At 42.6% G+C, this 228,485-nt stretch overlaps 7 protein-coding genes, 1 long non-coding RNA gene and 1 other non-coding gene across 21 annotated transcripts in view; 5 read left to right on the forward strand and 4 right to left on the reverse strand.

The window, feature by feature from the left end:
• Positions 1 to 4,808: 4,808 nt before the first annotated feature.
• KPNA4 (karyopherin subunit alpha 4) lies at positions 4,809 to 33,771 on the forward strand. Its single transcript, XM_074911769.1, has 17 exons — positions 4,809 to 5,221; positions 14,746 to 14,790; positions 15,685 to 15,774; positions 15,861 to 15,890; positions 15,977 to 16,029; positions 18,312 to 18,407; positions 18,529 to 18,614; positions 21,848 to 21,934; positions 23,014 to 23,183; positions 23,278 to 23,322; positions 24,626 to 24,757; positions 24,964 to 25,092; positions 26,689 to 26,793; positions 28,430 to 28,501; positions 29,248 to 29,410; positions 30,606 to 30,700; positions 31,826 to 33,771. The coding sequence occupies exons 1-17, from the start codon at positions 5,153 to 5,155 to the stop codon at positions 31,922 to 31,924; spliced, it is 1,566 nt and encodes a 521-aa protein (XP_074767870.1). The 5' UTR covers positions 4,809 to 5,152; the 3' UTR covers positions 31,925 to 33,771.
• LOC141963469 (small Cajal body-specific RNA 7) lies at positions 25,429 to 25,750 on the forward strand. Its single transcript, XR_012634127.1, has one exon.
• Positions 33,772 to 38,220: 4,449 nt separating the features above from the next.
• On the reverse strand, positions 38,221 to 41,643 carry LOC141963282 (uncharacterized). The gene is made up of 5 exons (XR_012634072.1): positions 40,978 to 41,643; positions 39,944 to 40,012; positions 39,301 to 39,777; positions 38,465 to 38,550; positions 38,221 to 38,317 (listed from the first exon to the last, which is right to left on the reverse strand). It is a non-coding gene; the product is annotated as an uncharacterized LOC141963282 (long non-coding RNA).
• On the forward strand, positions 41,636 to 50,184 carry TRIM59 (tripartite motif containing 59). Its single transcript, XM_074912467.1, has 2 exons — positions 41,636 to 41,765; positions 46,644 to 50,184. Exon 2 carries the CDS (start codon positions 46,647 to 46,649, stop codon positions 47,868 to 47,870), a length of 1,224 nt encoding a protein of 407 aa, XP_074768568.1. The 5' UTR covers positions 41,636 to 41,765; positions 46,644 to 46,646; the 3' UTR covers positions 47,871 to 50,184.
• Positions 50,185 to 51,376: 1,192 nt separating this feature from the next.
• On the reverse strand, positions 51,377 to 90,545 carry SMC4 (structural maintenance of chromosomes 4). The gene is made up of 24 exons (XM_074912003.1): positions 90,390 to 90,545; positions 88,104 to 88,299; positions 86,793 to 86,971; positions 85,988 to 86,179; positions 84,010 to 84,186; positions 70,257 to 70,421; positions 69,045 to 69,172; positions 68,311 to 68,451; positions 67,282 to 67,432; positions 66,285 to 66,449; positions 65,247 to 65,480; positions 64,497 to 64,682; positions 63,331 to 63,492; positions 62,554 to 62,779; positions 62,381 to 62,460; positions 61,747 to 61,899; positions 61,481 to 61,607; positions 59,853 to 60,042; positions 58,798 to 58,942; positions 57,561 to 57,734; positions 55,776 to 55,958; positions 54,696 to 54,928; positions 53,848 to 54,031; positions 51,377 to 52,001 (listed from the first exon to the last, which is right to left on the reverse strand). The coding sequence occupies exons 2-24, from the start codon at positions 88,258 to 88,260 to the stop codon at positions 51,813 to 51,815; spliced, it is 3,921 nt and encodes a 1,306-aa protein (XP_074768104.1). The 5' UTR covers positions 88,261 to 88,299; positions 90,390 to 90,545; the 3' UTR covers positions 51,377 to 51,812.
• A 170-nt stretch (positions 90,546 to 90,715) lies between these two features.
• IFT80 (intraflagellar transport 80) lies at positions 90,716 to 146,838 on the forward strand. Of its 5 annotated transcripts, none has more exons than XM_074911846.1 (22): positions 90,716 to 91,021; positions 92,428 to 92,557; positions 93,859 to 93,936; positions 94,636 to 94,861; positions 103,435 to 103,545; positions 105,842 to 105,910; positions 112,975 to 113,084; positions 113,663 to 113,752; positions 114,764 to 114,901; positions 125,396 to 125,575; positions 128,219 to 128,337; positions 129,234 to 129,308; positions 130,868 to 131,031; positions 135,406 to 135,470; positions 136,251 to 136,386; positions 137,057 to 137,204; positions 137,979 to 138,150; positions 138,585 to 138,602; positions 141,084 to 141,173; positions 141,271 to 141,443; positions 142,536 to 142,659; positions 145,519 to 146,838. In XM_074911846.1, exons 3-22 carry the CDS (start codon positions 93,904 to 93,906, stop codon positions 145,630 to 145,632), a joined length of 2,355 nt encoding a protein of 784 aa, XP_074767947.1. In that variant the 5' UTR covers positions 90,716 to 91,021; positions 92,428 to 92,557; positions 93,859 to 93,903; the 3' UTR covers positions 145,633 to 146,838. The 5 variants fall into 5 exon arrangements, with proteins under 5 accessions (XP_074767947.1, XP_074767946.1, XP_074767948.1 ...); XM_074911845.1 differs by lacking the exon at positions 90,716 to 91,021 and adding an exon at positions 91,107 to 91,474; XM_074911847.1 differs by lacking the exon at positions 90,716 to 91,021 and adding an exon at positions 91,107 to 91,310.
• A 23,852-nt stretch (positions 146,839 to 170,690) lies between these two features.
• On the forward strand, positions 170,691 to 183,732 carry LOC141963067 (caspase recruitment domain-containing protein 8-like). Its single transcript, XM_074912022.1, has 16 exons — positions 170,691 to 170,754; positions 173,891 to 173,922; positions 174,205 to 174,258; positions 174,808 to 174,858; positions 175,331 to 175,360; positions 176,276 to 176,323; positions 176,438 to 176,481; positions 176,601 to 176,650; positions 177,421 to 177,641; positions 177,729 to 177,979; positions 179,212 to 179,346; positions 179,652 to 179,790; positions 180,270 to 180,323; positions 180,434 to 180,517; positions 181,617 to 181,886; positions 182,721 to 183,732. The coding sequence occupies exons 1-16, from the start codon at positions 170,726 to 170,728 to the stop codon at positions 182,738 to 182,740; spliced, it is 1,512 nt and encodes a 503-aa protein (XP_074768123.1). The 5' UTR covers positions 170,691 to 170,725; the 3' UTR covers positions 182,741 to 183,732.
• A 1,694-nt stretch (positions 183,733 to 185,426) lies between these two features.
• IL12A (interleukin 12A) lies at positions 185,427 to 188,286 on the reverse strand. The gene is made up of 5 exons (XM_074912678.1): positions 188,050 to 188,286; positions 186,846 to 186,953; positions 186,671 to 186,712; positions 186,463 to 186,567; positions 185,427 to 185,594 (listed from the first exon to the last, which is right to left on the reverse strand). Exons 1-5 carry the CDS (start codon positions 188,284 to 188,286, stop codon positions 185,427 to 185,429), a joined length of 660 nt encoding a protein of 219 aa, XP_074768779.1.
• A 15,295-nt stretch (positions 188,287 to 203,581) lies between these two features.
• SCHIP1 (schwannomin interacting protein 1) overlaps positions 203,582 to 228,485 on the reverse strand; it is a 181,502-nt gene continuing 156,598 nt past the window's right edge. For 4 of the 9 annotated variants that reach the window (XM_074912692.1, XM_074912693.1, XM_074912698.1 and 1 more), the window contains 6 exons: positions 211,466 to 211,584; positions 208,421 to 208,538; positions 207,570 to 207,767; positions 206,902 to 207,025; positions 205,628 to 205,721; positions 203,582 to 204,223 (listed from right to left, as the gene is read on the reverse strand). In XM_074912692.1, the coding sequence (XP_074768793.1) occupies positions 204,172 to 204,223; positions 205,628 to 205,721; positions 206,902 to 207,025; positions 207,570 to 207,767; positions 208,421 to 208,538; positions 211,466 to 211,584 (705 nt within the window). In that variant the 3' untranslated portion in view covers positions 203,582 to 204,171. Of the gene's footprint in view, positions 204,224 to 205,627; positions 205,722 to 206,901; positions 207,026 to 207,569; positions 207,768 to 208,420; positions 208,539 to 211,465; positions 211,585 to 215,233; positions 215,459 to 221,894; positions 222,136 to 228,485 lie in introns of those variants that run through there. The other 5 variants (XM_074912696.1, XM_074912695.1, XM_074912694.1 and 2 more) reach the window with 5 other exon arrangements.

The following is a 228,485-nucleotide window of genomic DNA, read 5'->3' on the forward strand; positions in this document are numbered from 1 at the left end:
CTCAGACCCTTGTCTCTGTCAGTCTTTTTCCAAGAACACAGAGGGAAGGTCAACAGAGAGATGATTTTGTTGAAAGGTCATTGTTACTCGTTAGGGCGTTGAGTCAGTTCTGGTCTCTGGGGAATGTGCTGGCTTTCCCATTCCATCTTTCCCAAACCACGTGCTACATCATCAGTCAGCGGTAAGCATGGCAGCCGTGGGAAGTGGTAGAGGTGGGATGAGCGTGTTGTTACTGTAAATTATATTAATAAAAAAAAAAAAAAAGAAAAAAATACCATCTCAAAAGAACCCCCTAAGACTTAGTTTAAAGTTTTAGAAGGCAGACATTCTTTACTGCAGCGCTGGATGCACAGGGGAGCATTCCACCTAATGTGTGCCGAAAGACAAAAGCACACTTATTATATACGATAAAAGAAATGAACAGTCATGTCATTTCCGAGAAGTTCCCATCTAGTTCCAGAGGATCTAATGCATATGTTAATATATTGCGCAAGCCTACTAAAATCTGGGGAAGGGTCTCTGAGGGCCTTCCATGGGGTTTCTGGTGGTCTGGGGTGGTCCCTAGTGGTTGTTGAAGAGGTGTCTCTTAGTGTCCTTCCCATGAACTCTTGAGTTGTGTTTTTTTCTTTTCCCATAAGGCCTTGTCTTGGCTCACTGCTCTGTCTGTAAAGTTTCTCAGCTTTCTTATCTTTGACTACCACAGGTGTCTGCTGGTTTCTTTGCCCTCCTCAGGATGGACTCATCACAGTTGCAAAAATTATGTCCTTGGGTGCATTCTTGTCGGAGGCCCCTTACAGCAATTAGCACCAACTGCTTGCAGAGATCAGCTAGCAGGCATCAGTGTGTACGTTTGGGTTAGCAAAGACATGGAAGATGTAGCTATGAAAATAGCAGTGGTGGGACAAAATGGTTTTTCTTTCATAAACTTCTGCGTTGGGTCTTAGATGCCATTTAGTTTTTTACCTTCATACCCTGACTAGTTACAATCACGAGACACGGTCAGGAATGTAACACGCTAGTACCAGTGTACTAGAGCCCAATTTCATTATTAATAATAGTTTTCTGCTGAAGCAGAGCCTCAAAGTTGTGCTTTAAGAGGTTGATTCACAAAGAAACCTTTTCGGGGCCGCAAAATTTTAAAACTCATTCGGTAAAACTGTTTCTCAGGGACACCACAATTATTCCTCAAAGGAATAAGTGACACTACAACTAACAGTCAAATTACAGATAGATCTGTAAAACACCTTTTAATTTTGAGACCAATGACTTAGGCCATTAGGTAATAGTAACTTTTCAATACTTTTATTTATATTTTTGTTAAAATTCTCACATTTCCTCCTATTGGTGCATAATTTCTTCAGAAGGAGCTGAACTTTAAATGTACAACTAGATGAGCCAGTCAGAGTAAGAGATGCATAGTGCTGCATCCTGAATTTTCACATCTTTTGTAATAGTTATTAGTTAAGCTTTTGTTATTTTTAGGTATCTCTTTCTGGATTTCATACCCTTATTATATAAAAAGCTGTGTTTCAGCAAAGAGTATTAGAGCCAGTGTAATACGATTTCCATCACATCAGCTATGTGATTACAACAGGTATGTTCAGCTAGGGCGATTTCAAAGATGACAAAGAATAAAAAATATGAAGGATTTTGCACATCCCCATGAAACATGCAACACAATCTTTAATCACAAAAGGAAGCAGTGTTAAAATATACCTGAAAATCAAATCAAAAGTAGGGACTTTTCCTTCAGTTCATTCGAACCATTCAGATGTAAATTCAGGGTTATAAAATAAACTCAACGTAACAAAAGCCATAGCAAATAGAAAAGATTTCCAATTTGGTAGCATAAAATATTTTACCTGCTGACCATTTCCTTAAACAGTGAGTGCAGAAGCTAAAAGCAATGAGAAATGACCTGTCAATTCTGTTCAACCGATTTAAAATTGGACGTGCTGATAGAATTTATTGTTTCCAAGACTTTGCACATTTCTACTTTTTACCTATTTTAATATATTTCTTGTTTCTTTACTAGAAGCTTCCTTCTGAAATGACTGCATTGATTTGAAGTACATTAATTTTGAAACAGTGAGGTATGATACTGGGGTGGTTGTACTTTTGTAATATCCTGTTTTCTAAAGGCAGCTGTGTTGTGATACCAACCAAAATGAGTAAAAGCACTAGTCAAAGAGATGCTCTTTTTCTCTAAGTACTCTTCTAAAACATTGTCAAATGGACAAACTGCATTACTTTAAAAAAAGTAAATAACTGTACCAAGAAAATGTCTTTTTTGTCTATCCAGACTGCAATGTGAAGGGGTTGCTGTATCTACACTGGCTTTGAACAAAACAGTTTACATATTGGTAGGCAAGTAGCTATACCTACATGGAGCACCATCAGGACTAATTAACCCTGACTAATTTACCATTCTCATAGTGCTGTGACATCGCTGCTACATTTATGCAACAGATGTGGCTGTGGTGACTCAGACTTCTGTCACTTTTAGCCTTCATGAGAACTCTTTCTTTCTCTCTAGAAAGGAGCCTCATGCTCTGCGAAATCTCCAGGAGATAAAACACACAGCAGCTCATAAAGATCTGAAAGATCATCATGGTCGTGTTTTCACAAAGAACTAAGTCTCTGAGTGAGTTGACACACTTGGGAGACTGCATCTCCCATCGTAGCTTTGACTTTTCTCAATGAGTATCACGGAAAATCATAAGGCTGCTGAGGAAGCAAGAGCTCTATCAACACGCAGGACTTAAGAGAGGAATCCTCACAACCCCTGACAATTTTCCAGTCGTTAGGCGTGAGTACAAACTGCATGCTGGATCAGGGCAGTGAACATTCCCGTGAGTGCTTCTAGGTATGTGCAGAGGTACTGTTTTCTGGAGCAACTTAACAGAAGTAGGAAAAAAATTACTATCCCCTCTGCTCTGCAAGTGTATCTATCTCTTTCTTTCAATACTCCTTACTTTATTTCAATAAAAACTAACTAGGATAGCTTAAACAGTTTGGAGAGCAGCTTTTTTCCCCTCATATTGTAGAAGACTGGAAGGATCAGGTATTACCCTGAGCGTATTTTCCTCACAATTTAAATCTGAGTTACCAAGTGAGCTTTGAGAAAACAAACAAACTGGATATTTTGTAAATTAACCACTTTGTTTTTCTGGCAACTGTTGCTCTCTCTGCCTTTTCAGAAACTTTCTGTAGTCTAATCACCTGAGTCACAGAAAAGCAGTAGAAGTGGGAGATTTCTATTTCTGAAGAGTCACTGTCAAGAGGCAATTACCTGGATAAAGACAGGGACATTCTCTGATTACAGTATTTGGCGTAAATAAAATCTCGACCTGTGTTCAAACAAAGCCCATCTGAGGAATTTTCATGGCATCAATTCCTTTTGCTGGTGTGTTCAATGCAAATTCAGGAATGACATTTTGCAACTCACCACTGTTTGCGTAACACACAGGTAATGTTGCTTGTTATAAAGCACCCTGGAAGGAAGCTTTAAATCCCAGAAGGGAGTTTACAAACATATGTAACGCTGATGACTATACTCATACTCAAACGTGAGAAGCCGATCTGGTGAAAGCTCATCATTAGTTTGGAAACAGTGTTCACCTACATCACCTGACAATGAGTTACAGCAGTTAACTACTCGCCAAAATCCACCACCACTAAACCTGTCATAATCAGACACTGGCCTGTAAAAAATTCTGAAATAGCAGAGTCCAAATGAAGACAGCAACGTGTTTGGACCCAAATAAGTATTTCTGGCCTCTTTCTATCATGCTAAGAAACTAGAAAGACCCACAAAATCTGATCTTACAAAAAAATGTTTTTGCACCCAATCCCTATCAGAAATATTCCCACTATTTCTTGCTTGTGAACTTGGCTCACAGTTGCTGTGCAGCATAAATGAGAATATTGCCCAATACAGCTGAATTCTGCATACAAATCTGCATACAGACGGTGTTAATTTTGGGGGAGAGCTTACCCGTGTCTCCAAAGAGGCTGTTAAAATACCTGCTGCTGTATCCTGTGCCTTACTTATTTTTCTTTCCAAAATCGGTTGTGCTTAGGGCCAAAGTCGAGTAAAGAAAAGTGGTTTGGATTAAAATCTGGACCGTGCCAAACGTGACAGCTGCGGCGACTCCTTTTACTCAAGTCTTTACCAAGTACTTTTCTGAAACTTCACCGGGGTGACACTGGCACGGTGCCGGGGCGCCGCCGCCTCTCTGCCCTCCCCTCAGGTGGCGCGGGGGCCGGGCACGTCCTCCCCGCGCCGCCCCGGAGCAGCCCGGGCACCCCTTTCCTGCCGTCCTGCGGCCGCAGGTGGAACAGTTTTATTTAAAAAATAAAACCAAAAAAACAACAACAAAAGTGTTGGGTTTGTTTTTTTTTTTTAACTGGCAGTCAAGCGGCGCGGGGCGATGTCTCCGGTCCCCCGAGGGGAGCGAACGCAAAGCGGAGTGTGAGGCGAAGCGTAAACCGTTGTTGACTTTCGGCTGAGAGAGCAGCGGGCGCAGGCACCCCGGAGGGCGGGGAGGGCACGGCCGCCCGCCGCCGCTCCTCCTCCTCCGCCGCCGCCTCCCGGCCCGGCACAAACCGCCACCCAAGATGGCGGCGGGGCCGGGGGGACCGGCCGAAACACCTCGAAGGGGCCGCTCCCCTCCCCCGCCCGGCCCCGCGCGCCGTCACCGCGCGCGTCACGGCCGCGCGCAGCTCCCTCCCTCTGCCTCCCCGCTCCTATTGGCCGCCGGGCTCGGGCCTCGCAGCCAATCGGCGGGCTCGGCCGGCCGGCCCAGAGCGAGGCTGCCCCTCTTTCCCCTCCCCTCCCCCGCTCGCGCCGTTCCTCGTTACCGGCGCGTTCGGCCGCCGGCAGCGCCGGCCCCAGCGCCACCGGCGCCGCCTCGCCTCGCCTCGCCTCGCCTCGCCTCGCCTCGCTTCTCGCCGCCTTCCTGCTCGCCTCGCCGACGCGGGCCGCGGCCCACCCGGCGTCGAGGCGTGAGCGGGCTCGGCGGCCGCAGCGTGCGCCGGGAAGCGGGGGGGAGCCCCGGCGGGCTCGGGCAGGGGCACGGGCCCGGGAGGAGGCGGAGGAGCCGCGCTCCCTCCCACCTTCCCCCCGCACCCCGCTCCCCTCGCCCCCGCCATGGCCGACAACGAGAAACTGGACAACCAGCGGCTGAAGAACTTCAAGAACAAAGGCCGCGACCTGGAGGTAACCGCCGCGGCGCCTGGCGGGAGGGGCCGGCCGGCCATGGCGGCGGGAGGGGGCCGCCGCCGCCGTGTGGCGTCTTTCCTAATCCGCCGGCGAGGGGCCCGCGGCGGGGCCGCGGCCTGCGCCGCCCGCCCCGCCGAGAGGCGGGAGTGCCGCTCCCCGCCGCCCAGCCGGGGAAGGGAGGAGGAGGAGGAGGAGGAGGAAGCAGGGGGAGGCCGCGCGGTGGGGCCGGGCGCGGCCGGGCCTTTGGGCGCCGCGCGGAGGCGGGAGCGCCGCGCCTGGGGGGGGGCAACGGCCGCCGCCGCCTGCCCGGCCCCGGGGGCTCCCGCCGCCCGCTCAGCCGCAGCGGTTGAGGGGCGGGCAGGGGGGGCCGTTGCCCCGCGGGACAGGCCGGCCCCGGCCTCGCGTTGAGGGCGCTTATTTGGGGTAGTTCAGTACAGCCGGTTGCTTGATTTAAGGGGGGGGGGGGGTGTCGGTATTTTGCCGCCTACGACAGCAGTCGTCTTTTCCGATGCCTCTGCTGTAATTTCTCGCACTTAATAATCACTCTTTGCGCTGAGTAGCCCCTAAAAGCCTGAGTCAGGGATTAGGGCCCAGCTGGGTGTTCTGCTGTGTGCCTCTGTAAGATTCTCGAGTGAATAAATGAATTAATTATTGCCCACGCTTTATAGTAAAGATTATTATTTAAAAAACCAAACCCACTTTTTTTTTTTTTTTTTTTTAACAGGGCGATTGTTACTATTTTACTGTTCAGTTAGTTGAGTGTGGGAACAGCTGTGGCTTGTAGAATGGAGCCTCTAAACTTTTTGGTGTCTGGATTGCTACATAGGTTATTTGAGCTCGGAAGGTGTTTCCTCAACACAGCAGAAGAGATAATCAACTTAGGGTTTCCTTAGTAGATATTTAAATTTTAAAATTAGGTATGAATCCTCACCCGTAAACACTTGGCCAGCAGTGCTCGCTAGGTAAACCTGAGCATCACAATACTGTCAGTAGAGGATTTTGATCAAGAAATGGGCTTTGGCAGTCTCATTTCTGTTTTTCACTAGCCTCAATATATGTCCCTATGATTAGCGTAATACTCTGATCTTTTATCTGAAGACAATTATACAGGATTTCCCTTTCTAAGGTAGAAGGTGCAATTTATGTTGCTGTCGTTTATTAAACCATCTGCCAAGTTTCCCGTTTGGGTAATTTGGAAGTCAATAACACCTCGATTTTTAAGTTGTCCAAGTATATCGATAAACCAGTTTTATTATTCAGTTGTGTGTAAAGTTTAATGCAAAAAATGTTGGATGTGGAGATAATTACTGCCATGATTGCTCTGTTTACTAATAGGGTTGTTAGCTTTTTAGTAACTACTTGCCTTAGATGTTAATTTGTTTTTGTATAAATTGTTCTGTTATCAGTCAATAGACAACTGTACAAGAAAGGCATCTTTAGGAAGGCGCACAGTAAAGCATATGCTATCATAGTAAAAAATTAAATTAATGGGAAAATACAGGTTTTTCATCTGCGTTTTCTCTCCTTTGGTGCCTACATACTGAGTTTTAAGGTAAGTTGGCTAAAGCAGGGAAGGTTCAAGATGAACACATGCAAGCGAAAAGAACACGTGTGTGTGTGTGTATCAGGAAGCAGGTAATCTCTTCAGTATTCTTTTGAATTTGCTGGTCCATTTAAATGGCCTTTGCACAGTGAAAAAAAACCCACTGCTTGGCCATGTTAAATTTTAGATATTGACATCTATCCAACAAACCCTGGAACATATGCTTGGTACCTAAAATAACTACCGTGGATGGCTATTTTTCATACAATAGCTCAGGCTTATGGCTATCATTCTTGCTCATTAACTGCTTACACATCACATTTTTCGTTAGTGTGAGAGATGTTGGTAATATCCACTTACAGCCAAGTATCCTATGGTAGCAACAGTTGCTAATGAGTATTCAGTTAGGTCATAACACCTGTATTCCTGTGCTGCTTTTAGCAGAAAGATGTTGATTTACTTCACGTAGGAAGCCACCATTTGATCTTTATCTCTTTCCCTCCTCCTACCACCTTCACTCCTCCCCCTTTTTATCTTTGCCGAAACTGCGTTTAGCCATTGGTTTCTTTTTACAAAACGGTGATCTTTTTTTTTTTTTTTTTTTTTTTTTCCTTTTCCATGACAGTTTACATCCATTTGCCATCAGCAGACAAAGAATAAATCACTCTAGTTTTGGTGAATCCCAAATTAATAGATACTTCTAAAGCTTGTGAAGAGTTGCCATGTTGCAAATTACAAACTTTTAAAAAGTGGTACATAGATAATTCCATATTGCTCAAATCAGTCCACTGACAGTTATATTGGTAGCGGTTGCTGTCATATTGTACTCAGATTCCAGGTCTTAAATCTTTACAGAAGGTTACTGTATATTTTACAAAAGACAGGGAATTCCCTGCATTTTGTCCTCTCCTAAAGTGCTAAGCGTATGTTTAGCTTCTTGGATACTTAATGAGTTAAAATTGGACTTTTGAATTTTTTTCAGTCCATATCAATATGTTTCTAAAAATGCAAATTCTGGCCTTGAAAAAGGGAAAAGAAAAAAAAAAAAAAAACAACCAAAACACACACACTTGTTTTACATAAGATGTTTAGTAAAATTCCTTCATATGCTTAAGTATTGGGTAAACATGCATGCCTGGACATGTTATGTTGTAAACAATTGCTGCCATATCTGTTAAGATGACAGATTGGTGGCAACACTGGGAATAGAGGGATTCATTGTGACCAGAAGTATAAAATACTTCCTTGTCTCTTTTTTTTTGTTGTTATTATTTACAGTACTCAGTATAATAAACTTTTTTATATTGGAAGAGTTTATGCTGCGAGAGCAGCAATTTGTAGCTAATCTAAGGCAGTATCTCTCACGTTAAAGATTTGTAGCCCGGTATGTGCAGCATTCTGTTAAGGTCTTCCAAGATTTAAGAGTTAGCGTGGGGGGATTAGTATTGTTACAGCACAAAAAAAGAAGCTAGCCTTACAGAACTGCAGAAGTGGTCACACTTCTAACATCCAGAACCAAAACCTTAATCAGGTGCTTACCTGGACTCTTACCCAAAATTATGCCAGTGTGTATCTACTAGGAAAGCTACGTAAGGTAACTTTTTTTTTCTCTTGTGTCTTCAGTGCGAAACAGGTTTTACTTGGGTGTTTTTTTTCTTGAATAAGAAAGGATGAGCTGGTTTTTTTATTGTGGGTATGGCTGTGATGATACCCAGTTTTCTTTCCAACATTTATTTTTCATTGTAGTACCATAGACCTTGGAATCAAATACTTGACCTTTACTATACGAAGGCCAGGATAAGTGCAAATTGTTCCTTGTGTCTGCAATAGATGTAGTTTTATGAACAGTTTGGGTTTGAGTAACTGCTGTTCAGGACTGCATATCAGGGGTCTTGAGTATAGCCTTGCTTTCTGGGAAGGTTTGAAGAGAAGTTTTGGGGTGGATTTTTTTTTTTGTTTGCTTCATTTTGTTTTACCAGGCAATTCAACGTTTCATTTTCTGTTGGTGACTGTTGCCTGCTGCAGCATTCAAATTTGACTGACATGTAGGTTTTCTGAAATGAAATAAAAAATACTTCATGCATATTATTTCTCTGGAAATACTGGAAGAAGCTGATGAGTTTCTGCTGGCCTTTTCTTCCCCGACTTGCCTGTGTTGCTGGGTGAGAGATTAAGAATCGTTTTAATAGTGCCAGCACAGGAGAAGTGTCAAATAGATGCTTCTGCTCTGTAATTGAGAGACGCATGATGTGAAATGGTGATAATATTGTAATGCAGAGTACTTCAAAACTAATTTTGGAGCAGCCATTGAATCTAGATGTTTTAAGATCAGCAACGTCAAGATTTTAAGAGTTGCCTGTAGCGTTCATTGGCCTTGTAATATTAGCAATATATCTGAGAACACCAAGGAAGCTGCAGGGGATTGAAGGAAAGGTAATGTTATGAGATGTACTGGATATCACAGGTAGTTAGAAGCTTTTCAACCTTTTCTGTATCTCGCACAAAGTAGTTTGCTTGGGATTCAAATATGGAAGAGAGCAGGAATTTCATTGAGTTAGTTAAAAATAGGTTCCTTTAAGCTGGCTTGTAGTTCTGCGGTGAAGCTGATACATTTTGTCATTTTAAAACTGTGCTTAGGTATTTATTTGTATAAGCCATTTTATTTGGCATGCCCAACTTCTCCAGGAAAAACTAGAATGACAGCATGTGCAATGTCATATTGATTTCTATTTATTTGTAACCGAGTCCCGTTACAGTTCTGAAGGGGGAATAGTTGCAGAGATGTACGTTCTGGTGGTATCTTGTAGAGATTGTGTTGGCTTTAAAATCTTGTAGCATTTTTATCAGTGATCTTGGGAGTAGATTTTATTGCTCCAACTTGCAAATGAGCTAGGATTAGTATAGGAGGCAAATGAGGGCTAGAGGAAGGCCTAAATCACTTGATTAAACACCATGTGAAGAGTATGGATTTTTACCAAATCCAAATGTGAGCTTGCATGTATTTCTGAAGGGTTCTTGCCTTGTTTTTTAGTCCAGGGCCTTTTATACCTGTGAAGGACAAGACAGTTTCTTAGTCATGGCTGTGGTGACTGCACTGGATGTTCTGGGTTGTAAACTACTGTCCTGCAACTGTGGTCTGCAGCCTGGTTGCTTTGAGTAGCTAGTCTAGTGAGTAAGCAGGCTGTGCACAGGGCCATAGTAAGTGGTGTTTTAAAAAAGAAAATAATTGAAAATGCCATCCAGTTTGCAAAAGGTTTTGGAGGTAAATAGTAGTCTGCACATACATATACCCCCTTTGGGAGTTTTTTGTTGGTGGTTTGGGGCTTTTTTTTTTTTTTGTCTTGTTTGATTTTGGTTGTGTTTTGAACCATAGACCAGACTAGTGTTAGCATGGAGTAACAATTTTCTAGGAAGCAAAGATGGCTCAAGGAGCTCTGCTTTAAAGAAACTGTTGCTTTTCAGTTCCACAACAGAAACTATGTGCCTTCAGGAACCATTCACTAAAATGAGAGGAATAGGTAACGTTCTAGCATTATTTGTATGCTGTCTGACCTTCCTGTTGTAGGTGCATAAACAGAGCTATTGGAGTGAAATATTTCATATTGGAAAAAAAACAAAAACCAAAAACCCACCACCCCAAAAAAACAACCCCAACCCAAACCACCCTGCGAACAGTAAAGACAGGCTGTGTGTGTGATAGGGTCTGAGTTTCTGAGAAGCAGTGATTCAGAGAAATAAGTGGAAGAGGGGTCAGGATACATCATCCGAGCATGAGCTCCACGTATATGCTGGCATACTTGGAGAGGGCTAATAGAGCTGAGCTGTTCCGGAGTGTAGAACATTTCTTATTTCCGGCGTTGTTTTGAAAAACCCTAGAATGTATCAGGATCCTGCAGGCATCAGCTAACATAAGATTTTAATGGTAAGCTGAAGGGCTCAGTAATGACTAATGGTCAGAAAATAGCCCTTAGATAAAACTTAAGCTAAATATAATTGAAAAAAGGAGGATGGAGGGGTAGCAATCATAGGCTGACAGAAATAGATTTGATCATTTGATTTTCGATCCAATGACTGAAGGAGCCACATGAATTCATACTGAAGCGTTAGAACACTTTCCAAGGACTGGTCTGAATTCTGTGTCTAGAAACTTTTGAGATGGGTTTCCTATTCACATCTGTGTTAATACAGGCTGAGAACTGGTTCGGAGAAGTCTTAGTCAGGTCATACCTTATACAGAACAGAGGGGAGAATCTAGTTTTACAATGCCACTTGCCAAGAAACCATTATGCCCAGGTTTCTGCCATTTGAGCTGTTTTCCAGAAGACAACACAAGTTGGTCTTGAGTCTGTGTGTCATTTTAGCTTCTCTAAACTATCTATTCCATTTCTAGGCTGAGGTGATGACGAACCCCTTGACAGAGCTAACTTCAGTTCTTATTTGTTGTGCATTTTCTCTTCCTAGGTGGAAGAGCCGTGACAGATTGACCCGTAATCACTAGTTTGTCAACCAACTACTGTTTACACAGAAAATTATTTTAGTGGAGCCCTATTTTGGTAAATTGTTCTTAAGAGTGACTTCATTGGTTGCTTGTCATTTTTGTGAGTCCAAGGTACGCAGGTCCCCTTCAGAAGCAGGCAGGAATTAAAACCAAGAGCCTGTTACCTTAAGTCTGGAGGGAGAACACTTGTCTTGCTCCAGCAGAGTGTTGATGGATTTTGAGGATTTTAAGTCTGACCAACTGCATATATGATTTTTCTTCAAGTAAAAAAACTTATGAATGACACATCTTTTTTTTTTTTTTTTCTTGGAGGATTTTATTTTGGTCCTGTTCAATTCTCCCTGTATCTGTCACACACATGCATGCATATGTACTTGTCCTGAAGGTGTGTTACTGCCTGAGTTGGAATACATTTCCTTCTGGGCTCACTAGTAATTGTAACTATCACTTTTTAATATTCTTTACAGCTTAACGTCCCTTTATAGTTGGTGTTCTAGCAACTCACGTCTTTTCCTCCTTGAAAATGTACATTGGGTCTTGCTCAGCAACAGATTTTCTGTGACCAGTAATGTCATTATTGAAGTCTGGCAAGAAGAATCCTTCTTGCAGTGCAGCTTTTTAATAGGTGTGTTTATTTTGTTAGGTTGCAGTAACAGTTGTGAATTGGGAAGATGTTTAATTAACAGTCCTGTGAGATCACTGGGGACTTGGTACCATTCTGCAGTCTTATTATTGGAGATTTTTCCTCGTTTTGTTTTCTTCGTGAATATGCCAGCTTAGTAGACTTTGGAGGAACTACACTGAGCACTACGTCCAGGCTGAGAGCAAGAGCATGTAGTGATAAGTCTGTTGTAAAGTTGCAGCATCTTTCCAAAGCCTCTAAATGGTGGGTGGTGTCCAGTTGCGCCTCCGTTTCTGCAGGAAGACAACAGCGTTTTGAGCACAGATAAATGACTATGGAATGCTTCTTGCCTTCAGCTGTTCTTCAGAGTTGCTGTTCATCGTTCAGGTGGGATATGTGGCTTTGCTGGTGAATCCTAAGCTGCGCTTTATTGGGCTCGAGGTTACCCAATGCCAGCCTGTAGTGGTGGTGGGGGCTCAGCTCCCCAGCGTTGCTGTGATGCACGCTGATGAAGCCAGGAGTCTGTAATCCTGTGTTTAACAAATGCAGGTGTAGGAAGATAGCTGCTGGAGAAACTTTCCTCCTTTCAACTTAAGACGCTTGAGTTGGAGCTACTGCAGATCATCAAAACTTCATTTATATATCTAAGACGGGTGTTACATTAATTCAGAGTGTAGCTATTGGGCCAGAAAAGTGTTAATAAAGATTTATTATTAGAATATATGTTTTTCCAGTCTTTAGAGGTTGCACCTTTGAGATTCCCAGTATCAGTCGAAGAATTCTAAAAAATATTTGCAAAGTTTATCTACCTATGGAGAGTAAATCCATAGCACTGGAATAAAAGTTCGTCTGCGTCCTGGTAGTGTTCAGTGTTAACTGTTGACCTCACGTAGCAGACGTGTCTTTTTCTAGGCTGAAAACTGAAAAAGCCATGAATCTAAGCTGCATTAGACTCAGCTGTTCTAATTTTGATTGACCAGTTGGATTAACATTCTTGAAAGATGCACATATTTCCTGGAAACTTGCTCTGGTGCTTTGTAGTGTGGGACAGTTTGTACTTGCTTATTATGGCTCTTATCGTGCTGCAGCTGCATTAGGTGTCCTTGTATTGCCTTTTATATAGGGAGAAGCTACCATTTTGTTGGGTGTGTTGAGGTTTTTTACCTCCTCTGCCTGTTTTTTCTCATGATGAAGCTGCATTTGGGTCCTCAGGTGATGAAAAGTTCTTCCTCCAAAGCAGTGGGGAACCATCTCTTCTTTTCCACTCGCATCTTTTCCTATCCTTTTTTTTTTTCTTGTAACCCCTTCTGAGAAGGTAAACTATCTTGGTAGGAGCTGGAAATTTGAATCTGTTGAAATGCACATTTCTGTCGATAAAAATAATTATGCTTCTGGAAGTCAAGCTTTTCATCCTTATCTTCAGAGCTGCTTCTTACTGCTGTTCAGAAGCTCTCTTAGCTGTTCCTTTTCCTGTATTCTGTGTTAATGCAGTCCCTTAGGTTCCAGGATTTCAAGTTGTGGGCTTGTGAATGGTTAAGTCACAATAAAAATGCAGTTGTTTTAAACTTTGCTTTTCTCATGTGTTGCAAAGTTCAAAATGTAGAATAAAATCACTATAGACTGATTTTTGTTCTATTTTCACTTTGTGTTCACTGTAGTAACACAAGCAATAGTAAACCAATTTTAGTATATTTACAGTTGCTTTTTTTTCCTCAGTACTGTCAATGACAGCTGTGGAGAAAATGACCAAAAAAAAATTGCTCTTACAGTGCCAAGGGTTTTATGTGGTTTTCATTTATAAATAATATTTTTATAACTCAGCTTTGCTTACTAGGTCTCTTAATTTGAACTTGTTTATAAAGCTATTCCACAAGGCACAAAGCTAGTACAGTAATAGAAATGTGTGAAATATGTACATTTACTTTGCCACATATTTCTCCCGGATACCTTTGTGGAGGTTTGGGGTGAGTGAGAGCTCCTCTAGAACTGTTCCCACCTTTTGTGTCTGGAAGGGCACACTTAATGGTGCTGCCCTTGTTTGAGAAGCCTGGAAGGCATCATTCCAAAAAGGGGCTGGTGTTGTCCAAATGTATTTATTCTGAAGGATTATATTTTTGACATTCTTCTTGCCTGAGCAGTTGTACTTTGGTTAGGTGAAGCATTGCCTGCATAGTCAGAGCATCTGGTTTTTTCAGTGTAGCTGGATGGTGACATTTACCAGTTAATAATAGACTGTTCTGCCCACTGGTTTCTGGCTGATGGGCTCATGGTGGTGTAGCCCTGGCAGCCGGGTGTCTGCCTGGGGAATTGTGCAGTTCCCCCACTACTCTAAGGAAGTAAGAGATGAGGGTTATTCCTTAGGATTTGTGCTTGATGTTGTCATTAGAGTTTTCAAGTTTGCCAAAATGCCTTTTCATAAAAGTGGTGGGTTTGACTCGTGTTCTCTCTCTGTGTGTATGTTAAGGCCTTGAATAGAGAAAAGGTTATAAATGTTGGGCAAACTTAGCATGCTTTCTGTTAGTTCACCATGGTGTTCACCGTGCTTTTGGTGCTGCTGTTTTACGCACAACTCCTTTCAACATTGCCCTTTCTTAAAGATGCTTGTTTATTCCCTTACTCCATAAACCCATTTTTCAACATGCAGACCTAGGAGAGACTGTTTTGCTATGAAATATTACAGGCAGAAATAATATAGTTATCACCATTCCCTGTTGGATTTGGACTTTTATAATGAAAATTAAATCCTCTGTGTACAAGTACTGTGTAAAGTGCATGAACTGAAATAGTTGCGCAAGAACTTTTTAGATTACTTGGTCTAGATTCACAATATAATGTCCTTCAATCTTGATTCTTTTCAGACTATGAGAAGACAAAGAAATGAAGTTGTTGTGGAGTTGAGAAAGGTGAGATGCCCTAGCATTGTTCTTACCAAATGGGATTTGACTATGTTGGTATTTCAGTAAAATTCAAGAGTGTTTATTAAAGGATTAAAAAAACCCCTAGTTACTGCTGTGTGTTCCTCTGTAGTCCACCAAGAACACAATTGTTAAACTATCTATTTGTCTTTACTAATTCTGTCAAGGTACTTTGGTTTAGAAGGAAGTTCTGAAGTTACCATACCTGGTACTGGAAGTTCCCTAATTTTTGCCCTACTGGAAATTCACTAAATTTTGCCCCGAAAAACAAAGTTTTATTTGTAATCTATTGAAGGGAATAATTCTTGCTTCTCCAGCTAGGTTTTTAATCTTAGAAATTTATAAAGAGCCAATTTTTTTTCCCTATGAAAATCGGGTGTTCCTGCTGCTCTTTAGACAGAAAGCCATTTTCTTTCCCAAAACAATAGTTCAAAACACAAGAGTGGAAGAGTAGATGTGTGAGGATAACGCTATTTAGAATTGTTGGAAAACTAGCTCTTGAGAAAAATAATCCTAACTTGAACTGTTTTACTTCTGGGATGAACAAAAAACGAGCCTCTGGGGATTGCATTGTCCTGTTCTAAATAATGACAGATTGTAATGTCAGTGTTGATGGTTGTGTGCACATGAGACTTCCAGCAAAAGTAGTTCCTGCTGTAGATAAAGTTGGATGGAGGATTTTTCTAGGAAGAAGTGATTCACAAAATGTGCTTCTCTGTGCAGTCCTTTCCAACTTCTTGAACGTTGGAAATTTTTACAGTATGTATGAAAGCATGTTTATGATGCTTGTTTAAAATGGAAGCTTCTATTCCCTCTTTAACATCACCCCATACCCCCCTTAAATCAACATTTTAAAGGTATAAAATAATTTTTCTCTTTAAGAATAAAAGAGATGAACATCTTCTAAAGAGGAGAAATGTTCCACATGAAGATATCTGTGAAGATTCTGATATAGATGGTGACGTCAGAGTGGTAAGAATTAACTTAACTCTCAAGCATGTCTTTTTATGTACTTAAAATGTTTGTAGTTTCTAACTACTTTTGTCTCTGTTTTCTAGCAAAATGCTTCTCTGGAGGCAATAGTACAGGTAAAAAAAAACTTTAATTGTTTGAACATTCTTCATGTCATGGTGACAAATACATGAAAAGTCTAAATACTCTTTTAAATTTTTAGAATGCTTCAAGTGACAACCAGGGTATACAGTTAAGTGCTGTGCAGGCTGCAAGGTAAGAACACACTATGTGTATATAAAAACATCCTGTACTATCTTTATTCTTACTTTATCATGCTCTTCAGCAAATGTGTTCTGGCTTAACTAGAAAAAGTATGTAATTTACTGGTTTTAAAAAACAAAACTTTGATAAAAAGGATCAAAATACCAAGGTCTTTGAAGGAGTCAGGATTTCATTGTGTATAAATACATACTAGGATTTGTCTTAGTGCAATAATTGATGCTTTTCACGAGTAGAGTGAAATATATAATTAGCAGGGCTATAAAGTCTTGAGCTTTAAACAGAGAAAGATCTGGCATAATACTTTTTCTAGTTTTGTCATGGATTAGGCCACTAAAACCACTTTGCGCTTTAAGAGGAATTCTGTGTAGCTGTATGTATTCAAGAAGTGATCCTAAAACACTTACTATGAACTTTGCTTGCATAAATCTAGTATTTGACTCCTGTTTCATGAACTACTGGGTGTTTTTTTTGTTGTAGCAGAAAGCTACAACTTTGTATTTGTTTACCCTCTGTGATCAAGGGGCTTGTTTCCCATGGAAGGGAAGACTTCCAGATCAAAGAAGTCAGGTGAATTGGAAGTCACTCTGTCTTTTGGGAGTTATGTGTTTGAAACTGATAGTGAAAAGAACAATTTGTGGGCAACTTGTCTTCATTAAAAAGTTTTATCGACTCGGGGTAGCGTCACGTAGAACGCCCTGTTTACTACAGCTGATCTAAACCTGGTTAGACTAAAGTACACTGAATTAAGCCTGACTGAAAATAAAATGAGGATGTCTTACCATTGTCACTACTTTTTAAAATTGAAAACTAATATAAATTAAAGCAATGCAGTTTACATTATTAGAAGGGCATTAAAGTATATTTTAAAGAGGAAAACAAATGCTTTTCAAGTCTTGATTGAATCTGTACCATCCTTTGGGCTGAAGCCGGAACAGGAAGGGAGAAATCTTGCCCAAACCAAACCCTCAAAACATATGACTGGAATATGAGGAACAGAAAAATGATCAGAAGTGCTTAAGAAAAAGCAAAACTCAAAGCAAACGAAAAACACTGAACCCCCTCAAAACCTGGAGTTTTATTTGATTCTTGTTGTAGAGTTCTCTACCTGTTTGAGCAGGTGGTTTGTGAATAGACTGCGCTATGGTTTTGTCACTGAACAAAAATCACTATTAAGATTCAGTACACTTTTGTTCCTTAATTTTATAAGCTTGTAGATGTAAATTGTTTCCACTTCTAAAAGGAATCTGCTTTACTTGGTTGGAAGCTGAAAATGCACATCTGATTATTACAAGAGTCTTCATAATCTGTTCAGATCCTCCCTATTGCAATCACATAATTTTCTGAGGTACTTTGGTTTGCTGTTATGGCTTTACTTCATCTCCTCTTCCCCCATGTTGGCCCCTTTAACACACCACTGATACCTTTCAGGATAAAACAGCAGTGGAAAGTTGATTTTTAGTTACTGTGTTCTATCAAGCCTTTCTGGTATGTGAAGAGGTGACTGTATATAACCTCTCTTCCCACTGCTGATAAAAGGTTGGCATAGGGGCCCAAGTTGTCCCCTCCAAGGAGCTTCCTTCATTCTCCTTAATTCCTTTGCGGCAAAGTGAAGCGAAAGGGATTAAAAATTGTAACAAATTTGTGCACTTCTGTTCTTTGCAGTAGTACTTTGTGAATCCTTGCTCTCTGATATTATATCCTTAGTAAGAAACAAGTTTCTGCCTTTCCTGTCAAAGCAGCCGGGATCTGTTTATCTCTCTTGTTGGGTGGAGGAGGAAGAAGCTGCAGGAGGGTGTAACTGAATAACTGTGGTGATCTTTATTTTACTGACTGCTAATAAACTTCAAAAGTAGTCAGATAAAACATGGCAACTGAAACGGACAGTGAAAGTAATGGCTTGAGGTTTTCAGTGCTTCGGTTTTTCAGTAGTTGAATAATTTCATTTTTGAGGATTATTTTCACTTAAAGTGGAGAAAACAAATCCAGCATGGTTTTTCAGAGTATGGCACACACACACTCTGGGGAAAAACTTCCCAGCCCAGAAGGTAATGCAGCACTGGGACAGTTTGTCAGGGAGGTGGTTGGATCTCTGTGCTTGGAGGTTTCTGAAACTTGACTACAGGAAGCCATTACTGCCCTGATCTAGTGTCAGCAGTAATCCTGCTTTGAGCAGAAGGCTGGACTAAGCAGCCTCCAGAGATTCTTTCCAGTCATGAGTTCTCATTCAGTGATTTGTGTATTAAGTCTTTGTGTTTTCTCCTTTTCCCAAACAGAAAGCTGCTTTCCAGTGATCGCAATCCACCAATTGACGATCTAATAAAATCAGGAATATTACCTATTTTAGTGCACTGTCTTGAAAGAGATGACAAGTGAGTATTTCTAAAACTCAAAATGTTTAATTGTTGCAAGAGTTCTTGGTATTTAGCTAATGCGCCTATGGTGTCTGTTTTGAAAACTCACGGTGATTTCTTGTTTTTTCTTTCTTTGCAGTCCTTCTTTACAGTTTGAAGCTGCGTGGGCTTTGACAAACATTGCCTCTGGAACCTCTGAACAAACGCAGGCTGTAGTTCAATCTAGTAAGTCCAACAATATTTAATCATTGATAAAGCACGCACGGTAGCTTCCACAAAAATAAGATCATCTGAATGATGCTGTAAAGAGCACCCACACTCCTGTTCCTCTGTCTCTCTCGAGCATGTTCACCAATCCACACATTACCGTGCGATAGCCAGGATGGTTGATATTGAGTTGTCAATCACAGGCACGTCGCTGAAGGACCTGCCCATGAAGTCTCCTGCCAGATGTTCTACCTCTTCTCTGGCAAGCAGCATCACTTGAAGTGCACGCCTGCTTTTGTTCTTCATTTTCTCAGATTTTAAATTCAGTTGGGTTTCCTAATGGTGAGTAATCTCTTCTGGAAACTCAGGTTTTTCTAGCAGAGTTGATATCTGCTGGTTTCCAGTTTTCCAACTTAAAAAAAATCCCAACAAATAACTTGAAACAAAACCATACAAAAGAAACTCTAAAAAAACTCCCATGGAGGGATTTCCTGTCTTAGTGTGAAGAGAGAGGAAAAGATGTGGACCCAGTCCAGAGGGTGCCTGACACCAAACTCTTCAAAATCAAGTTGAAGAAAACAGACTGTCCTTCATATTTTGAGGAATCTGAAGCATGGAGAGGAATTGTTGTTGGACTTGGAATCTGAGTTGCCAAGCAAAGTGAACTTCCTTGTGTACTCTAAACATGCCCTAAGTCAAAGTAGTACTTCTGTTGGTAAAGCAGAACTAAGTAGAGGACTCTGCAGCTTTTTGAACTGGGTGAATAAAACAGCAGAGCTTCTTGAGACTCCTGGAAGAATGAAACATACAGTAAAACAAGTGTTTGCCTAAAATTTAAGTCAAAAATCCACAAAACTTGCTTGAGATACCAGTAGCTTTAATGGTTGGTATCAGTGTCACATTGCAGTACATGCTGCTGATACCATTAAACATGCTGTGCTTCCAACACTGAAAAGATACAGAATTATGCTTCGTCTTCGTGTGTGTTTTTCCCATCACAACCATCATGTACTGACTTCTAGAACTACTTAGAATTTTAATTGAATGTAGTAAGTACAGTGTCTAAGATGTGTGGTGGTGATTCACTGTTGAAATGTCAATCTGGGTTGCATGTATTCCATGACTGACTTCGTGGAAGTGATGAAAAAAGTTTCTTTTTTGCTGTTTGTGCTAAGCAGTTACAGGCTTCTCACAAACTGTATGTTACTGGCTTTACAATTTGGGAAAAAAACCAAACCAAAACAACCCATAAGAAAGTTCTTAGCACCATTTTCTCTGTTCAGTGACTGGGTGTGTTTCAGAAATCTGTAAGTGGAGAAATAACATTAATTCTCCACAGCAGATGTGAAGCAATTATTTAAGGAAGGTGACTTCAGCTTAAATGACTTTTTTTTTAAAATCAATTGTGTGCTTTGAGCCTGCATTGGTTGCAAGATCACTTGCCCTTTGCCATTACAAACTCTGTGTTAAGAGCCTGTGAACTTGGATGTAGCTTGGATTTGACTGATACAGTATGTATCTTTGCTAATACTTTTAACTTCCCTTATTCCCCGTCCTCCTCATTTTGCTTGTGCAGTTGCATCCTGAGTTTTCTTTTGGAAATCTAATTCATATGTAATCTGTCCCACACCTCTGATCTAGAATACTTCTTTTTATTTAAACCTAGCTTATCGATGGATTGAAGATTAGTGCCAAATACAGGAATTAGTTCTCTTGGTGGTAATCTCTGATTTAGCTAGGTCTGCATGTATGCACTATGTCAGCCAACTTAATAGCTATAACATATGAAAATATGGTTTATTTCTTGTAATGATTTATTTCAGTGAAAAAGATCTATTGTAAGCTGAACAAAAGTACTTATTAATATACTTGCTGGGGATGTTTTTTCTCCTTGCATACAAAATAGCTTTACTTAGTAGGAAATAAGAAATTTGTTGTGATTTGTTATTTCTCCAGCAAAAAAATATTTTACATGGAGAAAGAGTCTTAACTAAAAGCACCAGCCTCTCTTAAAATATGTGTTCTAAAGTAAATGAGTGTTTGTTACAGACTAAACTGTCATTAGTAAATTATGTAAGCAAGCACCTTGGTACTGAGGATGAAATACGGATCAGTTACCCAAATGTGGTAGAATGTGTTTGAAACCTTGACTTAGCTTTAGTTCTAAATATTGGGAGCGTTCTCCTGTCTGATACCGGCATAGGGTAGAAAAGTAGCTGCCTTGATAACGACTGGAGTTGTGTGCTGCCTTTTGAATCCATTTCTTACCGCTCAGTCAGTTGACTTCTATTTTTTTTGTCACGTAGTGGCAGCATTTGAAACAATCTTGTCTGCAGTGTTCACTTAGTGTCTCAAATTGAGTAGAATCAAATCTTAGTGATATAAAAGGAGACTTCACATTGAGAGATGCACCTGTATTAGCTTTCAGGAGACCAGGATGACTGAAGCTGTAGAAACAGCTGCACACGTACCTTCATAGTGGTCATCAAAAGATGGGGAACGGAGAATTGGAAATCTCAGGGAGCAGCACAGAGCCTTGGTGCTTGGTAGCACATCTGCATCACCAGCAGGGGTTCTTCTGGTGCAGTTTACCTCTGTGTCTGCTTGTGTGTCCTCCATCAACCAGGCTTCCTCTTGGTGGAGCCTCAGGGGAAGTTGGGCACTAAAGCCTTGCCTGGAGCTCTGCACTGGCAGCGCCTACAGAAGGAAGATCCCTCAGTTAAGGCTCTGCCCGTGCTAGGACCTGCTGGTGCTACTTGTAAAGATGTGATGGGGTCGTACTGTAAATCAGTAAGATTGAGCCAAAATAAACCCAATTTAAACATCTGCCCTACTGACCCTTAAATTGGCCAATCTGAATGGCTCAGGTTGGGCTTAGTTACTAATTTGTAGTTGGGACTGATAGATACCTTAGCACGGAATTTCTAAATGCGTAAATATAACTAAATTTGGAGTCCTGACAAGCTTCAGTAAACTTGTGAGACTTATAAACAAATTAAATGTCAGGTTATTTTAAGAGCTGTTCTGATAATATTGTGAAGTTCAGGTTCTATAAGTGCAACAAAGGAAGAATGGTTAGAGTGTGTTATATTTCAGTATCCTCTGGGAAGTTAGGAAAGTTTTGACTGATATTCAACCAGGAGAAAAATTTCTCATGCAGTACTAAAATTTTATTTAAAAGCTAATTACATGGACTGTTCCTGAGATGTATTTCTTAACAATTGCGTGGGGTTTTTGTTTGTATCTTTCAGATGCTGTGCCACTTTTTCTGAGACTGCTGCATTCACCTCATCAAAATGTTTGTGAGCAAGCTGTGTGGGCTTTAGGAAATATCATAGGTTTGTGTTACTCCTGCTGCTAAATACTTCTAAGTTCCTTTTGGTATTGAATGAATAGACTAGGTAGGATTTTTTTTTTTTGTGTGTTAGAACTTGGAGATGCTCAACTACGAGACAAAAGGCAGCTGTTAGCCTGGCAATTACCCTGTTCTTATTCCTGTTTTCTCCATTGTGTATCGATGGTGTGCACCCAAAACCACATGCCTACACACTTTTATTCCCAGTACAGGAAAAGGAATTACTGGTAGACAGACTTGCAGATTATTAAAATAAAAACTGGTTTTATTTTTGAGTTCTGAAATTTTACCTGAGCTTACGTACACCGTGTTGAATTCTAGATAAGACAGGATCATTTGAGCTTTCATTTGGTTTTTAACTTGTCTTGTGCAAGCGTTGGCTTTGCACTTTACAGCCCTGACTCTGTGTGGGTAGTGCTTGAGGTCTAATACCCGTTCTGACACACTGAGATTTCTACAATATGATATTTTAAAAATGCCTGGTCCTTCTTAAGAAGCAAACCAACAAAATGCACGATACCGTAGCTGCCTGGAGCTTAGTGATGTGTGCGAGTACAAGTCACATGCTGCTTTTGAGGCAGCTGGGCAGTGATGAAAACTGAGTGTTTCTCTGGTACAAAGATGACAATATTTTCAGGCAGTTTTGAACTATTCTTGGGATTTTTTAGTATTGGTTATGAACTTTATGATGGGATCTTCAGGAATTTGTTGGGCCGTCTCCTATTCCTGGTGCTTTTGCTTTCTCTCCACCCCTTTTTCTCTTGCCCGCTGCCACCCAGCCTGTACATCTGCTATAAATTCTGCAACACTTTCCTATGAAGAATGTAGCTGGGTTTTTGAGTAGTTCAAAGTGAAGCAATTAGGCAGCCACAGGTCCTGTTAAGGCTTTTTGTACGATAGATGTATCTGTATAGATATGTATCTCTATATATTCATCTTTCCAAGGCCCATATTATTAACTTTGTGCGCATTTTAAATAACTAAAGTTTTAAACGTGCAGAAGTTAAACTTTTTGTGAATGGCATGCGATGATCTTTGTCTTCACAACTCTGTCTCAAACAGGTGACGGACCCCAGTGTAGAGATTACGTTATTAGTCTTGGAGTAGTGAAACCACTGCTGTCCTTCATCAGCCCATCTATTCCCATAACTTTCTTAAGAAATGTTACTTGGGTCATGGTCAACTTGTGCCGTCACAAAGATCCTCCTCCACCGATGGAAACCATTCAGGAGGTGACTGAATTACTCACTGTTCAGTGCAACTGAACTGCAGTTGGGTATCTGTCTGCCTTAAAAATAACTGTCAGCTGCCTCTTTTCCTCCTTAGATCCTTCCAGCGCTCTGTGTTTTAATTCACCACACAGATGTAAATGTAAGTAACGCCACTTAGAGCCAGTTTTATGTTCTGGTAATAGCTTTTTAGCTGAAGTATCAAGCTTGTAATAACTTTTTTTCTTGAAAAAAAAAAAAAAAGTGTGTTGTTCTCTTTCATTATGGAAAACTTCTTTTGATATCTTTAACTGTTTATTTTTAAGTATCAGTTACGATTTTTGCCTGGTATTTCTCTGTATCTTTGCAAGTGCTTATTTTCATGCGCTTTCCTTACGCTTAAAAATAAAATGAAATTTCAGTTGTATTTCTGTGAACGTTTACAGATACAGGATTTTCTTGACTAGCACTTGAGGCTGTAATGAAAATCAGTGTAAACAAAAGAAAAAATTAGTGTCTGCTGCCTACGTAAAACGTTAGCTTTAGATGTAACTTCTGAGGTGTTAAATGTGAACATCGGGTTATTTTAATAGTGAAGTAAATGAGTGAGAATTCACTGAAATTATTAAACAGGTCAGCTTTTTGCCTAAACATATGTTAGAATTCTTTAATTCTTTGCTTCCTAGTGAAGTTGCAGCTCAGTCGTCTGGCAACAGTGCTTTACCAAAATATGTTTACGTATTAACTAAAGTTTGTGTAGCAATTATACCAGTGAATTTCTCATATATAAGTGAAATTAAGCTGCTTTGAATTTCTTGAAAGGGCTATATTTGTGAATCAGTCAAGAGTTGTCGGCTGAAACAATGCTCTTTTTTTACTAAGTGGTCACTTGAAATGTTCAGAATTACTGCTATTTAAATTGGTTTTCCTGTGTGTGAACACACACACAGGAAATTCAGTCTTAAGTGCTGCCTCACCAGATGTTAAAAAAAAAAAAATTCAGAGCTTTTCTTAAATTTTGTGGTGGAATGCCAAGATGAAAGTAATTTGGTGCCATGTGATGTAGAACTCATTGGTTTGAGAGTGCTTAATGTTTAGTAGTTTAATATTTGCTAGGGCTTGATCTTCCTTCTGGGGGGTGGTGTCTTTCATAGCTCACATTATCTGCCATGAAAAGAGCAGATAGAATTGAATTGCTTTTATTTTATCCTTCAGAACTTAAGCTGTAATTAGCAGTTTATCTGGTGTTTTTATTATTTTCTGTGTATTCTTTAGAGCTAGAACAGGTTGAACAGCGTTTGTATTTTAGGCTTCTGTAGAGTGGAATGTATGAAGCTTGTAAAACAAAGTGGGTTTTTGCTGTATTAGATCAATTGTGGTTTCACAATGAGAATTGTTTTACGTTGGGTTTTAATAAGCTTTGTGGTAATTCTGTGCTAATTACAAATAAATGTTTTTACTGTTAGATATTGGTAGATACAGTCTGGGCACTCTCATATCTAACGGATGCTGGCAATGAACAGATCCAGATGGTGATAGACTCCGGAATAGTCCCTCATTTGGTTCCTCTTCTCAGCCATCAAGAAGTTAAAGTGCAAGTAAGTTTGGATAACTTGAAGGAAGTGTTGCTTAAAATGTAACACTAGAGAAAATTCACTGTTATAGTTCATGTTGAGGTTCAAAGAATACCTTTTTCTGTATGGTACAGCATTTGCATAAAACCTTTTGCTTTTTTAACTATTTGAAAGTATGTGCTCAACGAGAAAAATTAAGAGCTCTTTATAAAGAAAGTGTTTTGTTTCAGACTGCTGCACTGAGAGCTGTAGGAAACATTGTCACTGGTACCGATGAACAGACACAGGTAGTTCTGAATTGTGAAGCTCTTTCACATTTTCCAGCACTTCTGACACATCCCAAAGAAAAAATTAATAAGGTGAGTAACTACAGAGATTGCACCTGATGTATAACATTTTTTTTATATTTGTCTTAGCTGTTCAGATTCCACGTAATGTGTTAGAGGTTTGAGTAATTGAGTACTTATACCAGTTTATGGTAGGAGCAAGTAGGATGCTGAAATTTTTCTTTAAGTTAACATCCGTAGAAAAATCTCTAAGGAGCTGCAAATTTATACTTGATAAGAATGTTGTTCCCTGATTATTCTAATTGAATTTTTATGAAATTAAAGCTTTATCTTGTAATTCTGGCTGCTGACTTAAAAGTTATAGAGTTCTTGATATGCCAAATGTCACTTTAATTAAACTGATTCTCTTGGAAGTGATGAAATAGAGATAATTGGATGTCTCTTTGAATGGAGTATGTGTGATAAATGGAATTTAAACCGAGTCAAGCTGGGGGTAGGGGGTGGGGAGCGTGTGTGTGTGTGTGTGCACGTATAGAAAAGGCTTTGAGCGGGGGCACTGATAATGCAGTGCTGATTCCGGAGTGCATCTGAGGCATGTTGTTAACTTCCAGGGTGCCACTTTACAACACTGCCGATGATTAAAGCCCAAAACAAGCCCACCGAGACAAGCCTAAGCATCCTTAATCTCTAACAGGTTCATGAGTAAAAGTGATCCTGTGATCTGATCCAAGAGACTCAGCCGAATGAAATGTGAGGATTCCTCACCAAAAAGTTGTCATGGCGGATAAATAGAGAGGAGAGGGGAATTGGGGAGGAGTGATTGAGGGTTTTTAGGAAGGGAGAAATTTGTAGGATTAAAACAAGGTGATACTAAAAATTTTATGTGAAGCTGTTAATTATTTCTTGACTAATTCTTCCTTAAAAAGGGGGTGGGGAGTGCTTGATCCTTTTTAACCAGATAATCCAGGTACAGTCTTTGGCTTAGTTCAAAATTTCAGCTGTTTAGGACTGGGAGAGGGTCTACTGGGGGAAAAAATCTCGCACGCTTCCCTCAGCACCTGCTGTTGGTCATCGCTGGAAGGAGAGTCCTGGGCTTTCAGATCATAATGGGTCATGTAACTTTACAGTATTCTTGAAGAGCAAGCAATTAAGTAATAGGTGTTGCATTTTCTTGATGATTGATGCTAAGAGGAGAAACACGAAGCAGGTGAAGAAGGGTACTGTCTTCTGCTGCTCTTGTGGCCAGAAAATACGATGCTGTGGAGCTTATCTGCATCAGCTGAAAACTGCTTTTGCATTCATTCTCAGTAATGGAATCAATTAGGAGTGCTCATCTGTAGCCTTGTAACTTTTTTGTCACAAATAATTTTTCCTTTTAATCTATAGATCTGGAGTATTTGATTGTAACTTGGTAACAATGAAAGACTGAAGAGTCTCGTGGAGTCTCTTAAGGCAAGATGGTCTGCTCTGTTGCCTGTACCTGTAGCCCACTTCCTAGGAATTCAGCTACATACAATCAAACTGACACAATACTTGATTGTATTTAAGATTGGCTAGTGTATGAATTGCAGATCTGAAAATGTGCCTGTGTAAAATCTTGCTGGAGTGGAAATAAGATATGATACAGAGGACTGAATTAATAATTTCTCGTTTCCTTTTATTTTGCAGGAAGCAGTGTGGTTCCTGTCTAACATCACTGCGGGAAATCAGCAGCAAGTTCAGGCAGTAATAGATGCAAACCTTGTTCCAATGATAATACATCTTCTAGATAAGGTTAGAAAACAAAAAGGATTTGAGAGTTTTTTTCGTAAGTTGGGGAAAGTGACAATTCCTTGCTTCGTATTTTAATGTAAATGTGGGGGGCAAGGGTAAACTTATGCCCTTGAGCATTTTTTGTATGTTGCAAGATAAAATACATTACTGTTGATATTCTTTTTGTGGAGTGCTGTGAGGTGATGAGTGCCACATGTATTGGGGAAAGGAAGCAGATCAGGGGATCTTGGGTCCTTTGAAATCTCATTTAAATTGTTTTTCTCACTTTGTAAACAATAGGGATAGAATTTTTTATTCTCACGTGTGGCCTGAAGAGGTCTGGATGGGAACAGCATTGAGTTAGTTCCCAGCATTTTGCCAGAGCTTAAGGACTTGATCCTTTTTTTTTTTCCCACATTATCTGGAAACATAAGGAAGAGCTCAGCAGTGGTATTTATTAACCTGTTTGTGTCACTGCATTTATCTAGTCTGAGAGTAATCCAAGTACTGATCCTGCAACACTGGATAATGGACTGGGGTTGTCCCATCTATTTTTTTTTTTTAAAAACAAATAAAACTGCATCAACAAAAAATAGGTGGCCATGAAAAATAATTGTAGCTTTTGTGTGGTCAGTTTTTCCCAAGAAAAAACAACATGCTGTACACATGTATGGATGTGTGTTTCTTTTTCAGGAACAGATGAAGCTTGTTGAGATGGGTGCTTTTCCTACCTTTTTTATTAAAGTCGAGTAGTTGCTCACACTTCTGAATGCTTTTCCCATTCTTTTCCACATAGTCTCTCGTTGCTCGTTGAATAGTAGAGGTCAAATGCTAATGGATCATCTTTTGGGACTTCAAATACCTGTATTTCTTTCCAGTTGTTGGGTGTTAGTGTCTTGTTTGGAAATTGATGTTTTACTACATTGTCGACCCAAGGATCTGCCTTGTGAGAAGGATGGGTAGCTAGAAGCATGATTTTAGACAGGAACAGTACAATGGGTCTGTCTTACAAGCACTTTCTACTTTTTGCTTTATTCATTCCTTGTTTTTTCTTCCCCTGAAGCGTGGAAGGAAGCCAGAAATACCAACCTTACGATGTCTTCAGCCATGACAAAGATTCAATATCTTGCTTCAGTGTCGAGGCTGGGGTTGAGACTGAAGGAATACTTGTCTTTTTTCCTAAGTAACACACGTAGCTGTCCACAGATAGTTCTGTTAACTGCCAGTTTGTTGATTGCTGAGAAAAGTTAGTGATGGTTCACTCTAAATTTAGTGAGCAGACTTGAGCTGACTAACTTCAGAGGCAGGCACAGTTACAGGACGTACAGTGGCTTATCAAAATTGACACTTCCTCCTTATCTCTTGCTGTAATATGACAGCTGTTGATAAGCAATGTGAGTGTGGAGTACTACAGTTTTTATTTTGATGCAAACAAATTTCCCTTCCTCTGGAAGATTGATTTCAAAACATAGTTTCAGGCAAGGGAAGAACAGTGAACAGACTCAGATATTTACAGGATTTGTTAGTCACCTTCCCTGCTTACCAAAAACTGAATGGTGGTGCCATGCAGAATGGACTGTAACAAATGCAAGCTTTTACTAGAATGCTACAGAACAAAAAACGGAATGATTATTTCTACTTGTTGGTTGTATTTTAGGGTGACTTTGGTACTCAGAAAGAAGCTGCTTGGGCAATAAGCAACTTAACAATCAGCGGAAGAAAAGACCAGGTGAGTCAAAGCTTAAGAAAAAAAATCACAGGATCTTTCTTGGCTGCATTTGAGAGAGTACGTCAGCTGAGTGGTTTAGACTGATGTGCCAGGATTAGGAATGTTTGAATTCCTCCCCTACTCAGGAACTCTCTTCCCTTTTTCCACGAGGGATTTAAGAGTGAACTTAAATTCAGTTGTTTGTGGCGTAGCCTGAGATCAGGAGGATCAGTGGGGCTGTGGATGGAGGCTCTTTTCTTAGGATGGCCAGGTAGCTCTGAATGCCTGCAGGCTCTCGTCAGATTCTTGGTCATTTGGCATCTTTCTTTCTACATTTTATTTTTGTTTTGCCCCCCCCGGATAAGAGTGTGATAATTACAGTGACAGTAGCCATTAAGTACTGGTACATTGGTGTCTTGTAAGCCCCGAATATTAAATCTGCAGCAGGGTTACGGGTGGTGGTGTTATTCCTCAAATACAAGGTGCAAACTCCATGTCGAATGCTGAAAAACTCACTGTATCTGCTGCTTGTGCATTGTAGGCTTGAAATATTTGTAAAGTAATTCATAAATATTCTCTAAAACATAAGAATTCTCTAAAGACTTTAAAACAAGAATTTCTGAAAGTGATTGCTGCAGAATACTCTTACCTTGCTGGGTAACTCTGAGTACTTTGACTTCATTAAACTTGTTTGCGTTTGTGCTTGTGGTGCAGTGTTTGCTTCTGTCGCGCTCCTGATTTAACCGTTTGCTTTTTTCCCCCCTCAGGTGGCATACTTAATTCAACAAAATGTAATTCCTCCCTTTTGCAATTTGCTGACAGTAAAAGATGCGCAAGTTGTGCAAGTGGTTCTGGATGGACTAAGTAATATATTAAAAATGGCTGAAGATGAAGCAGAAACCATAGCCAATCTTATAGAAGAGTGTGGAGGTACGATGCTTCATATTTTGATGCTCTTTTTTTCAGAAGTTGATGGTTTGGCTTCCTACCACGTGTATGTGCTGTTGGCTTTATTGTATTGGCACAGATGTTTTAAGCAAGCCTTTTTAAAAAGTGACCTTTTCATGCCTATCAGGTGAATATACTTAGGTTTTTTCTGAACTGATTTAAGTTCATGATCAAGTATTATGTGGAGGAGTTGGACACTGGTCATAAAGTTTATTAGGTGCCAATTTTGTAACGGTCTGATGCACTTGGCAAATTAGTTTCTGTCTGGCGTAGGGATGATATCTTTACCTTAATGATGCACGAGTCATGTCCAGGTGAATCTGGGTTAAAAAAAAAAAAAATCCAATAGATTGCAGAAATATGATAACTTTACTTTCCTAATGGCTTTCAGACTTTATGTGGGTTGCAATTTCAGTTGACTGAAACTCTTCAAGGATGAAAGAACGGTGATACTAAATTTGGGCACTGGGATAAAACTGGTATTTTGTTAACATGAAGTTAAATAGTCTTTAAAATACAAAATCTTGAGGGGGGGCGGGGAAGATTAATGGATTGTTCTTGGCTGTGAGGGAGAAGAGTTGTTAGTTCCTAAAGGTTTGCTTGTCAGGGCTTCAAAAATATTTGTGTGTATGCTCTACTCATGTCTGCCAGTAATGTATACTGTACTGGAGCTACTTGATAGATACCTATCTTCATTTTTTAATATATATAAATAAAATGAAGCTACAGGTCAGCAACTGATGGCATGTGTGCCACCAGCAGCATGTGGATTTGGAGTGTCTCAGCTTGCGGCTGTCACACCAGGTGCTGAAAAGGTGTTTCTGTGAAAAGGGACTATGTCCTGGTGCCTGGCCACTATGTTTCCACAGATCAGCTTACCCACTTGTAGCAAGAAGAGGAGGGAAGTACTATCACTGCTGCAATTGCCCTTTTGTAACTTTTTTTTTTTTTGGTCATGCTTATGTATTTCTCAATCTCTTAATGTATTTCCGCAAATCTCTAAGAAGCTTTTATGCTTTAAGCATGTCAAATGAGTTTAACAGTGTCTTATTCATAGTCACTCTGTTTCTAGATTTGGTTTTAATTCCTTTGTGTGATGTGGCCTTAAGGAGAGGGAGGTTGTTTTGCCTGAACTTAGTATTCTAACTCTATTACACTTCCTGTGTATTTATTGTAGGCCTGGAGAAAATTGAACAGCTACAAAATCATGAAAATGAAGACATCTACAAACTGGCTTATGAGATCATTGATCAGTTCTTCTCTTCAGATGATGTAAGTCTGTAATAGCTCTGCAATCTGCTTTTGTAATTGATTGTTTATAAATACGGTTCAAGAGAAAGGCAGCCACTCTAAAGCCTGCTCTGTGACATTTGTTTGGTTTTTCAGTGAAGAATGAGCCCTTACTCAAGCCTCTTGCCATATCTTGCCATTCTTCATGATAAAATATCTACAAATCTGATGCCTAATTTAAGCCTTATCTCTAGGGATTAAAATACTGGGCTTTGAATAGTTTCTCTAAACCATCATCCTCTGACTCAACTTGACATTTCACATTTGATAAGCTCCCTGCTGACCTGATTACTGAATTTGAGATTCTGCTTCTTAAGAAACAAGCAATCTTGAATATTTTAGTTAATTTTGGAGGTGCTGATCAAGAATGTTGTTTTCCGTTTTAACATGTAATGTAAATCAAAGGAGGGTTTTAGGTTTGTATGTCCTTTAAATTATAGAAGTTAATTGCGTATCAAGGAAATGCAATCGTGTCGGTCTGTTGTGAAGTGAGAGGCTTTTCTACTGGTTGAATAACTTTTGGGAGCAGATCACTGCAAAAAAAAAAAAAAAAAAAGGTAGACCTCAGTTGCCTTCGTGCCTGCTGTCAGCAGTGAAGTTAATTTTATGCTTTTACAGAGTTTTGCTTTTATATGAACAGTAAGACAGAAGTCTTGTTTAGCAACTCAAATTTTGCACAGACAGCAGGACTTGGAATTTAATCTGGTGTCAGTTTAGTAACCTGTATACTACCTGTTTGGATTGAAACAGCAGTTTTGGCTTAATCCATATTAATTTAATGGTATTGGTTTTAAGAACTGTGGCAGTTTACAAGATGGCAGTAAGGATGATGCATGACTGACAGAATACTTTCAAGGAGCAAAAACTGCATAAACAATTGAGACTGAGTGCCATGTAGCCTACCTGCTAAATACAAACTAAAATGTTTTGGCCAAAATGACTTTGTCACTATAGTGCTTATGCTAATTTGGGAGAAAAGCAGGGCAAGACTTGATGCAAAGAAGTATATTTGGTGAAGAGATAGATGCTCTTTAGGATTGTCCAGCTCCTCTTTAGTGAGGCTTTTATCTTTCTTTCCCTACTCATGATGTCCTTGTTCTGTTACAGATTGATGAAGATCCTAGCCTTGTTCCAGAAGCAATACAAGGCGGAACATTTGGTTTCAATTCATCTGCCAATGTACCAGCAGAAGGGTTCCAGTTTTAGAGTGGTATTTTGGAAGTTAGGTACAATGCAGCACTGAATAAAAAAAAAAAGGTTTGATCCATCAATCTTGGCTCATGGGATCCGCTGCTGCATTAAATCGGGAAAGAAAATGTGAAGATTTCATTTGGAATCACAGAAAAGCCCAAATGAAGTCAAGATGGCGAGTGGGTGCGAGTGAGAATGAGTGGCAAAATGTAATGAAAAACTTCACACTGAATGCTTATTTAGATTGTTCAAAGAAAAAAAAAAAGGGCTACAGGTCAAAGATCTTCAGTGCCTGAGAAGGAACAATGACTTACTAGAGCAATTGGGGGGAAATGCAGTACTATCATCATCAAGCCTCGTAAGCATAAGAGAATAGGATGCCCACATAAGTCCAAGGAGAATGAGCCCAGGCCTTGCTATGAAGCACCGTGTGAATGGACACCACTGAGTGAATGTCTGGACTCGATGCTGTGGAGCCAGGCTGGCGTTTCAAATCCGGGGCTCTTCGCTCCTGAAGCAGGCTCCTAGTCCTGGAGTGGCGTGTGTACGAGAGTATGGTTGTGATGCTGTATGTGAACGCATGCAAGCTTGATTCGCCTTCAGGGGGCTGATAATAAACCTAGTAAATCATCAAAATGAGTTCATAAGTGTTAACTTACACTGGACACAAAAACAAAGACCGGTTTAGCAGCAGACTCTGGTTTACTCCTGCAGCCTGTGTTTCTTTTTTTTTTTGTTTTGTTTTGTTTTTTGTTTGTTTTTTTTTCTCTCCCTTTTATTTTTCTTTTAGTTATTTCTAATTTCTTTCCTGTATGGCTTATTAGTTGTTTGTAAAGTCAGAATTTCAGGAAGGCTTCCCTGTGCATTTGCACCAGATGAATGTTTGATGTTATGAAAAGCTTTCCATATCATCAAAACTAATTTGTAGATTTTTGCATGAAAAAACCATACATTTCCCTTCAAATAGACTGTGTTGCAGTACACAAGTTGCCATAATAGTAGAAAGCAGTAAAATGTGGTAATAAAATCTCATCCTTTTCATTTTCAAAGATAACATGAAGACCTTTGCATGTGGTAATCTACAGCATAGTTCATTTTTAGATTTTGTTGAGTCCTGTAACCAAATGTTTCTGTTGTGGTAGAATACCGTGCTGTGTTTCAATGTTACTTGTTTTCAAACTTTGTTTTCTATGAAAATGATATGGAAACTTCTAAAAATGAAATTTGGTGCATATGTACTGCCGAATAAAGACCGAAAAAGAGGTGTGAATAGATGTACAAATCAAGTCATGGTTTGAACACCTTTAATATGCCTAATCCAATTGTTTTAGACTCTTTTTATCTTAGATGTAGGCAGCCATGAACAATCTATTTTGAGCCACTTTAGAGAGAAAACTTTGTATTTTAGACTTGCACAAAAAGGATGCAAGTGTTTTTATAATTGGAGTAATGCCTCAGTTTTGAGGTTCTGCACACTAAATTAAAGGTGACGTTACAAATTTGTACAAAATGAACTCTTTATAAGGTGGCTCATTGTAGGAAATGCTGTGCCTTCCCCTTTGAGCACAAGTGTTGCATGAACAACAGTTTGCTATAATAAAACATACCAGATTAGCCACCATTAGCATCTATATCTACCTTGTGTTTTAAAATCAACTGGTAATTCTGAAACACTGTAGAATGGATAAAGATTATTTTGTGATCATAACTCTTTGTTGGACTAGAGTATTTTTGCAGCATTCCTTGTCATCAGAAACATGGTTAAAGTTTAAAACTAGAAGCAGCGGAAACTAGCTTGTGAAATTTATCCAAGTAGAGTGCAGGCTAGGCTGTCTTGGGGAAATAAACGTTAAAACTTGCAACAGTTGTATTTGTGTCTTTGTCTATACGCTCCAGTTCCATCAAAAGGTGCAGAAGATCATTTGAAGGTGACATTGACATTGCTGAATCTTTTTTTTTTTTACCTGCCAAATGCCAGTGTGTGGTGTGGTGTGTAGGCTTGAGGTAATTAACTACTTTGGTATAAATATTAAGAAATAACTAATTTACCTAATTACATAGGATGTAGTCACTAAATAAATCGGGGCTGTTTTCATGTAAAATGTAGGGAACCCTTAGAGGAGGTAAAAATGCTTAAACTGGTGTTTTTAAGGAAGCTGCAATGCCTTGAGTAAAATTACCCTTATTCCTAACTTCCCCTTTGTGAGGGATGTATTTTATTGTTAGAATCCTTCCTCATTAGGGGTAAGAGGAGAACAGATGTTTGTAGCAACCCTTGTTATTTCCAAAACAACCCCAAACACTACGACAAGATCTGTGTTTCCTGACAGTAAATTCCTCCTTTTGGCACTTCCCCTGACGTGAGACACTTTGAGAATTACCTTCAGCTGGTGCTGTGCTCACTGCAGCCTGTATTGATGCAGTTGGTGGTGGTTTGTTGCTTCTGGTTTTTGGTGTTTAAGTGGAAAATTCGTCTGCTTCACAGCAGATCCTGTCGCTATTCTATTCTGTTAGTTTACCAAAATACGGTTAAATATTTCAGCATCCACAGGGTGGCAGTGCTTGGGAGTTCTTCAGGAGAAAAACTGAAGCCAGTTTGGCCACAGTCTTTTTTTTTTTCCCAAAAAAAAGTTGCAGTTCGAGATAAGGTAGTTAATTACATTGTTGGGGCGTTGTTTGGGATATAAATGAGAACTTAAAAGGAATACCTATTGGATTATTAAGATGCCTTTAGGAATACCTATCAGATTATTAAGACTTCAAAAAGTAAGAAAGCATGAGTTACAGGTACAACCTTTCCTTGCCTACATGTGAAGATCAATAAAGCTAGTCTCTGACTTTATGGAGCAGTGGAATTAGGTCATCAACAGAAGCAACTGGGATGTTTCTCTTGTGACATTAAAGCTGTGACACCGAGTGTACTTCTCAAGCTGTTCGGTAGCAGAACGCTGCTCTGTGGTATTTCGATCGTAACCACGCAGATGGTAACTCTGGTCACTGTTCTTCAATTCTAATAAAAATAACCAGAGATGCGGAGGTGAAGTGGGATGTTAATCTACTCTTTCAGGACTTTTAAGTAAAAAAATCAAGCTTTTTCGTGAACTTAGGGTAGGTGATAACCAGAAAAAGACCTTGATGATATTAAAAGGACAAAAGTTAATCCATAATACAGGCTGTTCCAGGTAGGATTTCTATTCTGAGGAGCAGCATTGTTGGACCAAATTGGAATTTTAGGATCATGGGGTTATAGTAGTTGATTTAGCTAGGAGGGAGGAACAGGAAAGCTGAATCGAAGGGGATAGCTTGAGAGAAGTTGACCCTATTTCTTTTTCTCCCACTACTGGAAGTGGAATTAGCTGGCGGTTGTGAGAGGCCTTTCAGCACAGGAGAGTCGTTTGCTGGAGGCACGGAGCCTTGAACAGACCCCTCTCGTCTTTCCTCGCAGAACTTCTGTGGATCCCAGGCATTGCCAGTAAGTTGTCGATTTCTGTTCTGGTACTGGAACAGGCTAGTCCGACTCCTAAAAAAAAAATAATAATTTCTGGATAGCGTGTTAAGATACCAAGCAACTTAAAAGGGTTTCATGTGAAATGAAACACTGGTTAAGGCAATGTAGCCAGCCCTGAGCAAGAGAACCTGGTGAATTCTGCGTAACCACGACTTCAAAAGCCTCAAAGAAAACTGGATGTGCCAGGAAGGAAGGGGGGGGGGTGAGTATTTCTGCTTAAGAGTGAAGAAATCTCTTAAGTATTTAACAACTCCTATCACACAGTATGTTGCATAAATTACCAAATTACTTTTGCTTCTTTATAACTAAGAATGTCTTCGTGTTACTACTTGTAGACTCCTTGCCACTTTTAACTATAAATGTTTCCTCAACTCTGCATGTCACCAAATTACTGGCAAGGAAGGCTGGTCACAAGGCTGGAAACAATTATAGAAGTCCTGCATCTGGATCAAATCGAGTTTATGAAAGGAAACTTAGTAGCAGAAAATGTGTAAAGTTTACAAACTCTTCCTAATAGTAAGTTTTAGCTACTGCCAGAGTGAAACTCAGAAGGCACACAAAATTAATTGAAAAAGTTAATATTGCTTCTATACCTACAGAAAAGTGACTGGGAACTTAATTTCTCTAAAGCAATTCCCATTTTTGCATGTAAATCCCTTGAAAGAGGGGTCCTGTATTATTCTGCTGGTTTGGTGTGCTCCAAAGCTGAGGAAAACAGTTTTCTTCAAGCATGAAAATTGTTATATGTAAATACCTCTGATATGCTTTTAAATTTCAGTAAAACACTACTGAAAGTTGTTATTACTAGAAAACAACAAATGTGGGAAATTTTAAACACCAGCTATTGGTAAATGCATCGAGAAGTTCTGTAATTTGAGGGAAAGGGAGATGGTCAGTAATGAGAGCTCGCACCAGCAACACCAGACCATGGTCATTCCTAGAACGGCAGGTTTTCAGATTAAATATTGCTTCATCTTGAATTCTTATTTAAGTACATAAAAACACACTGGGTGTAAACCAACTTATGTTCCTACTCTGAACATGAGTTATTGTAAATTATTGTCAAAATCTCCTTTGTTTGGTCTTCTGTAGCTTCTTCCTTCAGACCCTCCCGGTGTGTTGAGGAGGGTAGTAGAGAGGAAAGGATTATGATTATTTTTTTTATTTTTTTTTTTTAAATCCTGTATTATGTAGTACATGTAGCCCAGAAACAAAACTACTCCCAGGTTGAGCGGCTGTGCCATTCGGACTTTGGGGCACTGCAGTTTGAGTTCTAGTGTTGCAGTGTACTTAGCGTAGATCCTGGAGTAAAGTATCAGTATGTTCCCATCCAGCACCACAACAATTAAAGTATTAACTAAAATTAAAGTAGTGATGAGCTGGAGAAGCATCTTTCAAAAAACCACGAACCAGGTTTAGACCTTTGTGAGCTTGGGGAGGGAGGGGAGGAGTGCGATACCATGGACAGCTACAGACTTGGGAGTCTGAAAAAGAACGGTTACCTCAAATATATTAAAATGAGAAGAGGAACTGGTAGCTATAGTTGGTTCAGCATTGAAATAAAGGCAAAAATCTGAGTGTTTTGTGAGCCTCAGAGTATTATTTTTATAGCTGTCTGTGCTGCCAGTGGTGTGCATAGCTATCGTGGGTAAAACCCTTGCCTGAGCAATACTGTGACAGTAAAATCTTACTGTGTCACTTCCCTTCTTACAAGCTTCCTTTTTTTTTTTTTTTTTTTTTTTGCCTTAACTATGTGCCCAACTTACCTCTTTCTCATTGAAGCTGTTTGGAATTGGTCACAGATTTGCACTCCTTCACGCAGTTCATACTCATTCTTCCACTTCTTTTGATGAGGTTTCTGTAATGAACCAGAAGTGTGCAGTCTGCAATTCCACTTTGATGGTGGAACCAAAGCTTTAGTTTGCAGGTTGGTTGTATTTTGGATCTGAAGGTGGTTTTCCTTGCCCAGAACATATTTGCTCAAACTGTGTATCACTTGTTTTAATAGCATGTGCAGCTACAAACCTTGATTTGCTTTCACATTTATTTTGGCTATACGGCACTTTCATTTTTTAGCTGCTGTGCGTTTCTGCGTGTTGCCACGTGATAGTTTTCTAGAATTGCATAAATAAGAAATGCAGATTTTTAATTTATTTTTTTAGTGGAGTGAACCTCGGAAGCGTGTGGATTTGTACTGAGACACAAATGACACCTTTGTTGCTGCGTCTGTTTTACGTTTGACTTGTGGGATGCGTATTTCGCACTAGCTGTGAGTCTTCAAAACGCAGCGTTTGTTAGGATTTTTGTATTTCACTTTGCTTTAAAATTGCAGAAACAGCTTTTTAGGAGGTTATTGCTGAACCAGACCCTATGGATGCAGTTAGAAGGGGGCTGTCTCAAGCTAACATTTTCAGAATGGCTCTGGCATTAGCCTGTGGCAGACTGTCAGCTGTGCAGATTGAACACTGCCTCACTGTCTTGTCCACTGAAATTTCTGCCAGATGCAGAATTCTGTTAGAAGATAACTTTGGGAATAAGCTTCACCTGCAAAGATTTGCCACTGTGATGGGGTTAATGTCATGCTAACAATGGAACATCCGTAGGGTTGCAGCCTCTTCTACAAATTGGGCACAAGGGCAGAATAAACTGGACGTGAAGACTTGTGTATCTGTCTTAATAGTACTTTTTTTTGTTCAAATAGTAAATAAAATGTTTGAGATGACATCTCTGTAATAGAAAGTGGATTACTGCTGTTGGTGAACGCGCACATTCTGTTCATCTGTGACGACTTATGAAATGTGCTCTCATCTTGACATACCCACAGCAGGTGGTTTAGTCATGACCCATCTGGTAGAATGACCCGTTCTGTGGTGTAATCCTCCAGCCAACGGATCCGTTCTCTGCAAAATAAGTTATTTTCTGGGTTAGTTTTCAGCTACTTCTTTGAACCCCTGTGGCTCCTTGAGGCCACCTTGGTGGCAGATGCAGAACTGCGAGCTGGGTTAGAAGTGGAGGTAGGGGATGAGGGAGATAATTAATTCACAAACCAAATGATCTGCAGAAACAAGAGCACACAGGACTCTGGAACCATCAGCAGGCAGGACGGGGGCACAATTGGCAGGGATCTGTCCACCTGTAATTAAGGGGAAGGGCATGATTCAAAGAATGGTTTTGACAGAGCAAGCAACTTTCAAAATCTGGTGCTTCCAACTGAGTCTTCTAGCTTGAAAGTATGAAACTGCAAGGTGGTGGAAAGAAAAGGAGGAATTTCTGCAATTTATCCCGAACTCCTATAAAACTAAATGTAAGATGCACTAATTATTTACATAGTAAAGTAGGAAAATAATAGCACTAGCTCTGGATTGCTCATTTTATCTCATTCCAAGCATAACAGGAAAAAAAAAAGCATCTTGCACCTGCAGTCTTGTACTGTCCTCTTTGATCTATTCCTGGGCATAGTTTGGGCATGTCAATAAACCAAATGAATGCTGTTAGCAAAAATTCTACTGGGGGACATCTGGAATAGTCAAATGGAGTATAGAATGAAGTGACACAGCCTGAGGAAAAAATACACCATGCTTGGACTATGTATTTGCAAAAACAAATTACACAAAATACTCTCTCAATCCTACTGTAATGTTACCAACATGCAGAATTGCCCCAGCATGGAAATAAAGTCTGAAATAAGAAGTCTGTGCTGGTTTAATCTTTATTACTTGTTTTCGGTTCAGTAAAACTAAGATTAAACTGAAATTGGTTATTTATAGAACCGCATCTATTATTTGGAATTTCTTTTAGAATTAAATTATCCTTAACGTTAAATTCAGTATTTGGCCATACACTTTTTTCCCTCACTACTCATCTCTTATTGAAAGGACATTACCTTCTTTTGGAAGATCACTTTTAAGACATCTTCAGTCCCTTTCTCAAGTCAGGAAGGACCTAGTGTTTCTCCAAACCATGATTTTATTTTTTTTTTTAGGGAAGGATCTGTTTTTCAACATCTTAAGTCCCTTTCATGGCAAAATAAAAAATTTTACTGAAATTTTCTAATTCCTAAGTTCTTCTGGATAAATCTTTGTGGTATCTGGATAGTAGCCTGAGCAGGCCTCGTGAGGCAATGAGTGGAGTCGGTATCTCCAGGAAGAGAAGAGCTCTTCCTTATGCCAGCCTTTTCTTTCATCTGTGGGCAACTTCTCTTTCATGCTGGCTTCCCTGTTCTGAAGGAATATCCCACTTCATTTTGGAGGCAGCTCTCTTCTGTAGGATAAGGAGACTCTGACATTGGAGCTTGTATCTTGTTTGGAAGACCACCTTCTGTCTGGAGGTCACTTTTCTTATGGATGATGTTGACACTTTCCTGTTAAAAAGCATGCAAATAGGTGTCACTAAAATATTTTTCGAAGAGGTTTGTGGGTTTTTTTAAACCCCCTCTGTCAGAGAAAAAAAAAAAATCAAGTATGTTTTTAATACCCCCTCCTTCTCCCCTGCCCATTTTGGTAGCAAAAATAATTTTATTGACCTACCCTTTGTGGGGGGGACTGTTGAAATCCAGTGTATGCAGAGGCATGATCATAAGGAACATGTATTAGAAACTGTAATTAGATTTGGGTAGAAAAATTAGTTAACAGCCAGCAGACTTTTTTTTTTACAAAAAAATCAAAAACAGTGGGAGTTGAAAATTTTTTTTTTCACAGACACTTGTTTGTTTTGAGCAAGTTGCACTTAGATTGCAGCACCTGTACCTGCTGCAAGTGGAACTACAGTCTTAGAAAACACTATTTCAACTTGCTAAGGTTGTAAAGTTGAAAATCTTCAACTTGACAGCATACAAAAAATTCCAATTAAAGTTGTTAAATATTCAAAACTAAAGTGACTGTAATTACCATTAAAAGATACAAATGTAAGGCTAGTATTGTCATAAGAGCTTCACACAAAAAAGACCAATTACAGCTCGATTTAGTGTTATAAACTGTGCCTATCAGCCAAACTGTGATGGTTCATTTATTAGAGCATGAGGTTTTGCTGTTATCGAAACAATTCCAGATGTTTCTCAGGCATTTGTATAAGGTCCTCTAAATACCAGTTTTAAGACACGCTTAAGAAACTTTTGAATGTATTATGACTTACATTACAACATTAAAACTGTAAAGTTATCCTCAGATGTTACATTTACAGTGAATTTGGAAGAGAAATGAAATTCAGTTAGTTTGAACTATAAATATATAATCTGGAGTATGAGGACAGTTTATGCAATGTTGGGTACTTTGATCACATCTTGAGATTTACTGGTGTCACAGATGTCACTAAAACTGTCAGTAACCATAGGCCTAATCCATTCACTTGCTACTGCAATCTTGGGTTTTTTTGCTCAGCGAGAAGACAAGCTCTATATTATTCATTATCATAGTCCAATTTTAATGTAGTAGCTTTGCTTCATATAATCATCCAGTTTTAATGTACGGCAGTAGCAGTTTTGCTTCACTTAAAATACCTCAGCTGCCTTAAGTAGCCAGAGTAGGTAAGCATGCTTCAATTGAAAGTGAGCATTACCACTTACATTTATTTATTTTTATTTCTGTGATTAGTAGTTGGCAGAAGGTCGGTTCCTGCTTCCCCTGAAGTAGATGTCAGAAGTTTTTTATGTCTCTTAGCTTCCAGCTCCGGGGTGAATTTCTCTTCAAATTACGAAGAATCAAGTTTGGCAAGACGTTGATTACAGTAATTACACAAAAGAGAAAACACAGCTGTATCCCAGGATGTTTCCACTTTTAATTATTTCATGATGATGACATCGAGCGTACCAGCCCCGAACCGCAGTTTTTCTCTTTTTTTTTTTTTTTTTTTTTTTTTGGCCATCTTGTTCTCTACCTTAAACCTTCAGCCGAGCGTGTGCCACAAGAGCCCCTCGCTTTCGGCCCCGGCCGGACTGAGTCGCTGAGGGGAAGCGGCGGCTGCCGCCCGCCGCCCGGCTCGGCCTAATGGCGCCCGCCGGGGGGGGGGGGGTGTCCCCTCACCCCGCGCCGTTTCATGGCGCCCGCCGAGGGGGGGTCCCCTCGCCCTGAGGGGCCGCGGCTGTGTGTACCGGCGCCCCGAGGGCCCGTCCCGCCGGTAACGGCCGCCGCCGCCCCTCCCCGCCGCCCGTTTATTTTCGAACGGCGCGGCCGTTGCTCCCCCTTCCCGCGCATGCGCAGTGCGGCGGCGCTGAGGCGAGCGGCGGGGCGCGGGCCCGGCGGTTTGAAGGCGGCGGCGGCCTCGCCGTGCGGAGCCCGCCCGCGCCCCGGGAGGAGGCCGGGGTAGCGGCTCTTTGCCGGTGCGGCCGAGCTGGTGGCGGAGGGGAGCTCCCAGGTAGGTTCCGCGCCGGGAGGTGTTGGGTGAGGGCTCGACCTGGCGCCGGAGCTCGCGCGGCTTTCTGAGGTAAAATCGCGGCGCCGGCGGGGCCGTGGCCGCAGGGACCGCTGTGCTGTCCGCCGCCTCCCAGCCCGCCGGGCCGCGGGAGGGACCCGCCGCCACCCCTGGGGACATCGCGGGCGCAAACCCACCGCCTCTTGAAGCGCTTTTCTCTTTTTGTTACCGTAACAAGTTTCTGGTGCTCGGTGTCGATCCCTTTTTCTAGTTAGTAACGCAGGCACGGATCCCGTCGTTACGAGGTGTGGGAGCTGGCGGAGGGTCTGCAGGTGGCAGGGAAAGGTGTCCTCTTCTTCCTCCCTCCCAAATCCTGAGGCAAATGATAAATGAACGCTCAAGGCTAGAAGCTTTGACAGAGTTCAAGAGATAAGGGCTGGAGAGTGAGTCTTGGCAACAACACGACTTTGGAAAGGAGGGAGTAGAGTGTTCGGGTGGTTTGAGTGTGGTAACTTTCTGTTGTAGTAGCGGGCAAGGAGCCAGTGGAGGGGTACATAGACGGGAACTGCCAGGTCAGCTCGGTGGGGAAACTAGACGAGGCTCCTCTGCTGTGTTCATCTCCTTTCGGGTCATAAACAGTGTAAAAATCTGAGGTAGCGGCGTAGGAGCTGCGGTAGGAACAGGGACTGGGGGCAGAACATCCCTGGTTGAGAGCTGCCATGACTTGGGTGTGGGGTAAAGCACTACAGCTGAAATGGGCTGGAATAGGAAGGTTTAAGGTCCAGCTGTTGTTTCTGATTTCTGATGCCCGGCCTGTTGTTACAACAGGGAAGCTCACAGCTGCGTAACGGGCTCCATCTCCTGTGATCCACCAACAAACACTGCAGCTGCACCTTGGCCTTCTGTTGTTTTTTACAGTTCTGTCACCCTTTATCATGAGGGTGACCTATAAATGGAAAACACTGCCTATAATATCACTTTATCGCTTATTTTTGCACAGTATAAACTTGAGTTTCTCTGCTTGCACTCCAGGAGGACTTCAGGGACCTCTGTGGGACGGGGAGGCAGCATTTCTGAGGTGGATTTAGTTGAAGCACAGTACGGTGTTGAGTGTTAACCATGTCCTTCAGGAGAGAGCAGCTGTTTCCTTCCCTGACAGCAGCGGGGAGGAGGCTCCAGGAGAGGCTCTGCCTTCAGTGCCCCTCCGCCCCCTGGGACAGGCTGTCAACAATTGTTACCCAATGCCAAATTCACCTTTTAAAATCCTTCAGAGTGGAATGGGGTGTAGGGCTTTTGCTGTAAAGCCTCAGTCAGAGGCATGCTGCATTCCAGGTGTAATTGTTTCTAAAGAACGTTTGCCATAATGAGCTGGATGAGCAGTGGCCTGATGGCAGCTACATTACTTTGATCTGCTTAACTGAAAGCTTTGGCCGATGAACTGTAATACAGGTATGCAGTCTTACACGTTTGCACCTCGTCTACAACGTCGTTAATTAGAACAGGATAAAATCAGAGTCACTTAGGAGGCCTCCACTGCTGGAAGGTTTCTGAAACTCACCGAATTACTGGCACAATTGCACTTTTGCATTTTTCAAATACCTTCTAGTTTGTTATTGCTTATACTGGGTGACTCTTGCGATAAATATGCATATACACACACGTATTTGCTACCACAGTTGTTTGGAACATTTAAGGAAAAGTATCTGCTCTGGGCAGGAAAGCATTCACCAGCTTTTTGCTTTTTTTTTTTTTTTTTCCTGGAAAACTTTTCTTTGCTTAACTCTGTGACGTTGGGTCTTCTCTGCCTTTTCTCCCTGGTATTCTCAGTCTCTCTGTTTCTGATAGCCAGCTGCTGATTTATTTCCACTGTTCACGTGCAGGTTATTTTCTCCGTGCTGCTGCCAGTGCAGGATGAAAGTAAATTTGAGGATTTCTACCTTTTCCTTCCCTGGTGCGACTCTGGAGTACTTGTCTAGAAGAAATGAAAAAAAACCCCACAGGGTGCCTATAGCAAACATGTACATTAACATTCCAAATAATGTTTTGAAATGGATGAATAATAACTACAAAATCAAGTGCCATTTCTTCTGGAGGTGCCTGGGGGGCTGGAGCAGGGTGCCCCATGCAGCACCCTTGGGTCCTGCTGGCCTGGCTTTCCAGAGCTGCTCCCTGCAAGCAACTGCTGTCAGTCCTTAATTTTCCTCAGTTGCCTGGGAAACAGAGCGGTATGTTTCTGTGGAAATGGGAATTTCAGTCCCTCTGGCTAGCGGCTGCGAGGGTTATGAAACGGCCCTGAGGGGAGCGCGGGCCTCCAGGCTGCCTGGCTGGTCGCCGGCTTGTGGCAAGGGGCCTGGCTGTGCTGGGGGCGGGGGTGGACACACTCCTGCAGAGTTGAAGGTGATTTGCAGTAGGGCTAAGAAAAATTTTGTAAAGTTGTTCCTTTATTTTTAGGGTAGCAAGCAATTACTTTGCAGTTGAAAGTTTTTTGAAGATTAATTCTCTTTTGCCCTTTTCGTAGCTCAATTAAGCTAGACGTGTGTTCTTCATAAAGAATATCTCCCTCCTTTAAAAGCTCCTTTGAAGAAAGAAACAGCCCTAGATTTAGCAAAAAATAGCAATTTTAAACATAGAGATTTTTGAAAACTATATTAATTCCATGTATATAAAAGAAAATGAGAGTACCTACGAAGGATTCTTTTCTAACCGTGAGCTAAAGCTTAACTGATTTTTTTTTTCTTTTAAATAGCAGTGACATTCTAGATTCATAATAACTTTATATTTACACCCCCCCCCCCCCCCAATCTTTAAATGTGTTTCCTATGGGAATTAATTCTCAAAAAAAAATTTATCTAGACAGTGGTGTAGATTTGTTGTTCAGCTTCCCCTCATTATTGACACATTTCTTTCAGTGTCTGGAACATCACTTAAAAATGTGAAATTATGAACATACGGACCTAAAGCTGGAAAATAAAGGTCTGTAGTTCCCCAGTAAAAAGAGAAATATGTCATGGGCTGTAGTAAGAGCTGCGCAGGACAGAAGTAGATGTAGTGTCAAAGTGTTGTGGCTTCTGCTAAATGTCAGTAGTACTTGATGCTAATTCTCTTTAACCAGTATAGGCTAGTTTTAACTGCTAACACACTCTGTCCTTCTTAAAGGATTGAATTATGTCTCTCTTTGGTAGATTTCTTCCAACTGTTGTCAAGGTGTCTCTTTAAAAGTGGAGTTCAAAATAAGTGAACCAACATTTTTTTATTAATTAGCTGAAAAAATGACCTGAAGTATGTTGGATTTTTTTTAATTATTTTTTTTTTTTAAAGCTGAATTAATAAAAGTTGACTTATTCAACAACATACAAATAACTCCTTCAATTGAACTGGATGCTTTGGGTGACTATGGCCATTAGATTTATTAATATTATTATTATTATTATTATTATTCAGTTTGGTTTTACAAGGCCAAAGAGTGTGATCAGATTTGCAGAGTTGAACACTTTCACTTTGGGGTGTACTAGCCTATCTCAATAAAGCTAGATAAGCCAGGCTTATTTCTGTACAAGGTTTCTCTGTTCAGAGCTGACTTAACTCTCAAAGAACCTGAGTATTCAGCTTCTGGCTTCCATCAGGTGAGCTCTGTGCCTTTTTCAGGAACAATGCTGCTTAATTTATTTATGGTAAATCGTTTGTTAGTTAGTGACAAATTTAATCCGTAGTGGCTTTCATTTAACCATTTAGTGCTTTTCATTTTTTGAAGAGCACAATTAACAATTCAGTTCCTTTTAAGTAGCTTCACTTAAAATCAATCTTTGTTAATCTCGTTGTCAGTGAAAACCGTTGATTGATATAAAAATATGTTACTGTGTTAAAAAGATTAAGAGGGCACAGCTGAATAAAAGAACCTCCTTAAATACTTCTCTTAGTTAGTTTCCTGACTGAACCAAAGGCTCAGTAGCCCAGCTGCATGTTACTGTTTTCAGATTTAGATTTAAACACTGAATTGAAAGTCTTTGATACTGCATGTCTGGAGAATTTATTTTTGCAGTGTAGCAAAGCCTAGCCTACAGAGTTGAGTAGCACTGATGAAGGGGACAGGAAAATATGACACCGAGGAGAGTCCGTATTAATTTCCCCATTTTTAGCAGAATGAAAAACACAATTATGAGTTAGTATGAAAACTGACATTATTGTTATTTGTGACTTTACAGTGTGATTTCGCTAAGCTGGCAAAGAAGAACACAGCAATGTTACCAAGGGTGGAAAACGAAAGTTAGTTTTTTAGTTTTGTGCTTGAAGTAACCCAGGAGTAGGACCACGAGTCCAGTTACTGGTATTTAAGAACCACTGAGTGAGACTCTTGTTTGTGCCAGAACCCAGGGGTAGCTTTTTGTTAATTTGACTGCTTAATACTCTAGTGACTTTTAAAACTTACTTTTGTAATATAAACAAGGGGAGAAAAAAGTTTCTGTACTTACTGTTCCATTCTTATGTTGAAAATGTTACTGATAGTGTGAGAAAATGTTTGTAATTCTTGTTTAGAAACATTAGTTCTAACTTTTATCACTTTCTTCTACTGTGTCCCACTGTAAAAAATACCTAGTAGCAGATTACTGCTTTTCCTAGCTTTTTAAGGCAGAAGTTGGATATGGGTGAACACTATCTAGTCACTTAGATCATAATTTGCTGAAATCTTTGAACTGTTGCTCACTTCCATCTTTTCTTTGTTTTTTTTTTTTTTATCCCCTTAGCAACAGACTGCCGGTGGAGGTTGGGTTAGTGGTCATTAAAACATCCCGTCAAGGCACTTAGATTAATAAAATGATTTTAAATGGGTTTGTTCCAAAAAAGAGATTAAACCGTTTTTATCTTTTTTGTTTTTCTTTTTAGGACATGCATCACTTTGAGGAGGAATTAACGTGTTCCATTTGCTACAGCATATTTGAAGATCCGCGAGTCCTGCCCTGTTCCCATACGTTCTGTAGGAATTGTCTGGAAGGTGTTATTCAGCTGTCCAGCAACTTTTCCATTTGGAGACCCCTGAGAGTTCCTCTGAAGTGTCCCAACTGTCGCACTGTCGTTGAAATTCCCGCTGCTGGGACAGAATCCTTGCCCATCAACTTTGCATTGAAAGCGATTATTGAAAAATACCAACAGGAAGATCACTCCGATGTCGCCACCTGCAGCGAACACTACAGGCAACCGCTGAACGTTTACTGTCTTTTGGATAGAAAATTGGTGTGTGGGCACTGCCTCACGATAGGAAAACACAATGGGCATCCCATAGGCGACCTTCAGAGCGCCTACTTAAAAGAAAAGGAGACTTCTGGAAAACTTCTCGAGCAGCTAACCGATAAACACTGGACTGACGTGTGCTTGCTTATTGAAAAGCTGAAAGAACAGAAGTCCCAGTGTGAAGGCGTTGTTCAGGATGATAAAAAAGTAGTACTCCAGTATTTTAAGAAACTTAGTGATACCTTGGAGCGGAAAAAACAAGCTCTGCTGACTGCCCTGGATGAAATTAACACCTGCATTTCAGAGGAGTATGAGCCTCAGATTGAGAAATTGAAAAAAATACGGGAAGAACAGCTTGAGTTAATGTCACTGAACACATCTATTCAGAAAGAAGAGTCCCCACTTATTTTTCTCGAGAAGGTGGATGATATGCATCAACGTATAAAAGCTCTGAAGCAGAAGCAGCTGCCGGATGTTAAACCTGTGGAGATTTATCCGAGGATTGGGCACCTGCTGAAAGATGTGTGGTCTAAAACTGAAATCAGTCAGATCAACAAGGTCCTCATTCCAAAAATAAAACTGATTCCGAAAAGGAAGTTATGCAGCCAGGGCAGTGGAAAAGGAGGAAGAGAATCTACAGAACTCCTCCAGGCTGTAAATCCTGCAGCAGTCCTGCTGCTGCTTACAGTCGCAGCAGTAGCTCTGCTTTCATTTCACAAGCTGTTACCATCAGCTGTAATCGAAGCTACTCCTGCTTGTATCTCAGAATCCTTGCTGCTGTTTTATGAAGATTTCCACACCCAGTTGCAGAATTTAGCGGATGTGCTGTGCCATACGTTTAACTTACTGACAGAGTTTTTAGGCAGAGTTGTTTCCCTTTGACTATTTTAATAATCAGATTAAAGGTCGGTGTAGTAATCCCCAGGATTTTTTTTTTTTTTTAATTTCTACTTAAAAGCTGCATTGTTAAAGTTCTACACTTTTCCTATTTCCAAACCCTTCCTTTTTCTGTTGTCTAGATTTCCTCTTAGCTAACTCTTAGTTAACTGAGGAGATCTGCAGCAGGAAAGGCTCCTGTAGTACAGTCGGTTGGTGTTTGCTTAAAGTGGAAGCTGGTCAGAAACACCGTCTGCCCCAGACAGCTGTAATCAGCTCGCAGCCTGTAATCTGGAGTCCCCTTTGTAAAAACTCCTTCAACATCTATTTTTTAAATTTTGGTAACAGAATTTTAAGTTGTTAATTTAATAAAAGCACTACAACATCAGAACACCTCAGCCTGCAGAGCAGCTGGTCCCGTCACTAGCTTTGCTGTATGGAAATCTCCTATTTTAGGTTTTACTGGCCTCTCTGTATTTTAATTGATACACCCGTGCTTTTTAAAGCCTGTAATCATAGCCCTGTTTCATTTGCTTTGTTCTTGGTTATTAGTGGATGACAGGAATTTTTTTTTTTTTTTTTTTTTTTTTAACCTCTGTTTAACAACTTTGTGTCTTTCACATGGTTTTGCCCCCTTCTTAGAGCAGTATCTGCAGGGCTCCTGGGGAAATACCACATACAGGTTTTTTTAGTGCCAGCTGCACACAGATCAGGTGTTCGCTTAGTCTGGCAAGTAGCTCTCCCTGCTTACTAAAACCAGCCCTGACTTCACTAAAATCATTTCATACACAGTGAAAATAAGACAGAACTCCAGGCAGTAGCAAAACTCCCACGCAAGTCAGCAGTGTGAGGATTTCAGGTGTTTTCAAGAGCTCTTAAAACAACTTGGCAATAAATGTGAATTTCTCTTTACAATTTAATCTATTTCAATTTTCAGTCTTGTAAATTTTAACTTTTCAGGAGTGAACCCTTGTGAAAGCTCGTTTTGGCCTTTGGCTGTTAACAGGCCGATTCCAGCAAGCTGTGGGGTGTTGTGGCTACAACAGCCGAGTGCAGGTGAGCCTGCAAGTCACCAAGAAGCCAAAAAGGAGTGTTCACTGTGTCCAATTAGATTTTACTTGATAAAAACAGTAAGTCTGTTCTAGCCTGACAGCACTGTTTGGCTGTTGTGTGTTTTAAAATAATAGAAGTTTAAATAGTGATTGAATTTGGAATAGTTAAGGCAGTCTTTAACTGCTAGGTATTTTAAACCCTTGTGCAAAACCAGACTTGCCTGTTGCTACCAGCAGAGGCTACTGGGGTCCGGCAAGCTAGTGGCCACCAGGCTTCAGGGGAGCAAAGCACAAGGCCAGTGCTCAGGGATGACGCAGCTCCGGTCCTCAAGCCTAAAGAAAGGTCCTGATTAACAATTTTGGTATCAAATATTGCTCTGTTGATAAAACACTGAAGAGCAGCTTCCTCAAATTGGTAATTAATTGATTAAACAGCTACAACTGGGTCATTCCTGGACTGTGCAGGCCCCTCCCTGCCACTCGGGAGCCTTTGGCCTCTGGGGCAGGAGCACTTCTGGAATTTGTACAGATACTTTCTGTGAATTTTTAGAGTTGCAAAGGCAAATCCCACAAATACAGCCGGTCAGGGTTTGAAATGGCGTTTAAGTGCATCCTGGGACTGCATAAATGGCTGTCATTAATTTCCTGATAAAGGTGGGAATTTTTGTCTTAAGCCCTATTCAAAGGGGGTCACTTGGCACCTAAGTCTCAAAACCTGGTGCTAAGTGTCTGCTACCCTGTGAGGCTGCTTCTTTGACTTTCCTGTCTTTTGTTTTCCTGACTTTTAACTTAAGAGTTTATAACGCAATTTTATTTTTCAAGACTACAGGAATTTATAAAATGCCTTTACCACCAACTGAAACCTTTAGTACTCGTACTTCTTATGCATTATATATTTTAATAAACTTGCATATGAATAAAATATATTCTTACAGCAGGCTTGGCTGACACCTTAGTGTTCGTGCTGTGCAGAGGCGGTGAGAGGAGCAGGAGCTGCAGGCCTGGGGTTGTCCAGTGCTCTGGCTCGCTGCTACAGCCCTGTTTTTTTTGCAGTGTGACCTGTAGGAAGATCCTCTGCCATGGCCTGTCATGAGGTGGGTTGGCAGGAGTTTTGGGAGCTTCCTTATTTTCCTCTTAGCCTAGCACTGGCTCCTCCAGCCTTGCTCTTGCCTGTCTCTGCTGGGTGCAAGTTATATAAGAGATGGAAAATTCATGTAACAGAGATGGAAGCGTTTTCCAGAAAATAAAATCTTTTTACCGTGTTTTAATTGAGGTGTGGAGAGGGGTTTGTACCCTGTCAAACCTGGGGGGGGGGTGTTTCTTATCAACTATCCTCTTCTGAAACCTCATTTTATAAGTGCAATTCTTACATTTTTTTTTAATAGGGGAATTCAGGTTGAAAAACGAAGTGTTAAAGCCCCCCTGGGGAGGAGATTGAAGTTCCCCAGTGTTGAGGCAGCCCCCTGGGAGCAGCACAGGGTGCTGAGGCACTGGGGTGGCCTCTGACACTTAATGAGACTAATTATCAGAGTAACCTTGCACTGTCAGGAATGCCTCTTGCAGGTGACAACACCTTGTCCCCAGCTCATTATCCAGGGGCTCATCCTGCCCAAATATCTAAGGCCTGGCTTAGCACAAGCTTGGAGTTACAGCCAGGACTTGTGCGCCCCTGGCCATTCCATTATGCTGTACTTTAAGATTTCCCAGCTTCATCTTGAGGTGGGAAAAGTAAAACCCCTCCCAGGGCTCTGGTGGGGCAGAGAGGGGGAGTTGCAGTTCAGTTTTTCTCATCTCTTGACTGTTGCTGAGCTGTGGTTCCAAAAACCTGCCCCGATGGAACACCGTGAGCTCCTCCTGACAGTCATTCATCACTCTATTCCACACAGATTCATTTTCACCCCTCCAGATTCGATACAATCTGAATGTTTAATTTCACAGCCAAAGCATTTTGCTCTGCTTTGTAACACCTGGTTTTCTGGCTCCTCTCCCTGTGGCAATTGTCCCTCTCAGGGGCTGAGCCACAGCCGGGCAGGGCAACAGGCCGAGGGCTGTTCCCCAACAGCTCTTGGACCCCGGGGCGCCTGTTGGAACAATGGCACAGCCCTGACACAGCAGTTCCAGGAAACACATCACCAGGCACTTCTAGTTCCAGGATCAGGCCTACTGTTGGGAATAAACCACACAATTTCAGTTAAGTACAAAAAAACCAAAAAAGATTCCAAACAAAAGACAGTACACTGAAGTGTTCACAAAGTGCTGATGGAAGCAAAGTGCAACAGGCACAGGGCACAGCCTGACCCAACGCCACCTCTTCAGGAGAAAGGAGATGGCTCATTGTGAATGTAGAATCCAGCAGACAGTAATTAATGCATTAATGAACGTGGAGCAGGAGGGAGGGAGGAGTTGTCCCTGCAGGAAGGGAGAGAAAAATCAACCAACTCACGACAAAACGGCTACAACCGGCCAATTCCCTGACCCTGCAGTGTTACATACAACAGCCTCAGAATACACACACAGAGTATTTTGTGTACTGGCTTTGCTAACTGAAACTTGTAGAATAAAACTTTACAGAACACACGTTTAAAAGCAGTTTGCATACTTTAATACATACAGTAAAACCCAGACATTTAGAACCAAACGCAGAGCCCAAGCATTGACATAAAACTGACCCCTGGAATATTAAAATTCAGCTAGATACAAAATTTGAAAAATAGTTTTTTTTTCTCTCCTCAGTTTATATTTTTCTCTAGACTGTGTAATTAAAAAAAATTGAATTTATTGAGGCTGGTTTTATTAAGAGCTCAAAAAAACACAGAAACAAAAGAAAAAAAGTATCTCCAATACAGACATATCTTAGATAAAAGAGCAGCAATGAGAACGGACGTTTCCTCCATTCTTATTTTTCACCTATATGACACTCAAGAGTGTTGAGTTCAGCCAGTCCCTTTGAAGCAATAACTTTGGGGTTGGTTGCCACACTTTTCGTGGTATTGTGAGTCTTATAAATCCCAATTAATCTGTCTGCGATCTCAAACATGTTGTTTCTCAGGGAGATGATGATAAATTGTGCGTTTTTCGTTTGCTCCTGCAAGAGAAGTGACTCCTGTTAGCCCACAGCATTGCCAAACGCTCTCTTCTTGCCCGACCTCTATACTCAGGGTTTAGGAATAAACTAAGGAATAAATGAGGGTTCATTCTGCCATCGGGCTCATTCTGCCATCGCCCACCCATGCAGCACTGTGTTCCCCTAAGCAACAATCCCCTCCTCCTTTTACCCTTCACACCACCTGAGTCAATCCAACGAACCCTGTGTCATTTCTTTCCAGAGGTGCAATTCACCAGTTTTAAGTGAATTTGGCAAGGTTTCCCCAAGGAGGGGGTTATTAAGTTCCCTGAACGGTTAAGGCAAGAGTTGCTCTAAGACTGAAATGGAAAGCGAAGCTCTTCCCATGCCCTGCCAACAGGGAAAGGACGCCCTTTGCTAATGAGGATGAGCCTTAATGAACTCAAGTTCTGGGCCCCCGAGGCAGAAGGCCAGTCGATCCCAGCGTAGTCAGAGGCACTGCTGCTGCTTTAGAGAGCAACTGAACCCTTGGGCAAGAGCCCAGCAGTGGGGTGAGTGTACCAGGGCCCTGAGCTGGGAACTGGCAGTGGGCTGGGTCAGGATATGGGGAGGGCAGAAGGAGGGGACAGGGAGGAGGGAGGGAAGGAGGGAGCAGTTTCTTAACTACCCAAAAAGAAAAAGCAGAATTTCTCCAGGGAGTGGGCAGAGCCCCAGGGGGGAGCAACAGGAGGGCAGGACCAGGTGGGGGGGTTGCACAGGCAGGCCCCCACGTTTAGGGGCTGTCATCCCTTGGAGGGAACACAGCACACGCAGCAGACACGCCTTGTACCCTCACACACAGTTCCTGAGGTTAGAAAGCTTCAGGCTAGATGCAACGAAAATGCCCCAAATATCAATTACAACCTTTTCTCCTGGGATACTAATTCAGAAGCTGTACACAAAATAGGAGCCACAGCTACAATTTTCATTTAAGAGATAAGCTACACAAAGTTTTACATTTAAGTGTGCGTCTCCGCTGCAGTTAAAATTAAACTCTTTGCTCCAAATCACACCTGGGTGATGGACCCTCCTTTGTGAAAACACAGGTGGCGTGGAAGGAAAGTTTAAAACTACAGTTTCAGGCAGGTATCTTCAAAATGTTTCCCTAATTTTAAAGTAGTTAATCATAATCTTTGGCATTTCTATGGTGTTCCCAAAACTGGTGGTTACGTTTTGGATAATTCTGAAAATTCCAAGTTTAAATTAGCAACCAGAACTGTAGCAATGTAAATGTTTGCTTGACTTAAATATGGTGACAACAGATTTTTTTAAAGACATGAAAGAAAAAACCCACTAATAAAGACACAGAGCAAAGAAGCCGATGGGAAACGGCTCATGTTGATGAAATGGAAGTATAAAACCAAGGGACCTTGGCTGCTCCCGAGAATGAAATAATGAGCTTGGATACATGAACACATTACTAAGGGCTAACTAAGTTACTGTCTTCTCGGCTGCCTACAGCTGATTATTTTGGGGAAAGTGTATTTTAAAGAGGAAGCAGTAGCAGCAAGGATACGTGGAAATGTGGCACCTTTGGCAAACTCTAGCACTCCTGAGACAGCTTTTGAAACAGGATTTGGAGGGGAAAAAACTTGTAAATCCTCTCTTAGTTGCCTCATTTCAGGAAAGCTGAAGCAGCTTAGGAAAAAAAACACACAGAAAGCAACGTTCTAAGCACCTTTCTGGAAATCTGCTTAGTACATAGTTTCCATTTTATCACTGCAGATTTTAAAACCTGGCCATAACTGCGTTACCACTTTGCCTTTCCTGGCAGAGAAGAAAATATCTTAGAAAAATTATACTATAGTAGTTACCATTAAATACTTACATATATGTAAAAGGCTACAATAGATACGTTTTTGAAGTCAAGTGCTGCATCGATCTCATCCATAAAATAAAGTGGCGTTGGCTTGTAATGATGGAGAGCAAAAACAAGAGCCAGCGAACTAAGAGTCTTCTCTCCTCCTGATAAGTTATATATCTTCTTCCAACTTTTCTTTGGAGGCCGAACGCTGAAACGAATTAAGGAGTTTGTAACTTCTTTCTGTTCGCTATTTAAATATGTTGTGGTGAAAAGCAAGTCACAAGACAGGAAGGAAATTCTTAGAAGACACAGACACAAAGAAGCTCGACTAAAACCATGGATGAGCCACTGGATACTTTCAGCCCTCCACATCTGCTAGGTAGTGAGATGGATTATTTCTGGTCACCGAGGAGGAATTCCCTGGGTGACACACAGCTTTGTAGCCAGCTGATGTCTGAACTCAAACTACAGGAATACTCATCTGTTCTCCGTAGGAACTGTAACACTTAAGAACTGCTATTTAATTATCTATTCCACTCTTAAGTAATGAATATCCTCTCAGGAGCTTTTAGACAGAAGAGTCTCCAGTTAGCAGTCTGACACAATTCCTTAGGCAGAATGAAATGAAACCCTGAGAAATTACTTCAAAGTCAAAGCTTTCTAACTGCTGTTAGTTACTTCTTTCTCCAGGAGAAATGAATCTCAGTGCTAAAAAGTTGTGGCTTCTGTCAGTATCTTCCCAATACTTGCCAAGAGGGAGGAGTGTCTTGGTTAGCTGCTGAAGCATTAACATTTTTTTTTTAAAAAGCAGGCTGAAAAAAGGAACACAACAATTAACAATTACAGCAGTAACACAAAGTAGTGTGACAAACCTAAACATGACTCCCTCAGAGAAGGGATCCAGACTGTCCACGAGTTCCAGTTCAGCATCCCCTCCCAAAGTAAGCATCTGGTAGTTTTCCTTCAGTTTATTTGTTATTACATTAAATCCTGCCATAAACTCATTTAGCCTTTGTTTTCTAAGATCTTCCAAAGCTTGTCTGAATTTGTCTCTCTCATTGGTAATGTCATCCAACTCAGCCACACGTTTTAAGTACAGCTCTTCCTGTAGAAAAAAAACCCACAAAAGTACACTTAAACATACTGTGTCTTTTATTTAGATTTTAAACCATTTTTCCAACCATTTGAAAGATCATTTTTCCCAGAATGGCTAACAGCCTTGAAACCAAACCATCTTTTTTCTCATCTCTGTACTCTATGCTGCTGATAGATCTATATTAGAAAACCCATGTTAAAATTTAAAAAAAAAAAAAAATTAACCTGTTGAACAGTCCAATATTAGTGAAGTGTGTATTGTGAGAAAAACCATCCTGGTATTGTTTAGTATTGGTGTGTGTCTGTCTAGACCGTCAAGACTAGTTGACTCTAAATAAACAAACTTTCACAGGAGAAAGCTGTCTTCACCCGACATGGATGGTATCCAATACAAAAGGTGCCCCTGAGCTCCTAGATACAACTCTCACACTCAGCTAAGGACGAGCTAACAAGTATTCAGGACACTTGCCACAACCCAGCCTGCAGAGGAGGAAGGGAAAACACAAGGGCTCCGTTTCAGTTTCCCTCAACTGAAGAAAAAGAGGAACTGCCTTTCCCTGGTACGCCCACAGAGGAGGTATTTTCTAGTGGCACCTAGATAAAGAGTGCTTTTTTGCACGGATTTCAAGCGCAGGATCCATTTGAGGAGTCACCCAAAGATAAACGTGCAACTGAAGGTCACCGCCGTACTTCAGAAGCACCGACATGAATTCTGTACAGATTCAAATCCTGGAAAACGACAAAGGTGTACCCAGAGGGCTTGCCTTAGATGAGGGCTGTACCATATCACTGCACTGACGGGCAGCACAGTATCAAAAAGATGAATCCTACTACTCCACCAGAGTAATTAAGCTTACCTTCTTCCTATATTCTGCAATAGCACCAAGGTTGGGTTTCATTTCATGACACTGGGCTTCCAGCAGAGCTATCTGATTAGTGATAGCATCAGGATCCTTGATAGCCTCAAGCTCTTCTTCACTCAGGACTGGAAGTTCTTCAGCCGGTTTATCTTCTATGGGGTGCAGGGATAATTTTGACATCTAGAATTCAAAACCAGTTACTAGAAATCTTGAAAGATCACATCAGTTATCACATGAACATGTTTCCAAAAGAAGCATTTTTTTGTATTAGTAGATACTGAAGCTTCCAATCTCGAAACATTCAAAGACTGCTCACGACTCCCTTTAAAAATAACATGTGAAAAAGACAACCAATATCCTTTTGTCCTATTATTCTCTTCCCAAAAATTATACGCATCACTCTTACAAAGATCTTTCTCTGTAATAGGAGCAGTAGCAGATAATGAGGAAGTCATCTCTACTGATGCCACAGAACTCTAACATCTATATAATTAATACTTTGTGTTCAAGATTGAAAAGTTTCTGACAGTGGCTCTGCTTGCTGGTTTTGCCCCCATTATCCTCCTGTTAATGAGGGTATAAAAGGCACCATGCTGGTCTACATCCCTACCTCCATTGAAGATTTAAATATGACGTAGAAAGGACATGTAATAAAAAGATAATGTAACTTTAGTAGCTCCAGGCACCTAACTGGCCTTTCCTGAGCGTGCCAGCCTGGGGCACATGCCTCATTTTTGCTGTTTCCATAAACTGAGAAAACCAAAGCAAGACTCCAGCACTGCCTCTTGTCAACGCTGCTGTCAACTAAGCTCTGGGCCAGAAAAAGTCAGGATTCCGTGCAGAATTGCTTCCAGAAGAATTAAAAGTCCTTCCTGGAAGACGCTTTTAAAATTAACACGCCAAATGTCAGACAGCACTCAGAAGTAGCTTGTTCAACACAACCAGTGCCGTTAGAAAGGACAGGAGGGCAAGAAATCAGGTCTGTGGAAAGCTATCGGTGTGTTTGCCCGCGTGAAGGCTGCTGCTCAGACACAACTCCAAGTTGGAGAAGCTCGGTGTTGTAGCACGTAGAGTTAGCAACGCCTTGCTCTAATTTATTCAATGAGCTGGTTCAAGCAGCAATTTCTGAGGAGCTGAGTTTTCTTCCTGGCCCCACAGAATTCCTACTGGCCCATTTATCTATAACTGGGGAAAAGGCAACGTGAGGTACCAAACGGACTACAAGTCCTAGGCAAAAGGCTTTAAAGGAAAAGGTCTTGTTGCCAGTTTATAAACAGCAGCTTAGTGGACACGGCGCTGGATACAGTTACACAGAACCTGTGTTTTGGTTATCAGTGTCTCACTCCTCTTTGCTTCTCTCACCTCTGAGTGTGCTCACCCTTTGAAAACCCTTTTTAGTGTGCACAGAGAGGATACACAGGCACAAAAAGTCTCCTGGTTGCCCTTTACGGGCGATGTATTTTTCTCCTAATTGCTCTTAATTACTCGTAGATAGTGTTATGTCAATTTATAGTTATGCTACCATTCTTTCATAAATTAAAACACCTTGAAAAACTAGAAGCTGAGCCATTTATTGCATGGCTCATCCATAACACTGTATGTAAAGCAGAGAAAGTAAAAGACTGAAAGGTCATGGTTTTTAGTTTTTATAGCATAAACACCAATAAACTGTGAACTGAATATTACTTTTCTCCCAAATTATCTGTTTTCTAACTACATGTTAAGGTATTAATATTTTGAGATCTTATCATTCAAATTTCAGGAACTAAACAATTTCCTTACCTCTTTTTGCCAGTATTTAATCTTTGACTGGTGGGTAGAAATATGACTATCAATCTGTTCAATTTTCAGTTTAATATTAAGAGCTTCTTTCTGAAGTGCATGTTCATCATCCTGAATAGTTTTAATCTCCTGGAGTAAACCACGATGCTCCTCCTGAACTGCTGGCAGCGCTTCCTAAACAGAAAGGACATAAAAAGTGCATTAATCAGTTGCCTCACAAAACGTTTCCGCTTTCTCAGCTTATAGATTTGTTTTCACGACATTATTCACAGAACTCACTCTCCACAATCCTAAGTATTGTATGCTTGTATTGAGATTAACCTGGTCCCTGAATTCTGAAATGACTGAAAATACGCTGCAGTTTCTATTTTCATTCCAGATTTGGATCAGACAAGTCCTACACTTGGATGGTTTTAGCTAAAAGGCAGTTTTAGAGAAAGACAGTCTCAAAGAAACAGCTTTAGTTGAAAGAATTTCAGTCATCCTGGCTGTTTTCAGTCTCATACATACATCTAGATGGGAAACTCAAGTCCCACGTAACTGGAAAAAAAAATCCGGTTTTAAGCAAGTCTTAAACCAAATTATTTCTTTGGAGAAACTTGGTTTAAGTTTTCTCTTAGCTTCAGAAAATTGGGTCAAGATCTATTTCCAGGTAAGTATAAAAAAATTACACCATTCCCTGACCATTATGAAACATCACTCTGCAGCTGTACAACAAAATTTGCACACAGGAACAGAAGAGCAGGATCTAAGGAGGATGTAACTCATCATCCTGATTTTACCTGAACACCAGACCACTTACTAGGACTGCTTTAGCTTTTCTATTTTCCCCCAGCATTTGTATCTAAAAGTCAACTTTGATCAATGATTAAACGTAATTATCAATTTTGTGTAAATGCACACAATATATTGCAAGATACAGAAAAGAACATCCTTTGCCATTTTATCCCTGTGGAAATTTTTGGAGGATGAGTCGTAAAGTAACTGAGAAAAAAAAGATACTTCTGACCAGCATTGTCAAGTCTGAAGCTTAAATAGCAAGGTAGCTTTTTTTTTTAAATAAATGAAGTTACTATCAACTAATGCAGCCCCTTGCTGGGCCTGCCTGGAATGTTTAAGGATGAAGGTTAACAGGCATCAGCCATCAGAACAACCCTGGCACAACAACTGTCATCTTAAATGTATTTTACAGACTGCATCCTCTATGAGACATACACTAAATTAACATGATACTTACTTCAGCTTCCTTGCCATCATTTATAACCTCCGTAGCTTTGTCTTCTAGTGTAGTCAGCTCTTCTGTTAAGTCTTTAATTTCTTTCTCATTATTTTCAATTTCCTTCTCTGTTTGAAGAACAGACTCCTCAGATTTTTTCAGGTTTCTGCATGGGTACAGAGATGTTTGTGTACCTCACATGAGTGCAAACATGATGTAAGATAATCTAGAAACACAATCTTACTTGCAAAGATTGTTCAGTCGCTACTGACAACCAAAGAGGAAGTGCTGATTTATGCATGAACTCACACTCCTGAGATATCCAAGTAAAACAAAGTTGCCTTCCTTACACATATAGCAGACAAGACCTCATTAAATGACTTAATTTGTTCTTTCAGAGGCAGTTTTGACATTTGTTCTGAGTATTCATTGTGTATTGTTAAGCTAACATAAAAAAAGATCACATTTTAGTCCCTTCAGAGTTGAACTGCTCCACTGCACGGCAATTAAGTGCTATTTTGAACCATTATCCTGAAATACTGCATTTTAGTGATATGCAAATATTAGCAGAAAAATTAAACATGACTTTTAAACTTCCTATTAGAAACAAAACAAAACAAAACAATTCTTTCCCTTTACCTCCTCGACACAAGCAACATTTAAGATTAGACATGCAACTGAAAATTAAGATTTTAAGATCACAGGATTTATGAAAATTACTTAAAACAAGCCAGTGTCCTGCAGGCACTGATGCCAATAGATACAACTATTTGAAGGCTGATGTGACTCTCCTTGCTCAGGTTTCACTCAGCTTTCTAGGTTTCTGATCCTTTGCCCGTGAAGCACGCTGATTAACAAAAATTAAGGTTCTTAATTTCAGTTTGAGGTAAATCAGTTTAGAGAAAAGTTATGACCACCTCCCCCCAGTTTTCTACTAGTCGTAAAGGGGTGAAAATCATCTCTTCTAGCCTGACAAATCCCCCCTGGAAAGGTCCAGCTGTGACCAGACACGAGTCACAGCAACACGCAGTTAGAGGGCAGAGCTTTACAAGGGAGCACGTGGATGGTTACTGTACCTCTCCGCAGTCTTGACTGCCACCTGGGCTTTAGTAACAGCTGAAGTACACTGATCTATTTCTTTGCTGATCGTATCGAGTTTGTCTTGTTGTGCTCTGAGTTTATTGTTATTGATATCCATTATGAGGTTATGCAATCGTTTAACTTCATTTTCTATTTTACCAGCTTTCTCAGCAGCGCTGTCATAATCTGTTGATAAACAAAATCAAGTTATATGGTCATTATGCTGATCCTAGGTACACTGGACTGCTGCAATCCATCAAGATTTAAGTGATAAAAAGTCCTGCTGTATTAATACATGGAGAAGTGTGCCTATTTCTTTATACTGTGAAAACTGCCACCTTTATACTGTGAAAAATGAAGAATAGAATAACACCCACATCTTTCTGACAGTTATACTACCAAAGCTTTTTTGGTGTAAGCCACCAAAAATTTTTATATACATTAAGTAATCCAACTGAGTACTTAAATATATGAGATAGCTTCTTATTGCACCATTCCAAGGTCATTCTTTGCATTTTATTTAAAATGCTCAAAGGTTAAACTGTAAGAACTGACCAGTAACCGTTGCTCAGTGGCTGGTATTACTGTGTAGTTACTACACATGCTGAGTAAGAAGACAGCCTACTCTACCTTCAAGCTGGATAAGTTTCCTTACTTAGTTATATGTAAAACTCAACAAACCCACCTTAAGTTGAACAGCTTTCAAAAATTAAACAGTGTATCCCATTAGTATTCTAAGGGCAAAACAAACACAATCTCACTCTAGGTTTGCTAGAGATTTAGAATCTCCTTTTGGGGACAGAAGGGGTAAAGCAGAGACTTTGAAAGGTGGAAGGCACTCACGTCTCCGAAGAACACAGGTTTGTGTCTCTCCACTATTTGGTAGAAATGTTAGAGAAGATATTTATTAACATCAAACCTCAGTGTGACCGAGGAAGTAAAGCATTCATACCGTCTTGGTGCTACACTGATCAAAAGAGGCGTAGAGGGAAGCCACAGTACTACATATTCTCTTTCCTAAAATGCTGTGACAGTGGAATTGCAGGGGAAGGGAACGATGTTCTACTGTGCTCATATTACTCCCCGAGCCAGAAATACAAAGAAGCCATTAAGGTTTACTTTACTAGAGCTACTAATTTCTTCAGAGAAACTGTTATTCAAGTTCTCAGAGTAAATATCTTTCACACAAAGAACGGGGGTACAGTGTGTACACAACAGAACACAGGATATTCATTTTAGAGTCATGTAACAGTCCAGTTAGAGCTCAACAAAAACCTTCACTTGACTGTAATATCATTGCCCCCACATTAACAGCTCTTACCCCTATGAATCTGTAATACAGCCATAAAAATCTAATAAACAAAAAACCACTGAAAGTAATGCTTACTTTATATTGACTGAAAGATGAACTTCAGCAATCGCAAAAAAAAGGGTTTGTACTCTCTGATCTCTAAAAGCACCTTTTATCCCCACTCCCCCTTAGAAAAAAAAGAGGTTCCAAACCAACATCCAATACCAACCACACTGGTAACGTGAAAGAACAAAGCCATAACCGTTCATTTCTGTATTAGTAAAAGAATGGGACTACAATTTTTATCTATAATCCCTTCTCCATAAAATGTACCTTTTTTGTAAGTGTTAAGGATTTTTTCCAATTCCTCCTGTTTGATTTTGTCCGGAGCAACAGCAATTACGTTAGCTTCAAGTTCTTTCACTTGGGTCTTTAGATGAACTTCTTGTTCAGATAAACTCTGCAGAAAACACAGCTGTGTTAGAATCCTGTACTTCAAAAAGATTCTCCACACTAGCAAGGACTCTGTGAAGCTGAAGCTGAGAAGTTATCCCCCTGCACATTCATGGAGATACTGCCTCAATAATAAACTTATTCACCTGGATACTTGCTGTATACTTTTCTAAAGTATTTTTCATTTCCCGAATATCTTGGCGCAGTTTTCTTATGGCTTCTTCAAGTTGTAATTTCTCTTCTTCATATTGTATTGCTCTTTTAGAATCTATCCGCAGTTGAGATTCCATTTTACTGACCTACACAAAACCAAGGAATGATCATTTGCCTAGTGTCGCCACTACAAAACAAAGCAAGGTCATCTTCATGTGCTTGACAGTCTATCATTTCTTAAAAAACAAGAAAGCAGAGTAAAAACTTGAAAATTTGCTATAGCTGGACAGAATATGGAGGTTGAGTGCTGAGATCAGTTATAATAGTGAAATACAAGAGGAGCAAGCTAAGAGAAACTAGCTGAAAAATCTCTGTCAAAACTAGAACAAAATGGAGAATGGTTTTAAGGAACTAACAGGTGTGGATAGGAATATATGTGTTCTACCTGGAGCTACCCACTATGCTAGACAGGTACAGAGCCACAACTCAAAATGGAGAAATTAAGTTATGGCTACTGATCTTTACCGAGTGCCACAGACCTCCCAAGGGCCAGGAGAATGTGTATGAATTGCCAAAACGTAAGAAACATTGATGAAATTCCACTTTCAATTAAGATTAGGTACTAACCTCTTCTTCTGAAACATCCATGACGACCGAGGAACCTATTCTGCCCTTCATTATTTTACCTCCACCACCAGTCATCGTTCCTGAAGTAAAAGAGATGAACAGAAGTTAGCCGAGCTAACTCTGCTTCCATTATCATCTCTAAAATGCTGAAAATATAATTTGCACTTAAATACCTGACTGTTCAATGATTTGTCCTTGCAGGGTTACCACCCTCCACCTTTTATCACTGTGGAATGCTACTCTGGTGGCTTCTTCCAAGTTGTTAGTTACTAGAGTATCACGTAACGCAAAGTAAAAAGCCAGGCGAACCTTCTCGTCTTCTACTTTCACCAGATCAAACAACCGAGAAGTATTTTCAGGAGTTGGGATTTTCTGACATTTTGTTTCCCATACAGCCATCTACATCAGAAAAGTAAATAAATGAACGAGACATTCCTTCGGGTAAGTTACGAGGTCATTTCATTATTCTAAGGTATGTTAAGGTTTTAAAATAAATGCAGTCATACTGCAATTAACAGTAAAGCTTCCTTCCTTGGGGATCTCTACTTACTTCCGGTATAATTAAAAACTGACTGATAACTTGTTGTTCTCTTTCAGCATTTTTGTCGTTTACAGTTACTAGATTACTTGGAGTATGAAATTACCGATTTGTTTTAAAAAATCTGAATCTAAAAATATAAAAGTCACGTCAAATATTTGTCGTACAGATCCCTAAAAAGCCTTGTAATTTTAAGTAAATGTTCTCATTTGCTAGTAGAATATTCTAAGGTATCAACAGCCTATTAAAGTTTTATATTTTAGCTTTACCTGTAGTAATACATGTACAGTGTAATATAATAATATACAATACATATTTATACACATGTATATGAATACCTTACACATACACAGTGTTAATACTGTGCACATGAGGGTAAATCAATTTGTTTTGCCAAAGTGCCAGTACTTACTTTGTCCAGGGCTATAAATGTGGCAACTCCAACTCCTGCTCTCTTTAAGAAAGTCACACATTCCTGTGCAGTATCAATGGTATCAACAACAATGTTGTCTAAGGCACCACAAGACGATGAAATAGCAACGTCGTACTTTTCATCAATAGCTCCCAAGTCTCCCTAATAATTCAGGGGGCAGGCAGAAGTACATCGGTTAGTTTGGCAACAATGTTTTGCCTTGGTATTAAGAAATAAATGACAAAAAAACTACACAAAGTGAAACGAGATGAAAACAAATGACAAGATAATTTTCTGTGGAAGAACTTAAACCTTCATTAGAATTCCTAAAATACCACCACGCCTGTCGTCATCTGCACACTGCTATTTATGTATTTCTAAGGTACTTGTTCCCATAGTAGAAATTCATATACTCAAGAGCTTCAAAAGTGCTGCTTCTGGTAGAGCAACATGGTAGCATTGACTTATTTTCTGTAGACAAACAAATTTTATATGTCAGCAGTTTGGCCTAACGAAATCCTTTAATGTGTTCTGTGTATGGTTCTACCATTGGCCAGCTGGGCAGGATCCCACATGTCACGTACTTCTGTGCCCTGTCCTGTCCTGATCTGAAAAATGGGTACAGGGGTACTCATCATCTTTGAAAAATTCTTTTCTATCAGCAGATAACAGACATAGCTTGCCTTGGTCTTCTGAAACAACACTGCTCTTTTTGATTTGACATGTATGCAAGTAAAACGAGAGGAAATGAACGGCAGAGAGATCACCAAATTTTATAAATCTTGAAGCAAAAAAAAAAAAAAAAAAAATCCATGTGTACAGTTTCACTTTAAGTTACATACCAGTTATAAGATGTTTTTTATGGGCAGGTTTACAAGACACTGTTAGTATTCTTGGCTTGAGCACACTCCCACAGAGACTGCAGCTAAGTGATTTACCTTAAAGATCACCTACCAAAAAAATATAAAGCTTTCTCACAGCCATTGCCTTTGCTGAACCTCAACAATCTTCTTTAATTTATAGCAAGTCCACAGGATTTGCAACTCTGCTGTCCAAATTCATAGCACCAGAAAAGTGAGGAATTCTACCTGGTGCTCAATTACAGAAACACCACCCTGTCCCTATAAAGGTTAAGACTACAAGTATAACAGCCTTTTAAAATTTACCAGTCTTCCATATAATCCACGAATCTTTCCAGATTTCTTCTGCTGAAGCAGAGCCTCAAGCACTTTTCCTCGACTGCGACTTAGCGATAAAGAACTTTTGGCTTCTTCTACTTTTTGACGCAGATTTCGAACAAGATTCTTAGCACCTGATTCTTCTCTTTCCAGCTTCTCAAGTGCTTTCTCTTTCTAATGGTTAAAAGAAAGACATTCTCTTAGACTCAAGAAAACTGCTGTATTCAGGGAGTCTTGGATACATGATTGTGTAGGCAATGAAACCAGTCACTGACAAGCAGAAGTAGCAAACATTTATCATACAGACGGCTGATATTTGGATATACTTCAGTTAGTATTCAGTACACTCTGATACAAGTATGACAGCTTACAAATTTATGAATCATGAATCTCACCAGGGGAATTTTTTTTTTTTCTTTGGGAAATGAGAGAGGAGCAACAAGTGAAATTCAGAGAAGGCTCAGAAACATATTCATTTATTTTAACATGTCTCATTACGGTATTTAAACCGATTCCATTGCAGGGCTATGTAGGATTTAATTTCAGTGCTTAATGTTAACGTTTGCTTAACGCAAAATAAGCTTGAAATCAAATGTTTACTTCACCAGTTAACTATTAGAATAGAGTTTTTAAATAGTATTTTTTTGGAGATATTTTTTTCTTTTCACCACTATTATTGCTAAAAAGGAGAGTAGTTTGTAACTCAAAGAAATTTCTATTATGAAAATCAAGTCTCACCTCCTTCAATTCCTGTTCAGCTTGGGGTAATTTTGCTTTTATATCTTTGATGGCAGCTTTTCTTTCCTTCAGAGTTTCTGAAGAAGTGGTCAAAGCCTCCTTTGCCTCATTTAACTGAGACACAGCGGTGTTATGACGGCCGAGATAGATATCAAGCTCTGACTGGGCTACATCCATCTTTGAACGTGCTTCATTCACTGTTTTACTAAACTCCATAAGCTCTTTCTCTTTCCTCTGCAAAAATGGACAATGTTACAACTAAAGCCAGACAACTGTGGGATTTATTACATCAGTCACACTGTATCTGAAAGAAAGAGGAAAGGAGCGTGTTCTTTTACTAGCTCTCCTGTCAGCAGAAAACAGTTATGTTATCTAGAAGAATAAATATTTCTTAATTAACATATTCTGAATGGAAATGAAACCAGGCATTTTTCATAATTAGAAAGAACATCAGGAAATTATCATAGAACATTTCCGTACAAGCTTGGTATGATTTTCTCAACCTAAAGTTGGGAGGAGCCCTACACACTGTGCTAGTTTACAGATCAAATGGAGAAACCATGTTTTCAAGTACAAAAAAATAATCCCTCGAATTTACAGGAAAAATTTGCAGCCTCCAGGTGTTCAGTGATTGAACAGCTAATAATAACAATGACCAAGTGTTACAGCAGTTGTCTATTAATTCAAAGACAATCTATTTAGGCAACATATTGGCTTAAACATTTTGATGGGAGAAAATGAAAGTGTGTCCAAATAATGGAAGTGTAGAATTATTTAATATACGTATACGAATGCTATACTTGATGACACGTGATCACTATAAAAAGCAGACAACTTAATGAGAATGATTTAGCTCTGAATAAAAATAATTCAGAATTGATTTCCCAGTTAGGCTCCACTGAACTCACATGTGAAACAGCACATCTGTCATGTAAAATAGCATTTTACAACTATCGTGTCATCGTTTCATTCCTAAGTGTGAAAATGAATACATAATATACATATACTGTTAATACAGTCAGTGAAGACAGTTCAAACCTCTTTTTCTTCCTGAAGTTCTTGTGTTTCTTCCTTAAGGCTATCCAAAACCTGATTGAGTTTTTCTTCTTCTTTCTCTTTTGCCTTTTCAAGAAGCTCTTTCTTAGATGTTACCTCGCTGATAACTTTTTCGCTAGTGCAAGGTAGCTTTTTCAATTCTTCTACCTACGCAAGGAAAAGACTTTTAACAACTTCTCCCACTGAAACAAAACAGGTTTGCCTTATCTTTAAACCCTGCCTTTCAAGTGCTCTGTGGAAATCAAAGGAAGAGTAAGCCCTAATGAAGCTCACGGTTTTTGTAGGATAAGATACACTGTGGCTCTAGCAGGAGGACTGGATTTTATGTGCAAGGCTCGTTCAGTTCTAGAGCCTAGCCAGGGAAAAGCAAGCCATAACAGCAAAACACAGCTCTATGCATAAAAACAAGTCTTTGAATCACAATAAGGCTTAAATACCTACTTTTAGAAGGCCACTCTTGATCCAAAGAGTGATTTAAGATCTGTAACAGCTGGAAACAACCGACTTAGTAAAATATATCGATTAAATTAACTAAATGAACTCGGGAAACAGGAAAAAAAAAAATGTTTTGAAAAGGCAGTAACTGTGAGAACACACAACGTTCCTGTAATCTCAACAACGTGATAACAAGATGCTTTGCAAGCCACGAGAGCTCCCAACAGAGCTGAGAAGCAGCAGGAAAGCTTCTGACTTTGCTGTAGCACTGCTGGCCACATCCCCCCGTAGCGAGATGTGCAATGAGCAACGGTTTAAGGGAGAGTAACACTTGACTTCAGTAAGTGATTTGCAAACAAAATCCCTAGCTGATTTAAATGCTGTAAAATAGCTGATTAAAAAAGAAAAATAAAAAAAAAATCAAACTGTATTTTTCCATATTCGTTGTTGTACTTTGCTGTTTTACCCCAGCTGCACAAAGATACTCTCATCTAGAGCAACCAATTACCCTTCCTTAACTAAATCAAGGAGCAGTTCACAGTACCTTTTCTTTGTCCTTTTGAAGTTGCTTCTCCAGTTTTTTAGTCCTGCTTTTGGCATGTTTTAGTTTTTCCCTTACTTTAATATCCTGCAAATCCAACTGAGCAAATTTTTTTTTATTTTCCTCTATGAACTCTGCAATTTTGTTGAGTTTCCTAAAGGGAAAAAAAGAGAATAATCTATCCCACACCCTATCAAAAATACGTCAGTAGAGTTTAGCTTAATAAGTAAGTATATAGTACTCAAGTTTTTGTGAAAAACAACGACCAGTACTCACCATATTCACAGTATTTTCCCCAGGAAGTTCTGTTTCATCAGAAAAAGATCAACTAACAAAGCAATACTAAACATATCATCAGAACTAGTATTTTTTGATATAATTTATAATTCACATCTCTCACAAATAACTTGCTATGATCTCAAAGGATGAGAATGTTAATACTGCAGTTGGACTGGAGATTAGCACCGACAAATCAATTTTAGGGAAACACAATTTATGCAGAAGAGATTCATAAGGAAACCAGAGAAGAACACCTAACATCCATCTACCTAAGCACTACGGTTGTGTATCTAAAACCCTGAAACAACCCCCCTGTTATTTTTTTAGTCAATATAAAAACCTACTTAAAAATACATCAAAAATCCGACCTTTCCTTACACTAACTGTGAATATTACCCAGATTTCTCCAAGAGAAGCAACCTGCAGAACCAAATCAAATCAAACTAATGAGATTTTTTCAGATTGATTTTTGTGCAAAAGATAGTTTAATCCATGCCAAGGAATGTTTAGATACACCATAAGTGACTCTGCCTATCAGATATTTCTTTGGGTTTGGTGGAAGAGCTACTGAAATACCCAGCTGTGTTCCCTGTGTTTGATCATCTTTCAACTATCGTATACTTCCGCTTCCTCGGGTGTTTCTCTCCCCTCGCCCCATAACTAAAACACAGGTTTTTCTGAAAATCCTGTTAATTCTAACACCACACACACACACAGAACACAGTACTCTTAAGCTATACCTAAAGTACTTACTTCTCAAGTTGTTTCAAAGCTTTATTCTTGGTTTTCATTTCATCTGCAAGTTTACTACTCTTCTCATTAAGAGCTTTTGTTTCTTCATTAATTTTTCCCTTCTGCATTTCCACATCATTTATTCGTTTCTTTAGGTCATGGCTAGGAAGAAAAACCCATAAAACTCCACTTTTTTCCATAAAGCTAACATTTATAATGAATATGTATTTCCAATCTTAAGCATAACAAAGTGATTATATAAAGTATTAAACCCCAATATTCATTATTGAGTAACCTTGCCAATTTAATACAAAACAGCAAGGTAATCTAACAATTTAGACACTTCAGATGAAAGTAAGTCTTTTAAGTGATCTACTTTCTCAATTTAAGTATGAAGCTGTAAGAGATTAATTTGCCAGACTACTTTACTTTGTAAAAAGCTGGCAAGCAGGTTTTTGGGTTGGTTTTTTTTTTTTTTTGTGGTGGTGTTGGAGGTGTGTGGGGGTATGTTGTTGGTTTGTTTGTTAAGGGTTTGGTTGGTTTGGTTTTTTGGTGAAAATGGTCTCTTTATTTTGAAATGTTTAACTTCATAATTTGAAACAAAAATCACTAGACACATGCTATACAACTCATTTTGAAGGGCTGATACAGCTGTTAAGAAATGCCAAGTATTTCTAATTAAGAGATATGGAAACAGAGTTTAACATCCCCACTACCACATTAAAGCCAAATTAAAACTTTAGAGAATTACTTACATATAGTATTGACAGATATGATTCTTTTCTTTAAACACTCTGTTTTCCAAACAAAGAAACTCAATGGCTTTATTCTTGTCTGCTTCCAAGGCATTCTTTTCTTTTTCCACCATTTTAACTCTGTTTAACTAGACAAGACAGAGAGTCAGCGCTGACTTTACTGCTAGTACTACAGAAGAACAAACCATGAGGAGAAAAAACCCCAGACCCTTTGTAGCACACATGTCTTCTGGCGTTATGATCTTCACCAATTACTTCTGCAAGGCAATTTAGATCTGCAAGCTTTCTGAAATAACAGATCACCATTTCTGCAGCAAAGACTGTCCTTCTAAGGCAATTCAAACTCATTTAAAACTGAAAAGGGATCCTACAGATGCCAGGAACAGCTCAGGCAAATCAAGGAAAATGTAGGTGAGAAATAAAGAGGAGTTACATATGGACAGTCTGGATATGTTATTTTATATATTTCAACCTTTTGACTATCCCCTTTTAAGTTAATTCCTGCAACTATGTCTTTTGTTTTCCTTCCCAGCCTCTTAAAAAAAGTCTGCAACGATTTACCAAGGACACATCCAGTAAAAAGAACTTGGATGTTATTTAGTACTTTTAGAACTCAACGCATAAATAAAACATTATGAAAGCAGGTTTTGCAACATAACTCAAGTAATAACTGATTTTTTTTGTATTTTCAAGCATCCTCCTACAGCTGCGTGCACATCACCTCACCGCTGCTCCACCTCCCTCTTTTTCTCTCCCTTTTCTTAGCATATGAAAGGTTTCCCTGATACTTCTCCTATCTGCAATTTAGCAATAGGAGTCACGCAGATAAAAAAACCCTACCTGGATATATTTAGATAAAAGTAATCTGTTTCTCTATTCAGTCTGAGCAGCATTTAATGCACGCAGATAGGATCGGAGAGTGTTCAGCAGGTAAAATCCTGTGTTCCAATGCAAGCATTCAAACCTTTGGGAATCGAAAGCCAACAGCATTCTTAGTGTTTAAAAAAGGGCAACTGACCTTGACTGCCCATTTCTTTTAGAATTGAGAAACAGCAGATGCAATAAAGGTAACTCAAAATTTCTCTGTGCTTCTCTTGTAGAGGAATGCCAAATTTTAACCAAGTGTTTAAGTTTCTCTAAAAAATTAAATAGTGAAACACTGCAAGCTTGTACTTCTTATTTATAATTCAAACAAAACTTTCTGAGGCTCACCTTTTCTCCTCTCATTTCATTTAAAATCTCTACTCTGCGACACAGAGTTTTGATAGGATCTTTCAGTCGTGCAGATCCTATTAAGTCTTCTAAATATTCCAGCATTCCTTCATCATGTTCAGTCTGGCCTTTCGGTTTCATCATTGCGATTTGTTCAACTTCCCCCTTGGAAAAGAAAAGTTTGATGGTTTTTTTTTCCTTTGTGTTGTTTGGGTTTGTTTTTTTTTTTTTTTTTCCTGGAGAAAAGAGTTAGTATTCTGAAAAAATAACAAACGTTTTTAGAATGCAGGTATGTGACCATATTCTAGCATGATAAAAAAAAGAACAAGATAATGCAGTAATCAAAACTGACTATTCAGAGTAGCAATAGATTTGGGAAAACAAAAGATCAAAAATGAATAGAAATTTCCACCAAGGCATGCATAGTGGTGATGCAGACAAAAAGCAGTGTCTCTTCTGAAGCCAGCATTCGGGTCTAATCATTGCTTCATTTCTCTAATGATTAAAAAGGTATTTCCCCAACCTAAAAAAAGAAAGGAATAAAGCATGCCCGCTAGGTCACGTAGCACACAATAGTCTTTAGGTAGCTTAATCAGGACTGAAGTCCCTGATGGGTTCTCTTTAGAAGACAGAAGGTCCATAAAATCATGTCTGATGGATGAACTGGACTTGTAATTCATATAACTGAGACTTCCTTGTTGGAAAAAGAAAAACATTCTTTAGGTATTAGTCTTCCTTCAGTTAATTTTCCTTTATGTACAGCATTAACTTTAAATTATTAAGCTGAATAGTAACAGTAATTTCATTTTTTTAAAAATAAGAATTAGGAAAGATTAAACGGAGGTAATGACGAGGACTGTTCATTTTACTCATGCCATCATTAGCCAACAACAAAAAAAAAATCTATCAACATTTTATGCTTAGGACAGAGTAGCACGAAATATTTCAAAATACAGATGATATTTTGTAAATTACATGGTCATATATGCACATGAAATTGAATATACGCGTATTAAAATAGTATCTGGAGCGAGAATAAATGTGATAGATGCTGCAAAAAATAAAGAGAGCACTGAAAAAACTCTTCAGCCTTCAAAAACCTGGATAGTTAGCTATACAATGAGACAATTTATTTGTAAAACCAATAGACAACAGTGCAGAATACTGGTATTGGCCTTTGTGGCTGATTTTTAAACACATGAAATAACACGCTGGATTAGTTTTTAATTTAGTTTTAGACCCGACAAGGCTTAAAAGCAAAACAAAATTTATATTCCAGTATCCAAGCTGTGTATATAAAAAAAGTCTATATGCACAGAGTGAAAAGAGTGAAGAATTCAGTTGTTGTTGGCTGGTTGTTGAGTTTGAGCTGACAGCTGAAGTCTCTACAAAAGCGTGGGTGAGGAAGAACATCTCAAGAACATACAGACGGAGGGGTGATTAAGGAGACTGCTGGAGAATCAAAAAGGACGGTCACAGAAACAACCAAGGGCAGGATTTGCAGGCAAGCACTGTAAATCAGACCGGTAACAGCTACGGAACTCGAGGATGAGGTACTCCTGAACACCAGCTAAGGAAATGATCAGAATTTTTGGCCAAAGTGATTTCAGTACTCAGTATGCAATGACACCTAGTGGCCCTCTGCTTCTCTTCCTTCCCGTTAGTAAATACTGTCTGGCTGATAGAAAAGGGAAAACGCAAAAAACTGAAAATTTTGCAAAATAAGACCTAGTATTTATTCAGATAAATCTTTCTGGCATTTAATTCCTTTGTCAGAGTAAAACACAGAGTTGGGTTTTGGGGTTTTTTTATTTTTTAATTTAAAATTCTAGAAGTTAAATACATCTAAGCTTTTATTTTCTGGTAATTGCTGCTCCTAAAAAGTGTCAGCAGGCTCGAGGAGACAAAAAAAAAAGAATCCCCCAACAACCCAACTCTTACTTTTATTTCTTATGCATCTCAAAAAGCCAAGCAATTAATTTTCTAATAATTGCAGCTGTATTATATACAATTCCAATCACACATTTGCTCCTTTGCCACTAAAGCATGATTTCTCTATCAAATGCCACTTGTCAGCAAGACACTGCTCCTGTGCAGGAAACTGTGTCACCTGAATTTCTGTGGAATTATCTTAAGTCTCTATTTTGTTTATTCTTGTATTAAAGTACTTCCTCTGTTTACATCCAAGAAAAAACAATCACAGAAAAGATATTTAATTGAGGTGCTGAGCATCAAGCCTAAGAATTTTCTACACTTCATGTATATCCCTCAAGTTAGATGCTGCTGTTAACCACAGAACTGCCCTGGATTTAACACGAGCACTGGAATTATGGAGAGGCAAAGAATGTAAATCAACTTCTTTTATTATGAACTAAGTATAATTAACCATCTTTAAGTCACAACCATCTAATAATGTAGTCGTGAGGGTTCTCCACAGCTTACTAGTGTAATGAAATATAATTACAATATGTTTAATGATATAGTAAATAATTAATGAAATGTAATCCAATTGTATCTAATTCTATAACCTCATAAATTAAGAAATCGGGGATTTGTTTGTCTACATGGTAAATAAATACATCACCAGATGACCAGGAATTACTGGTGACTTCAGTTTAGGCCATACATACAAAAACATTTTGAAAAGTTTAAGTGAACTGAGTACAGTTGAGAAGATAATGCACAGGAATTGAACTTGTCAAGCTGGCTACTGCCAATGTTATATGCAATTCCTCTACTTCAAAGGCAAGCAATATTAGAATTACATATTCTTCATTTTATGTGAAGAGATGTAGATGGACTACCTACTTAAATTCTTGCATTCTTATCAAGGGTAAAAATTAAAATATTTAGAAACTACAAATAGTAACTGAGTAATGAGTATTTACTATTATTTAATATATTATTTAGCAACTTAATATTATATAAATCTGTTTAGCCCAGCCCTATAGTTAACATATTAAGAAACTAAAAGGATTCCAGCTATTTTAATTGATAAAGGAGACTGAAAAAGTGGTATCTGCTCTTCTTGCAAGGAGTCATGACAATGTTTAACAGGGGAAAGACATTTTACAACTGCATTCTGTTAAAACCTGATAGTCAATTTAACTGTTTCCTAACCATTTCACTGTGCTTATCACTTAACCCATATTTGAATTATGTAGAAAAAAACCAAAAAAACCCAACCCAAACAAAAAACCCAACCTTGCTGTTTTTATCTAGTAAAAGATATTTTGAAATACGGACAGCATTTATGAAAGTGAAACTAAGGCAGCAGCAGGCAGACATTTGTTGAAAACATGCTTGGGCATGCTTAAACATAGCTGTCACACCTAAACTTCAAAACTCTCAGAACAGACCACCAGGAAATCTCTTTAATCATCTGCCTCAGTTCTCTTCTTCTAGTTCACAGGCATGAATTCATGAGAGGAGAGGGAGCACTGTGCAAAACAAAAGAGAAGTAAATCCTCTATTTAGTTGAGAAGACAATCAAAATGGATGTCAACACCAAGGTATTGGTGACACTGGCAGACAGCTAACACTGAATGAAACGGCCACAAAAAATTCAGTAATCACTGTACGGAAAAGCATCAAATATCCACGGAACGTTTTGAGAAGGCTCTACATTCAGTGCAAGAACTCTTAATGGAATTACAAACCCAATTTCGGTGTCTGCGTTGTTCGTGAAGTTGTCAACATCAGACTGAAGTTATCACGGGGATGCTGGCACTTCTCTAGTCACAGAGGTAGTCAACTCAAATGCTGTATGATGACTGAACATCCACCTAAATAAGTTTCTACAGAATGCCTCAGCTTAACAGAAAGTAACTGGTATACTCTACTAGAGAGCACAAGTTTATCTGTGGAGAAACGTCTACTCAGTAAAGCTATCTGACCGCTGTGGCAAATAATGACAAACCTTGCATGACAGCAGGCTACAAAGTTCTAAACAAAAAAAAAAAGGGCAAAAGCCATTCTCATTTGAAGGCCATTTCCTCTAGTGAGAAGTATGAGGAGCAACTTCAAGGAACTTGGAAGCTGGAGATTCCACCTCTTTGGACAGCCGAACTCTTGAGGAGGTGAATTATTTCACTGCCATGATAGTTAAGATACTTTAGCTAAATTTAAAATTATTTTTTAAAAATTAACCTAAAATTATCTAAATTTTAATTTATTTTTTTCCTATTACGCATGAGAGCAAAAACTTTAAAGCAAGTAAATTGTAAAAGCCTTCAAAAACCAGTGTAAGAATCGCTCATAGTAGAATTAACCATTTGAAATCAAGGACTCGCTAGAGGCAACTAGGAGAGGGTCAGCACAAGCCCAGGGCAAAGCAGCAGGGCAAACCATGGTAGCCAGGAGTGCCTGGACTTGCCGTGCACGCTGCGTTCCAGCCCGTCAGGATGCCGTGGGTGGATGCCCAGAAAGATGTCTGATGAGCTGACACAAGTGGCGACATCATCCGCATGTTCTTCCACTATTTTAATGTTACCGGGCTGCCAAGCCAAAGGTCTAGTTTGAGTTCTCTGCATTTCAGTAGAAGTTCCACTTGCATCCTAGGGGTATTTTAAGAACGCTGTGCATTTAATGTAAGACATCGATTGTAAGCAGAATTCATCAAATTTCAGTCTGCGTTGCACAGACTCTTCTGTATTCCTGTCCAACTACAATTCTCATTAGGACTAGCACATCTCTGCAGGCAGCACCCTTCAACAGAGCCACACTCCGCTGCTCCGTGTAGCTTAGAGCAGGTTTGTGAAGGGCAAGAATTTCACCTCCCATGTAGCCCTCAAAAGGCAGGACAACAAAAATTTTTAAAAAACCCTATTACCTTATTTAGCACTACTACTATTTCCTCTAAAATTACACATTCATTTCTGAAAACTGGTCCTCTCAGAACAAAAAGCTTTTCATCAGTTTATCCAATGTTTTCTGGCATATGATTTGAATTTTAAACAAGTTTATCAAACTGCTTGATAAAAGTTTTGACCCACTCATTAAGCTGCCTTTCTGCAGCTCTTGCCACTAGTCTTGAAACAGGATTCTTAACTACTCTTCAGGTAACTCCTGTTTGCTGCTCTTGGCAGATGGTAGCATTATGTTCCAGCAACCTTCCTTTACACCGAGAGTAGGGTCTGCGGACCGAAGCATTAATTCCAAAGCTAAGAAGTCTGAATGGCAAAATGAGTGAATCCCAAAACCAACATTATCCAGCCTCAAACGGTGACAAACCGTAGGCGTCAGTCATTTGTGCTGTGTCTGTAATAATGCTGCAACTGGAATGACGATGTTTCAGACTACAGCTGTCAGATTCCATTTTAAAATTCTGGTATGAAATAAGACAGGGCTAGCAAATCCCCTTTGACATTGAAAGATTAACAGCAACCTTTAAACTCTTCATGAAGAAACAGTACTTTTTTTCTTTGGTTGTGGAAACTTGCCTGAATTATGACTAGTTGTTTCTGGAGAACTTACAGAGAAAGATGTTTGCTTACCTCCTCTTCTCATCCCTGAAAATTTGGGAAAAGGTAACTTTTGAAGACAATGTCCGGCAACACAATTGAGTTTTGTCAACTAAACTGTTAATACAACACTTGCAGATCTATCTTGTTAACGTTCCACAGAATCATTACGACATCAAGGAGGTAAAATTTTTCCAGGATTTTGGGTCGTCACTTAATTTCTGGTGTCTTAATCTGAAGCTTTAAAAGAATAGTCCTGAAAACCTTGGGATAGGTTAGCATGATCCTACACAACCTAACAAACTTGACTAGCTTTTGAGTGTTAAACCCCACACACCAAAAACGCTTCTGAAGCACAGCAAAGCATGGGCACATTAAAACATATAACAAGGGAATTTCGTAGCTTGGAATCCAGTAGACGGACACATTCTGCACTCTGTGGGCGAGTACTGGGTGGTCTGGGTGGTTTTTTGAGGGGAATTTTCTGTTGCAGTTGTTGTGGTTTAGTTTTTAGAGGGGTTTTTGGTAGGGGAGCTCTTCCAACACCAGTCAAATTGAAAAGTGGAGTAACATAACATCTAGCTGGATTGAAATTTACATTGTTTTGCTCATGAGGAATGCTTTTAGAGAAAATACTGCCTAGAAGATGCAGTACCATTGGAAAAACCTGCAGTGTTTTTACACACAGTTGAGAAAACTTAGTAAGGCATTACCTTAGAGAGCAGGACATCCTACCTGTCTTAATTTCCTACTTCAACTGTTGCAAGTAGAACACAAGAAATCTTCTGAACCCTTTGTGGAACTTCAGTGTGTTTTACCAATTGAATCCAGGCTTAAAAATCACAGATTTTGTCATTCTGGTAAATCAGACAAATCCTTTATACAAGCTTTTTATTTTCTCCACCTTTGAGGTGCTGGGCAGGAGGAAAGCCTTCTTACTTCAAGTTGTACAAAGGCAGCCTAGTGCAAATAGGGAGCATCTCCTGTAGTAGTCTGGGTATCTTCCTCTCAGAAGAAGTTTCCTGAAGTTTGAACATTTGGATTTACCTCCTCACACCTAGATGTCAGATCTACCTAGCTGTGGTTCTGCACTGATACAAGAGGATAGCCTCATTTCAGAACTCTCTTGCTACCAGCATTTTGGAGTAATGGAAAGTAAAATAAGCCCAGCTACTACAAGCTGTCCAATTTCTAATTCCTGCCTTGTAACAGAAGTGTTACAAGTACTTGGAGAGAAAGCTGTCAGCTGGGGTTATGGTCAAAATAGATAATATTGTTTCAGAATTACATGAAACTATTGCAAAATTGTAGATATGACAACTGTGGCTGTAATATTTGGTATTTTTAAGGCAATCACAACTTTTTTTAAAATTCAGAACAATATTTTATTACTTTCACTGTAATGGCAGTATACTTTTGATAACATACTAGCTTTTAAGGCTTTTTAAACACTCATAAAAATAAGTTTTGTTAATGAGTCCAAAAATCTCTGAGCAATAGTTGGGTATGAGCAGGCTATACAGTAATCCCCAGGGTAACACCTGTTAACAGCACAGTGACAGCTTCTAACTTAATACTGTCAGTACATATGTTCAATTTGCTTACTAAATTATCTGATTAAATGAATTACAGATTGCAACTTTACAGTATTATTACATAATTCTGTTGCATTTAAGTGATACGCAAATGTAGGCAGTGGTCAGAACATCATTTCATTTAACCTTGTCAAGCACCACAAGCTTAACGGTCTTGTGATGTTTGTGACAGGTATTATTATATATGCAGGTATAAAAAAAGATTTCTTGTAAACACGTTGAACTTTAGATTAAAACGGTTTAAGTATGAATACTTGTTCCCAAAAAAGGGCTATTTGAGTCACCTGGAAAATTCGTACCACACTGAACTTCAGAATAATGGGGGTTTCTTTACATGCAACAGGTGATCAACATAATTTGTGCTTCAAGCACTGAACTGAAGCAAACATTTGTCGGCATATCCAGACTGCTGAGAAAACAGTTATAACAGCCACCTCTAACTCCAGGTTTTTTGGAGGGTTATGGTAGCCATAGGGAAAATCTGTTATTGTTTATCCTGTTGAAGAAGAATCTAATCTTGATCAATCCAAACTCAATTTCAGTTTGTTTAATATGGAAGGCTAGACAGAACTGACCCGGCATAAGGCAAACTTCTCTTAATAATAGTAAAGTTCAGAGATTTTGATCTTATTTTATAGAACATAACTGTATATCAATTTCTTTCCAACGCTGAAGCATTTCTCCCAGAGCACAGGGGATACGGACAATAGATTTCACAAGTATTTCACCAGCCAGTCACAGGAGTTGAAAATACAGCACACGCCTCCGTGGCATCACCACCAAAAGGAAGAGCAATGGCTTATGCCACCAGTAGAATGAGACACCAGTGGCAGCACACATTTGCTCAAACAAAAAAACACATTAGAACATTTAGAATGCTTACTGTAAATCTGGTTTTCTACAGAAATTTAAAAGATAGAATATCCAAGGCTAATTTTGGGAAATACCAATTATTTTTTTTCCTTCTTTGGTCCTCTAGTCTAACCCACTTTTGAACACTGACATAAGAACTAGCACTAGTACTAAATTACTACTAAGGTTCAGGCTCTTTTGTAATGCAGCTCTAATTCTACATGTTTGACAGAACTTGTAACTACTGCAAAAGTCACTAGGGAGTAAAATTACAGGAAAAGTAGTAATGAATATCAACTTGTCATATCACTTGATAAGTGCTAGCTTGGAAGTTGTATAACTCTTAGTTTCTGCATCTCACACTTGTTGCCTCAAAGGGGTTTTTCTTCCTGGATATTTTGTGCAATCCGTTTCTTGAGAGTTTAAAAAGGCACGTGAAATGCATTTTTTTATTTTATATAAGCCACTAGGCAGCTATGTGAGACGAGTCTTTCCATTTCCCTGTATGCTACTTGCACTGGTTTTAACCCCTCTCCCATTTTTTATTTTTCTTATACTAAACTAGCATGACAGTGCTCACACTTCACATTTTAGTTTTTACTTTATCAAAATGATAGCTCTCACTTTTTAAGCAGAAGTACAGTAAGGAACAGCAAAAATAAGTACTGAATTTGTGTATCTTCAGTTTTCCAGAATGATAATTTCTTTATTTAGAGTGAGCCCATACTCCCCTTCTTCATGTAAAGTTTTGACTATGAATTCCAATTCTACACACATGGGCACTGGAAGCTGTACACATAGATAACCAATATTCCTGTAACCTTATTCTCCTTCTCCTGGAAACGCAGCTGTAATACAGCTCTTGTTGTAAGCCACAAGAGGTTTTGGGGTTTTTTTTCCAATTCCCTGTTATTGCTGCTTTACTTAATGCCTGCAGTCATATCTCATTTCTACCCTTCAGTTTTACCAGATGGCAAACATACAGGAGGGGAGAAAGTATCAAATACTCAACTTGGTGCTCTGCCTTCCAAGCAAAGTGTTATAAGCTAGGTGGGAAATCAAGAAAGTCAAATAAGTAATAAATGCACATACACAAATCTACAAGGCCACTACTGTCCGAAGATGAGGAAAAACTTAAGAGTTAGCCTGTTATACAACATTCAGTTGTTTGCACAAAACTACTATTCTGCATTCTGGAAATAATTTAAAAGTAGCCTTTGTCAAGCTGTTTGCACATCTGTCTAATTTTAGAAGCTTTCTTGAGGACATTCTTGTATTTAATACAAGAATACAAATTGAGTGCACATCTAGAGTCACTTTGGAATTTAAGTGGGTTATTGTCAAACTCAACCTACAATGTTTGACTTAAGATTATTGGTATGTTCTAATTAAACTATTTAACCAATCACTTTAAATTACACACTGCCTGCAGAAAAGTGCTTTTCTCCACTTTCTCTATTTCCCTATTTTTCTGAAGAAAGCTTAAAAAACCATTGGTTACAATGTGATGTTGCAATTTGCAAAATAAAAGTCACGTGAATTGCCAAAGTAAGTTTCCTGATAATGTGAGAGAATTCATTTTGAAACTGCACATAGACATATTAGCATATCTTATGCTGCTCTGTATTCACTTCGGGGTAAAGCGTAATATTTGAGCAGCGAAAATGCTTCTGTACTCCACGAATTTTTGAGGCTTCTATGTGTACATAGTATTTTATTCAAAGAATATGGTTTTACTTCATTATCACACTTGTTTTAATTCTTCCTACCACTCCAGCTCAGCTGTCCTTGACCTTTCTTGAACAAACCTCTCTTCACCACTGATGTTGGCAGCATGGATCTCCATTTATAATCCCAGTAGAGCTTTTCAGCTCGTGCTCCGCTCGGTGCTTTAGCTCAAATGTTGGTGTGCCTCATTAGGAAAGCAGACCTCAACAATTGGGAACTTCTGGCTTATCTCAAAGTGAGAAGAAAATCTGCTCTCCCTCATTTCCTCTCCAATACACTGAAAGAGCGACTCCTACATTATTTCCACAAAGCAGCAGGTGAAAAACTCGACTCAACTTCCTTTCTGGCAACATAATCTTGCCATAGGATAGAATTTAGTACGTTACCAAATGCCATTCCAATCAGTTACAAAAATATATATATACACATAATATCACTGTAGTTGTTTATACTTAAGATTACACAAGAATAAAGTCTATCAAACACATTTAAGTGAAATACTACTGTAATTAGTAAATAATCTACTTTTCAATTTGTTTGAAAGTAGATTCTAAAGTAAATTGAAATCAACTGATAGAAGTCTGCTCCCATGATGCCATCGTTTACTACAAAATTAATTCCAAGTCTTGTGCCATTTATTACTATTTCTACAATATTCATTTGCAAAGTCACTGAATGGGAGTTACCTGCAAAACTCTACTAAAAAGTTTGTTATTAGCTATGCTTCTCTTACACCGAAAGACTGCAAAAGCCAATTTCAGCGGTGTTACTGGTTGCTGTCCAGTTTGCTTTGCTCCCCCAGACATGCCCACCCTGCAACGTCCAAAAGAGACATCCCCTCAAGTGCTCCCCATTTATTTAGTAATTCCTTAGAGGCAAACCAGCCAGGATAAAGAGGCTGAGATTTTTCCTGGCCTCGAGGTTAACCTGGTCAGAGGAGTCCCTACTGAGCACGAGCAGACATACTTACCTTCTGAGTTTTGTCCAGCCAGGTCAGTGCACAAAACCCACCCAAGTTTTGTGCATATGCACACTGATGTTCCAAGTAAGTCTTTTGAGAAAAGCTAAGTTATTTTATTTTTTGTTCTTTACAGATATTCAAGTTACTGAACCTGGGGCATTAGGTGTGGAAGACAGTAAAACAGCAGCAAAGACACTAGATTTTACCAGAATGCTTAGCACACTTTTTTTAAGTGACAAGATGAGTTTTTTCCTGTTGCAGTTTCAGGCTGTGGCAAGTTCATTAAAAATGCACTGAACAGTTGTCTATTCTTAAAGTACTAAAAGCATATAGCAATTTATTACAAACATGAAATATGTAGTGTTAGAACTTAAGGATCACAAAACTGACAAAGTCCTCCTGTTAAATGCTGGCAATATCCCATTGTAACCAGAACCATTTTAAAACAAGATTTTTTTCAATTAACTAGCTGAAGCACAGAATTTGTAATACTTCTGTAACTACCCCATTAGTATTACATATTCTGTTTTTCCACGGGTGTCTTCTGCAGTGTCACTCACAGAAGTCCTCTGTAGTTTGATTTTAATATTTTCAGTGTGGCCTCAGCAGAAATACCTGTATCATGCCCTACCCAACTTTTACAAAATTCAGTCTGGCCTAAGCTTTCAAAGTTTATCCTAAAAGGCACCAAAATCTGCTAGGTCAGAAAAAGACTGCAAAATAGGGGGTGAAGTAGGGAGAATAAACCAAAAAAATTAAACAGTGTTCTAAAAAGTAAGTATTTTCCACTGAGTAATGCTAAATATGCTAGCAAGATATAATCAAGTGTCTAAAGGTTTTGTCACTACATGTAGGACATGTTTTCTTACAACTTTTTCTTTTTCTTTAGTATTAACTAGTGGCTATTCTATCACACACCAAAACCTGCATTTCCTAATGCTCAATTAACATTTTTGCCCAAAATCCATAGTATAAGTGAAATATTTTAATCACACCCTATTGACATAGTCAAAAAATTAAAGAGATTTATAACTTATTTTAAATGATAAATTATTTTGTATCAGATTAAACTCAGGGTAGCCTATTTTAGTTTAGCTATAACAAGAGTCGAGTAAAAGCTAAGCCACAGGTTTATTTATCCCTCCAATTTTAAATAACTTGATTTGAAAAACATTAGGGGGAAAAAAAGACAATCATGACAGTAGTTCACAGCCTTAGACTTCTGACACGGTCTCATTTACTTCTAACTATAATTTCTAGTATTTGGGTTTTGAAGTTCTGCTGTCATTATGTGGAAAATATTGCTATATTTCACAACTGGAAAGTACTCTGCTTTGAATTGCTAAATTAGTAGATTTCACTTTAAAAAGGTGCAAAACCTGATGTGAACAGAGAAAGGGCCTTGCCTCAGTCAGAAAGACTAAAGAAACAGAAATCTCTGTGCAGTTTCCTCTGCTGTTCATTATAATACACTACCCACAGAGTGTCTTGTGGAATGAAAGAAAAAAATAATGGTGGCAACCACTGCTTTATGCCTTGATATTGGTTATACACACCCCCCCCTTAATTTTCCACTGTACAGGTGGAAAGCATGAAACTTGAGCTTTTAGGAAAAAGTATGTTCTCCTCATTGATAACTTCCTGGGAAACAAGTAATGGGAGAAGAAAACAAATTGCATTTGGGAGGGGGGGAAAAAAAAAAAATTAAAAGCTTAGCAATAGTCCCTCCCAAATGTTCCCTTCCCCTCATCCCAGTGGTAAAAAGCCATGCTCTCTAACACTGAGCTCAGCTGTCTCTGCACCATAATTTCTACCTGGCTTAATCTTTGACTCTGCATTCTCTCCCTTTTAGAAATTTTGCTAAAATGATACTTCAGAACAACTGCATAGAAAAAAAAGAGAGTGTATTTACTATAGTTTTTATGTCAGAAGTATTTTTCGCTCCATCTTGAAACAGAAAATAGAGGAATCAAGTGTTGGGAGGGAATAATTAATTGGCATGGAGACTTCAAAACATATATATCCTCTTTTTGTGGGTGTAACTGTAAAAAAGGACTGCTCGAAAAGGCTTGAGGAAGTGAAGCAAGAACAGCGACCTATCTAGAATGGGGTTGGGTTTTTTTTTTTTAGAGGGGAACTGGAAGCTCCTTTGACAGAAACAGGCCTAAAATAAACTATTGAAAATTTCAGACCTTGGGAGGCTAATTTTCTAGGCCATGATCCTTCAGAGTAAATTTGGGACCTGTTAGTAATAGTAGTGAAATTGCAGATGCAGTTACTCAATTGAATTAACATTTAAATACTACCATCATGTAACTTTAAATCAATTTATATTTTATGCAATTGTTTGGCACCTGGCTAAATTCTCCATTATTATTTAAAAACTAGAAAAAAAATTAGTGTGATTCCCTTCAGCCTGTCCTTTAAACTGCAAACAGATGCCCTCAAGCCTTAAAATTTTAAGGTCAAATGTGAATATAAATATGATATTATATTGACAAATTCTATTATTATTTTTACAGTATGGGTTGTAAACTGTAGCTTTTAAAAACATAGCTTGAATTGGCTATAAACCTGCCTTTCTGTGAGTCCTCTACAGTTGTTAAACAAGTATAAACAAAAAGTACACTTACGTGTTTTTTTCTTGCACTCCATTTTTATGCACAGTTAATTTTTATATACATACTTCTCCAGTAAATCCATGTCTATATACGAGAGCCACAGATAACACAGCAGTAGAATCATTAAGATTTAAGGTAATATTGATGCACTTTTATCCAAAGTGTAAACAAGTTGCTGAATCTCTGCCACGCTTAAGCAGCACAATAATATTGGGGTTTAAGGTTTATTTTACTACACCAATATTTACGTGCTGCTAGGGCGGAACAAGTAGGACAATTCTTCTATTCATCCACATGTCAGGAACACAGATTTGTTAATAAAAAAAAATTTATTAGTATCTTCAACTGTTTATCTTCCTTAAATTTCTAAAGCAGCAAATAATGATTCGCATCTTTATTAGAGCATGCAAACCATGATGTGCTGCTAGAGTACTTTAAGGCCTCAAATACAAGACTTAAAACCTGGACAGTATTTTTTATAACTGTAACTTGAAATATAGCTTTACTAAAAGTTGGTTTTATTCATACACCAACCTGTAAAATTAAGAACCTGTTATGGTCCAGATCAATTCCATGGCTTCGGAGAAGAATACCAACATCTTTGAATGTCTTTTTCTTTCCATTGATGTAGTAGACAGAAGAATTATCTCTATAAGCAGTTCTAGATACACAAAAATTGCTGTTAGGAATGACTTCGTAATCATCTCCTTCCTGTTTTGAGGAAAAACAAAGCCAGAAAAACAATCATTATATCACAGGTTTACCTCATTTCACAATTAAGCACAGAAGGTTTATCATGTTCAGGTTTTAAGTCAACTGCACTCTGGGGTCTAGCAGAAGTGCGAACTGTCTTAAAGCTGCATATCTCAAAAAAAAAAAAAAAAAAAGAAAAAAATCCCCAAAAAAAACCTCGAGAACTGGACAAAGAACAGCCCAAACTGTTTAAACTGAATGGCCTTCATATTATGCCTTTCCTACCTCTAATACAAGCTATTGCTTTGAAAATACTTAATTTATTCTCTTTACCACTGCTTCAAATCACAAAGGAAAAGGCCTACTTCAAATTTAAAGTGGCTGTGCTATTCCACTCTTTAAATTTTTGCTTAGGAAATCTTGAATGACTTAACTACTGTTTGCATTTTAAACTCCTCTTTTGTAGTACTAGGAAAAGGAGTTACTTTTAGCTGACTAGTTCTAAAGAGAAACTGTAGAAGATAAAAAAGCAAAACATTAAAGATGTGACAAATATGACATCACCAGCTTCAAAAGAGATCTGAGACTCACCTACAAAGCAGCAACTAAAATAAAGCTGGTACTGTACTTAAAAAAAGTTAAAATTGATGCACGCTTCTTGTAAAGACTTAAACTGGCCTACCACTTTCCCAGATTAACCCCCAAGAGCATAATCAAATTGGTATCTAGTACATGCACAAGTTTTTTAGATCATAAAGTTAGCTCCTAGATGTTAATACAAAGTGAAAAATAAAAATGAGTAAATGTAATAATTTTGGAATCTAGTTATTATAAATACAAGCAAAAGGCATGTGTGTATGTGCATCAAGTTAGAAAAAAAAATTCTGTCTTTAAAACAGTTCCTTCAAAGACTATACATATTGTCACTTTATTAACACAATTTTTTGAAATGTCAGTGTACATTTTCCACTATTTTGACTGACCCCAAACTCAACAGATAATACTTCAGCTAGAATGTGTGCACAAAAATTAAATTTAAATGAAGAGAAATAAATTCCTTGCACTGTAATTGCAACAAATTGACAAAAAAGCCCAGTTTTTAATCAATGCATGAAGTGGCAAGCAAAATAAGTATTTTTTTAAATTTGCCAATTCTTTTTATTTCATTCAAACAAAATATCAAACTCAAAAAAAAAAATTAGTGGTACGATGTGAGGTCTGGAATTTTTGATGCAAAATCTGTTTTAAAATTGCAGGCATGTTTACAGTATATAAAGTGTACATAAGAAAGTTTCAGATTCATCATATAATTTTCTAAATTTAGATAACCTAAACCAGTTTCTAATTGGTTTGAAAAGTTTTGCTTAAATAGGTTTTATTCCTTAATATATATGCTCATATTATAAATTTAAGAATATATAACATGTCCAAACGTAAGACTTAAAAATTTTTAGGGGTCCTATTAATTCCAGAAATAAGTTTTATTTACTTGATGTAAATGAGATGACAACTCTAAAACGGCTTCTTCTTGAAATGATTATTACGTATTTCTAAATAGTTTTAAAACAGACATGTAGCAGATATTAGTCCCCCAGAAAATAAAAAAAAAGATTCCCTACTAATATTTTTAAGAACTGCACTATTCAATAGAGGAGTTTTTAAAGCTAATTAACTCTGAATTGATGTTTTACATCCCAAAGGTAAACTAATCATGCTATGAAGTTTTCCTTAGCTCAAATTAAAAATAACCAAATATTAGAAGTTTTCAAACCCTTAAAGCAAAAAAAGTCTCCACTGTTCTGAATAGAAGCATACATACCTTGTCAATGATCTTTTGGAAGTGGACTTCCACAGTACAACTCTGGATGTCCCTATGTTCATCAGAACTATGGATCAGCACAGAGAGTTTTTTGGATCTGATTTTTTGTGCTCGATACCCAAACACAAAAAGCATTGAATCAATGACATTGGATTTTCCACTGCCATTTGGCCCGATAATACATGAAAAACGCTGCATAATAGAAGGAAAAAAAAAAAAGTGATATTCAAAGGGAAATAGATCCTGGCCAGTGTACATCACCCATTCCATTTGTGAAGTTTAAAACACAATTATTCCTAGTGCATGAAACTGCAGACTATTCGATAGCTTAGTTTTTACTGCCAAAGGTAAAGCAGTACAACTTATTTAATAAAAAAAACCCACACCTCAACTCAGCTCAGCTTTCTAAATTTTAACTTGTTAACTCAAAGCGATACTGCATTTAGCAAGCATGTTCGCAAGGAAAGTTTCATGATTAGCCACGTAAGTCTCTTGTGGGCACTAAAAAATATTCTTTAAACACACCCCTAAAAGATCTCCAGTAAACGAAATAAAGAGAAAAGTGTGCTTTTTTAAGGTTTACTGACGAATCAAAACTGTACAGTATCAGGAAAGTTGCACCTAAATCTTTTCTCTACTGTCCAATAATGAAAATTTAAAATATCATTACATAAATAATTCTAAAACTTGAAATATTTTTCAGTTATTCTGAGGTAAGCTTACATGAAAATACAGGAAGGAATACTAACACACAGCAAAGTCTTACCTTCACTTAAAAAAAATGCTTAAGGTAAAACAAAGATACCTTATGAAAAGGTCCCAAAGTTTGCTCCCCTGCATAGGATTTGAAGTTCTGGTTTACAATATGAGTTATCATGAGACGAGGAGCACCAGCTTCATTGGTCATTGCTGGAGGTGGGGGAGGAGAGATGCTACCCAAAATCTCTTCTAAACTTCGATTATCAAGCACCTCATCTGAGACTGCTAAAAGCCATCCAAAATAAACAGAAAAAAAAAAAAAAAAGACTATAAGCTCTCAATGACTAGACACCTTTTAAAATGTTCAACTGGCAAAACAAACATCCTTTCTATACGACCCAAACCTATACTTTTGCCTGTAACTATTAAAATGAGCTAAGTGGAATTAAAATTCTTCTTTCCATGAACTGAATCTTTAAAAAGAGATACTTAAGATGTCCCATCGATTCACTGGTGGGTTTGTTCTTTCATTATGTAATTCTTATTCCAACACACTTTAATAGGCACTCTGCAATTACAATAGCTACAACCGTCACAATAAGCCTACAAATCTGAAACAGGCAAAGTCTTTCTAATTAATAAGTGCAAAGCCACATTTCAAGCGTCCTCACAAGTCACTCTGCAAGATTTGGGGATCGCTGCACAATGCTCTGAAAGCTGTAATGACAGCACAACTACTCTGCAAAGACAGGAAGTTTGTTACGAAAACAAACTGGCCCCCTGGATATCAGCTAGTTGTAAGCAAAGCAGCTTTTCAACAGTCACCAGCAACTTTTTCTTCAAATACACAGTAGTTTTTGCCACCAATTTCAACATATTAATCCATTTGTCAAATACCTTGCTTTAATAATTGCATATCTGGCTACCTAAAAAGACCCACACTGCTGTTTTTCCAGACATTTTCAGCAAAAAACTCAACTCAATACACTGCTTCATGAAAAAGAAAGTCAAATCATTTTAAGAGTTAAGTAAATAAACTTGACATTTATTCCATTCCAAGAAATCCCATACCATTGGCTGCATATAAATTTGAAAAATCCTGCTGTTGTACCACAATCTTAAGTACAATGTTACAGATCAGGAATATGAAATAGTCTTCATTAGGGAGAAAGTCTACAAATTGCTTTTGCACTTGCACTAAATCGCTGGTCCAAACACTTTAACTCTTTGCAAGCCCTCTTTACCATTTTTAAAGCAGTTTAAACTTGCCAGGAGTCAAGGCTTTCAATATTCCTTTCTAGAAGAGAAAAGGGCAAATCCTTTCTGGAACAGTTGGCAAATTCAGCTGAAGGTTGTTGCTAAAGCAGGCACTATCATCAAGTTTACACACCATCAGAAGCACAACACTCAGACCTACCTTGCGGAGGTTCTTTGCCAAGCTGTCTGTTGCCTTCGTTTTGCACTTCCATGTCACTGGTGGACTCCTCTAAGGGCTCTCTGCCTTTCCGATGGGCTGCTGTCGAGGTTTTGGTGCTCTTGCTTGGCATGATCTCTGTTGGCTGTTGCCCTTCCATTCCAAGCAATCAAACTACTGAAGGGATCTATCTCCTTTTCTAACATAAACGAGAAAACCCCGTGATCTAAGCATTGAACTGCAATCCCCTAAGGAATATACCTACATGTTCGCCCAGATGTTTGACTAATTTAGAAACTAAAGGCTAGAGACATTTTGAAGACAAAAATCCAAGTTTGAAGCAAAACCTAAAGCTTAAGCCTCATAATGATATATTTTAAAATACATCACCCCCCAAAACAACGGGCTGACCCTAATCTGGAGAAACAGCAAGAATCTGCTTACTGAAAACTCACACAGCTATGTTCAATACAGTTGCTATGCTCAGAGAAAGCAAGCGTGATGCTGGGGGCAAAAGAGTTAAAAGACACATTCACAATAACAAACTGAGTAGCCATATGTCTATACCCTTCTGGAAGCTCACTTCACATACACATCTCAGACCTGACACACGTTTTACTTCCAACAGTCCATGCTGACTTTTTTTTTCTATAGATAGATAAACAAAAAGACCTGCATAATTACAGCAAAGGCTTGACTCTGAAACAGTTTAAACCAACACACTCGTTTCGCAAAATAGAACACAACCACTACTGCCAGCATTCAACATTTAAAAGAGGAAACAAAACAAAATACCTTAATCTGGCTGTGATGTTAAAGTTAACTGATCAAGAGCGAAACATTACAAAAGTCCATCAGCTGGCACTGAAGCACAGCTCCCAAAAAGTATAAATAGAAAGCAACCGATGAGAAGAAAGACGACTGCAGGAGCGAAACTCTCTCCAAAGAGTTTAAATTGCAGCAAGTGGCGAAGTTAGTTCGCAGAAAAACAGACATGAGAAAGTTTACTTCTCACAAGATAAAAAACTGACGTGGTTAGAAAGTCATCTTACAATTGGTGCCAATCATTTGACGTTTTCAGACCTACCCCCAACCCACACTCTCATGAGAGTCCTTCATTTGGGACAATGGGGGAGGGGGGGAAATGAGAGAAAGAACTCATTTTAAGGCAATTTGAGTCTATGTCCCTGTTAAGAAGTGTTCCGCAATGGCTGTCTCGGACAATTACAGCCTCTCAAAGTACCAGATTTTTATTTTTTTTTTCCTCCAAACTGCTCCACTCCAACAGAATTGTGCAATATAGACCTACTTACCTTACCAACCCTCCCCCCCCCCCAGATACTTCACCAGAACGAACAAGCATTAACTACTCGACCTCAGCTTTTAAATCGCGATAAATTAGCTGCCACATACTCTCTAACAAATTTAACAAATTCGTGCCCGGCCCCTCCCCCGAGGCGGCTCGAAGGTGTTTGTTAAAAGCATCTCTCGACGATCTCCTGCCAAGTGCCGTTTTTGTTACGGGGATGGCGAAGGAGAGTCAGAGGCGGACAGAAAAGCTTCCTTATTAACAGCCGATTAAATCTGATCGCGACAACCCGTGTCAGTGAAAAATTTTAGGTTGGGTTTTTGGGTTTTTTTTAATCTGTCCGTTAATCTAAGGAGCCCAACTGCACCCTTGTCACGGTCTTTCCAAGTCGTTGTTGGACTTCCTTGGGATTTCTCTCTCGTATTCCAAGCATAAAAAGGAGCAGGCAGAGGTAGTTACAGAAGGGTCCCTGCTTTGTAAGCAGATTAAAATGGGGCCTCCGTGCTACCCAAAGGTATTCCCCGTCCTCGGTGGGTCTCCGACTCGCCGTCCCCAGAGGTCCCTAAGGGCACAGCGGGAAACCCGGGCCTTTCTCCCGTGGGCTGCAGAGGATTCTCTCATCCCCCCGCCTCAAGCCCCTCCGCCGACACCAGCCAGGACAGACACCCCTGGCGCCGCGTTCCGCCGCCGCGCAGCCCGGGCCCCTGAGGAAGAGCCCTCGGCGGGGCAGCCCCCGCCCGACCGCCCGGGCCCGCACAGAGGAGCTGCCGCCGCCTTTCCCTCCCTCAGGGCGAGGAGGAAAAATGGAAAATAAAGCGCGGGGCACAGCCCGCCGCCCCCCTCAGCACCCCCCGCTGAGGGAAGCGCCCCGAGGACCTCGCTCGCAGCGGGGACAGCCCCCCAATTCCACCTGCCCTCAGGCGAACCGCCGGCGCCTCTGACCGAACCCTGCCCGCCCAGCCACCCCGCCGAGCCGGTACCTTCGAGGACCGGCGGTTCCCGGCCCCAGCGAGGCTGCGGGTCGCGGTAGCGCGGGCTGCTCCGGCTCCCGCCGCGGACTCGGCGGCTTCCACACTCGAAAATGGCGCCCAAACGGCGAACTCGAACCGAAATTCGTTAGAAAGGCGCGGGGCATGCTGGGAAGGGAGGGGGCCGGCCTCCCGCGGGTTTGAAAGGAGGGAAAGAAAAAAAAATAAAAAAATAATAAAAAAAAAAAAGTCCCGCTCCCGCGCCATCTTGTTTTCCGTTACTGCGCGGACGGGCTGGGCGGGATAAATTAAAAAAAAAAAAAAAAAAAAGTAAAATAAAACCCCTCGCTGCAAGGGAGCGGCTCTTTCGGGCGGGGGGAGAAAGAGGGGGAAGAGACGGGCGGTGGAGGGTGACAACGGCCCCACGGCCGTGCCCGCCCGCCCCGCGTGGAAAAGATTTATTTTAATTTTAGAAGTAGGTCAGTGGGCGGCGCTTGGTTGCTCAGCAACGGGTGGGGAGGGGGGGAGGCTGGAGCGGCGGCGGCGTGAACGGGCGCTGTTATTTAAGAGAGAAAAAAAACAAGTAAAAAATTAAAAAAAAAAAACAACAAACAAAACTCGTGGGACACGACGGTTTTAAAGCGGTAATTAATTAACGGGCGGCGAGGTGACGCCACCAGGCCGTGTCACCTGGTCGGGGAGGGCCCGTGAGGTGGCGGTGGGATGAGGAGGAGGAGGAGGAGGAGGAAGAAGTCTCGCGGGAAGTAGCCATAGAGACGGAGCCGCTTTCCGCGGGGGGAGCGGGGCAGCCGCCGCCTTAGCCCCGCCGCTGCCGGGACGCCGCGGGGCCGGGGAGGAAAACGGGATTAGCGCGGAAGCCGCCGGGGCCGCGGTTCCCGCCGCTCTCCGCTCTTCCTCCCGCTGCCGGCGCAGGTAAAGGCGGACGGGGGTAGGCGGGGGCCATCCCCCTCCCCTGGCCGTCGGGGGAAGGCGGCGGCTCTGACTCACCGCCGCGGTGGGCGAGAGGGGTCGGGAGCCGTGACCCCCCCCCGGCTCGGCGTGGGAGGAGCGGAGGGAGAGCCCCGGGAGACAGCGAGGTAAGGGCGGGGGAGCCCCGGCCCCGGGCGGCCCGGAGGGAAACGGGCACTGGCGCTCTCCTGCAGGAAGGGCGGCGGAGGGAGGATGTGTTTTCGCGGGGTGGGCGGATAATCTGCCGCTTGGGAAGCTGGAAACTGAGGGGAAAGGGGGTGCTGGGGCGGCCGGAGAGCGGGCTTTGCCGTCTGTGCGGGGCCTGAGGCTGGCCCTCGGGTTTGGGGAGGGGACGCAGACGGGGCGGGAAGAGCCGCGGTTCCCTCACAGCGGGGAGAGAAAGTGCGGCCGAGGAGCGAGCTCCCGACCCGTCACCGCCATCTAAGCCCTTCCTTTCCATCCTGCCGTCTGGCTTTTCCCTTCTTCCCCCCCCGCCAAGCCAAGCCAAGCCAAGCTCTTGCTCAATCTCCCGCCGCCGTCCCCGCTCCTCAGCGGCGGCTCCGGAGCGAAGAGGCTGAGGGGAGGGAGAGGGCGGGAGGGCGCGGCCTGAGGCACCAAGTGCCAGGCTGGGAGAAGCCGAGACAAACGTGCCAGAGTAACTCCTCATTATTGCCCCATCTTTGTTAAAAAACTCCTAGGAAATGCCTTCCGCTAACCCGCGGGGCTGTGGGTAGTGTGTGTGTGTGCTAGGATGGGTTAACGATGGATCAACCTGCTGTGGGTGGCAGGTTGGGTGTTTCAGCAATACGTTCCTAGCATCCCTTGTTCTTCATCTTGTCCAGTGTGTTTATACTAAGCGATCAGATAAGTGTGGAGTTGGGTACTGTACAAACAGAATTCCCTTAAAACTCAGGTCTGTTTTGGGGCTTATTTTGCCACAGTACTAATGTAATATTGCTGTTGATTGCAGCAGGTGAGCTCTGCGACCTGAGGGTGAGCCTTCTGCCTTTTAGGCACACATAAAAGAGCGTTTAAGCCGTTTTCCAAGTTTATAATAAACTTCTGATCTTGTCTTTGAAAGGAAAATAACAGAACCCCGTGTAGTGGGAGCAGGGAGGGAGTGCAAGCTGGAAGCTGATGGTAGCGACGTGCCTGCTGAAACTCAAAGTGAGAAATAAACAATCTCAAAACACGAAACAGCAACTGAAAAGGTGGGTTTAGCAGGCTGTGGTGTACACAGCAGATAGATGCATCCAAATAAATACGAGGTATTCTGTTAAGCGGGATAGACGCTTACATTAAACTGGAGGAGAAATCCCTAATGCTGTTTTATTCCGTTTTATGTTCTTTGCTGTGTACAAGTTGTAAGGTTCACGTTTGGGGATTTAGTCTTCAGAATTTGTGGTGCAGAGACTAGCCCTGCAGCTGATCAGCAGAAAATGTGACAGCATGTGCTGGACGGGTATATGCAGGTGCTGAACAAAGGCATTGCCACCATACGGAAGTCAAGGATGTGATTAAAAGGCTGCTTTGAAAGTTTAGTACAAGCTTAGACCCCTTTTATATTCCTTGATGGTGAGATTCCCTGTGAGGTTTTTGGTTAAGGGTAGGAGAAGGAAATCGGACATTTGAGTATGAGGGATATAGTTTTTTAAAAATAAAAATAATTATCATATGCATTTATCAGTTGATGGAAAGTAGAGTTGAAAATAACAGTCCTTTGGGCACAGAAAATTACATTTTTAGGACTATTATCCTTTTCACACTTCTTAAATTCTGCATAGAAACTGTTTGACGTGCAGTCATTTTTATGGTGAAAAAATTCCAGAAGGCGGCCATCATCATGGTCTCCTCAGAGAATACCTTCTGCTGTCACCCTCCTGATCAATCTTCTTCCCATCCTGAAAGAAAAGTTTTAACCTGGATCAGTGCCTCTACACTGTCGAGGCACTCAAAGACAAAAGCTTTTGGTGTTACACGAGGGAAGGGGGCGAGAGGGTGGGACCCCACCGAGCTGCTCATGGAATTACTGTGTTGCAGTAAAATATCATCGACATTACACACAGGGGTGGATGAAAGTCTAGGGTGTTGTGTCATTTTGTCACAGCAGGATTATTTTCATAGTGTGACTTTTTCCTCTGAATTTTCTCACAGTGCTCTCACTAAACATGAAGTTCCTTGAAAAGCTTTTGATTCCAGGTTTACCCTTGGCTTCCTTCATGGCTACATATCAGCACGAGAGAATGTCAGTGTTTCAGTTTACAGTGTTTCAGCAATACGTTCCTAGCATCCCTTGTTCTTTATATTGTCCAGTGTGTTTATACTAAGCGATCAGATAAATGTGGAGTTGGGTACTGTACAAACAGAATTCCCTTAAAACTCAGGTCTGCTTTGGGGCTTATTTTGCCACAGTACTAATGTAGTATTACTTATTTTGGAACTTTTTATTTTGGTGTTAGTGCCTTCCTTTTTAATTCTGGCAGTACTTATATATGTATTTGTTTTATTACAGTTATACCTGCATATCTTTTTTTAATGCTCCATCTGAATAACTGAAATGAGGCTGAAGACTTCGCTTTTAAAGGAACCAAAACATATCCTTTGTCTCAGAATAAACCATAGAAAAGCTTGTTAATTCTGAATAGCCTCTTATCCAGAAAGCATTTCGTTATCGTAATTGTCGTAGGAAAAATATTTGTAAATTGGCTTTTTTTTTCTTCACGTTGCCATTCAGTGCAGCCTTTAAGGGCAACATTTTAAGAGATGTTGAACAATCTTAGAGTGATACCTTCCCTTCAGAAGCTATCAAAGTTTTGAGGTTTTTTCCTTTCTTATTTGTAGTTCTAAGTCAAAAGCTTTCCCAGACAGTAAATAGGACTAGTGATATATCTACTTGCTTGTAATAAGACATGCATGCAGCAGATGTAAACAAAATTGAAATTTTCCTACTGATAAATTAGGTATGTCAACAATTTATATATGACGACCAGTAGACCAGTGCATTTGGATTGTCCACTAAGACCCACCCTAACATTTCTGCTGTTTCAATAAGTATGCATCATAATTCATTTTTTTTATATGATATTTTGCTTTATTTTTTGCTGAGTTTCTACCAGCTCTTCTCTTGACACAAGAGGAAAAAATGATTTTTTTTTTAATATAAAACATTCCATGTAATCCTATCAAAATAATCTTCCCTGTACTGTCCCTTCAGTTTTGTGTAGCCTAGATGGGTTATTTTGTACGCTTATTTTTAATAATTAAAATTCTCAACTTCCTTAATTTAATTAAACATAAAGAATTAGTTAGCTGTGTGGGATGGACCACAGCTGATGAGCTATATTCCTGCAGTGATGATCACCAAATTATGAAATGGAACCTTTTAACTAGTGAGACTACTCGAGTAGTGAAACTTCCAGATGACATTTATCCCATAGATCTTCACTGGTTTCCCAGAAGTGTAGGTGGGAAGAAGCAGTCCCATGCTGAGAGCTTTGTTTTAACAAGTTCTGATGGTAAGTCAATTTAAAATATTTTAAATTTCGTACCACTTTATGTCACTCAAATACATGAGAAATTATTTGCAGTTAAATAGTCTGTAATAAAGCACCTTCAAATACCTATACATCGGTTGCACTGGTGTACAACTAATAATTGCTTCAAATTTAATACATTTGTGTTACTGTAATTTTCTCCAATAACAATATCAAATGTACCTCTGACAGCAGATACACAATTTTTTAATGCAAGGTCAGTTTCTATCATTATTTTTTTTTTAGTTTTGTGAACCAGTAACTGTAATATGTCTATACTGCATGGCTACATAGATACCAGATCACTTCTAGTTATGAAAACTGATGGCCGAGTTACTGAAATTGCTTAACCAGGATGTTTAATATCAGTGTAGTCCATTTTTTGGACACGTTACAAGAGCATGTCTTGTATCTGGCTTCTAGGGAATCTTGAATATCCCTCTGCAGCATCTAGTTCTGGCTGTTGTCAGAGGTGTAGGACTAGTACATATGGCCACTCTGCTGGCAGATGTATACATACAGAAGGATTTGCAGTATGCCTCTATCTCTCCAGTATCCTAGTGTACTGATAGTAGGCTATATGATCCAGTATAGTAGCTGCTGTGTCCCAGTTTATGGATTTTGTTTTGGGGAAGGAAGGTGGGAACAAGAAGATTTGATGAAGGTTTTTATCCTCCTCCCCAAAGAGACTAGGAGTTGACTTTGCCTGACTTGCACACAGTCAGATTTTTCTTCCTGCATGAAGTCAGATATACTCATATCCCCAGTTCAGTGAAGAAATCTTAGGTAACTGGTTTCATTATTATTATTTTACATTTATTATGAAAGAGTCCATACTGTTCAGGTCAGAGTTTGTCCCCTCAGTACTGTAGTGAGGATTATGTTCCATGCCATTGGCAATTTTCTGTGCAAGTTTTCCCCTTTGGTTTTTCCCCTCATCCCTTTTCTTTAAGGAAAAACATCTGGAGTCTTTTCTTCTTCTTGATCTAATTCTTTATTTGAACAAAATATGAAAAATAATGGTAAAAATAAATTTTCATAACACCCCCACCCTTTTATTTCTGTTAAAAAGAACCGACTGTGTGGAAACACTAGTTCAGCTGAGAGTATTTCTTCCTGAACCTACCAATTCTAAAAAAGGGTTGATCCTTTATGAAATTTACTGGTTTACATTGACGTTGTGATTAAAAAATGTGTTGGAATAAAAGCTCTGCTAAGAAACAAATCCTTGATGTAGCCTGGGATTGCATAACTGTCAGTCCACTGACAAGAACTTGCTGATGGGGTTGGTGTTAGTTTGGAATGATTTCTGATACTTTCATAGGTTAATCCATGAGCTGGGTGTAGAGGTGACTTGGAAGAGCTGTATGAGTTGCTTGCAGAAATCAGCCTTTACGCTGATCTTAATTTTTTTTATACCTTTTGTGTTTTACTGGGTTGATAATGCTGTTGAAGGTTTCAGTCAGTCAAAGTAGCCTGCTGGAACTAATAGTCATGTGCTGCAAAGAGTCAGATCACATCAACATACTAAACTTTGTTTATATTCTTTTGTCAGCAATCGAAGATCTTGATGGTAAAGCTGTATTTCTACAGAATTGGTAGCGGTGGGAGCTTCTCAACACTGAACTCAAAGCAATACGCTGCTCTAAACCTCTGCTGGCTTTTTCGGGCAGAACAGATCAGGGTCAGTTGTTGTAGAGTTTCCATCAGGATAATAATGGCCATCTGCCCATGACCCTGTTGATAGCTTTCACAGGGACCTACTGATAGTTTTAATAGGACTGATGGATAATTTCCAGCTAACTTCTGCCCATATTTTGGCCAGAACCTGGAATTTGTGGGTCTAGTATGTTTTCTTTGGTGAGGGGAACTTATTGTAGGCTTTTGGCGAGCTTCACAGGGAGCTTGATTGGGAACAGAAGGTTTGTTACTGGGCATTAGCAATCTGGAGCTGATGCATCCAGCATGGCTTTCGGCACAGATGGAGAGAAATAATATGTATTTGAAGAAGGTAAAGGAAATTCAATCCTTGCATGAAATTTTGGTGATTTCTCTCACTTTTGGCAATAGTTGCACTTAAACATTAGGAGGGCTGAGAGTTCAGTTCACAGACTGGAGGCCAAGATTTCTTCAAGATATTCAGTACTTCTTACGGAATAAATGCACTGAACTTATGGAACAAAATCAGGATATCTTTTGGGCAGTGTCTGAAGGCTGGCTCCCTAGAGCTTCCTAGATTTACGTGGGGAAGGAAGATAGGAGAGAAGTTTGACCAACTAGCGTCGTAATTTTCGCAATGCTTGGTGCTGAACTTTCCTATGAATTCTAGGCAGCTGGATCTAATGAAGTATTGTTTCTAGAGCTCATAAGGTGGCAACAGAAGCTTTTGTGAAAGGTGGAAGGAAGATTATTAATTTGCATCAATATTTGCACATTATCGTATTATGCTGGGGGGGGGCAGAGTTTACCTAAATAAAGATGTTCTTCAGAAAGCTCAATATTAACTGAGCAGATTTCTAGGGGATTTGTATTCTTTTCCTTTCAATGCTAAACATGGGATGGAGGGATTTGGGTAGGTCAGCTGGGGCTCTTAATTCCTTGCGTTATCACATTTGTATTTCTAATGTCCTGTTCTGTAAAGTTCTAAATTGTAGGTGTAAATAGTGAGCAAACAAGCAACTGTAGCGCGTCAGATCTTCTATTCGGTTTTCCAGTGTTGTTAAAATAGTATGGTAGCATTTCATATTCTGCTTGAATAATGGTTTGACAGCTGATTGTAGAAATACATAAGGGCTGCTACTACCTACCTTCGTGAAAAATATGACTCTTAAAACTCTGCTATGCAAATTTTCTTTCTCATTGTTTTTTAGTATCACTCAGATATGTAAGGAAAAAGTCATAGATGTGTTTAGAGAGGCTGAAAGTTGATTTTTTTTTTTTTTTTTTTGAAGTGTTCAAAAAATGTGTCGCAAGAGCTGTACATTCAGAAGTACTTTATATGTGAACTCTGTGCAGATTTAGGTAAGGTACCAATTCTGAAGTGTAATGTCTAGTAGGTTATGAATGCTTGCCCTTCTCCTGTAAGTGCATTAAGTGAAACTGCAACAGAGCGCTGCGGTTTAGGAATAAAGATTCATGAATAGCACCATGTACAGGTAGGCCCCAGAACCCTTTCCAGGATGCTTTGCAATTAACTGCTAGAAGCTGGATTACTTTAAGTGACATAAGTCAATGACAGAGGTTTAAAGTGAGGCGTTCTTGCAGTTTAGCAGATTTTTCTTGCTGCTCAAGGCTTTAGTTGTGTGTGACCAGCAATCTAAACCAGTTGATCTGCATTTGCTTCGGTAAGAGCTTTGTGTTCGTTTGCTTAAAACTTCTACCAAACTTTTTTTTGTCTAACCTGAAGTTGTCAGCCTAGGATTCTAGCTAATATTGAAGTAATTCTTAAAGATTTCAGCTACAAGACATAGTGAGAGGAAGGTCAGGAAAAATGCAGTCTCCTCTGTAACAGTAAAAAAAAAAAATAATTACTGAATGTGAAAAAAAATCTCTGAAACATGTAAATGATCATGCTGTTATATCTCTGTTAGAATTCATGTGCACTTGAGAGTCAATTCTATCATTGTCCAGCTTTTGGAGATCAGCTTGATTAACTTTCACTTTCTTTTAATGCAGCTGTTTCTTGCTTGCATGCAGCATAAACTGTTTTGACTATCTTTGCCAACTTTATTGCAGTGGGGTGGGGTTTTTTTGGGGTGTTTGTTTGGGTGTTTTTCCTTCCTTTTTACAAACGTGTAGGCCCTATTGTCCAGTTCTCAGCACATCCCTAAGGCTTATCATCTTAATCGTGTTGTAGCTGGGATGGGTATTGTCTGATCAAAGCCTGCGATCCGCTGACCTCCCCCGTTTCCCAAGATGACACATCCTTTAGTTCTCCAAGCTGGTCCAGTGATCAGTCGTTAGATAATTTTATATTGTTTAGTGAGTGGAGTTTGTGTTCAGCCCTTGCATTCCTTCTGGACATCTGGGGCCTTTATTGCTAGTCCTGTCGTTGATTTGAATGCTACTGTTCTGCTAGCGTAGCACAGTGCAGAGCAGGACTGAGCTTTGCTGGATGAACTGCTATTAAAACAAAATGTTTTACGATTGTTACAGAGCAGTAGGAAGGTAACATGATATTGCAGAAGGAGGATAAGATGCAATTTCTATTTAAGTGAACAGAGTCAATCCCAATTTGTTTAGATATTTATAGAGTGCTAAATGTAAACAAAACTGGATGAAAAAACTGACCTAGAAACTTTTTTTTTTTTCCTCCCTTAAAGTTGTGTTCCTTAAGAAAATGAGACTTCCATGACCAGTGTTGTAGGGAGACTGTCTGGCAGGTAATCAGTAACTTTGGAGCTCCTTGGTGATTTTTGTGGAAAGAGGCAGCTCTGTGGTAGAAAAATGCTGAATTAGTGGACACCCTCACTGAGGGTGCAGCTGCAACACGGGCTATAGACAGCCCAGGCAGCAGGAGTCCATCAACAGAAGCTTATTTCGTTTGATGTTTCTTATGGGATGAGTTATTTTTGCCATAATTAGTTCACAGATCACAGTTAGTACTTTATCTTTCTTGTAGGGATTTTTTTACCTAGTTAACTGTTACTAGGACTAAGGGATAAGATCTGTTCTTGAGATATATTTGCCAAAAATCATGGTTTGGTTTGGGGTTTTTTTTCAGTGAAATTGAAATACAAACCAGTGCTAACCACTTTGTGAAAGAATAAATTGAGATAAAATCTTAATGTAGAAAATTTCCAAGTTTTTATCTCCCAGTGTAACTTAGCACTTTCAATAGAGATAACTTATCTTGTGAAGATTTTGGTTTTGCATATGCAAGTGAATTATTGCATTGTAAAAGTGCATGAACAAGTTTTGTTGCTTAATTGCTATTTTTTAAAAACTACGTTTAAAATTCTGTTTAACTATTACTTACGTAGCATGCCTTACGTGTCAAGCCTGCAGTTTTCCTGCAACAGCTAATTCATCTCTGATAAGGATTCCTGGAAATTTGCTGAATCCAATGGAAAAGGAGTATAATGTCTTTACAGGGTTGCATTAATTCCTGGTTGAACTCCAGATGTTTGTGAAATTAGAGCAAATGTAAATTCAATCCTCCTGGGTTTTCTTCTGAGTTGCATCTCTTGTGGGATGTTGTTCTTTTACTTCCTACTTAAATTGATCTTGTTTCTGCTTTTTTTACAAAAATTAAGAATATATTCAATTTTGAACTGCTTATTAAGCACAAAATCATAAGTGAATAGACCTATTTTTTCCAAATTTTTATGTTATCAATAATTTTACATTAGGTCAGCATTTAAGAGTCTATGAAATGTAATGAACAAAACATACATGTTTTATATTCTGTATTTGAATAGACTGCTAATCTCCCACTTGAAATTCCTCCAGAACTGGAGAGTCACTTTAAGATTGAGGACAGCTTCTGGCTTCAGTATGTAATAAAAATAAAGGAACAGTATTTTAGGGATCTGACATGTAAAGTAAGATTAAGTTGAATTACTTCTATCTACTCCAAGCATGCAGCTAAAATTTTCCCTTTCTTAATTGTGTATAAGGCAGTGAGTTCTATTTTGAAAGCCTCTTCTACCTCAATGTTAAGTTGAAGAACAGAAGGCAAAGAAATCCACCGAAACGTTGCTTTTGGAGCAACCTCTACGTGTGAATGCAGTGAAAAAAAAAGCAGTGTCTAGTGAGTCACATCATTCAACTGTCAGCTGTAAATTCACATGTTGGAAAAGTAAAGAAGTTGCAGAAGTAAAGGTGATACCCATGAAAACTTGATTTGGCCCTGTTCTGCATAAGTATTATGAGACAGGTTTTAAATGCGTGATCACATTTTTTCCAGATGAATTCTATCTTAGTGCCTAAGGTAGACCTGCTTTTATGTGAAACTGTATTCTTTCTGGCTAGGTTACAATTTGCTATGTTTCACTGCTTGAAAGATGCCTTGTGAAAGAAGTAAGAGCTTATGGAGTGGGAAAGGATGCAAAAGATTGGTAGACGAGTCGAATGTTTCCCTGTATAGCAGGATTTTATCGTGTACTCTGTGACATGGCCCATTGTTTTCCTGATAATGTGTCCTAACCGAAGGATTCTGTTGCTTGCCAACTGTCTGTTCTTTCATTTTAATTTATTTTTTCTCCTACGTGTTGAGGGGTTTGCTTACAGAAGTATTGAGGTCTCACGGATTCTACCTGGGTCAGTGGAAACTGCTGTTTCAATATATAAAATTGTTTCAATATATAAAATGAGGAATTCTCTGTATCCTTAAAAAAGTAATTCTGAATGTTTCAGGTTGGATTCTGAAAGTTGATGGATGCCTCTGAGTCAGATCTCTGTGTATGTTAGCTCTTGATTTGCAAAGCTGCTCTTTTTTTTTGTTTTTCTTTTTTTCAAGGGAAATTAGTGGAATATGTTGCTAATGGCTGTGAATCCCTCAGCCTCTTCTCTGAATGCTGTAGGTGACAGCATGAGAATATTCAGAGTCCTGTGGTCAGAATAGGTTTAAGTATTCTACAGTGAAAAAGGTCTGGGCTACTGATTGAACAGGTACACTATGCATCCAATAAGACAGGTGATCAGAAAATAAAACATGTTTTTATTGTATTATTTTAAATCCAGAAAAGGCCATTTTGACAACTTAATCAGAGAAAATAGCATTTAGCCATGGAATTCCTGTGAATCCAGCTATTGTTTATACACAAAAAATTAGAATCTCAGACCTGAGAGATGTTCTATAAATAACTGATGCATTAATTATTAAAGATATATTTTATAATTATAAAATAACATGACACATTAAATGTCCTGAAAGTTTTAGGAAATTAAAAATTAACTGAATGAGGAAGAAGTGATCTCAGTAAGAATACTAATTCTGTGAATTCAGAAAAAAATGTGATTAGCTGTTCAGAATATTTTGGTAGGTGTTTATATAAGTGATGAAGAAAAGCAAAAATGTATAGTTGTGTATGATATTTTAAATGGTCTATTCAAATAAACTGATTTATACAAACCATTCTTTTTCTTCAGTATGAAAAATCTTTTTTCTTGGAAATCTTGCAGTGGCAGAGATTTGGCTGCATGATTGTGCCCTTTTGTTTATATGCTTAAAAGTGAAATGAAGATGAAATCGGAATTGTATTCATTTCTATAATATTATGGAGAGCCCTGATGTCTCTTTCATAGTTATTTGCTGCCCAGATCTACCAGATTTTTTAAAAAATTGTTTTTAATCTGGCTTTGTTTTCAAGATTTTTGTTGTTGGCTTTTTTTTGGTGTTGGTTTTTTCTTTTTTTAAATTGAAGTGCAAAATAAAACATGGGAAACAAGAACACAATAAAAGCTTTTCCAAGGTTCTGGCAGTGCGGGCCGCTTAAATTTTGCCATCTTGGCTACTGCAATTTGAATGTGCATTTAGTGTGGTGATGTTGTGTGTTTTTTACCTTGTTCATAGTTGACTCTTACCACCAGACTGCACATATTGGTCTTGATAATGTGGTCCTTTACTGAAATAGGCAGGGATTTAGTTTCTGTTTCTGGTTTATCAGGTATGCCCTACTTCATAATTCATATTCCCAAGCAGGATGTTATTAACGGAAAAATTATCCCACCTTAAGTGATGGAGCATTTGCACATGCTGAGTGTGAGATACCTGTGTATTGTTGAGCTCAAAGAGTTTCTGGACACTCTGGAAATTGCTTGTAGTGGCTCACTGGCAGATTAGATAAAATAATTTGGGGTTTAAAGTAGTTTATTTGAATCGCTGAACAGCCATGCATTTGTTCTGCCACATGTTTCCAAGTCCTCCTTTGTCTGCTCTTTGGTCCAGTTTAAATTTGATCTTCCTGGATTTAAGCAACATCCCTCATTTGGAAAGAAAGACTTCCTCATGCTTCTGTTGAAATCATTAATAGCTTTGTTTTTGGCTTCTGTGAATTTCCATAACAGCTCCATAATGCAAGCAGTAATACTTCCTCAGAGCAACACACTCAGCGATGGTCAGATTGTTCTAGCTTTTCCATTATCCTTTTGGTCTTGAGTGATTTTTCAGATCTTAAAAAGAAACCCAACAGAAAGGCTCTCCTGGGTTGCAGTGTATATAACCTCTGTTTGCTAGGTTTCAGATAATGAAATAACAAGAGGCAGTTGTGTCTCTCCAGAGAAATCTGCAAACCTTAGAGGGACATAAGAAAAATGAATAGGCAAAACAAAGATTATACATACTGAAAGAAAACAAACAAACAAACAAACAAAAAAACCCAACAAACCATGAACCCACCATTGTAACTACTTTACATATTCTGCAAGAACTCAATTGTCTGGGCTAATCGCAGTTGTGAACAACATAATTGCATGTTTTGTTCGTTTTTGTTGTTGTTAGTTTCTTCATCACGTTTTGTGTGTGTATTTTTAACAGTAGACAATCCAGTTACAGTCGTAAATACCGGTTCACAAAATTACATACACTATTTCTCTCTTGAACTTTTGTTTAGGGAAGTTCCACTTGATTTCAAAGTTAGGAAGAGTAGAGAAAAGCGTAGAAGCACACTGTGGAGCTGTACTTGCGGGAAGGTGGAATTACGAAGGAACAGCACTGGTTACAGGTAAGCGTTCTTAAGGTAGTGAAGTGTTTTAAAACCTAAAATAACAGAAGAGCTCTTTCCAAAAAAAGCGTTTTGGTTTTTTAATATACAAAGTTAACATGTCATGGACAAATGTAGGGGTACGAAAATACGGTATTAAACAAAATTTATGAAAAGTGCTGTCAAAAAAATGTGTAGAGTGTAAGTACTTTATGGGATAAAGACACTAGAATGTTTTGGAAAAATAATTTAATCCTTGACATATATTTAAAAGATGTGATCCCAAATTTCGTAGTTTATCTCGTAGTTACATTGAATTGGAACGAATAGAACTGAGTCTATTAAGGTTCACACACTGGTCTAGTTTGAAATTCTTGTGAGAAGGAGGAGAAATGGAGACACAAAATTAACAATATAAATGAAGTTAGCTATAATAAGCTACTTTTTTATGTCTTCATTATCACTGGGGTTATTATCACCGTGTTTAAATAGAAGTTAGTTTTGCACTATTTGATGCTGTTTTAGAAAAATACCTATTTTAATTAATAGAAGATCTAGTAAAACCATCTTTTTTAGTGATCCTATTTATTAGATGTTACACTATTTACTTGAAAATAAGTGTTTTTAATACCAGAGTGCTTGCATGTTTTTGTGGATGTTCTGTACTTCATAAAGGAGAATATTTGATTTTATTTTTTTTTCCCTTTTACCAAAAAAGATTCCTAAGTTGGTACATTTACATCCCTGCACATGACATTTGGGGGGTTTTAGCCAGTGAAGTTTACTTGAGGCCTCATGAGCATCTTGAATATTCCTATGTTTCTCTTTCTTCATTATTAGGAGTGGTGTAGATCCAGCTGGAGGCTAACCCTCTTCTCTCTTGAGGCTGGGAAGGTGATCTCCCAATGTTTGTGCCTCTGCATGTCTTTTTGTCCTAAATCTTTTGGTAATTAGTTGCTTTTTGCATTTTTGTCAAAAACTTCTATCTTGATGTTAAGGGGAAGCTAATTAAATTTCCTGTGATGAACTTCTCCTTTATGGGATTTCTGTTGGTGTCAGAATTTTCTGCAGCCTCCTGTTGATCTAGCACAGCTGATTTCCTTGGACAAATTCCAACTCAGTCCAGAAGTACTGAAGATAATTTTGGATTTGCTTGTTTCCAGACTCAGTCTGACTCTAAAATGCTGCTTCAAGGAACTCTGGCATGTTCCTCTGAAATCCCAGAGGGATAGAAATACTGTTCTTTTTAAAGAGAGATTTGCCTCAGGAACTTTTCCAAAGGAAAAGTCAAAATTGCCTTTTCAATCTTTTTTTTTTTTTTTTTTTTTTTTTGGAAAGACTGCATGACACTTTTGGGGAGTATGGGAATTCATTGCCATGTCCAGACAGTGTGCTCTGAGATCAACTACCCTTAGACAGCAACTATACTGTGAGGAAGAGTTGAATCATTGATGATACTGTATCAGTTAAAATTTTCTCTATGGCTCTGCTTTAACAGGATCAAATGTGCACAAATAGTATTTCTAAATTTTTATTTTTTTTTTTTTTCACTTTTTAAACACTTAAAGGCTATATTGGCCAGATACAAAAACCTGAAATCTGGGAAGTAAATTACCTTTGAACGGAAGAATGGTGTTAAGCATCTAGGTGCATTTTTTCCTCATTAATTGAATCTGGGAGGCCTAAATGAAGGCCCAGAGCTGTATATTTTAAATATGATAGCATGCTAGGAAATCTGTGTTCTTAATGCTTACATAACTACGCTGTATAGTGTAGAAGAACTTAATCTTTAATAAGTAAACTGAGTTTCTTGGTAGCGCACAGTTATGTTATAAAATTTAAGCCTCCAAATGGAGCCTTCAGTTATCTTCAGTTTCACCGTTTATCAACTGTGAAGCCTCCAGTTTAATACATAAAATCTGCTCCTGCTCTTTTTGGACTCCTCAGAGACTCATTTAATCAGCCTCTGGGCCATTGAACTGTAAATAGACGAAAAGCACTAGCAAAGCTGAATAGAAAATACAAAACTTAGGGTACTTAAATAGTGGTGGACTTTCTCTTCCCAGGAGCAGCTTCAGATAAGAAGACTATAGGGATTTTCAGGAACAGACTTGTTGATAATAGCAGAACAACAGCCTTAAATATTTTTCCTTAATATACTATCTATTTCCATGTTAGGAAGACTTCATAAACAATATTTACCTGTAAGAAGACCTGGACTTATTTTAACTCTAGTGTTTCCTAGGTAAATACAAATGTCATGTTTGTTAGACTTATTATTGCATTTAAGTTGACGATTTCTGTGATAACTTTACAGTTGGTGAAGATGGCCAAGTGAAAATCTGGTCTAAAAGTGGAATGCTGAGATCCACTTTAGCTCAGCAAGGTAAGTTAATTTTCTTAGAATTCCATTAGACCTTTTTAATTTGGGATATTATGGAATATATTTAAATAACAGGCCCTAAATCTGGCAATAATGGTTTGTCTAAGGATCTTAAGGCCTAGATAAACTTAACTAAAACAAAATGTAAATCATAGTTGAATACAGGGGGAACTGGATTTTTAATAAGGTGATTATCTTAAAAAAAAAAAATCTTTAAAAGTATCTTTAGACAACAGTTTCTGTTTCATCCTAAGGATTCTGGAGGGGCTAAAGAACTAAAAATTTAGAAATCCAGTTTTTAATACCAAGCCACAGACCCTTATGGTGAAACTGAAAAAAAAAAAAAATCTCTAAAAACATTGCAGGAATGCTTGAAAGATGCAAAGTGCGTGTAGATTAGTTCCTCTGAACTTTAAAACTCTTGACAGTCCTTGGTTCATTTATCTATTTAACACAGTAACTAATTTAGTATATGCAAACAGCCCCGCTGAAGTGATACAATCCCTGTGTTTAAGTTCTTTGTTGAAGTGGGGCCATGGAGACCAAACCTTGATCTTGGCTTTGTAACTACAGTTTTATACATCCTAGAGCACTCCAGTTATTTATGTCAATTTAACATCACATTATTTTAAAGTGCATCAGCATAAGCTTTAAATATGTATTTATACAAATGGTGTTTGATATTTTTAAATGCTATTTTTTATAATCATCATTTCTAACATTTTGGTAATATTTTAGTGAAGATACTGAGCTAGATTTTGTTTTTCAGACTTCATACACTGAGATCATGTGACCTTTTGACATTTTTTAAGAAACCACATGCACCTGGGTTTGGGTTAAATGTCAGACCCTTATCTCTTTCTAAAACAAATTATCTGAATTCTTTCAACCTGTTGAAGGCATTTTAACCACAGGAGTGAATGTAAAATGTATTTCAATTCTGTTAAGGAAGTTCATATTCAGATGTAATGTTTTTTCATGCTTACAATGTAGAAAGATAAGCCAACTGAACTACAATTTTTGAAAAAAAAAAAAAAAAAAAAAAGTTGAAGCACACACTCCAGTATTTCTCAGTTGATATGTTTCAAGGTTTTTTATGCTTAATTGTGCTTATTTAAGGTTTGATGAGGCTTATAAAGTAAGAGATGTGTTCAAGTTTGAAATATGCAGGCTAAATTTTCATTGATTTCTTAGAGTTTCTGGTACAATATAAAAGTACAGTTGAGTCCCCGTGGAATAATTGTCATCTTTTATTTGTGTTTTAAGAGAAGAGCCTGTGAGGCTCAGAAATACTTTAAATTTACAGGATCGGATTCCCACAGAACCCGCTGTAATCTACTAACATACCTGGGATTAGGGTAGGATTCTGCAGAAATTGTAATGTTGTTTGAGAGGTATATCATGTTTGAGCTAATTTTTCACTTCCTTTATCATCTCCTTGAGAAATGAAAGGATTCCCATTGCTAACATTCTTTCTACTCATTCCACTCTTTGTATTAGAAATAAATTTTCAGGCTCTTATCTTTGGATGATGGTCCACATGCCTATTCTATCTTTGGATTGTTGTTCACTACAAAAACATGAACATACATTTTTCCCTTTTTTAGCTTTTTCAGTACTTATATGGAACGCTCTGGCCGCATGTCCTGCCATCATGCTGATGCATGGAATATAGATAGTGTGACCTCATAACCTCTACTACATTCAGCCTCTAGCTGTAGTATTGCTGTTATGGCTGCGTTGTTCTTTGAGCCTGATCTCACTTCTTAGATTATCTTTGTATTCATCTTTTTGTTCCCTTTTTACCTTAAACTGAAAGCTTCTTTTAAAAATGTTGTATTTGCAATCCTTCGGGCTTCCAGCTGACACGATGCACTGATATGTTTTGATTATTTTTCATGGATCTCTTTGGTACGTGTTGGTAACCCACAGGTTTATGGTTAAAGTAAGATTTCTCTCTGTGTTCAGTGGTGTACACACTGCAGTGTGACACTGCTCAAAGTGTCTGTGTTCCTTTCGAGAGAGCCACAGAATTCTGAAGAGGAGGATGTATAAAGGTCCACATGTGAAAGAAAAGGTGGCTCTACCAGCACAAATTTTTGCAGTGGTTTGTAGACTCTGACACTAAGCTTGTTTGAGGTGATGTCTGTAGTGTCAGCAGTGCCACCTGCACTAACCGAATCCTTCACAGGCCAAACATCTGGTTAGGAGGAGCAGTGCTGAGTCCACAGTTGTGTCTCCTCTCTTGAAATGTCTGTCTAGAACTGCTACTCCTGAGGCTCATAAACCACTGGCTCTCTAACCCTCAAAGCCCTCTACAGAGTCAAAGGTCAAGCTGAAAATTAAGTAGAATGCAGGTTTGCCTTCGTCACTGTAGTCCAGATTATTCCGCAGCACCATTTCTTTAGTCTGTCCCACCAGTGAAGCTGACAGCTTTGCTGATAACTTCACTCTTACTCCAAGATCTGAGAACCTTCAGGGCAAGTAAGGAAGTCTCATGGATCCACCATGAGTATTTCATTGCTAGAGCACCTGCTTCCATCCTGGTAATTGTTCTGGTGTCCCTAATTCCAGTCAAAACTAGAGTTATTCCTTGTGGGAAAGTCATGTTTTAAATCCGCGGGATGACTTCATTTCTTGTGCTATGAAAACTTACTTTCTTTCAAAGCATTTGATGAGGGACATCACCATAACCTTTATGAAAACACACGTACATAAAAGAATACAACAGAATTATAATTTAAACATCATTGCCCACAGATCTGTTGTGCCTCTGACAGTTTACCTCAGATGGATTTCTAATTTTTCAGGTGATTTGTAACACCTTTCTTTCAAATTGAATTTAGTACTCTTAAGACTGTATCTATCTTGAGTACTTTATCTTTTGGCCCAGCTGACTTTCTGATGGGCTTCCAGTGACTAATATGCTGAGTAAGCACCAAGGAGCAATATGAATAATTGACGTGTAGGTTCCCTTTTTGGTTAATGGAAGCAAAATCACAGCAGTTGCAATGCAAACAGGTTAATTACAACATGTTTATTGAGAAGTGCAACTTCCTTTTTAAGGGACAACCGTATTCCAACTGCAGCTCCTATTTTTTGTGCTGTCACAGAGAGACATAAAATTGTCTGAATTAACGTTTCTACTCCCGTGAAAGTAAAAAGTCTCACACAGACTTGCTGTTGTAATTACTGAAGTATCTGCTGTGGCTGTGTCAGTGACTGCTCTGTCGCTCCTGCACTCAGCCCTGGCTCTTTCTCTGCTGTATGCATTGGCCACGGGAATGCTTCGTTGGGGATTAACATCTGCTAGTAGAGCACCAAGATGTGAAAAGCCCACCCTGGGTGCTTACTGCTGATGTTCCTTCCTCAAATCTCTCAGTCCACCTTTTCCGCTTTTCTCACTTCTTTTCTCAGGGAGTATTTTTTCCTGAAGCTGTTGATCACCAATGCAATTCGCTGCAGTTTGTCTGTTCTGCTGAATTTTTCTTTCCACAGCAGTGCAATGTGTTGGCAGTCTTTTCCCAACCAAGTTCTTGTTAAGTGCAGAAGGAAATGAGTTAACTTAGCTCCTGCTGTTAAGCCCTGGAAATTGTGGTTAAGTAGTCAGCCATCATAAAAAAGTTAAACATTTGGTTTAAATATAAAAGTCTTCTGATTGTTAAATCAGCATTAGAGCAGGACAAAAATTAGTTTATTTAGAATTTCTGTACAGCTGGTGACAGAATTTATGTCATTTTCAACATAAATTGCTGCCAGGAGGAAAACAGCTAGTGCCAGATTTACTTAATACATGTTGCATGTTTCTGTGAGTTGTCTCCTGTAATGGTTGATGAGTTTTTTTTTTTAAAAAAAAAAAAAAAAAAAATCACATCATTCTGTATTTCTGAGTAACATAAAATAAATGCCTTCAGAGAAGAAAATATACAAAGTACAAAAATATTCAGAAGCAGTGACACCAGGTCTCAGAGTTTGAATATTTGGAAACTCAAATGGAGTGTGCTGAATTGATGTTTCAGGTTTTTGTTCAGAGAGAAAATCTGAATGTTTAAGTGGTAAGATATTAGATGATCTTAGGACAGTTGAAGAAGCAGTTCGGTTGCTTAAGTATCTAAATCTCATCAAAATATTCCCAGAAAAAGATACTCCTGGGTCATTTTTTCAAAATAGAACTTAATATGCCAAAAGTGTCTGAAAATTTTACCCTGTAAGAGCATTTCTTAAGCCTTTTGGTGTTTTTTTTTTTATTACCAGAAGTAACAGATGTACAAAAAATTGCTTATTTGCTCGATTTTAATTCATTTGATCAATACTTGGTTATCAGCTGAAATATGCATGACTCCCTAAGAAGAATTTCTTTCCGTTTTCCTTTTCTAAAATGATGAAATTGTCTAATACCAACATCTAGGTTGTAACAGTTGGTGTTTCTGAGTTTGGTTTTTTTTTTATTTCTCAAACAGAACTTTGAGGATACAATTCAGTTGTGTTAATGTAAGTGTGCCATTTGAAGTTCATTGAGCTGTTCTGCCTCACCTCTAAATCTGTTCTGAAAGGAGATGGATCTCCCTCAGGTCCTGTGCCTGTACGCTCCACCTGCCTGTCTTCGAGTACCTGAGGTGCCTCACATTGCTTAGGTGCTTGTGTTCAGACAATTGAATTGTGTCTTCAGAGGCCTCATTTCTACCAGTGACAATATTAAGCTTGTTGGAGAAAACCAGATGCCTGAAATAAGCCTTTTCTTTCCCATTTCAGAAGGTGTGGAAGCAAGTTTTACACAAAGTAAAGAGAATGGTCTGAAAGGGTCTTATTACACAGTCTCCCTCCTTGCAGTTTTATATGCACTGTAATGTTGAGGCTGTGCTGAAACTTGCTGTCCATTGCTACAGGGCTTTTGCTGTGATAGAAATAAATGTTTGGACATGCTCTTTACTTAACTTCCTTAGTTTTATTTGCAAGGAATCAATGATTATTCTTCTTCAGGGGAGACTAATCCTGTCAAGTACTATGGAAAATATTTGCATAGTTGGCAAGTCTGATTTTTTTTTTTTTTTTTTTTTTTTTTTTTCCTGGATGCGTTTCCCATGTAATTTTTTACTTTCTTCTGTTTTCAAAAAAGGTCATTTGAAAACTGCAACATAACATGGTTTTAAAACGAAACAGTCAGCCTTATTCTAGATATATCATTCTGGAGTTTTCAATCTGAAAAAAACCATGTTTTAAATTAATTGGGGAAAATCTGTGAAGTCTATGGACCACTCTTTTTAGTTTTATTTGTTCTCATGTGTTTTGTGAGTTGCTTGTGTGTGGGATGTTTGGGTTTTTATATGTATAGCAAACCAAAAATATGTGTCTTAGAGGCTTAATTATGGAGACTAAACATTTCACAAAGAATAATTTAGGGGCAATAAAAAGCTTTTCCTACCCATATTTGTGTTCAGTCCCACCTTTGTGGGTAAAAAGAGCTATTTTCTGATGTCGGTTGATGAGTATTAGGATGACTGTTGCTACGTTGATTTTCTGTATTTCTTAAGTGACAACTGTGAATAAAATTCCATCAGAGCATAAAAGATTAAGTAAATATCAAATGCAGGTATTACTGTTTGTTTTCTGGAGTTGTGTAAAACTGTTCACTTGCAAAAAAGTTTTACAAATTAATGGCATGGTAAGTGGCAATAGATAATGAGGTTTGAGAAAGGTGCAATATTAAAACCACAGTGTTAAAGTGGACAGGTGGTGACATGATGGACCCTGACTTGCCGGGCTTACTTTTGATACAAATATTTGTTGGTTTTAAATTGGGTATTGGTCAGCATCACACTTAGTGGCCTCAGCATTGGATTTAATCATACTGTAGGTATTCTGGCGAACAACGTTTGCGGGGATTTCAAGGTAAACATGAAATGGTTTTGTAGGTATTTGCAGAAAGTGTCTAGAAACTAAACACATAACAAGAAATCAAATCTGAAGATCCGACAGCTGGGCATCAAAGGCTGACTTTGTGAACTAATCAGTTGGGAAGAGCTCACAATTTAATACTGAATGAAAGATGCCACAATGCAGGTAGACCTTAAAAGTAAACTAGCCATGAAGAACTTTGATATAATGGAGAAAACTACAAATAGAAAGGACAACACAAATCTTTGCAGTGTCCTGGTTAACCATGGGCCAGGGCATCAGCACATCAAGATGTGAGAGAAGCACCTTAAAGATGAAAGGTGACCCAGAAGTGAGAAGGACAGTGTGATCTTGTTTTGCTCAGCTGTATCTTGGAATAAGTTGGTCAGATTTTTATTTTAAGAGTGGGGAAACAAAAACAATTGGGAGCATATACTTGAGTCGGGGAAGAAACAAAATTGTCTAGTTATGAAGATGATTTGACTAAAGAAGAAAACTTGTAATAGAAGAATAAATGTGGTGATCTGAATTCTTCCAGAGAGGGTTTTATAGAGAGCATAAAGAAGCAAGTGGTGTATATATAGTTGAAGTCATCTGGGACAGACCTTGCAATAAAATGGGTCGGTCTTAAGTGATGCTTTGAAAAAATGGACAGGTACAATATGAGAAAAGGAGATACCTATAGCAGTAGTAGTCCCACACATTTTCAGTAACCCAGATGTACTATTGGACAAGCCATCAGTTCATTATTTGTTTTGCACAGGATTGAGTTGTTCAGAGTTAAATTTAGAGTGGCCCCACTGAAAGGGGTAGGTGTTTGACGGTTTGCTCGAGTGAATTTGCCAGGAGTTCACCCTGTGTGTTTTTATTTCCTTGAGGAGTGTTGGAAGGGTATGCAGCATCAGCTAAAGTCTTCACAGTTGTCCTGTGGGTTGCATCTGTCTCTTACTGGTGTTCCTGTGGCTAAAACATGAAGTGAACCGGTAAGCATGGCCACAGGTACAGCCAGACAAGTGTGGAGGACAAATGGTTACCCCTAGTCTGGCTTTCTCCCTCTCCTGAATTTTTGATGGGTGATTTTAAGTAATCAGTTTGAAGCAGCTATATCAGTTTCTGCAAAATTTGATCAGATAATCATAAGGAATGTTCTCTTTCTTTCTTACTGTCTACAGGAACACCAGTCTACTCGGTAGCCTGGGGACCTGATTCTGAAAAAGTTCTCTATACTTCAGGGAAGCAGCTGATTATTAAACCTCTTCAGCCAAATGCTAAAGTTTTGCAGGTATCATTACACACATTAAGATTGTCTCACACTTCCATGTGAAAACTTTTTGCAGTTAATTAGAGTTTTGTCAAACATAAAATGTTTGTGTTAAATTTTTCCATGGAACATACCTGCTGCTCATTTCTCCCTCCCTGCCCCCCTGCTCCTGCCCATTTTTCTTTTTTTTTTTTTTTGAGAATAAGGAGATTGTTCATTTCTCTAAACTAAAAAAAATTTTGACAGTTTCTGCTGTGAATATTCTTCAAGCACATGACTAAGCATTTCCCTGTTCATAAATAAAAAGCAGAAAGTTACAGAAACTTTTCCCTTTTCCTTTCTTACAAAAAGGCAGAAGGATACAGAAGCAATTGTTCAGAACATGCTTTTAGAGCAGATTGTTATGCTTTCATTCACCTTGTTCAAGCTGCATTTAATTTTTTTTTTCTGCAGAAGAGATGATGTCTGTGCAATTGTACTGTTGGAAACCTTGATCTATATTGAGTGTCTGAATGCTAGTAAATGGTGAATGATAAATATTAAAACCAGAAGTTGTCAGACTTGTTGCATCTCTGTTTAATTTTTTTTTTCTATTTTAGTGGAAAGCCCACGATGGACTTATTTTAAAAACTGACTGGAACTCAGTTAACGATCTTATTCTTTCTGCAGGTGAAGATTGTAAATATAAAGTGAGTACTGATTAACTTTTTAGGGAAAACTAAGTGTCCAAAAACGATAGTAGGCATTCTGATGTTTTCTAATTTTTAATAATACTTGGAAACTCAAAATTAAATGAGAAGTCTCAGCTTTCAAGAAAAACGTGTTACCGTAAGTTGTATTATTTGTAAATACATCTTGTTCTGTCTAGTAGCATAATATTAGAATCTATTTTTTTTAAAATATGACAGAATAATAATAGCTAAAATGCAAGTGAAAGAAATTCCAGAAGGATAATTTGTAGAAATATAGAAATGATTATTTGAAATGGTATAAGCTATGACATATACTGAAAAAGGTAATGACATATAAAATTAGAGGAAATAAAGCTGCTGTTTTCTGTTACAGGAACTTTAGTGAATCCCTTAAGAAATTTTTTGTTTACGATATACAATATCCAAAACACAGAGCACATATTGTGCTTCTTCCCTTAAGTGGGAACTTATTTTTAACTCTATCCTATCTGGTTCTATCATTCTCTTAAGCGTATAATGGCTGTGATAAAAATGTACACAATTAAGAAATTAAAAAAAAAATAAAATCCAAGTGTTAAAATCAAATTACTTCACACTGTGAACTGGCTTCCTGGTATTCTGTTGGCTTCAGTCGGGGAGAAAATCTCTTCGGTCTGAAAATTTGCAGACGTGCCTCGCATTATTGGGAAACGAGTACAAATGGAATAAACCTTGTGGTTATTTTACAGACTCACAGTAATTTGCAGGGACCAAAAATCATTCGTTCAAAGTATTTTATACAGAATAATGTAATGTTTGCCATAGCAGCAAAGCAAAGTCTATAAACCAATATTGATTAGGAATAATCTTTAATGGAAAATGAACGATAAGTGCTTTTTCTAGTTGCACAAAAAGCACTGAAATAACTTTCTGCAACTTCCATGATCATGAGGGAAAATGATAGCTCTAGAATTAGTAAAGATATGCCTCAGCTATGTTCATATAGACATATATTCAATTTTTTTAAAGGTTTGGGACGGTTATGGACGTCTACTGTACAGCTCACAGCCCCATGAATATCCTATAACATCTGTTGCCTGGGCTGTGGATGGGGAATTATTTGCTGTGGGGTCTTTTCATACTTTGCGTCTATGCGATAAAACTGGGGTAAGTAACAACTCTTGGGAAATAACAGATGTGGAATTGTACAAACGTATTGATAATACAGCAAATATTCCTGAGGATATACATGTACCGGCATGTTAGCAAAAATTAGTCATGACTTCCAGCACTTTTCTACTGGGTGCATCTGACTAAAATATTGCCTTCTTGCGCTGCTTAGCTGTACTTCTAAATATGTTTGGGGTTGGATAAATTTTTTTTTATAGTATTTTGCCTTTCAGGACATTTTTCTATGCATTTTTTTAGTTTTTATCCTTAAAAACACAAATTGTTTACAAGAGTCTCTTGTAAGGCAATCATAAAATGCAGTTAGGAACCATGAAAAGGAAGGAGTGTAAAACAATAACCTATTTTAAAAAGGAGGTAGACGATCAATGTCTTGTGCTTTCATTATTTAGCTTTTTTTCTTAAAAAATACTAAGAGTTGACAAACATATCTCACAAGGAGATCCAAAATTCAATTGTCAGGCATTAGAAATGGTAAGGATAAAGCAGTAGTAGTAGAGAAGCTAAGAAAACATTCGTGCTTCTCCTTCTGATGGCTAGACAGGACAGGGTTTTCAGCTAAAGGCATACTTTAACCCTCTCATCTGAGCATCTCTATTACTTAACTGTTGTGAGGGGAGAAAACCTCCTAAAGGAGATAGCTTTGGTTTGGGGTTTGAATTTTTTATTTTTTCCCCCTTACTTGAAGTTTTACTCCCAGTTTGTTTTGTTGACTTATGGTTTTTTTCAGCTTGGTCTCCACTGAAAATTAATTTCATGAGGTTTCATCTACCTTCATAGTATTCTAATGTTAGCCCAGAGCACAGATTGACCTGATCATCTGTGGATTTCCTGTGCTTCTGCAGGTTTTTGTTCAGAGTCGTGTTGCACTGAACCTTGTTGGTTTGGGACTTTTATTGTCCCATTCTCTATGTTTTTACTTGTTGTGTTTGTTGCTCTTTTGCTCAGATTGAGAAGACAGCATTTGCTGTGGTGTTTCAGGCATCTTCAGTAGAGCATGGTTCTCCTTACCATGAACTTGAACTATGTGTTTCAAGTATTTTTATATTTGTGAAGAAGAGCCTTTAAAAATTATATGAGAAGAGGCATGCAGGATAAAATCTCTGAGTCTTCATATTTCACTTTCTGTACTGATTTCGGTTTCGCTGATCTTCGCTGACAGAAGTAAGTGTAAGCTAGGCATGAAATCTGAAGTAGGGATTGCTTCTATTTTCTGTGCCTTTTCCTCTTGCTTTGAAAACTTCCTATTGCTGCTTAACCTGTGTGAGTACAATTTGATGGTGATTATCTTGAAGGAAAACAAAAGTACTCACATGCAATCTTTTGGAAAGTATTAATTTTCTGATTTTTAAAAACACTTGTTTTGAGATCTACATTTTTAAGATTTTTATGTTAAGGAGATTTTTATTACCTGTGCATTAGAAACACACTAGAAAGCTAGAAGGGTGAAGGTAGTGAGTTGGAGCCTGAGGTATGAACTTGTGCAAAAGACAGGGGTACGCTACTCACATAGGTAACAAAGATATGGAAGTAGGTATAAAAGATAACGAGGTAAAGAAGGTATTTTCTGTCTCTTTGGTATAAGGCTGGAGAGCAGATTGCATTTTCCATCATCTGATGTTTTTCATCGTTGAAATTATTCTTTTAAAAGAAGATACATCTTCCTGTTCGATTTGTCTGCCTTGTTTTGTTCAAAATTGGATACTCTTTCTCTCTGCAGAAGAAAATGGACAAATTGTCTCTATGCATACAGCCATGAAGATGATGCATACAGCCACCTCAGATGGTAGAAGGTGGGACACTCAGACGGGTGTTAAGTGGCTACACCACCAGTGGGGAGGGACATCTTTTCCTCTTCGTGGCATTCTTCTGGCTGGGTTAATTTTAGGCATTGAGTGTGGGATTTTATTATTATCTTTACCAGCTTGGTGCACGTATCTGCCCATAGACTTGGTGCTTCCCTTAGAAGGGTCCTTTAGGATTGAATCAGAGCTTTTGTTCCTAGGCAAGGTGGATAGGAAGATTTTTCTCCATTTTAATACACCACTTAACTCCACTTAAAATGTAATTAAAGCAGTAATCTGCCCTGACTGTTGCCTTTCCACCTCCCTATATAAATATGCTGTTGTAGAAGTGTTTATATACCTATACCATATTTCACTTGATGAAGCCATCTAAGATAGATTTGTATAAAGCAGTTTATATAATTACATGTCTGTTGGACTATATATATAACATATATTGGTTTAAACCATCAGACTAGCCATTAGTATTTTCTTCTCAAAACAGCACTTTAAACCATGCCCTCTTCTCCCACAACCACTTTCCATCCCCTTTTTGAGTGCTGGGATCACTGAGCTATACCAGCAAGTGGTAAAGGGAAATAAATCCGCCCTTGCGTGGGTGAGGCCAACAATCTGAATTGCATTTTGCACTCAATATAGATTTATGCTTAAATGTGGCAAAGACTGGTTCAGCGGAAGAGGAAGAAAACGACTAAATTTCTTTTTCTGCTGTCATGTGTGCTGGTTTGTTGCGTATAGCTTTTGTTTCGGATCCCCAGGGCTTTACTGTTTTTCTTGCTGGTTATTATGTAACATAATTTACTGTAAGTATGGTTCCAACTCCTGCTAGCTGAAAACCAGTAATTTTTTAATCAGTGTTTAATATTAAACAGCCTTGTGGACTTTGTTTGAAATTTTAATGCAGGTAGGTTTATTTTTTCATAAAATTAAGGGTTCCTTTACCTAGTTTATGACTCAACTCTTAAAGAAACAAAGGCATGTACAGTAGCTAGTGCCAGATGCCTTTGTCTGTTTAGCAGCTAACAATGATAATTTATTATCTTAAAAGTCACGATTTTTCATGAAAGTTTCTTTCCTGACATTGAATGTAAATAGTTACTAAAGAAGTAGCTTTGCTAGTATTGAGGGAAAAGGAAGAATGATTCACATACCACCAGAGTGATGGAGTTTGAAGAGAACCAGACCTGGCTTTTACTGGTCAACATAGACATTTTTATTATGTCTGATGTAATGGAGCTGTATTGGCAAATTGCTCCTCAGGGAGCTATCAGGCGATATATATATCTCATTAACTCTTCTCTAGCATATGTGTTCAGTTTGGGGACATAATTAAATTAAATTCTGTTAGTGTATGTTCTTTTCTCCTATTCTTTTCTTTCTACCTGCATACTTTGTTCTAGCAGCTTCATGTTAAAAAAGAAAACTACAAATCTAATAGTAACTTCTAGAAGTTTTATTTCTTCATTTAAAAGTCACTTTTGTTCCAATAACAATATGTATAGAAAATAAATTATTATGGCTATCCTACAGAATACCAAACAAAATCTATTTAATGTTGACATTTGTTGCCTGCTTTAGTACCCACAATCGTTAATCCTGCAGAGAAGGCTAAGATAAATTTTAAAGTGTATATATTGCAATGTAAAACTGGATGTATTGATGGGTAGTCTTTAGCCTTCCTGGTGTTCACAGTTTTTTTCAGAATCTAATCACTTGGATGGAGGGCAGTGCTTAAAAAGTTCATTTATGTAAGCTATTTCCTGTGGCTCTGCATGCTTCCCTTGACATTACTGATCAGGTCAAAATATTTACACAGTAAGAGATGGTAAGAATGACTGAAATTCACTGATTTCCTCCTTCCCCACTCCACTCCCACATAAGTATCTTAGAAAACGGACCATACCCATCTGCTCTAAAGACAGGTTGCTTTCCCAGTGCCTTGGAGAGTATAGAAGGATAATTGATAAAAAACTTTAAAGTGAAACACTGTGGTCAAATTAATCCTTTTAAAATTGCCAGCAAAAGTTCACAGAGATGGACATCAAATTTATATTTTAACAACACTAAATATATTCATGCCTTTGTTGCGGAGAGGCCTCTTAGATTTTTCTTCCATGAATGATTTATGTACCCTTTATGGGGACTGATCAGTTTTATTTGATTTTTGGTTGTTATTTTCCAAATTAATTGTGCTCTTGTTGAACATTTTTTTGGTTAATGTTTATCTACGGTCTATTTTCATAAATAAGTTGATGTTTGGTTGCTAAATACTGCCCTTGGATTTATTTTTTATCATGATTTTATCACTATGCTTAGTGAATGCTCTGTAATGAAAGCAGTTCTCTGCATAGATCTGTAAGTTTATGTTTTTAAATGATGATGTACATTCTACAGACTTTCTCCTTTATTACAGAATGAATTGTGGCCATTTGACTAGACTGGTAGGTTGCATATTTGACTGATTCTGTTATATGTGGCTTTTTATATTCCATGGCTTGCTCCGTGGAATGTCTAATGTTGCTACAAGTTCTACAAAAAACGTTTGGAAAACTTAATAAAATTTAGGGAATAATGCCTAATATCTACAGAAAATAAAGGAAAACTTTCGGCAAGTGTAACAACTGCTCCTCACCTGCCACCCCATTTAAAACAAAAAAATACTGAGCTCTGTGATGACATGTTTCTATTCAGCTTTTTCTCAAAAGTACAGACTTGAGCTTAATCAGAGTTAATTACGTTAATTTGATATCCAGGGTTAGTCATATGTTAAATAGTTAATCAGTATTTGTCCTTTTTTCCTAATTTTTTAAACTAACAGAAATGAGGAAAAAAAGCATCTAAGAATTTTAAAACTGCAATATAGCAGGCATCTACAGAGAAGCTTTGAAAATAATTTCAGTGTTTAGCATTAAAGCCATGATTTTCATTCAGGACAGTAAATTTTATGACCATTATAAAATTAACATAATTTATCCTTTAAATTAACATTTGATATTAGACAAATGTAAAAGAGAGTGCACGATTTTGGAGGTTACTGTACGTAGTGCATATGTGTTCAGAGCATTCTGATCGTGCTGAATTGTCCTAAACTAGAGCACTATGAAAATCCAAGCAAATCTGTTTTCTATAGAGTTACAATGAGCTTTGATCCCATTACATTTAGTTTTAGTCTTGTTTCACAGAGATATGCATTTGGCAGCGTAACAAAAATAAGTTTTTTTTCCTGCGCTGTCTCTATTTCATCTACCTTTATTAACAGTCATGATCCTGAATTCTTTGTAGCTCAATAAAAGAAAAAATGTTACAGATAGGTTTTCCATGGAGTTATGTTGTTGACCAGTTCTTTCCAAGTTGGCATATTTTAATTTATTAGAATTGGCTAATGTAACTTCTGGAAGAAAATGAAAACATATGGATCATCTATGGAAGTAATAATCTATTTAAAGAAGTACATCAATGTTTCATTTTCTAAGGTTAAGAATTTATATGGGACAGTTTGTCATCCTGTTTTTAGTTCTTGGGTCTAATAATTGTGAGAATGGGCTTGAATTTAAGGAGAATTTTAGATATCCTTTGTTTGTTTTTGTTCTTCTAATACACAGCTTAATACTGACCTGGAGGTCATGGCTTCATTCTTGATAATTCACGTTAATTATTGGGGTCAAGTCCAACAAATGTTTAAGAAGGCAACAGGAGCCCGTCATAGTTTTATACTTCACTAGTTGTGTCAAGGATAGTTTCTCCTCTTCAGGTATATTGCCCTATATTCACAAGTAGCACTGGATTTCCTTACCTCCAGTTATGCATATTGTCTCTGGTTTGTAGAATCTTTTGTGGATTCCTGTTTGACAGGAATTGAAAGACCAGTAAGTCTTACATTCTAAAATATCATTTATATTTTATACTCAGTAAAATATCAGGGGTGTGTGTGTATTTAAATACATGTATACATATATATTTCCCACGAGCTAATTCCATGTATGTGTGCATAGTCAGGTGTTTCTAATGCACCTAAATATGGATTTGCTTTGGATAATTGATTTTTCTAATCTTGTAAGATCCAATTTGCCTTCCATTACATCAGAAAATTAATAGTCATTTTCTGATGAGAAGCTTCTGGGCAGTTTGCACTAAAGTGTTGGTTCATCACTCAGAAGTAGTGAGAGCTGGTTGCCAGCTTTTAATGGACATTCAGACTATAATATATTTTCGGGTGTCAGCTGCCTCTGCACTAATGTGAAATGCCCTATGGGGCACAAGGGAAACGGAGTCTTCACTTAAAAAATTAAAGAAAGAAATAGAGGTCCATAGTTTCAGAGGACCTGGAACTTTCTTTGTCAGACTTGGATCGAAGGCTGGTTCTAGCACACTTGTCTTGGTTTATTTCAGTTGGGGCATAAAAGGACAAGAGCAGGTATTTGTTGTGAGTCCATTCTGCACTCTGATTCCTGGAATGGATTGTGGGGGAGACTGCACATTGTCTTTTCATAGACAAAGGCAAAATAACGGGCAAAGGCTGTTATTAAAGTCAGTGGATTAGGTATGCTGTGTATGTGTAGATTCTGACATCATGGGGAGGGTCAGCACTGTCAGCTTGAGTTCAGCTTATGTCAGCATTCCCTGTTCAAAGTTCCACATGCTGGTAAACAGCCGAAACACAGAGCAGCCAGAACAACCCAGTGTCCTCTGCACAGCTGTCATCAGTATTACTCTTATCATTTAAAATATAAGAAAATACTTTTTCCCTCCCCCTATGTTTTTTTTTTTTTGTCAAAACGTTTATGCTGTGGTTTTATGGGGATAACCATATTGTGTTCATTCCAGAAATAGTAACTAACTAGATCCTTCCTATTGAGTCTTGGAGCATCAATATAATACATGTGAAAGACTGTCCCTGTTCCCGGGACACAGAGTTCCCTCGATCTGCTCATTGAAATAATTTCACCCATGTCTCAAGAGCCTCCTCAGTTTCCATTTATGGAAGTCAGAGAGTATTCAATGACTATAATACTTCATCTTTTTTACTACACTGTGCAGTCAGAAAAGGGGAGCTTAAATTATTGCTTTTATGTATTTATTTAATATAATGAAACTTTTATAACTACTGTTTTTATTCTTGAGAGTGTTCGTTGAATTCAATGAAAAATTAACTATGACACAGGAAAAGAGTAAGCCACACAGTAATACCAAAGTATAATATTGCAACTAATGGTAGATCAACATTCATACGGTCATTCATATAGGCATATTCATAATTTTCTTTAAAAAAACCGCCACCTCAGTGTATCTAGGAAATACATAGCAGCTATTTTGGTTTTTAAAAATTGTTCCTATCTTGCAAATGGAGAGCTAAATGATTTTTATTATAACATTTTGTGTACATGATAAATGTACCAGACATCTGCAGGGTGTATGAATCACTGGAGTGGTCTGAATTATACTGAGAGCTTTCAAAAATAACTGGAAAATAAAACTTTGTAACTGATTTGTATTTATTTTATTTCATTTTTTTAATTTAGGTTGTAATCTGGAAATATTTGACTGAGCATTTCAACTACCTGAAAAAAAAAAAAAAAAAGACTTCTGGTTTAAAAGAAGAAAAATAGTTTTGGAAGTATATCCTCTCTGAGCTCAGTGTATAAAAAAAAAAAAACATAGCACCAAAGCCACATTCTTCAAAGCTCCTTAAACTGGTTCTTAGTTGACGGCTCGATGCCCCTTTTATTATTCATTCTGACTGATGGGTAGATTCTTGATCTAAGGGAAATGACCTTCGAAACAGCCTTGTCTGTTTGGGAGGATCCCAGTATTCAGTTTTAAAATAGTGCTTCTTCAAACTGTTCTCAGATCTGGCCAGCTGTGAAAAATATGTCTCAGATGTAGGACATTTAGAGCCTTCTCTGAGTGTGCTTGTTACAATCATTTGTCCTACAACCTCAAGAGCTTACTCATTTGCCATATAAGGATGTGAGACATAGTTAAATATTATGCTCTTAATTATTAGAGAGTGTTTCATACAGAATTCATCCCGTTGAGACAGAAAGAGTAGGTTATGGACTCTTCTCCAAAAACTGTAATTACCCTCCCTAACTGCAGATCATATAGGCAGTGAATGGCGTGTCTGTCAGCCAAGAGGCATGGAAGCTGAAGCCTTACAATTGAGTGCTTGAAATTGAAAATTCAGTCAGTGCTGACATTGTCTTTCGCTCACCCTTATGCGCTCAGGCAGTAAAAGAGCCTTAACTCAGTAGGTCATCTTACATATATTCTGCAAATCATTAGCGCAACTAGGGGGTTGAATTTCATCCCGTTGTGTTTCCCTCTTATTGAACATTTAAGTCTGACACCTTTATTTCACTGTAAAATTTGTGATTTCGTTTTGTATAAATCATGTGAAGACTTTGTGTGAAGGACTTGGTGTTTCTTGGGTTTTATGTGTACTGCAAAAGAAATCAGAATACGAAATGTGTTAGAAACATTAGGTGAGTATTTTCTTCCAACTGTCTCCCCTTTGGTATAGTATCATGTATCCAAAAGTCATGAGAATCCAATGTCTACATTTAACTTCAATCACTGGGTTTTTTCTTGCTGATTTTGTTCTTAAGATTTCAAATGTATTTGAATATTTGGGTAGTTCTTCCATTGCTAAATGATTTTTGCAATATTCCATTACACAGTTCTGAAGAGGCAATAGTGGAGATTTACTTCTTGTTTTAAAGCCTGGTTTAATGTCTTCCTAAAAGTCCATAAAAGAGTTATTTCCTTTTTTTTTTTTTTTTTTTGTCATGCGCTTTCAGGGAAACACTTGTTTGGAGATTTGGGATGATTTGTATGAACTGTATTTCTGAGATGCAAGAAATAGCAGTGTCTTGGTCTGAAAATCCTTCTAGTTTTTGACAAGTATGTATTAATAAGGATCCAGCTAAACTTTAGAGGAATCTTGTACATAAGACTGAGGGAATTTAAGAGTAAAATTATTTGCTGGAGGAAATTGAATTGAAAAGGAACAAAATTAGATTTAGTACTAAATGTAATGCCTCCCTCATAACTACATTCATGCTGTGGATCAGAAGGAAAAAAGCAAATGCTAGTTTTAATAACATTTCCTTGTTCTTTGGGCTAGGGGGGGTATAATTTTTATTTTTTTTTTTCCAATGCTAACAGAGAGACTGAAATGTGGTGGGGCATCAGAGGGTAAGGAATCACGTGCTGTTGCATTGAAGAGCATCGAAGTGCATCCCCATTGCACTGGAACAGGCGATTCTGTGGCAGGATAGGGGGCAACGTGCCCTGTGCTGAGGCAGGCAAGGAATTAAAACGTTAAATGCAGCTTACGTCCTGTTGCTAGAGAGTATAAAGCTCATTTATTTTTTTATTAAAAGCCTGTTTTAGCAGCCAGCCTGCAGTTTGCAAGCTTCTGTGTAAGCTCTGGTGCTGTTTGCCTGAGGCTGGCGAGCTGCTTGGGCAGCGCAGCGTGTCTCCAGGTCCACTGCTGCTTTCACTGCTCCCTGGCAGCCCAGTAATTTGGGGCTTCCATTTAAAAATTAACAAACCAAACTGATAACTGTCATTTAATAGACGCAGATGGTGTAAACCGGTAGTAGCAGCTGAAGGAAAGTGTTAGCTGCAGTGCCACAGACATGTATCCTCTAGGTCCAAGTGAGCCTTTCCACCTTGCAAAATCCAGTGAGCAGGAACATGTCCAGTGATCCTGTTCTGCCTACTATTTGAATTTCTAGCTGCATGGGAAAGCAGGCACACTACTTATTTTGACAATAAGATTCTGCAATAGAGTTATTTAACCTGTGCTTCATTAAACTGTGACGCTCCTCTGTGAGCACCTCTTAATTAGTCTTGAACGAACGCAACACACAGCTATTGTCTGTGGTTCTCTCCAAAGCTAGACCAGATGTCACTGCTTTGATTGCAGTAATGGTTTGATTTTGTTGTTGTTGTTGTTATTGCAAGCATAGCCACTGGAAATTTTTAAGACATCCTTCCCCTGTACAGTAACAACAGAGACTAGAGAAAAAGGTAGGCAAGGCATCAAGCTTCTTTTCTTTGTGTTCGGAGGAGAACAGGCATCGCTTTCAGAGCTGTTCGTAACCCACCAGTGTCCCATATGTTAGAAGCACAGAGAGCAGCAAGACAAGAGCTTTGCAGTTCTCTGTGTGCTGGGACAGGAATGCTCTGTTTATCTGGACTGATTTTGCCCAGGCCTTGCTGTTTCTGTGCTTGGGAACTGCTGTTGCTGCAGCATGAACTGAACGCATCACACCTAAAACCATTGCCCGTTGCACCCATGCGACTGGTATAATTGTTTCTAAGTACGTTGATTTAATTTTTCTGCAGTGATTGTCTAGATTTATGAATGACTTAAGTACACTTTAAATGTACTGTGACTAGATAACCTTCGCCTAATGAACTTCAGGCATTGTGACATCTTTAATTTCTGCTCTACCTGATGGTTTTCCTTTTTGTATCTTTGATTTTTCAAGAGTCTGACTTAAGACATCCAATCTCTTTGGTTTGTTTATTCAAGCTGTAACAAAAAGTGAGTTCACTGATGTTTCTTAAAAAATTATAACCCTGCAAATCTATATATTACAATAAATCATTTCCCAAAAGTACAAAAATTTTAAGAATCCTTTTCTCCTTTTTCTTCAAGTGGTCTTACGCTTTGGAGAAGCCAAACACTGGCAGCATATTTAATATTGCTTGGTCTATTGATGGCACTCAGCTAGCTGGAGCGTGTGGAAATGGACATGTTATTTTTGCCCATGTCGTGCAGCAACGCTGGGAGTGGAAGAACTTTGAAATAACCTTGATTAAGAGGAGAACTATGGAGGTAATCTTCACAGTTCAGAGCTGCGCATTCTGATTACTAGATTCCTAAGGCTTTGTTAAATATAAAATGGGAATTTTTAATCTTTGACAAAACATTCTTCTTTTTTTTTTTTTTTTCTGCATATCTATAACTGAAAATGTTTTAAGATCATGAAACAGCCAGAGTTAACAAATGGTATAAATAATTATCAGTTGTACAGAAGACCAGGTCCATGTTAACCAAACCATACCACCAGATGGACCAGAATCACATAACTCTGAGTACTTTATCCACCAGAAAAATACAAAGCTCATTTGAAGAGAACGTGAAATTAGCTGAGAGGCCACTTAGAAGAGAAAGATATATAAGGTGTAGTTGGGAACTGTCAGGTTAAGGGTTGGACTAGATGATCTTCAAGGTCTTTTCCAACCTTGATGGTTCTGCGATTCTGATAATTTCAAGTAAAATAAAAATGTTTATGCAGAAAACAATACAAATACATTAGCCAAAACCAGAGCTTCTTATTTAATATTACAACGTTTTTGCATTATTTGCAATGTTACAGCAAATTGTGCATTATTAAGTATAACAATATCTGTCAGCAAAGATGAAGCTGCGTAACTCAGTGCAGATGATATAGAGGAGCTTTCTATACCTCATCTGCGTTTGTGGGTTGTTGGAGGCACTGTGGCGTTGTTTTGCAATTGGTTGCATAATGGTGAAAATCAAATCACCCTCAGAATGGTGACATCTTAAAAAAAAAAAAAAAAAAAAAAAGCTGACGCTTTATTGAGGTTCACTATATCCCTGTTGTTAATGAAGCTGTGATGAATGTTGCTGTCTTAAGACACTTCCAGATAGATTTGGTTTGCTGACTGTAACTGTAAAGAGTTGTAATGTGCTTTTCTGCACCACGTATTGTATTACAGCCTAGATTCAGATCTTCCAAAGCTGCAGAAGTTTGTCATCTATCACATAACATACAAGAGGTACCTGCATGGTGCTTCCAGCCGAGTGTGGAGCCATAGGCATTGACCTCAGTGGGACCTGCCAAGTCTCAGCACTGCTGGAAATAAAACAGGCCCCTACATGTGGTTTCTGGAGCTTAAGTTTAGGATCCTTCTTTTGAAAAATCTTGGCGTGAATCCACATTTAGGTTACCAAATATCTGGGAATTAATACAAAAATATGAATTTTTACCTTCTAATTTGTCCTCTGTGTTCCCAGACACTGACTCACAACATTCACTCTCTGAACACTGGGATAATATAAGATTTCCATTCTTACAAATTTTCCAAATTACACATTTGGTATTAGACACCAGGCCAATATTTTCAATATCGAAGTAAGTTCCTAAATTCCTAATTAGGCCCTTAAATGTTTCTTGGTCTTGATTCTTTTAATGTTGAATATGTAATTGGGAAAAGTTGTAACAACAGAAATGCTGTATTATTACAATTTGGTCCGGTGGGTGGGATAACATGAGTCAGTGTCTGGGAACACAGAAGACAAATTAGCAGGTAAAAATTCATATTTCTTCTTTCATTCCCAGACATCGACTCGTAACAGATGGGCTCTCTGAATAATCTCCAGGGTGTTTGAATATGCAAACAACTGAGGAAGTATAGCTAACCCCAATTCAGGACTAATTTTTTATTTTATAGTGATTTTTATTTTATTCCTCTATATTTACGTAGGAAAATACTGCCTGCAGAAAACTTCTAGAGGCATTCTTTTTTTCTGAGTACTACAATAGCTAAGTTAATTATGAACATATCACTGTGGTGGACATAGCAATTAATATGTCTTTGGAAATAGTGTCTAGGCTTTCATAATAATTGAGTTCAGTCCTTGTTTTGCAATTGGTTGCATAATGGCGAAAATCAAAAAGAAGTTACCACCCCCAGAATGGTGACATCTTAAAACAACAACAAAAACAAAGAAAACAACACAACGAAAGAACTCCAAACAAGCAAGCAAAAACCTGTCATAAGATATCTCCTTAAATTTTAGCTGACTAAAATCTTTGAGCTCAAAAATCCGTGTTGATTACAGGCACACTGTGATTTTCTCGAAACCTTGTCATTTGAGCAAATTTTCACAGAAATGGCAAAGGCACAGCCTGCTCACCAAGGCTGTCTCCTAAATTTCCCTTACTTCAGTGTGTGGTAGCATTAAAAATAGATGCTAGAGCTATACAACATCTAGAGAACATATCCTTATCCAAATCCTGGATATTGTTGAATCGTTTTGGTGGGCTCATGCTGGGATTGCTGAAGTATTATATTTCAAATGTTTAAATAATCAGCATCTGAACACTGAATCTTAAAATGGGAACTTTCAGACATGCTTGATCTCAGATGATTTTTCTCAACCTCATGCATAATACTGCACTTAAACCTTACATATTCCAAGTGCACACTAATTACTCCTTTCTTTTAAGGAACTCCGTCGAGCTCTTTGGTAGTTATTCATTGTTTATTCAGAGTTTATAGAACCTTGGAGTTTAAGTTGTGCTGTGAGAGTGCCTGTTCCCACATGGATATGTTCTGCTAATGGCATAATAATATCACATGTACTTATTATAAGAAAGAATATGGCATTTTACTAGTTAGTTTTCATTTCAGTTATTGTTTTATTCAACAAAAGTTTTCTTTTGATTAGGTGCACAACGTTATTAATGATGCAGTAGATTTGTTGGAATTCCGTGACAGGGTTATTAAGGCCTCTTTGAACTATGGGCATTTGGTTGTTTCAACTTCCCTTCAGTGTTACGTGTTTTCGTAAGTAATACAAATTTCATGAAGTTTTCTCGAGTTTATCTAGCAGTTGTAAGAGAGTAGCAGAAACTTTATTTGATGTACAGTAGTTAATGTTTAAATTTTTTTTTTTTTTTTTTTTTTTTAACTAGTTGAAAGACTATATGGAACCATCACCTACAACATAACATAGTGGAGTAGAGTTGCCCTCCCCCTGTCATTCTTTTCTTTCAGCTTCTTGCTGGTGCCATGACTGCCTGTTCATTTTACTCCAAAAATTTGGCAGGCTTTCTTTTCATGTAGAGGCAGCAGGAGTGGTGGCTGGGTGCGAGCGTATTTGTGCCTCCTTCTAGGGACTCCTCTTTTTTTTTGATACTGCTTCTGGCATGCCATTATTTTGGAATAGAGTAGGAATGATTCAATCCTGTATCATGTTTTAAGAACATGATATTCTTTTTCGTATGCTGAAATTTAAAAGTTTACTCCTAAAGGCACTTATCTGTTCAGTGAGATGACTAATGCTCAACAATAATACAGTCTGTAATAGGGCACACAAGAGAGGGACTCTTATCCTACCTCAGGATCACTGTAAAAGAGCTGAAACTCTATTCAGAAATATTTTAAAACTATGTTTGTTTCATATAAATATGATTTTGCTGTTTACTAAGACTCCTAGGTCAGCTGCTGCTAGCGGGAAGGGATGAAAAAATGAAGACAGAAGTGTTACTGGGCTATACTGCGTGGTTATCAGTGTTACTTGGCTTCCTAAATGCTGTTTTCGTTTTGAAAACCTCCCTTTTTAGGAATGTTAGATGATTAAAATGTGTATGCTGTACTTAGTGAATTCAACTCCGTATTTGCGATGATACGTGAAGGTTAGCAGCTTTAACCTTTTTTTTTTTTTTTTTTTTAATTTTCAGTACAAAGAACTGGAATACACCACTGATCTTTGACCTGAAGGAAGGAACAGTTAGTTTGATTCTACAAGCAGAAAGGTAATTAACCACCTGTAATGCTCAATATTCGATGTGAACGTGCATTTCCTAAAACTTTGTTGTATAGTGTAAGCAGATACTGAAATATTAAAATGGACAGAAACTATACAGTATTGTTAAGTAGCACCTAAAGGCTTAGCTGGTATATTTTCTGTAGGTCTGTGATGGTGGTGATGAATCTTTTCATACATTATGTATGCTTATACTCTTATTTATGGAAGAAATCTTTTGATATTATGCTAATATCTGAGGGTTTTGATGTTTTATATTACTTTTTTGAACTGGAATATATTTTATGTAAATTTTCTTCGGACTCTGATTTTTATTAAAAACATTGCCAGGTATGCCAAATAAAAAATAGTTTTATTTTTTTCTTACATATTTGAATTTATATTTGCAAGAAATTACTGGGGTTTATTCTCAGGTTGAAAAAAATTTAATCTCTATTTCCTGAAAATGATTTGTCAAAGAGATCGTTACGTATGCTTTTGTAGAAAGTCTTTCAGAGGACTAAGAATAGGAGCAGAGCTCAAAAATCTTGAGTTTTGATTATAGTCTCAATTCTCACGGAGAAATATTGTTGGACAACTATTTCAGCAAAGTGCAGCACAGCTCTCACTGCATTTTTGAGTGGCCCAGATTAAACACGCATGTCCTCGTTTACAGAGATACAGCAGTAGAGGACGGGTAAGCAAGTGGACAGGATTTTGAAGATCAGTTTCTAGATTTGGAGTTTTGTGCTGCCGATTAAAAGTAAATTTTGAAAACGTGGCCCGGATTCTTTGGCAGTGTAGGTGAACCACAGAAATGAACCTCAGGTTTTGGTAAAACCAGCCTACTTTGACAGATACATGTGCAAACAGGCAGTGATTCATTTGGTGCCAGTGATGGGTAACGTTTACAATAGCTGAGGGTTTAACAACTGGCTTTTTGTTTATGGATGTTTTGTGTCCATAAAGTATACATACTGTACTTACCAGTTATTGTTACACAGAACTATTTATATTCTGTATAAAAGTTTGCAATGTGTTCCTGCAAAGAAGTTACTTTTCACTAAAGCCCTGCATCATAAATAGATGGTGATCAGTTCATTAGAAGCATCTTCTGTTTGCTTTACATTATAATCTAGTCGTACGGAAGGAAATGATACAGGTAATACTATTTCAGAGCTAACGGTGAACATTAAAGCTGTTTCTCACCTACATAGAGCACTGCCTCATGGGGTGATGTGTGGGGAGAACCGTCTGCAGCTGTATGCTTTGTCACCAGGAGTTACAAAATTTAAATTTTATAATACCTGTAACACATACAGTGATTCCAGATAATAAATTTTTCTCAAGGAAAAAGATAACGTTCACATTAAAACTGGAATCTTCCATCTAGGACTTTCAGAATATTGACTTTGAAATGGAAGGCTTAGAAATTACGTAGTTTTAACTGAAAACAATTGCAGGATATTAGACAATTGCCTTCAAATTGTTGAAACTGTCATCGTGCTTTTCTGTATTATTTTGTGAATTACTTTTTGGGCGTTTGGGTTTTTTTTTCTTTTTTTGTAGGCATTTTCTTCTTGTGGATGGTGGAGGACTTTATTTATATTCATATGAAGGAAGATTAATTTCCTCTCCAAAATTTCCAGGAATGAGAACAGACGTTTTAAATGCCCAGACAGTATCTCTGAGCAATGATACTCTAGCAGTAAGAGACAAAGCTGACGAAAAGAGTAAGTTCTCTGTTCCCAGAGTTCCACGTTTGCCAATAATTCCTAATGAGGTTTTCAACATCTTTGCATTTAACTTTGCTGAGCATAGTTACGGTAAAGCACAAAACATAAACAATTTATTTATTTTTAGTTTATTATAAAAATTAATTTAAACGTTGAGTCTTGCTTAACTTTGATGAAAAAACTTCAAGAGAATGATACATGTCTCTGGACTTCCAGTTGTGTCTAATGCATCAGCGAGATGTGGCACATTTGCAGGAAACACTGGAGCAGTAGGTTTTCACTCTCTGACGTGACTTCTTGAGAGAAAGTTACCTCATCAACTTTTTCTGCTTGATTGCTGCTCTTAGAAGCTACCAGTACATTAGCTGGGATTAATTTTAGTTCTCAGATGTTCTTTAATGTGGGGGGAGTTTGTATCTTTACAGCAGCTAAGTTTTATGTGCAGCCCATATGACCATAGGCTGGGATGTCCTGTCCCAGTGTTGTGCTCTTGAAGATTTTTATGCTCTTAAATTTTGTAGTTTGGCATCAAAAGCACTATAATTCGAAAACACAGTGAGCTTCGGGTAAATTTTTGCATTAATGAGTGGTGCAGGAATATCTTTTTGTCCTTCAGCTTTTTTTTTTTCCTTTGTTCTATCTCTTGATGCAAACATGTAAGTTTGCCTTGTGCAACAGTTTAAATTTTAAGTGTCTGCTGGAGACAGACAGTTCCATTGCTGGAAAACCTATGGCACTATGACTTTGACTTCGTAACTCTGCATTTATAGGCCATACAGATTTTACAGTGCAGGGCTGCAGTGCTGTCTATAGCTGTATTTCTCCTGTGATACAGCCAGTAAGGGGATTACCAGTGGGAACAACTATGCGCAGGAGGTGCTGTTACTGCAGAATGAAACAGCAAAAACTTCCTGCCAGTGGTTCCAACTGACACTAACTCAATCTATTATCTATAACTGTTATCCTAGACTTAATGATTAGATTTTACACAGGTTTAGAATTTTAGAATTCTTTGTCTTGCAGCAAGGAACCACCATATTTATCTTCTTTTTGCCATATTAAAAAACCTTTCAGTGGGAAGTACAAAAGAAGATCCTGGCAGGGAGTTAGCTCTTTAGTACTGATTGCATGGTAGTTTTCTCAGCATATAACCTGCAACTTAAATTACTTGGTGAATGAAGAAAATCTTTGTAATGATCCTTTAAAATAGCCCTCCCCAAGCAAAAGAAAAATTCGGTGAGGTTTTTCTCACTTCCTTGTTACGAAGCATTTTTGCTACTCAGTACAGCTTATGTATTTTTTTCTTGTACATCCTTTTGTGTGAGAACAGATTCTTTCATTTTGAATCATTATTTTTAAGAGCAGTAATATAACTGTAATGCATATTTCGTTTTTAAAGGAAAATCACTTCAGAAAATATTATCCTCAAGCACCAAGACATTAAAGATATCTAAAATAGCTGTGTAGTAATTAAAATGGAATTTAATCAGCAAAAATATATTTCAGTGTAAATTATTTGGAAGAAAGCAATAGTTTGCCAAAGTATTATAAATGGATAAGTGAAAAGTATTTTATTTCTGATGTTTTCTCTTTGTGTCTGTATATTACACAAGTGTATGTAGTTTGTGTATTATTTAATCTAGAGATTTTATTTTATTGCCATATTGGCACCTTGATGCTGTTAGAATAAAACTAATACAGATATTTAATTAAATGGAGGTTATATAGAAAATTCATCCATAAATATTGACTGCTGTCTATATGTATGTGTAGAGACATATCTCATACAGGCATACCTCTTGCCCTGTTCCCCTGCCCATCTATCCTGAGCAGACTGAAGAGCATCTCCACCCCTGACCATTCCTATTCGTGTCCTGATGGTCTTGTGAGACAGTTCTGCATGCAGGCTAATCTTCATCAAAACTGTAATTTACAGAGGCTGGGTTTCTGGCTAATGTTTCCAAGATAAGCTCTCCAAATTATTCCATTGATAGGAGCTTCCATCAGCGCAATGAGTAGGGGTGGGGTTTTTTTTCTTTTTTAGATACGAGCCCCACTAGTGGTAAAAAGCCTCATAATATGCCAGCACATGGGAAAACAGATTCTTGGCATAGGAAACCGTGGCTTATCTAGGCCTGTTTATTCTTTTCAACTCACCCCAGCAGAAGCGTGGTTGGTTGTTTTTTTTTTTTTTTCTTTGCCCTATTTTGAGGGCAGGTCTGTTTTTCATAAGGCAGTGCATTATAGAAATATCTAAGATAGCTCAGTTTGATACAGGAAGCAGTTTACACAGCGTAGCATGGAGCTCTCTACTAACTAATTTACTCTGAAACAGAGCTGTGACTTGCTGTGCTTCGGTGTTATTGCTTGGATATTCTTCCTCTTTCAGTAATCTAGAAAAAAGGTTGGTACCTCTGTGCTTACAGTCCTTCCTCAGTCTCTAACGAAGCTGGAAGAGAAGGTGAGCCTGTTCTCAGAAGGGAGCTGCTGACCTTAGGAGCAGTTACTCTGTGATAATATTAAGACACGCAGTAGCTGTTCTCTTCCTCTGGATGTTCAAAGTGAAAGAACAGGCTTTGGTTATATTTTTAATTTATACATATAAAAAACCATATCTTTTAGGTTCTAAATCATTGTAAAGTGATGTGGAGTTTTTCCAGACGGGGCAAAAAAAAAAACCCACCAAACCTCAAAACTTACTTTCTGAAATACCTTAATATGCGTTGTAGATTAATGAAAAGTTAACCAATTTTACTTCTCAATTAGGTACAGTGCTTTTCTTTAAAACTCTCTTAATACCACTTCCTATAGTACAGTAGCAGTAAAATTGCCTTGTATAGCTAGATCAAAATAAATTTCATGCAGGGAGCCATGCATAAAAGTGAGAAAAATAACACTTCTCAGGAACAACTAGGGTTTTTTTGTACATGTAGCCAGCTGCCAAGAGCAACACTTGTGCAAAACCCTTTCTTTTCCTCCTCTGCAAACTCAACCAATGCTTTCTGAACACCTGCTTTTACAGTTTTGGGTTGGTTTTGTTGGGTTTTTTTTAATTCTGCCTGTATAACCATTGACCTCAAACCAACACCCTGCGTGCTGGTGAAAGCAGTGCACAGCAGGATGAACATGTTAACATCGCCATCCTTTGGAACGAGCACGTATGTTCATCTGACAGTTTATACTTACAGATAACGTGTAGAAAGCCCAGGTGGGATGTGTTAACTGAACATCTAAAATGTTGCTGTCACATCTGTGTTTTCCATGAACTAACGTGGAATCATGTGCTTTAAATTACAGCGGGTGTTCCTTCTAATGTTATTATTTTCTCTAGGTTTGAATACACCTCTGAATTTTTGTGCGTGTTCACAGAAAGCGTGTACAAATAGTTTGTGAGCACACACGCACGTGTGTGCATCACACACACATGTACAGAGAGAGACAGAAACAAAGAGAAACTTTATTTTTAGGCAAATTGCAAATTGGAGTCTTCACTAGATATCCCAGAAATAAAGGTGATGTAGGTGGGGTGGTTTTTTGCCTTTTTTTTTTTTAAGAGTGAGGCAGGAAGAGAGTGAAACAGGTGGGCTTTTGGTAAAGACTGCAAGAATTATGTATAAAATTCAAGTATATCTAGATGAAGCAGATACTTTTTCAGGAAGCCAGTTAGTAATATATTGTCATGAATTGTAACATCATGACAAGCAGAAACCCTAAACTGGAAGAAAATATACCTAGGGACTGCTGTATTAAGACTTTAAAATAGAGTAGATTATTAATAAAATAGAGGAAACTTCTGAAAAATGTTTTACCCAGTTTTTCAAAGGACAGCTTTTTATACATTTGACACTAATTACTTTAGGAAAATACATCAGTCAATGGTATCACTTCCTAAACTTTAATATTCATCAGAATTGTGGATTAGGATTGGCTAAATAGCCTTGGTAACATGAATTTATTCAGAATGCAGGGTACAAACTTGCATTAGATAGAACTCAGTGTCATTTCTGTAAATAACCACTTGAGCTGTGATAGGCAATAAAACATTAGTTTTCTCAATTCTGTATCAGTCCATAATACTGTGTTTCAGTAGCTATCATTGCTCTGAAAATAATGATATTTGAGAATTGTCACAGATCACTCCAACTGCCAAATGAGACTATTCCTAAGCTCAGCACACTCTGACGGTTACATTTTCCCAACTGTGAGATTCTTTTTTCACTGGAGTGTGAAAGTCTCACTGGTAAATCTAGCATGCAGTAATAAGTATCCACCTGCAGTAAATTATACTCTGAAAATGAATGGAACTGCTTGAAAAGTCTGTGAGGAACTGTTGCTTTTAACTAATAAACCATTTTTATTTTTTTTCCTCAGTTATCTACATATTTGAAGCTTTATCTGGAAAGCCATTGGGTGATGGAAAGCCTCTAACCCATCAGGTGAAGGATATAATGTCTCTTTTTATTTTATACTTTGATATTAAGAATCAGTAACGGGTTTCCTCAATAGTGGGTCTAATAAACCTATTAAAGGTTTGCAATCTTAATAGAAAGGAGCTTGACAGCTCTGGCTGACTCTTACAAAGCAACAAAAAAATTAGATTCTCTATGCGGTGTTGATGTGCAAAGGGATGTACTGAAGGTTGTGCTCAATTACAGGCATGCGTTTCCCATGCACATAAATGTTTGAAATGACAGGTAAAACTGAACAGCTGACTTCCCTTTGGACTCCAAAGCAACTTTTATTAGTGCCAACCTGTTGTTTAACACTGAAGAAAGGAGGATCAGTGAAAAGTTGTCTGCCTTCAGTCTGAACTTTTACTGTTTTTACTTCAGAAGCAATCGCCTGAACTGCATTTTACTTCACTCTTCTGGTATACAACAAAAGCAAAATTAGTCAGCTTCTTTGGAGAGAGGAGTAAACATTCATCATTTAGGCAGCTTTTGCTTTGGGAATGCCACTTTTATTTCTGTCGTTTTGTGGTAAATTCCTAAACGGCTAACTCTTCTCTGTTGCAGTTCTGTTTTAATCTGCATGAAATTCAATTTATATAACACTTCATTCAACAGAAAAAACATACACAAAGTGTCTTCACAGTCCAGTTTTTCAGGAGGTTTGTGCCTTGTTTTTAGTAAAGCCTTCATTTGTTTGAATATCACGTGCTTTCTGTGATACGAATCCCCAAAATAAAAATCAGATATTTTCTTTTTCCTTTTCAGACAGAAATTGTGGAGATTGCTTTGGATCAGAAAGGCCTTACAAGTGAAAGAAAAATAGCTTTTATTGATAAGAACGGAGATCTTTACATTACTTCTGTGAAACGGTTTGGAAAAGAACAGAAAATTGTCAAAATAGGTAAGAAAAATTCAAAATAACATTTACCTACATGCAAGCAGGCAAATACTTTTATCTAGTACAAGAGACAGAATTTTCCTTTTTAATTAAGGAAATTAGCCTTGAAAAAACATTAGATATAGCCCTGTGGCTTTTATAAGATAGTGGTAGAAACAATTTTAGTACGTTTTATCTAAATACTGATAATTTTTATACCAGTTACATGTAAAGCAGTTGTTAACATCTAAGCACATGTTATTGCATTCCAGAACAAGCAGCTAAGAGGATTTTGGAGAAGGATATATTCCTTGGAATTATTCAATACAGAATCTTCCAGACATTTGTCTTGCAAATGCAAGAATTTAAGTTCATAATATTTTAAAATAAAGTTTAAATGCTGTAGACAGGTGCATGATCCAGTAAGTACTAAAGTGCAGTCTGACTGTTGTGTTAATCGTGATCTTCAGTCTCAAAACGAAGCCCAAAAAACATTGATCTGAAAAAAACCTGTCTTTCAGAAAGAGAGAACTGAATTTGGCTAAAAGTTTGTAAGATGTCACTTTACAAACTAGGGAGTTAAAAGCAACTGAGACTGACTAACAATTACCCTTTTGCTACAGTTTTGAGAAGTGTAAATTTGTCTCGAAGTTGCTTATGGAAATACATATTATTCTGTTATCTTTAAATTAAGGGACAATGGTTCAAACTTTGGCTTGGAATGACACATCTAACATTCTTTGTGGGATTCAAGATACCCGTTTTACAGTCTGGTACTACCCCAACACAGTCTATGTAGATAAAGATCTTTTGCCAAAAACTCTGCATGAAAAAGATGCAAGGTAATGTATCCCTTTTGATCAAAATAGTATTATTATGTATTTTAACTGGTTTACTCATTCCTTAAAGAATTAAATTAATTTTGTCAGTTGGAAGTAGAAGCCAGGGTTGCAACTTTTAAAATTCTTTCCGTGTTACTGCTTCTTGATTAAGAAATGATGATGAAGTGTTTTATAAGGTGTATCATAAAGTTCGGAGAGACGATGTGCAGTTTAAAAGCAGAATAGCATCTTGATGAAAAAGCAAAATTGTGATCATGTCTCTTGAATTATTGTCTCAGTTGTTGGTAAAAAAACCAAACAAACAAACACAAGTTCCCTAAAGTATCTGTTGGAAATTAAAAGTATCACTATATTAGGTCACAGATGATTATATTTCTAGCTCAGCACGTTTACTTTACATGTTTACTTCAGCCTGTCTGCTTTGTGATATGAAATTCTTTATAAAGAATATCTGAATTCATTAGTTCATTCTAAGAGTTATGGGAGCCCAAATATTTTTTTACTGAAAAAGGTATTTGAAAATTTTTACACCGATACCCAGTTTGTGTTTGCCTTACAGCCAGTGAATGTGCATAACTATAATTTTATTTTTAGAGACCGTTACAACTACCTTTCGGATGTAACTGTTGCGTAACTATGTGCTTAGATTTTTGTATGCTCTGAAAATGAAGTATAATCACGTTGTCATTTTGAAACAAAGATTTCTTTAAATTACTGTTGTTCTTTTCAGTAAAAAAGAAGTTAATACTAACTTAACTTTCTTTCTCTACCCAGTGAATTTAGCAAAAATCCCCAGATTGTACATTTTGTAGGAAATCAAGTAACAATTAGAAGAGCAGATGGTTCACTTATTCACCTTAATATTTCACCTTATCCTGCCATTCTTCATGAATATGTCAGTAGTTCTAAATGGGAAGATGCTGTCAGATTGTGTCGTTTTGTCAAGGTAAATGCTAATTATTTGGAACATTCAGATACAATTTCACTGCAATATTTATGTTTTCAGATATTACTTTAATAATGATAATTGCATATCAGATGTTGCATCTCATTTCCATTCTTCTGCTTTGTTGCTGGTTATTTTTTGGGCTGGTCATGAAGAATTACACATTTTTCATAATTACATAATATACCTGTACATAATTTAATAATTTTTGTTATACATAATAAAAATTCTTGGGTTTATTTACACCAAAGTCCAGCTGGATTGAACACAGGTACTGACAGAAGTTAGTAATAAGCTTAAGTTTTTAGAACTAAGCCTTAATATAACCAATTAAAAAAAGATCTGCATCTCCACATACAGTTGCCGAGTGTTTCTTCATATTTTATTTCACTTGTTTTTGTTTGCTTTCTTTGCTTTCTTTTGTATGTATTTAGGCAACAGCAACAGATGAGGTGAGTCTGGCAGTATTTAGAACAGATAGATAAAAATCCCCGCAAACCCTGCTTCCTTTCCCCCATTTACTCCTAGAAAAGAGTTCAGTACTTTCATATGAGTATCATGACCTTAAATGTGTATTTCAAATATTTTTGTATTTGCATGATTTACATCAATGCACATCCAGATAATTATATAATGATTATTATATATAATGATTTTGATTTTGTTACCCCTTTAATAGTAGGCTTTATTCCAATATTTGGCAGTGGGAACTGGGATTTCACATTTCAAATAGGTATTATATTAGCTTTTTTGAGTTATCTAAATACATCATCTTTAAAAATAAAACATCTGTATCGGGTGGTAATATTATCATTTTGTTTCTTTTTAATTAACAGGAACGTTTTTTAATTCAAGGATTTTTTTTGGTCAGACTTCTCATGCATCCTTTTCATTCTTATGGGTAGAGTCATCCAATGAGTTTAACCATACTTTAAAGGAAAAATGTTTAAAATTCTCAGTGCTTTTTTAAAGAAATCCCATTCTCATGTATCATGTTTTTTCACTGTCCTTTTTTTTTATGAGCTTTTCCTCATTAGTCTGTATCTGTCAACAAGTGAGAAAGGCCTTTTTTTCTCTCAAGAAAAACTGTAACAGGATCTTTATTTTCAATATGAAGAGTATTCACGTCATCTGGTTCGAAGCATCGAAGTTAGGTACCTAGGTCTCAGTCTTTGAAGACTTCTCTTTCCATTGATTCACAAAAGAAAGTTTTTGTCTTTGATAGAAAGTAATCTAAACCAGCCTAAACTAGACGGTGCGAATATCCTTTCTTTTTCACAGTTTGTGTTGGGTTTGGGCTGAGGGATGACCTGGAATGCCCTTACACCAAGGTAGACAGAGAGCCATCACAGCTGGTCTTGCCTTGAGTACTTTGTTTATCTTTCATGATTCCTCAACTCTTTGTGCAGATTTGGGGCTATTTTGTTGATTTTGGCAAGCCAGGTAGACAGTTCAAAGTATTTCCAATCCAGTAATAAGAAAATGGACCATCTTTCTGAGGAAAGAGAGAACAGCAACACCCATTGGTGAAAAACTCCTAAAAAGTTGGTCTCTTGAATAATTTCAGGCTAAACTTTCAGTATTTTATCACCTAATTTTCTAAATAATAGCGAAGTGGGAAGAAAACATGTCAAAGATTTTATATGTGATTCTCTGAACAAATTTAATTCTCCCAAATTACAGGCTACCAGCAGGAAGTTTTTTCTTGTCCTGAATCCTGGTAAAGAGTAGGAACAGTGAGGAGATGGTGATAGTGAAACCACAGCTTTAGGCTAAATTATTTGGTGTCTTCGGTGGGTTTTACTGCTTTTGTTTCATACAAAATTGATTGTGAGTAAGGGCATGGGAATATGTTTAGAGTATACTCAGTGTAGCTGTTTATTCTGATTTAACTCAATAGTAATCCACTGCTGCTTCTGAAAACCTATTCACATTGCAAAGTGATTTTTTTTTTTCAGATTCGTTATTGAACTTACTTAACAAAAATATTAAAACACGCTTAATTCCTAGAGTGTGGACTAACAAGTGCATTCACAGTTATACTTTTCCTGCCTGAACTAGAGTTTTCAGATGTGGTAGCCTAAACTATATTAACTAATATGTTCCAGTAGTATATCGTTGCTATAATGTTGTCAGACTTGAAAAGGGATGATATCAAAACATCAGGATCTTTCTGAATGTTTTTCTGAGTTACTGGGGTTTCCTTAAGGTTGTGTAAAGAAGAAAAAAAAAAAGAAAAAAAAAAAAGAAAAAAGGGAAAGCAAAAAATAGAAAACAAGGGTGTAATATTATTATTGTTACTGTTTTTCTAATTCTTAATTCTACACATAAAATGCACTGAAAATATCACAAAGGAGACAGAACTTTTGAAGCTATTATTTATTTTTCAGCAGGTTCATGGTCTGTTCTACAGTCAAGTAATTTTTTTTTCATTTGTAGTACACTTATGATAAACATAAAATTATTGGTTTTGTCAGCAACATGGTTCCAGTATGGTTATTTGTGAAGCCAGGTTGAGATGAGCCAGGTTAAAATAATTTTTTTTAACCACAGCCAGTGCTTTGGTTTCCACCATAGTTCCAGAAGTAGTGACAGGGACACTGATGAGGTTGTAAAGTGATTCTATGGCAAGAGTTCGTTATTGGCTGAGATGGTGAAAACTAATGATACATTCAGGCACGTTGTTAGGCTTGGCTGATCACAACATCGACAGGTTTCTAATGAAGGAGTTCTGAGAAATATTTAAGTAGTCACTTTTTAGTAAGAGACTTAGACCACCGTGCCATGAATGGCATACTGAGAAATGTATTGTTATATATTATTTTCAGGGCTTCTGTACTTCCTTTGAGAAGTCATTTTTAACATCATAATAAATATTTGAAGCTTTAAGAGTTGCTGCTTTTTTTTTTTTTTTTTTTTTTTTTTAATTTCAGGATCAAACTATGTGGGCATGTTTAGCTGCTATGGCAGTTGCCAACAAAGACATGGCTACAGCAGAAATAGCCTATGCATCAATTGGAGAGGTAAGAAAATGGTGTTATTTATTTCCAGCTAAGTTGTTGCAAAACTGATTTTATTAATTAATTTCCCTTATTAAACTGTTGTACCTCTTGTTAACAGATTGACAAGGTTCAGTATATCAATTCCATCAAAGATCTTCCATCGAAAGAGTCAAGGATGGCTCATATACTGCTGTTCAGTGGAAACACCCAAGAAGCTGAAACTCTGCTTCTTCAAGCAGGCCTTATTTATCAAGCTATTCAAGTCAACATTAATCTTTACAATTGGGATAGGTAATATTTCTTCAAACACAATACGTTTATAAGCAGTCTTACTGAGGTAACTGTAAATTATTGAGATCAGTTGTTTTACTGCAGATAGACTGACTAATTTCCTATCTGTAACTACCCAGAGCTATAAAAAGACGAAGTAAAACATATCCTGACAGTAATTTTTTCTCTGTCATATTTAGAAGATACAAGTATTCTGTGATAAAAGTCCAAAACATGCTTGGAAGCTTTTTTAAATAACATTTTGCTTTTTCATTATTGTTAACAGAGAAAAGTCCTTAGTGATACCTCAAACGGTATGTGACCCTCAAAGATTTAAGGCTGTTTTGAAATGTCTTGTTGCTAAAAATAGATACATGGCTATTCAGACTCCCAGCACTGTGTAGGTGGATGAAATATGAATTAGGCCTGAGAAAACAAAGTAGGAATTTCTCCTTTAAACAAAACCCCACGTTTTCTAACAGAATCTTCTGAGGCCGTTTACTACTGATTTATCTGCTATTATCTTCATATCACTGTGGACAAAAAGTTGTTTTTCCCTCATGTATCCGTGTTTATTTTGTGGTCTGATATCACCTAAAAACTGTGTGTATCAAACTTGAGTATTCCTTATGCTAGTGAGAAGAGATGTGAGAGGAATCAATTACACTAATCCAATGACTAATCTTTCCTGCCTATAGAACAGTTGGAAATACTGTGTAGCATGTGCCATAACGTTCTGAACTGTTCAGAAGCAATTTCTGACTGTAATAAAGTGATTAAATTGTTATTACTTTTGCCTCTTTACATTGAGAGTGCTAAACTCTAAAATAAAAAGACTCCTATTGTCAAACCCCAATGATGTGACGAGGTTGTCAACAGAAATAATTGTTGGATATTTTTCATAGCACGCATCATAAAGTAGAGCGTCTCCTTCACTGGCTACTTTTAACCTCCTGTGACTGATACGAATGTAAAACTGCTTGGCACTATAGATTAGAAATCTTTGCCTGCAGCCCAAACACTTTTCAGAGTATCGTTTTGCAAAACCGTGGTGATTGTAGTTGTGCCAGAGCATTTATATAGCCTGACAAGCCCATTTCTGTTTTATTCCAGGGCCCTAGAACTAGCAGTAAAGCACAAGACACATGTTGACACAGTCCTGGCTTATCGACAAAAGTTCCTAGAGGACTTTGGTAAAAAAGAAACGAACAAAAGATTTTTGCAATATGCAGAAGGTGTAAGTATTCCTCAGAATTATTCCTACAGCTTTAGGTCAGCCTGCTCTATGTAGCCAGTTGGGGAGGGTGGAGGGGAATTGCCTTTACGTTTTCCTCCTTTGGTTCAAATGTGGACACAAACGTTAAGATTTTATATCTGAGTACAAGGTTGTAGCTTGATGTGTGGCTACTTGGCTAGTAATAGTTGTGCATGTGTTTTATTTGAAGGCACAGATACAGAATCTATCTATTTAGTATCTGGCAGGGATTATACAAACGAAGCCACAGTTGTTTTCTATAAACAGGGAGCTAGACCTTAGTATGGTTGAATTCATACCTCTTAAATATCTTCAGCATTTTAATGTAATTTTATGGATAGCAACAATAACAAACTTTGAAGGTATCCAGATATATATTAAGAGCAAACTACAGAGTGTTCTGCCAAATATGAAAAATAGCTAAATATACGATTTCATCAAACCTCTGTAAACCCTCTCCCATCTGATCAGCTAGGTCATTTCGATTTATCAGCATTTCACAGACCTTAAAAACTGAGGACAGATTTAACAGGTCGTAAGCAAGAAGTATCTTAGATTCCGCTGGAGTACTTGTGCGTGTTTCCTCTCCGAGAGGCACCCACACGTGCACCTTAGACAGCAGTTTGATGGAGCAGCATTTACGTCCTCCCTGCTCTTCCTCTCACTGTTCCTGCGCGTTCTGAGGGTAAAACTATGAAAAAGAGACGTGTACTTCGACTGTGTCGGATCCTTTCATCCACTGTAGCTGATGGATCAGGAAATACATCCGAGCTGTTAGGCTCAGATCCTTTAATTGCACAGTGCCCATTACACTTTCAATAAAGCTTGATTTCTACTATAAGTCATTAGCTTTTAGGGCTTCTAAGGATGTTTCATTTCCTAAATGAGAATAAAAGTCTGCACAATATATCTGTCCCCCCCAATGAACCATTCTGCAGTACTTTACCTAGAAAATACAGAAAAATAATAGACCAGATTCCAAGCGCTCTTATCATTCAACAATTTCATCTGCTCTGCTGAAGATACATCTTCTACATACTTTAAATCCATTATTGAGCAAAAATTATGTTAATCCCTGGATGCTTCTGAAAGAGACTTGTTAGATATAATACTGTCTTGTCTTTAAATCAAGAAAGCCATCGTTTCTGGAAGGATTCCCAAGCAATAATGCCTTGTCAGTGACAGGGTGTGAGCAGGGCGATGCAAGTGGAGCCTGTTTCTCCCTACACTCAGTCTTGAAACTTGTTTCTCAGACTCCAGAAGGTTTATGGAGTAAAGAAATCCTTTGCCGGATCCATGTTCTGAAAGTCTTGTCTGCTGGATCTGAAAGGAGGAGGGAGCCTAATTAATGAAGTGGGTTTTAAACTTGGTTATGGTGGTATTAAATTTTTAACGTAGCCTGTCAGGCTCGTATAGCAAAGTTAGAAGGAAGTGTTAAGGGCACTGAAAAAAAAAAAAAAATCAAGATTTTGTGCTGCTATTCCTTCTCAGGGGGGAAAAAAAAAAAAAAAAAAAGTGTCTCACTTTCCTTCTCACCACCTAAAACTCCTTCAGGCTTAAGTAGGGAGTTCTTAAGTCTTTTCTGTACTGCAGCTGAGACCACGAATCTGCAATCAGATACGGAATCTAAACAATGTGCTTGGTTGTTATATCTCACGTCTTTATATATAAGGTATTACAAACCTAATATGTATACTGAGAATCCATATCTTGGCAGTTACTAGGTGTCACTGGCAAGGGTTATTGGCTTCACTGGCAAGTAGCTCTCCGGGCTAGATGGCAGAATTAGCCCTCGCCATGGTATGTTTAGCATCTGTGTGACATCTGTTAAAGCAAACACATTCTTTCTTAGAGCTCCATAAAGATTTCAGTCATCAGATCCAAAGCACCTGGACCCAGTAAATGCATCCTGAATTGAGGGATTAACCTTTTCACATGAGAATGTGGGTATTGCAGTTACGTCTTCCCTCATAGAGAATCTTCCTTGTTATTTCATGACTTGGTTAACAGAGTAACAGCTACTCTGCAAATTCCCTGTGCAGCAGTTGAGATTTTTTTTTTTTTTTTCCCTCCATCTTTGACAATCTTAATTTTCCAGCAATGAATCTGAACGTTACAATTGCATTTTTGCCCAGTTTTTGGACATGTTTTTATAGCCGTGAAATGCACCGTGATCTGTTCTTTCTTGCAAGGCATTTTTGGAAAGAAAGACAACTGTTGTATCCCACTGTACCATGGTTATTGTGCTATATCTATTGTCTGAAGTTCCACTGAAATAGAATACAGCTAGAAGATGATGATTCTCTGCAGCTGGAGGAATGCCAAGATAAAGCTAAAACATTTATTGATGTAGAAGACAAATTTCAAGCAGAAATCTGATTTCTGTTATATCGGATAACTAGTGTAATATGCTGTCAGTTTACTTGGTGGACTTTAGGTGCAGTCAAAAGACATTACTCCATGTAGTATTGATAAAGGGCTGTATTCTCACTAATAGGACACAGATGCCATTACATTTAAATTAGATGCAAGTTGATCCAAGTTATTTTTGTGTTTTAACAGGTTGGTTTTTTTTTTTCCCATACACTATGAGATGCCTTAGTATTTGTTAAAATATATCAAGCTTGGTTTATTTTAAAGGTGGAAAGCTCAGCGGTAGAACTTAGCTGTGCCTTTGTACATTCCATTAGTAGAAGTTGTCACTTACACGTGAAGAACTACATCATGACTGATATGTTCACTTTGTAGTCGTAACTGCAAATTGTCCTGTTAATGAATAGCTATCTGTTTGTCCTCTCTGTGTTAGCTGACCCCTGCGTACTCGCTTTTCTGTTCCTACAGCTGGAAGTCGATTGGAATAAAATCAAAGCCAAAATAGAGATGGAAATTGCTAAAGAAAGAGAACGAGCAGCAGCCAGCCCTGCAGCGAGAGCTAGTGTAACTGTACAGCAGTAATGGTCCTTTCGGTCACCTTAACAAGTGCTGCTTGGATATTTGGTACCAGCATAGTTTGACAAACATAAATTAATAAAAAACCACAACACACGTTTTGCGGGGAACGGGAGTGAGGATTGGTGTAGTCCTTGTTAACTGTTGGATGGCAGGCAGAATTATTTATTTACTGCAGTCTCATTTGAAGCCATGTTCTGATGCCCTAGCTCCAGTGAGTCGCTACATCATAAACGTATGAGAAAAAAGGGAAATTAACTTTTGTTTTTCCATTAGTGGCTGTTAAATAATTTTAATGGCAATGAAAATTTAACCTTGCTTGCCTCTAAGTACCAATTTCCCTGTTTAAACACCTAGTTAAGTAGTTCGATTATTTCTGCAACCTCAGGGATCTCTGAAAAGACTTGTTTAAATTGCCCTAAACCAAATTTAGCAAACTTTTAAGTGATGAAAATTAAAAAAGGAGCTTGCACTTACAAAGTGCAAAAGAATATTGCACTCCCAGTTATAGTAATACATATATCTGCCAGTATGTATGTCCTAGCAAGTTCTTCAACAGACGATTTCAGATTGCTTCAGCAACTCAGGTGTGTCACTGTAGCGAACTATTTAGCAATAAAGGGTATTTTCTGAGATAATGAAAATTGTTTAAAATACTGTGGATGTGCTTTGAATGTTGTTTGAAGTAACAAAAGTTGTTGTTGGTTGGGTTTGTAGCCTCTAACATGTATAATTAACATTGATATTCAGACCTTCCTTAAGGTTAAAGTATCATATTAATTTAAAATAAGGAAGAGCTTTCCACTTTTTTTTTTTCCTGCCCAAAGCACTTGATTTGAAAATACTATTCTTACAGTTGTGTTATTTCATCAAGATGCATTTTCCTTTGTTTTACATATGGAAGTGGCTGCCTGTGTCAGATGTGCTTTGCAGAAACCCTTTGCAGTGTAAATACAGGAGCAGGTGCTTCATAACTGACGTTGTATAATATGTATCTTTCAAATGTTACCATCAAAATGCTAACTATCGGTATATCCGGCAAATTTCTGCAGGTTTGTAAATCATTATATAGCACTTTTTTTGCACAGTTCATAAATTTCTTAATAAAAAACAAATAAAGGGGTGTTTTTAAATGTATCTGATAGACGATGCATTAGGTCATCTCCATTGATTAACCCGACTGCTAAATAAAACATTTTTTGATGTAACTCACTCAGAAGTTCCACGCTATTCTGGTACACTGACATGTGGCAAAGTGAACACCTTCACCTTCCATCGACTTGCAGAAAGCACTTATTAGTTCCAGAATTGAGTCCAGAATATCACTAATGGCAAGTGTTTAATGTTAAATTTATGAAGCCTGGCTCAGATTTGTAATGCAGGTTTGGGAGATGAGTCTGTCTGGTGGTGATACGAAGTTCAGGGTCTCGTCTTTATCTTGCTCTTTTATTCTTGGGCCAGTTGGAAGTACAGCAGAAGCAGCAAATTAAAAATGCCTGGTCCAACAATTAACAGTTGCAAAGGCTGAGATAAAACAGGGGAAGGATGCCACGCCTGCGAGGGTACATCCTTGACTGGCTGCCCTTCAGCTTGGTGTCAGTGTCGTTCACTTCAAGCTGGATCTCCACATCTCAACGAGAAGTGTTGCATTTGTAGGCAAGGGGAAAGTGTGATTAATTCCTAGGACAAAGCACCAAAAAAAACCTTTAGGAGTTTATCGCTGATCAGCTCTACTTTTTTCCACTCACATCCAGTCCTGAACTACGTGCTGTGCTGAGTGTATTTGTGTTAAACAGAAAAACAACAGAAAACAAAAACAAAAAATTTGGAAAAGCACTGCTATTCTTTATTTTCACCAGGTTCTAATAGGCAGGTAACCTGGTACCATTCTGACCTTGGGTATGAAATTTAAATTTCAGAATGCTCTCAGAAAAAAATATCCTCATGCAGCTTACCGGGGATTGTTGCAGGGTTTTTACGTATCACACTTGGAATTCCAAGAAAAGTGTAAAAAGAAGCACCAGGAGGATATTGTTGTTTCAGGAATGTTCGTAAACAGCAACAAACCTTGCATATGTGCTTCAGTGGGCCATTTCTGGTGTGTTCTGGTAAGATTGGTGTATTAGCAAGTGCAAAGAAAGATCAAAAGTGCTTTTACCCAACTTGTTGTGCTTGTGTCCTGTTACCTCCTTGTCCAAACCCTGATTTAAAACCTTCTAGAGCTGTAAATGAAATCACTAATCAAGTACTGGGCACATTATTGTCCAGTGCAAGAAGCCTGGTTCCTCAATGATTTAAGAATACTTGTTTTAAAAATAGATAACACCCTATTTAATTTTTTTTTAATTTTAATTGACTATTATCCTGGTTTCAGCTGGGACAGAGGTAATTTTTTTCCCAAACACCATAAATCTAAGAAGTAGGGTGTTAACAGAATTAAAATATAATTGGTTTAGTTGCTGTTGTGAGGGATCAGTTACTCAAATAATCTTGCCGTAGCAGGCTGGGTGTTGTAGTTCATGTTATTCATTTGACCTTGACTGCAGTAGATTCTCTCTGGTTGTAAGAAGGGAGGTTCAAATGGGAATGTGAAAAATGTATCTGGAAGTGAGGTAAAAAATAAAAGCTAAGACGAGTGTTTAAAAGCAGTAATTGAATTAGGAAAGCAAAATACTGAAAAATTTTGTGTGCGTTAGGTAGCACTTCCGTCTTCTAAACTTTCAAACGTTGCTCTTAGCTCTCCTTGCATGTGGGCTTGGAAATGACATTAAAATATGCAGATTTTTTTTTTTCCCCCATTCTAGCAGTGTAAAATGGAACAAACCTGAATAATCTGTTACTGTACATCAGGACCCTGCCCTGCATTAGAGGACACCCTTTTTTTACAGCCCAGCCTTCCTGCGCTGTCCATCATCCATGGGGTGAGTAGTGATTGACAGGAGGAGCAGTGAAAAGGGCATTTTAGGAACATCCCCCTGGATTTGCCAAAAAAAAAATTTAGATGTATTGCTTTCATCTGGCTTTATACCATGTTTTAACTATCATTTTGGCTCCCGTTATTCCAGGTAATGCAAATGGTTTAAAAAAAACCCTTAATTTTTACCTCTAGCTTAATTTTTTTACATGTTTTTAATAGTTTGGAGGAAAAAGGCAAAATATTTTTTGTGCTCTGATACCTAAGATAGCAAGACTTCGAGGCCTATCTTTGTCAGATTTTATCCTTTGGAACTGGAACAGGGCAAACCTTTTGCATCGTCTGGCATGAAAATTTAATTTCACAGTTTACGTAGAACCATTTCCTACTGCAGGCAAACAAATGCTCATCTCTAATGAGTGTGTGAGGTGACTCTGGGTATATCCCCTTTGTACCAGAGGCCAGAAGCATCTCTGAGGGAGATGAAGGGTAACAGCTCGGGTGTGTCTGGGACTTTCAGTTCTCCTTGTGGCCTCTCTCCGCCTCATTTTTTCCATCCGCAGAGGGGAGGAATGTATTCAGCAACGTTGCAGAGCTGGGTTTTGGGTTGTAAGAAGTTAATGTACACGCACACACTCAACAGAAAGGCGGGTGAATTCGAACTTTCAATGTTCTCAAACCCCAGACCAATAAGCATTAATAATGTCGTGCTTGGTGAAGACGCCCGGTGTTATTCCCTTACTGACAGATGAAGTCACTTGCCCACAGGCATCCCGCAGGCCCATGCAGGCTGGCAATAGGACCGAGCCATCCCGTAGCCCAGCCCTACCTGCTGATCAGAGAGCTGTAAGGGAACTGCCCACAGCTGGGCTAGAAACTGGGATCATTAGTGAAGGCTGTTGAATTGCCAAGGAATCACTCAGTCTGCAAAGCAGGCCGCAAGATTTAGCTGTGCCGCTCTCCTTGAATTTAACAGAAACCGCCCAGATAGAATTTGATGGAGGTTTCACAGCCAGGAGTTCAGCAAGAGCCACGAGCACAGCTGGGGAGGAAGCATCACGGGGCCTGCCTTGAGCTGAGGTGGGATTTCATCCAAACCTATCAACCCACGTTCTGTTAAAAGGTAAAATTCACTGTTGTAGATAACGCAAAAATGCCCTGCAAGCCTCTGAGACTTGGTCTTTGTTATTTCTTCAGAAAAGACGTAGGTTCTATTGAAAAGTGAATGGAAATACTGATGGTAAAAGGGGGGGGAAAAAAAAAGTGCTATCCATTGAATTATGATGTGTCGGTTCTTCTGATTCCAAAAGAAGCAAAATAGGAACCAAAACGTTGGTGTTACACTGACAGAGTGAGTCTTAGGAATGGCAAATGCCTCAAAGCTGTGAAATACACTGCTTTTCAAGCAGTAAAGCAGTTTGAGAGCTGTATCATACTGGCCTGGTGCCAGCCTTGACATGATGTTTTTGGGGCATATCTGGTAAATCTGCCTGAAAAGTAATGTAAGCCCGGTGTGTTTGGTTTGGGCCCCTTGGCTGAAATGATAAATTCCTTTACGGTTTAACTTTTAAGCAAAAGTTAACTGGGAATTTTCATGATTTATAAAATAGAAGGCATCATTTTGGCATGGTATTAATCTCGTTGGCCAGAACGATGCCCTTCCTGCAGCCACAAGCTCTTGAAGCCTGCAGGATTAATTGGGTTGGTTTAACCATGAAACAAGCAACTCACAAATACGCCGTTAAAAGATTCGCTCACATAATCTCTGCTGTCCTCAGGGCTGGAAAGAGCTATAGAAGAGCTAATGCTCATTTTCAAGGGACTGGTATCTACTGCTCCTTTCCCTACTTTAAACCTTTAATTGAGGTGTGGAAAACCAGCAAAAGTGCTTGTAAATGGGAGAGTATCTGCCTGGTGAAGGAGCTACCCTTGGCCTCGTAAGAAGAAAATCATGTGCATGGTGATGGAGAGCCCTGATACTTAAAAATGTAAATTAACTAGAAGTCATCTTCTCTTTGAGCTTTCACTAAGTGACTGGAGCATGCAAGCCTCAGACAAATAAACCACAGCAAATGAGTATTCTTTCAGTAATTACGTTTTTTTGGGTAGACATGTCTGCAGTGAATGGTCAGTGAGGAGCTCAGTTGTTATTGTTTTTTCCAAAGCTATCATGACTCATCCTACTTCCATTCCAGATGTTAATCAATGGTTTTCCATATAAATTAACCAATCTGCATATTAATTCCTGTTCAAAATAGAACATACAAAGTTCTGTCTAAGTGCAAAATAGGTATCTGGCACGATTTTATTCTGTTTCAATTATTGGCTGATTTATACTGATGACTGCAAGGATTAGGTCAACCTGTTGCACTTGTATCTTGCTTGTCCGTAGAAATAAGAATTTACAATAAAAAACCCCAAGGCAAACTGTCATTTAATAACACTAAGAGAGCTTAAGTTCTATTTTATTTTGTAAATTAATAGCGATGTCATCAATTAAAAAAGAATCTAGGGTCAATTACTATATATCTAGAAACAAAGGCGTGGTAGAAAATACTTTGGAAAGCATTATAACAACCATGGAAGGAAAAAAAGGGAGAAAATAGGGGCTAATGGCTGTGAAATCTCTGATCACTGTGGCCAAGACCTGGCAAGAGCGTATGCACACACTGCCCTGCATGGACCATGGATAATCCAGCTGGGCTCGCAGGGGTAACTCACTGCGTGTAGGGGACTAAACCTTTCCCTCCTGTTTTCCTCCTGTTTTTCCTTTGGATGGGAAGCTTGGAGCATTCTGGAATTTGAGATTTCCTGTCTGGTACCAGCCCTGGAGCTGACTGCACAGCGTGGCAAAAGAGCACAGCAAGAGGTGTGAGTGTGCCCGCAGGACCAGATTTCCAACTGGTTTGCTTAGAAAACGTGAAGCTGAGGGGATGGAAATGATGAAAATCGCCGCAGAAGCAGACGTGAAGTTCTGCTTAGTGAGCACAAGAGAGCTCAAGCAGGACTTTGCTGTTTGCTGCTGCTCTGAAAAGGGGCAAATTTCATTTAGGTTAGAGCATGGTCTTGGGAAGCCAAGTTGGCTCGTTCAAGTTGTATTGTTTTCAGTTGCCTTATTCACTTCAGAATAGCCAAAGCTACAAATACCCAATAATGGAAAAGCTAGAAGCTTTCAACACTAAATGTAATTCTTGATGATATCATCTAGAGATAGGGGCGTAAAAAGGCAATTTATTGTTTTATATATTTCAGGATTGATATTCAACATAGAAATTTTGAGACTTCCATTTCTTTGTTTTGTGAGATCAGAGATATCCCATGTCACGTTTATTCAGCGGCTCCAGAATCACCTGACATTTCCCTAAATACAGTTGTGTTATAACTGTTAATCTGGAAAAAAAAAAAAAAAAAGCATATGATTTGAGTTGCAACGGCTATAACCTTACTTGTGGTTTCATGCAGATGATTGTGCACTGAGAATTCTGTTAATATGTAAAAAGAGCCTGGCAATTATCTATTCAGCAGTTATCACAAGTGTCTGGCTATTGTCTTCTCCTCGGATCATCTCTTTGCCTTCCCATAAAATCTGACATAATAATGCATCCTCTGCACTGATATTTTACTCTGTAGGGTATGGGGAAAAATTGGGCCGTAATCCGTCTTTGCACCAGGATTTGGGTGAATGTGACCCGAGAAGCTCCAGTGAGAAAGCAGGGCAGGATCTGCTCTGGTTTATCTGGGTCACAACCATCTTGGGCTTTCCTCCTTCCTCCTCCTCCTTCCTCCTCCTCCTTCCTCCTCCTCCTTCCTCCTCCTCCTTCCTCCTCCTCCTTCCTCCTCCTCCTTCCTCCTCCTCCTTCCTCCTCCTCCTTCCTCCTCCTCCTTCCTCCTCCTCCTTCCTCCTCCTCCTTCCTCCTCCTCTTTCAGCAGTCTCTGTCCCCTGCAGTGTATAAGAAAGGCCTAATCCCAGTTCCAGTGAAACTAAGGATTGCTGCTTCAACTAGACATGAGGATTTGATGCAGCATCTGGGAACATCTTTGTGTCTTTAGCATTTTTAGCTGTGATACAGAAACTTTTAGAAGCCACAGCGAGAAATATTTCAAAATTCAGCTGCCCATATCAATACCTGCATCCACACCTGTATTCGATGAACACACGAAGCCTCGGTTTTGCAGTGTGAGGAACAGCTCTCTTGCACCTAAACCGATCTACCAACCCTGCCTGCGAGGAGAGGAGGAGTATCTCACACTCGCTCTCGTTGGGAGCCCTTTGGCTGGGACCCCACAGCAAGGCAACTGGTTTTTCAGAGGGTTTGAGGGCAGGAGACCTGGCAGTGCTCAGCACCGAGGTCTGGTGTGCCCTGTGCTGGATTGGGCCGTTCGGTTCCCCCTTAGAGTGGAAGTGATCCCAAGTCTCCTCAGTGAAATAAAAAGCACAATACTGGAAGGTGCTAATATTTTATTATCAAGCTTTGGAGGTTGTTCTCCTCCCAGGCTCTGTACTGCCACTGCAGTGGGGTGGGAGGCCTGAGGATCGCCCCGGCGGGTCGACTTCGTGGGGTTGTGTCCGTGCAAACCCTGCAGACCATCTCCTGCTGCTTCCACAGACCCTCGAGGAAACGTGCCCCAGGTGAGGGGAGCTGGGGGTGCCACACCGAGCTGGAGTCACCTGCTTCCATTGCAAGCCATCGTACTGGAGGGGATGCCATTTGTATCAGAGGTGATGCCATCGTACTGGAGGTGATGTCGTTGTACTGGAGGAGATGCCATTTGTGTCAGAGGTGATGCCATCGTACCAGAGGTGATGTCCCCAAGTCAGCTTCTTTCTGGACAACTTATCCCTCCTGTTAACCAGCCCCTGCCGTGGTTGAGCAGTGACCTGTGGCCCCCACGCTCCCAGGGAGGTGAGCAGGAGCTCCCCGGGTCTCTGCCGGCCTGCGGGGTGTCTCTGTGGGGAGCTCTGGTGTCCTGCAGACTGTGTGTGTCCCCCCTGGGAGCACCAGCATCTGCTCCCCAGGGCACAGCGGCACATCCCTCCGTGGGCCCTGGCTGTCCCCTGCGCTGCGCCCAGCCAGTCCGCCATGGACCCTTGTGGATAAACTTCCCAGGGGACAGCCTCACCCCGGGGGGGTCCGCAATGTCCCCCCCCCGGCCCCAGGAAGGCTGCTGGGTCCATCGCAGCCCCCCGCGCCCCCGGGGCCCGCTGTGTCCCTCTGTCCTGCCCCCGTCCGCGGGTCCGCAGCGTGGCTGGGGTGGGGGTCTCAGCTGCACCCCCCCCCATCCCCATCCTCGTCCCTGGGGGGGCGGGGGGGGCAGCGCTGAGCCTCCTCGTAGCTGGGCAGATGCTTCACCTCCTCGTAGCGCGGCAGCGGCGGCAGCTCCAGCCCCGGGGCCGGGGGGGCGGCGGGACCCCCGGGGCCGGGGAGGAGGCGGCGGCGGCGGCGGCGGGGGGGGTCGGGGGGGGGCGCGGAGCAGGCGCGGTGGCGGAGGACACAGCCGGCGGCCACCAGCGCCAGGAGGACGAGCAGAGCCGCCAGCCTCCGCGCCAGCCACCGCGCCCGCGGAAGCCAAGCGCGCTCCGCCGCCGCCCCCCCGGCCCCGGCCCCGGCCCCGGCGCAGGCAGCGCGGCCGCACGGCGCCGGCCCCCGCCCGCCCGCCATCCCTCCGCGCCCCGCGTAACCCTTCTCCGCTCCCGGCGCGCACCTTCCGCGGAGCCGGCGGCGCTCTCCGCGCCCCTCCCGGCGGCAGCGCTGGGTTTTATCCGCGCCGGGCCGGGTTTTATCTCTGATGAAGAAAATCGATGGGGCCATTTGGCGGCGGTGCCCGGGCTAATGGACGTGTTTAGTTCAAGACTTCGTCTTGTGTCCCTAGACTGGATGCCGACAGAGCAGTTAAATGAAACTTCCAGGATGGCTTTTAAGTTTCTCTGTGGTTGAGATGTGAGGAGTTTACACGAGGGTCAAACACCGACGATCTCTTGGTCTTTTTTGTTACTTAGCTTTCTCCATCCTGTTCGAACATTACTGAAAATTTGGGGGAAAAAATAAAAAGATATGCTCCTCACCTAGGAGAAGGCCCCACGGTATCAGAATGAAATGCCTGAATGTTAATTATGCTCAAAAGGAGGGGAGAGCGTTAGCAGTAGAGTTATTAGGGGATTGGAGATCCATTACAATAGTTGGAGCAAACTGTGTAGACAGAAGAATGTAAAGAGGCTTGGTCTCTGCGCCCTGACCCCGCAGCTCAACCCCAGCCTCTCCCAGGGGGGTCACCAATGGGGTGTCCCTGCCTCAGTGTGCCCCAAAACCTACCACTGAGCTGAAACGTATCTTCCACGGGTGGGGGCAGGGGGCAGAATCCCTGATGAGGGGTAATCTGTACTTAAGGACACGGGGGTACGTGGTACCCAAGGATGTGGGGATGAACCTGAGGATGCAGAGATGAGTGGTACCCAAGGATGCAGAAATTAACCCAAGGATGCAGAGATGAGTGGTACCCAAGGACGCAGAGATGAAATGGTACCTGAGGATATAGGGATGAGTGGTACCCAGGGATGCGGGGATGAACCCAAGGATACGGGGATGAGTGGTACCCAAGGATGTGGGGATGAACCCAAGGATACAGGGATGAGTGGTACCCAAGGATGCAGTGATGAACCCAAGGATACAGAGATGAGTGGTACCCAAGGGCATGAGCATAAATGATACCTGAGCCCTGAGTGACCCGCGGGAGGGGGAAGGCAGGGTGCAGAGCCAACCACTGATTCTGCCACTTAAAAAGGACACTGCAGTGTCAGAGCAGGCAGGCAGGCTGGCTCCCTGGCACCTGTGCCGGGCACAGATGAGAGTGAGCTCTTCATTCTTCCTTTCTGTTGGTTTTTATTCCTACCATTAAGATTTCACAACTTTTGACCTGTTGGCAAGGCCGGGGGGTCTCCATGTCACCCAGCAGTGACCATTGCCCACGCTTCTGGGATGACTTTACTCAGCCCCCACAACTGCAGCCCCTCGGCTGTGATGTTTGCTGATTACCCTCAGCTCAATTGCAAAACTCCTCAGGAGAGAGAGTTCTAATCTAGTCATGGAAAAACTTACTAATATGAAACATGGCAAAAAATGACTCTGACTTTTCTGCTTGGTTTCTTTTTAGGTGATTATGCCAAATCTGATATGCAGCAGCTGACCCACCTACGTGACCGTCACGTGTAATGTGTTCATTTCCTTTGTCTTGTTTACTCGACCTGTGATGGTTTTGTTGCTGGTATCTGTAAGCAATGCTCCTGCTGTCATCCCTACATCGGGGTAAGTCATGCCCATCGTATCTTTTACAGATTTCTGTGGTGCTCAGGAGCAAAGATGTATCTCAGCAGCAATACAGCATTGAGCAGAGTTTACATTAAAATAATCTGAAAGGAAGGAGGGGGTCGATGGTGCCAGGTTTCTGGCAAACAATGAGAAACCACTTTCTGTATCTTCAGGGGTTTATTCTGCATACGTTTCCTCGCTTTGTGGACATTTGTCCCTGCAGAAGGCTGCTGGGAGCTGTGGGAAATGTGGGCTTCAGGCATGGAGCTGAGGCGGGAGGGTGGCAGCAGGGGGGCACAACCCCAGCCCCAGCTGCTTTAGGTCTGACCTGCCCGGGCCATGCGGGCTCTGGCACCCCACATGAGGGGGTGGTCATGGGGACCCTGGCCCTTTGCCTCGGGGACATGTCCTGGCAGGATCAGGGATGCTGAGCACCAGCAGCAGCTCCCTGCAGTGCCTGAGGCTGCATTTACTTCAGACTCTTGATAATAACCAATGTTGGTTTTTTAAGGCAAATACAATGGTGAGTAAACAGCAGGGTGCCCGGTGCAGCCTCCCTACCCATTAAGAAAGCACTGCATTTTAACAACATTTCTGATAAGCTGTAACTCCACAATCAGAGCGCTATGAAATATTAAAGCCTGTTGATAGCTCATTAAAGCTAACATTTTGGCTGGCCCTCCAGCGCCCGCCACGGGCTGGGCTTTGGTGCTCGGCCTGCAGAAGTGGCCAAGGATGGGCTCTGCCCCCCGTCAGACGAGGACAACTGTGGCTGGAGGGAACAGAGTGCTGTGATAGCAAGAAAAAATAAGAATTAAAATCCTGGTATGCAGCTACACTCAATCCAGCAGCCTCAGCTCCTACAACCCCACACCTGGCTTGGAAAAATGCAGAAATATCAGCTCCTGGGAGGGGACTCAGGGCCAGGGGACTGGTCCCCCCTGGCTCGGTGGCTTCCTGGGGATACCTGCAGCCATCCTGGGACAGCTACGGGTGTAGATGCTGTGGGTTAGGGGGGATTTGGGGTGGTGCATCACTGGAGCTGGGTGAGCACCAGGAAATGTATGGAGAGGGTCCATGTGAGTAACGAAGCTGTAGGCAGCTGCAGCTGCTACTGGAGCTGAGGGATGGGTGATTTTTAGAAGTGCAGCCCCTCTACTGAGGGCCAGCAGGGTGTAGGGACTGTTTCCCAGCTCCCTGGGATGGGAACTGGTGAGAGAGGGGACAGGGGGGCTGCGGCCACCCCTGGGACCTCGAGTGGCCCCGTCACCGTGCAGGGAGCAGGACCACTGAGCTGGCCTGGCTGGGGAGCCAGCAGCACCAGGGCAGTGAAAACTGGGGTGGAGCAGCCCTTCGCCTCTCCTCCTCTACACACAGGACTTCAAAAAAGGGTGATAAACAGCCCCCCCCACCCCTGCTGCCCACATCCCGGCTCACCCGCAGGCGAGGGTCCAGCTGGGGGGTGTGAAGTTTCCTGACTCACTCGAGGTGAGGATGGAGGCGGCAGAGGTGGTGATTCGCCACATTCCATCTATATTAAAGCTCAAGTTCAACTCTTTGAACCTTCATACTGATCCATAGCGCCAAAAGTTTCTGGCAAATTCATGCCGCCAGCTCCTGAAGTGTGGTGAGTGTCCCTCTGCGCCGGAGCAGTCCCAGTGCTCTGAGGTTTCTTCTGATTAGATCAAAACTTAGTTGCCTTTTTTTACCACCCAACCGATTCTTTGAACGCTGGGCTTTGTGCATCATCCTGCAAGTGTTTTGGTTTTTTTTCACAGGGATGGGAGTGCAATAGTAAGGCAAAGCGTTGTTTTTATTAGCAGCAGCACCACTCTCGGGCAGTTCAAGATGCTTTCCATGACCTTTCTCACTGATGGAAGAGAAATGAGATTTCAGATGAGGTGGCCCAGATGTTTGTCAGAAGTAGTCTTGAAAACCATCAGGATGCTGTAATGTACATTCTTTTAATTGCACATCCACAGATGCCTCTATCACTTAACCATTTGCAACCGTGGCCTCTTTAGATCTCAGACAAAAAAAAAAAACAAACAAGTAAGACCCTGGTAACTGTGCTTGGGAGTGAGACCTACAAACCAGGCGTGGGCACTGTGGCACAGCACCTCCGTGGCTCCTCACGCCCCACCGCATCATGGTCCTCCCATTCCCATCACTGTCCCCCTGCCACCGCCAGGACATGGCCACCAGCACTCGTCTGGAGCTGGGAAGGGTCATGGCCAGGGGAAAAACCCCATAGGCAATGAGGGAAGAAAAGAAAAAATTTTCTGGGAAAATACCCAAAGGTGGGGAGCCGAAAAGCCAGGGCACGTTGTCACAGGAACTCATTTCCCAGCAAAAAAAGGATAGCATAAGGTTGGTTGTGAGAACTCCTGTGTGAATTTTCTTTTATTTTTATATATTTATACAGATCTATATAATATTTTTAAATTTATTTTCATTTTTAAATGCTAAAGCAGAATATGAGTAAAGGAGGTGTGTCTCCCCATGCAGTCAGCCCAAACACAAGTGGAGATGGGAATATCTTGCCCATCCAAACCACTCTCCTGTTTCACACTTCCTTCTCCTCCTCTGGATGTGGGTCAGGACCTTCGTGGCAGTCTGGGGTGGTGGGGGCCGATGGCCAGTGCTGTCCCCAGGCCTGTGAGGAGCTTTTTTTCACCCTCCAAGCAATGACAGAGCAGTGGGGCAGCACCGGGAGTTGCTGAGCATGAATAAATCGTTAGCAGCCGTGCCTCCCCCATCCCAAAATCTCTTTTTACAAGCTGTGAGAAACCCACTGTGTGTCTGCCCGGACTCTCGGGTAAACTCTGGGACTGCCGAGCAGTTTCTGGGAAGGAGCTTTAGAAGTTGATTTTCTCCAGTTTTGCAGGGGATGCACAATTATTGATCCTCCAAATGACCCTTGCAGAAATAAATCGATCCCTTTGGAGCAGCAGATCATTAAATACTTGACTTCCAGATCTTTCAAATGGTGCCAAAGAGCTGACCTGGCAAAATAATTATTTTATAGTGTGCATAATTGTCCCTGTGACCATTAGTATTTGTGTAACTCTGAGCTCTCCTTCACGGGAGCCTGCTACCTAAATTGCTCTTTATACAATGATGCTTCACATCTGCATTTCCTTTTGTCTTCTGTTCTGCCCCAAATATGGGAAAACTAATTGGGAAAAAGCGTAATGAAGTTGAGCTTTGTCTTTTTGGGCAAGACTCTGAAAGCCTCACACGTGGTGAGCAGCATTTGGTAGCAGGAGCAATCACATGGATTGATGGAGGGAAGCACAGTTTGGGATGACGATCTGGATTATAGATAGAAACCAGCTCAGCCCTCACAGCTTCAATGATATTACAACGGCTAGTAGACCCAAACCTTGAGATAATTGAGGCTTTTATAGGAATTATGGAGCAAATTGCTGCTGTGCTGGAGGATGTGCAGGCACTTCATACCGCATTTCGGTCTCTGTTACAGCCCTTCTGCAAGTATTCCTCTCCCTGGACCCTGAATCAGTAAATGTGGTGCCATCAGGGTGGGTGAGGCTGTAGCTGGGGGGGGTTTGGGGTGCTGGGTGGGTGAAGCTGTAGCTGGGGGGGGTTTGGGGTGCTGGGTGGGTGAAGCTGTAGCTGGGGGGGTGTTTGCTTTCAGTCTGAGTTGGGTAAAATCTCCCCTGGCATCAGCAGCTGGCATTGACTGAGGGCTTCCCCGGTCACGCCGTCTTCACAACGGTCTGCCAAAATAAAGAATACATCGTTTTTAGCATTTCTGTAAAAACTGATAAAGAAGCTCTTCAGAAAGCCTCTCGGCAGTGAGCTTGGAGCTCTGCTCTGGGAAAGCTCTACCTTGCTTCAATTAAACACACAACGCTGAGAGCTGTTGCTGCACGTTTCTCAAGCACATCTGTAACTGCAATAAGGCTTAAGAAACAAGAAGATGACTCTGCATATGTAAAAAAAAAAAAAAAAAAAAAAAAAGCCATTACCTCACAGCTCAGAAATCTCTTCTGCCAGCAAATATTTGCTGTTAGACTATTAAAAAACAGAGAAAGTGAGAGAGAGAGAGGCCAAAACACTCCTGCGTGCCTCTGATTCCTTCCCAGACTAGGTCAGTTCTCCTGTTAACAGTTTTGGATGCTCTCCAGAAATGAAATGGATTTTCTTCAAATAAATAAAAGGTGGAAATATCACAGGGCAATGATATCGATACCAAGTATGTTGTCAGGCTTCCCAGACTCCATGTCGCAGCTAACGTATTCGATTTTATTCCTTCTACTAAAAAGGAGCATTAGAAATATTGGATTGTACTAGTTTTCCCCTTGCAATAGTTCCGTGCAATTAGGACTCAAACCCTTTGACTCCATGGAAGGGCTCCCGTTCAGGCAGTGAGTTTCGGCTGAAGCTTTTAGTGTTACCAATAATGAGCATCTCTTCATATCACGCTCATATAACAAGGATGATTTGCTCCAATGGCTGTTTTTTCTTCTCAATGACATGGTGTTAATTTCTAAAAACGATTCCAGGATTGTAACCTTGATCCAACACCATCCTCAAGCACATGTTTAATTTGAAGCCCCCGATGGCAGCAGAACCCCTGGGAGATGTGGCTGCAGGTGGGGAGGAGGCTGCACGGCCGACACGCTGGGCGTGGATCAACACAGAAATGCTGAAACACATTAAAATGCAGCAACAACCAAAAAGCAATAAAGGACAATTTGTCACAGTTGGAAAGGATCGCCGCAGTGGTCTGGAATAACCAAAAAAATGATTTTTAATTTTTTTTTTCTTTTTTTTTTAACAGGGGGAAACATTTTTCCAAGCCGCGGTCCTCGTTAGTCATGCCGTTTCTCAAGAGGCTGCCATGATCCAGTCATGAATTTCTGAGATGATTTCATCTCACTGTTATTTACAACTTAGCCCAAAAACTCAGCCTCTTCCTATTATTTGTGGTTAAATATAGCAACGGATTCTTTCCCATTCCTCTTTCTCTCGGAGCGGTTTTTCTGCCACCCACACGAATCGCATGAGTCAGCCGCCGCTCGGAGGAGCAGTTCCCAGCTGGCCGGGCCCTCGCCTGCCTTCGCGCATCCCGAGCTCACCCCGAGCGAGCATCGGGAGGTGAAAGAATGTCTGTCTGCTCGCCCCGTGCCCCGGGGTCACCCTGCCTGCATCCCGGCTGCTCCCCTGCCATCCCACCCAGGAATTTCAGGTGGCCCCAGTTTTCATGCAACCGAGCCCCAGGCACCGTCCTGCTGAAAACCTTCTCCCGTTCCCCTCTCGCTCTTCCCTTCTTTTATTAAACTGAACATTAAAATGCTCTACTTTTATTAAACTGAACATTTCCCACCCCACTTTTGTCAGCACCAGCCCGATTTCCCCGGAGCCCCCACGTACGGGTGACACGCTGTGGACGAAGGGTTTTTGCTGGGGGTAAATCCAACAGCCACCCCAATGCCTGAGCAGCAGGTTGGTACCTTGTTAAATAAATTTTTAAAAGGGAGAAAAAACCTGCCCGTTGTTTTGCTGGGAAGGGGGTGATCGCCGTGCCAGGGCAGATGAGGGGCAGGGTGCTCAGCAGAGAAGCATCCTGCCTGTGCCGCCCCGTGCGCATCTCTGAGGAAAAGCGTGAGGGGGAGGGATGAGGATGCTGAGGTTTGGGGGGGCAACGTGGAGGCGGCAGCCGTGGGGGGAGGATGAAGGGGCAGGAGAGGGTTGACCCTGCTATTTTTAACCGTGGTGTTTACACGCCATAAATAACCGTGCCGGCCTCGGAGGCGGCGCAGTAAATAGGAAAAGCTCTGGCACGGCCCCCCCCTGGGTCCACTCCTCCGGCCTGGGGGGTTCTGCAAGGCCACCACACAGCTGGGCTTTGGTGAGTCCCTTTTTGGAAGCCCACAGACTGGTGGGTCTGGATGTAAACCAGCAAATACTCCTTGTTGGGAAATGAGGTGCGTGGGTCCCGTCGAGACAAAATAGCAAATTTGCCGCGTCCTCCTGAGGGAGCTGACATTTAAACTCTGAAAGTCAGGATAAAAATATGGAAAATGTATCATGGTTTTGCTGTTGGGAGGAGAAACCCCCGCCCGTGCAACGTACCGCGGCGGCTGCTGAGAAGCTCGGCCCCACCGGGGCGGGGGGGCAGGGGGCAGAGAGCTCAGACACGGATGCAGAGCGGGGCTGGGGGTGGGTGATGGCCTCAGGCTCCCCCCCAGCTCTGTAGAAATCAACCAAAACCAAACACCCCCCCCCCCCCCCCCAAAAAAAAAAAATATCTGAATATCTGACGTGACTCTTGGTGGAGCCCTGGCGCCTCCGGGAAGAGACACCGGAGCTAACTGATACCAGAGAGATCACATTGCTGGCTAATTCTCCGAGGACTGAATTAGTTAAATTACTTTTTCTTCTTTCGTCACTCCCAGAATAATAAATCAGCACAAACGTATTAGTCCTGCCAGCTGCTGGGTTGCTCCAGATAAAGGTCTTGGGTGACTTTTAGCATCCCCGGTGCCATCCCACCCTCTACCTGCCTGGAGCTGCGGGTCTGGGTGCGGCTTCTCGGCCCCTACGTGGTGGGATTTACTACTCGTACTCTCTGCTTTTGGCGGACTTCCACTGTCTATCTGCTATATAATTAACTCATTGCCTTTTTAGAGCCATTATTTATGACCCTGCTATCGATCTGACTGGCACACTGCTAAATTCTCTATTAGAATTCTCTAATTCAGCGCTGTCTTGCCCAGTGATCCTACTGGGTGCCGCACCAGTTTGGACACGCTGAATGCCACTGGTGACCCCAGCTCCCCTCTGCAAAAACATTTCCACGGCAGCTCAAATTATTGGTGTGCCCAGCAGCTGTCAAGCTGAAGCCCTGTTAGTGCAGGACCTGCTGGGGGAATCTCCAAGGGCTTCCTGGGCTGTTTCAGATTTGGGTTGAGGTTTAAGAAAATATGTGCAGGTAAAGTCTTTGTATCCCAGGTTTCCCTGCTTCAAGGTTTGGGGTGGAAAACTGGCCTGCAGCAAGGGTTCGCCCATGCCGACTCATCCCCAGAGAGCACGGCAGATTTATTTTTTCATAAATGGACACAAATAGATGTAAGGAATAAGATTTTCAGTGAGTAATAGTTTATCTTAAAATGTGTTTGATGGTCTCAGTGCAGGCTGAAATCGCTCTAATGATTTTGGGGTGGAGGAAGGGGTTTTTCTGGCCCTGCTTTGCAGGTTTGGTCCTCGCTTGGCAAAGCCACCCGTTTTGGATCCCTTCTGAGACCTGAATTGTCATCTGCTCGGGTGATGACGCGTGGAAAGCTCCTAGTTCTGGCCATGCTGGGTAACGTTCTAAACCACCAGTGGCCTAAAGCATTTTTGACAATTAAACAGCATTGATTTCCCTTTAACAAAACGAGCTTCAGGGCGCCGTGATGGTGGTGGAGAACAGAGTGCTCAGGAGTGCTGGGGTATCATTTGGAATACGGAGATTATCGTGCCCCACCCGCAAAGATGTTTTTTTTCTAGGCAGAAGGAAAACTCAAAGCGCGCAGTTCACGTGCAGTGTGTGTCCGTCCGTGAGGGGCTTTTTGCAAGATAATACGATAAAAAAAAAAAAAAAAAAGAGATTCAAAATGTGAGACTGAGCCCTGAGCATCCTCCTCCCGCCCTGTGCCATGCACCGTGTCTCAGCAAGTGCTTCAGCGCAGACGTTATGAGGCCTCCTGCGATTCCTGTCAGCTCTTGGGGATCCGGGATGAGGATACAACACGGAGCAGAATGGAGTAAATACAGCGAATATCCAGTAAATACAGGTGGCACAATTACGAGACACAGGTGTTCACCAATTCCTGCATAGCAGGAACTCCAGCAACGTGTTTCTGGCCTTTTCACCTCAAAGAAGATGGCTGTTTGTAATTAGCTCTCTAAGTGACGACACAACATCACAAGTGGTGATATATGTGTGATGCTTTCATTTACAGCTTCCAGACAAAAGCCTGTCTGCAGAGGAGTTAGTGGAAATTAAAACCAGCTAATGCCTGTATATTATACAAAGGCCTGTACGCAATTATGAAATCAGAAATGAAGCAGGATGCAGACGGAGGCGTTGGGATCCGTCCCTGGGTGATTATGGTGGTATTTTTTGAGCTAAAGTCCAGGAATATTTGTCGTGACTACGACATGTCACCTCTCCTGGGGGTCCCTGGATGTCATTTTGAGGGGAAACATTGATTTTCTGACCGCTGCCTCCTCAAGAAGTAAAAGAATATATTTTGTTGAACAGGCTAATGTGTGTCTGAAGGCTAAAACTCCAATTTTTCCTCTTTTAATTTTCGTTTCCCCTGTGTGCTCTGCTGACCTGCCTTGCCACCACGTTTCCCGTCTGCTGCTGGTGGCAGCCAGAGGTTTTGTCTGTCCTTTCCGCCGCATCCAGAAAATCCCTCTGGTTTCCTTCCTCTCCTTTCCTGGCTCGGAGTCCTCCTCTCTCCTTACTTGCTCTCTTACAGCACAGAGCAGCCAGTCCCTGCCTTTTATTTAAAAAAAAAAAAACAAACAACCAAACCCTACACACCAAAAGAAGCATCTGGATTTATTTCCAAGTGGGAAGGACCGATTAGCATCTGCTTCCCTGGGAGACGGTGGGGAGACCGGAGCCTGCATCAGCAGTGCTGGAGAGCCTTGTCGCTTAAATATTTTTAATGATTTAAAAAAAAAAAAAAAAAAAAAGAAAAAAAAAAGGAGGCTTTTCAAAGGCCCAGCTGTCAAAAAAAAGCGAGCGTGAGATTGATTTATCACATGCTAGGGCATATATGGGGCTGTGTCTGGAGGTTTTCTGCACACTGTGTAAGGTCTGGGCAGAGAATCTACTCTAATAGAAAAATTAAGTGTCGGGAATTGAATAAAAACTGTATGTGCAAAGCCCACCTACTTCTGCTCTACAACGGGGTGCGTTTGGAACTGCCTGAGCACTGAAGTAGGAGTTCAGAGGGCTTTCCAACGAGCCCACTCGTGACTTTAGGATGTGATTAAACAGTCTGTGCCCCCCCCATTTAGAGGCAGCTGGGCACTGACACCCCTATAACGCTATCGCCCCCACAATGAAATTAATTTAAATTTATTTTTTATGTTTTTGGTTTGGTTTGGTTTGGGTTTTTTTTAGGAAATGAGACCTTTCCCCCAAGCAACGAGCTCTCATTAGTGGGGGGGGGGGGGGGCTTGACCCCTCAGTAGCCCACGGCCGAGGCGGGCGCAGCCGCGGGGCAGCGCGGGTGCGGAGCTGCGCGGAGCCCCCGCGGAGCGGGGCCGGGCCGGGCCGGCCTTGGCGAGGCCGGGGAGCTGTTGCCATCTGCAGGCGGCTTCGCCTTGGTGCCGGGAAGGAACTTTTTAACGGCAGCCAGAGAGATGCTGGTGTGTGGCTTTGGGGGAAAAAACCTGGGAGAGGGGTTTGGGGGCCAGGGACACCCAGCCCTGGGGGGCACCCAGCCCTGGGGGGCACCCATCTCAAGCCAGCTGCCCGCCAGCCCAAAGCACCCCTGCTAATTAATCCTAATGACCAGGCAAGGCAGGAGCTCCCTCCTCCTCCTCCCTTCCATCAGCTCCCCTTTCCCCAGCGCTGCTTTTCTCTCTAGCAGACAGTGGGGCTGACCAGCCACTTGTGAGATGGAAATGAGTTGGTGGAAGAGTCTGGGCTGTGATAGTTTGGGGATCCTGCGAGCACAATTGATTTTATTTCCTCTCCATCACGGACCCGGGGCAGAGGGGGTGCAGAGCTCTCTGGGGCAGGGGCTGGCTGCGTGCTGGGCTCTGGCCATGCTGGGCTGGCAGAGCTGCCACAGGGACCAGTGTTTCTCCAAACAGTGGGACCAGCGACACCATGGTGTTTTGTCAAAGGTGGGTCTGAAGCCTCCTACCCATCACCCAGGACGACTGGGCCTGATCCTGGCACTGGTGAGCTCCATCCCCCTTCCTCACCCCCCCAGCTGCCAGCCATACAACGACCCGTGGGGCTATCGCCGATGGAAAGGTGACTGCAGCTGTTGGATAAATAAACGTAATAGCAGCAAGCTATAGGAAAATATTTAGGGGGTGGTTTCACCCTGAATCGAGACGTGTTGCTGCGATACAGAACAGTACCGAGGAGGAAGCCCGTAGCAACTGGAAACTTATTAAAATTGATCCTTTCAGGGGGAGGATGTAATTCTGCTGCTATCAATAAGCAACGGTCCTGCAGCTGCAGGAAGAGCTTGTTTAACTTGAGGATGGAGCAAGAGCTGGCGAGGAAAAATCTAATTTCATAATAATGAATAACGACCTGGTCCGTGCTCAGGCGAAGCTGGTGATGGGGGTTCCCAAGGCGAACGCTTTAGCAGGGGGGTGAGGGACACGTATGGACCAGGAACATGCCAGGCTTTGGGAGACTGACCAAATGCTGCCCCTGCAATTTGAACACGGCTAATTCCACGCTTAAGCTAATTGCAAAGGGATGGCACGCAAAGTATGTGACTCGTTTGGCATCGGAATGAACGGATCTCATTTTCCTGACAAAGGGGATTTAACTGTGCAGTATAATGCACTGTCCTAAACTAAGAATTACAGCCCACATTTTAAGTTTGGCACAGGGTACTCTCACAAATTCCTGTATGAATATGTGAATAACTATTCTTTGAATACATTCAAACAAATTCTCTCGCTTTGCATACATTTTAATGATCCTACACATGGCTGGAACACTTGCACTGTTGTGCTGAGGTGGTGCATGGCCAACGAAACAGGAAGTACAACTGGGCCCCGATCGAGCTTTTCTTAAAAAAAATGAAAAAATATGAGCACTGAAAATCATTCAGCCATGTGACAGTGTTGTCACAGCCGGCTTGGGCAGAAAAACATCCGGAACTACTAAGTGGAGTGTTGAGGAGCATTTACATCAGTTTTCTTTACGTCTTCTTCTTGTTTTCTGTAAGTATTCTGGTAAATAAATTAGTTGCTCAAATAGTACCCCAAAAGCAAATGTATGGACTGTTCTAAATGGTAATAATGATGATGATGATGAAAATTGTCATTATGAACTTCCGTGCTGAAAAACCTGCTCCTGAAAACCCTGCTCAAATCTGCTGAGGGTGAAAGAAGAGGTGGCTCCTCTCTCACTCAGACAAACCGCTGCCGTATTTGGTACAGGTACTGTGTTGATATGATTTCTCCTCATTTGTAAAACTGGGTATTCTCCCGTGGAGGTGGCCTTGCTCGCTCCCTGCCTGACGCCTGGGGCAGACGTGGGGTTTGTGGGATCTGTCTGCATTCAGGGAGGTGTCGTGGGAGGGTGAAAATCCTCTGGATGGCTCTGGGTGGCTGTGTTCACAGTGCCCCACCTGAACAGCTCAAGCAGAGGCTGATTTTTAGGTGACAAGCGTCTGGCTCCCTCAGAAAAATCAGAAGGCATCTCAGGCTCTGCGTCCTGGATCCTCCGTGGAGGTCGGACGGGTGCCAGTGGCTGCTAACCCCAGCAGGCTGCAGCCATGGGGACTCACGTGTCTCCTCTCGGAGAGGAGAGGCAGGAAAACCCCACGGTGCTGCCGGTGAGGACTTGTCCCAGGGTGCAATGAACAGTTTAACTTTCTCTTTCTATGGGAATGACTAGCTTATCAAGTCCCATTAAAGCTACCTATAGATGGTTATCAGTTCTGACCCTGCCTTTGAGAGAAGCTTTGGGAAACTGAACTCAAGCCTTGTTTCACCAAGGCATGACTCCAGCTGAAACTGGTAAAGGGTTGCTGATGCAAAACTGGACCAGTCTGTGCTAGTGGTGAATCAGGCCCTCAAAGGAAAAGACTTAATTTGAGTATTTTGGACCAAGCGATACAGCTGCTGTGGGACAAACAATGTGCGCTGGGCTGGGCCTGCCCCGGGATGATTTATGAACACTCCGTGCTGGCATAGCTATCAGGATGTTTATTGCATGATTATATTTCTTCACCTCAGTGTGAAGATGTCTGGAAAAAGTCAGGAAAATAATGGTTCAGGACAGCCACCCTTAGCAAGCTCAGAGTGGCAGTCAAGGGATAGGGCTTGGGCAAACCAAGGTACCAGCCCAAGCCCTCTGCATCACCCAGCTACCTTCCATTTCTCATTTCTGTACTGTCTTGCTTTTTTTTTTTTTTTTTTTTATTTACTCTTCACTGTGTCCTATTGTGGGCACTTGTTTTCACTTTCAAACTCGTGTCATTGTTCCACAAACTTTTTCTGCCTCCTTTAGTTTGTTCCAGACTGGACTTGCTGGTGCCTGGCCCCTTGCAAGGGGTTTTCCTTGGGTGACCTCGCCAGCCTTTTCATCTCTGCCTAAACTGACTCTTTCTGTCGCTTTTCCAGTCTCTCACATTAAATATCTTTTTATTTGCTCGGGTTTCAATCGCAGTTTCAAACACCCTTTGCAGCCCAAGTATTATCGCTTGTTCCCATGAGCTCTGCGCATATATTTTGCCAGGGATATGGATTTTCTGGAATTGTTTGGCAGTGAGGGGTTGGCGGGATGCGGCGGCAGCTGGGGACTGGATGCACGGGGGAGAGGGGCAGCACCTTGGGGGCTCCTGATGCCACATCCAGCTCACTCATACCCAGTGTGGAATGATGTGGGAGCTGAGCACTTCAAAGGCACCTGGAACAGCGTTCTGAGACCATGTTTACTTCTATACTTATGCTTGTTTATAGAGCTTATCTTTTTTTTTTGTGTGTGAGCACTGGGCAAACACATAAAGGGTGACCCCACCGGCACCCAGGAACTGCTCTGGGGTTGGTGCAAGGGGAGGAGGGTGACGCTGAGATCTGTGCTGGAGCCAGATGAGCTTTTAAAATGAGAGTTTTAAAACAAATATCTGCTCCCCCCTCTTTCCAAAGGGCTTAGCTTGTCCAGGCACAAAGAGAGATGACTGAATGCTTCCAACGTGGTGGGCTTGGCTGGAGGGCAGCAGGGCAGGGGTGGGGAGCGAGGGTGTGCAAGGGTGTGAGAGGATGTGCAAGGGTTTACTTGGCTGGAGCTCGCCTGGAGGCCTGGAAATCCCGGTCCTTGGGCAGGCTTGGGCCTCACCTGGGTTCAGCAGCTCTGGCAGGGACGTGTTACTGCCCTTCAGAGGTGAGTGCTGGCCGCTGGCACTCCCAGGCCAGGACGGGGGGGCACTGGCTCTGGGAGGTTTGCTGCATTGCTTTGGGCACCTTAGATGCTCTGGGAGCACTTCACTACCAAAATGCTTCTGGTGGAGAGGCTTATATTCCCTTTTTTTTAAAAAAGAAAAAAAAAAAAATTACATGCTGCTGCAGGTTGAGGCTCGTTTTTTTCTTTCTTTTTTTTTATAAGCAGCTCTGCCAGTATCTCAAAGGCAGATCCTGACATGCCAACTGCGATGGCAGCATCCAGCATTTTCCCTTCCTGAAATTCCCAGCAGTGTGCGGAGCTGCCCGTGGAGTCACCCACTGGCAGAGGATGGTGGGTGATGCCAGGGTGGCCCTGGCTGCTGTCAGTCCTCGCACCCTGCCTGCCACAGCGAAGGGGAAATGGCAGAGGCGCAGGCGTTCCTGCCCTGTGGCTGGTGCCTGCATTCCCGTATGGAAACCGGTGGCAGTGCCAGCCCATGTGCCTGAGTTGGGGCCCAACCTGCTGTCCCCTGGCAGCGCAGACCCTGTCCCTGCCACCTCCGGTGAGTGAGCTGGCAGCCCTCGTGCCCGGGTGGGCAGCGTGGTGTGAGGGCTGTACCCAGACCCCGGGTGTGTGCAGAGGCGAGGGATTTTACTGTGTATAGTCACAGAATCACAGAGTGGTTTGGGTTGGAAGGGACCTCAAAGCCCATCCAGTGCCACCCCCTGCCCCGGTCAGGGCCACCTTCCACCAGCCCAGGTTGCCCAAAGCCCCGTCCAACCTGGCCTTGAACCCTTCCAGGGAGGGGGCAGCCACAGCTTCTCTGGGCAGCCTGTGCCAGGGCCTCACCCCCCTCACAGGGAGGAATTTCTGCCTTAGATCTCATCTAAATCTCCCTCTGTCAGTTTGAACCTGTCACCCCTTGTCCTATCCCTACACCCTCTGATGAAGATCCCCCCCCCTTTCCCGCAGCCCCTCTCAGCCCTGAGGGGCCGCTCTAAGGTCTCCCCGGAGCCTTCTCTTCTCCAGCTGAACCCCCCAACTCTCCCAGCCTGTCCTCACAGGGGGGCTCCAGCCCCCCCAGCATCTCCGTGGCCTCCTCTGGCCCCGCTCCAGCAGGTCCGTGTCCTTCTGCTGTTGGTGCCCCAGAGCTGGACCCAGCCCTGCAGGGGGGTCTCCCAGAGCGGAGCAGAGGGGAGAATCCCCCCCTGGCCCTGTGCCCCCCCTGCTCTGGGTGCAGCCCAGCACACGGGGCCTTGCTGGGCTGCGAGTGCCCGTTGCTGCCCCACAGGCAGTTTTCCACCCCCGAACCCCCCCAAGTCCCTCTCCTCGGGGCTGCTCTCACCCCGCTCCTTGCCCCCACCCACCCGTAAGGAGATTTGTGTTTGGGATTGCCCCGACCCAGGGGCCGGCCCTCGCCCTTGGCCCTGTGGAACCCCATGAGGTTTGTACGGGTCAGGGTCGCTCTGGCTGCCGGCCCTTCCCTCGGGGGCGGCCGCCCCGCACAGCTCCGTGTCCCCGACAAAGCCGTGACGCGGGTGACACCGCACGGCCCCCCCGTGTCTACAGGTGCCCCGGTGCCCCCGCGCCTGCAGCAGCGGGCGCCGGGCCCGCACCCCGGGTCGGGGGGGGGGGCGGTAACACACGGACCGGCGGCCGGGGGGCGGGGCGGGTCACGCGACAGGGGCGTGGCCTCGCGCGGCCCCACCCCCCCGCGCGCTTCCCCGCCGGGCCCCGCCTTTCCCGCCCTTCCCGCCTCCCGCCGCGATGTCCCGCCGCGGGCAAGAGCCCGACAGGTGAGTGGGGGTCGGGGGGGCCCGCAGCTCCCCCCCCGCCATGCGCTGCCCCGTCCCTGCACCCCCCGGGGCCCTCCCCAGCATCTCCCCCCCCCTCCATTATCCCCCTCCCCTCGCCCTCTCGATGCCCCCCTGCACCCCCAGCCCCTGCCGATGCCCCCCAGCATCCTCCCCATCCCCCTCGCCCCCTCCCCCTCCCCCCAGCATCCTTCCAGCACCGCCCCCATCCCCCCCGCACCATCCCCATCCCCCCCCGCACCATCTGCGTCCCCCAGCATCCTCCTCTTTCCTCCAGCTGCACCCCCCCCATTTCCACCCTCCAGCATCCCCCCCCCCCCCCCCCGCTTTCCCCGTTGTCTCCCGCCCCCCCCAATCTCCCCCACCTTGCCCGTCCCCGCCCCGCGCTGGCACAGAGTCCCACCCCCCGAAAAAAACCCAAACAAACCCCAAACAAAACCAAACCTCCAGCGGTTTGGGGGTTCAGGCCTTGCACCTGCAGCGGGGGCTGCACGAGTCCCCCCCCCCCCGCTCCCCCCAGCGCTGGGCCGGGACCCGGCCCCGCTCCGCATCTTCTTCCCCGGCAGAAGACAAAAGCGCTGAGCGAGCCAGCGGCGTTCCCGCTCCACCCCCGGGCCCCCCCTTTACCCAGGGCTCCCGCTCCCCCGGCCCCTCTCCCCCCCCCCGGGCATTACAACAACAAGCGGCCGTTTAGGAACGAGCCTGTTTATCTTTCCCCTCTAAATCTGCGGGGGGGGGGTCATCCCGCTTTGGTTTTGCTTCAGCGGGGGCTGGGATCACACACACACACACACCCCCCCCCAGCAGCTCTTGCAGGGCAGGGGCTGAAGCCGGCGGTGCCTTTTTTCCTTATTGTAATTAATTGTAGGAAATAATTCTATGGAGGAGGGCTGGGTTTGGGGTTTTTTCTCTCCTCCGGAGCGTGTTTTTTCAGCACGGGAGGGGGGAGATGCAGCTGTGAGGGGTGTGAGCCTGCTGCGGACAAACCTTATTTAACCAGCCTTGCACAACCAGCGCTTGGCTCAGGCACCCTCTCTGGGGTGTAGCTAGGCTTTGTCCCAATACTGCAGATCCTATGTCAGTTGAGTGTTTTCGGGGTTTTTTTTTTGTTTGTTTGTTTGTTTAGATACAATTTGGAAGCGCAAACCCCGTTGCGTAATTTCCCATTCATTCCCGCAGTGGAACTCTTGCCCAGTTTCTCCCCCGTGTCTAACTGGCCACAGCACCGTTTTCCCTGCCCTTGACTGGGAAATTCCCACAGGTCCAGGCTGTGTGGGAGCATCCCCACCCTACTTCACCCCGCAGCCCCCACCCCGCCTTGCATCGCTTCACCTGCTGCCTCAGCCGCACATTAGGGGATTTATTTTCCTACCCCTGCCATAACCACCTCTTTATTTCTTATTTTTGAGTTTTGTGTTTGAGCTGCCCCAGCGCAGCAGCGGCTCTGACCTCCGTGGTGATGCCCACTCACCCCCCAGCACCCCCGTGCTGCCAGGGCCTGGAGGGAACGGGCTGTGGCTCCCCCACGACAGCCTGGGATGGTCAGAATCAGCCTCCTGAGCTGAGCTGCCCAAAGGCAACTGCTGTGGCTTGGCCTGGCCATCGCCAGCGTCCCTTGGCCTCGCTGGGGTGGCACTGAAATCCCTCACCTGCCCCCAAAGTGGCTGGAGAGCTGCCAGTCAGAGAGGGACCTGGGGGGCTTGGTTGATTGATTGATTGATTGATAATGAGCCAGAGTGTGCCTGGGGGGCCAAGGAGGGCAATGGCATCCTGGCTTGTGTCAGCACTGGCGTGGCCAGCAGGGACAGGGAAGGGATCTGAGCCCTGGGCTCGGCACTGGGGAGGCCGCCCCTCGATTCCTGGGTTCAGTTTTGGGCCCCTCACCCCAAAAAGGCCATTGAATGACTCGAGCGTGGCCAGAGAAGGGCAACGGAGCTGGGGCAGGGTCTGGAGCACAGGTCTGCTGGGGAGCGGCTGGGGGAACTGGGGGGGTTCAGTCTGGAGAAGAGGAGGCTGAGGGGAGACCTCCTGGCCCTCTGCAACTCCCTGCCAGGAGGGGGCAGAGAGGGGGGATGAGTCTCTGGAGCCAAGGCCCCAGCGCCAGGCCCCGAGGGAATGGCCTCAAGCTGCCCAGGGCAGGGTCAGGCTGGCTCTGAGGAAGGATTTCTGTGCAGAAGGGGCTGTTGGGCGTTGGAATGGGCTGCCCAGGGCAGGGGGGAGTCCCCGGGATCCCTGGGGGGGTTGAAGAGTCGGGCTGAGCCAGCGCTGAGGGATCTGGGGGAGTTGGGAACGGTCAGGGGGAGGGTCATGGCTGGGCTGGAGGAGCTGCAAGGGCTTTTCCAACCCAGATGATTCTGGGAGTCTGTAAAGAGCGAGGGGATAGATGCTCTTTCCCTGCCTGCGTGGCACACAGCTGCCGTTCCAGGTGGCCACAGGCAGGGCGGAGGGGCTGAGATATTTCCTTGTGCCACCAAAGCAAAGGAGAGCTGGATGTCACCTGCAGGTGTGTGGGAACTGTGCCCAGGGCAATTCCCTTCCACAGCATCAGTTTTTATGGGGATTATTCAGTGGGGCCACAGAAAGGACTTTGTGGAGCTCCACAGAAAGGTTTCCAGGCCTGAACTTCATCAGTCAATGACAAAACCAGCACACTGACCCTTTTCAAGAGCAAACAGAGACTAAAGGTTGATCTGGATTTGCTACGGGTCACAAATGGGTGACGGGGTCTGTTGGAGTCCTTTGCCACATCTGAGTCACTGCGTCTATCTGAACTTTGTGCCTTGCTGAAGAAGATTGGTTGGATCACCACCAAAACCCAGGGGACACAAAGGCTCTGCAAAAGGGGCTGGGGCCGAGGGCTCGTGCTGGTGGGAAACACACGCGGCAGAACCAGGCGTCCCTGGCACGGCAAGGGCGAGCGGCAGGGCCATGGGCGATGCTCAAGGAAATGAATTTTTGATCACCAATCCCATATTAAATTACCTTAGAACCCCCAATTCCCTGGCCAAAGCCCCGGAGCGATGCCAGCGGGCAGGGAGGTGGGCAAAGGCCCGCCTGTGCGGTGGCGTGGGGAAGGACTGGCACATCTGCTCATGTAATTTCCCATTTTATCTTCCAGCGGAGTCGAGTCTCTCTCTTCAGATGAAAAAGGTACAGTAATTTTGTGAAATACAGCACTTCAGATGGGTTTGTTATGGGAAATGCCTGTCCTTCGGCATGGAAATGATAATTTTATTACTGCTGGCTCTAAAAAACGTGGTGTAATGCCTTAGTTTAATGGATAAGCGTTTTGATTTTTTTTTTATACTGACTTCTAAAATTTATATTCCTTTGCTATTTATTCCCTTCCTCTGACCTGCATAGTACAAAAACACCAAGAGAAGAGTTAAATCTCTTTCAAGCTTATATCACCCAACTGCTTTTCTCTTGCAGAGGTGGTGGCTGGTGGTACGGAGGGAGAGGGCTCGGCCGAGGAGCACCCAGCAGGTGAGCACACACGGGGCTCAGGGCTTTCCCCTTGTGCCCTCCATTTGCCCACAACGCGACAAAACCACAGCGTAGGCACTGCTGTGACTCCCCAAGTCACTTGCTTTGCAATACTGTTTTCTCTTCAGCTTATATTTATAATTTATTAAGTCCACATGAGTCACGTCACTGGTGGGACACACCAGCTCCCACCGATGCTTCTCCAGCCTCACGGGCATGCCACAGAAAACCATAATTTAACTGGGTGAACTGGGACGTGCCATGGGAGAAGCTCCAAAAGAGTCCCAGGTTGTGTAAAACATTAAAATTAAGTATCTTGAGCATCACACGTACCCTGCAGAGGGGCTTGGGTGACCCCTAAGTCTCCTCTGATGCTGGGATTTGATGCTCTGATGTTCTTCCCTGCCTACGTATTTTTTCTACTCTATTATATTATCTAGCTTGCTGACCAACCCGGTGTATTTAAACTTCTAGATGTAGCCTTTTAGTTACCTGTGGCATTGCTTTATTTCGTTCTGCCTGTGACTAACGGGGTGTAATTTTGTTAAGGAGAGGACAGTTCTGAAAACAGCTCCAGCATTAGCTCGGAAGAGGAGTCAGGTGAGCATCGTGTTGTGATTTGTGTATTTGAAAATGTATGTTCAGTTTAAACCAGCTGCCTTTCCTGGGAATAGTCTCAGGGTTGTTGTATAAGACCGTTAATTTAGTGATTGCGTGCTGAAAAGCAGAATGATATTTTTGTGAGCAAATGATTTCCTAGCTGCTCAGTTTCGAGGAGAGCAATAATAGAGGAGCAGCAGTTAATGTTACTTTAGCCTCGAAGACACAATACACACAAATATTTTTACACCACAGTAGTTGTCCAAACACCAAGAGGCTATAAATCTGCTTAAAAGTTGGCATCAAAAGTGGCAAAACAGGATGGACAGGAAAAGAATTAAAGGAAGCGTTCGCTGTTGCTGAAAAGCCTGCGGGTTTGCGCTTACATGGGTCACACCACCAGCAGTTTATTCTGGTTTCCTGCAAGATTGAGAGTCTTTAGCTAAATAATTACGACGCTTTTTCTCATCAGATGCGGAGGAGTCGTGTGGAAGTCGGGCGGGTGAGTGAGTTTTTATTTTGTTCCTCGCAAGGCCTGAGGATGCCGACGCCGCTAAGGGATGCACGAGCGTGGTGGTGTGTGATGGCAGGAGGGTGATTTCGGGCTGGCCCAACTGGGCCCTCCGTGTCTTTTGGTGAAACGACTTGCTCAAGAGCGTGCCCAAGAAGAGGGGAGCACGGGGGTGCACAGGGTGCACGGGGGGTGCACAGGGCGCGTGCTGCCTCCGTTTGCAGACGGAGCCCGACGCAGGGAGATGCGGAGCCGAGGGTGCCCCCGGGTCACTGCAGCCCGGCCGCAGCTCGGGGACTGGAATAGCATCGTGCCGGGAAGGCAGCCAACGCGCCGGGGGGTGTCAGCCTGATGTTTTCCAGGCTGGTGGCAGCAGCAATACGTTTTCTGCCTCTCCTACATCCGCCTGCCCGGGAGGGTGTTGATGGCCTAGGGTGATTTTGGGACAGCCTGGCTGGGGCTGGGGGTTAGGAAGGAGGATTCTAAGCACTCTGAAATCATTTTAGGGACAAGTACGCTGCAAATAGCGTGGTTGCCTGCTCACCGGGAAGCGCTGCTGCTGGCTTCGGTGCCGAGGGCAGTTGAACTTTGTACTCGGCGCAATGAGACTTACCCCGGGGATAAATCTTACTTTAACCCCTGTGAAAATTCCCAGTAGTTTGGGCAAGTTATGAGCTTTTGACTGATGTTATGAGATTTTTTTATCCTGACGTTCAGCTTCACCCCCATGCTGGGCAAAGCCTGCACTCCCAGGTGTGCCAGTGTGCACGCAAGAATTTAGTTTTGAGAATATTCTTCTTAGGTTTTTATGAATATAAGCAAATTAAGTTGGTGGGTTGCCCTTGCTGAATGTGGGAGCAGAAACCCGCTGCAGGCTGAGGTATTTGCTTAACTTTTTTTTTGTAGATGAAGAACAGGAGGAGAAGGAATCGCTACCGTGTTGCAATGAATCAGGTAGTAACAGATCTCTTGAGGGCTGAATTGTTTTTTCTTTCTTTTTTTTTTTTTTTTTTCCCCCTGAGTGTTTTAATTACTTTGTTTTTAATGATCTTCCTGTTTTCTCACTAGGAGTGAACTGTCTGCCACCGTGTGAGCACTGCAGAAATGCAAATGTATGTTTATAAAAAAACCCCCAAACAACCCACATACTATGCGTGAGATAATTTGCAAATTGTAATTCTGCTCTCTCATCACCTTTTTAAGTATGTATTTTTTTTCAATCTGTTTCTAGGACAAGAAGGAGCAAGTGACCCCTAGAAGACTTTCTGGAGAACAGTATATGTATGGATTTTTTTTTTTAATATAATGGGTATACATTTACACTGCTCTTATCAAGATACTTCTCTCTTTGGTTTAAGTGGGGAAAAGACTAATTTGCTGCACAAATACATTTGGAGTTATGCTGGAAGATGCCCCCAAATCCTTAAAAATAAACAGCTTTGAGCAGCTGCCCGTGCTGCCTCCAGATCCTGGTCCAAGAAAGCTCTTGGGACGGCTTTCTGCCTGCCTCATCTTGCTGCAGTAATGAACGTCTGGCACATTTTCATGTGCTTATTTTAGTCTGGACATACATGAGGGGTCTTGCCCTGCTTCACAGGAATACTCGTCCTCCCCGTTTGCACTGCATTTTTCTTTGGATGCCAGCCTTGTTCTCCCTCTCTCTGGCTTGGAAGTTGTCATCAGTGTGTCATGTTGATGTTGTCAGTGTGTGATGTTGATGTTGTCAACGTACAGTGTTGGCTCTGACATCGGTGGGAGGCTGGGCTGAGCCCTTTGTGTAAAAGCAATTGCAGGAAAAATTATGCAAAACGTTCGTTAAGTTATTTTGCATATCCTGGCTGGGTCTTGCTGGCTGTTTTTTAACACTCCAGTGATGGTTTAAACATAGAGATTGGAGAACAAAAAATTGTTGTGGCTTCTGTGCTATTCAGATAAAGCGCTCTGCGCTTGTTGGGAAGGGAGTTTCTCCGTTATCCCTCACAAACCACATTGTTATGGTTTTTACTGGGCGGTGGAAACTAAACTAACTGGGTCACTCTTGCCCACGGCAGGGTGCAGCTGGATGCGGAGGGGACTTACCAGTGCAGCATCACGGGCTTGATTTTTGAGGTGACGGGTGCTGTCAAAATCACATATTCCCTCTTGTCCTGGACCAAATACGCCAACCTGGTGGAAAAGCCGTGGATTGTGGGTGGGCCCCTCTTCGACGTGCGCTGCGACTCGGCCCCGGCTCTCACCTCCATCCAGTTTCCCCACTCCCTCTGCCTCAGCGGTGAGTACCGGCCACCGGCCCGGCGGGTGCGGGGGGCTGCCGGCTCCCCGCCGCTGAGGGTGCTGACACGGCCCCGTTTTCCCTCAGGTCATGGCACTGGCATGGCCTTTAAGGTCTTACACGTCAAAGGCAACGGCGCAGCCATCGAACCCTCGGCCGACTACTCGGCCTCGCACGTGAAATGGCTGGTGAGCTCTCTCTCGCCGGTGGGACCGCTCATCCAGAGCCAGGAGCCGGTGCAGTACCACGGCGCTGTCATCCTCTACAAAGTCGTCGACGAGCATCCCTCCTTATCCTTCCGGGTCTATGTGGCTACAAACAACGACTCCTTTATAAAGGTATGGCTCGTGTTGGGGGTGTGGGGTAGCCATACCGTTGGGGCTGGTTGGGGGGGTGTTACATGGAGGATGGGGATGCTCTTCTCTCACCTCAGTGTTTGCATGCAATAGTAATATATATATATATATATATATTATATATATATGTATATTTCCATACCAAAAAAGGTCTGCCAAGTTAGGTTCTGGAAGAAAGGGATCTGGGGGTTCTCACTGACAAGCAGCTGAACATGAGCCGGCAGTGTGCTCAGGTGGCCAAGAAAGCCAACGGCATCCTGGTTTGGATTAGAAATAGTGTGACCAGCAGTAGGGAGGTGACAGTCCCCCTGTGCTCGGCACTGGTGAGGCCACACCTGGAGGGTTGTGTCCAGGTTTGGGCACCTCAATCCCAGAGAGATCTCGAGGGGCTGGAGCGAGGGCAGAGGAGGGCAACAAGGCTGGGGAAGGGCTGGAGAATCAATCCTGTGAGGAGCCAGGGAAGGAGCTGGGAGTGTTCAGTGTGAGGAGGAGGAGGCTGAGGGGAGCCCTCATCCCTCTCTGCAGCTCCTGACAGGACATTGCAGAGAGGCTGGGGCTGGGCTCTGCTCCCAGGGGATCAGGGACAGGACAAGAGGGAACGGCTGGAAACTGCCCCAGGGGAGGCTCAGGCTGGGCAGGAGGAGAAAATGTTTCCCAGCAAGAGTGGTCCGAGAGTGGAACAGGCTGCCCAGGGAGGGGCAGTCCCCATCCCTGGGGGGGTTTCAGGGCCGTTGGGATGAGCTGTGGGGGGTGTGGGGTAGGGGAGAACTTTGCAGAGTCGGGCTGAGGGTTGGACTCGATGATCCCGAGGGGCTTTTCCAACCCGAAGGATTCTGTAATTCTGTGAAATACATCAGAATTTGCCAGCAAAATGCACAGAGCTCAGGATTTACACCTGAAAAGGTTTCTTGTCCTCGCATCCTTTCCCCGCTACAATACGTAGGCAAACACTGGGAGAGGACAGAAACAAATAACCTTCCTTTTATTTGGGCTGCAGACCTCTTCTATCTAATTTCACCCATGTAGCACAATAGCTGAAAAGGTTTATCTGATGTTTTTTGAGTGTGGTGTTTAGTGCACGGTTTTCTGTACAGTTTGCCCTGTGGAACTGGCTGGGGCCAGAGAAAAGCCCAAGGAGCCACATTAACACAGGTTTTAAATGTTAATTCCTTTACTGAAATGAGTAGCCTTCAAATCATATTTTAAAACTTTAGGATGTCATGAAAGACGTAAAACATTCCAAGAAGAAATGCATTAAAATTGACAAGCCTGCTGTATGCCAAAAATTACTACAGAAAGGAAAGAAATATAGATTAATTTGTGAGCCAGAAGCTGAAGTAACTCCAGAGGTAAGTCCCTTACACAACTCTCGTTTTGTGTGTTGCAGCTTCATTAGAAACATGGCACAAAATGGCTTTTCCTGTACGTTCCTGGAGTAGCATTCAGGGCATTTATAACATTCATTTGCCATTGTTGCAGGAAGCATTTGCCACTTAGAGCCTTAGAATTTTGAGATAAAATCCTGATGCTAAAGTCAACAGCAGAACTCTGGGGAGATTGGCGTTGGGCTCAGATTTGTGCCAAAAGCCAAATACTTCCTCTTTAGTTTATGTTTTGGGTAAATATTCATTTTTAACATGTTTACATTGTATAGGAAATTGAATTTGTGGATGGATCTCTGTTGAAACTAAAAAGTTACATTGAAGTCTATTTGGAGAAACCCGATGACTTCACCTTGTCTTTGATTGAGCTGGAATCTGAGGCGACTGTATGGAAAGCAAAACTAAGAGAGAGTGAGTCTTTGGTCTTCCCATGACTAGTTCGTTCCTGCTGAAAAGATGCAGGAGTTAGGGTATAATTCAGCCCTTGGATGCACCTAAATCCCTGCTGTTAAAATTGCAAGATTTGGAGCTGGAAGTGATAAAACACAAAGAGAAGAGCCCTGGCAGGTCGTGTAGTGGGTGTTGCAGTAACCTGCATAATCCCTCGTGAGCAAAGAGGCGAAGGCTTCGGGGCTGTGCGGTGTGTGGGAGGATGCTTCACGTTAGTTTTACTTACTGGGGATAATATCCAACCTCTATTGCACGTTCGAGATGGCATGCTGCAGCGCGTTGGGTAAAAGGGGGAAGAATCATCTCATTATATAAAATCTTAGCTCAGCAGCTGAAATCCACTCAGCAGCTTGGTTTTGTGCCTGAGAATTGTTGGATGTAGGGCGTAACACTGGGAATTCCTTCCTCACCTCTTGTTTCCTCTGAAAACTGTTTACCAGGTGACTGGATATATTACGATCAGAACAAAAACGAGCAGAGAAGAAGTGAAGTCGGTAGGTCCGTTTGAAGATAAGTTGGGGTTGCTTATTCTCTGTGTACCTCGCGTCTTGTTGTAGCTTGAGTGATACAAAAGAAATAACCTCACCTCTCACTTGCTTCTTAGGTGCCCACAAACGGAAAACAGCCCTCAGCACTTCGGAAGAAGACAAGCTCTGTAGCAAAAAACAAAAGACCAGCAGTACTGCAGGTAGAACCTTTCTGTCTCATGTAAAATAATGTTTGGGTTTTTTTTTTATCCCGTGAATTGAACCTGAGTTCATGTTTTTAAAGACTTCCACGAATCTGTGCATGAAATATAGGAAGGGAAAATGCTGCTTTTGTAGATGCAGGATTTGTACCTACATTTGTATACTTCAGTACACTGTTTGTCATTCGTTGGGTAAGTAAATGGGGAAAAACAGCTAGAAATTTTCTTTATAAGGGTCAGCTAAAATGGTATCGTCTTCTAAGACTGGGCAAAAGTGGCTGTTCTTGGAAGAGGTTTCCACTACGTGTCTCAGATTTTGCCTTTGGGATATCTCCTGAGCTGTAACAGGCTGAGTTTTTCTGAAAAATATCAGCTCCCCTTTATTGTTGATTTGTGATGTCCTGATGGTCAGAAATGCTTGGTGTCTGGGAGCTGGTTTCATTCATAATAAATTACTCATTACTAATAGTTACTTGGAAAAAAATGCAGAAGAAATAATGTTAATTCAAGAAGTAAATGAAAAAATTATCAGCCAAAGTAGCCATGTAGGTGTTTATTGATGGGTGCATGTAGCCACCAGAGGGAGAGCTTCCATCCCTTAAAACCTCGGGTTTATGTGTAAGTGGTGACACGGAAAGCAGCACGGGCTGAGACTTCAGAACCATTGGAATTAAAGAAAAACCAAACATCACCTTTCTGGAGCAGCCTTAGGTTTTGAGAACAGCAGGCATCTGAACTCGCCGGGAGGCAGGGAGTGCTTAGCGCGGCCTTAACGCTCTACATCACAAAATCTCTGGGTGCTCGGTAACCTAACATGCTAAAGGAGGCTCTGCTGGATGAATAGCTGCTTATAAATCAGGAAAAAAACCCTTTGCAGCAGCCAGCATGCGGGCAGACGTTGTCATCTTCACGAGCCAGCCTTCTTAGTCCTTCAGGTGCTTTTCTCCAGCGCTTGGCTCTGACCTTGCTGGGTAATCTGAATAAGTAGTTCACCTCTGTTGTATGTCCTTGGCCACGCACAGAACTAATAGTGGCATTTAGTTACAAGTCTAACGGGAAGAGCAGTGTTCAATCTGATTTTTGTTCTCTGGCTTTTCAGATGGAATCGAAACCAAAAAATTAACCGATCAACAGCTGATGGTGATCGCAAAGTTGTTCGGTAGGCAGTGGAAAGAAATTGCCATTGAGTGTCTCCAGATGGAAATGAGAGACATTGACCAGATTCAGGCAACGGAGGAAGAAGTTAATATGCAAAAATTTCTGGTGCTAAGCAAGTGGAGAGACAGGGAAAAAAGCAATGGCACTGCAGAAGCTTTGTACAGAAGTCTTTGTGAAAAAGTGTCCTATGAGATACTGCAAGCCCTAGAAGGTAACGCCTTCCCATTACATTTATTTAATGACATCATTGTGTTTCAGATGTATTTTAAGAATTTGTATCAGCAGGTATTTACCAAATACCTCCCTACTATGTCTTTTACTACACAGATCAAAATTGTCTCCCTTCTGATATTAGCAATGACTTCCTTTCCTGTGGCGTTTTTATACTTCCCTTCAGAAACTGGTACCAACATGATTAATATTTTTGCACTGACTGTGTTGAGAGTACTCTCAGCAGGACCTTGCCATCATGGCCAAGCAAATCAGCGTTATACACCCAAGCCAATTCTTGACCTTCTCTGGAAGCCCTAAGAGGAGATGTTTGGGTCTTTACTCTTATGTATTTTAGGAACGGGTTAATTAACACCTTCCCCTGACGGATGACTTAGCGGTTCGGTCCTGCAGACCCACGTTTGTGTATGTATTTCCTTACTGCCCGTGGCTGCTCCCCCTCGTTTCTGTGGGCTCCTTACGTTCGGTTCACCTTCTACAAACTACAGTTGTTCAGTAAGCTGAGAACTCAGCCAGCCCGGGGGAACCTTTCTCAAAAATTAAATATACTTTTTTTCCTGGAACAGACAAAACTTTGTTCTTTCTTAATTCTCCCTAAAAGCAGCCTGGCTGCAAAGGGTGGAGAGCTGCTCAAGCTCCCTCGCTTCTCTGATGCTCACAGACCTGCCTGTGCCATAGCCTTCTGCTCATAGGTTTTTCTATATTATCGTTATATCTCATAGGTTTTTAATATATTTATTAATGAACGTGAGTACTGCGCTAACTTTTAGAGATCAGATAATCCATACGTGTGTGTTCATGTTTTTTTCCTCAGGTTTCTCAGCTCGGCGCTGAGCTGGTGAAGCCACAGCTCGAAGGAGTGTGGTGGGAGCTTCCCCGGCCAGCCGTTACGCTTCTCCGGCCTCTTCCCCGGCATCTTGCTGAGCTTTGGGAAGGAGGATGCAAGGCATCATCACTCAGTGGAAAGTTTAGGCAGGATCTTCGCAAGAAACGTGAATGAAATTTTGCGCTGATATCACCTAAGACTTTCAGGAGCAATTACTCACGTGGTGGATTCCGGCGTCGCGGCCGGGAGTGCCGGACTTCACGTACGGGGAAACCCAACACCCCCACCCAGCTTTGTCCCATTTGAGCCAGTTCTAAAAGACACGAACACTGGAAGAAACCAGTTCACCTTGTTCAGGTACATGATTGTTATCTGGAAACGCTTTTATTTACATCAGGGAAAGACAGGGAGAAAAGTTACGCAGAAACTTTCGTCCCCTTAAAAAAAAATATTGATCTGCCAAAATCATGAGGTGCATTATATTTCTCACAGATGCCCAAGATCAGGGAAGAATAATCCTAAACTTGCAGATAAATTCCTTTGCGAAATCACTGCATATATACATAATGACTGTATATACTCATGGACATTCAATCTTTGATAAGCTGTGGTTCTGTTTTCTAAAAACCCGAAGACTGATTCCATGGGAGCACCACTGTTAACTCCAGGCAGCTTTGGATTTTCTCTGGGAATTTCTTCTTCACTCTTTTCTGTACAGTCTGTCTCAATTTTTATGTGATAGTTTTTTTATGTTGTATATATTTTTTTTTACGTATTATAAACTTTTTAATACTTTTTTTTAATTGATTAATTTTAACTTGAATAGAATTAGGTGCTTAGGCTGAAATGGAAAAAGCGAGAATTTCTGCAAAGCCTGTTGCTCAGTTGGCAATGATCTTACTACAGAATTGGAAAGGATTTGGAAATAAGCAGCCCGATGTGGGTTTTTAAAGATACAGGATTCTTTTGATCATCTTCCTCCGAATGTGTTTATGAAAGAAAAGGCATACTTTTAAAAAATAAGCATTAAAAAGGAGACATTTATACTATTTATGTATGATTTTTGATTTTTTTCAAATTTTATTTTAGCTGTTGGATGAAATGTTGCACGATTGTTGTATGTTGTGGGCCATCTTTCCAACCCTTGATGCTCCACTGCTATGTACATCCCAGGAGTTGGCCAAGGAAAAGGGCTGTGTTGGTGCCCAGGACCTTCTGCTGATGGGGAATTTAGGGGGAAAAAAAAAAAAAAAAGCTGGAAATAAGATGCTTATTTGTAATAATGAGGGCACCTGGCTAGTGTAGCAGATGGTGAAAAGAGATGATAAGGTCTTTAACCTTCATGTTCTTTACATGAAAATGAGGAACCTTCTTAAAAATAGTAGATTGTATTTCTGTGGTCTTCAGTTTGGCTTTGTCCAGTTCTTGCAGGCAGAAGGAATTAAAACGTTACAGTTACATCAGGTCACCAGGGCACCGAGGCATGAGGTTGCTCCTACCTTACAACTTGGTGTATGTTGTGGGCAGTCTGTGGGAGTGGGGACCATGGCTCTAGTTCAGGTGGTGGGAGTTTCTAGAGCACGTGTTAAGGGCCGGCGTGGTGTGCAGGCAACGCCAACGCTTGCGGAAGAGGGGAGAGGGTGAGGATGGCATCTGGAAGAGCAGGGGGTCCCACCAGCCCCCCCGGCATCAAAGGGGGCTGCTTGGGGGTCTCCAAAGAGCTGGGAGGGCAGAGCTTGGAGAAACCAAGCAAGGGGAGAAGGTGGTGCTGATGGGGTGACGGGCAGCAGGGGCAGCGTGGGAGCTGGCTGGGACACGGCCAGACTCACGGCTCGGCCGGGGGCACACCCGCCAAAGAGGGGGTGGATGGGCGCCTTCGTCTGGGCTGGCCTCAGTCCTGAGGGCAGGAACTAGGAAGATAATCCCCCCGGTATCCCCCCAAGGCTACGCATGAATCCTTGCTTCGCTGAGACAATTCAGCCATTGATTTCAGCGGGGCCAGGGTTTCGCCGCGGAAATGATGTAACCGGGTGGAAAATCAGTGTGAATGTGGATGAAACCCAGTGGGTCGCTTTGAGTGCTCCGTCTGAGAGAAAAGCCACAAGAAACACGTCTGATGTAAGTAACAAGATGGAAACAGGATTTAAAAATATGATACCAGTGCTGAATGTTGCTAGGGTGTACCTTTACACGCCAGCAATATTCGAAATATTTTAAAAGTATGATCGATGGGACGTTATCGAATCGATTCATGTTGTATCTCAAGGAAGGAAAAAAAGTAACCACAAGAAAGAAAAAAAAAAAAAAGTCACCACAATTTTTATGCAAACTTTAGTTTTATTAGACAATAAATAGAATAAATAAGGAATATCATAATAAATAAATTGCTTGTTATAAATATGTTTCAATTTCTGAAAATTCTAGCTGAATAAATAAAACAGTTAAGACAAATTACAGTTGAGTGTTGGGAAGTTTTGGTACTACCTTGTAGCTTATTTGAGAGAAACTTAGAAGTCTAACATGGTAGCTTGAAAGGCACTGACAACAGCTTGCTAAAACGTGATTTATAAGAAATATTCTGTGCTAGATTCCTTAAAAGCCCCCAACCACCTTGCAAACGATTGACCCTACTGTTTTTTTCTCCGAAGCATCCTTAGGTCAAGTTGATAGCCGAGGTGCTGGAGGGCTGGGCGCTTACAGGGAGCTCTCCGCAGAGGTCAGGTAGTTCATCATCCTGTTGATGGTGACCGTGCGGATTCGGAAGGCGTGAAGGATGCTGCAGAGCCTCATCCTCTCCTTGAAGGAGGTCAGTCCTGCGCCGGCTGCTGGCTGTGGCACGCTCCTGCTGCCGGTCCCCAGGGCCTGGGAAGAGGTCAGGGTGTTAAAAACTATCACCGGAAAGTGGTGAAAAGAAAAACCTCTTTAGGTATTTTCACGTCCCGAGTGATAAAGGATAAGACTTAGAAATAATGTATTCTCATAAATGAGAAAGGTTGAAATATTTAATGATGTAATTAATAGACTTAGGATGTGCAGCTGTACTTTCCTTGAGACAAAAATATCCATTCAGGCACAAAGGCTCTTTCTGGCCAGGAGCAAAGATGCTTTTTTTAAATAATAAGCCTATGGGTGGCTTTGTCGAGTGACCCCTTAGACTGGGTTCATCTGCCCGTGGGCAGAAACTCCAGGCTATTGGGAGATGCTGTGTCAATACAAAGGCAATTCACTTTTTTTTTTTTTTTTTTAAAGTTATCTTTGTTAAACAAACAAACAAACAAGCTTTTAACATCTATTCCCTCTACTCACTAGTAATATTTATCAAAGTTCGGTACAACCTATTCGGTATACCAGGTGTATTATATTTTAGTATTTGGAGAAGAAATAGAGCTATGTCTGTTTTACTCTTATGTTTTACTCTGTTTTTGAGTTCCCTGAGTAACTGGCAGAAAATCCTGTACCCCATCTCCTCGCGAGAGCGGAGCAGTGTGAAAGAAGGAGGGCTGCTAAGGAGCCGTACCCCTGAGTCCTGATGCATTGACCATATCGGCAAGGCAAAATTATGAAGTGAGACACGTAATTCATGAGAATCAAGTATCTTCTTGGAAAAACAGTGTTTTAAATTTCCAGATTGAAGGTCATTATTTGGCAGACTACAGAATGGAGCACGCTGGATTGAAAACTCCGTTCTAAGACAGAAATACTAAAAAAGGAAGGTGACCGAAATACTTACTTTCATCATTTCATCAATAGATGCCAGCACCTTTGGATCATTGAAGTTCTTCAGCTCTGCCCTGTAGGCATTCAGATCCTCATAGATGCCCTGCAGGCATTTTCTCTGCGAAAGTCAGAATTATCAGGAAACGTGGGAATCTGTTGTTAAATGCTTTAAAAATACAACAAGCAAAAGAAGAGGTTCTTTTGGGAAACTTGCAATTTACCATATCAAAAGTAGATCCTTCCAGTGCTGGACAGTTTCCAATCTGCAAATTAAAGAAGAAATGAGACCTGGTGATTTTGTGGAAGTGTGACTTACATGGCTGTTCCATGAAAACATGATGCTGACACTTGATATATCATTTTTTAATTTTTTTTTTTTTTTTGGTTTGTTTTTACCCCTGGATCTTCAGCTGTGCAAGCTTTTATCGTGTTGATTTGATTCTTAGTGATATCTTCAAGATCAACCTCTTCAAGGGTACATTCAAATCCCAGAGTGCCGAGCTCCTGTGTTAAAAAGGGGAATGAAAAGGGTCATGGACTCAGCTTCAAGGTACTGTGTATATATATATATATATGTAAATTTGCACAATTATACATGATGCATCACAGCTGTCTGTGCCTAGCTGAAGCCGAGGAATGAGGCTGTATGAGGACTATGATTAAACATGAAAGCTAGCAAATAGACTAAGAGACCGAAATGCACGTGGCAGTTGTGTTTAATGGGAATAAGCTCAGGCTTTGCGCAGATTTGTTTTATATGTTGTTGTGAATTGCACTGCCTCCAACCCTTTAAATTATTCTCTCAGACATCGAATCTATTGAGAACTTTGTCGCTGTAGTTTTAAATGTAAAGTATCTCTTAGAAAGTGAAAAATAATACCATCTGCGTAGGTATTTAACAGTGCCCCCTGATCCACCGCAAGTGTGGAACAACACACCTATTTCGTGGTGGTGGGGGGTTTGTGATTGTCTGAGATGAAGCTTGCAACAACAGCAGGGAATTTTAGCAAAAAAAAAAAAAAAAATCCCCTTGGCACTACTGCCAGGCAGCTTTAATGCAGAAAGATGTTACTGCGCTGAACTGACACCAGCAGCAAAATGCAAACTTAATGGCAAAGTCAGGAATATTTCCTGAGGCAGCTCTGCAGGGGCCTTAGAGAAAGTCTTCAAAACTGAGAGTGTCCAAATGGGCTGTCGGAGCGTTGCTGGTGCCGCTAAGGGTGTGGGTGTCTCTGGGGGGGCTGCGCTGGCTGAGGGCTGAGAGTGACACCGGAGCAAACCCCCAGCCTAAAGGGCTGGTCAGGGGCAGCCTGAGAGCGAAGATCAGGTACAGAGGGTTAAAGGGAGGCTACAGGGAGCACCCACCCTCCTGGGGACCCTCACCGACCCATCGCCTCCTGCCTGGGGACCCTCACTGCCCCATCACCGCCCTCCTGTGCCCTGTCACTGCTCTCCTGGGTACCACCACCAGCTCATCATCTCCTGCCTGGGTACCCTCACCAACCCATCACTGCTCTCCTGGGTACCACCATCACCGCCCCATCACCGCCTTCCTGGGTGCTCTCACCACCCCCTCACCCCTGTCCCCGTCCCCCCAGACCTTCAGCCGGTGGAGGGAGGCGTTGGCGGCCGCCAGCAGCTCCCGGGAGCGGCTCAGTCCCTCGGCGAGGCGGTGGCGGGGGGGGGGCGGCAGCGCCCTCCCGGGGGGCGGCAGGGCCAGCGCCAGGCAGAGTGCGGGCAGGAGCACCCAGGGCCCCCCCCGCTGCCTGCAGAGCCGGGCCGTGGCGCTGCGCGGCGCTGCCTGCCCGCTGCTGCCGGTACCGCCGGGCCGCTCCATCCCGCGGCTGCTGCTGCTGCTGCCGGCGGCACCGCGCCGGCTTTTAAAAGCAGGGGGGGACGGCGAGCGGGAGTTCCCCCTCTTCTCCTTTCCTGCCCAGCTCGGGGAGCGGCGAGGCCGGGCCGGAGGAGCCCTCACTCATCCCGAGAGCGGCGGGACCGGGAATCCCGGCGGGGCGGGAGGGGGGGCCCGGGGCTGCTGCCCCTGGGGTCGGCGCCTGAGCCTGGCCGAGGATGCTGCGGGGCAGATCGGGGCGGTACGGCCTTCAGCCAGGGCTTCGCACGCAGCGAAGGAAGGATTGCTTAAAGGATGCGTGTGGCACAGAGAGGAGCTCTCCACTTCCATTCGGTGTCAGTAAAAGCTGTAACAGTCACAGAATCACAGAGTGGTTTGGGTTGGAAGGGACCTCAAAGCCCATCCAGTGCCACCCCCTGCCCTGGTCAGGGCCACCTTCCACCAGCCCAGGTTGCCCAAAGCCCCGTCCAACCTGGCCTTGAACCCTTCCAGGGAGGGGGCAGCCACAGCTGCTCTGGGCAGCCTGTGCCAGGGCCCCACCACCCTCACAGGGAGGAATTTCTGCCTTAGATCTCATCTAAATCTCCCTCTGTCAGTTTAAACCTGTCACCCCTTGTCCTATCCCTACACCCTGATCCAGAGTCGTCCCCCCCCCCCTTTTCTGCAGCCCCTTTCAGCCCTGGGGGGCCGCTCTAAGGTCTCCCTGGAGCCTTCTCTTCTCCAGCTGAACCCCCCAACTCTCCCAGCCTGTCCTCACAGGGGGGCTCCAGCCCCCCCAGCATCTCCGTGGCCTCCTCTGGCCCCGCTCCAGCAGGTCCGTGTCCTTCTGCTGTTGGTGCCCCCGAGCTGGACCCAGCCCTGCAGGGGGGTCTCCCAGAGCGGAGCAGAGGGGGAGAATCCCCCCCTGGCCCTGTGCCCACCCTGCTCTGGGTGCAGCCCAGCACACGGGGCCTTGCTGGGCTGCGAGTGCCCGTTGCTGCCCCACAGGCAGTTTTCCACCCCCGAACCCCCCCAAGTCCCTCTCCTCGGGGCTGCTCTCACCCCGCTCCTTGCCCCCACCCACCCGTAAGGAGATTTGTGTTTGGGATTGCCCCGACCCAGGGGCCGGCCCTCGCCCTTGGCCCTGTGGAACCCCATGAGGTTTGTACGGGTCAGGGTCCCTCTGGCTGCCGACCCTTCCCTCGGGGGCGGCCGCCCCGCACAGCTCCGTGTCCTCGCTGCACGTGCCGGGGGAGCGGCCACCCCCTTGTCCTTGTCACCAACAGAGATGTTAAATGGTGTCAGTCCCAATCCTGGTCCCAAATGGTGAGATGTCATTAATGAATGCTCATGAAAACCTGCCTGGACATTTGCTTTTTGCTGATACACTTGGTATCATCGCCAAATATATTTCAGTATGAGTTCATCTTGCATGTGGCCATTCTTAGCCTGGCCAAAAGGCTGTAGAGAATTTTCTATCTGTCGGGTCTTCCATGAAGTCAATGGGAATTTTGCTATGGACTTGGAAGGGAGCAGGATGAATCAAGAGTTTTATATTGCATTTTCAGATTCTTTTTATTTTATTTGACATCTTGTTTCCTATAAGAAGGTTGTGGTCTGTCTAGAGACTTTCTTTGCTAGAATACCAGCGCTGCCTAATTTTCCAGTTTCACTGTGTGTTTTCCATTTTTGCACTCATCATTAGGCTGTGGGCTCTGGTTTTCATCTTGTGTAGAAGACTTTTTTTTTTTTTTCCTGACACAGAAGTGAAAGAGCTCTTTGATATATGCTTGCATGTGTGTTCTTCAAAAGGCATGAGTTCGGCTTTCCAGGTTTCTTTGCCCAATCCTCAGTCATAGCGTTGCCCTCAGCAGCAGGGCATGAGGTTTCTCCTCAGGTGGGGCACTGGTGCACAATTTAGACAAAAGCTTCTAGTTTATGGCTTTCCTGTGCTCCACTTAGGCATGTACTGGGATGTTAGTCAGGGTTCTTTGTCTGAAAGGAAGAATATTTAGCTCAAATACCTTCAGAGGTCTCTGAATGCAGCTGTGGTTGAATGGGCCTTGTGCACAGAACAATTATCTAGGGGGGAAGCTGTGTGTGGAGATGCCTCTTCTCGACAGTCTCATGGGCCAGGAGAGAGGAATTTCCTTCCTTCTGCAGAGTCCCAGCTCCTGGAGGGATTTCTCTGTGAGGTGGGGCAAAAACTGGGGCTAGAGCGTGTCCAATATGTGCTGCTGAAAGCTGGCTGGGATGGCAAGAGCATCTTCCCAGAGGACTTCACCTCCAAAGGGCCCCCCAGCAGCCCCCAGCCATGGGGGACTAAAAAATACAGGCTACACAAGTAGGGCAGCCACACAAGTAGACAATTCTGATTCCCTTTTACGTAAAACTTTGAGCTATATTTTGCTTTCTTCATGTAATTTCTATCTCTTACGCTATATGACTCACAGGTAATTCACAAGGAATGTCCTGGAATTGCGCAGGTGTTTCCAAAGCTGAAACACTTTCCTGGTCAGTGCTCCCTCAGCCCACGGGTTAGGGAGTGTGTTACTGAGACACAGGGCAGGTTTAATTGGTTTAGTGTGCAGATAAAATGGAATATAGCCTAATAGTAGTGAGTGATTTTTTTTTTTTTGGTGGTAGAAGTAATAATTGCATGTTGCTACATTTGCTGTTTTACAAATAGGAGGGCTTTTCTCAATTATCTATAAAACCCATGCCTGAATGATACCATTGTCACTACTCATTTATTTTCCTGATAGCATCTGAAACTGAAGTCTTTGCCATGCCGGGTTGCTGAAGATCCTCGTGCACCTACTGAAGGATCAGAGCTGATAAACCCAGAGACCCGCCAGAGCTCCAGCACTTTGTACTCACACCCCAGAGCAGACCCAAATCCCCCCGGAGCAGCAATCCCACAGCTGCTGTGGTGAGACACCCTGGAGCAGACGCTGAACACGGTGGTAACGTGGTGGTTGTGCGGGTTTGGATGGGTGCTGAGTTGAGCCTGGCCAGTTTCTGCTTCTTTTGCCCAATTTGTACCGTTTCTCTATTCTCTGCCTGACTGCACTTACGTTTTGGCCACGGACTGAAGGGGAGTGCACTCCTGTGTAAGGCTGAGATTTGTCTCAAAGTGATGCATGAGATATTAACTGCTGAGTCCTAGCAATGAGATAATAAAATCTGAACGATATGTTTATTTGAGGCAGACGTTAGATCTGTTTTTCATTCCTAGCCTCATCCCTCTGCCTCCTTCACCTCAAAACGTCCTATATTGGACCAGTCTCGACTCTGAATGAAGCATCTTGATAATTATTGTGCGTGGCCTGCTCTTGAGCAGTTCTGTGTCTGTCTGCTTCACTCAGGGCAAGTGGGAGCCAGTGGCCAGCCCGGAGGAGGAGGAAGCAACACACCTCAGCATCGGGGCTGGTGCTGCAGCCCCTGGGCTGGTCCGGCCTTTCTGTTTTAACTGCAAAATGGGAATAATTGTAGATCTCTGGGCTAGGCTTTGATGTTCGCTGGTGGTTATATATAACAGCTAATATTAATGTTATTTGTAGGGGTTAGATGTAATAATATTTTCTATGTCAGCAGCATCCAAAAGTGAAAAGCAAGTTCTTTTGAAATTGAAAAATCCATGCCCTTTTTATTGCATGTGGTGTCTTGATCTCAGGTACCGATCTCATCAGGCAAACCCAGGGTTATACAGCTGGAGTGATGTGTTTGTTATTAAAGCAACAAAGATGGGAATCTATCATGTACACATTTAGAAATACAGTGCAGTGATTGCTTGCCATAGTCTCTTAAAACTGTTGGAAGTTGTATGATTTTACATGAGAAAATGTAATTCCACTGGCTTTATTTCAACCATAAATTTCTCTTGCTGAAATTAACTTCCAGAGAAAACCAAGAAGAACCATTCTGGGTCTAGCTATAAAACTGTAACGTTATTGTGGTCAGTGCTGGGTGAAACTGTGTTTGTGGCTACGCTGCACTCAACCAAAACAATACATAAAAATCCGATTTAAAAAAGAAAGGAAAAACTATAATAATAAAGAAACCCAATTAGAAAAAACCAAAACCCCCAACCCCCCCCAGTTCAGTTTAGTTTTGAGGATTGTATCTGCGAGTGATGAGAAATAGGATCTTCTCCAGCCACGCTGTTCTAAAAAACTGGGAGATTCCTGGAAATGTCTGCTGACACGAGGCGCTGCGGGGCTCAGCTTTTGTTTCAGTCTTGGCTTGCCTTCTCTCCCCTCTTACAAATAGCAATTTACTTTTTGGCTTCGTGGTTGCTCTCAAAGCCCAAGCTGAATGAAGACCCACCTCACTTGCAGAGTAAGCCACGTATGGAGGGCTGTGAGCACCACACGCCGTCCTCGCCGCCGTCAGCTGCGTGCTGTGGTGAGATGGTGGTTGGGGATATTTCCTAACTGGGACTCCAGCTGTGTGGTGTTCCTTCTCCTGGAACCTGGCAAATTATATGAATTTTCTTTATTAGCAGGCCAGCTCCCAAACCCTTTGTGGAGGTCATGTAGCAACTTGTAACGTATCTTCAATGGGAAGAGATGGGTTATTTGTAGGAGAGTCCTATCCCCCGTAATTATAATTGTATATAATTACACAATAATTTTATATATATATATAATTATGCAATAATTATACACATACATAAATTAAAGCTGCAGTATGATTATATCACAGCTACGCTGACAGTTAATTGCAGATAGTTGCTACATAAAAAGAACCTCGAAACATTTTGTGGAATAAGATTTCTGAACGCTTCAGTAAATTAATTTTGATACTATTTCCCACTCTGAGAACATATGGAGGATCGATCATGGATCATTTGTTTTGCTCCTGGATGATTTTTTCGGCAGATCCATGGTCAGATATCTCACCAAAATAGCCTCACTGACAGAAGTGTTGCTTCTGATTTATGTTGATGGCTCCATAAAATGGGAAAGCAAAGACTTGAAACTTGCCTGGTGTTTTTTGGACTCTTGGTGCTTATTCATTGAGGAATCCCCTGCAATACGTAACCCTAAGGATGAGGTGAAGTTTCATTGATTTCAAAGCTAAAGTCACGTAATTAAAAGTTATTTCTGAGTCAAAGTGACTTTCCTGAGCCCGCAGTCAGCGCACTGAAACCTGTAAGACCCTGGGTTGTTAGTCACCTGCATCTCCTGGCTCTTCGCTCTTCCAGCCCTCGCTGGAGCTCGGGTGGTTTTCCCCGGGACCCTGCCGTGTGCTGCAGCATCTCTGCTCTTCTCTGCTGGTTTCTGGCTGTTGGCTTTCAGGTGAGAGCCTGGCAGCTTTGTGTCCTTAGGGGGCCAGCCAGACTGGGGACCCCCACATTCAGCGGGTGCTGTTTGCAGGCTCCACTCCAAAGCTCAAACCCACGTGCCAGACTTTTCTGGGAAAGGGATGGAGCTGGAGGTGACTGCTGGATAGGTGCTGCAGCGCCCTAAAAAGCACACAGGTGTTTTGAATAGTTATGTTTTGGGCAGGTAACTTCTCACACCGAAATGATTGTTTGAAGAGCATGACGGGAAAGGAAGGTTTTGTCTGAGATAAGACACAAACCACAAACTTTTTTATCCCGAACTTTTTTCAGCGTTTTTTTCAGTTGGATCTAAGGAGCTGCTTTTTTTCCCCCCATCATCAACTGACTGGGTTTACTGCAAGGCTAACTGCAAAGCTTTCGGTTAAAAGGAACATTAACACCAATCTTGGCGTCGTACTCTAAGGGATTCCCATTACTTTGCTCAAGATGCGTTATAGAAAATAAGAGATGTGGGCAAGCTCCAGGAACCCTTACCCACAGAAACAGTGCTGGTGATGTGGGTAAATCTCTCCGCCCACTCTGTGGCTTTTGTTTAGAAATAAAAAACCCTGTGGGTTTTGTTTAGAAACAGAAAAAAACCTCCTGCGAGGACCTTTGTGGGGCTGGACGGTGCTGCAGTGCAGATGGGCAGGGAGAGGTGGGTCCCTCTGTCAGAATACGAAGCAATGGTGCCTGTCCTACCCATCACCCTGGAACCCCAGGACTCCCGTGGGGTTCTCCTTTGTCTCCTTGTCTTCTCCCCCAGCCCTGAAAACACCCGGGTGAGTAATGTGACGGATGCTGGCGGTGTCTGTGGTTGTGTGTGCGGGGAGGGAGCGCTGGCTGAACGCAGCGCTGCCGGGCTGCCGCCACTTTCGGCGGTTCCTCTTCTGCTCCCGCTTTCTGTTTCCAACCACTGCAGCGTTTCTCATCTCTGGGTGCTTTTTTTTTTTTTTTTTTTCTGGTCTTTCATCCGTCCCTTTTATCTCCTGTCTGCAGGTGCAAGAGCTTGCGCAGGTTCAGCTGCGGGGGCTCTGGCCTGCGGGGGCAGGCCGGAGGACAGTTGTGATGGGAGAAAGGGGTGACTGTACTTTTGCTCTCTTTTTGCTGGTTTTGTGTTCACCGTTTCATCTGACCCTGGTCTTGCACCCAGGAAAAAAAAAGGAGCGTTGATACTGCTTGACCAGGAGATGCATCAGCGCGATGTTTTTTTTTTGCATTTCTTTGACACAGCATGATTGTCTGAATCACATTAATGATGGATTCAACCCTTCGCCCCATCTTGACCAAGCAGGGTTGGGAAAGAGTTCACACTTTCGGTGCTGAGCCAGCTGATGACTCAATACCCGAGATTACTTACTGAGATGCACAGGTCAGAGTCTCGAGTGCGTGGGGATACCCGGCAAGCCACTGACGTGACTCATGGGTAGAGTATTCCCCGACGAGAGAGGGAACCGAGCTCCAGCCCCAAGAACACATATTTATGTGAGCACCCATCACCCCGGGGAATGCTCTGCCCAGGGTATGGTGCTGGGGTGAAGCAGGCTGCGATGTGCTGCATGGGGTGGGGGCAGCGCATCGCTGGCTCCCCATGCCGTTCCTCCTCCAGGTCGAGCACTCTCCTGGCAGAGAGTTTCTATACAGGGACACGTTTAATTTATTTATTTTTAATACCTTGGTGAGCATTAAAAAAAAAGCAATCTCAGTGAAATGAAGTCCTGACTGAAAGGAGATTATAGCCCCTAGAACTTTGTGTGAAAGGTGAGAAAGGGACCAGACCTTTCCACTAAAGCAATTATTAGAAGAAAATAATGTCCCTTCATGGGTGAAACCCAGCAATTTTGGCATCACAGGGTGGTATTTTGTTTGCCAGGTGCAGGCAGAACGTGCTGGAGAGACAGGCAGGGATTGCCCTGACCATGCAATGGTCACTAGGAGAGACCAGAGCAGCCAACGTACTTGCAGGAGTAAGATTTACACATCTGAGTAGAGTGTGAGTAAAGTACAGATAGCATGTGTGAGCAAGTGCCAGTCAACTTCCAATCTTCAGTACCACGAATACACTGAATCTGTATTATCTTCGTTAGACCAAAGATTATTCATATTTTAGCTGTTCTTGGAGATTAATTGCCAGCAGGTTGGATAAGGGCAGGCCCAGCTGGTAACAGGTGCTGAAAAAATAGAGCCTTGAGGAAGAGAGAGCACTCAGCTCTTGTATGTTTGTAGGTTCTCAGGATAAATGAGGCTCTGTTTGAGCAGTAATTCCTGAAGAAACATTATGGAAGTACATGGACAAGCTTGCTTGCTCTGTTTAGTGAATCTGTGGGGCAGGCAACCACCTCACAAGCAAAGCAGCCATCAGCTCTTGAAAATCATCCTGAATGAGAATATAAAAGATATTTGCAGCAGCTGCTCTGATTTCAAATTATAGATGGCCTCATCCTCAGACATGAAAGGGGAAGGAGTGCAAAAATGCCCGAATCAGGGGTTCAGGGCACGGGGTGACAGCTCTCCCGGTGCACAGGGAAGCAGGGCTTTGCCCGTAAAGATGGGGAAGCATGAAACTGGTTTGAATCCTAACAAATGCCAGGTGAAAGCTTTTAATGTCTGCGTCAGTTATTGAGCTGCACATCCAGCTTTAATCTGCTGCGGGTTGGGGGAGCTTGCCCGTGCCGGGGACACGGGTCTGTGGGGTCTGTGCTTGTGGCAGAGCCACCATCTCTGGGTTAGACTAAGCCACAAGCAAAACACCTTATTGAAGTCTAAGAGTAACACACAGCACAGACACAGCTTGTGTTTCAACTCCAGCTCTTAAAAAATTTTTTTTTTTTTTTTTTTTGCGCTTCAGGTTGTTCTGCGTGAGAAGCGTTACAAATCCACATTAGCTCGGTTTTTCTCCGTGTGAAATCACCTCTCCTGGGAGGGATCAGCCAGGCGAGGGCAAGGCTAGGCCAGAGCTGGGCTTTGCTTTCCTCTGGAGCATCAGCAGCTCTGGGGATGGCAAACTCCTTACACAGCCTGTGGGACTGCAGCCCCGCGTGGCCTGAGCGCTGGTTTTCTTTAGTTGGCTTCTATTAAATAGGAATGAGGGGCTCTGCAGGTGGGTTAACAACTCATTTAAGCTGATGGTCCTGAGCTCAGCATCTGCCTTTGCATGCTCAGACCCTCTCGCAGCATTTGGTTGGACTAGGTGATCTCCAAGGTCTTTTCCAACCCGGATGGTTGTGCAGCGTTTGTGCCGGGTATGAGGCTGGGCTGGGGCTGCAGCTCTGCTAGCTGCAAGTGGTCAGTGGGAAGAAAAATACTGGTCACAGAGGGAAGATTTTAACAGATTTAATTTTGAAATTATTTTTAATGTAGGTGTGACATGTTGTGTTTTAATTTCAAAATAATCAAAATAGAAATTTCTGGATTTGGTTTGATTCAAGCATGAAAAAACCATCACATTGAAACTCTTGGGAGCTGTATAATTATATGTAAGCTATTGCCAGCTCTTTTTCCACAGTCTGTGTGATTGCTCAGAGGAGCAGAGTCCCCATCAGGTCCCGGGAACCTGCACGTGTTGGCCCACTCCTGCCAGTGAACGTGGAGAGCTGCATTTTGCCCAGTGCGAAGAAACCAAAAAAAAAAAAAAAAAGCCCCAGTGAGATCCGTGGGGCAGGTTGAGCTGTGCTGTCCTGTGTGGCAGAATAATCCCCCATTGCCATGAGCTAGGCAGGGTGTGGTGGCTCTGACTCCCCCGCAGAGCCGAGGGATGAGCGTCCAGGGGTGATGCGGGGACACTGGTTGTGCTGCGGTTGGTGCCTGTTGTCATGGGGGGGGTGGTGGGAGCCAGCTGTGGGTGACAGTGGGGATGGGGAGGGGGCAGCTGGCGCCCTGACACGTCACCAGCAGCCCTTTGTGAGGATCTACTGCTTCACTGCAAGTCAAGGGAGAGCCGCTGCCCCGGGAGGTTCCCCTGGTTGTGTTTGGCTTCACCTCGGCAGCGATGAGGCTTCGTTCATCACGGCCCCGTTAATGGGGGTGCTGAGGCTGGGTGGTACCGAGCCCTCTCCTCCAACCCCTGGGTACCCAACACCCGGGAGGAGCAGCCCTCTGAAATGAGAAAGAGTCATTTGAAGAGCTGTGAGCTATGTCTGTACATGTTGGATTTCATTTTTTTTCCCTCAGGTATGACATGATTACTTCCCTCGAGGTCGTCTCATGGGTATTTGAACCTCTGTTGCCTCTCACTGTAGCCACCATAGTCGCCTCCTACACACATCTGGCTGGGCAATACAAGCTACGAAGCCCTCACTGGCGGGAAGCAAAGACTTAGCCCGAAGAAACTGCTCTTCACGTATTTGTGGAGCCATAAAGACCTCGAGGGCAACGCAGGGGTCAGTCACCCAGCTGCAGCCAGGCTCGCCGCTCGCTGCATGTCAGTTGACATCTGGGTCTTCCTCTGCTGGAAGAGGAAGCTGCTGCTCGTAAAGAAACTTGCTGAGCACGTAAGTGTGGGGCAGCCCTGCGTCCCACGGCGGGCTGGGACGTCACCCTAAAGATGTGCTGCAGAGGGGAATTGGTGTGCTGGGGACAGGGTTCCAGCTGGGGTATGAGGTAGAGCAGCTCCTGGGGAGAAAGGGGCTTGGATGGGGAGGAGTGGTGGTGACTGGGTGCTGCAAGGCTGGGCAAGGAGCAGCAGAAGAGCTGGTGCTTTCACATGGGATGTTTTTCTCCCAGGATAAGGCAGCATCGACTGCTCTGCACGTCCCAGCACCAGCGCAGCCCGTGGTCATCAATTAGCTGATAACCCCTAGCACAGAGGAGACATAGGACGGAGAGGAGAAAACATAAGTGAGTCTTCAGCTGACCCCAAGTCTCTGCTCATGATTTTGATTAAGAAAAAAATCGTAATATTGGATTTTTCTACAGAGTACAGAAAATTAATGGGGTCACTTGAAAGCACGTGCGTTGGGTCCTCTGACAAAGTCCGTCTTGTTTCCCCAAGCTGGAGCTGGGTGTTCACTACAGGAAGCAAGTTCAAACCTGGGGAAGAAGAAACCCCGCGTTTGCCATGTGGCTGGAGCCTGAAGCACTTCCAGGTGCTGCCCTTCCCTTGGCGAAGGCACCGAGAGCCCAGAGGCTTCATTTTCCTCAGGGCTACATCCAGCTGCTGACTCTGCAGTCTCCTGCAGGAGACCTGGGACACTTCCAAGTGGGGCTGTGCTAAGCTCCAGGCTGCTGGCGTGTAGTTGAACTCAAGGGCAGCCCAAATATGACCACGCAACCTCTAGTCACATCTTCAAACCCAAAACGTCTGCTGCAGACTCTTGATCTGTGCAGGGACGTAGGGGCTGGTGTCCCTTTTCTCCCCAGACCTCATGTTCCGAGGCAGTGGGAGGGTGCAGGATGAGTGGGCAGACAGTGGATCCCTTCCCCACTCCCAAAAAACAGCTCTCTGGGTGGTTTTGGAGCTGCAGAATCTGCAGAGCTCCTCAGCAGCTTTTATTCTTGATTTGGAGGGTCAGCCCCCTGCAGCCGTGGGTGCCTATTACTCCGGCAAAACTCCTTGAGCATCGGATGGGAGTTCTCCTAACTAAGGCCTTCCTCGGGGGTGTCAGCCCTATCGCCAGGCTGCACTGAGGCCAACAACACCTGCAAAAATTCCTCCTCCCCCAGCTCTCCTAGCAGTTTCAGTGACGGGCAGTGGAGGAGTGCTGAGCTGGCTGCCTGGAAACGGCCGCTGCCCGCAGGCTGTCAGCTCAGGAGATCCACGCAAAACCCCGCAATTCCCTTTTTTCATCTTGCCGTTGCTATTTCACTTTTCTTTTGAAGGCGTGTTTCTTCCCCCTGCTGTCATTAGGAGGCCGAGGTGGGTACGGCGGTGACCAGCGTGGTGGCCAGGTTCTTTCATCGGCAGTAGAACCACCATCCCAATTTGGCATCAAATACTTAGTCATGAACTGGAAGAGTCTGTGATGGGTCTTGAGCCTTTTGCACCACGGAGAACTGGGATCATTTATTTCACATAGATCCGTTCTTCTTCCCGCAGTCAAGAGACTTGAAACATTTTAAATGACGTTTTACCACTAAGGGGGAGCTGATGGTTGATGTAAATGAAGAGGGAAGGTCTCATCCTACCGAGTGACCAAGAAAAGCTGCTTGAACACAAGACTTGGTATTTGCTGGCAAAGCACCAGTGGCTTTGCTGCTGGTGGCCCTGCCTGGTGTGCAGGATGTCCCTAGTCACCCCTGGGACAGTGGGCAGAGGACAAAGGGTCCCCCACACGCACAGAGGTTTCACTTTGTTTTACAATAAGAAGGAAGAGAAACTCCCCGGGAGCGGGCGTAGGCTTCTGCAGGGAAACGAGTGCGGACTGTAAGACCTCCCCACCTCCGATGGCTTTTCCTTGGGGATGCCCTCTGCAAAGCTGAGCCTCCCTCGGGGCTGTGCAAGGATGGATTTGCTTTAAAGAGGTAAAAACCAGCTCATTTGTGCTAATTGCCTTCCCCAGCAGCAGTGCAAAGCAATGGGGAGCGTCCTTGGAGCAGGGGCCTTGCAGGACTTTGCAGTCCCACCACTCCAACCCTTCTCCTCTGGGTCCATACGTGACTTAATTCTCCTAAGTTCATTAGTGCTTCTTCTCTGAAGGATTAAATAAGAAAAATAAAAGGCCTTGTGTCTGCTCTGCTGTGATTTTGCACGCCCACAGTCCCCGTGTGCCCAGCGAGGCGACGCGCAGCACGTCCCGTGCACGGTGAGCACTGCTCTTCCGTGACAGGGAGCTTCACAAGAAGAGGGAAAACAAAATAAAAAAGGCACTCAAGCTGCAAGGTTTGTTTGAGAGGAAGCTTCTGGCTCATAAAGCATATCTCTGTTCCTAAGGGCTGCTTTAGCATCAGCGGGACGTTATCTCAGACATCAGAACGATTTTTTACTTATTGTCTTTTTAAATGCAATTTTTTTTCTGCTTTTCAAGCACAGGTGAGTTTAGGACCAAGAGACAGACTTAAAAAAATTAAGAAATCTTGTGTTGTGAGACCAGCTGAAGGCAGGCAAGGAAAAGCAAGCAGACTTTTCCCTGGATTGCTGAGGAAAGGGGAGCATGAAGGGGACAGGACATGGCACGCCGAGGAGCAGGTCCCTGCCCAGCTATTCAGGCAGCACGAAAAAAAAAAAAAAAAGTTGTAGTGGCAGAAAAATAAGGTCCAAAATTGTTTCCAAGCTGCCCAAAGCTTCGTGCCTGGCCCTTGTGCCAGAGGCTGGTAAGGCACAGCAGTGCCCAGTGATCCACTGGGCAAGGACTTGCCATGGGCAATGTGCAGGCTGCTGTGCCCCATGGTTTTGGCACCCCCAGGCAGGGAAAAGGGGGTCACAGAGCTTTCACACGCAGCCCCTGCTCCCTTGGCCCCAGCTGCCTGTGCCAGACAGAGACAAGACACATTTGCAGCCATTTATCACAGCTCTGCAGTCTTTATTTTTTTTTTCCCCTCATGCTAGGAATTAGCTGGTGGACATTTGTCTGCCCCAGCCTGTCCAACACACCCCTACACTTTCCTTTGGCTTTTAAGTCATTTGAATGTTTTCTCCAAATAAACACTCCCCCCCCCGAATTGTGGGCGAGGGGCACAGGGGCTGCTTCAGGCACCCAATGGTGGGATGTTAAATCCTGGTCCCCGTGGTGGAGCAGTGGCTGCTGTCATAACAGAAGCTGTTTTTTACTGTTCCCTGCTGAGCTCACCCCACAAACGCAACCTTCTGACTGGGAGCCCTCTGAGGCTCCGGGGAATTCAGCTCCGGGGTTACAGTACCGAGACTGGGAGTCCCAAGTGGAACCGTGTAAATGCCCCATTCATGGAAGACAAAACGTTTAAAAAAAAAAAAAAAAAAAGCAAGGCAGAACAAAACCCCCAAATTCTCCCCAAGGCAGCTGTTCCCCACGGCCATACAGAATTAGCTGGGGGCGATGCGGGGCACTTGTGGGACCCCCCAGCCCCATCACCCTGAACGTATGCAGGGCAGGTAGGTGTTTTTGCTGACTGCATCAGGTATTTTTGGTGACTTCTAGTAGGTACTTTTTCATGAGAACATGGCAAAGTCTGACACCCTGTGCGAGATGGGTTTATGTTTGCTGGCTGGGACCAGGGGAGGAGAAACCAAAAACCCACCCGGGAGGATACAAGAGATTCAAAAAGTGGGACCGATACCCAGAAATAGGTGACAAAATACATAATTGTCCACGACAAGGTGGCAGCAGCAGCTCAGAAACCACGCAACACTTTTCTCTTTTAAAAATGTAATTTAATCCATTAATTGCACAGCATTGCCATCATACATACCAGCACGACACCTCGGTACACGGGACACAGAGCCAAGGAGATGCAGTTACCCAGAAATACGCTTTTTCTTAAAAAAAAGCCAACCCCCTCTAAGGATGTAAGGGGGAAAACCAGTGGTAGGTGACCAGAATAACTAGTTCTCTTCAGCAAGTTAAAGGCACTTAGCAAGGGAACAAAACTCCAGCCTGACCAGGCTGCTTCACCCCGGTGCCCCACAAGCTGGACCCTGGCGGGGATGATGCCGGGGATGCTGCGGAGGATGCAGGGTTCCCCCAGAGCACCTGGGGGCTTTCTTGCTTTTTTTTTTTTTTTTTTGTTATGAAAGCTGAGAGAAAACTTTGTGTATTTGGGGCTTTTGCTGTTCATGCTTTAAATCCAGTGGCAAACACCTCCTCACCGATACCCAAACAGCCTCTTCTGGTGGAGGCACCAACAAACGCGGCCCTGTACAGAGCAGAAATATAAAACCCAGCAGGTCTCCCCACGTGCAGGCAACAGCATCAAGCCAACAAGAGCTACAGAGAAACTAATACCCCCAATATAAATATTTTTTTCTGCATAGATTCAAAAAAAAAAAGCAAAATAAAAGTTTACATCACCCGTGGTCTGCAAAGGCTCTCCAGCCTAACCTGTCCCAGTACCTTTCTGCAGGCACAGCACCCTGCTTGGGGACACTACTCTGCAGGGACATGTCCCCCCCCATATGGGGGATGTGGGACAGGGACTGTCCTCTGGAAAGTCCTGGAGCAACGTCTGGGAAAGGAAAAACAACCCTAAGTTAAACCAACCCCACTCTGCCCAGCCCCACCAAACCCCTCCAAGGGCTGGTGTTTCCATAACCTGCACTTTCTGAAAAAAAAAAAAAGAGAGGGGGAAAAAAAAAGTGATTTTATAAAATACATTCTTGGCGCGGGGATGAAATTTTAATGCAGCTCAGGCTTTTCTGAAAACACCCTGAATAAGTCATTAGCCAGCCCCGTCGCTAAGATGAATTTGCCCCCGAGGACAAAAGAATTAAAATGTAAAAATCTGGTGCGTGCGACATGCGTGTCTGCTGCTGGCTACGGCCGGGCAGCCTTAGGAAGGGGATGGCCGAGCTGTTTCAGCATTAAATCAAATAAATGAGGGATGGAGACAGACCTCTTAGTCTCCCAGTGTCCCTCCTCTGGTACGCACAGAGGAGACACGTCCAGCGCTCAGCCACTAACGGGGAGCCCAGCCCAAAGGCAGAGAGGTGAGTAATTACCATATATAATACATTTAATATGCTGCTTAGATTTTTAACATAGATTTTTTTTTATTTCTGACATTGGTGAGTCATTTAAATATTTAGCCCAGACAATAAAATATAAAAAAAAACACCTATGGCATGTGCCTGCTGATTCTAACAATAGTCACAATATTAGGGCCCAGTGAATGTTATTATGGACTTAAGAGATTCTTCTATGTCATACATAACATTATGAACTTACAAATAAATAACTCTACAAAAATCCTGTCTTCTCTCTATAATAATTTCATGTGATCAGCAAAAAAAAAAAAAAAAAAAAAAAAGGCTCTTTCTGGTGATGACAAGTTAGGAATTGCACATTTAGTTCGAGGAATACATTACTGGTGCATCACCACTAGGCAACAAAAAGACGTATCATATGAAACAATTTTTTCAATTTTTATTTTACATATTTATACATAAAACTTTCAAGGTAACTCTCTGAATCCAACCGAATGTTAATAGCACATCTAAAAATGAATGTCAGGTAGTCAACATTCACAAAATGTTGAAAACTGATTAAAATATACATATTACTGAAAGCTACAACTTCACTACGAGGCAGGCATGTATTTTTTTGACTTGTATAGCACCGTCAAGTACAGTTTCTTTATTTTAAAACTACAGTGAAGAATAAAAAAGTAGTCAATGGTAAAATATCGTTCAACTCAAAATCTCTAAACAAACAAAAATAAAGTTAAACTACCCTCTCTTCTCACCCGTGATTTATAATGTTATAAGTACTGTACATATTTTGTAATAATATTATTAAAATGCCTGATACTTAGTGGCACAAGTAAAAAAATTAAAATAAATTAAGAAGCAGAGGCCAATCACCGGACATAAAGCTTCAGACATGGTCAATGACTAACACTGGTTTTTCTTGTGCGCCACCGTGGACATCAGCGCTTGGACACACACAGAAGCAAAATGAAATCTCGCTCGAGCTCTGCTCCTGGGGCTCCGGGGTTCATTTTGCTGGCATCTTCTCTGCCATGTGCTTCTGCTGACTTTCGGCGTGTCTGGTGGCGGGGGGGGGAGGAGAGAAGCTGCGTTATTCGCTGCGCCGAGGGCAGGCGGGAACCCAAACCACGCGCGGGGCTGTGCGCCAAGCCAGCGTCCGTGCCGCTCTGGCAGCGAACCAAAAATAACAGTTTCCCAAGGAAAAAAAACAAAACCAAAACAACAAAGCACTGGGCAAGGAATGTGTGGTCTCTGCCCAGGTTCCTTCCCAGCAGGAGGTGACCGGGAGGTGGGCAAAGGGGAGAGGAAACCCTTCTCCGGAGAGGTTTGGGGTCAGCTGGGGTTTTTTCCTCCCTTCCTTCAGCACGTTCATCGTTCATCCCCCAGAGCCGGTGCTCTCCCCCCCCCCAATGCACCAAAGCCCCCACCATGCTGTCCAGCATCCAAATAATTTTCATTTACTAAACTGCCATTAATTGCATTTTAGGAAGGAAAGTGTTTCCAAAGCACAGCAGCAGAACAGATGCGAGGCGGCGCTGGCATCTGCCTACTGACGCGGCTCCAGCCCCCCCAGATCCCCCCCTTTCTCCACTTGCTCTTCATTAAGACTCAAAAGTGACAACCTGCCTGCTTGTCCCTTGGGCCACCATCCCCTGGGCAGCACGAGAATCGCTCCCCAAATCCCTCACGGCCACCCCAGCTGGCAGAAACTTTTTCCAGGCAGCGCACTGTCAAATCTCAACCAGCTGCTCTGCAGCCCCACAATGTTTTAAAATAGGAACAAACTGAGGCCACGTTTTTTTTGGCAAGCTTAATGCTTCAGTTCTGAAACCGTGGTCCTTGCGTGCTGGCAATAACCAGTATCATCTTTTTCAGCCTTTTTTCGCCAAAGTTTTCAAAACTTCTTACTGTTTCTGCAACGCATCGCTAGTTATCTCAATGGAAAATGCCTCTTGCTGCCTGGGAGATGGAGTGCTGATGGAAATCTGCCTATATTCTGCAAGGCTTCCTGTTTAATCAGATATTGAACGTTAATATTGAAAAGACGCAGAAATTCTCCTTTGGTCAAGTCCTTCTGACAGTGGAGGCCGATGGGCTGCAGCTCACCCCAGCCAAAGGGGTGGGGTGACATGGGGACACACTTGGATTTCCCTTGGGGTGCACTGAGGGTTTGCAGCGGCACTCCTGCCCAGGATCTGTTCAGGCTTTGGGAAGGGAAACACTAATTCAAGAGCATGCACCAACACCTGCGTTTGGCGAGCTCCTGAAACCTGCTGATGGTCTCCAGAACCCAAGTGCCTTGATTTCTTGTTATGGAGGAGAGAGCAGCATCCTGCTCAGCCCTTACCTTTGATGGCAAAAGCTTTAGTACTAAAATTCTGCTAAAACAAAGCCCCTACACTCTGCCAATGGCAAGCTGGAAGCTGCGAGGAGAGAGAAGTACCCCGAGGAGCCTCCTTCACCTGGTCAGATCCTCGATGTCCACCAGCATGGCGTCCTGCTCCGTGTGCAGCTCGTCCCGAATGAGCAGCAGCTGCACCAGCTCCTCGTTCAAGCCTGGCGCCGGGGAGAAAGGGGGTGAGTTTGTGGTGTCCCCGGGAACCCCAGTTTGGGACCTGCTGTGTCATCCTTCCCACCACATTACTCGTAACCAGGAGGGACCTCCCCGGAGGATGCACACGATGCCGGGGAGAGGCACAGAGATTTTTGTCCTTTTCTAGGATAAACCATAACCCCCTTCCATGTCACTGCAAGCAAACAGTTCCTCCCGTAAAATAGCTCAGTGCAGCAGCAAAAATAAAGGTGAATTTCTCAGCGCTTGTTCATGACATTGGATTCTTGCTCGGGGTTGTGTCAAAAAGCGAGGAAGAAGAAAATGAAGAGGATCATGTGAAAAATTAACCTGCTGGCATAGGCTCCACTGAAGGCTGTACTTGCCCATCACTCACTGCCAGAGCTGGTCTTTAGGCTGCTTAATTACAGCTACATTGGTTTAACACCTCTTCAGTTCGGGCAGCAAGCTCGGTGTTAATGACATTAACGCTCATGCGCCCATACTTGGGTGCTTTCTAACGTGAGGCTAATTAATAAGCGAGTGGAGAAGGAGCATCACAGCAGCCCCCAACCAACCGTTTTTTTGGACCTACAGGCACCAGAGAAGTCTACCCCAAAATGGTTGATTAATTAATTAATTGGAAGATGAAGATCCTTTGGGGAGAGGAAAAAAAACCCTGGCTCTTTTTGGAGAGAGCAAAGAGAGATGAGGCGGTGGGGCACTGTCCGTGCGGGCAAACGCAAGGACCTGAGACATGCTGAAGCACGGCAAGGGTGGATTTACCCTGGATGTTTGCTAAACTGGAGAGTTTCTCCACTCATGGATGGCTTTGATGATGGCGTAGCGTCACATGAAGACACAGCCATAAAGCCACCAATGGCAGGTGCTTCCAGGACAGGCAGACTTCCCAAGACTATTTTTACCCAACCAGGTTTTGAGTTACAAGTGGGGTGTTAGGTGCTGGTACAATGCTACAACCCTCCTCTTTTACAGAGCCAAGCAAGTGCTTTAGAAGAAACTGAAAAAAAGGAAAGAAAAAAGCCAAAGGAGCCAAATCTGGAGAGAACACCACCTCCAACTACCGTGGGGTGCCTCTTCCATCTACTTGTGTTATCACACATTTACCAACATTTCTTAATTAAATGTGATGTACCAAAGAATAATTAAACAAGTATCACTTACTTTCTATCTGTGAGTGGAGATCATTGACTATCACTTGTAGCTGCCCGATAGTCATGTCTCTTAGATCAGTGGGTTTTAAACTTCTCTTCATCAGGCATTCACTTATATGAGGCATATGTGGCAGCTGAAAAAAAAAATTGTCAATTTTTTACTGTTTTCTTCGAACTATTTGTATTTCTGAATGGAGGCAGTTTACATTGCTTGCATCCCCCTCTCACAAACATGCATCAACGGCTCCACTGAGACTACGAAATCGAGCTGAAACATCTACACAACATTTGACCCAAGTCTTCAAATTTATCAGATGATGTAAAGGGACACGAGGGCTACGGCGGTGTTGTACCAAGTTGGGATTGCTCTGAGATGGGATGGGATGGGATGGGATGGGATGGGATGGGCTGGCTACACCTCAGAGGATGAGCAGCATCATGCCAGCCTCAACAACCTTGACACTTCACCATCTCATTCCCTGCATCCATCCCGCTCCCGTAATGGCTCGGTAAGATGACACATGTTGACCCTTCAACTCTTGCCAGCCTGTTCCTATCTCCACTGCTCCTCTGTGTGTCTACAAGCACTGCTGGCCGGTGTGCATGTCTCAAGAAGCAAAAGCAAAGAGCAAAAGGGCTGGTGTCACCCCCCCAGGCCATCCCGCGGCCCCCACTTACAAGATCCGCTACCGGCGATTTCTTCCTGTTCTGCTTTTCCACCTCGACCTGCATTTTGGCCATGGGCTTCGCCATAGCCAAGGCCATTTTGGCTTCAGCTTGGAGTTTCTTTTGCCTGGTGAGGAAATCCATGTCATCAAGGGACTCTGACTCTTCCTCCGTCGTGTCTCTGTCGGAGTAGGATGAACTCTGCTTGCTCTAGGGAAGCAGACACACAGCTGTTACAGCCCCGTCCCCCCACCAGAGACATTTGCTGTTGGCTTAACATATTTTTGCATACTTACAAGCGGTATCATTTCTACAGAAACAGTGAAGAGCACAGAGTTTTTTTATTTTAACACACAAGATTATATTTAAAAATCAGAGTAATTTCCAGATAGACACACACACACACACACACACAACCCCCCCGAGCACTTTAAATGGAAAGAGGAGCCAACCAGATCTATAGGTGTTGAAGGGACAGACTGGTTAAGCTGGAAGAAACATCTGGGGCTGCAGTGTTATATTCACAAAGGAAAAGAAAGGAGAGGAAGGCTGCTGGGAGCTGATACCACTTCGTATCCTTTACTACCCTGATACTTATCAGAGCCGAAAAGAAAGGGAGGAAGGAAGGAAGGAAGAAGGAACACCTTCTCATGAAGGCATCTGCTCCACAGCAGCTCTGTGCGAGCCAGAGGCATTCCCTATCTGCCCCTCCACATCTCACGTTTCTTTTCTTGATGGCTGAAGATACTTCTCTGGGGTTTAGCATTGGTATTTGATAAGGATCAGCTGTTTATCAGCTTCCCTCAGGGATGCCCTACGATTTCCACACCCAGAGCCTCTATGGGATGGGTTCCCGGACCTACCATGGGCGACAACGGCGTGTCCAGGCTGGTTTCTGTCTTGCTGTCGTCGGCATCGCTGTCCTTGTCGCTGCCACTGTCGTTCACAAAGCAAATCTGCAGGTTCATCCCACTTTGTAATCTGTGGGGACGACGGCAGGAGGTGACGCCGCAGCCCCCTCTCCCCGCCGCGCCGACAGGGCACGCGGGGCGAGACGCTGCAGCGCCGTCGGCAGCGAGTCGCTCGTGTTTTGAAAGGATGCTGGTGCCCTGATGCTACAGTAGCCTCAGGAAAATATAACAATTCTTACTTTTTTTCCCAAGATGGTCATCCCCCACCCAAAAGCAGAGCCAGGACCACTGGCTCGCAGCAGCAGGGCACGGGCAAGCTCCTGCTGCCTTTTCTGAGCGACAGCTCAACGCTGGACTGGAAACTCAGCACCACGGTGACAGCAAAGCTTCTACCACCATCTATTGATGAACTTCAGAATTACCAAGATGCTGAAGAGCTTTTGTCACCACAGGTGGCTATATTATTATATTAAATAAAATACTATATATAAAGTGTGTGTAAAATATAGTAAATATATTAATAGAAAAATATTTTATATATCAATAACAAAAATATGATTATATGATAAAAAATAATGTGTTAACAATTGAAACTATTTATTCAGAAGGGCAATAAGCCTGTTTGTGGCCAAGAGGCACTACTGCCCAGCAAGAGATCATTACTGTGTTTTCTGGACCCCCTGCACCATCGCCCAGTGTGGACAGATTAAGAAAACACGTTTCACTGGTGTGGGCTGATGTCCCCAGAAGAGCGTGGCCCACCAATTTCCAGGTGGACCCCATGGCTCACTCTGCACAGATCAGCCTCGGCAAGCAACCAAGGGAACAGATTTTTTGGATGAGAAGGTGTCTGTGAAAGCCCCCACTGATGCTCTGCAGTCACCAGCTGAGCTCATGCACCCTGGGCTCTCCAGGACAATTCACCCAACGGACACCCGGCTCAGGCCTGTTCGCCTCCTACAAAACCTGCTCAGGCTTTGCACATCTTCCAAATTAATTAAAAATTCACCCTGCGAACTAGAGATTTCTGGGGTCAACTCCATCAGCCTTCTCGGTGCACCATACTCCATCACCACCTGCTGAAGATGGGGCAAACCCCCTGACACCTTCTGCTATGCTACTGCTCATTCTCCATGGGGGGCCTTATATCAGTACTTACAGACAGCAAACTTTTATTTTCCATTTATTTTAGTGGAATTTCTTAGTCACTATTACCACAAAATAGATCACATTAATAACTGAAATTATTTAAGATGAGGGTGGTGAATCACTGGCACAGGTTGTCCTGAGAGGTAGTGGATGCCCCATCCCTGAAAACATTCAAGGTCAAGTTGGACAGGGCTCTGAGCAACCTGACCTAGCTGAAGGTGTCCCTGCTCACTGCAGGAAGGTTGCACTAGACGCCCTTTAAAGGTCCCTTCCAATCCAAACCACTCCATGATTTTATTCTATAATTCTGCACGAACTTCCAAGCCATAGTGGACAGACACGGGTACCCAGGTCGGGGAGCAAGGGTGCACCCTTGCCTTTAAATTATATCACGCAAAAAGGGCAGAACAAGAGCAAAACATGGGTGCGTGACTCACGTGCCTTTCAAGAGCACGACCCCAACGCCTGAAACCCGGCGTTTTATCCTCTTTTCTTTCATACACAAGCACGAGAGCAACGGTCCTGCAAAGGTTCCTGTAGGTCCTGTAACAGGCAGCGTGCAACACTAATGCTTTGCCTGGACTATAAATATTAACGAAACGCCCAAGTGCTCAGGTACAGCTGGTAATTTCTGGTGACACAGCTGCCAAACCCTGCCGCACAGCGTTAATTAGACCCGTGCTGTAATTACGAGATAGCGGCTCCTGGTTTAGCTGTAACTACACACAGCAAAACTGTTTTCCCTTTCAAATGACTCGCAGTTCAATTTAATTTCACAATTGTACCTCTCCGGTGTAATAACAGTATTCCTCCTGGCTTTACGTCTCTCTAGGATTTTTTTTTTCTCTCCCACACCATGGCAACAGGTAGATCTTCACTCCCAGTGTGGGAGGTGTTCAATGCTTCCCAAGTGCCATGGGTTACTCCCTGGCAGCTGAATATAAACAAGCCTTTCTGGAGTATAGTTGAGGTGGAAACGTTAAAAATCAGAGTAAGTGAGTTATCCACGCTACCCAGTGTGCCAGTCCCAGGGATGGAGCCGTGTCTAGCAAGCAGAGCCTGCATGGAGCATGTGGACGTGGTGGGGTGGGCAGGGAGCCACGTTAAAGCTCATTTTTTCTATTCTTTGCTGCTTTCCATGTGTGAGATTAATTGCCCTCCAGTGCCCTGCTGCCACCAGGGCTGGCTACCAGCATCAGATCTGTTTCTAATGGGCTGCCACATCCTGAGCCACCAAAGGAAGATGTGCTTTCCCAAAGTCATGGTTTATCACCAACCGTCACCACACTGCCTGACCCAGGACTGGTGGGACCATGGGACCATCCTTAAACCCTGCCCTGCTTCCAACACATGTATCTGGCATTAAACCAGGTATTCAGACATTAAAATCCTCAGTATTTGGCAACTCAACATAAAGAATTCCTTTGGAAAAAAACCAAACTTAATCCACTGTTTTCCACTTTTTTGTGCATTCACGATACTTCCGCCACTGTTTTGATCTGCCCAAGTTCAAAGGCAATGCTCAGTTCAGGGCAGAGATCCTAAATTAAAACTTGATGGAAACCTAACTCAGGAAACTTCAGCTCATTTGCTTTATCCCCTGAGCACCCAAATATCTCTTCTACACAGTTTTAAACTAATATTTTAGCACATTCTTTACAATTATTTACGTAATGTACAATTACTGCATTTGGAGCAGAAGACATTGTTCTAAAACAAGGAAAAATCAACAATAGTGTTGCAAGCAAAAACCGAGGGATCCTCCAAAGGGCAGGTCTCAGGACATCCTGCTGGAAGCATCTCACACTCTTCCAAGGAGGTTTTGGGCTGTGAGGCCAGCTGGCTTACCGGGAGGAGAGGCTCGGCTTGCCGCTCTTGCTGCAGCTGGTGTAAAGTCCAGGGCCATCGTCGAAGAAACTGCCCAGAGCCAACTTCTGCCTGATGGACTCCCGCTCATTCTTCTGGGCCTGGAAGGGCGATAAGAAAGGACAAAGCTGCTGGTCACCTCAGTGGGCAGGAAGGAGAGTTGTCCCACCAGCCCCACCACCACGCTCATGATGCCCAGCAGCCCCCAAGTTGTCTCCCATGTTTGGGCGGACCACACAGCCCATCCCAACAGAGAAGCCCACCTGCACGTCTCTCTCCGCATATTGATCAATATTTATCTATATATCCCATAATACGTAACATATATACTGATATCTGTACCTATATCCATATACAGACACTGAGGCCATGCTTGCACCATGAGCATCTTCCACTTCCCTAAGCAGCCTCCAAAACCACACAATCCATCTTCTGCCAACATGCTTAGATTTATTTTTAACTATTTCCATCAAATTATCCAGTTTTAAAAACATATTTTTTTTTTTCTTGAGTAAGAGCAAACTACAAAATGATTTGAAACTAATGATCATGGATATGCCTGTGTAAACCATGTGCAATCAATGAAAATCACAGATCTAGATTCAAAATTAGTACCCGTACTATCCCCGTGTCTGTCACTAATGGATTATGTGCCAACGCTGACAACAAATTCATACAAGGCGACAAGTTATTGATAGAAGGAACATTTTTGAAGCCCTCAAACATTTCATTTTAAAATAACACGTAATGACCAATCAAGAATACACAACGAAAGAAAACATAGCAGGCAAGCACGGGCTGCTTTCACAGCGTTAATTAATATAACTGTGCTTCCCATATTTCACCTAAGTAAAAATAAAGCACCTTTTTTGATACAGGGAAGTAAGATACAACAAAATGCAACTTATTAACGTAAAATAGCTAATACTTTCATTCCAACTCCAGTGCTGACTACATACATTATCACACTGCCCATTATGTTGTCAATCCCTTACCAAAATGCATTTATAACCCAACTCCTTTTATTTAAAATATTTCAAATTTTAAAAATAACCCCCACGGCATCAAGCAGTATCAAATTTTTGGGTTCAGCTCCCAGTTTCCAAAGTTCTACCCAGACTGCCCAGCTATGTTTTTTTCTCCTTTGTTTTTTCAGGTTTCAATAATTGATGCCTCGATCTTAGAAGAAGAAATAGCCAGCCCTGTCGGTGAAGGGAGTAGAGTGAAAAAAAAACCCTAAGTAAAAAAGAGTGAGAAATATTTTTTTAGTGGACTGAAAGCAGAGAGAGGGCTGCCCATGCTGGTTCCTCCTGCTGCCCATCTCATGACGCATGTGGGTGTCTCCCCTGTGTCAGATGCATCCCTCAGCGCATCAATATTTCATGAAGTCATGGATACTCAGCCTCCCTGTTTTTCCGACTCAGATGATCCTCTCCCACATCCTCCCATCTCCTTCTGATTTTCCTTGTGTTCCAACAGAAATCAGGAGCCCAAAGCACATCTCCACCTCCTCCTGCCCAGCTGGGACGGCACATCCCAGCCTCCACGCCAGCTGGGACCGCTCCCTCCCCCAGCAGCACCTACTCTGTGTGTGCTGAAAACTACTCTTCTTTGCATTAAAATACACATAAATACAGACACACTTTCACATATTTACCCCTTTCAGATGGGGCTGTCTCTCCAGATCTTTTTTAAAAATTTTTTTCTCCATTTCCCACCGAGACGCAACTGCTCCCACTTTGACATCTGTACGTTTAATCAACGTGCAATTTGTTTTCTCCAGCAGGTCATTACTGAGGATACTAATAACATTGCTCCCAGGACTGAGCTCAGAATATCCCATTTTATAAACCAGACACAGGCTAATGACCATAAAGAAACCAGGAGTCCTATTTGTTATTATAAAATAGGGAACAGTTACTAAGAAATAGAATATACCTAAGGGAACTGGACTTTAGGCTTTAGATGAATTACCCAACAGCTGGAGTATACATCCTGAGTTGGGCATCGAAAACTAAAAATTGAGACGGAAAACTGCAAGTGGGTTTTTTTGACTATCAAATATACTTATTTATTATATAAAAAATAGCGGATCAAAACCTCAAAATGCAAAGGTACTAGAGCAAGAAAAACATAACCCCATGTTATTTAAATGTGTATTTTGACACCGAATCAAAAAAGGTCTGTATTTGTAGAAGAGGGGTCTGGCGTAGAGCTGACGTCTGGTTCAGACAATTATTTTAAACAAAAGGCTGCTTTTTATTTTTAAGGCAAAACAGTTTTGGGCGGATGTTTTCCATTCTTACCGTTGACCTTCCAATTCGAAAGGTCAGTAGCTACCTTTGTTTAAGTACACGAATAAAAACACAACGTCACATTATGGCCGTGACTGCCTACATGTACAACACTTTACACAACCCTTCCAGTAAAGGCAAACTGCCAGGAGAGGTTCAGCCTTTCCCCACGGCGGGCTCAGCACGGCCTCCCAGCCCCACCGCCTGCTGCAATTATTGCTGTTTATAAATCTACTGCAATCCCCTCTCCGGCATTTGCAGATTACACACAACCATTTGCGCTCTCCACCACCCGCCTCCGACACGTGCCAGCACCGAGTCCATCCCCCAAAACCCCCACATTTTTGATTGAGAGCCTGAATTTATCCAATATATGCCTTCTGCCCATCCCTGGGGGCACACGGGGGAACTGCTGATGCCAGGGGCTGTCCCTGACTGACACGATGCAGGATGGAGAGCGGATCCCCACGGCCGCGGGCACAAGATTTCTGCAGTTTTCTGGGAAACTGAGCAAAGTCCACACTGTGTTATTTATGTCATTGAAGCAGCAGTAGCTGGACTGCTCTTTTCATACACTCCACACCATTCAGCATGCAGGCACCTGTACTAGCAGCCTTTACTCATCACAGACATCACCCGAAACAGCACGTAAAATTGCGCGTGGAAGATTTCTTTGGCGTTGAGGTGGAGCAGTGCTTTGCCAGGCTCTTCATCGTGCTCCAAGACCCCCCCACCTTGGGTCCTACTAATGACCAGTGACAGCACTGCTGCAGTTGCCCCATTGGTGCCAAACCCCGATTGAACACCGGGTGTGCTTTGCTAAGGCGCTGCGTGTCTGGAGAGGGAAAAGTCTAATTACCCAGACAATTACAGAATAAGGGGTGCCAGGGTCATCCACCGGCACCAAACAGGGTGACAGCCCGGGCCTGGCCCCGGCCAGGAGCTCTGGGACACGGCCAGGCCACCCAGGCTATTTTTGCCAGGGTCTGTCATTACCAGCTATGGACAATTACTATATTTAAAGACCCACAGACAGCACCTCATTTTATCTCTGTGAAGCACAAAGACTATTCTTGGATTTACAAACAGAAATTGTAACTGCAGAACATTTTGTTTTTATCTCCTTTTTGTTTGCAGGGGATTTGCCAGCAAACACAAAACCAAGTCAAACTTGTGAATCTCAAGCCACATGGCAAATTGCCTTAAAACTCGGGGGTCTCGAGGTACGGGGACACATTTGGAAACATCGACATTTTCTTTATCATAAAGTGATATGGAAACACAGGGGGAGGAAGGTTTGCTGCCCTGTGCCGGCACGTTAAACACCGCTGAGCACTTCCCCGCTCCAGCACCCGAAACCCAGCACCCTGGGAGGGTGTTGGGCAGCGTTTCGGCGGGTCCCCCTCCTGCCAAGAGAGCGACTGTTGGCAGACAAAGGCTCCTTTTTGTCCCTTACCTTTTTATAACTCCCCTCCCCGGCCGGCGGGGCTGCTTTCCTGATGACATCACCCATGCCATCACCCTCCCGACTCATCTCCTTCGCTCCCGGGTCCTCACGTGGCCGGTGAAACGCTCCCGCCGGGGCATCTCAGTCCTTCCTCCGCTCTTCCATCGGCACCATGGGATCGAGCGCTCACCCCCGGGGCCAAGCCCTGTGCCAGCCCACCGTCCCACGGCCGGGATGCTTCCCCGGCCCCCCTCGCCTCCCAGCCGCTCCGGGTACCTTGCTTTTCCCTAATAAAGTCAACGGCAGCGCCGGAGCCTCGGCCAGCTGATGAGAGAGAGGCGAGGGCTGTGCGGGCCAGGGAAGCCGCGTCCTCCTCCAGCCACTGCCAGCACCGGATAAAAATAGCCCCGAGCCCTCGCCGGCTACACAAGGGCAGGAAAAAACCCGGTGTCTGATGTCAAAATCCAAGCCAGGCAGCGTAGTCACGGCAGGAGGAAGGGGCTTTCTCCCGGGGTTTTCAGTGTGGAAGTTATCCTAATGAAATCCCAGCGGTCGGAGAAGCTGAATCCCATGGCCGGGGCACTGAACCCGGGGAGAGCCAGAGCCGTCCTCAGCCCTCGCACGGGATGGGCAATGACAACCACAAAATGAAGTCTTGTTTTCACTCTTTACACAAAAAACCACCAGGAAGGACCCCAGGGAGTTATTTCTTGGCTAAACCAGCTTTTTCAGGTGCAGAAAAAAAGTTTCTAGGAATTAACCAACAGAGTTCAAAAAGGCATCCAGCCTTAACCTTCCATCCATCCCGGGGTCTTGCAGGGCCCGGGGACCCACACACCGCCTGGTCCCTGCTCGGGGTGGTTGAGCTCCCAGGGGGGCTCTGTAGCCCCCAAACCTTCACTGCTTACAGCTCCAGCAGATCCAGGCTTCATAACGCAGGCGCTGTCCCCCAACCCCACACAAATCCTGCTCAGCCCTTGCCGAGATCCCATCAGCATCGCACCCATCGCGGGGCACAACGCTCGCTCTGGATCAGCTGTGGGTGGGCAGCGAGAGGCTGGGACGGCACCTTGAGGCAGGCATTGCTACAGGGAATCCTCAGAAAGATGGGATTTATGCCACAGTTCCTCAGCGATCCTCAAATCGGGGCACACCTGCCACAGATTTCTGCATAGGCTGCATGCTAGATGAATTATTTTAATAGCCCTACAAAGTTTACGTGTTTAAATGATGTATCCAAGTCACGCTGACATCATTTCACCCAAAATGCATAGTCTAGCTCGATTACCAGCTCTAACAACATACCAATTATGCATCACGACATTAGTCTACTCTAAAGTTTCAGAAACAAACCAGGAATAATAAACAGGATTGTTTAATTCCATTCGTGTCCCAGGACACTTCTTCCTAACTGTAATTCCCAAACGAAACAAAGTCGTTCTCTGGATACTTCATTATCTTTAGCTCCCCTCCACTGCTGACTCATTGTGTCCTTTCCTGCTGTCGCTCAGTTAACTTCCTCTCCCAGCCGTGGGGATGGATCCTGACACAATTCAATCTGAAACAAATTATAATCCCATAGCCCGAGAGGAAGGATGTGGTGGCCAGGAGCACTGGGCTGAGGGCTGAGCCTGCACTTTGCCACGTGCTTCTCTCCCAGTTTGGCCCATCGGAGGGGGATGGCCCCAACATCCTCCCTGGCTGAGACAGGGAGCCCCAGCCCGGTCCTGCTGTGCCCGTGGTACCCAACTCGTGGAGGGGGGGATGCTGCGTGAGGGATACTGGCTATGTGCAAGCCACCCCTCTGCAAACTGGCAGCAAGTCACTCCTAAGGGTAGGAAGCAACACAGCTTACTGGAAATTTTTTTAGCGCTTTTCATTCACATTTTATAAAAAATGTTTTATCCCCCATCCCAGCTTTCAGGCCAGCTCACCTCTGCCCTGCCCTCTGAGCTGGGATGCTCCAGGACTGGCCTCCCCAGAGCTGGTCTCAGCCTCCAGTGAAAACCCCACTTCAAGGCAGTAGGAAAAAAAACAGAAGAGGCACAGCTGGGAGCCTCTGCACACCTCTAACCATTGCTGGAGGCAAATCTGGGTGGCCAGGACTAGACCCAACCCTGCACTCCTGGCAGGCACATCTCCCCACTACAGAGAAAAGGCCCAATTAAACTCTGGATATCAAAACCACACGACAAATGAGTGTTGGGGTTGTCTCAGCGCAGGGACCAAACCCTTTGGTATTCAGCCCCTTCCTCACCTGATGCAAAAGGCCTCCGCGGGCAGACGGGCAGCACCGGAGTGCCTGACAAACCCCCAGGACTGTCCCTCCCGCAACCGGCCTCTGCTTCAAACACACACACACACCATTTATTGTACGTAGAGGGTTTAAACAAAAAAAACCCAAAAAGTCAATGGTGGGGGCTATGCTGTCGGGTACACTCCACATTGGCATTGCTAGACAAGGACTCCTCACACGTCAGAAGGAAACTGGCCTCCATGGCTACAGCTGCCACGGCTCCTCCAGCAGCCCACGGCAACGCTGGCACTGGGGAGAGGTAGCCACGGCCACCTCAGCCTGCTTTTGTTTTTATAGCATGAAAACAGGGCTCAGACCGGGTGTATATGGAGCAGGTCTGCTGAGGTGGCCCTACGGCAGGAGCACACGGCCACAGGCTCAGCACTTCAGGGAGCACACAGGCTGGGGATGGCCCTGAAGTCATCCTTAAGCCAGGCAGAGAAATAGGACACATCAAGTTTTATGTGCTTTAAACATGCACCGATTGCTTACGGACAAGCAAGCACCCAAATTTAACTCTACTGTGCACACATAACGCTTGCTTGAGTCAATGGAAACCCCCTCAACGCTGCTGGGGCATATTCCATTGAGGGAGGAAAACACCGCCCTGTTTTCTGTGGGGCTCCCACACATCGCCGGTTACCGAGTTAGTAGATAACACCCCAAAATTCCCAGTGAAGTTCAACAAAAGCACCTTCCCTGCCAAACCAGTGTTTGCGGCCACGCAGTGCTCAGACCAGGGCATCCAGGTGATCTCAAGTTGCCAGAACTATTTCAGAAAACGTTTATTTTATTGTAAAGGTTGGAATAAATCTGTTCCAAAGAGTCCTTTCAGAGCACAGCACCCTTCCAGCAGCACAGAGCAGGCAGTACAAGGCCCTTACAAGAAATCCCTGCAAATTTAGGGATGAGATGGACCATGCCCTCCTTCCGAGGATGCTTCCCCGAGCTTCAGCACACCAAATGCTTTACACCCACTTCACAGAGTTTGGTTTTTGTTTTTTTTTAAATCTCAAACAAGAAGGCCTTCAGCCTCAGCTCTCTATAACACAGGCTTTATTTTATTTCATCCGAAGTGGTTTGGGATGCAGGGTCAGTGCACTGGGCCACACAAGCAGAGGTTCCTCCGCTGTACCACGACGTGGCATCCCTTCAGCGCAGCAGCCACGGGCGAGAGGCCGGGCCAACAGCTCTCCAGAGCTCCATGGTGGGTTTTGTGGCATTTAAGGGTTTCTCCAAGGCCCGTCTCTTGGGCTTATATTCTGCCATGAGAATTTGTATTCACTTCAATGAAAAAGATGATGACAGTCTGGTATTTCGACATGCCACAAAAGCCTACAAAACCATAAAGAAAACCTTGACCCGCCTAAGAAATTATTTCAAAGTAAAATCTCATTTTTCACATCAGATTTTTTTTTTCTTTTTATTTTTCTTTGCACATGTAAAGCCCAGTACCATCTCCAGAGCGACCCACCCGCCAGCAGATAGCTCAGACCGTGACTGATGCCAGCGCACGGAGCCAAACCCCGTTCCCACGGGCAACTGCCTGTTTGGAGGCTCCCGCCTTAGGCAGGGGCACGGGGTGAGGGGGGGGCTTCTTCACTGTTAAAGACGCATTAAAAAATCAGCCCAAAGAGATGATGTACACCTAGACATGTTACCCACTCGCATCGTGGTGGCAAAGAAACACCAAGGAAGCTGGCAACAGCCTGGAGAGTCCTGTTCTGCTCAACGCTAAGGTGGACCTGTCGGGCAGCGCTGAAAATATGCATTTACAAAGCAAATTCAAACACTGGCTAAGGCTGCAGGCCAGTAAAGCACTGCTAATGCACACATTAGAATAAAACCTTTATTTCTGCGTTAAGGCCGGGATTTGCACGCTGGCCTTCCATTCTGTGCGAGCTCAGGACCTCACAAAACGTCACCCCAATGTGCACGAGCTGACATTTTTTCTTGTCAAACCGCAGGAGAAATACAGAGCCCTGAGCAAAGTGTTTGGCGTCGGAAGAGAAAGCAGTATAAAATAGGAACATAGAAATAACGAGGAGAAAAACACACAGCACGGAGAGCGGCAGGCGGTGCATGACTCCAGGAACGGTGTCAGATGCTGGGACCTCCTGACCACGGAGGACTTGGCCTAAATTCAAAGCGGTGAACCTGACTTAGCCACATCCCAAACCCCAGGAGGCTCGAGAGCCACCTGCACTTCAGCGAGCAGCAGCGACAACTCATTTATGGCACGAAACCAGCCTTTCGAGGCAAACCACGGCGTAAACAGAAATACCCTCCTCTCCCTCAGCACCCTTCCTGCTGCAGAGCTTATGTCCCAGCCACGATGTGGTCTTCTGCTGAATTTCTCCAGAACAAACACGCTTTCAAGTTTTCCCCATGCGTTGGCTTGTCCCTCTATTTGGTTTATTTTTAAGTTCATTTAGCGGCTTCGAAAAAAGGGGTGTGAGGAGGGAGAAGGGCAGAGTTAGACACTGTCACCCTCCTGCCCCCGGGGCGCTCGGGGCAGCCACCAAAATCCTATCATTGCTGGCCTCAGTCTGATCCAAAACCCGGCCACAAAAGGATTAAAACTTGGCCTTTAGATTAATGGGTTTGGGAGGGGGCTGGGGTTGTTCCTAATCTCTGCAGCATCACAGGGAGGTTTTGAATCGGATTTCATTTGAAAACCCATTTCTCTGGACTTTTTTTTTTTTTTTTTCCCCCCCCATACGATTTGCAGGCTTTCTGGCTGTTTTCACTCTAATATTGATGGGTTTGGAGGAGAGGAACCAATTCATAAACAAGCAAGTAGATTAAAGCTGATAAAAGGCGCAGCCGGCGCAGCAAGGCCGGCGCATTAACATGCAGGGCTGGTGGCCAGGCCTGCGTCGTAGCAGCTCGGCATCCATCGCTAGCCATCGCTCGCCCACAGCCACGGACCAGCTTCCACCCGGGAAACAATGCGCAACCTTTAACCCTTGCGTTCCTACGAGGACGCTGGGAAAACATCCGCCGTGGGGAAACAATGGCACCATTTATTAAGGCGGTAGAGAGCAACAGGCTCGGAGCTGCAGAAAAATCAGCTCCCTTAAAACAGAGGCTGGAAAAAAAAAAAAAAAAAAAACAAAACCAAAACCACAACAGGAATTTTTTTTTTTTAAATTTTTTGCAAGATGCAAATTCGTCTCCCGAAGCATTGGATAGACTGAAAACATGCAGCAAAAAAAAAAAAAATAAAAAAAAAAAATCTTTCCAACTCTTCTCTCTCTCTCTGTATAGACTTTGGCATCTTTTCCCTTCACGATAAATTTCGCAGTATGAGATATTTTGTCTTACAACACGGACTGAAGTTTGAATTAAACGTGTGGGGGGGGGGGGAAATGATGAGCCGCTGTCCTGGGCAAAGCCCCATCTCCTGAGGGTCCAGCTCGGCCGCTGCGAACGCCTGTTGGGTATTTTACAATTTTACTGGGATTTCACTGGCCACCGCACATACGCAGCCGCATTTCTCAGCACCACCGCGGAGGACGGACAAACGTTTGTGCATTTAATAACCCGCCTCCACCATGGAGCCCCCGAACACGCCATTTCCCGTGCAGGTGCACCCAGTGGCACCCACCCTCTCTTTAGAGGGAAATAACCCCCCAATATCAGCCCACCCTACGCTCTCCTTCGCCCCACTGAAAGAAGCCGGATGATGCTCAGCAAACGGTTGTCAGCGCTGCCAGGGACACCCCCCCCCCCATCCCCATCCCCAGGGATGCTCCGAGGGGGAAGCGCTGCCTCCCCCAACCCACCACCGGGTCTTGCGCGGATTATTTAGCAGAACAACAAGGGACCACGACGAGATCGCATCTGAAAATAAGGACGCTGCGGGCCAGCTCTCACGCTTCGCTAAATCTGGGGGATTTGCGCAGAGCAACGGGCCGTTTATTCTCGTCTAAAATTGGCACCTCCCGAAGGTGCAAACCCGCCCCTCGCTCACTTACACGGAGCAGTTTCATCCAGGCGGGTGGGCAGCGGGGGGGTGCAGGCAGCGGGGGGGTGCAGGCAGCGGGGGGGTGCAGGCAGCTGCCCGACAAACCCGCCCCCCGCCGCTCCTCCGGGCGAACGCAGCCCCGGCGAGCATCACATGGCGAGCACAAAAGCCCCGCGGGCAAACGCTTTTCCCCCCCCCCGCCCCGGCTGCCGTGGGACCCCCGGGATGCCCTGGGGGCAGGAGCCCACGGTTTTAACGCGAACGGGAGGAGCCGGGCTGCCCCCCCCCCCCCCCTACACCTTGGGGATCGGTGAGAGGGGGGCGACTCGGAGCGGGGAGCGGTGGTGGGGTGCGGGGGGGCGGTTCGGATGTTGGGGGGGGGCAGGCCGAGGTCGCCCCCTTACCTGGTAGGAGCAGTTTTCCTGGTGTACCATCTCCGTGCATCATCCGCCGCTGCCCCGCGGGGTCTCCGGCCCCGACGCGGGGGTGGGTGGGGGGGGAGGATGAGGAGGAGGATGGGAAGAAGAAGAAGGAGGAGGAGGAAGAGGAGGAGGAGGAGGATGGGAGCCCGGGCCAGCCGCCCGCCGGTAAGATGGATGCTGCCGCGCTGCTCCGCCTGCGCGGCGGAGCACGGACGGGAGGCGGGGGGGGGGAGCCGGTCCCGCCCCCACCAGCACAAAGAGCGGGGGGGCTCCCCCGGGGCTGGCTCCTCCGCGGGGAATGGGGGCAAAAAATAAAATACAGCCCCCCCCCGCCTCCAAACTACAGCTGGGAACGCCCCCCTCCCAGCGCCGGTGGGGTGATGGATCGCGGCTCCCCAAAACACTCCGAGACACCGAGCCGAGAGCGAAGAGATAACCTTCTTTTAGAAGAGATAACGTTCTTTTACCCCCTGCCGCAGAAATATAGCGCAATCTCTTCTGGAAAAAGGCTCTGCCCTACATTTCCAGCTAATTATATCCTGCAGGGAGGGTGAAGGTGGAGCCCAACGCCACAGCACCCGCCTGGGCTGGGCTCCCACCCCACAGGCGACCTGGTTTTGGGCCCAGGGATGGGGGCAACACCTGCGCTTGCCCCAGCATCCTTCTCCCACAGCAACAGCCCCTCCTCTAAGGAAATTTCCCCGAAGAAAAGCCCCGTGAAGCTCAAGCAAATACCAGCTTTCCTGGAGGAGGACGGCTGAGCTGGCACTCGCAGCCTGGGGACAATGAAGCCCCCATGTCCCAGGGCTGGGAAGCCCCTCTGCAGCATCTCCCCCCCACCCCCCCCCTCCCCGTCATTACACCCCCCCAGGAATTTGCTGCCCTTTGCAGAACGCTCCACTGTGACCCCAAAACAGCACTGTGAGAGTATCAAACTTTCTTCCCCGTTCACAAGCTCAGGCTGGAGGCCTGACACATGGAGGGAACCGAACCCTAATTTTGATTTCTAATTTAAAAGTCCTTAATAGAAGAGACGGGAAGGAATGGTGGGACAAGCGGAGAGTTTCTAATTCTCTGTGTTTCCAACCTGCTGAGCGCTGGGTTCTCAGCTCAGGTTAGCTCAGTTTGACTTCACCACTCATTTTTTTCGGGGGGTAACATATACCCTGATAGCCTCATTTGCAAGAGTTTGGGGCCAGGCTGGCCCTGGCCACAGCGGGGATGAGGGCACAGCAAGTCTCACATTTGAGCCCTATTTGTGGCTGGACGTGGCCTGTCTGAGGGGCATCAAAACGCCCAGAGAGCGACAGCGGTGCCATGGGCTGGGCTCACACCATGCACTGGGCACTCCTACCTGGACAGGTACAAGCTCTTTGGCTTGCAGGTAACAGAAACTCCATGCCTCACCTTCCTGCATGAGGCAAATAGGGCTTTATTCTGCTCCTAGGCAAGCTATGCTGGGCTGCACCCAGAGCAGGGTGGGCACAGGGCCAGGGGGGGATTCTCCCCTCTGCTCCGCTCTGGGAGACCCCCCTGCAGGGCTGGGTCCAGCTCTGGGGCACCAACAGCAGAAGGACACGGACCTGCTGGAGCGGGGCCAGAGGAGGGCACGGAGATGCTGGGGGGGCTGGAGCCCCCCTGTGAGGACAGGCTGGGAGAGTTGGGGGGTTCAGCTGGGGAAGAGAAGGCTCCGGGGAGACCTTAGAGCGGCCCCCCAGGGCTGAAAGGGGCTGCGGGAAAGGGGGGAGGGACTCGTCATCAGGGGGAGGGATAGGACAAGGGGGAACAGTTTTAAACTGACAGAGGGAGATTTAGATGAGATCTAAGGCAGAAATTCTCCCCTGTGAGGGGGGTGAGGCCCTGGCACAGGCTGCCCAGAGCAGCTGTGGCTGCCCCCTCCCTGGAAGGGTTCAAGGCCAGGTTGGACGGGGCTTTGGGCAACCTGGGCTGGTGGTGGCCCTGACCGGGGCAGGGGGTGGCACTGGATGGGCTTTAAGGTCCGTTCCAACCCAAACCATTCTAGGATTCTATTCTGTGATTCTAGTCGCAGCCAGCTGTGGCTAAGTTCAGAAATGCACACGACTCTGAAGCCCACTTGCTCACAGGGTGATTTGATTCCCTGCACCAGATGTGCCTCTAGAAAAAAAAAAAGGCCTTTGTGGGATCATCGCTCTGCCCCAGCTTTCCCAGCTTCTCGCCGGCACAAACAGGCCGGAGCAGCTGTGGGCGGATGGAGAGTCCCTCGAGCCCCCGTGCAGCTGGGCAGCACGGATGGAGAGAAACCCCCCCCGCCTCAGCTCTAACCCTCCTCCCCCATGCCCTCTCCCCTACAGCAGTAGAGCTTTAAAACAAAAATAAAAAAAGAGCATTTGTTTAAGAAGAAAAAAAAAAAAACAAAACAAAAATTCTGCACTCATGCCTGTTTTTTACTGGCTCTACAAAGGATCCCATTCAACTCGGCAGCTATTTCCAAACATCAAAATAAACAATCCCCACGTTTCGATATACCGCAGAAACCTTGAGGTTGCTTTGGAAAAGTATCTGTGACAAGCTAAAAGCAGCTCCACGAATTACATAATCTCTAATGCCATTTATTATGTGCATCACAAGGAAAACTCCTGAAATTACCCCCCCCCCCCAGCTTCCCACGTGCGGGTCTATCTATACCGGCGGTGACTCAGAGCCCCTCCGTGCGCAGCAGATCCCCGGCGGGATCCTGCACCCAGGTCTGGTGTGGGACGGGGCAAAACACCCCCCCCCAACCTATTTAACAGCTTATTCCTGTTGCTAAATGACCCGAGAGTTCGACTTAGCATGTCACCCGCTGCAGAAAAGCCACCTGATTGCAGCAAGGTTCTTCCCTCCAGGGTAGGGAGCCCCGGCGGAGCCTGTGATGCTGGAGGAAAGGGTCCAGGCATCGTCCTCAACCTCTGGACTTGCTCCTCTGCTCTGTATCTATTTGCTGCCCATTCCGAAATGAGGCGGGCAGGCAGGTAATCATTAAAGCAATGAGTGATTAAATCGAGTGAAAGGCTTCTGGCAGGCATCCAGGTGGGTCAATGGGAACTGATGCTCCTGGATGGAGGCAGTGAACAAGTGCTGCTGCTCTCTGAGGAGGGAAACCCCCCCCAGGACCCCCAAACGCCCCTCTCAGCTGGGAAGAGAAACCTGAGGGGTACCTGCACAGCTCCTTTTGCCTTTCTTTATCGAGGCACCCTCTAATTTAGGGTGTCTTATACCACTTACGAGTTGCCCTAGACACGTTTTCCCAAAGCCTTCCCTGAACCCAGCTCTGAATTAAGAAACGTGTGGTTCAGAAAGCTCTGGAGAACATCTCCGGGGGGTCTGACACCAAGCTGGGGGCCACTAGCGTGAAACTCTTCCCTTCAAAACCCTCGTTCAGGTCTCCTCCAAGGGTCTGGGAAGACGCTGCTCAGGGTCAGGCTCCGTTTTGGCTGAGGTGCCCCCCAGCCCAGCCCTGCGCTGCCGTTACGGTGGGTCACCGGGTGACCAGTCCTGACACCCTGGGTGCCTGCAGGGCTACAGGGGTGAGGACACAAGAAATTCAAGCCCACGGCACAGGCAGCAGCATTCCTCTGCTTACTCCTCACAGACACACCACTGGGGCAGCTACTCTGCAGAAAAAGATGCAGTTTTTCCAGCCACGCTCAAATTCATGTGTGAAACAACAGGATTTTATTAATTATCCATCTACAGAACAAGAAAACACCTGGTATCCTCAATTCTAGGGTAAAATATATAATTTCTGATTCTGTGAACATCTTTTTTTTTTTTTTTTTTTTTTTTTAAACTTACAGAAAGCCCCCTGGCCAGGTCCCACAGCACATCCCAAGCCCTGAGTTGGGAAACACAGGCAGCGCAGTCCCCCCAGTCAGGCTGGCCCTGTCTGCCCCCATCGAAGCCTTGGGCTTTCCCTGGCTGCTGTGTCTGGGCCCCAGGACCAAGAAAATCATTAACAGGGGAGAGGGGGTACTACAAGTAGGTTATCAAGTCTCCCATCATCATTTCTACTCAGGGAAAACACTCCTTAAAAAAAAAAAAATAAAGCTGTGCAGTCAAGGCAAACCCTCCCGTTCATGCTGCCTGGGAGCAGAGGGCAGCTGAGCCGGGCACGTTCTCACCGCCGTGGGAGGGAAGGGAAGGAGGCCAGATGTATTACTCACATGAAAGCCACAGACAGCCCTTTTCCTTACGTGTTTGTCATTTCTCACTGTCCCACACATTTATTTTTACACACACGTGTCCCGCACTGTGTGCCTGAATCCCACCAGCGGCAAGGACTTACGGAGCCCTTCAGCCCAAAAGCGATGCAAGGGGAAAGCAAAGGGTAGGAGCAGTGTTCGCCCAACAAGGTGGGCTAGCGATGGGTTTCCTTATCTCCAATGAAAACACCAGGAACGTTTCCCTGCCCACAGTCATTTCTCAAGGGGCCTTATCAGGTTGAGCGCTGGGAAGTTTATTTTTCAGGCGGATATTGGCCAACCCATTTGGTTGACACAAAAAGCAGGTCTAAATACACGGGCTTTTTCTTCAGATCTCAAAATAAATATGTAGCTGGATGATGTAGCAGGTAAAAATGAGGGAGGAGTACAACACTGCATCACTAGGAGAGGGAGAGGCAGGGAGTCTGCCCCGAGCGAGCCTCACCGGCCGCTCCAGGATGCTCCTGCTGACCTTCAGCCCATGGGCTTGCCCAAGCAATCTTGCACAGAACCAGGAATTATATATGGCATCATGGAATTTCAACTTTATTTGCCAACGATTTACTGAGAGTGAGGGATTTAACTCCTCTTTAAGCCAAGCTAAAGCTTTTCCAGGGTTTAAATCTAGCAAGAAAAAAAAAAATTATTATTTTTTAATCAGTTAATACTAGACATCTGCTTGGAAAGGGGAGTATTTGTTTGGGTTACATTCATATATAATGCTTTAGACTATTTTTTATTTAAGGAAGATGATGCTGAGGAGTTTTCTATCATTTTGGATGTATTACACTTCTCTACGAGGGAATAAACCTCTGACGGTTTAAGAATCCAAACAGCGCCCTTCCCTCTTCCACGCTCCTCTTACTTCCACAGAGGTTTCTGGAGTCCTTTACAAGCAGCAGCACAGGGGTGGCAACCGATACATTTTTAGGACAAAACTTTTTTCAGTTTTAAACTGACAGAGGGGAGATTTAGATGAGATCTAAGGCAGAAATTCCTCCCTGTGAGGGGGGTGAGGCCCTGGCACAGGCTGCCCAGAGCAGCTGTGGCTGCCCCCTCCCTGGAAGGGTTCAAGGCCAGGTTGGACGGGGCTTTGGGCAACCTGGGCTGGTGGAAGGTGGCCCTGACCGGGGCAGGGGGTGGCACTGGGTGGGCTTTGAGGTCCCTCCCAACCCAAACTGTTCTAGGATTCTGTGAATTTATGAGCTGGATCACACATGCTTAATAGAGAATTTACAAGCAGTCTGGTGATGAGCAGGTATAATGGCCACCAAGTATTTACTGCTAACGAATGGCGAACCATTTAATCTACCAGCTCCTAAGGAGCACGGGGAGACAGCAACCGAAAAGCTACAGCTGTCTCCATGCAATTTTGTTTATATTCTTAAGTCGGCCTTTTGGAAATGCAATATTCATGGTATTCAAAAGGCTATGGAGAACAGGAACTTTTCAGCAGGACAAAGCACACCTCGAAGTTTTTGTTTTAGCATCAATAAATTAAAACGTTACAATCCACCTCGCTCTGCAGCGTTTCCTGTCCCATTTGTCAGAGGATTTGGAGCAAATCCCATCTGCTACAAACAATTTTCAGCACTTTCAGCCTGGACACGCCGACGGTGCCGGGCAGACCTGACGTCCCGTGGAAGCAGAGAGGTTGGGTTAGCGGCCATAAACCACACGTCACTCACAGCCTGCTCTCTTTACATCCCCTCAAACGACCCAAAACCAGACCTCACCCATTGCTTCTCCCCCCAGCCGATGTGTAAACCAGCCCCAGGGACAACTGACCCCCAGCAGCATCCCCAGCTGGCCCATGGACCACGATGTGTCCCCACCAGCGCTGCCCGGCGCAGCTGCGCCCGACCTCATCCTCCTGCCCTCGCCAGGAGCAGCCTGGCACTGGCACCCGGAGCACCCACGCCTGGCACGGCCATGCTGATGGCTGAAATACAGGGGGGACCCACCGACAGCCCACCCCCCCCCCCCAAATTCAGCTCAAAAGTCCATTTTCTGCTGAGCTGTGCCTGGGTGAGGGGATGCTGGCACCCGCGGGAGGCACCCAGCAGCTCCCCAAACCATCCGAGATCTTCTCGAAAAGATTCCCCAAAGCTGCAGCCGTATAAATATTGATACAGAATAACTGGAAATCGTTAAAGCTCCTTCTTCTGATGCATAAGCTCTGAGTAACATCTTCGTCAGATCTCTTTGATAACAAATTGGGTAGAAGTTTTTACTGGAGCTAATAAACCCAGTTACGCATTTTCAAATTCCCCTTGCTGCGTGGCACGCTCAGCCTTGCTGCGTGCAGCTTGCAGGCAGGCTTTCCTCTCCCTTTTTTCTTTCAAATGGA

Source organism: Athene noctua, chromosome 8 (genome assembly GCF_965140245.1).
Source record: "Athene noctua chromosome 8, bAthNoc1.hap1.1, whole genome shotgun sequence".
In the NCBI taxonomy this organism is placed as follows: Eukaryota; Metazoa; Chordata; class Aves; order Strigiformes; family Strigidae; genus Athene; species Athene noctua.

Coding starts and splice junctions, on each gene's coding strand:
- KPNA4 (XM_074911769.1), top strand. CDS start 5,153: ATGGCCGACAACGAGAAACTGGACAACCAGCGGCTGAAGAACTTCAAG. Junction 24,758..24,963: donor ATCAAGAAGTTAAAGTGCAA/GTAAGTTTGGAT, acceptor GTTTTGTTTCAG/ACTGCTGCACTGAGAGCTGT. Junction 26,794..28,429: donor TAATACATCTTCTAGATAAG/GTTAGAAAACAA, acceptor GTTGTATTTTAG/GGTGACTTTGGTACTCAGAA.
- TRIM59 (XM_074912467.1), top strand. CDS start 46,647: ATGCATCACTTTGAGGAGGAATTAACGTGTTCCATTTGCTACAGCATA.
- SMC4 (XM_074912003.1), bottom strand. CDS start 88,260: ATGGAAGGGCAACAGCCAACAGAGATCATGCCAAGCAAGAGCACCAAA. Junction 84,187..85,987: donor TCCAAAAGATCATTGACAAG/GTATGTATGCTT, acceptor TCCTCAAAACAG/GAAGGAGATGATTACGAAGT. Junction 70,422..84,009: donor ACAGGTTCTTAATTTTACAG/GTTGGTGTATGA, acceptor TTCTTTTCCAAG/GGGGAAGTTGAACAAATCGC.
- IFT80 (XM_074911846.1), top strand. CDS start 93,904: ATGAGGCTGAAGACTTCGCTTTTAAAGGAACCA. Junction 103,546..105,841: donor AGGAACAGCACTGGTTACAG/GTAAGCGTTCTT, acceptor ATAACTTTACAG/TTGGTGAAGATGGCCAAGTG. Junction 136,387..137,056: donor ACAGAAAATTGTCAAAATAG/GTAAGAAAAATT, acceptor CTTTAAATTAAG/GGACAATGGTTCAAACTTTG.
- LOC141963067 (XM_074912022.1), top strand. CDS start 170,726: ATGTCCCGCCGCGGGCAAGAGCCCGACAG. Junction 174,259..174,807: donor GGCCGAGGAGCACCCAGCAG/GTGAGCACACAC, acceptor AATTTTGTTAAG/GAGAGGACAGTTCTGAAAAC. Junction 181,887..182,720: donor GATACTGCAAGCCCTAGAAG/GTAACGCCTTCC, acceptor TTTTTTCCTCAG/GTTTCTCAGCTCGGCGCTGA.
- IL12A (XM_074912678.1), bottom strand. CDS start 188,286: ATGGAGCGGCCCGGCGGTACCGGCAGCAGCGGGCAGGCAGCGCCGCGC. Junction 186,713..186,845: donor GCACAGCTGAAGATCCAGGG/GTAAAAACAAAC, acceptor TTTAATTTGCAG/ATTGGAAACTGTCCAGCACT. Junction 186,568..186,670: donor AAGGATCTACTTTTGATATG/GTAAATTGCAAG, acceptor TGACTTTCGCAG/AGAAAATGCCTGCAGGGCAT.